The sequence below is a fragment of the Pinus tabuliformis genome, chromosome X, assembly GCF_031772625.1.
Source record: "Pinus tabuliformis cultivar Carrire ecotype Pingquan chromosome X, CPIR1, whole genome shotgun sequence".
Classification (NCBI taxonomy): domain Eukaryota; kingdom Viridiplantae; phylum Streptophyta; class Pinopsida; order Pinales; family Pinaceae; genus Pinus; species Pinus tabuliformis.
The window spans coordinates 413,479,010-413,767,367 of record NC_142308.1 but is presented as its reverse complement, the minus strand read 5'-3'; the positions used below and the strand labels follow the sequence as shown (position 1 = coordinate 413,767,367).

The window sequence follows — 288,358 nt, the reverse complement described above, 5'->3', positions numbered from 1 at the left end:
GCTTTCCTTTGTCATCCCCTGTCGTAATACCACTCCAGAGCACGATATTTACATTAGGGTCTTCCTCGCGTGGTTCAGACATCATCATTTTCAGGTTCTGAGTCGGGGGAGGCTGGAGTGCTCCTTTATCGTGCAACCTCGCTATCAGTGTGGGATGGTCCTCCGTCTCATGATCAAACTGCATACAAGATAAGCATGATGGTCTCGTTGGATTTGTACAATTGCGGGCATAATGCCCCGACCCTCCGCAATTGTAACATATCAATTGTCTGCAACCTATTCCTAGTCCCCCTCCACCTTGGACTCGTCCGTGCCCCTGAAATCCAATGCACGCCATTACTACATTTTGATCGAGGGGCTGGGTTTCAGCCTGAACTCTGTAGGTAGGAGTTTGATCCATCATCGACTCATAACTTCTACAAGTGCGCTCATCATGTCCTACTGACCTATAGAAGTTACAGAATAACTACTTTGAATTCTGCGTATACTTCTGTAGTAGATGATAGTTATCTGTAGCATGTTTTACTCCTATATAATAAATTGCACCATAATGAAGGCACCGCGCTTGGTCCTGCTTATGCCTCTAGTATTAATGGCATTGGTCCTACTCCTGCAAGGTAATTCGAGAACACTGGGCAGTGGTCCTTGTCATGTCCCTAACCTTTGGACTTTATGCACCATACCTCCTCGTGCACTTCTGGGCAAGCTGTCCTGTCTTGTTTCAAACTCTGCATTTCAAGGCACAAGTTTTTCAACTACACATGGATCTGTTGAACTCCCAGGTTAGGATCTTGTATCAGTGTCTCGTGTAGCCTCATCACAATCTCCAAGGCCTCAGCCTGTGTGGTTGGCCTCTGTTGTGAAAACACGTTCCTTAGATGCGGCATTAGTGATGCTACAAACCATGTGCGATGTTGCCCATCCATCAAGTTCATATTAGCTTCACAAATTGTACACTTCAGTCTCTGATCCAACTCCCAAGGGGTCTCGCCTAGAAGCATCGCGATTTCCTTGAACCCAATGATTGACTGTGTCTTTGACTTTGGCCTGCTAAATTCTTTATTCAGTGCAACTTGGATATCCGCGATCCCCACGTTCGAATTGTCATTGGAATGCTTAATGTACTAGGACAACGTGCGATCCTGCAGAGAGCTGACCAACATCTCTTTCTTTATATTGTCATCTGTGACTCCCTGTGCTTCCCATACAGCCCTTATCACGAACCAAAATTGGTCTGGATCTTCATTCCCTACTCCATTGAACACTGGCAACTTTATCGCACTCGCCATATTGAATTGTGGTGGTCGCAAAGGTGGTATGAGCGAAGATGGGGGTGAAGATGGTTAAATTGGCGATTGTGTGGGTGGGGGTGGTATGCGCAGAATTCTCTGCCTTATCAAACTGATCGCACTTCTTGGAGAGACCTTCGTGAGCTCTTCCTCACTCTCTCACAGAGGTGAAATCAAGGGGCTAGTTTCTAGTTCTTTGCTACCTTCGTTTCTATAGATTCTCCCACTCCACGTAGCCCCAAACATCAATTTATTCACATAACCTGGTTTTCACACAGTAGCATTTTTATCCAAGTGTTCAAAGATTTAATGTACTTACCTCGCGGTCCTTTGAGGAAGTGTCGTTCTACCTCGCTATAGCTGACTGGAGTATCTACCACAAACTCGGTGATGAATCCTCCTATAATTTGATAGAGCCAGTGATCAATAATGTGCGTGATCTTATCCTCTGATGCTTCCAGTCTGCGCACCAATTCTAGAGTCCACACAATAGGTCTGTCGAGCTTACACCTTCCTTGACTATCTGCTAGATTCACGATCCACTCGTACAACTCAGTGGGGAAGGATGCAAAGAAATTTTTTTGGATCTCTGTGTATAAGTAGCAATCTAACCACTCTTCCTTTGATAGTCGTGGGTTCTTGTTTTCCTGCGTCGCAAACTCGTGAATTTTTTCTGTCCAACTAATCTTCAATTCCTTTCTTTGTTGGATTCCAGTGATACGACATCAGACATCTCTATGCAGATCCCGGTCCTGGAAATCAAACCATTTTTTGGCTTGTTGGGGCCTGACCTAGGTTCATAGTTAATTAGCTAAACAAACCCTGGTACTACTATCCCTTTTGGCAACAGTCCGCAGAGCACGGACTGAGGTCTCACTCGAAGTAGTATGGGAGGGTGCTAGAACCAGGTTTCCTCACCCTGGAGATTTCTGATGAGTTCGACTGGTCCATTGTTTGTCCCTGCGCGCAGGTTGCTTCGCGGACTTTCCCGTTCCTCGCAGCCTGACACACTGCCTTCACGCAACCCTACCCAGGGGTTGTGCGCCACGCTCTGCACTATTACCCAAGATCTTCCTTATATTCCAATATTAGTTACTTATCTTTGTCTGCTTGAATACTTTCAGTAATAATTAGTTATAAAAAATATTCATATAGGTTCGCGCAGTAAAGAAACAGTATACTTGCAAATTATATTCAATCATGCATTAACCCCGAAACATATACACAGAAATGTAGTAAAACTTATATTTATAGATTTTCCCAATGATTACAGACTCGACCTACCCTGCGCACTCAACTACAGACTACTAGGCCTCTGTGCACGCAGCTGCAGAGCCTTCTCCTACTCTATACGACCCACAGACACACTTTACACTTCCACTCAATCACTTAGAATTTTCCTCCTCTCATCTCTCTTAGTTATTCCTTCTTTTCTACACTTAGATCCTCACTCTATTTATACAATCCCATGGTCTGAAGACCATGGGTAGGTCTATCCAGCCGACATTACATTACAAAACTAGGGCGGATAGCCCTGTGACTCTATTATGACTTCGCGCGGAGTTCTCGGAGCTTTTACAAAAGACTTGCTCAAAACTTGGGCTTTAAGCCCCAAAACATGCCTTAGGGGGATTCCATGCCAAACACACGGTCCACGGACCATGGCATTGTATAAATATGTGTGTCTTAGGATGTCTAAAAAAGGTAATGAAGTTTGTCATATGGGAGAAGGCTAAAGAGTTAGCAGAGAAGAGTAGGAAGAAAGGCTCCCTAGCTGTGTGTGTAGAGGCCTAGAGTAGAGTTCGCAGCTGAGTTCACAAACCGCTACAGCTAAGTGCAAAGGGAAGTCTTGAGTCTGTAAGCAGAACTGATTATTAATAAAGAAGATTGTTGCAAAGATACTTGTGTTTATCTATTTACTTTTGTTTATATGAATGCGCCTTTTGTTATAATGGGTTTATGAAATAATGATGTATTGATGCGCGACTTTACATGACTTATACTGTTATATGAATGCAATTATTGTTAACTATTTACACGAAGATGATCCTGTTGTATGTTGAAGTTATCGAACACTTAAGCTGATTTGAGTAATTGTTGGGTTATAAGTAATCTTTGATGTGTGTAAGTTGTGGATTCACCTATTCAGGGTCCGTGAAAGACAGTCGTAGACCTTCACGAAGGTCTAGACGCTGATTAAAGGAAGTTACATCGATAAGCCTTAAAGGCTTATCGATTTGTGCGAAGGAAGATTTAGGTCATAAAACAACATCATGCTCATCTCTGGGTGCAGAAAATTGGTTCCAACATCCCCCATACTGCTTCGGGTGATATTTCAATCTATGCTCCGTGGATTGATGCCGAAAGGACCAATAGTTTAGGGATTTTTTTAGTGCAACTAAGTTTGAACGTGGGTCAGGACCCACTAAGCCAACAAATGGTTCTATTACCGGGATCGGGATCTGCATAAAGAGATGTGTGATGTCACATCATTGGAATCCGACCAAGAAAGAAGTTGAGGATGGTTGAATAGAAATATCCATGAATTTGCGGCACAAGAAAACATCAATCTGCACGTGACGAAGGAACAATGGCTAGATAGATATCTGTACACAAAAATACACGAGATCTTCTTTTGCACCTTCCCGATCAAACTATAGGAGTGGATTGCTAAATTGGTAGACGACCAAGGAAGGTGGAGGCTTGACAGTCCAATAGTGTGGACCCTGGAGCTAGTACGGAGGTTGGAAGCTTCTAAAAATAAGCTTGCACGCTGTCAATCACTGGCTTGATCAAGTCATAGGAGGTTTCGTGACAGAATTCACGGTCGATACCTCAGTTAGTTACAATGAAGCAGAGCGACACTTTTTCAAGGGACCACGAGGTAAGCATTTAATATCTTTGAATACTTGGATTAAGATTCTCCTATGTGAAAAGCAAGTTATGCCATTACCTTGATGTTTTGGAGCTACGTGAAGTGGAAATTTCTTCAGGGATAGAGGGAGAACAGGCCCTAAATATCGCCCACTGATCGAGCCTCCTCTAAGTGATGACGAGGGAGCAGCACAAGCTTCACCGCAGAGCACTGTCTAGTTAATAAGGCAAGGGTTTCTGCGAATACCACATCCATCCACACCACCTCCACCACCGTTAAATATATCGAATATGATGAAATTTCTTGTTTTCAAGGGCTTGGGAAATGAGGACACGAACCAATTTTTGTTCATTGCGAAGGCAGTGTGGACAACACAGAATATTACAAATGATCATATGAAGAAAGCATAGTTGGTTACTTCTCTACAAGATCGTGCGTTGATGTGGTACATTAAGTACTGCACGGATAATCCGATGGTGTCATTAGCCGACACTCAGACTGCTCTGAACAAGGATTTCAGTAGGCCTAAGTATGAAACACAATCAGTAGTAGGGTTCAAGGAAATCACAATGAGGATTAGTGAAAGGCCCTGAGAGCTTGAAGAAGGAAAAAGTTGCTCGACCAAAAGTGCGTGAGGAAGTTTGGTGCCTCAAATGTAAAAGGTAGGTGCATGATAAGGATCACTGCCTTGTTTTCACAAACTATATGGCAGGAGGAGGGCCAACGCCCCTGAGGAAGGAAGCTCAAGTTGTACCAAGTACAGGGCCCGCGTTGTGGTGCGCTATCTGTCAAGTAGCTGGACAACATGCAACAGACAATTGCCACTTGTTGCAAAAATTTATGCAGACACCACAACAACTATTCTTCAATTTCTATAAATTAGTGGGCTATGATGAACATAACTGCCATAGCTATGAATTGATGATGGAAAGAACACTTGCATATCGAATGCAAATAGAAACTCGGCCTTTGGATCAAGGCGCTGGGGAGCGCATGGAGGATATCAAGACGCGGATGAGGTCGAGGAGGAGGACCTGGGAGAGGTCGAGGGAAAGTTATTTTCTATAATTGAATAGTTCTAGGACACTACGCATGGGAGTGTACGAGTCAGACACGCCCGTCATGCTGGTATTGTACTCAGTTTGACCACGTGATAGAAGAATTCACTATATTGATATCTAAAATGTAGGAGAAGAAGGTGCAACCTCAACAGCCTACCCAGAACTTGCAGATGATGAGGGAAGAGCCTCATGAAGAGGATCCCAATGTCAATATCGTGCTGTGAAGTAGCATTATGACTGGTGACGATAAGGGAAAACATCGTGAAGAAGGTGGATGGGTCTGCAAGGCTCTAGAAAAAGAAGATGGGTTTGATTTGGAGCGCCCAAAGGAAATGTTCATGGAAGTGAAGAAAAGCTTCGTTGAAGCCTCTACCTCAGGAGGTAAGATAGGCTATCCATAGAAGTTGACCCCTCATGCTTACTACTTTCTTGGAGACTTGCATGAAACTGCTATGCGACAACGGGGCTGTGAAAGGATTACAGGAGTTGATAAACAAATGTGATGGTAAGGATAATGCTTCTAGTGGGAACCATGTGGTCAGAAAGATCGACAGACATAATATGAGAACAGGATGCAAGATGAGGCTTATCACTCAAATAGGAGAATACAAGATGGATTAAGTTATTCTAGATCTAGGGTCGGATGCGAATGTTTTCCTAAGCAGAATTGGGAAAAAAATGGAGAGGCCTACGCTACAATGGTCTGTGATTGCATGGGGTAACTGTAGATATAGAAGGTGCGAGCACATTGGTGTTGGCTAGTTGAATTGTTTATGAATTAAACATTCAAGTACCACATTAATTGTCGACCAGGGAAAGTCTTTTTATTTCAAAGGCACTGCGTACTGTATGTACTTAAAGTCTAAAAGCATCGAAAGCTGTAGTATACGTAATTCTTACACTATGTCATTACAGTACTTGTTAAAATAAAAGAAATTAATTAAAGCTACGAATCTGGAAAGCAAAATAATGGACGCTCTGTTGGCAGAGGATCAGGACCCTATCCTCCAGATGGGGACGTTCAGCACCTGCCCCTGTAATCAGAATTACTGATGCACACTGCACTCTCATTCACCGGTGCGAAACAAACTCAAAGATCAATGAAACAGAGTACTAGTAAAACAAAGAATACCAGAGGTAATGCTATCAAATCCAAACAGAGTACCAAAAAGAAATTACTGCACACTTACACACTTGACAGGAAGGTAAATGGGTGAATCTTGTGAGGAAGGTGGGCCCAGTCCCTCTCACAAGATTCCCCAGGAAAACGAAGACGGAATTAAGTGCTCAAAACAGTTTTATATTCATCTGCCAAAAAGATTAAATACAAATAGAGTTCAGACTTGCTGATGTTCTCAGAATCTCGATTACAGACCGACCATAGACACCGACTAACTCCCGTTTCATGTAGATGTCTCCTCTTTATAGAGGAGACATCTATTACAATAGAATATTACAGCCTGTTCAGTTAACCCATTTTGTCAAAAATAAGCAATTCAGAGTGCTGTTACAACAGTGTGATAATACATTCTTTTCTTGAGCTTTAGCTGTTACACGACGGGTAACTGACTTTGACTGTCTCCTCGGGATCTTCATATTCCTTCGCCATTTCCCCATGCTGTTCCTGCTGACTGTGTTCTTCTTTCTTTAGACTTCCGCTTGATTATGCCACGTCACGATTCTCTAGATAGCTGCCATCTGTTGTTCGTGGTTGTTACAAAATAGCTTGCTTTAGGTAATTGCTGTTGCTGGTGTTGCAGCAACTGCGTAGTTGCTGTTTCTGGTGTTGCAGCAACTGCGTAGTTGCTGTTTTTAGTGTTACAGCAACTATTCATTATAACTCCTGCAAGCTTAAGACAATTATTTGACAATTTAGTCAGCGTTTCCAAGGATAAGTATAAAGATATTCACGAATATGAAATAAGCAATTAAACATAGACATGCGGAAGGTTACTTCATACCTTGGGGTTAATATGTCATTATAAAATAAAAAGCTTTCACTTATGACTGCAAAAGGGTAATTATACGGCAAAAGATAAGGTCAAAAATAGGTCAATTGTGAGTCCCAACATCCCCCCCAACTGAAGAGATTGCATGTCCCCATGCAATGTCTACTCTGAGTCTGAGTCGGAAAACTGGGACGAACAATGAAGATTACTAAGACAATAGCTGTAGGGAGTAACATCAAACTTGTCTCTGAAACCACAAACAGTTCGCATCTGTTTCCATACTGCTGCCTCTTCTCTGTTAGAAAGTCCAAACTGACCCTTATACTGATCACCCGGCAACCATAAAAGTGGGAACTTGAATTTGTAACCTATCCAGTTCTCTGCACAAATTTGCATGCTTTCAACATACCGAGGTACCCTTGATAATGCTACTTGCAGATTTGATGGGTTATACGGGTGATATTCTTTCCTTTCTGCGGGGCAGTTATCCCAAAATAGTTTATTTGCTTTCACAGCCAATGATGCTTTGGTTTTTATATACTGCTGACAGTCTGTTAGGACCTCTGTTCGCAGTCTCATAACATGATCCTTCATCTTATCATTTTCTATCATTTTTAAATGTTGCAAAATGAAAGTGGCAGCGTTCTGTGGTTCAGCCCGAATCCACAAAAGGCAATTCTGTTCGTTCTGGACGCCTGAGACATAGGCATTTTGCCAGGTGAGCTGATTCGCCAAAAAGGAAATGAAAGCTCTCAATTGTATATCACCTGCTACAGGTGTCATATTCATGTTTCTTTCTTCAGATACAGCCTCATTATGGAGGTATAATTCACATAGCAGGTTTTGGTCACTTTTGGGTGCTTCTGCAAAAGTTTTCATAAACTGATCTGCTGTGACCACTTGATAAGGCCTCCCCTCCTTGATGGCCTTCAGCTGAATAAATGCAAGCCTTTCCCTTAAGAATGTGGCATAGTTGAAGGAGGGTTTCCTTGCGGCGAGCATCCTTTGGCATAACTCAAACATCAGGGACATCCTGTGTTTCAGTTCCTTAATTTCTTTATACTGGGCCCTGCACTGTTCCAGTGCTTCCCAGTTCCTATAGGCATGATCAAACCAGGTCCCTTTCTGTTGTTCAAATGCTTTCCCTTGAGATTGATGATATTCTCTCCACCATATGCATTTCAGTTCCAGAAAACTTTCTGTTTCTACACATGCATCTTTAACAGTGGGAGGCTCTGTTTGCATACAGGCATCAACCGAAATCGTCTGTTCTGTTGAAGTGGGCTGGGATGATCCAGCATCTTTTTCTTCATCTTCCACCAGAACTTCTTCCTCCTGCTGGGGTAATTCATTGTTCTCCAGATTGATTTTGGTGGTCCGGGGTGAATCTGTCTCTTTTTCTTCTTCTGCTCCTTGCTTCAATTCTTCCTTGTTTTCTTCTGAGACTGTTTGCTCTTTTTCCATAGTAGTCTGGGTAGGCCGGGGTGAATCTGTATCTTCTTCCTTTTTCTCCTGCATAGCATCGGGAAGCTCCTTTGTTTGTTCTTGTGCAGCCTCTGAGGAACTTACTGGTTCTTGTGTGTCAGTAAGTTCTTGATCTTGTACAGCTTTAGGTGGACTTACTGGTTCTTGTGTATCAGTAAGTTCATGTTCTTGGTCTTGCATGTTTTCTGGATGACCTGTTGGTTCTTGTGTATCAACAGGTCTCACCGACTGCATTTCCTCTAAGGATCCTGTTGGTTCTTGTGTAACAACAGGGTTCTCTTCCTGCACTTCCTCTGAAACTGGTTCTTCTATCTGCACTTCTTCTGAAACTGGTTCTTGCACTAACCTATACCCTGCCTGAGCATATATCTCACCACAACTTGTACACAGATATTCGATATCTTTGCTTTTCTCTGCTGCGGAGGCTGCTCTTGCTAAAACATGCAGACTGAATTCTTCTTGATATGCTTCCTTGATTCTTATTATCTCTTCCTGGTAATCCTGAATCTGAGCTTTCAGAAACTCGATTTCCTCTTGCAGGGCGGGTATAGTAGGTTGATCCTTTGAGACAGTAGATTCCAGTGGAGGTAGAGGTTCTGCTGCGTCAATTTGGTCGATATTTCCCACAGGTGGTTCTTGTGTGTCACCTGGGGTAGTGGCTGGTTCTTGTGTTGCAGCCACTTGCTCACTATCATTCTGGGTGTCGGCAGCTGGTTCTTGTGTATCAGCTGTCTTAAGATATGATGCCACGAAGCTATGAACGCTCTGCATCTCAGCCTCTGTGGGTGAGGGAGAAGGGTTTCGGGAAGTGGCCGGAGTACGGGGTTTTAAAACAATGGATGGTGGGCTGGAGGGATCAGGGGATCCAACTACTGCCGATTTTCGTTTTGGTAAAAAGGCAGGGAATTGAGGTGTTTTTCTCTTCCTGCTGGCTCTTATGACCGGAACAGTAGTCAGGGTGGTGGGTGCTTTGTTTGAAACCCTCGTTCTTCTTCTTTTTACTGGGGTTTTCTTTGCCTGCTGCATTTTTCGTTTAAGCTGCGTAATTGGGATATTATCTTCAGAATCATCAGTGGAGATACTGAGTATGGGGGCGGGAGAATTGGTTCTTTTGGGCGACACAGTTAATTCCACTGCTTCTTGTTCATTTTCTGTAACATGCAGAGGTATTTGCTGGGGTTGTTCCGGGATATGCTCTGTCTGCTGAGGGTTTTCCGAAGGGGTTTGCTCAGGGGTGTCGTCCGTTTGTTGAGGAGGCTCCTGGTCTTGCTGAGGTATATCCTCAGCTTGACGAGGAGTTTCCTCTTCTTGATGAGGACTACCCTGCACAGGCTGTGGACTTCTTTCCTCCGGATGGGGATTAATGGGGGGTGGAGGGATGTTAAGAGGAAGAGCTCTGTTAATCAGCAGTTGAACTAGGCAATGGTGTTTTAGGGAGAGGGCTGGATTCTTCGCTTTCATAGCATATCGTGCCATATTTTTAAGACAACCCAGCAAATAATATGGCATGTTCAGTAATTGACCATTTCTTAAGTGATTTAACAGAACGAAGTCGTGCTGGTAGATTACCTGGTAACGACCTTCGCATGTTAAATACTGCTTGACGAATTCGGCGACTCTTGGCCATGGTTGAGGTAGCGACCGCAATGCTACACCTCTGCCCTTGGTTTCTACTTCCTCGCCCGGACGGAGAAAGTCTTGCTGCGCGTTCAAAATCAAGTGCTTCCTGCTGAACCATCTCGTACCAGTGGTTGGGAGTCCGGTGACTTCGGCTATGAATTCTTCCGTAACCGGAACTTGAATTCCTTGGACGACAGAGAATCCTTCTGTCAAATTGCATGTGAATTCCAGGACTTGCTGCTCGTCAAAGTCCGGAAGTCGCCTGAAATATTCTATCCATCCAGCTTGCAGGAAAATTTGGTAAATTTCCGGAAAAAGCTCCAGAACTGCTGTCGTGCCTGGTTCATGAGTGATAAGGGTTCCTCCCATGGCTATTGTTTCGGTAAATCTTCAGAATTCAGAGCCGAGCTACTGATTTTAACTCAGAGTATACATCACAATTGGTAACATGTTGTAGTTTTTACATACAACCGGGAGAATTAAGGGTGGCAGTGGTTGGCGTGGTTATTCATTATGGAAATTGCTTTGGTAACCCCCCCCCTTTTTCTATGTGTGAATGATATGATTGGGGAATGCAATCATTTGATGGTCCTATCACCCTTTTTCCGCTTATCTATTATTTAATGCTTACTCATAAACGTGCGTACCTTCATCCTTTACCTTTTTGGATCGCTGCGTCAAAAGGTCTTTTCTCGTCTGCTGTCAAATTATAATCATTACCGCGGATCTTGAAAGCACGGGAATATGATAATGACGGGAAGTGACGGTGAGGTTCTGTAATCATCACGAAAGTTGATATATTTCGTGTGGAAAGGATATTTCGGATCAGGAAGCACTGTCGTGGCACCGAGCTTGGTGTTGCAGCCACAGAGAATTACCGTTGGGCAACCGGGATTAGGGGGAAACGTTTGTAAGACGGGGAATGTGCTGGAATAATAGAACTAGTGTTACAGCAACATGAATAATGTTGGGACAACGGGAAGTGGTGTTGCAGCAACAGAAGATGGTGTTGCAGCAACATGAAATGGTGTTGCAGCAACAGGAAATGGTGTTGCAGCAACAGGAATTGGTGTTGCAGCAACAGGAATTGGTGTTGCAGCAACAGGAATTGGTGTTGCAGCAACAGGAATTCAGAGTCCGCCCTGTAGTTTCTTTTGAAGCCTTGCTCTCAGCTACTTCCCACATTCCATCTGCAAAATCTGGAAATGTAATATTGCAATCCTTGGCAGGAATTATTAGTTCCTAAAAATGTCTAATCCTAATAATTACATAAATAATAGAAATTCAAGTGTTCTGAGGGACGGCAAGTTCCCCTGGAAAAGAATACTGTTTTATTGCCATGCAAGTAGCTTTAAAGTCCTCTTTGGAAACCGGCCGCTGATACAACCGAAGTCGGTAGCCATTCACCAACAGTGGTGTTCTGTTTCCATCGATTGTTACTAGTCTAACTGTTCCATTTGGGAAAACAGTATCCACTTCATATGGTCCCAGCCATCTTGTTCTCAGCTTCCCTTGAAAGTTCTCGAAACGTGAGTCGTAAAGAAGAGCCCAGTCACCTTTCTGGAACTGCTTTTGCTTAATGGTTCTGTCATGCCATCTGCTCCTTTGTTGCTGTATCATAGTTGTTTGGTGGACGACATCCAGTCTTTTTTCATCCAGTTCCTGCAACTGCTACAACCTGGCTATCTGTGCATCAGTTAAATCAAGGTTAATAGCTAAGGCAGTTCTTAAGGTTTTAATTTCAAATTCTACAGGAAAAATAGCATTCTTTCCATAAACCAATTCATAGGGTGAAAATCCTGTTGTGTTTCTCCAGGTGGTTCTGTAGGCCCAAAGAGCTTCGGGCAACCGCTGAAACCAGTCCCTTCTATTCTCCTTTATTGTTTTTGTTAGGATAGCTTCTATGACCTTGTTTGTGCTTTCCACCTGCCCATTTGCTTGGGGGTGGTAAGGTGTGGTCATCTTATGTTTGATATGATATTTCTGAAGCGTATCTTTGAAACCGTGGGAATTAAAAGGAGGTCCTCCATCAGTGACTAATTCTCTGGGTAGTCCAAATCTAACGAAGATTTCTTCAAATAGGAATGTTAATACTGCTTCTTCATTAGCTTTGATGAGTGCTTTGGCCTCTACCCATTTAGTCATGTAATCTGTGCATACTAAAATGTAAACTCTTTGATTGGATGGAGGGTTAATGGGACCTACAAAATCTAATGCCCATTTCTCAAAGGGTTCGAGAGTTACCTGAGGGTTGAGTGGCATTTCATCCCTATGGTTGGGCTGGCCCATTCTTTGGCAGCTGTCACAAGCCTTCACATATTTTTTTGCATCTTTAAAAAGTGATGGCCAGTAATATCCCATTCTAAGTACCTTGTGAGCTGTTCTTTTATCTGCAAAATGTCCTCCACAAGGACCATCGTGACAAGCTTTCAATAGGTCATAAATCTCATCTTCCCCAATGCATCTCCTGATTTCTTGATCTATCCCTGTGTGGAACAGACACCCGCTTATCCAGCTGTACCTAGCACTTTGCTGGATGATTTTTCTTCTTTCTTTGTGTGGTAGGTGTGATGGCAATTTTCCTGCAACTAAATAATTGGCAATGTCTGCATACCAAGGTGAGTGAGCAGATACTGCAAATAGATACTCATCAGGAAAAGAATCATCTACTGGAACATTTTCATTGGTTTTTAACCGAGAAAGAAAATCAGCAACTACATTTTCTTTTCCTGGCCTATCTACTATTGTGATATCAAATTCCTGTAATAGTAATAACCACCTGGTGACTCGAGCATTAGTAATTGATTTATTCATTAAATACTTGATGGCCGAGTGGTCTGTATGCACAAAGGTAGTATAGCCAGTCATATAATGCCGAAATTTATTAATAGCATAAATAACTGCTAAAAATTCTTTCTCAGTTACTGTATAATTTAACTCGGCTGGTGTCATGTTTTTGCTAATGAAATAGATAGCATAGGGGAGATTGTTTTCTTCCTGACCCAGGACAGCTCCAATTGCCGTGTCTGAGGCATCAGAGGAAATGTGAAAGGGCAGTGCCCAATCGGGTCCTCTCAAAATAGGAGCTGTGGACAACTGATGCTTAAGTTTATTGAATGCAGTCTCACAGTCATCAGTCCACTTGAATTCAGCATTTTTCATTAATAACACAAACAAAGGAGAGGCTATTTTAGAGAAATCTTTAATAAATCTTCTGTAATAACCGGCATGTCCTAAAAAACTTCTCACCTCTGTTTGTGTTTTGGGGATAGGAAGGTTCTGAATCACCTGAATCTTTGCTGGGTCGACTTGGATTCCTAAAAATGAAATGAAATGACCTAATACAATGCCCTGGTTCATCATCATGTGACACTTTTCAGTGCTCAAAGCGAGGTGTGCTTCAATACACCTCTTGAGTACTTTTTCAAGGTTTTGGAGGGCATCTTCAAAGGTCACTCCATAAGGAGTAAAGTCGTCCATGAATATTTCTAATGAATCGTTTAACATATCAGAAAAGATTCCTATCACCGCTCTCTGAAATGTCGCTGGAGCATTACACAACCCAAATGGCAGTACTCTATAGGCAAAGGTTCCCCATGGGCTGGTAAATGTGGTTTTGTCCTGATCCTGGGGTGCAATCCTGATTTGGTTGTAACCACTAAACCCATCCAAGAACGAGAAGAATTTCTTACCTGCTAAATTATCCAATACTTGATCAATAAAAGGTAAAGGGAAATGATCTTTCTGCGTTGCTTTATTTAATGATCTATAGTCTACACATACTCGCCATTTCCCATTCTTTTTTGGTACAATTACGAGTGGAGAAACCCACTCGCTGTCAGATATTGGGTATATGAATCCTGCATTTAGGAGTTTTTGGAGTTCCTCCTTCACAATTTCTCTAAGGTTAGGGTTCATTCTTCGTTGGGGTTGGCAGACTGGTCGGGATCCCTCCTTAATGTATATACGATGAGTACATAATTCAGGGGAGATTCCTTTCATGTCTGTGTAGTCCCATGCGAATGCCTCTTTGTTTGCTTGGAGTAACTTTATTACTTTCTGTTTTTCATCCTCAGTCAAATCAGGATTTATATTCAGCGTTTTACCAGGCTCGATTTCAACTGTTGTGCTCTTGGAAGAGTTACCTAGTGCTGTTTGGCATAAGTTTTCATCATTCATATTCTGCTGGGATTCCGGTTCTAGGATTGCAGCGAAGTGATTAGATGTTTCTGGGTTAACCGAAGAGGGTTCAGAAATAAAACTACTAATTAGCTCATCTTCGGTGGAGTCTTTAAAGGTCAAAGCTTGTCCAATAGTTAATATTGGTTGGGTTTCCTCATCCTCATAGTCTACCCATATAGAATTATCACTGTTAATCATGGGAGTGGCATGGGGATAGAGGGTCAGCTGTTTAGTTTCTTGTCCATTGGAGATGGTCATTGATCCAGATCTACAGCTGATGAAAGCATCTGCTGTAGCCAACCAAGGTCTCCCTAGAATCAACAGATGACCCCCCAACTTTGTTTTGGTTTGTAAGACCACAAAGTCAACCGGGTAGTTCCATGATTCTACAGAGATTATAAGGTCTTCAATGACCCCTTCAGGTTTGATCGTAGAACGGTCAGCTAGTTCTAAGATAGTAGGAGTTTCCCTGATAAAATTTTTCAGTTGGAGCAATTGAGCTGTTTCGAGAGTCATGATGTTTATTGCAGCTCCTAAGTCTACTAAGACTTTAGAGATAAAGGTTTTTCCGACCTGGACTGTTACTGTAGGGTGACCAGGGTCACCGTACTTGACAGGATAATCTTTTTCAGTCATTAAGGTAGTTAATTCCCCCATCACATGAACTGTGAGGGGGTCTTTAGCCTTCCTTCCAGGTTTCTTTACACAGATGTCTCTAATAGTTCTAGCATATATAGGAACATCCCTTAGTGCCTGCAATAATGGGATTTTGACATACAAGTTCTGTAACTCTCCTAACAGATTGAAGGTAGGCTGTTCGGGTACTTTAGTGAGAGTTAGTCTTTCAGGGAATGGTGGGTCTACCGTTTGGTCATTATTGTTAGGTGCTGTTTCTACTGTTTCAGTATTATGGTTAGCTGATTTCTCTTTTCTAGTCTCTTCTTTGTCAGAGTCCGTGATATCATCTATAATAGGTTCCACTATTCTCCCTGAGCGGAGATGGATGTCATTACATTGCAGGGGAGGAATAGACTGACTCTGAATGTCGATAATTTGCAAGGCTTTATTATTCGGGTTAGGGTTAGGTTGTACAGGTAGCTGTGGTCTCATTGCCTGATTATTCGGAGGATTATTAGGTGGTAAGGAAAGAGATTGTTGTTGTTAAGGAAAAGGTATTTGTTGGGCTGCCCAGTTTGGGTTCCATTGATTAAAGTATGGTTGCTGGGGAGCCCAAGGATTCCACATAGTAGGGTCAGGAAAAGGTTGCTGCATAAGTGGAAAGTTCATTGTGTTGAAGGGTGGGTATTGCATTTGATTCATGGGTGGGTAAAAAGGAGAACTATTATTCCAACGATTGAATGTTGTATTAGAGCTCGTACCTTGTCTTTGCGGCCATTGCCTCCTCTGAGTCATTAGATACACCGCTTCAGCTTCTTCTTCAGTTGTTTGCAGTGCTGCTTTGATTCCAGGCAGAGAGGGGCATTGCTGTGTTTCATGATCCTTTTCGCAGATTGTGCATATAGGCATCCTATCCAGTGGGCATTCTCTAAGTGGATGTTTCTCTCTGCATTTTGAACAGAAAATCGCCAGAGCAGCTTCTACTTCTGCCTGTTTCTTCTTGACCTGCAGAGCGTCAATCTGTGAAGCAAAAGAACTTAGCATTTCAGTTTTAAATTCTTCTAATAAGTTACCTATCTCTTCTCTTGTTGCTCCTCCACTGGCTGACTTTTGAACCCTTGAATACACATTATCTCTGCCTTTCGATCTGCCTGCCGCTCCCCTTGAACACCGCATACAGAGCTTAATAATTTCATCAAAGGGTTCTTTAGAAATATCCCCTTTTCCAAGCATGTTCAGCATGTCCAAGCAATCATCTCTTACCCCTTTTAGCAGTATGGTCTTCAAAATATCTTTGCTCATATTAGGATGATCAGACCGCTGCAGATTATACTGTAACCTTTCCACGAAATCTTCTAAATTCTCATCCTCTTTCTGGACCATTTTAAACAATTCTTCCTTTCTTTCTCTTGTCCGACAGTAGTCTTGATACTTAGCCAGAAATCCCTCTTTCATTTGGTCCCAGGTGGTGATTGCCTGAGCTCCCAAGCTCATAAACCACCTCAATGCATTCCCTTTTAGTGTTGCTGGAAACAATTTCAGCTTCTGATTAGGACTTATGTAATCATAGCTTCTACACAGTATGTCGAATTCGAAGAGGAATTCGTCCGGATCTTCGGAGGACAACCCATGGAAATTGGGTAATGCCGAGAGTGGAATATTTTTCATGGGGGTCATTCCTTTCGGAAGTTCCCCAATAGGGAACTCCAGGGTAGAGAGCGAGTTTTCCCCCCTCCCTTCTGTTCTGTTATCCTCCATTGGGATTTTCCCTGAATCACTTGCCTTGTCTTCTGTGTCTTCTGTTTCTTCAGGTTCCTCTTCCGGTTCCTCGGTGTACTCTGGTGCTTCCAGCTTCCTCTCAGGTCCTATCACTTCGTCGGTCTGCTGGTCTATTTGTGAGGAGTATTGGATCTGGGGTCTCCGGGAACTCGTCCTCTGTGATGCTTCAGCCTTAGAGATGATTTCGTCGATGTAAGTCTTCCTTCCTCCTTTGCCGCCTGTAAAATTAGGTTTCTTACGTCCTCTCATACACCTGTTATTTTCACAAAGAAACCATTAATGCTTTTAGAGTTCTTTAGTTGCCTTCCCCGGCAACGGCGCCAAAATGTTGGCTAGTTGAATTGTTTATGAATTAAACATTCAAGTACCACATTAATTGTCGACCAGGGAAAGTCTTTTTATTTCAAAGGCACTGCGTACTGTATGTACTTAAAGTCTAAAAGCATCGAAAGCTGTAGTATACGTAATTCTTACACTATGTCATTACAGTACTTGTTAAAATAAAAGCAATTAATTAAAGCTACGAATCTAGAAAGCAAAATAATGGATGCTCTGTTGGCAGAGGATCAGGACCCTATCCTCCAGATGGGGACGTTCAGCACCTGCCCCTGTAATCAGAATTACTGATGCACACTGCACTCTCATTCATTGGTGAGAAACAAACTCAAAGATCAATGAAACAGAGTACTAGTAAAACAAAGAATACCAGAGGTAATGCTATCAAATCCAAAAAGAGTACCAAAAAGAAATTACTGCACACTTACACACTTGACAGGAAGGTAAATGGGTGAATCTTGTGAGGAAGGTGGGCCCAGTCCCTCTCACAAGATTCCCCAGGAAAACGAAGACGGAATTAAGTGCTCAAAACAGTTTTATATTCATCTGCCAAAAAGATTAAATACAAATAGAGTTCAGACTTGCTGATGTTCTCAGAATCTTGATTACAGACCGACCATAGACACCGACTAACTCCCGTTTCATGTAGATGTCTCCTCTTTATAGAGGAGACATCTATTACAATAGAATATTACAGCCTGTTCAGTTAACCCATTTTGTCAAAAATAAGCAATTCAGAGTGCTGTTACAACAGTGTGATAATACATTCTTTTCTTGAGCTTTAGCTGTTACACGGTGGGTAACTGACTTTGACTGTCTCCTCGGGATCTTCATATTCCTTCGCCATTTCCCCATGCTGTTCCTGCTGACTGTGTTCTTCTTTCTTTAGACTTCCGCTTGATTATGCCACGTCACGATTCTCTAGATAACTGCCATCTGTTGTTCGTGGTTGTTACAAAATAGCTTGCTTTAGGTAATTGCTGTTGCTGGTGTTGCAGCAACTGCGTAGTTGCTGTTTCTGGTGTTGCAGCAACTGCGTAGTTGCTATTTTTAGTGTTACAGCAACTATTCATTATAACTCCTGCAAGCTTAAGACAATTATTTGACAATTTAGTCAGCGTTTCCAAGGATAAGTATAAAGATATTCACGAATATGAAATAAGCAATTAAACATAGACATGCGGAAGGTTACTTCATACCTTGGGGTTAATATGTCATTATAAAATAAAAAGCTTTCACTTATGACTGCAAAAGGGTAATTATACGGCAAAAGATAAGGTCAAAAATAGGTCAATTGTGAGTCGCAACAATTGGCTGACTTTGAAGTAATAGAGATTGTTGATGACAAAATCCCCTATCCTGCGCTCCTTGGGATTGACTAGGTTATCGACATGAATGGGGTCATCAATTTGAAGAAGTTGACAATGTCGTTTTCAAGGAAAATGCTCCGTGTGGTGGTACCATTGGACCTTATAGAGGGACCTTGCTATACTGAACCGGTCCACAACTATGAGGAAATCGAAGATGATTTAGATGAGATCTATAATATAATAGCGCGAGATCAAGATTGTGTTAATCCAACAGCGGATGGATGAATTGCATGGGACCGCGAAAGCTCCTGTACATCAGATTCAGACGAAGAATTGGAGCACTAGCAGAATAGGTTACATGAAGTATCTACGCTGCAATGTAATATGATGACTAAATCGCTGTGCTTTGTATCATTCGAGGTAAGAAGTTTGCCTTATTATGATGGTATAACTGACGTAGATAAATTTTTGGATGCATTTGAAAGGGAAGTTCCCAAGAAGCATCGCTTCCAAGCGCTGGATTTGGCGTTGCGCGCTACACCTCCACGATGGTGGGGTACACATAAAGACATAATTGAAGAATGGTGTGACTATAGGATGATGATGAGGATGAAATTTGGTCACCCCAAGGTATGGTTGACTGAGAAGTATGATGGGAGAAATGATCTGCATGATCATTTGGCAAAGTGGACTAAGGTTTATGGAACGGAGCTGTAGCCAAAGTGAGTGGATATTTTCTATCACACTTTGGACATCATCCCTATGAACTGGTATTTGGAAATAGAGCTCCGCCATGGCACTGTGGAATGGATATCTTAAGATAGGAGTTCGTGAGGATGTTCAACTTTGAAGACGGATTCGAAAGTATTGATGAAGCACTACATGAGGTTAAGGAAGCAATCTTCAGAATTCTAAAGGATCCCTTGGAATTGATTCAACCAGATTGGAGCACCCAGCTGTGCCATGTGCTGGAATGATATAATATGACTGTTGAAGAAGAGGATGAGGATCCAAGGAATATTAACATCCCCAAAGCAGAAGGACACCGTGATGTAGAGGGACCACAGATAGAGAACTCCGACATCACCACGCCACTGAAAGATAAGTAGGTAAACATTGGTACAAAAACGGAACCGAAGTTTGCGAAGATAGGGGATTATAGGGATGGTGCTACAGTGGACAAAGTCATTGAGTTTCTCCATGAAACCAAATTTTCAGACTTGAAAGGAATCATAGGCAATTTGGGAATGATGAAAATAACTTTTAAATCGGATGTGAATCCAGTTAAGTAGAGGCCATATCTGATTAATCCCAACTACAAGGAAAAGGTCCACTTGGAGTTGGAAAGGATGCTTGCAGTGGGTATTATAGAACCAGTGGAGGAATCTGATTGGGTGAGTCCAATTGTCATCCAGGAAAAGAAGCAAAAGGATGAAATAAGAATTTTTCTAGATCTCAGGAAGCTCAACGATGCTTGCGTTCATGATCCTTTTCCAACTTCGTTCATAGATGAAGTACTGGATAATGTTGGAGGACATGAAGCATATTCATTCACTGATGGGTTCTATGGATACCATCAGATTAAGATCGTGCCAGAAGACATGAGCAAGACAACCTTTGCAACAGAGTGGGGATGTTTCCAGTATACAGTGATTCCTTTTGGACTTAAGAATGCGTCGACGATCTTCTCATGTGTGGTCATCATGGAATTCAAAGAGTTCATTCACAAGTTCTTGGAAGTCTATTTCGATGACTGGATATTGTTTGGGCTAGTTAAGAACAATGTAGACATTCTGCACTTAATATTGGATACATGCCGAAGGTATCACATTGTGCTAAACCTAAAGAAATGCTTGTTCTGCGTCCCTTTTGGGATCTTGTTGGGTCATGTGGTATGCAAGCAAGGACTTATGGTGGACCCTACAAAGATCATGGTAATAATCAAATTGGAAGCCCCAAGGAGTGTTAAACATCTACGCGCTACGCTGGGCCATACTGGATATTATCGAAAGTTCATCAAAAGTTATGCTCAGATTACCGCGTCTATGGAAAAGATATTGAAGAATGATGCTACATTATATTGGGACAAAGAATGTTAGCACAACTTGGATGTATTGAAGGAGAAAATGGTCATCGCACCGATCCTATTCTTCCCAAACTGGAAGAAGGAGTTCCATTTGCATCTAGATGCCTCATGTGTTGCACTAGGAGTAGTGCTAAAACATGCTCATGAAGGAGAGCTGGATCATCCTATAGAATTTACGAGTAGGAAGCTGTCTATGGTTGAAACAAATTATTCAACGACAGAGCACGAAGGCTTGGCTATGGTGTACGCGCTCTAGAAGTTCAGACATTACATGCTAGGTGGACATTCCAAGATGTACACAAACCATTCTATATTGAAATACCTAGTCAATAAGCCTGTGTTGGGGGGGGGGAATATATAGATGGATGTTGTTGTTTCAAGAGTATAATTTTGAGGTGATTGTGAAGCTAGGAAGGTTGAATGTAGGGCCATACCATCTGTCGTGCATTGAAACAGGGGAGGATCCTACCAATTTGGAGGAAAGGTTGCCTAACCCGCAGCGCTTTGCAGTGCACGTAGCAGGTAATCACTTTGTGGACATTATCCACTTTCTGACCACATGGATGGCTCCAGAGAGACACACCAGTCAACAGAAGAAAGAATTGGTGGTGCGCGCGGCAAGCTTTTATGTAATTACAGGCCATTTATATAAAATGGGACCGAATGAAATATTTTGACGTTATGTGCCTGACTTTGAAAGAAAAAGTATCCTCATTGAACCTCATCGAGGAGCTATGGGAGGAAATTATGCAGGAAAAGCAATAACACAGAAGATTTTGTGTGTTGGTTTGTGGTGGCCGACACTGCATAAAGATTCTAAAGCATATTGTAGGGCATGCAATTCATGTCAAAGGATGGGTAGGCCATCACAGAGGGATGAGATGCCTTTGAATCCACAGGTTTCATTGTAGCCATTTTAGAAATGGGCAATTGATTTTGTAGGACCAATTCAGCCTCTAAGCAAGAAGACGGGCGTGAGATATATCATCACCGCGACCAAATATTTGACCAGATGGGTGGAGGCACAACCTGTGAAGGATTGTACAGGGGCAACAATAGTGAAATTATTGTTTGAATATGTATTGACCAGGTTTGGTTTCAAAAGGTATTGATGAGTGATCGTGGTACGCATTTTCTCAATGAAACAATCACTGCGTTGATAGAGGAGTTCCAGGATTACCATCAAAAGAGTACACCATACCATCCTCATGCTAATGGAACGGTTGAGGCTTTTAATAAGATATTAGAGAATGCACTGATGAAGGTTTTCAATGTGCAGCAGAATGATTGGGATGTGCACGTACCAGCAGTGTTACGGGCCTACAAACTACTTGTAAAAAGTGTACTGGTCAGACACCTTTTCGGTTGGTCTATGGTGTAGAAGATGTAATGCCTATGGAATACATTGTGCCTAGTCTACGCATAGCTACTTTCACCAGAAAGGAGGATCACAGAGCCTTAGAAAAAAGGCTTGCGCAACTAACAAAGCTCAAGGAAGATAGGTTTTTGGTTGGATTCCATCAGCAGGTTCAGAAGGGATGTGAAAAATCTTGGCACGATCGGTACATCAAAATGCACACCTTCAAGGTAAATGATTTGGTTTCATTATATGACAGTAAGTTTGATAAGTTTCTAGGAAAATTTCAAATGCATATCCTAGGGCCATATGTTATTAAAGAGATTACAGATGGTGGAGCATTTTAGCTCATGAAGTTGAATAGAGACCCATTTCCAAGGAGGGTAAATGGAAGCCAATTGAAGCCATACACCAGTGATGTAGCCCAATGACTACATGACGGTAGCACAGTCCTAGCACTCCAGGCAGCTACAAGGAGGTGCAGGACTATAAGCTACACTTCCCGGTTTGAAGAGCTGCGTGATAGGGGGTCGACACGAAACAGGATGGTGTCATAGTACCAGAATAAGCATGAAGGGAACTATGCTATAGGGGGAGAGACTATGATGCATAGCCAAAAAGTAACTGTTACAGTCACTCTTCATAATTTGACTACCAGAAGACGGTTAAGAGGAGCAGGGAGGCGGCATTAAAGGAATTTAAGGCTGAATTTAAGAGTGAAATCTTTGGAAATCTACCACCAATTCAACATTTATGGACAGATTTTGGGGGGAATGGTCGAATTCGAATTCGAATATGCTTATAAATTACACGTGGTCGTCCAGCGAAAAACACTTTGCATTCTTATAATTTCGGTGTTTAGCTATCAATTGTTTATGAATCCTTAGGTTTACGCTGATTTGGTTGTTAGTTTTGTATTTGACAAGTTACCCGAGGAAACCCAGCGGTTTATTCTCAGCACGATGTATGGACCAAGAGAGACTGCTAGTAATGGAGGGTTGTCACCTCTGAAGGAGCTACTCTAGAGGTGATGAGCATGGAGAATCCAACTACAGTTCCTATGGTGCCGAGGTCAACTAAGCCTAAGCTGATGTTGGTGAGGAAAGTTCCCAAACATAAGGACTAGCAGAAGAATCCCATGCCAGTGCACGAGTCACTAAGGAAGCATGCAACCACCTAGGCTCAGAAGAGAGACAAGTCGAGCATGAAAGAAGATGAAAAATTGTTGGACTTGGAGGTTGAAGAGGGCGAGGGGGACATCGACACCAAGGGGGTGGATCCAATATCTAATTTGCTAGATTACATTCCTCCGCGCAAGGGGAAAGTGAAGGTCCCTAAGGACCCAGATGCAGGAAAATTCCTCCTTAATACAACCCTAATACCAGAGAATAACACTTTTGAAGGTCCGTGCTTGGTGTGGATTCCCCATCTCAAGCTGGAATATTAGGATTCGGCGGACCATGAGAGGTTTCCCCACTTGGAAACACAAAATTACATGAGGAGGGTGTTCTACAAAGAATCATGTGTCACCACTCTGGAGCCGGTGGAGTGGATTAGCAGAGTGAATCAGTGGGGGTTGCTGAACTTATTATGGGTACCCCACTACCACCGCTCCAACATCAATCTGATTGTGATGAAGCAGTTGCTAACCCTGGTGCATGACGGTTGTTTGTGGTTGAGTGCGCCAATCCCCATCAATGATATGCTGATCCATCGGATCATGTTGTTGCCACACTCAGGGTTGAATTCAGCCAAGGAGTTTGGCGGAAAGACGAGCGAGCGCGACCTTGCAGTGAAAATGAAAGATAAATTCAAGCTGAAGAAGAAGTTGCATGGGTACTCTATAATCTCAATCACCAACCCCGCGGTGAAGGTTGCCACACAGATCCTTGCAAGAAAATTTATGAGGAAATGCTACGCGGATGAGGTTCTGGTGCCAGTAATTTCTTTGGTTGCCCAGTGCGCGGAGGGTGTATAGGTCAACTGGGCGCGCTACCTTTGTAGCGAGTTCCTCACAAACTATTGAGAGGCATAGGACATGAGTAAAAAATTCCACTATTCTTTTTTTTTCTCTCCATTGTACTCATCACTTGGGATCTGCCAGAGGACAGTCAATTTCCTCCTGTGGATAAGGATTTGCTGAAGGCTGCAAAGTTTGCATCTCTCTGGGCCACAAAGATGTTGCGCGTGTCCATCTAACAGAAGCCGCGATTGTCACCAACTGTGTTTGAACAACTTTCAGGGTATGTGGAGTTCAAAGTTGACTTCCACTGCATATACATTCGGGCGCGGAAGGATCCGCAACAAAAATGGTTTGACCTACCCTACCTCACTACAGATGATGCTATTGAGGAATTCGTCAAGTGCTGGCTGATAGAGTGGCACTCTCCATCCGATCTAGCCGCAGGTACTAGCAAGTATGCAGAGAAGAAAAAGAAGGAAGTGGCCAAGCAGAAGGTTCATCGGTTGGCTAAGAAGTGGAAAAAAGAGGCTGAGGAGAAGGCCCATGTGGAAGTGGAGCATGCCGCGAAGTAGTAGGAAAAACATGAATATCGCAGCTTCGAGCGTAGCGAAAAGTATCCTTCGACCCAAACAGAGGAGGAGTAGCAGTCAGAACAGGGTTGTGTTGGTTAGGAGGAGCAAGAGAGCACTCCCTTCCAGATCAAACAGTACATGGAAAAAGGAAAGGAAGGGTCGCAGAAGAAATCGAAAGAGACCAAACCGTCGCTGGATCCTATTAGTCTAACAAATGAAGACCTGGACGAGATAGGCGACAAGGTGAAGGATACCACGGCAAAACTGCTGTAGCTATTTGAGCAGCAACAACAAGCACTGAGCACCATCCAGAAGGATCTATGTGAGCTACAGATTCAGACAACTAGAGTCTAGGTAGGCGCAGGGCAGATCAGCGCTGCATCAACAAGTTTCGTATAGGGGACCACTCAGGCAATAGAGATTGTTCGATCACTGGATCTCTAGGAAGTTGTGCTGCCAGATGGAGCCTTAAGCACATAGAAGGCCACTGACAAGGCCATAGTGAGTTCTTTGAAGAACATTGGCTTCAACCTCGCTGCGCTCCCTAATGCATTTCTTCACATGTAGCAAGAAGGTGTGATAGTAGAGTTTAAAGCTCAGGAGTAGCGCGCATTAAGCCTATAAGTGAATACAGAATAAACAATGAACAAATGTTCACTAAGAAATCATAGGCATTGGAGGCACATAAGAAAATTTAGGCGTAGAATGCCTATCTTGCAGCGGCAGTAGCAGAAGCCTGCAGAACAGTACCTGAACTGCATATGCCGGAGGAAGTGTCGTTCAAGGAGAAGATCAGAAAGGTGGCTACATGCGTGCGCGACGCCAAGACAGAAATGGCCAGAGTTCAATTCAAGTTGAACCTGAAGATAACAAAATTGGAATTGAAGTCATAACCTTCAACTCCGCCAGAGATCAAGGAACAATGCGAAGCCGTTGTAAAGGATGGAGTTGCAACAGTGGATGTTGCGGTGGTAGACTGCACCACGCTTTTTTAGTAGGAAATGGAGGTCATCATTTCTCTACAAGAAGATCCCACCCTGTAGGCCTTGAATATAGAATCTCGTGAACTCTAGCAATAGTATGATGAAGTAAGGGCAACGACGTGTACCATTGCTGCCGCACAACGCCTTGCTAAGCTGCAGGAGGCGAGGTAGCTGCATATACAGGTGGAAGCAATGTAGAAGAAAGAGGCAGTCCTCAAGGCCATATTTTGACCTTGGTTGGATGAGGCCTACATCGTCTCCACCAACATTCAAGAGAAATTGGCTAACTTGTAGAGTACGCAATAGAAAATCCAGTAGGACAGTGCAGGACCTGCCACAGAGCAGCTGATGGAACAGATCAAGCAAGCATCCATGCAGAGCGTAGCTGAGGTAGCAGTGGTATGAGTGGAGTTGGGGGATCTTCGTAGTAATATCTCCATGCCAGCAAAGTGACTCGAGGGCGAGTCACTATCTTTGTGTTGGGGGCCTATTGGGATGGGGTCCCCCACAGTCAATTTTGGGGTAAAAGCCCAAGTTTTGTAAAGTCTCCACAAGTTGTGGTCGCGGAGCACATATATAATTAAAGAGTCATAAAGGGTTTTACCCTTATTTTATGTAAGTTGAGTCGGATTTTGAAGATCTACCCATGGTCTGCAGACCATGGGATTGTATAAATAGGTGTGTCTTAGGATGTCTAAGAAAGGTAATGAAGTTTGGTCTATGGGAAAAGTCTAAAGAATTAGCGGAGAAGAGTAGGAAGAAAGGATCTACAACTGTGTGCATGGAGGCCTAGAGTAGAGTTTGCAGCTGAGTACGGGGACCCTTGCTATTGAGTGCGTAGGGAAGTCTTGAGTCTGTAAGCAGAACTGAGTATTAATAAAGAAGATTGTTGCAGAAATACTTTTGTTATATCTTTACTTTTGTTTATATGAATGTGGCTTATGTTATAATGGGTTTATGAAATAATGATGTATTGATGCGCGACTTTACACGACTTATATTGTTATATGAACAGAATCACTGTTAACTGTTTACGCAAAGTTGATCTTGTTGTATGTTGAAGTTATCGAACACTTAAGCTGATCTGAGTAATTATTTGGTTATAAGTAATCTTTGATGCGCGTAAGTTGTGGATTCACCTATTTAGGGTCTGTGAAAGACAGTCATAGACTTTCATGGAGGTATAGAGGCTGATTAGAGGAACTTACATCGATAATCCCTAAAGGCTTATCAATCTGCGCGAAGGCATATCTAGGGCATAAAACAACATCATGCTCATATCTCGGTGCAGAAATATGGTTTCGACATCCCCCCACACTGCTTCGAGTGAGACTTCAGTCCTCACTCCACGGCTTGATGCCGAAAGGGCCAGTAGTGTAGGGATTTGTTTGGCGCAACTAACTATGAACCTACGTCAGGACCCACTAAGCCAACACTTCCCTATCCAACCAATTGGTAAGGATACTAAAATCTATTTACAGTTATGTAAATACTTTTACTAAGCTTAAATTGAAACTTCTTTAACAATTTTCCTAGCAAAGTTCTCTAAAAATTGTTGCATGTAGTCTCAAGAGCACTCCATTTTGGAAGTATCATGATAAGAACTTTAATTGCAGTTTGATATGGATCACTTTGGGGAGGATGGATCATTGGATAACAATGTGGATTCATTTTTGCATGATGATACAAATCTAGTTGATCCAGCTGAGAGATGCATGGAAGTCACTACAGGTATGAGAAAAAGGTCCAAGATAGAGTTGTATAAGTAGGGAGATTACTACATCACTACAAATGTTGCATCAAGCAAGAAATAGAGAGACTATTTGTAAATATTATATCATTATTTGAGCTTCTGCTGATATTTGTTGGCATCCTTTGGCTTAAATGAAATGTTATAAATATTAGTAATGTCAACACATAAACACATTATTTTAACTTACAGGGTTTTCCTTTAGTGAGTTTGGTTTCCTTTGAACTAGTACAAGTAAAGTTGTATGTTTCCACTTCTCTTCTGATGGTAAATTACTAGCCAGTGTTGGACTTGAGAAGAAGGTAAGGAATGGTTTCCATCTACAAGTCATAATGGTTGTAATATCTCTACTGGATTGTTGGTTTTTTTTTCATGAGAACTTGGAGCAAAATATTGGACAAGATTGGGTTATTGAATGCTCTGTTCACAAGACAAGAAAACACTACTATACAGAGTTGCATTGTGGTCTGTTATAGAATTTCCTATGGAGGTATGCCATTGGGCTCACCACACTCATTCATATCAAGATTAGATTTTTGTTGAACACGTGTAGTTTTAAGTAATTTGAGATAATGGTGAAAGTGTTTTTGAGGCTCATGATAACCTCTATTGATTGAATTTCTTAGGTGGATTTGGATCCTATTTGATGGAAATGAATAGGAAGACATGAACAAGTAGGAATTGATGTTGAAGGGAATCCTCCCAATACCATAAAGCAACCCAATATTTCCTAGATGGTTGGGTTCCTTTTCCTGGTCATTTTTTATGGTATTTTAATTCTAGTACCTCTAAGAAATATGATGATTACTAGCCATGAAATAAATTTTCACAACATATTAATGTTGATTATGAATGGTGTTGCTAGATTTCTTGAATTTAGCAGACTATACTAGTTTCAAGTACTGATTATTAACAATGAGCTAACTTATCCAAGTGGTACTGAAACAACTGTGCTCATTAATGGTTTCCACACACCTCAGGGAGACAAATTAGCAAGGTAAGGTTTATATAAGTTTTATCGTTTCTTGTCTACTGGGGGATCTGGTATAGATTCATATAGTGAGGTTTTGGTCCTGATTTTTTAAAATCCCTCTTAGTGCTTAATAGATTCAGAGATTTGAAGTTAAGATGGATTCTTATTTTTTCCAATTCTTCATTGTGATTAATAAAATTCAATTTTAACATGAATCCAGGTAGAGTAGTTAGAAGTAGCATGCGTTTATGACATTGAATCGAGTTCAATCCCTTTGTCTAATGAAATTGTTTAAGTCATGAGATTAATCATCTGATATTTTTTGTGCCATTGTTGATCTATATGCAGGAAACAAATTAGATCCTTTACTAAATAATTCAATTTCAGTTTCCTCTGTGGATTGTTTCCTATGGTTCTTCATTGGTGGTGATAATTGTATCTTCGTAAATTTCCGTTCCTTTGGCCTGAAATCTTGGAAACAGAGATAAATTTTCTAATTAAAAAGTTGATCCAAATGTTTTCCGAATTGGGATTTATGCAATATGTGATATATGTTACCCATTGTAGTTTTTACTTCGATTTGAGAACATACGTGGGAGTAGGTATGATCTGCCCAAATATTGTTAATATATCACTGCTTATTGGAGTCTATCTCATGTGGCCTGAACAAATTGTCTCCATCACAAGATTGGGTGTAGAAAAATGTGTTTCCTTTCGTTCCAGGTACAAATATAATCACCATATCTATGGGAAATGAGATCTTTTCCACGGGAGACAAAGTTCTAATTTCCTCTGCAGCCTTTGATATAAGATTTTATTTCCCAGCATAACTCTGAAAATGTACTATCAAGCCTTGAAACCAGAAAGGAAATTTTGAAAAAAGAGACACCAGGTATAATTATCAAAATTTAAAAAAAAAGATACACCATGTATAATTATTTTTTGTGCTAAAACCTCAAAAATTACATATGGAACTCAAATTTAAAGATACACCTAAGGCATTTTGGTGATGGTGGTGATGCTATGAGTTACCAGGTTGTCAAGGAATTGAACTAGTCCCACTCGACCCATTACATTTGAAAATAGAAGATTTGTGTTCTAGCATACTCTGTATAGTGCCTTCATTATATTCTGTCATCAATAGACTGATAATATTTTATTAGTTTATCAAATTTTATCCATAAATAACTGAAAAAAATGCATTACATAATGTTTAATGCAATGGTCAGTGAATACATCAACTCTAAAAATGTAGGGAAATAAGCCTTTGAGAAACAAGTTGAATAAAGGCTGGTAAGATGCTTTCTTCCTCTTTAATTCGACTCTTGACACAAGGAAATACTCAAGGAAGACATCCTCCTATTGGCACTTCTATAATCGGATAGGGAGAATCTAAAAGGAAAATTCATTCCCCCATCTTGCTTCTTGGGGATTCTCCATCATGTATTCAAGTTTCTACTAAAAGCAAATCAGAAACATGAATGAAGTGAATGATAGAAACAAAATAATTTGAACATATTATTCATGATGCAGTGTGCTCTCACATGGAGTCTTGGTGATGGTCTCATATTCACTGGAATGAGTTCTTGGATTTGAAGGTTTGATGGTTTCTAGTAGGATGATCTATCCTTGGCTATCGATTTTACAGAAAGTCAAGTGTTTTGATGTTAGATATATTTCTTGAACATAAAAACAAATATTTCCATAACATCATCTACTATGGAATCTAAGGTAATGCAATTTAGGACTATTGAGGAAACAAAAGTTGTAGAGTATTCAACCAATATTCTTCAATTTACTAATTTATATTTTTTCTAGTCCTAGCCTTGACATTGAACCAGCAAGGGTTCCTGGCATGAAACGGATGTATAACAACAATGATGGCACATGATAAAGATGACATGGCACATGAGGGCCACCCTTATCTTGATTGTAGATTCTAGAAATGTTCCAGAATCTAATGAACAGGATCAAGGTCAAAGAATTGACTTCATTCCTTTCCATTAGATTCAATAATATTCCCAGAATCTGCAATCAAGTTCAATTCAGTTGCAGTAAAGGATGACTTGTGGTATTACTTAGTATACTTTAGAAAATCTTTTAACTTGGTCCTTAGAGATATGGGATCAAATTTCCAAGATAGGCTTCCCAACTGATAGGGAAAGCAATAGTTCACAATTTGCACGATAATGATGCGGCCAAAATTTGATCCAAGGAGGGCATGTTGGACTATTTTAGAAGTGTTATGGGAGTGAAGCAAGGGTACATATTCTTCCCAACATTGTTCTAACTATACATCAACCAGCTAGAGAAATGGATCAACAAGAAATCAAGGAAGGGATGAACATCACAGTAATATTAAAATTACTACTGTGTGCAGATGATGCCATCTTAGCAACAAGAACACTCTAAATCTTAATATAACACCTCATAGCACTAGAAAATTTCTTCTTGGGAAGTCGATATAGATAAACCAACGTTGTTAAATTCATACCCACTTGCACTAGAGGTGATAAAGATGTTGATTCTTTACAAACAAAGAGTGGATAATATGTGTAGCAAGCATCTCCCATGTAAGATCATCAAGGAATTACTTCATAGAATGGAAAAAAAAATGGGAGATACAATGAAAAAAATGGATCAAAATCTGGTTCATAAAAGAGAGAATGCTCAATTCACAAAAAGGAGATGAAAAATAACATAAAATGTTGCCATATGACAGCTAAACTGTAGAAAAAGTATAAATAGCATAAAAACCAGTTCAACCCCGCAATATGGTAGATTGAGATACAAATATATCTAAATTAAATATACCATGGAGAGGAAAAAATGCATTAACTCAATTGAGGAAAAGCTCATAGGTTACAATTATGGTTTGAGATAAGTAGATAGAGGGAACCCAAAGAGGAATGGGACAACAGGACTTGTCAAGTTTGTGACTCTTTCTTTCTTCATCTTCTTACTAGGAAACTTCATAACTTGTATCCTCAGGTGGGGGAAGTAGAGATGAAACAAAAAAAAATTCTCCAATTGAAGGCATATAACCACATTAAAAAAATGCTTGATATTGGAAATAATCGGTTGGAAAAAGGTATTTGATGACAACAAAATGGATGATATTTTGTAGGAAGGACATCAAGGGTGATGCATGTTAGGAACAAATTGGTATAGGAGCACCCAAATAGAGTTGCTGACATACCCCAAGGGGGTTTCCCAGATAAGTAAAATGTCTTTATTCAAAAAGACTTAAAAAGGGGCTTTATAGACTTTATCTGCTTCCTTAATATAACATACCTACATTTAAATTTGTATACTTCTGTAAAGGTTTGGCCTCAAAAGTAAATAACTTTCTGTCCCACAAACCAAGCAATGTCATGGACGTTAATAAAACTTTGATCTGTCATGTTATATTCAGTGGTATAGTAAGGGTGCCATGTATGAAAAGGGCATATAGAAAGGTAATCAGCAATGAAAGGGCATGGATCTCAATGCTCAAGGTACCATATGAGTGTTCAATGTGAAATTGGTATAGAATTAGATTATGTTATAATGGTGCCTCGCATTAAGGATGACATATAACTAACCTGGTAGTGGTAGATTAAGGGTGCTCATAATTAAAATGGCATGATCGTATGGTAAGGATGCATGACATGAAAGAGGAATTTGACTCAGTGGTAAGGAACTTGGCAAGGCTACTTGGTATGAAAAGGGCATGTAGCTTAGCAGTGTGTTCAGAGTGTCTAGCTTCAAATGGGCATGTGGCAACTTAATTGTACAATGAGGGTGTCCAACATGAAAAGGGCATGTATTTAGCTCAATAATACACAAGGGTGCCCACTTCCCATTATAAAAGGGTATTTCCTAGCCCAACAGTAAATAAGGGTACCCAGGATGAAAAGGGCGTGTAGCTAGCTAAGCCATACAGGGAGGGAAATAAGTATAAAAAGGAATGTAACTCTTGATCACTTATAGTAAGGATGCCCAACATGAAAAGGGCATGCAACGCTTGGTAGTGGTACATTAAGGATGCCCAACAGTAAAAGGGTAGGTAGATAAGTTGGTACTAATAAGGTAGGGGTGTCGGTCATAAAAAAAGGGTATGTAGGCTAGTGGTATTAGCAAGGCAAGAGCACTCAACAAAGAAAAATAGCATGTAGGTGAGAGTGGAAAACATGTAACAAAGTGGGAGAGCCACTAGCCATTTAGGGGTAGGTTTAATCTGTCCAATTTTTCAACTTCTTCACCTGTCTAAAGTTAATCAATTTGAACAAATAATTTTATAGTTGCACTTGATAGAAATTTCAGATGTGTTATTTTTAACCACTGCAAAAACACAAACCAGTGATATTAAGAGTTGCTAGATGCAAAGAATATATACAGTGCTTGATTGTAGCTATCAACACTCAAGAAACATACAAATAGAAAATGAAGTCCCCATGGAGAAATTTACCCACCACATATCTCTTAAGAACTTCAAAATTCTTGAAAGGATTAAGGAAAACCAATAAAGACTAAGATTTTTTTTTCAAAAGATTTATGGTCAGAAAAATTTAATGTATAAACATTGTTAAACATCTTATATACATAACAGGGTTGACACATCTTTATCCCGGGAAAACCTCTAGTCCAATTTCTTGTTCGTTTTCCCATTTCTGGTAACAAAGTTTACAGATAATTTGAAATGGTGTGAATAAGAGCCCCAAATTAATGACAACTTACCATATAAATGGTAAAAATACCGTGCAAATAATGCATTAAAAATCCCAATAACAACATCATTAACTCTCTACACAGTAATGAAATGTTGATTATTAGATCAGATGCTATTATTACCCAAAAGATTTTAAAATGCAAGGCTAAAAGCAGTGCAATAGCTGAGAATGGAAAAACATAAAAACCTCGTCAATAGCCTTTCTGATGATGACAGTGTCTTCAAGATCAACCTTGACATGAGAAACGATATTCAGATGATTAATTACTCTTGGAGGACCTCTGAGCATTTTGTTGTCCTTCATCCACAGGAACATAGGAATAAATTGGAAAATATCCAAAGTTGTACACCAAACCACAAACATCACACCCCATAATGCCTGCAGAATTCTTGTTACATCCCATATGGGCAGGTTGCTTCCACTATATCGGTTAATATGTGGTATAGAGGGCATGGATTCAGGCTGACAATTTTTTCTGCTAAAATCCAATAATAGGGACATGAGAGATATGCAGTATCCTATGCAGTAATGTATTTTAAGAATGACATTGGCCTCAGCTTCTATTGATTTGTAATTCAAAACATGGATTTTCCATAAAGGCAAGGAAAGGTCCAGAGGTGGGGTGGTAGCCAATGAGGTTGTATACTTCTCAACAAAATCAAAACCCTAGGTATAGGAAACACTAAGCTCTCGCACTGTAACATGATTATATATATCAAAAAATTTCTAGAGCTATTATTGATGCCATTTTTTTGTTTATCTTTTGCATCCACAGATAAATGATAATCTCAACTCATCATTCCAAATTAAACTTTCCATTAAATTTATTAAAAAATATATAACATTTGTAGTTTTCTAGAATTTGACAAAGATGAAAGAGCCAAGGATAGAGCACATAGAGATGATAACAAAGCTCCACTTCATCAAGGATATTGCAGTAGAAAATTGTATCATCTTTGAGCATATTCTAGCAAAGGATGGGGTCAAGAGATTGCTTGACTTTTAAGAAAAGTGATGGAACTATCTCAAATGGAAAAGAAGACTTTAGAAGCATGGGTTACATTCAAAAAACTATTCTTCGATGGCAATGATTGTCACATTTTGTCTCTAATATTGTATCCTTGACTATCCTCCACCACTACTTTCTAGAACCAACTCTGAATCAACAGAAAGGAGGAATATCTTTTTGTTATCAAGAGAAATATTTTGGCATCATAGTACACACAGGGTTGATAGAATGGGAGCATGCACAACTCAATAAATATGGTCAATAATTTTTTGAAATCTATCAATAAAATCTTTAACTTTACACCCCCAAGACACCTAAATGAATGCTCAAGCCTGAACACCTACTCCTACAAGAGACCATTTCAAGGATCACTCTTAACTTCAACATGTTCTCACTTATGTTCTAGTCTGAGGTCCATGTTTGTTTTTACTTCCACAATTTTTTTCTGTATGATTGCACTGATTATGTCAAGGCTACAAAGGAGGTATGCCGAAAGGTTTCTCCAACCAAGGTTTGGTCTACAAAAGGATACATGCTTAGCGATGATTATTCTAAGAACTATTTAAAGTTCTCTACAAGATGGACAAGAAATATCCCGTTCTCAATTTTTTTCCTTTTGAATTTTCCAAAATGACATGGAATGCTGTTGGGCATGAATTACTAATAATGGTAGGGATATCTTCCATTATGGCAAGATGGGTGACCTTTAGAATTAGGCCTTGATCAAGTTGATCCCCAGGAATTTAGTAAAGGATGCCATTAGCAGCAGGAGGCTTATCGTTATGTTGAATGTATCTTACAGGGTTCTAGCAAAGACCCTTGTCTTTTGAGGGCCCAAAAGGTAGCTACATGTATTGTCTGGTTTGAGCAAATCAACTTTATTCAGGAGAGATTCAATTTTGTTATTAGCATCACAACGTGGGAATCTATGGAGTTGTCTAGAGAAACTAACCCGGAAATGTTTTTGTTGAAGATTGATTATGATAAACCCTACAATATGGTAGATTGGAAATTTATCCTCCATATGCTAACATGTTTTATGTTTGGAAACAAGTTTGTTTAAATGGTCAAATCTCTTTTCAGTAATGCATCAAACATTTCTTTTGTGACTGGGAAACCATTGAACATAATTGTATTATATAAGTTAACCAGACAAGGTTATGACCTCTCTCCCTATTTACACATGATTGCAACTCACACTTTGGACCTTCTACTTGATGCCATCAAAGCTCAGGATAGGGTTCTTGGAATTCTCATCTAGGATAGCACTGAAGTGATGAATACTCACTTTTAAAATGAGTCCCTTCTCTATTAAAACTTGATCTACAGTCAGTCAACAATGTCTTTGAGTGTTTGGATATCATTTTCAGAGCACCTATAATAATGGTGAGTGAGGCCAATTCAAAATTCTAGTTTATTATTCCTAATGCTTTTCCCAACTCACTCAACCACTCTTAGAAAATAGTTTACATATTGTGCAGTACCTAGGGATCCCCTTGGTAGTTAATGTCAAATTTTGGAATAAAGTAAGTCAAGAAATTATCAAGGAATGGTGAGGTTATCAAGATTATTATTAGAAGAATGAAATAGAATATTTATAATTACTTCATCAAGAGATCGCTTCTTACAACAAAATTTTGTACAAGAATTTTATGCATTGCCTCTGTCATTTATTACTTGAAGGCTATCTTTACCTACTATATTTATATTTTCGATACTCATGTTTCGAAGTTCTAAACATTCTGAATATGTTTACTTTTTAAGAGAGCAAATTCAACCAACTATGTAATTGTAAACTGCTAAATATTCATGGTTTATTGAGTTTTGCCTCATCTTTATTTCCAACTGAATTAATATTTTTGGATTGTTAAAAGTCACTGATATACAATGATTAACAAACTTTATTTTGATCCAGAGTGCAACTCATGTGCTTATTTCTACAACGTCGGTAACACCAACCATCCTTGCACCTATTTCTACAACACTATTAACACCAAGCACCCCTACACTAGTTACAAAAACAAATAAGTCTTAGTGTGTTTCTAAACCAAATGTTGATCCCAAAGTACTCCAAGAAAATATAGATTATGCATGTGGATAGGGAGTAGACTGTAGTGCCACTCAAGTAGTTGGTCCATGCTTTACTCCAAATATTGTTGTGGCACATGCTATGAATGCAATGAATTCTTATTACCAGCTAATTGGTCACCACAACTATGATTGTCATTTTTCTCAAAAAAAGGTTCTTACACAAGAGGATCCAAGTATCTATTCATCTTTTGTCTATACTTGTCACTTTAAAGAATAGATTTGAATCTTTGTTACTCAAGCCTGCACCTTAACTAGTGTTGATCCAAATGGATCCCAAAAACCTCTCAGTCTTCACATCGTTAAAAACTATCACATAAAGAAAACCTTTAAAAAAATATGGATTACACTATTGGGAGCGAAAAACATGGAGAAATAGTGGAAACAGGCTTATGGGCGGTTAAAGGAACAATGCACAAGAGCCGTCGGATCTGGCCGATCAACGATCCAGATCCGATCGGCAAATCGCAATCGCCAATGGCAAGCGAAGGCAATCAGAAGCTATCACATGACAGTTGCAATTATGATCAACGCGGGTCAATAAGGACCTTCGATCAAGCACGCAAATCGATGGCCCAGGTTAACGCATGATATTGCAATTGGCAAATACAGAGGAGCGCTTACCAAATGGCCCGGGGGTCTATGCGATATGCGATTAGCGACAAGTCGCAATCGCAGTATCGCATTGGAGCATTACAAGGAGCGGGGCCATCCATATATATGCGATGCAATGGCCGGACTTGACGGGATTATGGACCAAGTTTAAAATATTTTTAGTTCCGTAAAAAGGTGTTTTGCTATGTATTTCACATATTTCGTTTAATAAACAAAATACAAAGGGAAGCACTGATGTGATGAAACTGGACCCGAAAGGGTTTGTAAATGCCACTTCATAAATATTTCAAGTCCGCCATAAAGCCGTTTTGCGATATTTCAATGTTTTAATGTATTTTTAAATGCAAAGGGAAATCACGAAACAAGCGAGATTTCAGGCAAGTCATGGGCGGTAAGTGGTTTTGGCCGGGCTCTGCCCGAGCCCATACACTGGTTGCCACATGTCGAGGCCTTGGAGAGAGAAAACCACCCTTTTCGGGTGGCTAACCCCTGTATGAATGGGCTGCCCAAAATGAACCTCAGCTGTTGGATCTAGATCTCTCAAATCAACGGTGGGGATGCGATAAGCGATTAAAAGGCGGACCCGATAGAAGTATAGGGTGGATTTATGGATATTCGAAGTCTGATGAGCAGTGTTTTGGCATATTTTTCCCGTGTTGAAATTTGGTTTCTTTGTGTAAACAGAGAATCGCTATTTCGAGGATTTCAAAGGCCTGATGGTCCGTTCTGTTACAGAACAGGTGGCCACCATCCCTGAAGGCATTTAGCAATGATTGCTAACGCTTAGAGGGGGATCTGAGTAGACATGCATCAGGAAGCTAGAGAGCCTGAGAAGGAGAAACGAAAAAATAATGCCGATTGACTTTAAAGCCATAGACTGACAGAAACAGAGACAAGCAGTGCTAAGACAGAGAGAAAACAGAGATAGAGAGTCAATGATGAGAGTCTGTGTACTCAAAAATACTTGGGGGATCCAAGTAAAGACTTATTGTTTTGTATATGTTGTGTGAGACTCAAATTGAGTTCACTTTTTTAAAAATTCTGCTTCTAAAGACATAATAGAGAGGTCACCACTGAAGGCTAGACGAGGAGATGTAGCCTAGGAGTGTTGGGTGAACTCCTTATTAAACTTGTTGTGTTTATGTGTGTTTGTCTATTATTTTCTTAACTGCTTCATTTTCTATGTATTTGCAATCTTATCGATCCATTGCACAAAGTAACATAGGAAAATCCATGGACATGAGTCTGTAATACCTTAATAATTGTCTAAGATCTCATTATCAGATCAAGTGGTATCGGAGCTTTAGGTTTGCTAAGGTTAGACAAGCTTGTGTTGGATTGTTGAATGCTAACTAGATCAAAGCTCAAACTAGGAGAAGGAGAACTTGTATGGGCTAACCCAGAAATTGGAAGAGTATATCCTAGGAGGTAAATGGCAGAACAAGTCTCATCGGAATCTGACTCTGAGTTCATGGACAACTTCATGACCATGATAGCCATGGTGGAAGAGGTGTGTTGAGAATTTAAGAAAGGCAAAGGTGAAAGTACTTCAACCTCCAAACAAGACAAAGGAACAGAGGAACTTCTTCTAGATGACAATTCAGAAGGCAAAGGGAAAAGGGAAGAGCCTCCTTTATCAACACCTCCTTTTAGCCCTGGAAATAAAAAGAAGAAAACATATTTGATTAAATTGGATGTAAAATTTGATTTGCCAATATATGATGGGGAATTAAATGCAGAAAAGCTAGATACCTAGATTAGACAGATTGATGTATATTGTAGGGTGCAGAACATCGATTCGGAAAGGAGAAAGATTCAGCTGGCAAGCCTTTTTCCTTCAAGGAACTGCCCTAGTGTGGTGGGAAGGCAGAACACAAGCTATTTTGAAGAAGCATGGTAAAATTCTTTCTACCTAGAGTGAATTTTTTTCTACCATTAAAAAGAAAATCTATCCACTAGCTTATATGCAGCAAACAATGATGAGTTGGCAAACTCTTCGCCAATTAAAGGGGAAAAGTGTACAAAGCTATACCCAGGAATTTAGAAAAAGAGCTTTAATTCTAGGCATTTCTCTAGACTCACCTGAAACTTTGTTGAAGTATATAGGTGGTCTACATAGTTATTTGAGGCACACCATTCTCATGTTTAACCCTACTAGCATAGATGAGGTATCAGTTCAGGCTACACATCTAGAGGCTAGAGGCAGGAATGTGAACCCAGAGATTGGGGGATCATCAAAAACCACTATAAGCAAGAACAAGGAAAAGAAGAACCAGAAATGGAAATAGAGGAAGGAAAATGTTGTACAAAAAGACAAACCTTCATGCACTCACTGCAAGAAGGATGGACATGATGATGCACATTGTTGGTCTTTGCATCTGGAGCTGAAACCTAAGAAGTTTGATGGCAAGAAGAAGAGGACTGTTGCTGCTATTCAGAAAGATTTGGGGTCAGAATTAGGTGATGAAACAATAGTCACAACCACAGGTATAAAAGGTAAAAATTCTTAAGCATCTACTAGTAATTATGCACAATTTATTGATAATGAAGAAAATGAGAGGAAAAGACATGAGCTTTTTCATATTAGAGTTATTTCCAAGCATCAAAAGATTGATACTTTATTTGATAGTGGTTCACAAGTAAACTTGATTTCTGAAACAATTGTAAAGAAGTTGGGCTTACTAACAACACCTCACAAGAAGCCATATCCATTAGGTTGGGTATGTGATAAAGCAAAGCTACAAGTGACTAGACAATGTTAACTTAGGTTTGCTTTTGGGTCAACATTTGTAGATGAGTTTGAGTTAGATATAGTTCCCTTAGATATATGTGGTATTGTTTTAGGAAGTCCTTACTTGTATGATAGAAAAGCCATTTTCTATAGAACTAAAAATAAATATCAACTCACAGAAGATGGAATAGAATATATTGTAAGAGCTCATCAGCTCGAAAATAACTACACTCTTATAAACTCAGGGTAGATGAAAAGAATTGTAAATTCATGCAAGCAATTTTTACTAATGGTTGTAAAGGAAAAGAACCCTAATAAAACCAATGTATTTGAAGGCTATGATGCTAAACAAAAAGCTGATTTAGAAAAATTTGTTTTAGAATATGATATCCTATTTCAAGAACCTAAAGGGCTACCACCCAAAAGGGAAATAGTACATGATATTCATTTGCAGCAAGATGCTCCATTGCCTAATATCGGAATGTACAGGTTATCTGCTTTAGAGAATGCAGAGATCAAGAAGCAGGTATAGGAGCTACTAGATAAAGTGTTCATAAGACGAAGCACATCACCATGTGGATCTCCAATTATGTTGGTGAGAAAGAAAGATGGTTCTTGGAGGATGTGCATTGATTACAAAGCACTGAATAAAATAATGATCAAGAATCGTTATCCTCTTCCTCGCATAGATGATCTATTAGATCAGTTGAAAGAAGTTGTTTACTTTTCCAAGTTGGACTTACGTAGTGCCTATCATTAGGTCAGAGTAGCAGAACAAGATGCATGGAAGACTTCTTTTAAAACAAAGAAAGGGCTGTATGAATGGCTAGTTATGCCTTTTGGCTTAACTAATGCTCCTGCGACTTTCATGAGAGTTATGAATGATGTACTCCGACCTTTTATTGATGATTTTGTAATTGTATATTTAGATGACATTCTTGTTTTCAGTAAAACATGGGAAGAACATTTGAAGCATGTAAAGCAGACTTTAGATGTTTTGAAAAGAGAAAATCTCTATGTTAAGTTATCAAAATGTGAATTTGGAAAAAAATATTTAAATTGTTTGGGCCATATTATAGGGGATGGTGAATTGAAGATAGATCCCTCTAAGGTTGAAGTCATTGTGAACTGGCCTAAACCCAAATCTACTACAGAAGTTAGGAGCTTCCTAGGAGTAGCACAATATTGGAAAAAGTTTATTGCTAACTTTTCCTTGATTGCTGCTCCCTTACATGCTTTAATAGGATTGAACAAGGTGTTTCAGTGGGGATGCAAACAACAGAAAGCTTTCGACACCTTGAAAGAAAAAATTACTACTGCACCAGTACTAGCATTACCAGATCTTCAAAGACCATTTGAGATTGAAACAGATGCTAGTGACCATGCGATGGGAGTAGTGTTGATGCAACATGGTAAACCCATATGTTATCATTATGAGACATTTAATTCTGCAGTAGTTAATTATCCCATATATGATAAACAATTGTATGCATTAGTGCAGAGTGTGAAAAAGTGGAAACATTACCTATTGGGCAAAGAAACAGTTATACATACTGATCTTTAACCACTTCAATATTGCCACTCACAAACTAAATTGTAGCAATCAAGACACTATAGGTGGATGGAGTTTCTACAACAGTTTCATCTTGTTATCAGGTATAAGAAAGGCATACACAATAAGGTTGCAGATATGTTATCCAGACCAATCATAAACGCATCTACTATACTTAAGCATAACTTAGTATTGCATGAAAGATATATTGAACAATATGCTCAAGATGTAGATTTTAGAGATGTATATGCAACTTTAAGTCATGGCAAACAAGTAGAATAATTGGATTATCATGTTAAGGACCAACTCTTATATCATTTGGGAAAGTTATGCATTCCTCAAACTGAAAGAGTTAACATAATCCGAGAAGCACACACTTCTCTAATATCAGGTCATTTTGGGGTAAGTAAAACAGTTGCATAGCTACAAAGATTCTGTTATTGGCCAAGAATGCATGAAAAATTTTCTAGATATATTAAACGGTGTACCATGTGTGCTAAAAGCAAGCCCAACAATAGAAAACTAGGCTTGTACACTCCACTTCTAGTTCCTTCTAATCCTTGGGAAAGTGTTTCCATGGACTTTGTTGGGGGATTGAAATTTAGAAAAGGTCATGATTATTAATATGTTATTGTGGACAGGTTCAGTAAAATGTGTATTTTAGTACCTTGTAACAAGCAGATTATAGCTGAACAAACAACAAAGTTGTTCTTTCAGCATGTATGGGTTCATTTTGGGTTACCCACTTCTATTGTCTCTGATCAAGATTCCCGATTTTTTGGGAAGTTTTGGTCAAGTCTGTGGGAGTTAATGGACACTAGATTGAAGAAGAGCACAACATTTCATCCACAAATAGATGGCCAAACAAAGGTGGTCAACAGGACAGTGATCCAGTTGCTCAAGGGCTATTGCAGCGAGCATCCCAAGCTTTGGGATGAACATTTATGTTATGTTCAACATGCTTACAACCATGCTAAGCACTCTTCTACACAAAGATCTCCTTTTGAGACTTGTTTTTGTTTTATACCGAGGTCTCCCTTGGATTTTGTCTTTAGTAAAGACATAGCAGTTGATGGACATAGTGATGTGGAGAACGCAACCAAGTTCATTGAACAAATCCAAGAAATTCACCAGGAAACGCAAGAACAGCTGGAAAGAAGACAGGCCAAGTACAAGGCAACACATGATAAGCATCGAATTGAGCATAGCTTCCAAGTTGGTGATCAATTCTGGCTGTACATTAGCAAAGATAGAATGCAAGGTGAAGGTAAGAAGATGAAGCCAATAAGGTATGTACCTTTCAAGATACTTGAGAAAATTGGTGAGAATGCTTTTCGCCTTGATTTGCTAGCTTATATGCATATCTATTCAGTCATTAATGCAGAGAACTTGATAATATATGAACCTTCATTGATTGAAGATTCCGAAGAGCAAAGTCTGTTGCCTTCTATTGATGATCTACTACCTGAATATCTAAATGAGTTGCAAGAAGATACAGTTCTGGACAAGAAGGTGAGAACTACCCGCTGAGCGGATGTTGAGTACCTTAGAATCAGACTCAATGGTTCAAAACCAAGCAGTGCAAGATGGATAGAGATTGGACAAGTGAGGAAGCTATATCCTCACTTGATTGATGCTTAAAAACCAACTTTTGGTGGTCCAAAAGCCTTTGTAGTGGGAAGGCGTGATCCAAATGGATCATAAAAACCTCTGAGTCTTCACATAGTTAAAAAATATCGCATAAATAAAACCTTAAAAAAAGATGGATTACACTATCAGGAGTGAAAAACATGGAGAAATAGTGGAAAACAGGCTTATTGACGGTCAAAGGAATAATGCACAGGAGCTGTCGGATCTGGTCGATCAACAGTCCAGATCCGATCGGCATATCGCAATTGGCGATGGAAAGCAGAGGCAATCGGGGGCTATCACATGAAAGTTGCAATCGCGATCGGTGTGGGTCAATGAGGACCATTGATCAATCATGCAGATTGACGGCCCAGGTTAATGCGTAATATCACAATTGGAAAATACAAAGGAGCGCTTACCAAATGGCCCGGGGGACTATGCGATATGCGATTAGTGATAAGTCGCAATCGTAGTATCGTGTTGGAGCATCACAAGGAGCGGGGCCATCCATATATATGTGATGCGATGGCCGGAACCGACAAGATTATGGACCAGGGTTAAAATATTTTAAGTTCCGTAAAGAGGTGTTTTGCTATGTATTTCACTCATTTTGTTTAATAAACGAAATATGAAGGGAAGCACCGATGCAATGAAACCGGACCCTATAGGGTTTGTAAATGCCACTTTATAAATATTTCAAGTCTGCCATAAAGCCATTTTGCGATATTTCAATGTTTTAATGTATTTTCAAATACAAATGGAAATCACGAAACAAGCGGGATTTCGGGCGGGCCGTAGGCGGTAAGTGGTTTTGGCCGGGCTCTGCCCGAGCCCATAAATTGGCTACCACGTGTCCAAGCCCTGGAGAGAGGAAACCACCCTTTTTGGGTGGTTAACCCCCATACGAATGAGCCGCCCGAAATGAACCTCAGCGGTTGGATCTAGATCTCTCAGATCAATGGTGGGGATGCGATAAGAAATTAAAAGGCGGGCCTGATAGGAGTATAGGGCAGATCTATGGATATTTGAAGTTTGAAGAACAGTGTTTTGGTGGATTTTTCCCGTGTTTGAATGTATTTCTCTGCGTAAATAGAGAATGGCTATTTCAGGGATTTCAAAGGCCCGATGGTCCATTCCATTACAGAACAGGTGGCCACAATCCTTGAAGGCATTTAGCAATGATTTCTAACACTTAGAGGGGGATCTGAGCGGATAGGGGCCAGGAAGCCAGAGAGCCCGAGAAGGAGAAACGAATAGATAGCGCCGATTGGCTTTAAAGGCACAAACTGACAGAAGCAGAGACAATCAATGCTGAGACAGAGAGCAAACAGAGACAGAGGGTCAGTGAGGAGAGTCTGTGTACTCAGAAAGACTTGGGGGATCCAAGTAAAGCCTTATTATTTTGTATCTATTGTGTGAGACTCAAATTGAGCTCACTTTTGTAAAAACTTTCTTTTCTGAAGACATAATAGAGAGGTCACCACTGAAGGCTGGACCAGGAGACATAGCCCAGGAGTGTTGGGTGATCAAGTGTCAAAGAGCCAAGCATCTCATTTTCAAATGGAACAAATGAGTTGCTATAATTATAGGGTTCCTTGTTTGATTTCCTTTGAAGACACTCACTATCCAGATACCCAAAAATTATGAAATTTCTAAGAAAGATATAGATACTCTTCACATTTACATGACCACTTACTAACACTTTCTTATCACAACCCAGTTTGTTTGTTACTTTAGGGCCTAGTAACAGACCTTTTGGATATCATGGATTTGTTTCTAATTATCTGCTTTAGTGTCTATTATTAGGCCTTCTAGAATTTTATTTTACTGACTAGATTTCCATTCCATCCTTATATTTCAATTTTTCCATCACCCATCCCCCAAAACTATCAAAAGGTCATCTTGATATGTCAAATCCAATATAAGGGTATATTTTAACCCCATTCATTCATATTTTTTCTTGCAACAAGTCGTATTTTAGGTCTCCCTCTTTTTACTTTGAAAACTAGATGCAAGTATAATTTTGCTAATCTTTCAAGAGCATACCATGGTGAAGTTAAAACCCTTTCAGGACTCCATTATCTTAGTCACTCTTAAAACCTTTCCTTTTTTATCCTAGTAAACTTTATCACTTCGTAAGGGCACTTCCTAGTAAAGTTTTGATTCTCTTACAATTACCCAGGGAATGTTCCAATTTGTAAGATAAAAAGAAAAAAACACTTCACTTACAGTGAGATCTTTCATTTTAACTTGGTAAGGGAACTTTTAGCCAATATTCGATTCTTTGACAATTACCCAGGAAATGTTCCAATTTGTACGCTAAGAAACAAAAAATAGTTCACTTATATTGGGATTTTTCATTTTAATCTGTCTTCATTGCATTTGTAAAGAATTATATGTTATTTTCATTGGCAAGAACTACAATATAATGAATTGACTGGAATTTTATGGTGTTGCTGGTTATGGATGATCAAATTAATATCCAGGAAAACAAGGAGAAAATAGTAGAGAACCTTGATATAATTGAAATAGATGGATCCCTCCCTTTTGAGCAGAAAAAATATGCCTTACCTTGTTTGAGGACCCGATTGAGGTTGATTTTTCTGATGTCATGCTTGATTAATACCTTCTCATATGTCAGGAAGACTTTAAATATGAATTAATATATTCCCGAAACAAGTCCGATTCAAATTTTATAGATATACATATAAAAACAAATGTCAATGCCTCTGCTTGATTGTAACTTGACTTTGTTGTGGGTAGGTTACAGGAAATATGATTGGAAAAAGGATGGGGAGACAATGGAAAACATGTCTTGGATATGATTCATTTGTTGTTAGAGATCCTTGAGGCACCAAGGCCATCAACTTTCGAAATGTTTCTAGTAGGGATTCATATGTTTTTTAATGTTGTGATTCTTTCACCTCATGGTTATTTTGGGAAAGAAAATGTTTTAGGAATGCTAGACAAGACATTGGTGGACACATAAACAAATTTTTTATAATTGCAATGCTCATGCCATGATATCCTCTCTTTATTGTTTGATTATATTTTGAACTTTTCTTTTGATTTTGTTTTGTCTTTTAACTAGGAAATTGAAAATACTTCATATCATGTCCATTTAAACAACAACAAAAGCTTGAAGTTGAATTTAGTAGTACACGATATTGATTGCAATCCTTATAGTTATTTTCTATCAAAATATTTTCATGGCTATCATAAAAGTTTATTTGAACACATGTTGTTTATATAATTGACCAAGTTCATGCATTAGAAAATGAAATGTTGTTGCGAATAAAATAACAAGGATTAAACATCATACCTCAGATTATTTTTTTTCACATCGTATCTACAACTTGAGATTTTTAGCATGTAACCTAGTTGGCATGATTGTGCCTAAACTTTTCCTAAATGTTGAATACTAAGTTACGAAGGTATTATTTTATAAGGTGAAATTTTATTTCATTTGTTTATATAGGTCATCTAGCCACATTGTAATGGCTACTATCTTCCAACTGAAAAAAACATGTTCGAGTTTCTTACTTGTATGGGAAAAAGTGGCTTTGACATTGCTGATGTTGGGGTATATGCCGTATAAACATGTTATAGTCTACTTTAGTTTATATTCTAGTGTTCATTGTATTTCATGTCTTACACTTTGCATTGTATTTTCTTTTGTTTTGAGAAAAGGAACTAAATATTGATGGTAAGAAGCGAGAATTGAAGAAAGAGGTTGCAAGCATTAACAATGGAGCGACAAATGTAAAGAGAGAGAGAGAGAGAAGAGAACCGGTCTAGTGATACCCTTAGAGTCAATATCCCACATAAGACATGCACATAGAGACTGATGTTCAATTCTTTAGAGTTGGTGAATTCACCTGCAATGCCTTGGAAACACAATGATAATGTTTCTAAGTGATGAAACATCATTTCATGTGTAAATTGTAGTCCAACCAATATTAAGTTTGAAATTCATTTGTAATAGTTTAACATTTCATATAATATAATGTGTGGTTGAAATTATTTATAGTTGTACTTGATATCATTTAGTATTGTAATTAACATGCAACTTTTTATTTTCATATTAGACAAACATGCACATTGTATGACATTTTTTAAATTTAGTCGCAAAATCATACAAATTAATTCATGTTGATTAATAATGAATATATAAAATCAATCTAAAACTACTAAATTAGTAGTTTATATTGATTAATAATGAACACAAATAAAATGAATATACAACTAAATTAGTCATTTATAATGATTATTAATGAAATTAAATGAAATGAATATAAACTACTAAATTAGTCGTTTATATACTGAATATGAAACTACCAAAAAAATGACTACTGAAAATGATAAATTTGTGAGTGCAAATGACGACTAAATTTTGCATATATACGATTATTAGTAGCTAATTTACAGTATCTTATAACATGACCAAAATTTAGTCATATTTCTCTGGTCATTAATTGGTTTCAAACGATGACTAAAATTTGCATATATATGACTATTAGTAGCTAATTTACAGTGTCTTATAACATGACCAACATTTTGGTCATATTTTTTTGGTTATTAATTTGTTTTCTCAGGTGATCATATAGTAATATATTTTGTTGTATATTTGGTCATTAATTGTGACAATTAATGACTAAATCAGTGACCAAATTTATGACTAAATTTACTACTAGATGATGAAATTGAGACAACCAATTAATGACTAAGTTAAAAACGACTTAAAGTTGGTCGCGTTATAAGATACTGTAAATTAGCTACTATTGTTCACCGACTAAAAAAATGGTCATTTATATGCAAACTTTAGTCATTTTTTAGTAATTAATTATGCATTATGTACTAGTGAAAACAAATTACACCCACTCGAACAACCTAGGTTTTTCCTTTTATATCTCAACCTTATGGATTTGATACAAAAATAGAAAAAAAAATAAGAATAAGAGAAGAAAAAATAGAATAAACCAAACAGATTCACAATATGTGAGATCACACTCTATTACCCAAATGCTTGATCAAACATTACACATATAGAAACTCTTAGACAAATCTTGGACATTCTAGATCCTACAGAATTGGATTTACTATACTAAAAATATACAATAGCACAAACATCAAAGAAACCAACTCACAACACTAACTACAAAGAAAACCAAATCGATAACCTATGAGTTCAACTCATCATAAGACAACTCAACAACAATACAACTCAAAATTCTAGAAAAATCCATTTCTACATTATTCTAATAGTACACTCTTGTCTTCATATTCCAAAATATTACCAAAAATATGCAATTCATTTTCATCCATAATGTTCTAATGTCTATTTATTTATTTGTATGACCACACAAAGTAAGCCCTTTCTTTCATGTCACACAATGGCCTAATTTGGTTTTTTTTTCTTTCTTTTTTTGGTGTGGCACCATTTTACCATTGAGAAGTCAATGTTGTCTGTGGAGATTTAATCTTCAATCTTGATTGTCACAATAATGTGTTCCTTTTTTCTAGAATGGAAAAAGTCACATCTTATATTGGCAGTGATTTTATTGTCTGTTTTTATGTTGGAATGTAATATATGAGCTTAGTGTATTGTTTATATAATACTTTGATAAGAAAACTAGTTGATAATTCAGGTAATTCAAAATTCAACCGAATGCACACAATAGTTAAAATTTCTTTTTCATCATAAAAAAGATTTAAATCTAATTTCTGAGCCATTCATGGCCAATAAATATAGATAATATGTAGCTATATGGTTAGGACTTTTATCATTACACAATACCTATTAAACGCTCCTTAGTCGTGATAACTGAGGCAAGAGGATCAAAGTTTGGTTCCAACCTTGAACATCATCGTGTAAAAAAAAAATCCATGGTAAAAACATATATGAAAGATGAAGTATGTCCACATAACTTTGTTATCATGTGTTTTATATTCAAAACCAATTAAATTCCAAGGTTAACAAGATGTGAATGAAAGATTTTATAGTAAATAAATGGTGGTCTACTATGGATAGACTTATTTTGTCTTTATCTTCATGGTAGATATAACACCCCACACTACATTTACCTTCTTTTACAAGCTATTCAGGGTAAAAATGAGCTGAGAGTTACTGTGACATGACCCAACATCCAAGTTCCAACTATCAAAATGGGGTTGACTAACTGGAAACATAATGCAACCTCCCAGGGACACCACATCACCCAGATACCAGACAACACCCATTGATGTTCTTGCCTTAGGCTGCAACTTTCTTTTTCCTGACCTAACATCTCAATCGCACACATGTCAAATTGTGCACATGGTTGGAAAGATCCAAATACATGCATAGGGTTTCCTCCATGCAGTTGCAACCAAAATCCGTTAGTTTAGAGGGCGCGACTTGTAACCCAGATCCAGATTTTAAGGGATAGCTACAAACCAACTACCCAGAATAACCCAAATATTTCTAGAATTTAGTCTAAGATGATAACAAAGTCAATATTATGAATGCTAAGGCTAGATATTTCCCAAATATGCCAAACAAATGATAAATGTTTCATCAAACATATGGTAAACATGATAATCTATAGGTCATGAATGCATATATGTTCAATGTATTCTTAACTTCACCAGATAATAATCAAGAATGATCAAGTCCCTCTCAAACTAGCTGTAACAACACTAATTATCCCATGCGCTCATTTGACCATTAAATAACTTAACAAATCATGAATAAGATCCATAACAAGAGCACATCATTCATCCATGCTTATAACCAAAATTTAACCATAGTAAATCCATGACAAGCCAATCATAAAATCAACATGTTAACCCATATAAGTGCTCATTGATCTCAATAAGAAATAACACTTAATAACATATGCATAAATCCAACCAAGTTAGAGAATTCCATGTACCACCCAACCATAGATTAGGTTGAACCAAATCTCTCTTTCATCCAATCACCTTCGTGTCATATTCAAAGCATGAATGTAGGATCATATGGGTTAAACCAAACTAGAACCAACCAGGGATTCCAGAGGCCAAACCACCTCAACCCTCAACCACAATGGTTTTACCAAAACCAATCCAGAAATCACTAACACCAAACAAGCTTGGATGCCTTCGACATTATTCACCATACCCAAAGGAATTTTCTTGTCTCCACCCATTTGTCAAGAGTTCTAGGAGAAATCCCATATGCACCCTTGACCCTTTGGAATTTTCCCGAGACAACCTAAACCAGCATCCAAATTCTATTGTCCATCCAAATCTTTATCAAACAAGGAACCCTCTACACCATGGCTATCGAAGAAATGGGATGGCAAGGCTAAAACCATTATCAATCTAGGCCAATCCCATGCTAATGGCAACAAAATAACTAAATAACCACATGCATGTATCATGCACTCAAATGTCAACAATTAAAACACACATGCAACCTATTACCTATAATTTTGTCCTATTATAGATACTTTTCCAACCTTCTCTTTCATTTTCCACGAATTCCTTGCTGATTTTTTGCTTCTGTCCAAGTGATCTCCCTTTCCAGGTTCAAGTGAGAGTGCCTCTATGTCTAAGTGAATGCTAGAATTCTCCAAGAATGCTCTAGATGTGTAGGAGTGTATAAGTAAGTGTAGCTAAGAGTAACCCAAGTGCTAGAGTAACCAAGAGAGGCATAGAATGTTCTCTCTCCCGGTTTTCTTTCATTTTCCCCCATTTTCCTTCATTTTCCTTCATTTTCCTTTGAATGAATATTTGCATCTTTTCATATTCATTTTCTCCTATTTTCCTTTATTCCTTGAATTAATTGTCATTTATTGCCTTGTGGTGCAGGTAAATTCTTAGTGCAGACACAAACAATTCCTCTAGCCTGAGAGAGCGGGTCTAGCCACAAACAAAAAATCTATGGAAAATCTCCTTAAGCTATAATCAATTAAGAGGGCCTACCTTTTAGAATGGTATTCCACTTGGTGATGATCCTTCTTCCTCACTCCAGCTATCTTTTGTTTCCTTCCATCTAATACCTGAAACAAGAAAACAACAACAACAACAAACATGATAGCATACAATATTGTATTCATCCTACTTAATAGGTCAAGGAACATTAAGCCATAAAGATGTAAAATGACACTTCATGTAGGAAATCAATCAATAGTTGCATTAATATAAATCAGAAATAGATTACACCTGGTGCCTTGACGTGGCTGGTCTCCTCCGACATATTTGGGTTCCCACACTTCTGCTAGAACTTCATGGATAGCCCTAATCAATGGAAGTTATAAGGCCTCTTTCCCTCTAGTCTCAAACCAAACCAAAATCACACTATCCTCCCTCAAACATACACTAGAAAGATACAAACTATAGATGACTTGCTGGTTATTCAAACTTGCTCCAAAACTCCAACTAGCTTTTGCTTGGGAAAAGGAGAGGTTTGTATAGCTTGGATGGATGGGAGATGGTTCCTCTCATCATGGGATAAGGTATTATCTCTTGAGGTTGTTCCATCCTAATAGGGGAAAGGAGCCCAAACTGATTTCCTCGGCTCTATCTAGCTCAAACATCTACCAGACTTTGTTACGGAGCTTCTAGACATGGAAGATTCAGCTCCTTATTTAAAAAACATTCCAAAAGAGGATCGAAACGACTGGAAAAGGGCTTAGTCACTCCGATCGGTGCGAGGGCTAGTTTTAACCTCTGTAAATTAGCGCGAGGAGAAAACTGGTCAGTAGCGCCTGTCTTGTAAATTGGGATAGAAGGAAGATCCTTGGGAAATGATGCAAAGGGGAATTATTCTGATCATGAAGAGGGACATACTAGGATTTTCTTCATGATGGGAAAGCATGTCGGGTACACTGTAAAGATCCTCCAAGATTGTAGATGGGGAGTACAGGGACAGTGACAAAATGCTATATAACATGCCTCTTTTCCTTTGCAAATATCTTTTCCAATATCCATAGTCATTAATAAACCATAAGTGATTCTGAGTATAATGTTTTTCCCTCATTCATCTTGGAATCATGACCTTGGTTTTATTTTATTTACATAGAAAATGAACCCAAGGTTGTTACAATAGATTTTGGAATATTTGGGAAATTTGATTGATAGGAAGAAATTCTTATCCATTATATTTTCAAAATATTCTAAAATCTACAATCAAATTCAATAATTTATTTCTATTATATTAAAAATTTGTCCTCAAAAATTTAGAGGGGTTGTTTTCAATGTAATCTTAAAGGTAATAAGAGAAATAAAAACGTTTTAGAGTGTTACCTTATGTGTGGCTATTTTCAGGTTAGAAATTCAATTATATTATTGAAAATTAATCCTCATTGTTTAGAGATTATTTTGTTGGAAATAATCCCAACTACGTCATTTACTATCGATAATTGCACCATTCCTAGAGTAAAAAGAAAACCCTATGGTAGATTTTTCTTATGGATGAAGAAACACGAAAGTAATTAATTTTTTTACCAGAGCTTTGTTTTTCCTTCTCCTGCAATTCTTTCATAATATGTAGCCAATATCCAATTACTAAAAATATGTGCAAGGTTATGGGCTAAGTTGGTGATGTGTGCAATCATTTCTAAATTTTTGCATTCATATAAATTATATGTTATGTTTTTTATTAATATTTTATATAAGTTACATTTCATGATATATGTAAAGGTAAAATCATATGTATAATATATAAGTTAAGTTAATTTTTTTTGTGTGTATGGAGATTTCACTGTGAGTGAAGAATACAGTTTTTAGTCTCGATGAAATGGAGTCATGGTAGATCTTTGTAAATCTTGTTTCACTATGGGTAAAAAAAAGTAACAACATCCTTCTATTTTGCAAAATGAATTTATTCTCATGAAAATCAAAATCATATATATATATATATATATATATATATATATATATATATATATATATATATATATATAATGGTGTGCATAGTTCTAGTTTCTTTATTCCTATCGGTTGTACGCAATACTATGTTTTATGCTTTATTTTCTCCTCTACCTTTTTCTTTCACGCAATATTAGAGAAAGCTTATTAGTACAAGTTTATCATATCCAAGGATTATCAGAGTAGGTTTGCTAGTGTTGGACAAGGAGTTAGCGTGAGCTATGGTAGATTCAAGCACAAGCTTGACAAATCCACAAATTCCTTAGTTTAATGGGAAAAACTATGATTATTACGAAATCACAATGAAGGCATTGTTTTGTTCTCAGGATATATGGGATCTTGTATAGAATGGGTTCCAAGAACTAGTTAATGCAACAACATATAATGAATTGACATGAGCATAGAGAGGTTTGTTAGATAACAAGAAGGAATCCAAAGCTCTCTTCTACATATTCCAAGTAGTGGATGAGAGTATTTTTGTAAGTATTTCGGTAGAGATAAAGTCCAAGAAAGCAAGAAAAATTCTCTAGACAACATATGAAGGCATGGAAAAAGTGAAGACAACAAAATTGGAAATGTTGAGAAGAGATTTTGAAACAATATATATCAAGGGGCCTGAGACAATAAACTCATTTTTGACACAAACTATTGGATTGGTAACTCAAATCTATCTCATAGTGAGACACTTGAATAAAGGAGGGTGGTTGAAAATATTCTAAGAACTTTACTAGTAAGGTTTGATTCTATTGTTTTTGCCATAGAGGAGACAAACGATCTGTCACATTCTTTAGTACATGAGCTCCATGCATAACTTATTTTTCATTAAAATAGGTTGGACAGATTAGAAAATCCTTCATTGGAACATGCTTTGAAGACACAAGTCTTAGTTGGTCAAGGTAGAGGAAGAGGATGATAAAATTCCAGTGGTAGAGGAAGAAGTCCATAACAAGAAGGACTCCAAAGCTCTCTTCTACATATTCCAAGTAGTGGATGAGAGTATTTTTGTAAGGATTTCGGTAGCAATAAAGTCCAAGCAAGCAAGACAAATTCTCTAGACAACATATGAAGGCATGGAAAAAGTGAAGACAAAAAAATTGGAAATGTTGAGAAGAGATTTTGAAACAATATATATCAAGGGGCCTGAGACAATAAACTCATTTTTGACACAAACTATTGGATTGGTAACTCAAATCATATCTCATAGTGAGACACTTGAATAAAGGAGGGTGGTTGAAAATATTCTAAGAACTTTACTAGTAAGGTTTGATTCTATTGTTTTTTCCATAGAGGAGACAAACGATCTGTCACATTCTTTAGTACATGAGCTCCATGCATAACTTATTTTTCATTAAAATAGGTTGGACAGATTAGAAAATCCTTCATTGGAACATGCTTTGAAGACACAAGTCTTAGTTGGTCAAGGTAGAGGAAGAGGATGATAAAATTCCAGTGGTAGAGGAAGAAGTCCATAGAGAGATGGAAGAAGTAGCTCTTCAAGCTCAATTTGAAGAGGTAGCACTCAAAATCAAAGTGAAAATCCAAGACAAAATCAAACTCAAGGTCAAAGGTATGACAAGTCTCAAGTTCAGTGTCATTATTGCAAGAAGTATGGCCATTATTCAAATGAATGTAGATGGAAACAATATGACCTTTTCTTAAAGCAAATGAAAATTTTACAAAGGAAAATAAGAACCTAGACAATATGCTTTTAGCCTGCAATGTTGCATAAGAGAAGCAAAAGGATGTATGGTTTCGAGAATTGGGTTGCAACAATCTCATCACAAGGAACATAGAAATTTTTTCAAATTTGGATGAGAGTGTAAAATCAAAAGTCACATTAGAAACTAAAAACAAATTATCAGTCATGGGTAAATAAAGTGTCATCATTCTAACCAAGAAGGGGGAGAAAAAGTATATTCCATATGTGTATTTTATTCTGAGCTTAAAGCACAATCTAATAAGTATTGGAAAACTTATGCAAAAGGGGTACAAATCCATTTTCAATGATGGAGAATACACAATCCTAGATAAATTTCCATGTAAATACCTCATTGAAAAATTTCAAATGCCAAGCAATATAATGTTTCCCCTAAGGGTAAAATCGAGTTTGCAGGTAGATCTTGCTCAAGTGAAACTCTCAATGAACCCACTAGAAGATGAAAAAAATCGCAATAGTCACACACAAAAACTTTCAAGTAGAAATAAATTATGAAAATTGGCTCTGGCATCTAAGATTTGGGCATCTCAACTTTGGAGGTATAAAATTACGACATGGGAAATACATGGTAATGGGTTTTCCAATTATAGAAAAACTAGACAACTTATGTCAAGGATGCATCTTTGGAAGATAACTTCAGGAATCATTTACAGTCTAAAAGTCAATAAGGGAAAAAGCACCTTTGGAGATCGTCCATTCTTTTTGTGTGGAATAATGCATACATGATCAATTGGTGGAAGTTTTTATTTCTTGACATTTATAGATGACTACACCAGATAGACATGGATCTACCTTTTGAGACATAAAATGGAGTGTTTGAATGCTTTCACCAATTCAAGGCTCTTGTTAAAAAACAAAGTGGGAAGAACATCAAATATTTGAGAACTAATAAAGGTGTTTAATATATCTATGACCTTCTATGTTTCTGCAAGAAGCATGAAATTGACAAACAATTCACAACAAGGTACATACCTCAAGAATATGGTGTCACTGAAAGGAGAAATAGGACAATTATGGAACTGACAAGGAGTATGTTAAAATCAAAGCATTTTTCAAATGAATATTGGGATGAAGTCATAGCATGCAAAACTTATATTATAATTAGATGTGCAACGAAGAGTGTAAAGAACATGATTTTGGAAGAAGAATGGAATGAAACAAAACATAGTGTTTCTCACATGAGAGTGGTTGGATGTGTGGCATATGTGCATGTCCCAGATGAGTTAAGAAATAAATTAGACAACAAGGGGGAGAAAATCATATTTTTGGTTATAGTGATGAATCCAAATAATATATATTATACAATCCATTTTCCAAAAATGTCATAATCAGTAGATATGTACAATTGATAAAAGATTAAGCATGGGATGGCAGTTTGGAGAAGACAATTAATGTAGCAACAAATCTAGCACAAGAAGACACAGAGGAATTAGTAACAACAAGCACTTCTTCAATGGTGACTCCTCCTACACCTATTCAAGATCAACAAAGTAGTCCTAAAGTGAAGCCTTCTTCAAGGAATAGGACAAATTCATGTATTCAAGCAAATAATCCTCCAAGTGGAAAACAAAGATCATCAACAACAAGAATTTTTTATGCAGGCACAACAACTCCACATTCCACAAGTTCAACTTCACGTGACACATCAAATCCAACTTTGGCAAGCTTGAGAAGAAAAAAATTCATAAATTTAAGAGATATTTATGAACAAAATGAAGGTGAAAGCAACAAAAATCTGAATTCTCCTTTTTGTTTATTTCACATGTAGATGATCCACTAAATTTTGAAGATGCAATTAAGGAAGAAAAATGGGTAGAGGAAATGGATGGGGAAATAGATGCTACAGAAGAAAATGATATATGGGAATTGGTGAATATTCCATAGGGAAAAGAATTCATAGGTGTAAAGTGGGTCTATAGAACCAAAAGAAACGGAGAAGGAAGGATAGAAAGACATAAAGGGAGGCTAGTTATTAAGGGATACAAAAAACAATTTGGAAGAGATTATGCTAAATCATTTGTTCCAATTGCAAGAATGGAAAAATTGAGGACAATTTTAGCAATAACAGTGTCATATAAGTGGAAGGTATATCAAATGGATGTGAAATCAACCTTCTTGAATGGAATATTAAAAAAGGATGTGTATGTGGAGCAACCACTTGGTTATGAGGTTCAAGGGAAATAAGATAAAGTGCATAGACTAACAAAATACCTTTATGGGGTAAAAAATGAGTCTATTGTCCTACACTCCTTCGTATACACTATTATAAAATCCCTTCTCAACATCTGTAACTTTTTTGTTTTCACCTTTGCCATGCCTTAATATATTGTGAAAGAATTTCCCATCTTTGCTTGGACTTTGTTGTTGATACCAACCTTGGAAAACTGTTCTCATAGAATATTTAGAAGAGAGATATGGAGTCCTTATTCCTTTTATCTCTCAAAAAACCTCTCTCTGCTTGTGCTAGTGCATTTTATGATGTTGCATTACTGGTTCTTGGAATCCATTCTCTACAAGATCCCATATATCCTAATAACAAAATAATTTCTTCATTATGATTGAAAAATAATCATAGTTTTTTGTCATTAAACTGAGGAATCAGTCGAATTATCAAACTTGTTCTTGAAGCTTCCATATTTCACTAATATAAATCTTCTCCTTGTTAAACTCTAATATACCTTTGGATCTTTGTCCACCTATAACAAACCTGCTCTAATAATACTTGGATCCGATAAATTCGTTATAATAGACCTTTGATACCACATGAAAGAAAATGCGAAGCAGAAAAACTAACCAAAGCAGAATATTGCATAGATCCAAGAGAAAATCAATTTCTAAAGTTGAGTGTGCTACAAAATATATATTTGATGTTTATTTTGATGTGAACAATTAAATTCACAAGAAGAGACAGAGGTCGTTTCTCCTTTCACCCATAATAAACCAATATTGGGAGATATCTACTGTGATGGCGGAGGTTATTTCTCCTTTTGACAGCAGTAAACCAATATTTGGAGAGATCTACCCTTATTTTGTGTCAGACATAGTAAAAATAAACTTTTGGCTGGAAATTAACAAATGGTATGGTAAAATTTTAATTAGGTTTTGTAAATTTTCAATTTAAACATGTAATTTAGATATGCAAGAAAGTAAGTTGTATGAATTCCATGGTATGGTAAAATTTTAATTATGTTTTGTAAATTTTCAATTTAAACATGGTTTAAACATGTAATTTAGATATGCAAGAAAGTAAGTTGTATGAATTCCATCAATTGATGTAGTGGTGACGATGAGAATATACTTTTATCTTTCAATTTACACCATTAGATCAAAATTTATAATTAGCAAAGGATTAAACTGCCCAATACTAATAAGGAGAGGGGATGCATATCGACACTATTAAACTATGTATGTTTTATATTATTCAATGGCTAAGAATGATTTTATGTTTTCTCTTATGAGGTTAAAGCTGTAAATTCACAAGAGAGGTAGAATATATATACAGTTCCGTAGATTTTTGAAATCAAATCATTGTGTAGAAAGGTTCCCGTAGTCTCCCCAACAAGTAGATCTCAAAATTTGATGTATCATAATCTTACAATTATATTATTATTATTATAACATGAATTTGTTAAGGTATATTTTATATCATAACAATGAGTAGAACATGTAATTTTACATCACTTAGTAACAATGATTAATGACATGTGTTTCCTCTTGGGAGATTCTAAATTACACTAGAAGAGATAGAGTATGTACACCTCCATAAACTTATGTAATCAAATCAAAATGTATAGTAGTTCATTTTTTCTAAAAAACTAAAAATATAATATATCAATTAAATATGTAATAACTTTAGAATTAAATTATTATTATATCATAACATGAATTTATCACAATATCTTATAAAAATAAACATGGATAACAATATATAATTTTTTATAACAAAAAAAATAATATTAATTACTTTTTATATTAAAAACTTTACAAATAATTTTATCAAAATTTCAAAAATATTAATTTATTTTATTGATAAATATATTTCTTTATCGATATCAATATTTGTTTTCCATATACATGTGTCAGCAATGCTTTTGATAATTACATTTAGCATTTGTTTCATCACATAGACTTTTAAAAAATCATAATCGTGGCGGTCTATCTTTCTTTACCCACTATCTATCCTTTTTACCCGTAGTGTGTGGTCTTTTGTTGTGTATGTTCTTTTTGGTTTCCTTGTTCACAACATGGATGGAAAACAAACTCATAAAAATATGTGAAGCACTCTACCTTGCCATAACTTTAACAACCAACTAATTTAATGTGTACTTATTATGAATAGTGTAAACCAAAGAAGATTAGTGTAAACCAAAGCAACATAATCAGGAAATGAATTAAAATGGAAGTAGAATCATGAATTATAAGTAAAAATGTGAGAACACTAAATTTCATTTTCCAATACCATAGATAATATATCTTATAAATCTATGTTTTTTTGTTTTTTTATTTTTTATTTTTTCAGATTTTAAAATATCATTTTTTTTTTCAACAAAATTTATTATATAATTTGAATCACCAATTCATAATCTTCATAAGTTTCATCATGTATCCTAGATGTGTATATCCTCATATTAACAATTCCATATACAAACGGATGAGTAGATTGCACTAAGACTCAAATTTTAACCAATAAACCTTATATACAATCCTACAACACACTTAAATATATACGAAATTGGATATTTATGAATATCCTTTTAAACATCACACATATATCACCACAAATTACAACAAATACTATGTAATTAAGTGCATATTCATCTTCTTTTTTAATTGATACAATTTAATGTCTATAGGGCATTGGATATTTGTGCATATCTATCAAATTATCACATATGTAATATTCTAAATTAAATAACTATTCTAAAATTAGGCTCATATTCTTTTCTATCTTCAATTGATATAATTAAATAAGTAAAATAATCATTTTAAAAATGAAATATAGAACTATAGAAATGAATTTCATAATATTAATTTTATGAATAATGAGCCACATGCACCAAGCAAATGTACAATGATTAATAAGTGGATCATGCATCATTGCATGGTTTCCCTATGAAGTACATATCTATATATGCTATCTCAATGATGATGCATCAATCCTCCTTAGACCTTGTTGAGAAAAAAAATTCATTGACATTGTCTATTAAGACGTGCATTGATCCACATCGCCATCCATCTTAAAACATCAAATCTACCCAAGTTCAACATCTTTGGAAACCGAAGGTGGACACATCATCATGGGTACACCATGCATGCATGTGTGCTTTAGAGGGATGTCATACAAACACGCGCACTTCATGGGACAACATGTTAAGATCCACTTACTAATCATTATGGTATGTATGATTGGTCCTAATATGTAAGAGGTAAATAAAACCAAGAAGATTCAAAATATTCATTATAAAAGACATAAGATTTAGAGAGTTGCTCATTCAACTTACAAATTAAACCTAATTTCTAAATCCAAGTTGCTAATATACAATCCAAAATGGTGTGATGTAATATCTTCTTCTTATAACATATAGAAATAACCAACTTCATGCTTAAGGAGTATGCGAGTTGATTCTCTTAAACCAAGGAGGCAACCTTAAACCTAGACATGCAAGGTAGCATAAATGCTCAAGTTTGTGTAGTATTATGTGAGTGCTTTCATTTTCGTAACTTGTTGTTAACAAGTGAGATGTAATCAATGGCCTCTTGTATGAAAATGTGTGTGTCAAGTCTACCACTGCCTATGCGTAAAAGCCTCATGTGCTTAAATAGATCACCTAGTACAAAAATATTGGGTGTTGAAAAAAATAACATAAGATGAGGTGAGTGAAATGATTTCTATTAGGCTTCAATTGAAATAATAACCTGAACAACAGGCTAGAACATATAAACATGAACTTATTTATACATTTTAGAAATTCGAGAACTTTTAATTTATAAAATTAAAAGTTAAAAAAAAAAACCTATAAAATTAAGGTCGATAATATTTTAGAACCAAGAATAATATTAAATAAAATTAAAATTCCAATCAATTTTAAAACAAAAATAACGCATTCCAAAATAAAAATATTGAATAATTTAAAATAAAAGTAATTTTAAATTTCAGAAAATTATAAATTAAATATTAACATTATAATAAATATATTTAAAAATAAAAGTAATTTTAAATTTCAGAAAATTATAAATTAAATATTAACATTATAATAAATATATTTAAAAATATCACAATTTATATTAAAAGAGACCTTCATTAATTAAAACTTATAATTCTTTCAAAAAGTGCATGGCTAACACATTCAAGATTCTTCCCAAAGATTGTATTCCCTCACTTTTCACAACTTTACAAGCAGTTGCCAAATAGTGACATTCTTTACGATAAACTTTTCCCACACCTATGAAGACAATATCCTCCGTAGATGTATCTTACCTTTGTTATATATTAACTACAAATTTACTCTCATTCCATCTGAGTCCTAATGAACCATATCCTCGGTAGATATATCTTACCTTTGTTATATATTAATTACAAATTTGCACTCATTCCATGTAAGTCCTAACGAAACATTGAAAAACAGTTTTCACTATAAGACTTATTTCTGTTAAAATTTACGAATGACACAGAAAAGAACAAGTTAAAATTATGAAAAATGGCATCATTCCGATGTACACAAAGAATATAAAACTATAAAAATGTCATGATATTCACTTCAGGGTTGCGGACAGAAAGCATGCGGCTGACTTGTCGTCTCACAGTTACTGCAGAAAACCTATGTGGTTCCAACCTCCCTGACCTGCCACATTTTGGTTCCGTGGAGAAAGAACCTGTGAAGTGCAGAACCAACGTCCTGCGCACGCATGCAGGAGGCCCATGTGTTAAGTATCGTGTCTTGATGCCATGTAGTGAGTCTTATTCGAGTGAAAAGGACACGTCCTATCAAAAGTTTAAGAAGATGGTAGCCGAGTCTGAGTCGCAAGTCTATACATATGGCGAACATGCATGAGCCGTGTCGCTGCACTGCTCCGCCATTGACAGTTGTAATACATGGTATTTGCCTGAAACAACAACTCCATTGTTATTGCCATGAGCCTAATACAGTGTCACCTGAAACAGAAGATGGGCCTCTTTACCTTTCGTCCATGGAAAATGCCAGACTCTACGGCCGGCCATGTTAGCACAGCCAAAGTCAAGGTAAGAACTGCCTCTGATCTAAATCCCAGTGTTAAAATCAATTTTATGATATCAAGTGTCCCTAGCGTAATCCTTTTTTTTTATTCTCTATTTTACATATGCTACAATGATATGGATGCTACTCATTTAATGGCAAACCAATTTTATGATATAAATATAAAAGGGTGCTGAGGAATAACGCCTGAGGGCTAAGTGCCCTTGGCATGTCAACATACTCGCACATTACACAGATTCACAAATTTGTTTGTCAATATTCCAGAGCCCAGTAAGCCCAGTAAGTGCTCAGTGTCGACCCTGGGTAACATAAGTGTTATGTTACACACCTAGGGTTTAGAGCCCTCTGATTATTGGCAATTGGAATATTTATTGGTCCAGTGAATGGTGAATCCACCGATATCTCAATATCCTGTTGTCCAGACCTGTTAACTAACAATGAATTTTCCAGCATTCGACATAAATTGTTTCCATCGTTTGTACTTCAAACGTCTTGGTTTTGCTGAAATTTCAGTGTTAAAAGGGTTTTTGGACATCTTTCCAATAGGAAAGTATAAAGCAATATTATTTTGAGGTTTGAACTCCATCAATTAGTAAATGTGAAATTTGGTGGTGTCAGTACCCCGGGTCAAGGTAGAGTGAAGTTTATTCTCCGAGAAAATGAGTAAACATAGAGTGACATCCTTCAATGTTGCGTGGACCCAATAAATGAGGGCGTATGAAGTATTATAAGTGCCCAGTATTCATAGTTAAGCACATGGTTGAAGTGTTGGTCATGTTTGAAGCCTGTCAACAACACAAGGGTGTTGGTGATATATGACTGTAACCGCTAATGTTTGAGAATTGGGATTGAAAGAAGCACCAGTTCGGAAGGGAAGGTGCCAGTTTGAATAACTGGGATTGAAGGGAGCACCTAGACCATGTGACACCTGAAGTAGTGACTGAACATGTCCTTAATAAAAAAGGAGACAAGTTGGTTATCGTTGAACAAATAATAGGGAAAGCAAGTTCACGAGTGTAACTAAGATCATAGAGCATATCAGTGACCAGTACAAAGTAGATTATAGAGTTTATTATTGAAATAGAAACAATTTTTAGGACAAAGAATATAGGAGATTGGTGTTTCCAAGTTGGTGCCTGCAAAGCAATAGAGTGCATTGGTCAGGCTACACATCACCTTGGTCGCACCAGTAGGTTGGTGCCTACAAATTAAGGGATTTGGTTTATGTTGTTGGTATGTTCTTACAAATTAGTGGAACAGTAGGTGGGTGCTTACAAAGAACTATTTTTTAAAGAAATTTTTGTGGTTTTATTCTTTGTGGGCTGCTCCGTAAAGAGTTTCCAAATATATCTTTTGTTTCATGTTTTACATATGAGATTGATGATGTTGTGTAGTGCTAGAATATTTAAAAAAGTAAAAGTAGTATTACACTAATTCACCCTAGCCTTCGTCTAAACTCAGACTTATTCTTAATATACCAAGAGTACACATGTTATCTACCAAGGGTAGACATGTTGTAATGTCTTACAATCATATGACGATTTACATGTAAAAAACTTTATTCCATTATATATATATATACCCCATATATATATATACCCCACATATATATATATATATATATATATATATATATATATATATATATATGGGGCTATTATCGTTATGGTAGCACTTAAGTGAGCATCCTCATGCTTTCACACACCTGCTTTCCTAAACACCAAGTACCCCCTTCATATTGCTTCATAATAACCAACTTTATATGTAGTTTTTTGCACTTATCTTCTAGTGCACCTCATACCCAACAAATCACGTTCCAAGGAACCTCATTTAAGAATTTCTTTTAAACAACTCACGAGCATTCTTGAGTGGTCCATTTTTTGTGTACACCGTTTTTTGTCAAACACTTGGTGTCCCTACTGCACGCTTTTCCGAACACCAATCACTACCCATATGGTTGGCATAGCAAACGAACTTATTATTGTCCTTACTAAGTTTGTGAGACCAATCCCTTCTTTTTCACCGATTTATGAGATGCTTAAAAAAACCCATTGGGTCAACTTGCTTGGCCCCTAGCATTCTTGATTCATTTGAGTGTCATGACCATGTCCAGCCTCCCATCTTATCTTTTTTCAAAGATCACATGAGAGATATTAGCCTACGAAACATGATAAACATTGTTATTAGGCACAAAATACTACCATCAACGATATTTTCTAGCTCGTTTCTCCCTTCCATGTCATCATTAATCCCTATATCTACCTCATGAAGATCATGAACGGTATTTTCTAGCTCGTTTCTCCCTTCCATGTCATCATTAACCCCTATATCTACCGCATGAAGATCATGCTAAATAACTTTTGCTTGATTATTTGACTAACAAGAAAACTCTTCACAACCTCTACATATTTCTCGCAAGACTCTAGCCCTTAGTAATCATCACCTCCTTCTCTAGGACATGATCCTTTGGCCCCAACCATCATGGCCTTATGCACTTCTACTAGGTATTTTCATTAATGATTGGAGTTTCTAGGTAGTCTCTAGTGGTGATGATGAATCCCCACTCACCGAGGAAGACGAGTCTCTCATGGTTGTAAGTGAGGTCTCTAACCACACAGTGAGAGCACCGATGACCACTAGATCTACATCCATTTTAAAATAAATGGCCTCCCAAACTCATCAAATGTCATTTCCATTCCTTAGTGTATTCAATAGATTGAAGATACGATGGTGGGTCTTGATATAATGTCTAGTACAGGTAAAACCCTAGTTAACAACTTTTCCCTTGTGAAAAGCAAGCAATTTCTCTTCAAATATTACAGAACCAAGTAGTGAGTCCATCCTATGAGGAATTTCCAAGTAAGTCTCATCAAAGAGTTTACTATAATGCCTGAAATTGAACTGTAATATGTCTCTCCACTGAAGGTTGCATGGTAGTAGGCATGTTGTTTCATATGATTGCTAGTGAATTCTCATTTGGTAGACTTTCTTCACCCTCTGAACCAAGATAGATAGGGTCTCGCAAATCAACCCTATTATCACCCTCTCTACATCTACTTCTGTTGGTTTGGTTTCACCACCCATGTACTTTGTCCCCATGGCTCCAGCTTCATCACTAGCCAAGCCTTCATTCACTCCATTAGACAAGTAGTTTGAGAATTAACAGTTCTATCATGCTTACAAGTTGTGAACCCAACCTACAAGTATAAGGAACAATGTATCAATACATTTACACTTTAAACCTAACCCATTTAGTCATATCCATAACCAAATCGTGAATTTATTAACCAGGCTAATAGTTCATGGCTCTGATATCATATTTTAGGATTAGAAACAATTCTATAGAAATAATAATAGAAAAACACTTAGAAACAATGTTTTATTTAGAAAACTACAATGTTTTACTTCCGAAAACTATATTTTTGGAAAACCCAACCAATAACAAATATTATTATAATGTAGGCCACTTTCTTACAGAGTAAGCTAGAAAACTACAATGTTTTACTTAGAAAACTATATTTAGGGGAAAACCAACCAATGATAGATATTATTATAAAGTAGGCCACTTTCTTACAGAGTAAGCCTTTAGGGCACAATTGTTCACATTATAGTGGAGAATCCCCAAGCATTTTAAAAGCTTCATTACATGTAATACTATACATACCACACATTATAGTGGAGAATCCCCAAACATTTAATACCGTACACACCACACATTATAGTGGAGAATCCCCAAACATTTAATACCATACACACCACACATTATAGTGGAGAATCCCCAAACATTTTAAAGGCTTCATTACATGTAATACAATACATACCACAGGTTCAATACCTTTGGTCACTAATATAATACCTTTGGTCACTAATATAAGGCACCCAAAGAAAACAACTATTAATGTAACAACCTTAATTTTCACTAAGTCAAGTTTATTTAATTTAAATCATAAATAATTTTATATTAATTTTTTTAATATCATTTTTAAGGCTGAGAAATTTTGAACAGGTTGTACAAATGGACTATGAAATTCATTATTGACAAAATAACATGCGTTTACACTTTATACACCTCATAGGGCCTACTATGTCAGTATGCAATGGATTGTGAAGCCAATCCATCCCACTCGACCTCTTGAAGTCGAGTCCACTTGAACCCATGCAATTCCTCTTCATACACCTCATAGGGCCTGCTATGTCAGTATGCAATGGATTGTGAAGCCAATCCATCCCACTTGACCTTTTGAAGTCGAGTTCACTTGAACCCGTGCAATTCCTCTTCATGTGTCAAGAGTAAGTATTGTTTATAAACAATTATTTTTTATTTAATAAATCAAAATTTGCTTGTTTTCTTTTTGTCTTTTGAAGGTGAATAATGTCATATATTTCTTGAAAATAAATTAATAATGAACTTATATTGCATGGTGTTAATTGATAATCTCTTTTAATCCTTAAAAATAACCATAAGTCAATTATAATTGATTATTGCATTGCATTTACTGATATTATTCTTTCCTCCAAAATGGACTTTCAACTTCCAAAAACATATATGGTATTGATTTCTCCTCCAAAAACATATTTGGTATTATATTCCATAGATAAATATGAAATCTACATATCACCACTTATCAACATCAAACATATTTGGTATTATATTCCATAGATAAATATGAAATCTACATATCACCACTTATCAACATCAAAATCTGGATCTATCACATTGATCAAAATATGAACACAGTAGTGTAAAGAGGATATTTGATATTTTTTCTTTGGTGTTTTCATAATTTTAAGATATTATGTCTACACAATTAGACTTTTCCAAAAGTTTTCCATAATACCGAGTATGCAAAAAACAATAAACCATGGTAGTTAATATTTGTCAAATTCCAATAAGTATTTCACTACTATAAATATACTAAAGTTGTATATACTATAAATATACTAAAGTTATATATTGTATAAAATATAAGTACTATAATGTTGTGTAACCTACAGGGTAGCGCAAGACAGGGTCCAGACTTTACAGATGTGAAATTTCATCGATTTTTAAATGGCGATATTTATTATTCACAGGTTCAGGCTAGGAGATTTGAAAACTCAAATTTTTCCTTCCCAAGAGGCTTAGTGAATATGCCAACTACATTCTCATTTGTATTACAGTACATTAGAGAAATTTCTTTTGATTGGACCTTTTCTCTTACAAAATGATATTGTGTGTCTATATGCTTTGATCTTGCATGACATATAGGATTGTTCCCTAGTTTAATGGTGCTTTGATTGTCACATCTGATCACTGTAGGTTCTTGTTGACCTTCACCAACATCTTCAAGTATTCTTCTGAGCCATATAGCTTCACAAGTGCCACTACATAATGCTTTATATTCTCCTTCAGTTGATGACAAGGAAACTGTTGCTTGTTTCTTACTACTCCGTGATATAGCTCCCGATCCTATATTGAAGACGTATCCAGTGGTGGATTTCCTGTCATCTAGATTTCCAGTCCAATCAGAATCAGAATGACCTATCAATTCAACATTACAAGCATTAGTATATTCAATACCAAAATTGATAGTTCCCTTTAAGTATCGAGGACCCTTTTTGCAGCTATCCAATTGCTTTCATGAGGCTTAGCCATGAATTGACTAAGTATGCTTACTGCATAAGCAATGTCTGGTCTGGTGGTAGTGAGATAATTCATACTTCCCACTAATTGTCGATACAATGTTCCATTCACCTCTTTTGTTCCATCATCACTTCTTAATTTGATATTTTGTTCCAATGGAGTACTCACTGCTTTACATTCATTCATATGAAATCTATTTAGTACTTCATTTGTATATTTTCTTTGGGTGATTATGGTTCTTCCATCATTTCTCCATACTTCAAGACCTAGACAATAGTGCATCTCACCAAGATCCTTCATCTCGAATTCTTGTGATAACTTCATTTTTATATTTGTAATTAATTTATCAGCACTCCCTGTTATTATTAGATCATCAACATATATAGAAAGCAATATTATATCCCCATTTCTATCTATCTTAACATACAAATTAGGATCATTTTTACTCCTTTTAAATCCTTGTTGGAAGAAGAATTTGTCGATTTTCTCATACCAATATCTAGGGGCCTGTTTTAGTCCATATAAGGCCTTCTTTAACTTGCATACAAGATGCTCTTGACCTTTCTTTACAAATCCTTCTGGTTGAACAAGATAAATCTCTTCTTTTAAGTCACCATTTAGAAAAGCTGACTTTACATCTAATTGATGTAACTTCCAATCATATTTAGTTACCAATGCTATCATTATTCTAATTGTATTAATTTTTGCAACAGGAGCAAAGGTATATTTATAATCTATACCTTATTTTTGTGAATAACCTTTTGCAACCAATCTTGCCTTATACTTGTCTATGCTACAATCTACATTAAATTTTGTCTTGTACAACCATTTTGATCCTATAGGGACTTTATTTTCAGGTAATTCTTTTAATTCCCAAGTTTCATTTTTCATTATAGAGTAATATTATTCTTTCATAGCTTCCGTCCATTTTTTATGATTTTTGGCTTGTTCATAATTTAAGGGCTCAAAAACAGTCATTACTTGAGCCATTAAAGCATAATCTTTATACTTGATGGGGGCTTGAATCTATCGTGTTGACCTTCTTAGAGGTTCATTACTTTGTGGAGTACCTTCTCCTTTTATTCTCTATGGAGTGCCTTCATTACTTCTTTGTGGACTTTGATTCCTTGATGTGTCTTTTGGAATGTCCATGTGTTCTGGTTCTTGAGTTGATTCCACAACTTCTTCTTCTTCCTTAAAGCTTTCATAAGAACACTGGCATGTATTATGTTCATCTTCTTTTATTTGTTTATCTACATGCTCATGAAATATAACATCTCTACTTGCAAAGACCTTGTGAGTACTTGGATCATACATTTTACATGCTTTTTTATCAATGCAATATCCAATAAAAATACATTTGATGGCTTTGGCATCTAACTTTATCCTATCATCTTTAGGAATATGAGCAAAAGCCTTGCATCCAAATATCCTTAAATGACTAACTTTGGGTTTAAAACCATAAAACGCTTCAAATGGTGTTTTGTGCTCAAGATACTTAGTAGGGATTCTATTTTTAAGATATACAGTTGTATTAATGGCTTCAAATGGCTTCAGCCCAAAAACTATTAGAAAGTCGTTTACTTTTTATCATACATCGAGTACATTCAACTAATGTTCTATTCTTTCTTTTAGCTACTCCATTTTGTTGAGGTGTATGTGGTACTGTAAATTGTTGATAATTCCATTTTGTTTGCAATATTTGATAAAAACTCCTGAAGTGTATTCACCACCTTTATTTGATTGAAGAATTTTAATGTTCTTTCCTGTTTGCTTTTCAACCTTATTCTTCAATTCTTTAAAGTATTCAAACGCGTCACTTTTGTTTCTTATAAAGTATACCTAGGTGAATCTAGTGCCATCATCAATAAATATAAGTAATATGCTCCACCAAGTGACTTAGTTTGCATTGGACCACATACATCAGTATGCACCAGTTCAAGTATTTCACGTTTTCTTCTATTTTCAGGCACAGGAAATTCTTCCCTGTGTTGTTTTCCTAGTGCACAACCTTCACTATCAAAGTGTTCACCTTTTATAATTGGAAGACCGTCTACCATCAATTTCCTTTGTAGTAACATTAGGTCATTATGATTTAAGTGCCCATACCTTTGATGCCAAACTTCTATGGTTAACATGCTTGTTGATGCCAAAGCTTGATGCCCATTCTTCATTACATCCAACTTGTATAAGCCTCCAACTCTCATTCCTTTTGCAACAACCTTGTAGTTGTCTTGCACATCCTTTACCAAACAATGTGATTTCACAAATTCAACTTTTATATGTTGATCTGTGATAGTAGAGACTGAAATTAAGTTTTTCTTTAATCTAGGAACATACACCACATTTTTAATTTGTTTTTCTTGTCCATTAGGCATCATAACACTTATATTACCATATCCTTTAATTTCATGTGATCTATTATCTCCTAAATAGATGTGTCCACCCTTATTAATCTCATGATAAGTATCAAACCAATCTCTTTTGCATGACATATGGATTGATGCACCAAAATCTATAAACCAAGCATTATCATCATCAGTTTTTGCTGATAAAGTAGCATTGGACACAAACAATTTAAGATTGCTAACATCTTGACTAATTGCTTCATCTCTATCAACATAATTTCCTGAATGCCTTCTTTGTTTAAATTGATCAGACTTCCTTTTCATGCAATTCTTAGAAAAATGACCAAGTTTTCCACAGTAATAACACACATCATCTCTACTTGATTTGGCATTTGTCCTTGGTAAAGGAGTACCTTGAAATGATTTTACCTGTGGCATTTTGCCTTTATTTTTCTCCCATTGTTTAGCTTTGAAGGACTTCTTTCCTTTGGCCATCAATGCTAAATCTGAATTAGGAGATTTCTGCTTAAGGCTTCTTCTCCGCTCTTCTTCCTGCATAAGTATATCTTCCAACTCATCAAAAGTAGGAGCCTTCTCTCTAGCTGAAAGACCAGTTATAAACATTTGATATTCATTAAGAATTCCACTTAATGTCACAGTAACCAAGTCTGTACTAGATACTGATTCACCAATGTCACCTAGTTTATCCTTTAGATCTTTAATTCTAGAAATAAAATCACTAACACTTTCATTTTCTTCCATCTTAGTTGACAGAAGCTTACTCTTTAAATACAATATTTGATTTGTAGTCTTCGTCTCATACAAATTCTTGAGAGTGTCCCATGTCTCCTTGGATGTTTTGCACTCTCTAATATGTGGAATAATGTTGTCCTTAACTGTCATCCACAGAAGCACCTTTGCTTTGTTTTCCCATCACTCCTAATCTTGAATTGCAGCATCTGTGACTTGAGGGGACACTGGCTTAACTTCAACTCCAGACACAATCACCCATGTATTGTTTCCTTCCATGAAGGTTTGCAGCTTACACTTCCAATTTGCATAATTTTCACCATCTAACTTGTTAGATTCAGATAAATAAGATTCTACCAATATATTAGCCATTGTTAATAAGCTTATAAATCCTTTTCCACCAAGATACAATTTTTTTTTTTGAACACAATTTCAATAATTAATTTCCTTACTCAATAATAACAACCTTCTTTCCTTTTTTTTATTTATATATCACCAATAATAACACTCCTCCTCCTTTTTTTCTTCTTTTTTTTTTAAATTTTATCAGAGTAAGAAATATGCTTGTTAACCAATCTAGAAATATTACAGCCAGCATTAGCCCCCTTTGCATTTATGCAGTACATAAAGAAAAATAATTCACAACAAAAATGAAACACATGTTTATGAAACTTTTTAATATTTCTCACACAAAGTCTAATACCAACAGATACGAAAAATCTCTCGTTCACCAAAAAATTGAAAGCTCGCCCCACTCGACTCTTTTGGGACTACGACAACTCCTTCTTGGAAATATTCAACTCTATTTTCTGGGCAGCAAATGGCTCCCTCCAACTCCTTCGACCAGTTCTCCCTTCGCCAGAGTCTTTATCTTCTATAAACAAACTTCTTTGCAACACGGGAAAGAACTCAAACAAACTTCTCTGCAATAGATATCTCACACTGGCTACACATGGGAAAGAAATCACACAAACTTCTCTGCAACAGATTCCAATGAGAAAACAAAAAATCAAAGATATACCGAAATTGTCGTTACTTTCAAATAGCCTTTCTGGTTGTCGCCCCTGGATTTTATACTGATAAATTTCACTTCACCGACCTTCTTCCCCACCTTCAGCATGCTCACCACCAGCACGCCATTCTCCAAGCTCGCTTTGACGTTTTCCCTCCAGCAGTTCTCTCAATCACACTCTGCAGTCTCTCCAACAGTTTGGCTCCCTCCAATAGACTGCAGCTACTCTCTCTGCAGTGAAACACTCAGACGTGGCGATGTAGGAACCTTTGTCTTCAAGCAAGCTGAAACTCTGGCCAGTTTTCCCTCTCTTACCATCACGCAATGGACTCTCACAAGCTCACACATCAGCCTATTGGTCACTCACAAGATCACACAGTCTCACGCTCTCAACACTGATCAAAACACAAAACTCAGTCGCCCACGCTCACAGCTCTTTACCAGCACACACTGAGCTGTCTCACAGCTCTTCACAACTCAACCTCACACCTGCTCTAATACCAAATCAGAGATCATGCATCAAAACAAAGAACTCAAAACACTTGCCTTTATTCGATGGCGAATAGGTATTTATATAAAACAAAGAAACTTCTGGAGTTCGATGAGGCGGTGGCTTCTTCAAGAAGCTTGCCCATTTGTCAATGTATCCGCCGAATTCTAGAAACTACCTGTTGAATTCTCTAGAGATGGCCAACTACTGCATTAATGGCACTGGTTGGAATTATCATTGTTTCCTAACATCAAGCTACCTAGAGAAATGGGCATTGCATAGTGGTGACTACTTGTGCATTATGAGTTTGTCCTCCTCAGAGTGTTGCCCAGCACATCGCGAAGGAATTGGATGGCACATCATGGGAAGAGATATATCAGAGCTAGAGCCATGAGGGATTGATGGTGTGAAGGCCTCGTGTAGAGTGATAGTTTTTTATGAGTGCCGTTGTGAGGGATCAGTGGTGAGATTGGTGTGTGGAAGTGTGGTGATTGTTAGACCACCATGAAGTTTGACAAAAGACCATGGAGGATCTATGGTAAAAGCTGTAAGAAACATCGTTCTACCCTTATCAGCAACGTGGATGGGTGATCTTATAAATAGCGAGTAGAAGGTTTTTTATTTTTGAGATATTTTAGGCCATTCATTAAAAAATAAAAATAAAAAGTTGTATTTGGATTAAAGTGCACGTAATATCTTGAAGACTTTTTTTTTGAGTGGGTTTATTAAAAGGTTGGTTAATATATTGGGGAGATATTTGACTATTTAAAAAAAAGAAAACCAAAGCAGTGGTAACATCTCTTTTTATTTGAAGTATTAAAGAGATTTGGTTGCAATGTTAAAGTAAGAGAATTTGTTGTTGCTCATTGATGTCAATTCTTAGCTGATTGTGGTCAAAAAAATTGTAGAAGACAAAAGGAGCATGCATAGTGGTCATGGGTCGGCAAAGGAAAATTAAACAGTGCGAGAGAGAACTAAAACAACTAAGGAGAAAGAATCAGACAGAAGAAGCTATAGAAAAATATGAAATGTTACTTGAGGATTAAAATGCAAATCTAGATCAGTGGGAAGAATTTGAAGACGTTGGTGCAATATTAAAGTGATTAATGCTAGTTCTACCATCATTAGAATGGTAAAAGTTTTAAACTTTGGGCTATTAAAAAGGAGGGACTACTTGGTTTAGTAGATTTATCGGAATTTGTCCAAGAAACTTCTATAAATACTCAAAATAAGAGTATAGATGGAGTAGCATTGCTTCTTAATATATCAGCTTTGGATGAAAACATTTTGTCTAGTAGTTTATATGTGATGCAAAAATATTTTCGGTTGTTCTTGAAATGAGGTATAGAGAGAAAGCTGACGATAATGAAGATCTATAGAAATATACAAGACAATGTAGAGAGAAAAGTTGAGGACTCAATAACAATTGATGAAGTGAAAAAGTTAATAGCCTCTTTGAAGTAGAGGTGGTACATCTAACAACTATGGTTTTTGTTGATAAAGAGGAATTTGTAACAACAATAAAATATGATGATGAAAAGAACTCAAACTATGATTTAAGGAATGTCATAAAAAGAAGACACTGAAAGCTGGCCAATTTGATTGCCAAAGGTTGCAATTTATACATTGGTCGAGTCGCAGATTGAATAGTAACTCGGCCGACTTAAATTTGTTTCTTATTGACTCCTGCCAACTATCATCTACTGCCAACGAGCGAACAATGGTCGGCACCATCATGATTAATGTTCGGACACCTCCCCTTAATCATGATCTACGTGTTAACATGTTAACTTGCACGTTGGTCCAAGTCTCAGCTAGGCTTACAACATAATTTGGATTTTCTACAACACACAACTTACTTCTACACATTTCAAATTTAGCCTTTCAAAGAGGCTTGGTGAATATGTGAGAACATTAATCACGAGGATGTTGGCCATTGTTCCCTAGTCGACAGTAGATGATAGTCGGCAAGAGTCAGTAAGAAGTAAATTCCAGTTTGTGGAGATCACTATTGATTCTCCGGCTCATGGATGTATAAATAATAGTGATGGTAATGAAATAAGATAGCTCTTGAGTGAGTCTTCATTTTGTGACATCATCTATAAGTATAAATATAGAAGAGGCGAAGAAAATTTAAAAATTTGTAATTTGTTATAATTGTTTATTATCGCAGAGAAAATTTTGACACCTAAAATGAGAAGCATGAAAAAGAATAACCACCATCAAATACCTAAGAGACAAGGTAAATTGTAAATTTGCAATTCTAGGCCTGAGCCCAAAAAGGCAAATTTTCACGTTTTTGCATTTCATGTGATGGGTGCGCGTTTTTGCATATCCGGTGTTTTGTGAAAACTATGATCTCTATTATTGCTTGAAAGTCGATTTCATATTTGACATTTTCCTAGAAAATGTCAAAAGTTGTTGCTTAACCCTCAGTTAATTATATTGGATATTGAACTACCAAAACTTATTTACTCGGCCAACAATCCTCGATGGTTAAGACAACATTCTCATTGCCCACTTGGGATGGTGGGAATATTCTATGTAGATATTGGAAAAGTCGGAATTTGTGATCCTCCTCTAACTCTACACTATAAATACAGTACATTCAGAAATGTTTAAATTTCGAAGATAAGAATGGGAGAAACATGTAAAAATGATTCTCCATTTCTATTTACACATAGATTGGGAATACATCTAGATAGGTTGTGTCAGTCCTTATAGGATATTCAGGAACAAAATGAAACCCAGGAGGTGAAACACACACATGTTCCTAGATTGATTCGCAAGTGATATCAGATAATTGGGAAACAATATTTGAGGTAAATCAAGTTTAGGAGGTTAAACACCTTCCCCTCAGGCTCATTTGTCTAGAAACCACATTGAAATTGATGGGGCTACAAAGAAGCAAAAATAAATTGAGACGCAACAACACAAAACACAAGACAAAGATCTAACAAACAACAATGGAGAAGAAATCATAGGCTTTACATTGCATTGCAAACCTTGCCTTGCTTGCATACGAGATTGATAGTAGTTGATGGGGTTACAGAAAAGGAAAAAAATTGAGAGACAACAACACAAAAGACAATACAGAGATCGAAAAAACAACAATGGAGAAGAAATCACAGACTTTACATTACATTGCAGCCCTTTCCTTGCTTGCATGCTCAGGCTCAGGCAAATTACAAATTTATAAAAGGTGGACATAACTCTACAATTCTCTACATATGTTTTTCATAGTTACACAGTGATTTCTTCAAGTCATGGGTGGTGGAGTTGGTTGGCATTGGAGTGGGCAGTGTTGTCAGCGTCTTCATTTAGTTTCAAGTGGGAGAATGTGAAATGTAAAGTCAAACAAAGATGCCGACAACACCGCCCACATCCCCGCCAACCAACTCCATCACCCACCAACTAACTCCACTGTGATTGACTTGTAGAAATCATTGTATAACTCATGAGAAGCACATCTAGATAATTCTAGAGTTTTGTCCACCTTCTACAATTTTGTAATTTTCCTTAGCCTAAGAATGCGAGGAAGGCAAGGGATGTCATGTAATGTAAAGCCTGTGATTTCTTCTCCATTGTTGTTTGTTCAATCTCTGTCTAGTGTGACTTGTGTTTTGTGTTGTTCTTTCTAAAATTTTTTTGCTTCTCTATAACACCATCAGAAATAACTAAACCAAACAATATGTACAAAGAAGAATATGGAACAATAAACGATCATTGCCTTATCTATATAATGGCTACAATAAAGTTTGAATAAGATGAGGCTAAAATATTTTTTTTGCATATCTAACTAATGAGCAGCGTTCGTGCATTCATCATTGATTTGGGCACATAAAGCCTCTGACGAGATATATTGAAAGAAGAACACGAAACAACTTAAAGTGAAGCCTTCCAATGCAATTTTCAAATTGAAAAGACAAAATCATCTCGGCTACTCTTCAATGAATGGAGCCTCAGAGTATGAATGAAAATTAACGTTGAATAATGCTCCAATAGCTGGGATGCATTTTCATAAGCATCATACATGGAAAGAGTAGGTCAAAGCCTTCACCAATAAGGGAAGCTCTCTCCATTCCTCAGAGTATGAATGCAAATTAATGTTGAATAATGCTCCAACAGCTGGGATGCATTTTCATAAGCATCATACATGGAAAGATTAGGTCGACGCCTTCACGAAAAAGGGAAGCTGTCCAATGAATGGAGCCTTGTATCATGATTGAAAAATTCTATTAGATAACATCTTATCAATAGTAATAAGATCGATATTCCCAACATTTATGTTTAATGGTCACTGGTTGGAATGAATAAATAGGACATTACTCATCAACGAATCCACTCTTTGGAAACAACGATTAAAAGGAAGTCGTTGATAAAACATCAACAATTCAATTGTATGAAAATCTATAAGGTCATTACTTTCTCATCCTGGGATTACATTTAAACAAAACTCTACAGTTGAAAAATAGTAGTCCTTTTAATCTCTGCATTTAAAAAATACCATCACATATTAAATGTGGAAACCAAAACTAGATTTATCTGCAGGAGAAGATAAAGTTTCATTATATCACATATAAGGTCATATTCAATTTTTAAATTTTGGCTTATGAAGAGCAATGTTTGAATCGGCGAGAGGTTCAGTAGAAGTAGCCTATGAAGTAGTTCATTCCATAAAGATCTACCCTATGAAGTAGCCTTTTAGATTTGGAATATGGGAATTTAGAAGAACACTTAATTCAAAGGCTCACCTCCTTTCCCTCTAGGGAAAATCCTACAATAGTAGGGGTTGTTGGACTATCCAATCTTGTTACAATTCCTAGATATATGAACTAAACCCTTCTTGTCTCTCAAAATTCTGGGTCTTGGATGATTAAGCAAATTCTTCACCAATCAATCATTATCAATTGATACCCAAAGACCAAATGATTTTTTAATCTTATGACCTATTTTTACAGGATACCCAGTGTTCCATAAGGGTTATCATTGATAACCCCTCTCATTGTGGTCACCATTGAGATCAGTCCCATCATGGCCGTACCTAAGGATCGCAAGAGGGGTTGATGTGGTATATAGAAATATCTAATCTTTAGATCCATATATTACGCAGATACAATAGTTTGGAGGACTCAACGATGTGGCAGCCAATACTTCGGAGTCATTTTTTAACCTTCAGCTCCATATTTTAAGTAGTTATAGATAGTTTGGAGGACTCAACTATGTGTCGCTCAAGGAAATTTACTCCAAAATTACTTTTTTTTTTTTCTAGATGGCATGGAAAGTCCATTAGACTTCGTTTAACAATTATCTGTGTATGACATATCTATCACACACTCTTGTTAATTAATTTTTCTAATTTCCATTATTTCATTTGACACCTGGACATTTTCTAATTTTCATTTATGATGGCAAACATTATTGGTTATCAAAGTTTGTATGCATCCCAAAGGATTTGAAATTGGATTTTCAGATTAAGTCATTACTTTCAATATACAATCTCAAATGCACTGGAATGGAACGTATTAAAAAGGAAGTGGAATGGAACGTATTGAGAAAAAGGAAGAGGTACAGATAAACCTATACCACCATAGATTAATAATTTTCCTATTTATATTTAAGGCATTTGCAATATATAACATTAAGTATTCAAAACACAACTAATACTATCCTGTACTATTCTAATAAGGCTTCATGTTCAATACACGATAAGGTCAGTTTCAACAGTATGATAAGTTTGGTTGAAACCTACTTTTTTCTTATATAGTAAGAGTCTAATTTATAAACCAAGTCGCACATGCTATGAAGCGGCTAAGATTAGCCATTTCTATGAATGATACAAGGTTTCCCCATAGATTTTGAAATAATAACATTTAAAATTTTCACCCTCACTTGCTAAGTTCTTGCTTCCATTAAGCATCTCATTCACTTTCTTATATTAAGCACTTCATTTAGATGGGTATCTTGGGGAAAGTACACTACTATAAATTTAGTACCTCATCTAAAGCAAGTACTAGTGGCAGTCTTAAGAACCTTATGGGAAGTGTGATATCCATCATGCACTAACTCAATGATTGGCAGTGTGTTCTTTTAATTATTTTCATTGGATTGTGAATAATGTTCTATACAATAGATAGGAGAAGATAATACACACCAATGATTGGCTTCGCGCATGGTTTATAATTTTCTCTAAAAACTAGACTACAATATTAAAGAGATTATTGCTAAAATAATTGTATATTAGAATATTTAAGCAATAAGAGATTATTGCTAAAAACAAAATTGTATATTTACAAGGTTTTAAGAAAGAGTTGTCACTTTAAGATTCTAGGCAGCTGTAAAAATGAGACACGTCCAAAATATTCTTAGGAATCCCTTTTATTAGTAGCTACTAGCTACTATAACTCATATGGCGTGTAATCTTATCACATCAGTTTCAAATAAAATTTTGAAATTGGATGTGCAGTCTCACTCAAGCACATTAGTTTCAAATAAAACATTGAAATTGATAGTTTCAAATAAAACATTGAAATTGATGGTGTAGCCTCACTCCCACCAAGAAGCATAAGAATTTCTCAAATTGGATGTGTAGCCTCACTCCCACCAGGATGCATAAGACATTTTCTCAAAATCCTACTTCTCGGAAATAGACCATAAAATATATAAATATTTATATTAGTTTTACAATTAATGTAAGTGTTTTTGAGATTTCTATATGAAATATATACCTTAAGATGCTGCGAATAAGTTACCATTGGTTGTCTCTAGCTTTCTTTACTTCTTATTCACAAACGATCTTCATGTTTCTCTCCACTATCTTTTCTAAAATATATGCACTCATCTTAGAGTCATTTTCCATGTAATCGTGTGGATCCTTCCAATCCTTGGAGGCATATCTTTCAATTATTTAAGATTGAATAGTTCGTTTATATTTTTCAAACCTTTCCAAATAAGAAGCAATCTCATGCAAAGAATTCATTTATTTACAAAATCGATTCTTTAATAATGTCATAAACTTCCTAAATTTTTGTAGTTGATGGTTACGATCAATCGTTTGAGCCAATAGTGGTGCATCTTTCCTGATAGGAGACAGGGAGTTAATAATGTAGGTCTAATATTTGGGAAGTAAAATTTAGTACTTGAGCTCATGTTTTAATGCAGAGATGCTCCTTCTCAAGGGGCTAGTATTGAGACATATGCATGTGAATATGATTTATGTTTGTAGTTTAACAAATGTTTAGATTATTGAGTTCCAAGTAATCCAGTTTGAACCAGTTTGAACATACACAATTGCGGCATACACCAATTCAAAACAACGTACAAGTCTATCAGGCTATTAAGATAAGGACAACTTATTACTCCTTGGCCATAATATTGGACTATAATTTAGAATTTATTTCATCTCTTCATGTGAAATTGTAGCTAAATCTGCATAGGTTGGATCTAGCTAGAAACAATGAATGAAACATGCAAAGAAGGAAGAAAGAAAACTGATAGAGGAAATAATTAATGAAATAAATTCATGCTCAAAAAAGAAAATTATGAGAGGATATAATTCAATACAATATATTCTACATAACTAAAATAATATAGAAGTGACTCTAGTAGTGAATAGAGAGGTGAACATGCAATGAAGAACATTGACATCTAATTCTATTTAACTAGCCATGTAGTCATCAATTAAATGTCTCATGTAAGTGGAGATTAGTAAAACTCATGCATGCACTTGTGGAGTTCCCTCTTGATGATAATAATGAGGTTTCCATGCATGACTCCACTCTATAGTCTAACTGAAGTACAATCAAGTGTGTGTTATCTCCAATACCACACCACCCCCCCGCCTTAATCACTACTAAGGGAGAACAAAATGAATCGATCCTGACATGAAACCATGTAACATAACTATTTTAAAATTACCCCTCCCCCCTTAAGAACTACTAGAGAGAAAAAAATGAATTAGTCCCTACATGAACCAATGTAACATACCAATTTTACAATGCATCTAAGTAACATAGAACAAGTCAAAGAAGAGGAAAGTGGGAAAATCACATGGGAACAAAACCCCCCAACACCGAAAATGTCATTTAGGAGTACCTTGATAAAATTGTTTTTATGTCAACAACAGAAGCCCAAGCTTATGGAATTGTTGATGTCGTACCACACATGGGTTCAATTCCCATTTTTCTCCATAAAAGAAGATAAAAAATGGATTGTATGCAAGAAAAGGAAAGAGGGAAAACCACATGAGAACAAAAGCCTCCCTTCAATATAAAATAATAGAAAAGAAAGACAACTAATTGGAAAATATGTCCTTCGCCCCAAGGTGATTTAACAAAAAATGAAACTTCTACTTAATGAAAGCCTTCATGAAGATGTTGATAGTATGTTCAGAAGTGGGACAATATTGCAGGTTGATGAACCCATCATTTAATAATTCTAATGTGTAGTGCATGGGGATAAAGTGTTTCTTTCATTGCTGCTACATTGGATCTCGACACAAATTTAGTTCACTTTGATTTTCACACCAAATGCTTGTCAAATGATGGAATACGATATCAATATTAGTGTGGAAGTTATGCAATCAAATGGCCTAAATGGAAATGTTGAATGCACGTATGTATTCAACATCAATATTAGTGTGGAAGTTATGCAACCAAATGGCCTAAATGGAAATGTTGAATGCATGCATGTATTCAACCTCTGCCAATGATAAATAAATCACTAATCGGTTTTTTCAAGAATCCAAATAGAGAACATATCTAAACTAGACTCGTGATTAGTGTTATCACTAGCCCAAGATGAATCAATATGGAAAATGAGATCCAAATTGCATCCTACTGCGAAATCAATCACACAGTGGATGATTTATTAGGCATATCTGAGTATGCACTTGGTAGCTTTCCAATGCAACTCATGCGACTCTTGCATGTGTCAAGAAGCTACACCTACTGCATATGAGAGATAGACAAGAGTAAATGAGATAGAGGAGACTCCCCACAAGTTGTATGCACAAGGTGTAATCAACCAATGTTGTATTCTTTCCATCCTCGAGTCAATAAATAAGAAAGGTGTAGTTATTGGCATGCAGTCAGTCATGTGAAAGAGAACTAAGATATCTCTCACATACTTACTAAAAAAAATTGATCCTTCAAATCATTCTAGTTAATTTGTACTCCAAGGAAGAAGTGTAATAAACCCATATCTGTCATGGAAAACCTATCATGCAAAGCAGTTTTGATTCTAGCAATGGTTGAGGATGAACTACCTATGATTAGTAGATCATCTACATAGAGCACTTTAAGCAATAGATATTTAGATGTTCTTACCATATAAGCATTTGGATCAAATTACATCAAATGAAATGTTGAGAGAGTAAATAGGAATTGATGCAAGAGCAACCCTACACATTTTGTTTTTCCCATGAGGGAAAAACTTCTTATAAATAATTATCCACCAAGTATCTAGTTTTTCATGCTTACGTGTCCCTTAGGTGACTACTGCACTAGTTAGTTAACAGAGGGCTTCTAGAGAAAGAACATATGTAACTTCAAGAGAACGAACATATGTAACTTAAAGAGAGTCGTTGCTAGCAAGCGACCTCCCAATTTTGTTTGAGATATTTTATTCTCTTTATAAATATAAACTTTTATCCTAACTTTTATCCTACAAATACCACGGGTATGTGAGCAAGAGGAATGAGAATTACTTTGAGGGTATTAGCACACAATATAATTTTTTCTTTGATAAGACACCCATATTTTGGTTTCTTTTTAGAGTGCTTGTGTGTTAATCATTTCTTTTTTAAAATATTTGTATGTTTTTTTTAAACTTGAATTGAAGTTTTACTTCCCTTAACCACTTTTATATTAATTCAAATTCCACTAAAATTAACTTTCATTAGTTCGGGAGTGAAGAGAAATGTATAAATTATATATGACGATTGGATTTGATTTTTGCAGCAAAGTTTGTCAATAAGTGGAGTGAAGAATATTTCCATCGTGAAGGTTGTCAATAGGCGTAATTCAACATCCATTTGGTACTAGAAGATCATTGAAAGAAGAAAGAATAATTGGACATAATTGGAGTGAAGAATATTTCCATCGTGAAGGTTGTCAATAGGCATAATTCAACATCCATTTGGTACTAGAAGATGAAAGAACAAAGAATAACTGGACCTGCCTGGATAGGCGTGTCCCAATTTTGTTTGAGATATTTTCTTCTCTTTATAAATATAAACTTTTATCCTACAGACATCGCGGGTATGTGAGCAAGAGGAATGAAAATTACTTTGAGGGTATTAGTACACTCTATAATTTTTCTTTGATAAGACACCCACATTCTGATTTCTTTCTAGAGTGCTTGTGTGTTAATCATTTGTTTTTTAAAAATATTTGTATGTTGGGTTTTTTTAAACTTGAATTGAAGTTTTACTTCCCTTAACCACTTTTATATTAATTCAAATTCCCCTAAAAATAACTTTCATTAGTTCGGGAGTGAAGAGAAATGTCTAAATTATATATGACGACTCGATTTGAATTTTACAACAAAGTTTGTGAATAATTGGAGTGAAGAATATTTCCATCGCAAAGGTTGTCAATAGGCATAATTGAACATCCAATTGGTACTAGAATATGAAAAAGGAAAGAATAATTGGACCCCCTAGATCAGTGTGGGACCCACTAAGGCATGGATCTAGGCATCCAGCTCTCTATTAAATTTAATGCTCTCAAAGACTCCTAGACCACCAGATTTACCAAGACACTAGATACATCTAGAGAATCTGTATTGTTGGACCCTATGGAGCATAGATCGAGGTGTAGTTATATTTTATTAAAATTTTATTACATGCACCTTAAGGGAATCTAGGTCTCGCTGGCATTTAAACCTTGTTGCATCCAACTCCACCCCTAGATATAAAATTCATTGAAAGGTCAATCGAGATTTGGATATATCCCAACCTTAGGGAAGGTTACAAATCCTAGATCCCCTTAGACCATGGATCTAAGAAGAAAGGTGGATTTTAGTAATTTTAATTTATTACAGAAACCAAAGAATCATGAGGATGTAGGATTAAGTTACTTTGACATTGAGTTCTTGATCTTAACCACAATCACATGATGGGTTTTGGTTAGGCCCCATGGTGCTAAGTTTAATGAAAATTGAGAATCACACAGTTAATTTTCAATGTAAAGGGAGACTTTCACTGCACCAGAAATCCATTTTAGCATACCATTCTCTAGGTGCATGCTTGAGGCCATAGAGAGACTTTTTGAGTCGGAAAACTAAATATGAATTATTTAAATACCCTTGTGGTTGCTCCATCTAAATTCCTTTTTCATATCGTCCATGCATCCTCCACATTCAAGTGGTGAAACCCCCACCTTCTTTCTACTGCAATAGAAAGAGTTGGATGAATATAGTCCATTTTGAACATTGGAGCAAAGGTTTCATTATAATTGATGCCATGAATCTGCTAAAATAATTTCGCTACCAACCATGCTTTGTATCTACTCACTTATCCATTCATGGTTTTATTTTTCCTATAGACCCACTTGCATTTCATAAGATTACAAAACGAAGTAACTATAATGAAGTCCCAAGTTTCGTTCTTAATGAGCAAGTTGTACTCATCATATTTCCATCACGAAGGTTGTCAATAGTCATAGTTCGACATCAAGTTGGTACTAGAAGATGAAAGAGGAAAGAATAACTCGACCCGCTTGGATCGACGTGGGACCCACTAAGGCGTGGATCTAGGCATCCAGCTCTTTGTTAAATTTAACACCCTCAAAGACTCCTAGACCACCAAATTTCCCAAGACACTAGATACATCTAGAGAATCTATATTTTCGGACCCTATGGAGAATATGGATCACGGTGTAGTTATATTTTATTAAAATTTTATTACATGCACCTTAAGGGAATCTAGGTCTTGATGGCATTCGAACCTTGTTGCATCCAAATCCACCCCTTGGATATAAAATTCATTGAAATGTCAATCCAAATTTGGATATATCCCGACCTTAGGGAAGGTTAAAAATCCTAGATCCCCTAAGAAGAAAGGTGGATTTTAGTAATTTCAATTTATTACAGAAACCAATGAATCTTTAAGATGTAGGATTAAGTTCCTTTGACATTGAACTCTTGATCTTGACCACAATCACATGACTGATTTTGGTTAGACCCCATGGTGCTAAGTTTAATGAAAATTGAGAATCACACCTTTAATTTTCAATGTAAAGGGAGACATTCACTACACGAGGAATCCATTTTAGGGTACCATTCTCTAAGTGCATGCTTGAGGCCATAGAGAGACTTCTTGAGTCGAAAAACTAAAGATGAATTATTTAAATACCCTTGTGGTTGCTCCTTCTAAATTTCCTTTTTGATATTATCCATGCATGCTCCACATCCGTGTGGTGAAACCCCCACCTTATTTCTACTGCAATGGAAAGTGTTGGATGAATAGAGTCCATTTTAGCCATTGGAGCAAAGGTTTCATTATAATCGATGTCGTGAACCTGCTAAAATAATTTTGGTACCAACCATGCTTTGTATCTACTCACAAGTCCATTCACGGTTTTCTTTTTCGTATAAACCCACTTGCATTTCATAAGATTACAATACGAAGTGACTTTAATGAAGTCCCAAAGTTTGGTTCTTAATGAGGAAGTTGTACTCATCATCAATAGCTACTTCCCAAAAAGTATTTCTTGCAACTTCTTTCTAATTTTTATTAGAACCATGTAGCAATGCATGGGAATAACTAGTCTTCTAGTTGTGAGTGAATGAAGTGTTTCATCAACTTCTTTATAATTTTCAAAGTCTAATGCTAGAGCAATGTAGGAATGCATGGAAATAACTAGTTTTCTAGTTGTGAGTGAATGAAGTGTTTCATCAACTTGACATCTTATGGTAGGATCATCCAAGAGATCATTCACGAGGTGCCACTTCTATGTCAAAAGTGGTCAGGAAAAAAAATATTTACATGCATGCTCATGATCTTTTGAATCGGTTTCAAAACCCAGATCTAAATTTTCTTTTGAATGTAAGGATGCATCATCTCTTAGCTATTTTATTGGGGGAAGCACAAAAGTTTCTACATGGTTTTCCTTAGATGCCTTCACAGGAATTTCGTCAAAGTATACACTCCTCTCAAATAAATCATTTTTTGTTGAAATATTTAGGATCCTACATCCCGTTACACAATATGGATATCCAACAAAGATGCAGTCTTTGTTTTGAGGATCCAAATCCTTTCCCTTTTCTAAAGGAATCCAAAACCATGCACGAGATCCAAAAATGTGGAAATGTATAACTTCTAGTTGCATGCCATTCCATGCTTCAAAAGTTGTTTTCATGCAATAGATTTTTGAGGAGATATATTTTGTATGTATGAAGTGTAGTTGAATGCTTCAAGCCACAATTTGGAAGGAAGATACCTTGCATGGAACATGTAACTGGCCATCTCTTTCAACGAATTTTTCTTCCTCTCAACTACCCACTTCTACTTAAAGTGTAACGAACCATGTGTTTTAATTGTATTGTAAGGACCCTAATTAAAATACCAGAATATGTAATTTAACCACAAAATTTAAATAATTTATTTAATGAATACCAACCTGTCTGCTCGGCTACAAATCTCTACTGCAAATTTTTCTACTACAATTCTTATTCTGGTTGCAATTCTTGTTCTGGTTGTGATACCAAAACAGTGAAAACCACCCTACCGAACTGGGTACAACCTGGGTACTCAGTCTCAAAATGCTTTCCAATCGAAGCAATCTAATCCCCCGTGCCCAAAAACTCCAGTACAATCAAGAATCAAGAGTGTTTGTATCTCTGTGTTAAAATTGTTCTCCATTTTTCTTCCTCCCCTTCACAAGATTTCCTTCCTCCTTTTAGTTCCTCGTCCACCGCTTTCCTCCCATCTCCGTGTCATTGTTTTGTTATGTGTAATTTTATAAAATCAATTCTTATTTGATTTTGTTGATTTTATTCAGATATGGAGATTTGATTTGGTAAAAGTTTATTTATTATTTTAATAAATTAATTTGATTTATAATTTTAATTAATTTTTATGTTACTGAAATATGATATATGATATATGTTATCTACTTAATTCTACTAGTACGTGGATACCAAGATGAAATATGTTATTTAAATTAACCTTACTGAGTTATAGATACCAAGATGAAGTTCAATATTTGATTAACCTTGCTATAAAGTCTAACTTATGAATTATGATATGAATTAAGATATTACAAATTTTGTTTCATTTATGCATATCGATATGATTAATGAAATAGAAATAAAAGAATCATTACAATTTCAATATGAAAGCCAATAACATGAGCAGGACATGACCAAGTATGTTATACTATAGATAACATGTATGAGCTATATAAAAACTATTTATTTTATAAATATTGATGCATATGTTATAATATATGGACAATGCATATGTTATAATATATGGACAAGTGTTTATATTGTAGGTTACCAAAATTACCATGTGATGACAAAAACTTCAGTACAATTAAAGCTCAATGAGATTCCATGATAGAACGTTGACTCTGGTCCCACTAGGAGGGGTGGAGGTATTACCCACCGTTTATCCTCCAAAACATGGAGTCATGAGAGGACTGTGCGAATCACACTACCCTAGACGTGTCATGATCACTGCCAGATGCCTACTGAGCAATCAAGTTGATATAATCAACGTTGATACCCTTGAGAGCCTACAAATAGTCAGTGAGTATAGCTAACGCCATGGCATACTCTAGTAGAGGACAGATAGGTGGAAGCGACAGATATTAGGAAGGATAGGATGATTCTAGAATAGTGTGGGAACTTGACAGGGGTAGAACATGAATATTATAATTGTAAAATCTTAAAATATTCAAGGATTTTTTTTTTAATTACCCATATAAAACAAATTTAACCCTGAAATACAAAGACTTATATGCTCACACTAATCACTAATATATTTTGGAAACCCTAACTTCGGGATGAAATTTTTGGAAGGAGGGATGTATGTAACGACCCACATATAACTATAAATAAAATACAAATTAGCACACATATGAGACCTCCATACAGTAATTACATATGCATGGACCCACATGTATTGCACTATATATAAGTCGGTTACTATAGGAAAAGATATAAATTGAGGTAATGAATTAATACCTCACCAGAATATCATATATGACAAATCCTTAAACTAAAAGAAAATGTTAATTTTAATTTACAAATTAAATTTAAAAATTAAAATTAATAAAATAATAATAAAAATTAATTAAAATTATAAATTAAATAAACCAAATTAATCTATTAAAATAATAAATAAAATTTTACTAAATCAAATCTCCATATCCAAATAAAATCAACAAAATCAAATAAGATTTGATTTTATAAAATTAATCAACAAAATCAAATAAGATTTGATTTTATAAAATTAATCAACAAAATCAAATAAGATTTGATTTTATAAAATTAATCAACAAAATCAAATAAGATTTAATTTTATAAAATTATACGTAACAATCAAATAAGATTTGATTTTATAAAATTACACGTAACAAAGCAATGACACGGATATGGGAAGAAGGCGGTGGATGAGGAATTAAAAGGAACGGATATGGGAAGAAGGCGGTGGATGAGGAATTAAAAGGAGGAAGGAAATCTTGAGAAGGGGGAGGAGGAAAAATGGAGAACAATTTTAACACAGAGATATAGACACTCTTGAATCTTGATTTTACTGGAGTTTTTGGGCACAAGGGATTAGACTGCTTCGATTGGAAAGCATTCTGAGACTGAGTGCCCAGGTTGTACCCAGTTCGGCAAGGTGGTTTTGGCTGTTTTGGTAACATAGCTGGAATAAGAATTGCAGCAGAACAATTTGCAGTAGAGCTTCGCAGCAAAGCATACCAATTGGTATTCATTAAATAAATTATTTAAATTATGTGTTTAAATTACATATTCTGGTATTTGAATTTAGGGTCCTTACATGTATTCCTACTTTATCACAAAATTGTTAGACATCATTGTCAGAATACTTCCCCCCATTATCTATATTGATTATCTTGATCATCTTTCCAGAATGCATTTTTTAAAGCAGTTTGAAAATCTTCAGATACTTAAACACTATAGATTTCAATTTGAGAGAGTACATCCATTTGTATCTCATGCAATCATTTGTGGATGTGAGTACATACCTATCTTTTCATATGGAAGGATAAAGAAACAGACCTATAAGATGAATATGAACAATCTTTATGGGGGAGGAGGTGTTGAAGAATGTAACTAGGTTTGGTCTTCATAATTGTATTTGAGTCATAATAAAATGTCTTTATCAAAAGAAAGAATATATATATATATATATATATATATATATGAATTATTAAAGCATGGGTTTCGGTGGGCTCTAGTATTGCAGCAATAATGCTGCAACTCCTGGGACTCCCTTCTTTACTTTTATCAACCTGGTAGTTCGTAACAAACTTGGAAGCAACGGTGCTATATGCAAAAGTACTAGCTCTTGCCACAGGCTGTCACTAGATCAGATGGCACAAGTCCGCTAGGAGCTTAAGCCATCTTCTATGAGCTCTTAGAAGAAGCTTTTAACAGTGATGGTTGAAAGCTAACTCAAAGGAAGCTAGTCTACTTGCAGAAAGAAGCTGAAAGTGGAAAAGGAATGCAAACCCTAGTTTTACAGACTAACCCTATCGGTGCAAGAAAAGAGATGAAAGCAGTGGAAATGGATGTCATTGACTTCTAGAAATGTAGAATGCATGTGACTAAGCTACTCTTGCAGTGAAATATGAAAAGGAATGTCCTTTTGTATTTTGAGTAATCTTGTAGAATTATTATGCATGTGCTTAACTGTTTTGACTGCACAGAGGTTGATTGATGGAAGGAAATGGTGAGGGTGTTTGCAGGAGGTTGGGAAGGTGAGAAGAGGGCCTAAGGGGTCCCTAACACCCTCCTAGAGAGTTTCACCATGATCGGATCTCGAAAAGCCGCTCTTGTGATCTTCTACAGGAAGTCTGCAGGGGTTCTACAAGATGTTCTACAGGATGTTCCGAAAGGAGATTTTGGAGGGTTGAAGGTGGAAGAAAGGTGAAGAAGTGGAGATGGAGGTTGGATGAGGGTGTGAAGAGGTTTAGAACCTGGCAAATGAAGCTGAGAAGTGATGAGGATGGTTGGATTTGTTCAAGGATGGATAGGGCAATGTTGCACAAAAATATGGAAATTAAGTCAAAGTGAGAAAATGTGGCAAACGAAGGGCAAGAATCTGAGTTAGGGGATGGAACAGGTTGCACTGATGACAAAATGGTAGGCAGGGAGGTATCACAGGTGTTATGCACACTACTTCTTGAAATTGACCAAACAAAGATCATGCAAACCAAATATCTAGCTATTCTAACCTAATTTGACCTAGGAACCAATACCCATGATGAACATAAATTCATTGGTAGAAAATTATGTCAAATAACTTATGAAAACCAAACAAGAATGGATCTAAGCATGTAATCACATCTGGTATCAAATTTTGCAACTGAGAAGCTAACACCAACAATTGCATGAAGAAGCAAAAATAGTGCTTTTGTGGCAGCAAGGACACTTGGGTCTCAGCTCATGGTCCCAAGGAGGGAGAGGTGAGATCTAGGGTTGCTTGAGGGCATTTTTCAAAGATATTTTCTGTTGTCAACCTATCAAATCACTCTAAACCACAAAAAAGCTTTTTCAATCATCAAAAATGACCTAAATAACCAAGCAAGATTCTAATCTACTAGCAGAAATTATTTTATGAAGAGGAGGCCCTGGCGCTTGGGTTGGGCCCAACCCCAAGAGCTACAGGCTCCTAAAAAGAATCTCAGAACTGATGCAACATGAAACTGGTTTCCATTACTAAAAAACAACCATGTCCAAAATGTGTTAAATCAGAAGCTCCAAAATGGGTTGAGAAACAAAGCAGCACTATAGTGCGAAATACAAACGTTCAAAAACTAAACTACAAAGGCTAGAAGCCTTCTTACTTATGCACTACGAGGACCTCCAGCAGTCCTTCTTAATTCAAGGGGCTTGGATACTCAGAACTGCAAGTACTCAGCCACTTCATAAAAGCTGCTCAACTGCCTTTGGAAATCAACTTTGGTGGGCTGTTGAACTCTAAGTTGATGGTGGAGAACTCGAGGAAGGGGCCATTTAGTGCAGGAGACACCCTTCCTACGAATCCTCAACCTTTTCCCCTCGTATTTGGTTGTCAAATGGCCCATAAATGCTTGGCCTTGGTCCAAAAATGGCCCATAAATGTTTGACCTTGGTCCAAAAGTTGTCCAAAAATCTGCAAAAAACACGTATTAGCCTTCATGGTCAAGTCACTATTCTCATTCATTCAATTAACATAAACATACTTCAAAAGCATACATAAACTATGAAGAATGGTGGATTAATGGAGAACAATAGGAAAAATGTGCCCAATAAGTTACCCATTTTTAGGGCTGATCATCACCACCCTGCTAAATGGGTTGCTCATCCTCTGAGCAACTAATCCAGCTCATCATCTTTGATTGCTTTGACTGCCTCCCTCACAACCCAGACCTCTGAGGTGATGTCTTCTTCTCGGTCATGAAATCCTAATTTTCTTTCTACTTCCTCCCACTGCCTGTGTTCTTCTTCTTCTTTGACTCCTTCCAGCAATCCTAAAAGCAAGGGAGGACTGAACTTTAGGCTGATCCAGTTGCCCTGCAGATTTTGCATTGACTGTTTATAGAGGGGTACCCTTGCCAAGGCCTCCCTCATCCTCGTTGGGAGTGGTATTCTTTTATTTTCAAACAGTGGGGCAGTGTGTTCCACCTCCTTGTGCAAGCATGAATGCAGTTATCCCCCAACAGTCTTTCCATGTGCTCAAAGTGAGCAATGGCTTGAGCTTGTCGTTCAATGTAATCTAGTAAAACCTGAGGGTTGTTGGCCAGGTGCTGATGGGCATATATTAAAGCTGATGTATCCTTTGGTTCTGCCCTGATCATGAGTGGTTCACTTAGCTCCCTGTTCATAATATCCCGAATCTCTGCTGCCCTCTTTTCCTCATGATTTAACCAAGAGGCCATGGCCATGAGCTGCACAACTCCCAATGTAGCATTGGGGTCCCAAAGAGTCATGTTTGGAAGGGCCAAGTTGTGTAAATAGAATTTGGATAACTTGGCCTTATCTTCTGCTGAGCTGCTATCACACAAAGTCATGAATTGATGGTAATTTTGAAATGGAATGGTGCCCCTTTGGGCCAAGGTGTTATTCTCGAACTACAACCATTGATCTTTAAGATATAAGGCATATGACTTGGCAGGTTGCCTACACTGCAAGGCCTCTACTGCCCAGCTGGCCATGCAGGCCAGTTGCGCTTCCTTTTCTTGTACATGTTGCTTTAGAGACTGTATTTCCTCTGCTGCCTGTGACTCCTTCTCCTGTAGCTATTTTGTTAGCGCCTCAACCTCGGCCTGTAGTCCGTCCACTCTTTTCTGTTCATCAGAGGTTTCTTTGTCTGCTGGAGGCTTTTCCTGTTACTGATGTTATCCTAGAATGGAGGGCCTGTCTTCCTTATGAATTCCCTGTAGCCGTAGCTGCTATTTCAGTAGCTCATTCTCTTCCTGTAGTTTGGCCCTTTGACTGCTCTCCACATGCTTCACCATGGCCAATTCTCCCCTTGACTCCTTGAGTTTTTCTTCCAGGTGGCCTTTGTCTGCCACACCCTTGGACTTGGCAATCCTCATCCAAGTGTGAGTCCTAATTCTTTCTTCTTCCAGTGCAAAGAAGATTGGCACCACAAATTTCTGGGGAATTATTTTCCCATCTTCTAACAGGTTATAGTATGAGCCCAAGCTGGGATGAGGGCTTGGTTCCAATATTTCCTCTGTCTTTTCTTCTTCCTGTGATTGTTTGCTTGCCTTTTCCTCCAATTTCTCGGTCTCTTTTAGCTTAGCCCGAGTTTCCTGTAGAGATTTCTTAGCTTCCTATAGAGCTGTCTTTGAGTCCATTGTCTTCATTCTCTCTCTCCAGGTGGAGGTTTTTAGGCATCCTCGTTCATAGGTAACGAATATCTTTGAAGGAGACCCTTCTTTTGGTTTAGGTGTTGTGTCCTCAATGACGATTAGCTCCTTTGACTATGGCTGGGGTCTGCCTACTTTGATCCGTGTGCTCCTTCTTGCTTTAAAGTACATGGAGGTTTGCCTCTTTCTCTTCCCTTTTTTTTTTGGAGGTGTTCTTAAGGCGGCAAGCACAACTATAGCCTCCCTTGCCAGTATTTCAGGTGATTTCCCTCTTTACTGTTCTTTTTCCATGCTTCCTATAGAAGTCCCTGTGTCAACTATTTCTATCTATATTGCGGCCATTTCGGGATCTGTCTTTCCCTTTTGTTGATGCGTGTCTGCTTTGGCTGTGACAACCTTCATTTGGGGTTTTTCTGCCTTCTCTGCTCTCCTCTGCATTCTCTTTTCCCTTGGTGTTTGTGCTGCTGTTTCTTCCTCTGTTTTAGGCTCAGCAATCTGGCCCTCTCCCCCTTTTTCTTTCTGTCCTTGTTGTGCTTGAATGTCTTGTGTTCCTTCACCATTGGTTTTCTTACCTTCTTCAGTGTGTTCTCCCTCCTCACTGCTAGATGAGGTGATGTCTTTGGCCAGAATTCTAATATCGTCACCCTGGGACATGTTTTAGAATATTTCCCAAGATATGGGGATAGTGTAGGTGTGCAGGGCATCTTCCAATAATAGCTTGATGAGCCCATGATGGGCCAGCTAATCTAGGATCCCTTCATTCAATTTTTTACCACATTCAATTAGTGACGGAAGAAGAAAATAGGGAATGCTCAGCTTCTGGGTTGGAGGTGAATCAATCCCATGCCTTAGTTCACACAGCAACCTGAAATGATATCCATAGACAATGCTAAACCTCCCCTCACATGTAATGTACTTCATAATTTGGAAACTAACCTCACTCTAGAGAGGAGGCAAGCTGGTTCTCCTAACCTCGTTTTTGTCTTCTACAGGATTTTCCTCGGGTAGGAAGAATGTTTTCTTGGCAACTTGGCCCAATGACCTCTCTTCCTTGCTCCAAGGGAGCCCTAATGGCAGACTAGTAACACAACTGATGAGCTCAGGGGTAAGTTCTAGGGTCAAACCCCTAAAACTTACTGTGGCCTGTGTCTTTGATTGAGGTCTCAAGGACATCAAAAATTCCTCTGTTATCTCCTCATCATGACCTCGAGTTTTGACAAAAAATGACATCCAATTGGCTCAGGTGAAATGGTCCACCACCTCAGGATGCTCGTGTAGTTTGCTGGGGTCCGAGGGTTCTTTCCTTATGAATCCCCCTGGCATGGTGAGAGTGCTCTTTTTTTCTTTTTGCTTAGATCAGAAAAAGGAATGTTGTTTATGGTTTTCCCCCTGAACTCAAGAAGGGATTTCTCGGGTATCAATATTAATTAGCAGCTATTCCCTGGTTTTCAAGATTGTTGTTGCCCAGAACTCGGCTGCATGTTTATGAAAGGAAGAATTCCGTTTCTACAGATAGAGTATAGAGCTCAAAGTGTCTTCTCAGCAAATATACAGATATACAAATTTAGAATTTTCATACACAGGCTCGCACCCACAGTTTCATATCTTCCCTACAGGAGAAATTAAAAAAAAAATAGGAACGTGGAGGAGAATTTGGATGCAGAAACAACTGAGAAACCCAGTGCAACACACAAGAAAATGTTTTACTTCCAATCCCTAGGCAGATTTTTCTCTGGTTCCCCAGTCTGGTACCATTCAGTTCACCACCATTTCAAATCATACCATGCATAGAAGAGTTTTTCGAGCCTACCTTGGTTGGAGCTCCAAATTTAATGAAGAGAAATCCCAGGCTTCTTTGCTCAGGAAAGCTGTGCAGGCTTTCCTGTAGAACCCTTCTTGTAGAAGACTCCCCGGTTCCTGTAGAATATCTTTTTTCCTCTGAGCGAGCCCCATACATGGGAGATTCTCGAAAATAGGTAGAAAAACCGATGGTGGATGACTGGTTAACAGTTTTTGGAAGCAGAGGACGCTTACTTAAGTCAAGGACGTTGCAAGTGCAAATGAATAGAGGGTAGTGTTACTTTCAGCCGAGCATCTTTTAACTACAGCATAATTCATGTTTGGGGGATGAGGTGGCCAGACCGAACCATTGATCCAACGTCATGGCCATAATTTCTCTGCGTGTTTCTGGCCGCCATCACCTTCCCTCTGCCGTTAACCGCCGCCACCACTGCCAGTCCCGACGATTTCTCCCTGAATGGACAATCCACACGTGTTGGCTACACATCTTGTCGGCAATTTTGAATGTAATTGGGCTTGTTCGGATCCCACGAGGCTATGTAACTGGCCGAGGGTGGCCAGTTGACTAGCCACCGATCCCATTCTATCTGAACCATTTCCATAGGCATGTAGTTTTTAAATATAGTTTACGCAATTGACGAATGAGTTTAGGCACTTACCTGCGTGGTCATGGCCACGTTGTGCAGACTCTGCATCTTGGAACCATTCCTTCATTCGCTACTGCTTCCTGCATGGGTTTTGGAACCCATTCCTTCATTCATTGACGCTGCATGCACGTGTTTTGGAGTCCATTTCATTGGTTGATGTCATTGCATGCTCAGGTCTTGCTTTGTTTCGGCTGCTGATGATGTTTTCACGTTCAAGATGAGCTCTTTGCATGTCTCCTTTGCTATTTTTCGGTTGTCCTCGTCTCCAAAGTATGTCTTCCAGAGGGATCAGCTGCTACAGGATTCCTATAGGATGTCCTGTAGCTACTTCTCCTCCTGGGATGCAAGCTAAACGAGCAGGGATATACTGTTGACGAGGGATTCGGCTGATGAGGAGTCCAGATGGAGATTGATAGGTAGGGAGAGTGAAACACCACTCCTAGATTTGTCACTCAAAGTTCTTGCTGGCAGTATGAGGAAAACTGGGTTTTTTATTTCTTTTTTTTTTGTGTTTGTGCAGGAATAAATAACAGAATGGGTGCAGTGGAGGTGTAAAGAGATGAAATAGGGTGATGTATGGCGATGGACGTAAACAAAGGTGGTTGTAGGCCTAGCAGGCAGATTCCAACCTTCGGATTCCCTTCCATGATCAATTTTTGCCTATCTGGAGGTTCTACAGGATCTTCCTGTAGAAGATATAGAACTTCTTGTAGAAGATCCAGAACTTCCTGTAGAAGGTGAAATCTTAGCCTGAATGTGATCAAATCCTAGGAAAGGGGAGTGGTCATGGAGGAAGTGTGTGTGAGGGATGTTTGCAGCCTGGTGCTGGCCTCTGTCCTTGTTTTACGCGCCCCCCTAACTTGCAATGTCTTCCCTACAACCTGCAATTATTCAACAGAAATTAGGCCTATTTCTTTTTTCTCTCTATTTTTTTTTTTTTTGGTGAGACAGCTGGGGTGCCTTCAGGAGGTTTTCACCCTCACTGTCTACCCCGGGCGCCTCTAGGAGGTTTTCACCCAAGGATCTTTTTATTCTTTTCTGTTTTTTTTTTTTTGATGATCAAGGTGTCGGTGGAGTAGAGACAAGGCCCTACTCCACTACCAGCTCTGATTTATCCAGAGTTTCAATGAACTCCTGCTTGGAAAGGGGCTTCCTGTAGATTTTCAATCGGTGCCCGTTGACGAGCATGGGGATGGATTCTTCATCAATGGTCCTAATAAGGACTGAACCATTGTCATTGCATTTCTCCACTGTATATGGTCCCAGCCACCTTGTCCTCAACTTCCCTTTGAAATCCTTGTATCTTGAGTCATATAACAGTGCCCAATCTCCTGGCTGAAATTGCTTTGCGTTAAGGTGTCGATCATGCCATATCTTTCTCTGGAGTTGAACTACTTCTGAGTGGAGGAGGGCTTGCATTCTCTGTTCATCTAATCCATTCAGCTGTAGTAACCTTTCTTGTTGCGCATGGTTGAGATCCAGGTCCAACTAAGCTGCCAACCTTAATGTGTTGTACTCGAACTCTATGGACAGCAGAGCCTTCTTCCCGTAGACCAGCTCATAAGGTGTGAAAGTTGTTGTGGTTTTCCAGGTGGTGTTGTAGGCCCAGGTGGCCTCAACCAAGCGATCTGCCCAATCCTTTCTGCTGCTGCTCACCACCTTAGTCAAAATTTATTCCAAAGCCCTATTAGTGACTTCCACCTACCCATTTGCTTGCGGATGATAAGGGGTGGAAGTTTTGTGCTTGATCTTGTGATAAGCGAGTAGGTCTTCAATCAGGTTAGAGGTGAACTGACTTCCTTGATCTGTGACTAATTCTCTTGGGTAGCCAAACTTGTAGAAGATATTTTCCCTTAAGAACTCAGCCCCTTTTTCTTCTGTCATTGCTTTGATTGTCTTTGTTTCTGCCCACTTTGTCAGGTAGTCTATGCACGCAATGATGTAAGACTTCTGCTTTGAAGGAGGGTTTATAGGACCCAAAAAATCCATGCCCCACTTCTCAAATGGCTCGAAAGTCACTTGAGGTTGGAGGGGCATTTCATCCCTCGGAGTCAGTTTCCCCATCCTTTGACATCGATCACATTGGCTGATGTATCTTTTGACATCTTGATGAAGAGTGGGCCAATAGTAGCTTGCCTATAGAATTTTGAAGGCAATTCTTTTTGCTGCAAAGTGGCCTCCATAGGGTCCATCGTGACAGGTTAAGAGAATGTCAAAAACTTCCTCCTCCCTAACACAACACCTCAGGATCTGATTTGGGCCGAGTTTGAACAAGTTGCCCCCAATCCAAGTAAAGGGGGCACTTTTCCTCACAATTTCGCTTTTCTCTTTCGAGGATAGGTGTGGAGGGAATTGTGCTGAGACCAAGTAGTTTTCTATATCAGCAAACCATGGAGAGAGTACTGAAATAGCAAACAGGTGTTCATCTAGCATCTGGTCATCCACTGTCCCTTCTTCACCTATAGGCAAATCTAATCTAGATAGAAAATCAGTAACGACAGTTTCCTTTCCTGGCTTGTCAACAATGGTTAAGTCAAATTCCTGCAATAAAAGTAACCATCTAATGATACGAGCATTCACATGAAGTTTATTCATCAAATACCTTATCGCAACATGATTAGTGTGTACAAATGTTTGATAACCAGTGATGTAGTGTCTGAACTTGTTTAGGGAATGGACTACAGCTAGGAGCTCTTTCTCAGTCACAGTATAGTTTAATTCTACCTTGGACAGGTTTTTGCTGACAAAGTATATGGCATATGGTAGTTTCTCTTCAACTTGTCCTAAGGCTACCCCTATGGCTTTGTTCGAGGCATTAGTGTGGATGTGGAAAGGTAGGGCCCAGTTTGGACCTCTCAGGATTAGGGCAGTTACCAGCTTGTCTTTCAACTCATCCAGAGCCTCTTGGCAGTTGTCAGTCCATTTAAACTCAACATCTTTCCCCAAAAGACCAAAAAATGGCGAGGCTAGCTTACTAAAATCTTTGATGAATCTTCTATAGTATCCTACTAAGCCTAGAAAACTCCGAACATCTCTTACCTTCTGAGGAGGTGGAACCTTTGGGATGATAGCAATTTTGTTAGGATCCACCTATAATCCTTGCTGAGAGATTGTATGACCTAGCATGGTCCCTTCAGTCATCAGGAATTAACATTTTTCAGGACTGAGGGACAGGTTCATCTCAATACACTTGGTTAAAACTTTTCCTAGGTTAGTCAATGCTTCTCGGAAGTTGGACCCATAAGGAGTAAAGTCATCCATATAGATTTCTACCGAATCATGAACCAGCTCAGCAAATATGATCATTACTTCTCTCTGGAAAGTGGCACGAGCATTGCATAGCCCAACCCAAAGGAACCAGTAGGCAAAGGTACCCCATGGACAAGTGAAGGTGGTCTTATCTTGGTCCTCCGGGCTGATTTGGATCTGATTATACCCACTGAACCCATCTAGGAAAGAAAAGAACTTCTTCCCTACAAGCCCATCTAGCACTTGATCTATGAAAGGAAAAGGGAAGTGGTCCTTCTTAGTGGCTTTGTTAAGTTCTCGATAATCTACACAGATTCCCCACTTCCCATTTTTCTTAGGCACAAGCATCAGAGGAGAAACCCATTCACTGTCCAAGATGGGGTAGATGAATCCTACATCCAACAACTTTTGAAATTCTTCTTTAACAATATCCTTAAGGGTTGGATTCATTCTCCTCTGAGGCTGCCTGACTGGTTTACAATCCTCTTTAATGTAAATGTGATGGGTACAGACCGACGGATGGACTCCTTTCATCTCCTTATAGCTCCAAGCGAAAGCCTCCAAATGGCGGTTTAATAAGCTACATAGCTCCTCCTCCTGAGAGAGAGATAAGGATGAGCTGATCTTCAAGGTTCTTTGAGGGCCAAATTCCACATTCTTAACTCTGGGAGAGGTTGGATTAGCCCCACAGAGGTCCACTAAAGCATGGGCTTGGGTACCTTCCACCAACTTCTCTAATGGCAGCACACTGGGAGGTGGATTTTGAATCAAATTCTCAATTAGGTCATCCTCGGTTTGAGGACCTCCCTGGGTGGCTTCCATTGTGCACACTGGTGCAGAGTAGACTTCATCCTCATCTTCCTCCTCCAACCAGAGAGGTAAGTCATGTTCTAGTAGAGGTTGGTCAGGAGGGTATAGGACTAGCTGTTTGGACATAGGCCCATTCTTGATGGTCATGCTCCCAGCTCGACAACTGATGTAAGAATCCGCAGTAGCTAACTAAGGCCTTCCCAAAATGAGGGGGTATCCAATGAGTTTCACCTTTGGCTGAAGGACCAAAAAGTCCGCAAGGTACTCCCAAGAATCAACAGAGACCAGGACATCCTCCACAATCCCTTCGGGAGTCACGGTGGAGGGGTTTGCTAACTGCAGTATTGTCAAGGTCTTTCTTAAGGAACTCTAAAGGTTGAGTTTGAGCATAGTGTCCCTGGTCATCACATTGATGGAAGGCCCTAGATCGATTAGGGTGTCGGGGATTATGGTGCCATTGATGTGGACATCAACTACAGGACTCCCAGGATCCAAATATTTTGGATAGATTATTTGCCCCAACATCAGATCGGACAGTTGTCCTATGACATTGATAGTCGGGGCATCTCTCTTGTGCCTGCCTGTGTGCCGAAAACCTTCTCCTTGATCAATTTGTTATAAATTGGTACCTCTTTTATAGCCGGGAGAAGTGGGATTTTCACACACAACTGTTTAAGTTCTCCCAAAAGTTTGGTCTCCTCTGGGTTTGGTTCTGTGGCTACTGTTAATCTCTTAGGAAAGGGTGGAATGGTTTTGGGTTCACTTTCCTATTTTCCTTCCTCATCCTCCAGGGGAGGAGGTTGGAAATCTAGAAGGACCTTTCCAGATCGTAGGTTGATCTCCTGAATCTCCAGAGCACAAGCAGGGCATGTCGTCTCTCCAGTGTATACCTGTTGGGCCTATCTGTTGTTGGGGTTCGGGTTCGGTTGAGCAGGCATCTGAGGTTGTCTTGGAGGAGCAGGAGGTAATGGTTGTGGTTAAGCAAGTGGTGGAGGCAAAATAGCGAGAGGAGAGTTGTATTGGGGCTTCCACCGCGGTTGAGGTGCATTCCACTGAGGTTGTGGCTAAGCATGAGAGTGAAACGAATGAGCAGCAGGTTGAGTATGGTATTGAGATGGATAAGACCAAGGAGGAGGTGCAGACTAGGAAGGATGAGCAGGGGAGCCCCAAGAAGGCATGTGAGCGGATTGGTTGGGGTTGTAATAAGTTTGGTATGTTCCTTGCATCCCCTGCTGGTAAGGTCTGGATCCATGTGGCCTCCTTTGGTTGAGGAAGTAGAGTGGCTTAGTGGCCCCTTCAGCCCCTTGGTACATGGCTTGAAGTCCGGGTAAGGTTGGGCACTGGTTTGTGGGGTGGTCTTCCTCACAAACAAAACATACCTCCACTGAGTGCAATGGACACTCATTCTTAGGATGCTTCCTCGTACATCTGGGACAAAATATGGCCAAAGCCTTCTCAGCTTCCTCTTTCTTCTGTTGGATTCGAAAGGTATCTAGTTGCATGGCAATGGTCTATCTCATCTCACTTTTGAGGTCTTCCATTTGATTTGCAAACTCATGCTTGGAGAAGGTGGCACTAGCTAAAATTGGATTCCCCCTACTTCTTTTCCGGGCTGCCCTAGAGTGGTTTCTAAACACAGTCTTTATGTCCTCATAAGGTAGTTGGTAGATGTCCCCTCCAACTAGCAAATGGAGGGTATCTATAAGGTCTTTAGGGACTCCTCAGAGCAAAACCAGCTTCAGAGATTGAGGGTCCAGTGTGCACCTGGCCCTTTTATAACTAAGTTGGAACTTTTCTTCATAGTCTTCTAAACACTCGTCACTTCCCATGGTCATCCGAAAGATCTCTCCCTTCGTTTCCTTTGACCTATAGTAGTCCCGGTATTTTTTGTTAGAGGCTTGCTGCATCTGAGGCCAAGTTGTGATATTGTTTCCAGGTAACCCTATGAACCAGCATAGTGCTGCATCCTTAAGGGTAGAGGGAAAGAGTTTCAACTTTTGCTCGCCTTTTGCATAGTCATAAGTTCGACAAAGGACAACAAACTCAAACAGGAAGGTATTAGGGTCTTCAGTGGTCAATCCATGGAAGTGAGGTAAGGCTGAGGGACTTATGTTTTTCATTTTCATGTCCCTATTGGTCTCTTCGATGGGAAAGGAACCTTCTATTCTCTCCTCATCTTCTATATCATTTCTGTGTTCAGCCATGGTCTCAAAAGGAATGTTTTCTTGCTCTTCTTCTATTATAGGATCTTCGTATATCTCTGGAGGTTCACCTATAGGTTCTTATGGATCACTGCCACCGAAGAAGAGCGAAGGGTGACTCAGTGATGTCGTGGGGGTGTTGGGTAAGAATTTCCCTGTATTGTCTCTGTTCCTACGAGGCATGAAATGGAATATTTTTGGTGGAGTTTTGGCATTTTTTCTACTTGTACCTACAAAACTAAAAGCGATTGAACTGTAACTAACTAAAATAACCTTTGCTGGAATGAAAATTGTAGAATTGAAATGAAATCAAGAAATGACTAGTCTATGTTGTTGAAATGAAATTGTAGAATTAAGATGTTAATCTACGCTTGCAGAATTGAAATGCTAATCTACGCTTGCAGAATTGAAATTGTGGAATTGAAATGCTAATCTATGAAAGCGGGAAATACTAATCTACACTTGCGGAAATGAAATTGCAGAATGGAAATGAAACAACTATTCTACTCTTGCTGAAATAAACTACTTGTAGAAGATTGAAGTAGAAAGTAGAAGAAAAGCAGCAATCACAAATACTCTGATGCTTCCCCAGCAATGGCGCCAAAAAGATGGTGGGCTCCAGTATTGCATCAATAATGCTGCAACTCCTGGGACTCCCTTTTTTACTTTTATCAACCCGGCAGTTCGTAACAAACTTGGAAGCAACAGTGCTATATGCACAAGTACTAGCTCTTGCCACAGGCTGTCACTTGATCAGCTGACACAAGTCCGCTAGGAGCTTAAGCCAACTTCTATGAGCTCTTAGAAGAAGCTTTTAATGGTGATGGATGAAAGATAACTCAAAGGAAGCTAGTCTACTTGCAGAAAGAAGCTAAAAGTGGAAAAGGAATGCAAACCCTAACAAACCCTAGTTTTACAGACTCACCCTACCGGTGCAAGAAAAGAGATGAAAGCAGTGGAAATGGATGCCATTGACTTCTAGAAATGTAGAATGCATGCGACTAAGCTACTCTTGTAGTGAAATCTGAAAAGGAATGTCCTTTTGTATTTTGAGTAATCTTGTAGAATTATTATCCATGTGCTTAACTGTTTTGACTGTGCAGAGGTTGATTGATGGAAGGAAATGGTGAGGGTGCTTGCAGAAGGTTGGGAAACTGAGAAGAGGGCCTAAGGGGTCCCTAACACCCTTCCAAAGAGTTTCACCGTGATCGGATCTCGAAAAACCGCTCTCATGATCTTCTAAAGGAAGTCTGCAGGGGTTCTATAGGATGTTGTACAGGATGTTTCGAAAGGAGATTTTGGAGGGTTGAAGGTGGAAGAAAGGTGAAGAAGTGGAGATGGAGGTTGGATGAGGGTGTGAAGAGGTTTATAACCTAGAAAATGAAGCTGATAAGTGAGGAGGATGGTTGGATTTTTTCAAGGATGGATAGGGCAATGTTGCACAAAAATATGGAAATTAGGTCAAAGTGAGAAAATGTGGCAAACGAAGGGCAAGAATCTGAGTTAGGGGATGGAACAGGTTCCACTGATGGCGGAAGGGTAGGCAGGGAGGTAACACAGGTGTTTTTCACACTACTTCTTGAAACTGACCAAACAAAGATCACACAAACCAAATATCTAGCTATTCTAACCTAATTTGACCTAGGAACCAACACCCATGATGAACATAAATTCATTGGTAGAAAATTGTGTCAAATAACTTATGAAAACCAAGCAATAATGGATCTAAGCATGTAATCACATCTAGTATCAACTTTTACAACTGAGAAACTAATACCAGCAATTGCATGAAGAAGCAAAAATAGTGTTTTTGTGGCAGCAAGGACACTTGGGTCTCAGCTCATGGTCCCGAGGAGGGAGAGGTGAGATCCAGGGTTGCTTGAGGGCCTTTTTCGAAGATCTTTTCTGTTTTCAACCTATCAAATCACTCTGAACCACAAAAAAGCTTTTTCAATCATAAAAAATGACCTAAATAACCAAGCAAGATTCTAATCTACTAGCATAAATAAAAAAAACATATAACAGTACACAGAGGAGGCCCTGGCGCTTGGGTTGGGCCCAACCCAAGAGCTACAGGCTCCTAAAAAGAATCTCAGAACTAATGCAACATGAAACTGGTTTCCATTACTCAAAAACAACCATGTCCAAAATGTGTTACAACAGAAGCTCCAAAATGGGCTGAGAAACAAAGTAGCACTATAGTACGAAATACAAATGTTCAACAACTAAACTACGAAGGCTGGAAGCCTTCCTACTTATGCACTATGAGGGCCTCCAGCAATCCTCCTTAATTCAAGGGGCTTGGCTGCTCAAAACTGCAAGTACTCAGCCACTTCATAAAATCTGCTCGGCTGCCTTTGGAAATCAACTTTGGTGGGCTGCTGAACTCCGAGCTGATGGTGGAGAACTCAAGGAAGGGGCCATTTAGTGCAGGAGACACCCTTCCTACGAATCCTTAGCCTTGTCCCCTCGTATTACGCTGTCAAATGGCCCATAAATGCTTGACCTTGGTCCAAAAGTTGTCCAAAAATCTCCAACAAACACGTATTAGCCTTCATGGTGAAGTGACTATTCTCATTCATTCAATTAACATAAACATACTTCAAAAGCATACATAAACTATGAAGAATGGTGGATTAATGGAGAACAATAGGCAAAATGAGCCTAATAAGTTACCCATTTTGGGGGCTCATCAGGTTTCATGCTTTGATCATGGTGTTTTAGGTCAAAGTCCCCATTAGGGACGTCTAGGTTTTATCTAGAGTCATTAGAGTTATTTTCCGTTTTATGAGGCCCTTCTTGGGCTTTTGAATATTGTAAAAAGGATTATTATTGAGTTAAATAAGCTATGTGTCACCCCCACACCAAATCGGCCCTTACTTGAAGAAGTCGGCCTACATTAGGGTAATTCGACCCACAAAAGAGGCTATATATAGAAGTGTAATTCGATCCATTTACTCACTAACTCAAGAAGTTAAATACACAAAAAGGAGTAATAGAAAAACTGGTAAGTTCTTAGAGAAGAAGGAGAATTGCAAGAAAAGGACTAGATTGATGTTTTTTCGGCTATCTCTCTCTCATGCGGAGTTATTGGGCTACTAATGGGGTCGAAGTTCTTCTGTTGGAGAGGTCGAAGTTCTTCTACTAGAGAGGTTGAAGTTCCTCTGCTACAGAAGTCAAAGTTCTGCTACTAGAGAGGTCGAAGTTCTGCTGCTGCAAGGTCAAAGTTGTTGCTAGAAGGTTAAAATCTAAAGAGTAAGGAAGGGTTGACTTGGTGATTAGATGAAGTATGTGTCTAGGTCAAAGAGTCTTGGATTGTCTCATCTTGTCTTGTGAAACTACTAAAGGAAGATTTTTTGATTGGGTTTTCCCCTGTATAGGGGTTTTTCCATGGTTGTTCGCCTACATCTGGTGTCACCGATCTTCATGTTTCGCATTTGATAATCACTTGATGAAGAAAACATAAAAGAAGAACATAAGAAATTCAATAAGATCACAAGAATATCACAAGTAATTATCATCATAAGAAAATATTTCAGCCTTTCTAATTTTCCAACACAGGAGGCCCTTTATGCATTCCCTTTCCCAAAATTTTATTGTGGATGTTTTCCAAGAGCACATCCTTCACAAACTCCATCAAAATATTCTATGGCAGGTAGGCCCTTCACTATTCCATGTTTGCTAAGTTGTTGCATGTATTTGAAATTTAAGTGTCCATGGCAGGTGGGCCCTTCACCATTCCATGTTTGCTAAGTTGTTGCATGTATTTGAAATTTAAGTGTCCAAACCTTGCATCCCAATTTATAATTTATAATTTCATTGTTTGCATGTATTAGTAGTAAAGTGGAATCTGATTAAGGAAAAGATTAAGGAAAAAATTTAAGAAAAATTGTACAAACAGTACTGATGATTTACCTTACCAATTATAATTTGGAGTTATCTTGTATGTCGTATATGCTTATCAAATCTAAGGTGAATTGGAATCTCCTTCTAATGCTAGCATGTGTCATTTGGGTATTTAATACCCACAAAGAATATTTATTGAATGCTTTTATGCAGGACATTCTCGAAACTTCCATCTTTGAGATCTACCATCCCTTCTCTAGTTTCCACTACTCGAGAATCATAAATCATATCCTATGAGGATAGAACTAAAATATGTTGGGTATTTGATACCCACAAAGAATATTTATTGAATTCTTTTATGCAGGACATTCTCGAAACTTACATCTTTGAGATCTACCATCCCTTCTCTAGTTTCCACTACTGGAGAATCATATCCTATGAGAATAGGAGAACTAAAATATGATTTTAAATATGAGAGAGAATATTTTGTGGCTTCAATGTGCCGTGAAGCTATAAAATCTATGATCCATGCAACAAGAGAAGAAAGGATAGCAATTGATCCATGTGAATTCCCTCTTGTTTCACATGCCTTTTCTCCCTAATTATTATTTATAGTCTCTGGAACCTAGTCACCAAGATTTTTTTGTTGAATATTCTATGCCATGAGATCAATATTCTTCTTCATGAATGATGTTTTCGAATGGTAACCACAATTGCAATAGCTACATTATGATTTCCCCTTCTTTCCCTTCTTTTGCTTCGAGCTAGTAGATTCATTTGGAGGTTTGGGATTGCCTCCCATTTTTGAAACTAGTTGTTTTTCCATTCCTTTGCCTTTGGATTTCTACTTGGACTTCAAGTTGACCTTGCCCCTTTTATGCAAAATGAGTGCATGGGATTTGTAACTTTTCAATGTTCTCATATTTATTGGCTTCTCTCCCTCAAGTATTAGGGACTCCATAAAATCCTCCGAGCATTGTAAGCCGGTCATTGATGCGCAAGCAGGCTCGACCATAAGCCCACCACCCAATAAGCATCAAGGAAAGTGACTCGACTGATAAGGACCTTTAGGTACTCGACCATAGGGAGAGGAAGAGAGAGAGGAGAGGTAACGTGTGAGGAGAGGCCCGGTAGGACCCGTTAGGGGGCTCACTATTCATATGGTGAGGGTAACCTCCGCCAAACTAAAATGGCAAGAATGGGAGGGACGTAGTCGCTTGTCCGCATCGGGCAAGGACCGGTAGGGGCTTAAGTGTGGGAATCCTTTAGGTTGCACTCCATGCATCCTCTAGGTTGCACTCGTATGAAAGGTGGAGAAAAATATATCATCCTTTGGATCCAATTTTTTACAATATGGAAATAATTAATTTTCTTAATTGGATTTGTTGAATCCACATTCTTTCAAGTAAGAGTAACAAGGCTTTAACCTTTGTGAACAAATCTTGAATGTTTTCAAAACTACTTGGATCTAATGAATTGATCTCATTTTCAGGAATGTGACCCCACATCTCATCCTACTTCCCAAAGAGTGCCTCCAAAGTAGTCCAAACTTTCAATTTGTATTGGTGCATGTTTCAACATGAAATAATAATTCTAGAGAAATCGGTAAGCATAGGAGACAGAAGGCCTCATCGATGTAATTGAAATATTTGGATTTTTCAACTGTGTAATGTTCTTCAATATCTATTACCATTTTGGATTTTTCAACTGTGTAATTTTCTTCAATATCTATTACCATGGCTCTTTGATGTAAGCCTCTACTTATGAGTTAAGGTACAATCTTTGGCTTCCATTTGAAATTTATATTGCATGAAAATTGTAGAAGGTAGAAACTCCTTTCTTTCTGATACTCCATGCGAAATTGTAGGTTAACTTGCCGAGGTTGAATCTAGCTAGAAAAAAATGACCAAATTTTGCAAGGAAAGAAGAAAGAAAATTGTGGCTTCCATTCGAAATTTATATTTCATGAAAATTGTAGAAGGTAGAAACTCCTTTCTTTCTAATACTCCATGTGAAATTGTAGGTTAACTTGTCGAGGTTGAATCTAGCTAGAAAAAAATGACCAAATTTTGCAAGGAAAGAAGAAAGAAAATTGCGGCTTCCATTCAAAATTTATATTACATGAAAATTGTAGAAGGTAGAAACTCCTTTCTTTCTAATACTCCATGCGAAATTGTAGGTTAACTTGCCGAGGTTGAATCTAGCTAGAAAAAAATGACCAAATTTTGCAAGGAAAGAAGAAAGAAAATTGATAGAGGAGAATTTCAATTCTATTCATGCACAAAAAGGGAAGTTATGAGAGAATACATGTCGATACAATATATTTACATTATTGAAATAATATAGTAGTGAGTCTATTAGTGAATCTAGAAAGATATGAACATGCACTGAAGAACACTTGACACCTAGTCCTAGTTAATCGTCCATTTAATCATTAATTAAATATCTCATGTGAGTGGTGATAATAAAACTAATGCATGCATTTGTGTTCCCTCATAATAATAATGAGGCTTTCATGTATGACTGGACTCACTAGTCGAACTGAAGTACAATTAATGTTTGTTATCTCCAATACTTAGGAGCTCTCTTGCATCTAAAAGAAGATAAGTAAAAGACATTGAATATATTCATCACTAATTCTTCATCCATCCATTTCTACATAGATTTTAGGAATATTTTGGAATCTAATTTACAAGACCCATCAATTTTTTTTAACTGTATTCATGATTTACTTTTGATTTACTTATCAAATTTTTTTTAACTGTATTCATGATTTACTTTTGATTTACTTTTGGTTCATTTATTTATGTAGTTCACCATCCTTTAAAGGAATTTTGTGAATATGATAAGCTATATTTCCACAAATATCCTTACCTTGATTATAGGTTTTGAGAATATTTTGGAATCTTTTGAGAATATTTTGGAATCTAATTGATAGGAGTGAGGTTGGAAAAATTGAACTCACTTTTCTTTGTGAGATTCCAAAATATTCCTGAAATCTACAATCTAGATAGGTTCGAATACAATTTTGTTAAGTTCAACCTAAATGGTGTAATGTTCCTAGACCATTTAGTTATTTCTATGGCCAGACTAAGTGCATCCTTTATTTCATCTCACACAACAACCCTCTTAATAAAATAATCAGAAATTTGGTTTTAGTTTGTTGTTATATGGTGTGGCACGAGATTACTGGTGAGATTTCAGCATTGTTTGTGGATATCAAGTCTTGAATCTCGACTGTCATAATAGTGTGTTCCTTTTTCATAGAATGGAAAAAGATGCATCTTATATTGGCAACGATTTTTTGTCCGTTTTTCTGCTCAATGTGAAATCAAAAAATGTGAAATCAACCTTGAACTTAGTGGATTGATTAGAGAATTTTGGATAATTTAAAATTAAGCAACATGGAGACAATAGTTAAAAATCCCTTTTCATCCTAAAGGAACCTTAAATCTATGTTTTAGGCCAAATGGTGAGTGATTGATGGACAATAAAGATACATAATACGTAGCTATATGGATAGGTATTTCAACATGAAGAAATGCATGTTGAGGGCTCCTGAGCTCAGATAACTAAGGCAGGAGGATCAAAGTCTGGTTCCAACCTCGAACCAGACCATTCAAAAAAAATTGCCATGGTAAAAATTATATAAAGGAAAATAGGAGGGGGAATCTTTTATAGTAAATAAACATACATATATAAGAAAAGAGTAGTTTCCTCAGGTTAGCCTTTTATCACGTTAATCTCCATGGTTGATTTTGGAAGTATGATGAACAAGAATAAACTCATATTTATTAAATTTCCAAAATATCATAAAACCTACCATTAACTAATTTAGTTCCTTAGGATGTTAAAAAAATATCCTAAAAAATTAGAAGCATACTTTTTAATGTAATCTTAAAGCTGATAAGAGATATATAATTTTTTTTAAGAGTGTTACCTTGTGTGTTGTTATTTCCGGAAAAAAAATTAATTAGATTATTGAAAGTTCATCGTTCTTGTTTAGAGATTATTTTACTCGTAAGGATTTACCAAACAAATTTCAAAATATTCCTGCGCAAAAAGAAAAAGAAAACAATTGCCACAAGAGTAAGAAAAAGAAAACAATTGCCACATGAGTGAGTCCGCATCAACATGGAAAATCCTGTTTGATGTGATCGAACATTTTTATCAAATTAGACATATATCATCACAAATTACAACAAATACTATTTAATTAAGTGCATATTCATTTTATTTTTTAATACTATTTAATTAAGTGCATATTCATTTTCTTTTTTAATTGATACAATTTAATGTCAGGCCATTGGATATTTGAGCATATCTATTACATTATCACTTATTTGTATTTTAAATTAAATAATTATTCTGCAATTAGGCTCATATTCATTTCTATCTTCAATTGATATAAGCTATAGAAAATGAATTCCATAGATTAATTTAATTAATTATTTTAAAAATGAAATAATAAAAAACTATAAAAATGAATTCCATAGATTAATTTAATCAATTATTTTAAAAATGAAATAATAAAAAACTATGAAAATGAATTCCATAGATCAATTTAATTCATTAAATTCATTATTTTAAAATGAAATTATTTTAAAAATAAAATAATAAAAAACTATAAAAATGAATTCCATAGATCAATTTAATTCATTAAATTCATTAGAAAATGAATTCCATAGATTAATTTTATGAATGATGAGCCACATACATCAAAAAAATATATAATGATTAATAAGTGGATCATGCACCATTTCATGGTTTCCCTATGAAGTACATATCTAGGTATGCTATTACCAAGATGGTTTCCCTATGAAGTACATATCTAGGTATCTTAGGTATCTTATTACGAAGAAAAGGTATAATGGTTAATAAATGGATCATGCACCATTGCATGGTTTCCCTATGAAGTACATATCTAGGTATGCTATCTCCATGGTGATGCATTAATCCTCCTTAGACCTTGTTGACATACTTTTTTTCATTAATATTTATTAGGAAGTGCATTGATCCACATCACCAGCCATCTTCCATCTTAAAACATCAAATCTGCCAGGTTCAACATCTTTGGAAACGAAGGTGGACCCATCATCATGGGTACACCATGAATGCATGTGTTCTTTAGAGGGATTTCATTCTAATACAAGCATTTGCACTTCATGGCACAAGATTTAGGGAGTTGCTCATTCGACTTACAAATTAAACGTAATTTCTAAATCTGAATTGCTAACGTACAACCCTAAAATGGTGTGATGTAATATCTTCTTCCTATGTCATATAGTAATGACCACCTTCATGCTTAAGCAGTGTGAGAGTTGATTCTCTTAAACCTAGTAAGAAACCTTAAACCTAGACCTGCCATGTAGCATAAATTCTCAATTTTTTGTAATATTATGTGAGTCCTCGCATTGTTGTTAACAAGTGAGATGTAATCAGTGGCCTCCCATATGAAAATGGGTGTGTCAAGTCTACCACTCCCTCATGCGTGAAATCCTCATGCGCTTAAATAGATCACCCTTAAATAGATCACCCACTACAAAAGTATTGGGTTTCAAAAAAATTAACATAAGATGAGTTGAGTGAAATGATTTCTATTATTGGGTTTAAAAAAAAGATGATGAGTTGAGTGAAATGATTTCTGTAATGCTTGAATTGAAATGATTGCCTTAACAACTATCTAGAACAAACATACACGAAATTTTCTACACATTTTAGATACACAACAAAAATAGTGTAACACATTTTAGATACACAACAAATAGTGTAAAAATTTGGTTTCACCACCCATGTACTTTGTCCCCATGGCTTCGACTTCATCACTAGCCAAGCCTTCACCACCCATGAACTTTGTCCCCATGGCTTCAACTTCATCACTAGCCAAGCCTTCATTCATTCACTCTATTACATAAGTAGTTTGAGCATTAGCAGTTGTATCATGCTACCAAGTTGTGAACCCAACCGACAAGTATAGGGAACAATGTATCAATACATTTACACTAAGCCTAAACCATTTATTCATATCCATAACCAAATCGTGAATTTATTAACCAAGCCAATAGTTTATGCCTCTCATATTATATTTTAGCATTAGAAACAATTCTATAAGCCTAAACCATTTATTCATATCCATAACCAAATCGTGAATTTATTAACCAAGCCAATAGTTTATCCCTCTCATATTATATTTTAGCATTAGAAACAATTCTATAGAAATAATAATAATACATTTACACTAAGCCTAACCCATTTATTCATATCCATAACCAAATCGTGAATTTATTAACCAAGCCAATAGTTTATGGCTCTTATATTATATTTTAGCATTAGAATATGGCTGTCATATTATATTTTAGCATTAGAAACAATTCTATGGAAATAATAATAGAAACACACAAATAATGATAATACATTTACACTAAGCCTAACCCATTTATTCATATCCATAACCAAATCGTGAATTTATTAACCAAGCCAATAGTTTATGGCTCTCATATTATATTTTAGAATTAGAAACAATTCTATGGAAATAATAATAGAAACACACATAGAAACAATGTTTTACCTAGAAAACTATATTTAAGGAAAAACCATCCAATAATAGATATTATTACCAAGTAGACCACTATTCTTACATCCTAAGCGTTTAAGGCACAACTACTCACATTATAGCGGAGAATCCCCGAACATTTTAAAAGCTTCATTACATGTAATACCACAAATTCAATACTTTTGGTCACTAATATAAGGTGCCCAAAAGGACAACTATTAATGTAACAACCTTAATTTTCATTGAGTCCAAGTTTATCTAATTTAAATCATAAATAATGTTATATTAATCTTTTTAAAATCATTTTAAAGGCTAAGTGGAATTCTGAACAAGTTGTACAAATGGGCTATGAAATTCATTATTGACAAAATAACATGCTTTTACACTTTATACACCCCATAGGGCTATGTCAATATGCAATGGATTGTGAAGGCAACTCATTCCACTCGACCATTGAGTCCAAGTTTATCTAATTTAAATCATAAATAATGTTATATTAATCTTTTTAAAATCATTTTAAAGGCTAAGTGGAATTCTGAACAAGTTGTACAAATGGGCTATGAAATTCATTATTGACAAAATAACATGCTTTTACACTTTATACACCCCATAGGGCTATGTCAATATGCAATGGATTGTGAAGGCAACTCATTCCACTCGACCTTTTGTAGTCGAATCCACTTGAACCCGTGCAATTCCTCTTCATGTGTCAAAGAGCAAGTATTATTTATAAACAATTTTTTTTTATTTAATAAATCAAAATTTGCTTATTCTCTTTTAATGTCATCTATTTCTTGAAAATAAATTAATAATGAACTTATATTGCATGGTGTTAATTGATAATCTCTTTTAATCCGTAAAAAATAACCTTAAGTCAATTATTATTGCTTATTGCATTTACTGATATTATGCGTTCCTCCTCCAAACTAGACTTTCCACTTCCAAAAACATATATGGTATTGATTTCTCCTCCAAAAACATATTTGGTATCATATTCCATAGATAAATATGAAATCTACATATCAATACTTATCAACATCAAAATCTGAATCTATCACATTGATCAAAATCTGAACACATTAGTGTAAAGAGGATATTTGATATTTTTGAATCTATCACATTGATCAAAATCTGAACACACATTAGTGTAAAGAGGATATTTGATATTTTTCTTTGGTGTTTTCATAATTTTAGGTTCATTTTATTTGAAATTGAAATTTTAAGATATTATGTCTACACAATTAAACTTTTCCAAAAGTTTTCCATGATACTAAATCCTTTGTACATTAAAAAAATATTATTTAAACAAAAAACCAAAAAACATTATCATAGTACCAATTAGGGTCAACCTAATTCAGTTGAAAATCCAAATTAATTTATTTTCATTTTGATATCATAAATTGAAAATCCAAATTAATTTATTTTCATTTTGATATCATAAATTGCAAGGTAAATATCAATCACTATGCATTAAGTCAATTATTGGTTTATTGCATTTCCATCCTATCTCTTGAATCATTTTATTGTCATCCAACCAACAAAATGAAAAACAATAAATCAATCATTGACTTATTGCATGGTTGTTAATTTGTCAAATTCCAATAGGTATTTCTTTTTTCTTTTTTCTTTCTTTTTTCTTTCTTTCTTTTTCTTTCTTCTTCTTTTCTTTATTTTCTGCTTAACGCATATGCAGAAGTGTGGGAAAAGTCGCATACAATAACAATACTTCAAGAGAATTATCCAGAAAAGCCCACAAACTGGGCAGCAAGTAAAGGGTATGTAAACCCCAAACCAGTCTGTAGAAAACAGAACTGTGGAGGATACCCATACCCGTCACAGCAAAAACAACAAATAAAGCAAAAACATAGCTTCTGTGGAAGAAAATGAAACAGTAAAAACATCTAAATCTGGCTGCCCAAGCAAGTAGGAGAGGCACGAAATGAGGAAAGTGCAGCCATGGTAGCCACACCTCCCCCGCCCCCTCAAAACTCTCCTCCTGAAGCCGACGAAACCAGAGGTAGAGACCAAACTGCCCAAACTTCCACAGTCGCCTGCAGAAACCCCAGCAAAAACAGCAATGATGATGCGGCCCGAAACAATGCAGAGAAATACACCTCCACACCCCTGTTCCCTCAACGCTTCAAAATACCGCAATGGAATGCTAGCGAGCCATCAAAAAAGCACCAACTGCCACAGCAGAGGAACCCATCCGGTCCCAGCCAGAGCAGAGGCAGGTCCGGGGGCAGAGGCGGCTAGGGCAGCCACCTCGCCCCCACGAAGAGTGATCTGAAGACCAAAATAAAATCGCTCCCGCTCCGCCACGCAGTCAAAAACACCAAAAGAATCTACTCCTTTGCTTGACCACCAAGCAGAGCCGCACGGAAGGTTCGAGCAGGGGCCGCCGAAGTCTTCAAGGCACTGAGTCTCGCCTCAACCGCTCGACAGTAGCAAAGCAAGGTGCCCCGGACCTCTTCCGTTCAGAGCCCAAGACGAGCGGGCCTCCAAACCGGAATCTCAGAGCCGAAGCCGAGGAAGGATTCAGGTCAGCAGGAATGGGGAAGGCAGGGGCCGAAAGATGAAGCTCCGCCTCAGGCTGAGCAGGAACCGATAGTCGTTCAAATCCCCAACTGAAAACTGTGAAAACCGATTAGACCTCCAACAACTCGGCAATGGCGATGATGTTCAAGCAAGAGCATCAAGAAGGGCCGCCAGAACCAGGGGCGGCCCTGCCGCCTCTTCCCAACGGTGGCAGCACGGGCAGTAGTAAACCCTCAATTCCTATAGGTATTTCATTATTATAAACATACTAAAATTATATATATATATATAATATAAATATACTTAAGTTATATATGGTATAAAGTATAAGTATTATAATTGTTGTATAACCTACAGGGCAGGACACAGTTCAGGCTTTACAAATTTTACAAATTTGAAATTTCATCGATTTTTAAATGGTGATATTTATTATTCAGAGTTCAGGCAACTAGTTTGCATTGCCACCAATAAATAACGGATAGTGAATTTTTGTTTAAGTTAATGTTTCCTAAATCCCATCCATTAATGATCATTGGTGTGGGTTTGTGTATGCATTTCTACACGTGTGTTTAGACGGTGCTACGTTCCAGTAGTGTTTTTCCTCTGCTACCAAAATAGAACGGATAGTGATTTTTTTTTTTAAGTTAATGTTGCCTAAATCCCATCCATTAATGATCATCGGTGTGGGTTTGTGTATGCATTTCTACACAAGTGTTCAAAATCTTATATCTTCCTCATAATACACCCATTCATTAATGATCATCGGTGGGGGTTTGTGTATGCATTTTTACACAAGTGTTCAAAATCTTATATCTTCCTAATAATACAAGTTATAGGAGTTTCCCACTTGAATGTTTATAATTATTTGTTGATGGTTTTTTGTATTGATGGTTTTTTCTTTTTAATTCTCTAGAAGTGTATCACCTATCATAACATTAATCACGACAATGCGACCATTGTTTTCTAGTCGATGGTAGATGATAGTCGGCATAATTTAGTAGGAAATAAATTTCAATCGATTGAGTTAATATTCAATCTACGCTCAACCAATGTATAAAGTGCAACTTTTGGTTATGAAATTGACAAGATTTCATTTTTTTCTCGAACATGTAATGTTCGAAAATAGGAAAAACAGTGATATGCAATAAAGTAGCAAATTTTCACCACAAAAATTTCAAAATAATTAGAACACACCAAAATAATCATAAATATGGAAGCAACTGAGCCATTTTATTATATATTGGTGCAAGAGTAGAAAATATGGAAGGAATGCACCTCGGCTTGCCTCAAAGGCAAGGGGAGAAATGATAGGTGAAGCAATGACAATGTAGACCTACAATCAACTCACCAATTGTTGCACTATATGCTGCAAAGATATGGCTGAAAATCCCACCTTTGGTGCTCAGAAAAGTCTACAAAATTTTTTCTAGTCTCCTTTTGAAAAACGAACAAAACCGAGAATTGGTTTGGCCTAGTTTTGACCTTCCAAAATGACCCCCAAAAATCCCTATGCCCTCCAAAATTGTTGAAGCACACTGTCTATCAATACACCAACGAAATCCATAGGGCTATGTCAATATGCAATGGATTGTGAAGCCAATTCATTCCACTCGACCTTTTGTAGTCGAATCCACTTGAACCCGTGCAATTCCTCTTCATGTGTCAAAGAGCAAGTATTATTTATAAACAATAATTTTTTATTTAATAAATCAAAATTTGCTTATTCTCTTTTAATGTCATCTATTTCTTGAAAGTAAATTGATAATGAACTTATATTACATGGTGTTAATTGATAATCTCTTTTAATCCTTAAAAAATAACCATAAGTCAATTATTATTGCTTATTGCATTGCATTTACTGATATTATGCGTTCCTCCTCCAAACTGGACTTTCCACTTCCAAAAACATATATGGTATTGATTTCTCCTCCAAAAACATATTTGGTATCATATTCCATAGATAAATATGAAATCTACATATCAACACTTATCAACATCAAAATCTGAATCTATCACATTGATCAAAATTTGAACACATTAGTGTAAAGAGGATATTTGATATTTTTCTTTGGTGTTTTCATAATTTTAAGTTCATTTATTTGAAATAGAAATTTTAAGATATTATGTCTACACAATTAAGCTTTTCCAAAAGTTTTCCATGACACTGAATCCTTTGTACATCAAAATTCTTTTATTTAAACACAAAACATTATCATAATTTTTATTTAAACACAAAACATTATCATAGTATCAATTAGGGTCAACCTAATTCAGTTGAAAATCCAAACTAATTTATTTTCATTTTGATATTATAAATTGCAAGGCAAATATCAACCACTATGCATTAAGTCAATGATTGGTTTATTGCATTTCTATCCTATCACTTGAATCATTTTATTGTCATCCAACCAACAAAATGAAAAAACAATAAATCAATCATTGAATTATTGCATGGTTGTTAATTTGTCAAATTCCAATAGATATCTTATTATTATAAACATACTAAAATTATATATATATTATAAATATACTTAACTTATATATTGTATAAAGTATAAGTATTATAATGTTGTATAACATACAGGAAAGGACAGGGTTCAGGCTTTACAAATTTTACAAATTTGAAATTTCATCGATTTTTAAATGGTGATATTTATTATTCAGAGGTTCAGACAACTAGTTTGCATTATCTAGTTTGCATTAATACTGAGAGGGGGGGTGAATCAGTATTATCTAATTCTTTTAACAAATCTTCCTTATTTGTTCTTTGAATTATTTTTGCATGTCAGTACCATAAAATAATGAGCATGAACAAAGAAAAATAGATAGTCACACCAAAGAACACAAGATGTAAGGTGGAAACCCAATGTGGGTGAAAACCACATGTTGCAATATGTCTCTATCTTCTTTCAAATTAGAAACTTCTTTTACAATGGTTTTGTACTGGTGCAGTCCTTTACCAGTACGCAGGCTGCAACCTGCAGAGAGCTACAACTCTCTCTCTCTCTCGTTTTCCAGTCTCTCCTGGAAGGGAGCTACAACCCCCTACTTCTTTTCATAAAGCATCAAATGATCATCAAGTACATAAAAGTTACAGTCCACTACAGTTATCAGATCAGCAATAACATAACTAACTCAAAACACCTTATCAACAGAAAAATTCAATCAACAGAACTTTTTAAGACAGATACGCAGTTTTCCCTTCTGTGGCCTGCGTCGCTACGCAGTTCACCTTCTGCTTTCCTGCGTCTACCCGCAGAGATCCTTCTGCCACACTGCGTGCCCACGCACTGTTCCTTGAACCGCGCTGCGTACTATTACTGCAGGGATGCACCCAGAGATATTATCGCACCGCGTACTGTTACTGCACGGACGCACCTGAAAATACTATCGCGTCGCGTACTTTTACTGCACGGACGCACCTGAACCTTAGTCGCTCTGCGTACCCACGCAGTTCTCCTTCTTCTTCTCTGCGTACCGACGTAGGTCTCCTATTTCTGCACTGCGTACCCACGCAGCTCTTCTGTTAAACACCTGCGTCCTTCTGATTAGGGCCGAATAGGCAGTCCACCAGAGTGGCACAGTTGCTCAGATCTGATCATGCACTCGAGAGATCACCCTTCACAGATTCGCCTTCAACTTCCCTTTCATATAGATCAAGCTTTTAAGACCATAACCCAATATTTCAGATCTAAAGATATTCAATTGCAAAAGATACTTAGCCAAGTGATCTCCTTTGCTTTATATAGGCAAGCTCCTCCTAAAATCATGGAACAATACCACGAGCCGACACCATAATAACCCAATACCGTCGGCTAAATACCAAGAGTAACACATAAGAAAACCCCACATGTGAATTTCTTTGCCTTGAAATGTGTGCACTGGGGGTACGCACCTCCTGAACGGCTGGCCTGCGTATCTGGACGCGGTCCCTGCATGGTGTACCTGCGGGTACGCACCTTCTGAACTGCTTTCCTGCGTACTTCTTAATTTTCAACAAATTGAGAGCCTTGCCATGGGAGTTGCCATCAAGTACAACATCTGTAACATATAGCCATACCAGAAACATAATGCCAACAATCTCCCCCTTTGGACTTGATGGCAACCTCACAAACTTCAGCTTCATTCTCCCCCTTTGACATCAAGGGCAAAGGGGTATGCTCCCCCTAAGATCATGCTCCCCCTGAACCAGATCTGCAACAAAGAACCATAATCCACCATGAAAGAGATAGAGACATATTGCAGCTATTTCCAAGATCTCCTTCCGACCATTCTCCATAATGCCAACAATGCATTATATGCTCCCCCTGAACCTGTACCATCAATCAGAAAAGGTTCAACAATAAGATGATGCATCAACAACCCCCAGCTTTTGCCTGAGGTATTCAAAAGTGTCCCTGGGCAATGGTTTGGTGAGAATATCAGCAACTTGTTCCTTAGAAGGAACATAATCCAACTTGACCTTCTGTTCAAGTACTTGTTCCCGGAGAAAATGGTACTTGATTGGTATGTGCTTGGTTTTTGAATGCATAACCGGATTCTTTGAGATGCTGATTGCACTTGTGTTATCACATAAGATGGGGATAGGTGGTGTACAAGTGATTTGAAAATCCTGGAAAGTCTGCATCATCCAAAGGAGTTGAGTGCAACAAGATGCAGCAGCAACATATTCCGCTTCAGCTGTAGACAAGGCAATCGAACTCTGTTTCTTGCTGAACCAAGATACCAGTCTGGAACCCATAAAGAACGCAGCACCACTTGTGCTTTTCCTGTCATCCACGCTTCCGGCCCAATCTGCATCTGTATAAGCATGAAGTGTAAGATCTGTATCTCTAGGATACCATAAGCCATAATTTTGAGTCCCTTGAAGATATTTGAAAATTCTCTTCACTGCCTGAAGATGAGTCTCCTTCGGATTTGCCTGAAATCTTCCAACTATTCCAACTGCATGCATGATGTCCGGTCGGGTACCTGTCAAATAAAGTAAACTTCCAATCATAGATCTGTAGGTTGGTTGATGTACTGCTGCAGATTCATCATTTGCACTGAGGCTACATCCTGTGACCATGGGTGTACATACTAGTTTTGCATCTTCCATACCATATTTCTTCAAAATCTGTTTGAGATACTTGGTTTGAGATAAAAAGATTCCTCCTTCTTTTTGTTGGATTTGCAAACCAAGGAAATATGTCAGTTCTCCTAGCAAAGACATTTCAAATTCTTTCTGCATGACCGAGGCAAAGCTTTGACTCATAGCTTCTTCATTGCTCCCAAAAATAATGTCATCTACATACACAACAAGTATTAGCAATTTGTCATTTTCAACTTTTATATAAAGATTGCTATCTGCTGATCCTTTTGAAAAACCTTGTTGATGAAGATATTTGTCCAAACGGTAGTACCAAGCCCTTGGAGCTTGTTTGAGACCATAGAGAGCCTTTTTCAATCTGCATACAAGATTTGGATCATTTCCAAGAATGAACCCATCTGGCTGTTCAATGTATACTTCTTCTTCCAGGTCTCCATTCAGAAAGGCTGATTTCACGTCCATTTGAAATACTTTGAAGTTTTGAAAACTTGAGAGAGCAAGGAACATTCGGATGGCCTCAAGTCTTGCAACAGGAGCAAAGGTTTCTTCAAAGTCTATTCCTTCTTGCTGCGCATACCCTTTACAAACAAGTCTGGCTTTGTTTCTAATTACTTCTCCATTTTCATTCAATTTGTTTTTGAAGACCCATTTTGTTCCGATAACATTCTTATCCTTTGGTCTAGGAACCAGCTCCCAAGTGTTGTTCTTTTCGATTTGCTCAAGTTCTTCATCCATTGCTTTCACCCAACATTCATCTTTGCATGCCCCTTTCACACTTTGTGGTTCAGTAGAGGAGAGTAATGCCAAATAGCTTGAAGCTTCTGCAACTGTTCTTCTTGTTTGTACACCTGCTTCTTTCTGCCCCATAATCTGAGATTCTGGATGATTCTTTTGAACATATCTGGATGGAGCCTTTTCTTCTATTCTTGTCTGCTCCTCTGGTTCTTCTTGAGGTTCTTCTTGAGGTTCTTCTTCTTCATCATTCTGTCTTTGAGGGTAGCCTTCATCTTCTTCGATGTCTTCATGATGTACTTGCCTAGGAATGTATCCCTTCTCATCAACCACTACATCAATGCTGTCAACAATTCTGCCAAGTCTTTTATTGTAGCATTTGTATGCTTTGCTATGTGGAGAGTAACCAAGAAGAATGCCTTCATCTGCTCTAGGTTCAAGTTTGCCAAGCTGCTCATCAGTATTCTTGATATAGCATTTGCTCCCAAAGATTTTGAAGTGCTTTACCGAAGGAGTCTTACCACTCCAGAGCTCATGAGGAGTTTGAGTGCTGTTCACCCGGACATTTGTTTTGTTGAGAATAACAACCGCAGCATGTGCAGCTTCACCCCAGAAAGTTGCGGGAGTTCCTGATTCATCAAGCATAGCACGAGCCATTTGTTGGACTGTTCTGTTCATTCTTTCCACAACTCCATTTTGCTGAGGAGTTCTAGCTGTGGAGAATTCTCTCCTTATCCCATGTTCTTCACAGAAATCGAAAAATTCATTTGAAGTAAACTCACCACCTCTGTCGGATCTGAGGCACTTAATTTTGTGACCTGATTCATTTTCAACCAAGGCTTTGAAGGATTTGAATTTTTCGAATGCTTCATCTTTGTGCTTCATAAGTCCTAGCCAGACAAATCTGGAGAAATCGTCGATGAATAATATCAAGTATTCTTCTCCTCTAGGTGTTCTTTTCCTGAATCGACCGCATGTATCTGTATGTACTAGCTCAAGAGGCATGCTAGCTGATCCTTCCTTCTCTGGAAAGTTAGTTCTAGTTTGTTTTCCAAACTGACATGATTTGCATATGGTGTTGTCAGGAATTTTGATATCTGGAAGATCGCGAACTGCCTGATATTTGCATGCTTTCCTTATTTGTGAAAAGCTTAGATGCCCCAACCTTCGATGCCATAACCAGTGCTCATCATCCTTGCTCAGATAGCATCATTGTTGTCCTTCTTCAAATATGTACAGATTATTTGGAGTTCTTTTGCCTTTGATCACTGTTTTACCTGTATCAAGATCACGAACAAGACATCCATTTGATCTGAATATAACCTCGGTTCTTTGATCACACATCTGGCTGACACTTAGAAGATTATGCTTCAATCCATCAACATACAAAACATTTCCAGCCTTGACCTTTTCTTTTAACTGAGCTATGCCCTTTCCTTTTATAGTTGCAGGAGTATCATTTCCAAAAGAGACTTTCTTTCCCTTTTCTAGAGCAGAATAAGACTCAAGTTTTTCTTTATCACCTGTCATATGCTTCGAACATCCACTGTCAATGTACCATAGATTTTCCTGTCCCTCTGCATAAAATGCTATCCCACATCTTTCTGTTTGAGGTTCCTTTATTCTCCATGTTTTGGTGCTTGAGGCTTGTTCCTTTTTCTGCTGAAACCTGCTCCTGCATTCAGAGTCTTCATGACCAAAGTTATTGCAAATAGAACATTCAACTTCATTTTCAAGAACCGAAAAGTTGTTATAGGTCCTTTTTGTAATCCCTGTCATACTTCTTTGTTTTTGAGCTTCCCTAGTCATGATCGTTTTATATGCAACACATTGAGCTGTTTTGTGACCAAAGTTATGGCAAGAAAAGCATTGTCCATTGAAGAAACTTCTGCGGTTATCGAATCTACCAGCCAACTGATTGTAATTTCTATTTTCATCCATTCTTGAACCAAATTGAGAAGATTTTACCTGTGGCTGGTTGTAGCTTTTGTTCACCCTTAAGATGGATTGCCCCTGATAGCTCCTGTTTGTAATTCGTCCCTGCTTTACCTGATGATCTTCATTTTGCTTTAGCTCATTTCTTCTTGCTGCATCAAGATAACTTTTTGAGGTGGATGCTTGAGAAGTTTCTCCATTATAGCCCAGACCTGTCTTGTTTAGTGGAGACCGCTGCACATTGATAATCTCATCCAAGGTTTCAGATCCTTTGACAAACTTGAGATTAATAGCTTTTGTTTTCTCAATCTCTTTTCTAAGACCAACAATTTCACCTTCTAATTTTTCAAGATGTTTTTCCTTTTCATCAATTTGAAATTGTAGAGTATCAATGATCATGTTCTTTTCTTCTATACATCTCTTGAGTCTAGTAATTTCATCATAAAGGTTATCCACATCTATAGCATCCATATAATCATCATCTTCAAATGCCATTAACAACTTATATTCATTACCTTGTTCATCTTCATCACTGTTTGATAGACCATCACTATCTTCATGAGTGTAGTAGCTTTTCTTATTTGCATTCTGTTTCTTGTTCCATCTAGCAGGTTCCTTTCCTTTATCCTTATAAGGACATTTTGCAGCATAATGACCTACTCTTCCACAAGCAAAGCATTTAAAAGGTAACTTACCTCTGAACCTTCCAGAACCCCTTTGAAGATTTCTGACAAAATTTGATTCTTCTTCCTCTTATTCTGGGATGTGGCTTGCTTCATAATAATCTCCTTTGCCTGATGCCTTGAAAGCAGCTTCTCTTCTGTCTGATGGACCTCCCTTTCTCATTTCATAAGCAGTTAGAATTCCATGTAGCTGAGACATAGTAAGAATTCGTATATTTTCCTTTTCTTCTATTGCAGATACTTTAGATTCAAACTTGGGAGACAATGATCTTAGGACCTTTTCAACCACAATAGCCTCTTTTATTTCTTCACCCAATTTTTTCATACAATTAACAACCTCATCTACCCGAAGAAAATAGTTAGCCACACTTTCATCATTATACATTTTGAGAGTCTCATACTGAATTCTGAGAGTTTGAAGTTTAGCACGCTTTACCTGTTCGTCTCCTTCATAGCTCGTGACAATTTTGTCCCATATCTCTTTTGTGGATTTATAGTGCATTACCTTCATGAATTCTGATTGAGATATACATCCTAATAGAGTACTGACTGCTTTCGCATTTGTTTCATACTTCTTTTTCTCGGCTGCATCTGTAGGAGTAGCTGAAGGAAAAGCATAGCCTGTCTCTACGATGTCCCAAACTTCTGTACCAAGAGATTGAAGATAGGCAGTAACTCTTACCTTCCAATAATTGAAGTTTGTCCCATCAAAAACCGGTGGCCTGATTGATGCTTCTCTCTCGTAGTTGCTCATGATGAACGATCTACCTTCAAGCGATCAAGCTTCTCTTGAAGGACCTGCTCTGATACCAATTGTTGACAATAATACTGAGAGGGGGGGTGAATCAGTATTATCTAATTCTTTTAACAAATCTTCCTTATTTGTTCTTTGAATTATTTTTGCATGTCAGTACCATAAAATAATGAGCATGAACAAAGAAAAACAGATAGTCACACCAAAGAACACAAGATGTAAGGTGGAAACCCAATGTGGGTGAAAACCACCTGCTGCAATATGTCTCTATCTTCTTTCAAATTAGAAACTTCTTTTACAATGGTTTTGTACTGGTGCAGTCCTTTACCAGTACACAGGCTGCAACCTGCAGAGAGCTACAACTCTCTCTCTCTCTCGTTTTCCAGTCTCTCCTGGAAGGGAGCTACAACCCCCTACTTCTTTTCATAAAGCATCAAATGATCATCAAGTACATAAAAGTTACAGTCCACTACAGTTATCAGATCAGCAATAACATAACTAACTCAGAACACCTTATCAACAGAAAAATTCAATCAACAGAACTTTTTAAGATAGATACGTAGTTTTCCCTTCTGTGGCCTGCGTCGCTACGCAGTTCACCTTCTGCTTTCCTGCGTCTACCCGCAGAGATCCTTCTGCCGCACTGCGTGCCCACGCACTGTTCCTTGAACCGCGCTGCGTACTATTACTGCAGGGACGCACCCAGAGATATTATCGTGCCGCGTACTGTTACTGCACGGACGCACCTGAAAATACTATCGCGCCGCGTACTTTTACTGCACGGACGCACCTGAACCTTAGTCGCTCTGCATACCCACGCAGTTCTCCTTCTTCTGCTCTGCGTACCGACGCAGGTCTCCTGTTTCTGCACTGCGTACCCACGCAGCTCTTCTGTTAAACACCTGCGTCCTTCTGATTAGGGCTGAATAGGCAGTCCACCAGAGTGGCACAGTTGCTCAGATCTGATCATGCGCTCGAGAGATCACCCTTCACAGATTTGCCTTCAACTTCCCTTTCATATAGATCAAGCTTTTAAGACCATAACCCAATATTTCAGATCTAAAGATATTCAATTGCAAAAGATACTTAGCCAAGTGATCTCCTTTGCTTTATATAGGCAAGCTCCTCCTAAAATCATGGAACAATACCACGAGCCGACACCATAATAACCCAATACCGTCGGCTAAATACCAAGAGTAACACATAAGAAAACCCCACATGTGAATTTCTTTGCCTTGAAATGTGTGCGCTGGGGGTACGCACCTCCTAAACGGCTGGCCTACGTATCTGGACGCGGTCCCTGCATGGTGTACCTGCGGGTACGCACCTTCTGAACTGCTTTCCTGCGTACTTCTTAATTTTCAACAAATTGAGAGCCTTGCCACGGGAGTTGCCATCAAGTACAACATCTGTAACATATAGCCATACCAGAAACATAATGCCAACATATATTATAAATATACTTAACTTATATATTGTATAAAGTATAAGTATTATAATGTTGTATAACATACAGGAAAGGACAGGGTTCAGGCTTTACAAATTTTACAAATTTGAAATTTCATCGATTTTTAAATGGTGATATTTATTATTCAGAGGTTCATACAACTAGTTTGCATTGCAATTTGCAACAAATATCATTAGACGGTGCTACATTCCAGCCATGTTTTTCCTTAGCCACCAATAAATAATGGATAGTGAATTTCTTTTAAGTTAATGTTTCCTAAATCCCATCCATTAATGATCATCGGTGTGGGTTTGTGTATGCATTTCTACACAAGTGTTCAGACGGTGCTACGTTTCAGCAGTGTTTTTCCTCCGCTACCAAAATAGAACGGATAGTGATTTTTTTTGTTTAAGTTAATGTTGCCTAAGTCCCATCCATTAATGATCATCGGTGTGGGTTTGTGTATGCATTTCTACACAAGTGTTCAAAATCTTATATCTTCCCGATAATACACCCATCCATTAATGATCATCGGTGGGGGTTTGTGTATGCATTTTTACCCGTTCAAAATCTTATATCTTCCTGATAATACATGTTATAGGAGTTTCCCACTTGAATTTTATAATTATTTATTGATGGTTTTTTGTATGGATGGTTTTTTCTTTTTAATTCTCTAGAAGTGTATCGCCTATGATAACATTAATCACGACAATGCGACCATTGTTCTGTAGTCGATGGTAGATGATAGTCGGCATAATTTAGTAGGAAATAAATTTCAATCGATTGAGTTAATATTCAATCTGCGCTCAACCAATGTATAGAGTGCAACCTTTGGTTATAAAATTGACAAGATTTCATTTTTTTCTCGAACATGTAATGTTTGAAAATAGGAAAAACAGTGATATGAAAGAAAATAGCAAATTTTCACCACAAAAATTTCAAAATAATTAGAACACACCAAACATAATCATAAATATGGAAGCAACTGAGCCATTTTATTATATATTGGTGCAAGAGTAGAAAATATGGAAGGAATGCACCTTGGCTTGCCTCAAAGGCAAGTAGAGAAAAGATAGGTGAAGCAATGACAATGTAGAACTACAATCAACTCACCAATTGTTGCACTGTGTAGTCCCCGACAATTTTGGACTATATGCTACAAAGATATGGATAAAAATCCCACCTCTGGTGCTCAGAAAAGTGTACAAAATTTTTCTAGTCTCCTTAGGAAAAGCTAACAAAACCGAGAATTGGTTTGGCCAGGTTTTGACCTTCCAAAATGACCACCAAAAATCCCTACGCCCTCCAAAATTGCTAAAGCACACTGCCTATCAATACACCATCAAAATCCTCCTCAAGCACTCTGGAAAAGTAGCAAATCACCTCCACTAACACTTCCCCTATTTCTCCTATCAATGAACGACTCGAGTCGTCGAGTCTCCACTACCCACATGTGTCCAATCTCTTCCTTCTATTCTGGCCCCAGGAAGTGAAAAATCCTCACTCAAGAAAGCTCTTTGTTGTAGCCCAAAAACTCACCCAAAAGGAAAAAAATTACCAAACCTTCTTTCTTGTAATTTCTCCCAACAATAGCTCCCTTGAAAAATGCACAAGATGTCAACTTGGTTTCTCCCATTGTGTCCTCCAGAAATACACACCACCTGGAGGCATTTGTATTTATTTTTCGTGACAATAGCTCCCCTGAAAAATGCACAAGATGTCAACTTGGTTTCTCCCACTGTGTCCTCCAGAAATACCCACCACCTAGAGGCACTGAATACAAATGTTGGAAACCACACTAAAAATAACCTTCAGAAGATTATGGATGAACCTCTATAGGGTGGCACTCGAAGTCCCCCAAAGAAAGGGTGAGTTCTTCGCTTGGAAAAATCGTGCTAAACAATAAGTGACCTGGTTAAGTAGCCCGAGCAACTAAGAATAAATTCTATATGCCAAAGATGATCAAATGAAGAGTGATTCCTTCCTTTTATAGATTTCGTGGAGCCTTTTTCCCTCCTCTTTCCCTCCTTCGTGGGTCCCTCACTAAGCCTTTGATTTCCCTCTCATGCATTTCGAACCATTGGTTTACAGAGTGTGTATTTCCTTGTGTGGGTGGCCCCCACATGTTACTAACCAAACCAAAATAACTTCTTGCTACTCCTAGTAAGTCTTTTAATAAAAATCGAATGGGCCCCATCTCCTCCAAAATTGGCCCCAAAATGTAGAAAGTAATCGTGTTTCAAAATAGTTTAGGAAGGGACGTTACAGTCCCCCTTCCCAAATGTTGTTTGTCCTCAGGAAACTTCAATTTTGGATGCTCAAGTATATGTTTTCCCTCCCAAGTAGCATCCACATCTGGAAATCTCTTCCAATGCAACAAGTATTCTTTGATTATCCTACTTCTGATCTTCCTTTCCCTGGTTTCCAAGATGGCTTCCAGTTCTAAATCTAGATGGCCCTCATCATCAAGTGGAGGCAACTCCACATCTTTTCTAACTTGTTGTCCCAACACCCTCTTGAGACACGAAACATGGAAAATATTGTGGATGTTGCTCCCTAGTGGTAGCTCCAACTCATAAGCTACCTCACCAACCATCTTGATCACCCTGTAGGGCCCATAAATTCTTGGTTGCAACTTTTCAGCCCCTTTTTGTTTCAAAGTGGATTGTCGGTACGGCTGTAATTAAAGGTACACCAAGTCCCCCTCCTTAAAATGCCTCTCGACTTGCTGCCTGTCAGCATATGTATTTTGCGGATTATGAGTTGTCTAGAAATTATCCTTAACAAACTTAAGGATGTCTTTTCCCTTTAGGAATTCCAATATTTGGCCTTTGGAGCCCGACTGTCTCCAAAAATGATGTCAGCAAAAGATAAAGCACCATAACCATATAGAGCATGGAAAGGAGTCATACCAATGGACATATGATGTGTGGTATTGTAGCAGTACTCTACCAAGTGCAGCCATCGAATCCATGCCCTTTGTTGCCCTGTCACATAGTTCCTTAGATAACCCTCTATTTGTTTATCCTCTCTATTTGGCCACCAGCATGTGGATGGTAACTGGTGCTCAGGGTGAGATCTGTGCCCACTAGCCTAAAACGATCTTGCCAGAATCCCCCCATAAATTGGTCGTCTCGATCACTGACTATATTCTTAGGGAGTCCGTGCAAGCAGAAGACCTCCTTAGAGAACAACTCTTCAACCTGAGAAGTTGAATACCATGTCAAAATTGTACAAAAATGTGAAAACTTGGTCAATCAATTGACCACCACAAAAAATCAATCCTTCCCTTGCACCGAGGGAAGCCCCATGATGAAGTCCATAGAGATACTCTCCCATTTCCCCTTAGGAATGGGAAGAGGCTACAATAATCTTACTAGATGGGTCAACTACCCCTTATTCCTCTAGCAAGCCTCACACTCTTGCACATATCTCAATATGTCCCCCTTGAGGCCCTTCTAGGTGAAGCACTCTCTCACTGCCATGTAGGTCTTTCTGAATCCCTGGTGCCTAGACAAAGGGGAATCATGAGTTGCAGGAAGGATATGCTCCCTCAACTGTGACCTCAAAACCAAAAATATGTGCCCCTTGTAGTATATAAGCTCTTCCATCACCATGTAGGGCTGAACTTCATAACTTTCCTCCAAGATATCGCATACCCGATGATCCATTGAGTACTCCACCAATAGTTGTGCCTTCCAGTCATGGCAGATGCTCATGAGTGAAAGTCCTATGGGTCTCCAAGATAGTGTATCGGCTACCACATTGTTCTTCCCCTACACATACACTATATCAAAATCATAGGCCTGCACCTTGCTGACCCATCTCTGTTGTCTATCATTGAGGCCCTATTATCCCATGAAGTGGAGAATACTGTTGTGATCTGTCTTCACCCAAAACTACCCACCAAGTATTGTCGAAACATGGCCAATGCATGCATGATGGCCAACATCTCCTTATTGTATATGGAATACGACCTCTCATGAGGTAGGAGCTTTTGACTGTCAAAAGAAATGGGGTGCCCACCTTGGGACATGACTTCCCCGATCCCCTCACTCGATGCATCACACTCCAATGTGAATGGCTACATGAAGTCTAGGAGTGCTAATACTGGGAAAAAAATCATCACCTCCTTGAGGCATTCGAATGATGTCTGAGCTCCATCTATCCATGCAAAATCCCCCTTCTTTTTCAGATTGGTGAGGGGTGTTTCCAATTGTGAGAAACTCTTAACGAACTTTTGCTAATAAGTGAAAATGCCCAAGAACTCTATTAGTGCTATCACATCTCTAGGTATTGGCCAATCCCAAATGGCCCTAATCTTATACTTATGCACCTGGACCCCATCTTCGTCGATGATGTGTCATAGGTATAGCATCTATGTCAGTCCAAACTCGCACTTGGACACCTTGGCTTATAATTGTTTCTCCTCCAAGATATGCAACACCGCCTCTAGGTGCTACAAGTGCTCCTCCCATGTCCTATTGTAGATCAATATATCATCAAAGAATACCAACACAAATCTCCTCAGTTGACCTCTAAACACATGGTTCATGCATGAATGAAGGGTAGTAGGTGCATTGGTCAACCCAAAGGGCATGACCAAAAACTCAAAATGCCCATAATGGCATCTGAAAGTTGTCTTCGGGATATCCTAATCCCTCACCCAAATCTGATGATACCCAAAACACAAATCTATCTTAGAGAAGTACTTGGCTCCTCTAAGCTCATCCATCAACTCAACAATATGTGGAATGGGATATTGGTTCTTCAATTTCTTCTTGTTGAGGGCCCTGTAGTCAATGCACAATCATAGAGCTCCATCTTTCTTCTTCACCAGGACGACTGAAGAAGAAAATGGACTAGAACTCAGTCTGATGTGGTCCAAAACCAATAACTCCCTGATGGCCCTCTCAATCTCATCTTTATAGGCTTTGGGATGCCTATAGGGTGTAGTAATGACTTCCTAGGTGTAGTAATGACTTCCTGCACACCAAGCTCTAACTCTATAGTGTGCTCAAACAACTTGTTAGGTGGTTTCCCTAGTGGTATATCTCCAAAATCTACCGGATACCTATAGAGTATATCATGTATGTCTAGATGTGGTGGCTTGGTTCGTTCCCCAACCTCTAAAATTCTCAGCTCTACTTCCCATGCTATTTCCCCATGCCTCAAATTAGCCTCCATCTTATGGGCCGAAACTATTTGTTAACGATATGAATGCATGCCCGGAAGAACCACCAGTTTACCATCTGGCCAAGTAAAATCCATCTCTTGTTTCCTCCAGTCGATGGTAACCTAACCAAGGGAATATAACCATTGGACACCCATCACCACATTGGTGTCTGGTATGTTCACCACGAAGAAATGGCATGTCATCAAATAGCTCCTCATGGTCAATGTCAAAGTGGTAACATATCGTGTGCATTACATAGTTTTGTCTCTTGGTACTAGAACTGAAAACCCCTCAAAATCTGTAGTGGTGATGCCTCTCCTCTGGACAATCTAGGCATCAATAAAATTGTGTGTGGCCCCACTGTGTACTAATACTGAGACACGCTACCCCTGCACTATGCCTCTAATCCTCATGGTAAAAAATTTGGGAACCCCACACAAAGAGGCTAGGACTCCCTCGGATGGTGAAAATATGCTCCCCAATGTGGTGGTGGTGGTGGTCCCCTCTCTGCTAGACCCTCACTGTGTTCCCCACCAAATTCCAACTCCACCTCATCCTCCTTATCGTTATCGGAGAATACCTCGATATAATGGGCCTTGCCTAATATGCAGCAATGGCTCGATTCCCTTGGCTCACGACACGTAAAACACAACTTCCTCCTCCTGAGGTCTCTCTTGGTCTCATTGTCCAGCTTCCCTCACCCTTGGGCTTCTCCTTGCTCTGGGGAAGCTCTAGTGTCACTCCCCTTCTTAGGGTAGGTAGTGCGTGGTGGAAAGGGTACCCGCATCTAGGGCATGGATCCCTACAAATATCTCATACAAGTTATGACCTCCAATAGAGTAGAGGGTTTGCGTGATTTCACCAATCTACACAGTAGCTCTATCAGCCTGTCTACAAATGTGTATACTCACCTAGAATCTAACAAATCCGATACCATGACCGAGGCTCTCAGGAACTCTGAAATATAATGCTCTAGATGCCATGTCTACCTGAGCTAGGTCAACTCCCTAAAGTGGGCCTCCGGATCCCTCTGATAAAAATGCTCCACTACTCTCCATTTGAAATCCTCATAGGAGGTCATGCTAGCATGCCCCTAAGTGGACAAACCATGAAACCGCTAGTCGTGTGCCTCCCCCTCCAAATGCAAAGTGGCCATTTTAATGGCCTCTACCTTCATCATCATGTTGAGCTGGAAATAGGTGCCAACTTATCCACCCAAGCACATGTTGTGCACTTGGTAGTGCCATCGTATCTGGGGAAGTACATCTTCCCAATGGTGCATTCTAAGTCATATTTATGCATGCCATGGCCTCCATATCTCCTCTCCTTCTCATTCTACTTGAGCTGGAAAAAATCTTTGAAAGATAGTGCTTCTCTAAAGTCTGCTCTTATGGATTGCCACTCTGTGAAATGCTCTCCCATAGTTGATTGATCATCAACTCCTCCTGGTTCACCTGGTGCTGAAGGTAGGAAAGAAGTTAGCAGTTAGCATGGCTCTAGTTGTTCCACTAGAGGATGGTGGTTGCGCAGTAGGTGAAGGGTGGTCAAATTATTAACTCCTCCTGGTTCACCTGGTGTTGAAGGTAGGAAAGAAGTTAGCAGTTAGCATGGCTCTAGTTGTTCCACTAGAGGATGGTGGTTGCGCAGTAGGTGAAGGGTGGTCAAATTATTGAGAGGCTCCTGAAGTCTCTCCAAATAGAAAATCCTAGTGAGTGCTTCACTCCTGGTTCTGCATTTTGATCTCATCTAACATATCCTTCTGCCTCTTTTCCAAATCACTTCATACCTTCAAGAGACTGTCAAAGGAAACCTATTCTCTAGTCTTTGGTTCCCCCATGTCTTTTGCTATCACTGCCTTCCCACGGTCCTCAGTGTCTAGAGTGATCACTAGCTCCCTCTCCTTGCTATGGTACCTTTGCCTCCTGTAGGCAATATTCTTCCTATCCTCCTCACTTGTCCTCCTCACTTGCAAGAAAGTCCCCCATGGCTGAGACAATATATGAGCTCTAATACCACTGTAATGTTCCAAAATAGGAAAGATAGTGATATGCAAGAAAATAACAATTTTTCACCACAGAAATTTCAAAACAATTAGAACACACCCAAAATAATCAAAAAAATATGGAAGAAGCTGAGTCATTTTATTATATACTAGTGCAAGAGTACCAAATATGGAAGGAATGCACCTGGGCTTGCCTCAAGTCCAGCGGAGCAAAGCCTAGGTGAAGTAATGACAATCCGAAGCTACAATCAACTGACCAATTGCTACATTGCACAATACCCAACAATTTTGCACTCTTTGTTGCAAAGATATGGCTGAAAATCCCACCTCTAGTGCTCAGACAATTCTATAAAATTATTTCTAGGCTCCTAAGGAAAAACACACAAAAACCGAGAAATGGTTTGGCCTAGTTTTGACCTTCCAAAATCAACCCCCAAAAAGCTCTACGCCCTCTAAAATTGTTGAAGCACACTGCCTGTCAATAAACCAACAAAATCCTCAAACAATCCAAAAAGTAGCAATCACCTCCACTAACACTTCCCCTATTTCTCACGGCAAGGAACAACTACAATAGCAGAGTCTCCACTGCCCATGTGTGCCCAATATTTTCCTTCTGCATTGGTGCTAGGAAGTGTGAAATATCCAATGAAGAAATCTTTTTCCTCCAACCCGAAAACTCACCCAAATGGTAGAAAATGTCCAGACCTTCTTTCTCGGAATTTCTCTCGACAATAGGTCCCATGAAAAATGCACAAGATCTCAAGTTGGTTTCTCCCACTGCGTCCTCCAGAAATACGCACAACCTGGAGACACTAAATACAAATGTTGGAAACCACACTAAAAATAACCTCTGGAAGATTATGGATGAACCGCTCTAGGGTGGCACTCAAAGTCCCTTGAAGAAAGGGTGATTTCTTCGCTTGGAAAACTCATGCTAAATAGAAAGAGACCTAAGCAGCTCAAAAAAATAAGAAGAAATTCGATATGCCAAAGATGATCAAATGAAGAGTGTTTCCTTCCTTTTATTTTCGTGGAGCCTTTTTCCCTCCTTCGCGGGTCCCTCACTAAGCCTTCGATTTCCCCCTCATGAATTTTGAACCATTGGCTTAGGGAGTGGGTATTTCCTGGTGTGGGTGGCCCCCACATGCTACTAACAAAACCAACTTACTTCTACTCCTAATTCTTCTAATAAAAATCGAAGGGGCCCCTTCTCCCTTCTCCTCCAAAATTGGCCCCAAAATGTATAAAGTAAGCTTGTTCCAAAATAATTTAAAGTAAGCTTGTTCTAAAATAATTTAGGAAGGTAAATTACATGATATGGTATCAAAGGCGAGGGCTTTGGCTTACTATTTTGGTGAGTGTGAGGGATTGGCGTATTTATGTTGGAAAGTTGAGTTTGTATGCGGTCGACTCATGATTACGTGGATGAATATTGTTGAAATGATTTCACTGAAGAGCCAAGTGATTGGGATTTGATAAGTGTGTCGGCAAGGAGAATCCATATGTGGTTGTCATGTAGCTGATCTGTATTCCTTTTTTTTTATTGCAGATTCATGGAAAGGGTGGATAAAGCCACCTAGAGGAGAAAAAAGTCATCTAATTTCAGTCGAGGTTGAAACTGTGTTTTAGTTTGACTACTTAGAGGAGTAGACCGTTGGTCAAGAAGAATAATGTTGAAGAGTTATGATGAGCGTTGTCACTTTTGTTTCCATGTAGCGTGGAGAGTTGACCGCTATGCAAGAGATCATGAGATGAGAATGAGCGTTGATTGTGGTGGTCACCGTGTGAGGAGCCAGTGTGGCTTGAAGAAGCGTGTGTTGTGGATCGAGATGCTTAAATGGGCATTATAGAGTGGTAATTACTTGTGTGTTATGAGTTTGTATTGCTCAAAGTGTTTCCCATCACATCGCGGAGGATTTGGCTTATCAGAGTCAATGTCATGAGGGCTTGGTGGCTAGAGCCGTCTAGGCTTGGTGGTGTGAAGGCCTCATGCAGTGCTATATATCTTTGTATGATGCTGGGTTGTGAGGTCTCAATGGTGAGATTGGTGCATGGAAGTGTGGTGAGCATTATATGACCACGAAGCTTGACAAAAGACCATGGACGATCTGTTATAAAAGCTGTAAGAAACATTGTTCTACCCTTACAAGAAATGTGGATGGGTGATTTTATAAATAGTGAGTAGAAGCTTTTTTAGTTTTGAGAAATTTTAAGCTATTTATTAAAAGTAAAAATAAAAAGTTGTATTTAGATTAAAGTGCACGTAATGTTTTGAAGAATTTATTTTGAGTGGGTTTATTAAAAGGTTAGTTAATATATTGGGGAGATATTTGACTATTTTAAAAATAGGAAAACCAAAGAAGTAGTAGAATCTCTGTAATTTGAAGTATTGTAGAGATTTGGGTGTAGTGTTAAAGGAAGGGAATTTGTTGTCATCATTGATTGATGTCAATTTTTAGTTGATTGTGGTCAAATCAATTGTAGAAGAGAAAAGGATCATGCATAGTGATCATGGGACAAGAAAGGAAAATTAAAAAGTTCCATAGAGAACTGAAACAATTAAGGAAAAAGAATCAAAGGGCAGAAGTTGCAGAAAAATATGAAATTTTACTTGAGGATCAAAATGCAGATCTAGATCAACAAGAAGAATTTGAAGACATTGGTGCAATATTGAAGCGATTAATGCCAGTTCTTCCATAATTCTTAGGTAAAATCTTTAAACTTTGGGCCATTAAAATGGAGGGACTGCCTGGTTCAGTAGATTTATGGGAATTTGTCCAAGAAAGTTCTATAAGTTATCAAGATAAGAGTAGAGGTGCAATAACATTGCTTCTTATTATATCATCTCTGGATGAAAAAAATTTGTCTAGTATTTTATATGAATTTGGTGAAATATGTGATGCAAAAATATTTTGGGATGTTCTTGAAATGAGGTATAGTGAGAAAGGTGACGATGATGAAGATTTATAGAAAGATGCAGGGATGCAGAGATTGTAGAGAGAAGAGTTGTAGACTCAATAAAAATTGATGAACTGAACAAAATTAATAGCCTCTTTGATGTAGAGGTGGTACATCCAACAACTTGTTAGTTTGACAACGAATTATGTAATTTTGGGTAAAAATGTAACTAGTCAGTTCTATACCGAAATAGTAGTTATGTAACGGAGGCGGCTTGTATAAAACTAGTGAATGCCCAAGAAATGTAATCATGGAGAATCATTGTTCTATTAATAGAGATTCCAATCCCTTGCCCTGTGGATGTTTCCTTAACACCCTGTCAAGGTTTTACCACGTAAATCCTGTGTATCTATTTATTTATTTGTGTGTTTGGTTTCAGTTTCAAATCTGTTATATGCTTTTTCTTTGTCAATTGTATAACTGAATGTATGTTCATTTCCCCTATTCGTACAACAAGTGGTATCAGAGCAAAGGAGTGTGTGATAAAAAAAAAGGGCAATCTGTGTGTGGATCAGAGTGGAAAATCGTGGAGGCTCTGCATGAAGGCAAGCTCATTGCTGTGTGAAGGGAGTGCGTGTTTTTCATGGAGTTGTTGTCAAATCCGTGGAAGCTGTTAGCAACACCTTGTCCCTGCATGTGAAGGCACACAGATCTCTACTTGAGAAGCAACATCCTGTTTCTGCGTGTGAAGAAAAAATATGCTGGGAGATCTCTGCATGAGTCCCTGCCTTTGCCTGCCTGTGTGAAGGCCAGGAAGCCGTTGTTTTCTCTGTGTGTAATGTTGTTGGTGCTGCATGGTGTGAGTCTGTGTGTTGTTTGCGTGATTGATCTGCATGTTGCCTGATAGAACCAGGTAGAGTCTGCGTAAGGAGGACACCAATCCAAACCCTCTACGTACTATCCCCTCTTTGTGTTCGTTGTGTAAGAAGCGTGGAGTAGTTGTTGTGTGCCGCTAGAGCTTGAATATTGCCACCCTCTGCGTGTGAAGACCAGAGCCTGTGTGCTGTCTGTGTGCTGCCTGATAGAACCAGGCAGAGTTTGCATAAGGAGGATGCAAAGTGTGCCAGTTTTGGTTTACTAGAAGAAAGCCTCTCTGTAGAAAGCCTGTCTGATCTGCTGAATTTTTCCTGCGTGCTGGAGCAGAGAGGAAGTGCATGCTGAAGAAGTCACTCTGCCCTGCGTGCTACCAAAGCCTGATCAACAAATGTGGATTCGGGTATTTTCTATAAAAAAATAATTTTTTTGTCTCAGAAATTTTTCTTTTGACTCAGTTACCGGAGAATCCACAGTACGAACATTTTTATGCCAACGTTTCAAATCCCAACTAGGATCCATCATCAGGGCTTATGAATGATGATAAAAGAAGAGCCACTAAGGAGGAAATAAATAATAATAAGGAAATAAATTTTAAGATCAGCAGAATGTCGGCTGAATATTTATAATTGATTTATTTATTAATTAATAATTCATTCAATTATTTATTTTTATTTTATTTTTGAGTATTATATATTAATTTTTACAGGTGAGAAAGTAAATTAATTTAAAAACAGAACCTAAATGGTAAAATAATAGTTATTTAATATATGATAATAATATAATAAAATTTTTATTTTATTTTATTTTATTTTGTTTTATTTAATTTTTATTTTATTTATTCATTTATTTACTTATGATTCTAGTTGGGAAATGTTTATTTATATTTATTTATATTAATATATAATAGAATTTTAAGATTAGAGAAATAAGAATATTGTATCAATATTTAAAGTTATTTGATTTAAAATTATATTAATAATAATAATAATTAATGTATTAATTAATTGTTATAAATTAATAAATATACTAAAATAATCAATATTAATAAATGTTAATAAACAATACTAATAAAGTTAATAGATATTAATAGGGTTAAAATATTAATAATACTTAATTAATAGAGTTAGTAACTATTAATACTTAATAAAACATTTAAAAATGAATTAAGAGTAATTAATATTAATAATAATTAATATATTAATTAATTGTTATATTAATATATTAAGCTAATTAATATAAAAGAAAAAGTTAATAAAACAAAATTAATACTGCTAATAGATATTAATAGAGTTAAAAATATTAATAATATCTAATTAATAATGTTAATATATTAAATTAGAAATCACTTAATAATTAATTAACATTAATTAATATTAATAATAAATAATATATTAATTAATTGCTTTATAAATTAATTAATATATTAAACTAATTAATATTAATGAATGTTAATAATGTTTATATTTGATAATTAATATTAATTAATATTACGGTATCATTATTAATATCAATAAATAGAATAATAACTTTTTGTTAAGATTTATTTATTCATTTATTTATTTATTATAAATTTATTTGATTATTTATTATTATAGTTATTATTTATTTTTAAGGTAAGAATAAATTTTTTTAATAGATAAGGTAGAAGATATGCTATACCTGGGACGTGTTGGCGATCTTGATTTCCCTGATTAAGGGAAGCCAGCTCCCGCTAATCTCCACACCATTGTCTCTGTTCAGATTATGAGGATGTTTGATAATTTCAAGTGCTTCTCTGATCTTTCGTCTATGATGCTGCTCTTCCCTTGCGACAATTGAGGCGCTTTCCAAGCATATATGGTGTTTAGTTTTTGAGGAGTGCTCTGCCAAGGCTGAAGTACGAGTCCTTTCATTCCTAATATCAGCGCCATGTTCCTTGAGCCTTGTGTGTAGGGAGCGACCTGTTTCACCAATGTAGCTTTTTCCACATGAACAATCTATTTTATAGACTCCTTTAAGCTAATGTTTGTCAATATCATCTTTTACAGACCTCATACCTTGCCTAATCGTTCCAGGGGCTGAGAAATGCGTGATTATGTTTTTCTTCTTTAGGATTTTAGCGATTTTGTCTGTAACTCCATGGATATAAGGAAGAAAAACTTTACCACACTGAGGTTGGTCTTGAGCCTTATGTTCATGAGATGACAACCTTCTCTCAGCTCTCTCTATGGCTCTTTTAATCTCTTGTTCTTTGTAGCCTATACTCTTAAATGTTGAAACTAAATGCTTCTTTTCTTCATTCAGATGCTCAGAGTCAGAAATTCGAAGGGCTCTGATAGCAAGAGTGTTTAGAACACCAAACTTCTGGGCCGGGTGATGGTGGGAATTAGCATGGAGGTAACTTTCTGTGTGGGTTGACTTCCTGAACACCTTATGCCCTAAAGAGCCATCCTCTTTTCTGATGATGAGAACATCTAAAAATGGGATGCTCATGTTTTCTTCAAGTTCCATAGTAAATTTTATTTCAGGAGAGATAGAATTTAGGTGCATGAAAAACTTGTCAAGTTCAACTTTACCATGAGTCCATTTTATATTGGTATCATCGACAAATCGCTTCCACCAGGCTGGTTTTAAAGGGTAAGATTCAAGGGCTTTCTTTGGATTTCTTTTTCAACTAAGCTTCTCTCTAATTCGGTCAGAAATTAAAAGGGTTAGGGCTTCTCTGGAAAATCTGGGACGCTTAGCTCTCTCAACGCACCTTAAACTAGCTAACAACATCAACAAGAATCTCTGGTCTATTATTGATTCCAGGACTGCTCTGAAAGCTGATAATGAAGGACAAATTGCTCAGACAAGGCAACGCGAGAAATTATCCAATCTGTTAAGCAGATCTCATGATAAAGTTGAAACACTGAATCATATCTCACACGATGTCGTTTCTAGCAGCGTGAGTATCAATTCAGGGCTGGACAGGGCTGCTCATCTAAAAATGGGATGCTCAGAAGATCCAGTCCCATCATGGTCACACCCGAGGATCATCGGTAGGGTTGATATGATATATAGGAATATATAATCTTTAGCTCCGTAGATTAAGCAGATACAATACTTTGGAGGACTCAACTATGTGGCAGCCAATACTTTGGAGTCATGTTTTAACCTTTAGCTCCATATTTTAAGCAATTATAGAAAGTTTGGAGGAGTCAACTATGTTTCGCTCAAGGAAATTTACTCCAAAGTTACTTTTTTCTACAAGGCATGGAAATTCCATTAGACTTCGTTTGACAATTCTCTGTTTATGACCTATCTTTCACACAATCTCATGTTAATTAATTTTTCTGATTTCCACGTTTCCATTTGATTTCATTTGACACCTGGACGTTATCTAATTTTAATTTATTATGGAAAACATTACTGGTTATCAAAGTTTGTATGCATCCTGGAGCATTTGAAATTGGATTGTCAAACATTTAAAGTCATTAGGTTCAATATGTAATCTCAAATGTACAAGAATGGAACCTATCGAGAAAAAGGAAGATGAACAGATAAACCTATACCACCATAGATGAAGAATTTTCCAAATTATATTTAAGGCATTTGCAATATATAACATTATGTATTCAAAACAACACTGATCCTATCCCTTACTATTCTAATAAGGGTTCAAGTTCAATACACAATAAATTAAAATTCAATAGTATGATGAGTCTAGTCAAACTAAGTTTTTTCTTACTTAAGATTCTAATTTATAAACCAAGTCGCACGTGCTATGAAGCGGCTAAGATTAGCCATTTCTAAGAATGATACAAGGGTTTTCCCATAGATTTTGGAATAATAACATTTAAAATTTACACCCTCATTTGCTAAGTTCCTGTTCCATTAAGCATCTCATTCACTTTCTTATAATAAGCACTTCATTTAGCTGATGGATATCTTGGGTAAAGTATACTACTCTACATGTAGTACTTCATCTAAAGCATGTACTCGTGGCCAGTATTAAGAACCCTAATGAAGTGATTGAAAAGTGTTATATTCATCATGCACTAACTCAATGATTGGCATTGTGTTCCTTTATTTATTTATTTATTTGTGTTCTTTAAAATTTTTGGCATTGTGTTGCTTTATTTATTTATTTATTTGTGTTCTTTAAAAATTTTCTATTGAATTGTTAATAGTGTTCTATGCAATAGATGAAGATAATACACACCAATGATTTGCACTAGTGTTCTATACAATAGATGAAGATAATACACACCAATGATTGGCTTAGTGCATGTTCTATAACTATCTCCAAAAAAACAGACTAGTCTAGATGAAGATAATACACACCAATGATTGGCTTAGTGGATGTTCTATAACTATCTCCAAAAAAACAGACTAGAATAGACTAGAATCTTGAAGTAATAGATTCTTACTAAGAAATTTGTATATTTAGAAGGTTTTAAGAAAGAATTTTCACGGTAGCTGTAAAGTATCTCTTAATGAGACGCTTCCAAAAGATTTTTAGGGATCCCTTTTATTGGTAGCTACTAGCTACTATAATTCATATGGTGTGTAATCCTATCACATTAGTTTCAAATAAAATTTTGAAATTGGATGTGCGGTATCACTCAAACACATTAGTTTTTCAAATAAAACGTTCAAATTGGATGCGTAGTGTCACTCCCACCAGGATGCATAGACATTTTCTCAAAATTGTACTTCTTGGCAATATCGACCATGTTTTGGTTTTTGTAGACATATTTCTAGCCACTCATTAATTGTCATGACTTCTTCAAAATAATCCCTTGATTAGTGTGGAAATAGGCCACAAAATATATAAATATTTATATTAGTTTTACAATTAACGTAAACATTTTTTAGATTTCTATACGAAAATATACCTTAAGATGTTGTCATGACTTCTTCAAAATACTCCCTTGATTAGTGTGGAAATAGGCCACAAAATATATAAATATTTATATTAGTTTTACAATTAACGTAAACATTTTTAGATTTCTATATGAAAATATACCTTAAGATGTTGCGAATAAGTTACCATTGGTCTCTAGTTTTATTTAGTTGTTATTCACAAATGGTCTTCATGTTTCTCTCCGCTTTCTTTTCTAAAATGTATGCACTCATATTAGAGGCATTTTTCCCGTGATTGTCTGGATCTTTCCAATCCTTGGAGGTGTATCTTTCAGTTACCTAAGATTTAATAGTTCCTTTATTTATTTACGCAATCGATTCTTTAATAATGTCATGAACTTCCTAAATTTTTGTAGTTGATAGTTACCGTCCATGGCTTCAGCCAATAGTGGTGCATCTTTTCTGACAGGAGGTAGGGAGTTGATAATGTAGGTCTCATATTTGGGAAGTAGAATTTAGTACTTGAGCTCATGTTTTAATGCATAGATGTTACTTCTCAAGAGGCTACTATTGAGACATGCGCATGTTAATATGATTTATGTTTTTAGTTTAACAAATGTTTAGATTATTGAATTCTAAGTAATCCAGTTTGAAACACAATTGTGGCATACACCACCTCAAAACAACGTACAAGTCTAGGAGGTTATCAATATAAGGACAGCCAATTATCATTGGCCATAATATTGGATTATAATCTAGAAATTATTTCATCTCTTCATGTGAAATTGTAGATAACTCTGCATGTTGGATCTAGCTAGAAACAATGAACAAAACTTGCAAAGAAGAAAGAAAACATATAAATAAAAGAATTAACGAAATCTATTCATGCTCAAAAAATAAAATTATGAGAGAATATAATTCAATACAATATATTCTACATAGCTAAAATAAAATAATATAGTAGTGACTCGAGTAGTGTATCTAGAGAGGTGAACATCCAATGAAGAACATTGACACCTAGTTCTAGTTAACTAGTCATGTAGTTGTCAATTAAATGTCTCATGTGAGTGGAGATTAGTAAAACTCATCCATGCACTTGTGGAGTTCCCTCTTGCTGATAATAATGAGGTTTCCATTCATGACTCCACTCACTAGTCTAACTGAAGTACAATCAAGTGTATGTTATCCCCAATACCCCTCACCCCTTGACCACTAGTAAAGAGAACAAAATGAGTCGGTCTTGGCATGAACCCATGTAAGATACCCATTTTACAATGTATCTAAGTAACATATAACAAGTCAAAGAAGAGGAAAGTGGGAAAAACACATGGGAAAAAACTCCCCAACAAGAGGACCTTGACAACAATGTTTTTATGTCAACAACAGAAGCCCAAGCATATGGAATTGTTGATATCGTACCATACATGGGATCAATTCCCATTTTTCTCCATAAACGAAGATAAAATATGGATTGGAGGCAAGAAGAGGAAAGAGGGAAAACCACATGAGAACAAACCCACCACACCACCCCCCCCCCCGTGCCCTCCTCCTCAATATTCAATACTAAAGAAAAACAACTACTAGGAAAATATGTCCTTCACCCCAAGGAGGTTTCACAAAAATTGGAAATTCTACTTAATGAAAGTTTTCATGAATATGTCGATAGTAAGTTCAAAAGTGGGACAATATTGTAGGTTTATGAACCCATCATGTACAAATTCTCATATGTAGTGCATGTGGATCTCAAGTGTTTTGTTCATTGTTGCTACACTAGATCTCGACACAAATTTAGTGTGCTTTAATTTTTGCACCAATTGATTGTCAAATGATGAAATATGATATCAAGATTAGTGTGGAAGTTATGCAACCAAAAGGCCTAAATGGAAATGTTGAATACACCTCTATATTCAACCTCTTCCAATGATAAAGCAAACCCTAATTAGTTTTTTCTAGAACCCAAATTGAGAACATATCTGAAGTGGACTTGTGACTAGTGTTATCACTAGCCCAATCTAAATCAATATGGAAAATGAGATCAAAATTACATCTTACTGCAAAATCAGTCACATAGTTGATGGTTCGACAGACATATCTGAGTATGCACTTGGTAGCTTTCCAATGCAACTCATGCAGATCTTACATGTGTTTAGAAACTACACCTACTGCATAGGAGATATCTAGATGAGAGTGAGTGAGATAAATGAGGCCCCCCACAAGTTGTATGTACTTGGTGTAATCAAACAATGTTATATCCTTTCCCTTTTCGAGTTGTACCCTAAATAAGAAAGGTGTAGTTGTTGGCCTACATTCGTTCAAGTGAAAGTGAACTAAGAGATCTCTCACATACTTGGACAGAGAAATTTTGATCCTTCAAATCATTCTGGTTAATTTGTAGTCCAAGGAAGAAGTCTAATAAATCCATATCTGTCATGGAAAACCTATCATGCAAAGTAGTTTTGGTTCTAGCAATGGTTGAGGATGAACTACCTGTGATTAGTAAATCATCTACATAGAACATTATAAGCAATAGATATTTAGACACTCTTATCATATATGCATTTGGATCAAATTACATCAAATGAAATGTTGAGAGAGTAAATAGGAATTGATGCAAGAGAATCCCAACACATTTTGTTTTTCCCATGAGGGAGAAACTTTTTATAAATAATTATCCACCAAATATCTAGCTTATTATGCTTATGTGTCCCTTAGGTGAGAACTACACTAGTTAGTTAGTAGAGGGCTTCTAGAGAAAGAACATATGTAACTTCGAGAGAGGCATTGCTAGCAAGTGGCCTCCCCATTCTGTTTGATATATTTTCTTGTCTTTGTAAATATAAAATTATATCCTGCAGACACCACAGGCACGTGAGAAAGAGGAAGGAGAAACTACTTCGAGGGTATTAGCACACTATAATTTTTTCTTTGATAAGACACCCACATTATGATTTCTTTAAAGAGTGCTTGTGTGTTAATCATTTGATTTTTAAAATCTTTATATGTTGGGTTGTTTTAATTCATACATTTAAACTTGAATCGAAGTATTAGTTCCCTTAACTACTTCCATATTAATTCAAAGGCCACGAAAGAGAAATTTCATTAGTTCGGAAGTGAAGAGAAAGATCTAAGTTATATATGAGGACTAGGTTTGAGTTTTGCAGCAAAGTCTGTCAATAATTGGAGTGAAGAATATTTCCATCGTGGAAGTTGTCAATAGGAATAATTTGACATCTGGTTGATATTAGAACCTTAAAGAGGAAAGAAAAACCGAACCCGCCTGGATTGACATGGGACCCAATGGAACCCAGTAAGGCGTGGATCTAGGCATCCATATCTTTGTTAAATTTAACACTCACAAAGACTCCTATACCACCAGGTTTCCTAGGACATTGGATACATCTAGAGAATATCTATTGTGGGACGTGGTGGAGCATAAAGGTCGAGGTGTAGTTATATTTTATTAAAATTTTATTACATGCACCTTACATGAATCTAGGACTCGCAAGCATTCGAACCTTGCTGCATCCAGCTCCACCCTGTGGATATAAAATTCATTGAAAGGTCAATCCATATTTTGATATATCCTCACCTTAGGTAAGGTTATAAATCCTAGATCCCCCTGGATCTAAGAAGAAAGGTATATTTTAGTAATTTTAATTTATTACAGAAACGAATGAATTGTGAGGATGTAAGCTTAAGTTCCTTTGACATTAATCTCTTGATCTTGACCACAATCACATGATGAGTTTTGGTTAGGCCCCATGGTGCTAAGTTTAATGAAAATTGAGAATCACATGGTTAATTTACAGTGTAAAGGGAGACTTTCACTGCATCAGGAATCCATTTTAGCATACCATTCTCTAGGTGCTTGCTTGAGGCCATAGAGAGACTTCTTGAGTCAGAAAACTAAAGATGAATTATTTAAATACCCTTGTGGTTTATCCATATAAATTTCCTTTTTGATATAATCCATGCATTCTTTACATCCATGTGGTGAACACCTTCTTCTTACTACAATGGAAAGAGTTGGATGAATAGAGTCCATTTTGGCCATTGGAGCAAAGGTTTCATTATAATCGATGCCATGAACTTGCCAAAACCATTTGGCCACCAACCCTGCTTTGTATCTCCTCACAAGTCCATTCACTATTTTCTTTGTCCTATAGACCGACTTGCATTTCATAATATTACAATATGAAGGAAGTTTAATGAAGTCCCAAGTTTGGTTCTTAATAAGGAAGTTGTAAACACTCCTCTAAAATAAAAGATTTTTTGTTGAAATATCTAGGAGTATGTATCCCGTTACACCATATGGATATCCAACAAATATGCACTCTTTTCTTTGAGTATCCAAAGACTTCCTATTTTCTAAAGGAATCCAGGGCCATGCACAAGATCGAAAAATGCAGAAATGTGTAACTTATGGTCGCATGCCATTCCATGCTTCAAATGTTTTTTTCTTGTAATAGATTTTTCAGGAGATCTATTGTGTATGTATGAAGTGTGGTTGATTGATTCAATCCACAATTTGGAAGGAAGAGTATGTATCCCGTTACACCATATGGATATCCAACAAATATGCACTCTTTTCTTTGAGGATCCAAAGACTTCCTATTTTCTAAAGGAATCCAAGGCCATGCACGAGATCCAAAAATGCAGAAATGTGTAACTTATGGTTGCATGCCATTCCATGCTTCAAATGTTTTTTTCCTCTAATAGATTTTTCAGGAGATCTATTGTGTATGTATGAAGTGTGGTTTATTGATTCAATCCACAATTTGGAAGGAAGGGACCTTTCATGGAACATGTAACTGACCATCTCTTTCAAGGATTTGTTCTTCCTCTCAACTACCCAGTTCTACTTAAAGTGTAATGAACCACGTCTTGCAATTGTATTCCTACTTTATCAAAAAATTGAACCATGTGTTGCAATTGTATTCACACTTTAGCACAAAATATTTGGACATAATTGTTAGAATACTTTCCTCCCATTATCTATATTATTATCTTGATCATCTTTCTAGAATTTTTTTTTTAATGCACTTTGGAAATGTTCAGATGAGATCATTGGATTTATGAATGATATTCAAGTTAACCAGTAGCATATGATGGATCATTAGGTTGATTTGTGTTAGGGTCAAAAAAATAATTACAAAGAAGCTAGACCACATGGAAGGCAATATGGATCATATTGAGGGACATGTGCATGAAGCTTTTCATGTGCATTTTCCACCAAGAAACAACTAAGACGAACTAGGGTCACAAAACTTGTAGTTTAAGGATGAAAAATGATTGTTTGTTTGTTCTTGGTAACTTCTAGTTGTATTGGCATATCTGTATGTGATCTCGTAGTTTTTATTTGTTGTTAGACTATATTTTTCTGATATTACCTTTTGGCCAATAATTTGGGTGGGAATGAGGCTGAATTTATTTTGGTTAAAATCACATCACAATGTATCAATGTTATGAATTAATAGAAAATATTGATTTACAAAAGAAAAAAATTCTTTTACATTCAAAGTTGTTGTTACATTGAAATGCTTTTAGAACATACTTACTCTTATATTTTTCTTGTAATTTTCAAACATTCTTTTTGCCAAGTGTTTTGTAAATATGACTACAAATTGATCTTCTGATCTATAAAAATGTATGGACTATACAAAATTTGTTTTAAGGATTGTACAGTTATTGTAAAGACAGTAAAGATTTATTAAAATCATCATGAACATGTGATAAAATTACAGGAAATTTTACAAATTTAACTAACAGAATTGCTGAGAGTACTCACCTGTATTCCTGCGGTTGATGATGCCTCAAGCTGCTCCTGCTTCGGTTACCAAAAGACTGAAACCACCCAGCCAAACTGAGCAGAACCTCACTACTCAGTCCAGTAAGCTTCTCAGTTGAAGCAATTGTTTCCCCCGTGCCTAGAAACCTCAGAACAATCAACTCTCCTTCTGTTGGTAACTCCAATTTATAAAGATCCTCCCTTCTTCAGTATCCCCTTCCTCCCCTTCCTTCGTTCTTTCTTCTTCCTCCTGATGCCCCCCAAAACTCTTCGCTATGTTTTATAAATTGTTTCTTGGCAGTAGCTGCCCTTCCACCAGCAGCCCACCGCTTTGCCTCCTCGTGACACCCTTCCATGTCACGTAATATATATTTTTCTTTTATGATTTAATAAAATATTTCTTTTCAATATAGGGATCCTAAGGTTATACTAAGTACCTTACCTTTAATTAATTTATTAATTTTTTTAAATCATTTTATTAATTTATTAATATAATTCTATTATAATCTAAAATATATAATTATATAACCATCTTTTAGGATTTGGCTTAATTTTTAACATCCATATTTTATAGTTATGTTTACGTTATACATTTTAAATTTAGTATTTACCCATTAATCATGATGCATTAAGCAATATGGGTGTTGATGGGTGAATAGAACTTCTATTTAAAGAAGTGTCATGATATTTAATACTTATAGTTAATTTAGTATATAAATACAGTGCGGTGTATGCGACACATGCATATGTAGTTATCATATGCATGCATCGTATGCCTGCCTGCTATTATTCTTGTGTTCTCTATATTTATAGATAGGTCGTTACATACACTCCCCCTTCAGAAAACTCCGTCCTGAAGTTAGAGTTTTTATTTTATATGATTACTTATGATAGCATTTAGTACATTCTTCTTAGGATTGTATATCGAGGTTAAATTATTACTTAATTTGAAGACACTATAAAATTGGTGTTTTGAATACTTCTAGGTTTATAACTTTAATGAACATGCCTTACCTCAATTAGGTCCCCAAGCTATTACAAAATCATCCTATCTTCTTAATCTCTTCTGCCCCATCCTATCCGTCCTCTACTGAGGTATGCCATGGCATCAATTATACTGACCTAACCATTCATAAACTCTAAGGGTGGCAGAGTCGGCTATACCAACCTGATTCCCAGTAAGCATCCGGCAGTCATCATCACACGTCTAGGGGAGCGTGATTCGCACAGTCCTCCCATGACCCCAGGGTTCGGAGGATAAATGGTGGGCAACACCTCCACCCCTCCTAGTAGAGTCAGGGTTAATACCCTATCATGGAATCTCTTTTAGCCCTAATTTTTCTGAGGCTTTTGGGCATGGGGAAATAGTCTGCTTCAACTGAGAAGCTTACTGGACTGAGTAGTGAGGTTCTGCTCAGTTTGGCTGGGTGGTTTCGGTCTTTTGGTAACTGAAGCAGGAGCATCTTGAGGCATCATCAACCACAAGAATACAGGTAGGTACTCTCATCAATTTTGTTAGTTAAATTTGTAAAATTTCCTGTAATTTTATCACAGGTTCATGATGATTTTAAGAAATCTTTACCGTCTTTACAATAGCTATTAAATTTTGTATAGTCCTTAAAACAAATTTTGTATAGCCCTTACATTTTGGTATTAAAATCAAACAAAAGGACATTTAATCAAAAATCAATATACCTTTTAAAAAAGAAATATATATGACATGACATGGAAGGGTGTCACAAGGAGATGAAGCGGTGGGTTGCTGGAGGAAGGGCGGCCACCGCCAAGAAACAATTTATAAACCAGAGAGAACAGTTTTGGGAAGTCATAGTGAAGAAGAAGAAAGAAGGAAGGGGGGATACTGAAGAAATACGAAACTTTATAAACTTGAGTTACCAATAGAAGGGAGCTGGTTGTTCTGAGGTTTTTGGGCATGGGGGAACAGTTTGCTTCAACTGAGAAGCTTACTAGACTGAGTAGCAAGGTTTTGCTCAGTTTGGCTGGGCGTTTTTGGTCTTTTGGTAAACGGTAGTGAACTGGAGAAGTTCTGAAACATCTTCATCCGCAGCAAACATCCGCAGCAGACCAAGTAAGTACTTATCATCGAATCAATCAATTAGTTATATCAAGTTTTTGTATAAGTTTAGAACAGAACTTTTTTTAAGGTTTCATACTCTGTTCAGGATAGATAGCTCTATAAAACTCCTTAACAATATTTACAGTTCAGTCAATCTTTATATTTTCAGAAATGGTTCTTTAAATTAGTTCAACCCTTACATCTGGTTAACAAATGTAAGGACTGAGTTGATGTAAAGGACCATTTCTGAAACTATAAAGGTTTACTGAACTATAAATATTGTAAGGAGTTTTTATAGAGCTATCTATTTTAAACAGAGTATGAAACTTTAAGAAAATTTTTGTTCTAAATATATGCAAAACTTCATATGACTAATTACTTGATTCATTGATAAGTACTTACTTGGTCTATTGCGAATGTCTGCTGCAGATGAAAATTTTTTAGAACTCCTCCAGTTTTCTCTCGTTTACCAAAAGACTGAAACCACCAGCCAAACTGAGCAGAACCTCGCTACTTAGTCCAGTAAGATTCTTAGTTGAAGCAGACTATTTCCCCATGCCCAGAAACCTCAAAACAACCAACTCTCCTTCTGTAGGTAATTCAAGTTTATTTCCTCAGTATCCCCTTCCTTCTTCCTTCTTCCTCCCAATCCCCTTCCCAAACTCTTCCTTCTGGTTTATAAACTAATTCTTGGCGGTGGTCGTCCTTCCTCTAGCACTGACCGCTTCATTTCCTCATGACACTCTTCCTATGTCATGTCATATAAATTTCTTTTTAAAAAGGGTATATTGATTTTTTTAATTAACTTTCCTTTTTCTGATTTTATTTTAATGTAAGTCTAGAACTCCATACAAATTTCATTATTGTTTATAATTCTCGAATGGAGTGATATATTGTATCAATATGCTTACTTTTCTTATGAAGAACATGGTTTCTTGATAATGTAATAGCAGATTTATTGTCACATAAAATCTAAGTTTCTTCTATTCGTTCATGCAACAACTCAGTCAAAATTCTTCTCATCCATACATTTTGAAATGCCATTGCTATTGCAACAACATATTCTTCCTCTACAAATGATAAAGTCACAATGGAATACTTCTTTCATGTCCATGCTACTACACCTAATCCAAAACTTAGCACATAGCCAGATGTGCTCTTCCTGTCATCAGTACTTCGTATAAAATCAATATTTGTATATCTAGTTAATTTAAAACATAAATATGATGTGTACAATATGCCATAATTTTTTTTTAGGCAACATATTTTAAGATCATTCTTCAAACCAACAAATGGGTACTCTTCGGAGACTCCATGAATCTAGAAATTAAACTTAGAGAAAATATTATATCAAGCCTTGTTGCAATCAAATACATGAGAGTTCCAACCAATTTCTTATACAAGGTTAGATCAACATTTGAACCTTAATCATTCTTACTGATTTTTGTACTAGTTGTAATTGGTGTTACAAATGGCTTACAATTCTCCATCCTAAACCTTTTCAATATATCCTTTGCATACCTAGATTGAGAAACAAAAATACCATCTCCAAATTGAGTTACTTCAATACCAAGAAAATATTTCATTAGCCCTAAGTCAGTCATCTCAAACTTTGTTTTCATGGTTTTCTTAAAATCATTTATTGAAATATCTGTAGCAAAAATCAAATAATCAACATATAAGCAAACTACCAAAATTTTACCTTTCTAGCTAACCTTTGTATACGTAATTGGTTCACTTGGACTCTTGTTTAATTCTTTGTTATTCAAATATTCATCAATTATATTATACCATACTCAATATACTTGTTTCAATTCATATAATTCTTTCTTTAACTTTGCAAATTATATCTCCTTGACGTCAATTTCACATTCTTGAGGTTGTTTCACATAAACCTCTTCATCCAAAAATCCATCTAAAAATTTGGACTTAACATCCATATAATGAATTTTCCATTTATATTGTACAACAATAGCTAACACAATCCTTATTGTGTCAATTCTACCTACTAGTGCAAAAGTTTCATTATAATCCATATTGGCTTGTTGATTGAAACCCTGAACTATAAGTCTTTCTTTATGTTTCTCAAGTTCACCTTCAACATTCAACTGGGTTTTGAAAATCCATTTAACACCTATATTATTTTTACCTTTTGGCGGATCTACAAGTTTGCAAGTATTATTTTTTTCTGTAGCATTGATCTCTTCATCCATATCCTTTACCCAAACTTCTTCTTTAATGACTTCTTTAAAATTAAAGGATCATATGCAATTAATGTAAAATTTGAAACTTGATATATTTCTTCATTCTACTCATACAATTATTTTAAACTTCTAGTATTTTGACCTTCAATTATATTCCTTAATGTGGCTATTGTAGGATTATGATCCTATTGTTCAATGTCCCACCATAACTTGATGGTTCGCTATGCTCTTGAGTTATTGATATTCTGAATTGTAATGACTTGAATCTTGGTGATTACCTTGCTAAAGTGCTTGCAAGATGTGTATATGGAATACATTGTCTACCTTTCACTTCCTCCTCATCTCCATCATCATTTGCACAAGATAATACAGTTCCCTCTGCAATAGATTTATTTATGCTTACATCCCGAGCCTCTCCTTCCTTGAACTCAACATATCTACTAATGATATAGCTCTTGGTGATGGGGGGATTATAGAGTATGAATGCCTTAGATTCCTCACTATATCCAATAAATATATATTTCTCATTTATATGATCTCACTTCTTTTTCAACTCTTTAGGTACATGTGCATAATAAATGCACCCGAAAATTCATAAATGAGAAATATCCATAATTAATTTGGTAAATGATTTCCTACTAGCATACTTTGAGAAATATTCATAATGGTGCAAATTTTCCTTCCAGTTACTCCATTTTTTTGTGAAGTATAATGTGTAGTAAAGTGGATCTTGATTCCATGAGACTGACAAAACTAAATGGAATCATTCAGCATATATTCACCACGTCTGTCTAATCTTAAAATTTTAATATATTTTCCACTTTCCTTTTCAACCATAACTTTAAAATTTTTGTATACAGTAGAAGATAAACCCAAGTTTTTCAACTGTAGTCACCAATAAAAGTTAAAAAGTGAAAATTACTAGCCAATGGGGTGTTTGCATCTTTCCACAAAAATCTTTGTCTACAATCTCCAATGGATCTTTCACCCTATATGTAATTCTAGATACACATTTTTCTTTGTGATGTTGTGTATACAACTCTCACATAAGCTTGTTGGTTGTTGAATATCGGGTAACCCTTTCACAATATTTTTCTTCTACAACAAATAAACCACCAAAATATAAATGACCATATCTTAAATGCCATTAGTAGGATTCATCCAAATTCTTAGTTTTATAAACATTTAAGGAGGGAGTTAATTCATTTCTCATTACAAATATAAACCTATTCTTTTTCATCTCCACCCTTGCTATAAACAACTTGCATAGATATTGATCATAGATTGTACATAATTTATACTTAAAGAACATTATGTACATTTTATCTATCGGTTGTCTAATTTTCAACAAATTAAATTTTAAACTAGGTACATAATACACGTCATCAATTCTTCTTTTTCTGTTTCTAGTATAAATGATAATTACTCCTTTAACTTTAATGCATACTTTATTATTGTTGCCTAGTTTTACCTCAAATTGGATGGTAATGTCTAGATTGGCAAACAAATCATTGTTTCCAATCACATGATTGCAACAATCACCGTCCAAAAACCAAACATCATTCGAACATTCTTGAGTCACCCTATAGGTCAAAATCATTGGCTTCTAATTATCTTTAGACTTTTTTGTGATGTGCATATATTGCTTACCATTATCTTCTTGCTTCTACTAACACTTGTTAGCAAAATGACCATAATTTTTGCAATAATAACATTGAACCTTAGACTTATTGTTACTTTGATTTTCTTGTTGCTAGGTCCCGTTGTTACTCCCCCTTAGAAGGGTATTGCTGAGATTTCTCCTCATAATTATAATTATCTCTTCTGCGTATTTGATCAATGATTCTACTCCTCTTCCTCTATTACTCAACCTTCTTCTGACTTTTCCTTTTGTAAATTGTAGCTAAGTTTGGAAGATGTTATCCAATGCACTATCATTATATGTTGTCATCTTGAATTCATGTGCAAGCAGTGAACTAGTCAACTCACCATTTTGCATTTGAATAGTTTCTTTAAACTCTTGTATGGATATAACCACAGTTTCAAATTTCTTTAGAAACTTCGGAGGACATTCTCAATCACTCTCTTCTCTTAGAGGTCTTCTACATACTATCTCAATTGATTAACAATACTCATGACCTGAGTCATGAAACTATCTATAGTTTCAGTATCTATTATTTTCATATTCTCAAGATCTCTTATCAAATTTTGTAATTTAACATTATTCCCTTTGGATACACACTAATAACAAGATTCAAGAGTTTCCCAAGCCTTATGTCAAGACTCTATTCTTGACGCCTTTGAAAATATGATATTGTTTAAACCTTGTCGAATAATACCAAGAGCTTTGTTATCCCTCTTTTTGTTCTCCATCAACAAAGTTTTCTTAGAATTTGTTAGATCCACCTTTATTAAATAATCAACAGGCTATGGATACCCAATAGTAATGAATCCCCAAAGATCATGCGAAGAAAACCATGTTCTCATTCTAATAGACCACAAATTATAATTTTTATCATTCAAAATAGGAACTTATGATTAAGAAATATTGATATTTGACATCATCTCTCATAGTCATCTAAAATCTTCAGATGGAGTGTAAATGCACTTTCACACTCTGATACAATCAATTCCTCCAATACACAGTGGATTTTATCAATCAACTGTATAAACAAATATAAAAACCCATAGAGTAGCATTAAAATTTACAACATGTTAAACACGTCTAGAACATAAAATTTCAATGCTCTATTTTCAGTAACAAGCAACAAGTGAGTTACTACAATGTACATAGGAGTTGTCACCACTAGAAAAGGGTAGTTTTCGCAGTGTAGTTTAAACAATGAACAACTACAACTTAGTTGTGACAACTAACCACTACATTTGAACAAGAAAGTACTATGTGATGCTATTCTATCTATGCATATTTATTATCTCCCAATCATCCATATTTATAAAAAAAAATCCAGTCAATTAATCAGATTAAACAATTAATTGTTCCTCTTCAAAATTCAATGAGTTGTGCTTATTACTTCCCCTTCAAATTTCAATAAGTTGCAGCGGTACTACCCTTTTGACATTTGATTGGATAAGGCAGTAGAGGCAATGTTTCCCCTTCAATCATGAAATGATTAATATCTAATACTTGTTGTTATCATCCCACACTAGTGTTATAGATATTAATTATTTCCCGATTGAAGGACCAACAACAACTCACTGCCTCAACCCATCAAAATTCAAAAAGGAAACACTTCCTCAACTTGTTAAAATCTGAAGGTACAACCACAACCACAAATTGTTGAAATCTGAAGGGGAAAAATTATTTTTTTTAATCCAAGTAACTGACTTAAAATTTTATATAAATAGGGATTGATCGGGACAAAAGATGCAAGCATAGATAGAGTCGTAACAAAGATGTAGCTATTAATTGTTTAGTTGTAATTGTTCACTGTTTGTAGTGGTTTCTTTGTTCATCATAGAATTTTTTTATGAAGCTAGTATTCAACTTGTTTGTATTTTGTTATTGAAAACAAAGAATTGAATTTTCTATGAAAAATGTGTTTTTTCATGTTGCATATTTTATTGTTTCTCTGTGGTTTTTGACATTTGTTTATAAGGTTGGAAACTATAGCTACATATTTTGTTGTGCTCTCGTCTTCAATCTGGTATCAAAGCTAGTCTGTAGAACATCACATTGTCTCTCAAAATTATATTAGAGTGTGAAAGTTCTATTAACCTCCAAGTAAAGATTTAACCGACTATGACAGATGACATCAAATACTAGTATTTCTTAGTCATAAGTTACTATTTTGACTAAGAAAAATTATGATACCTAGTCTATTAGAATGAGAACATTGTTTCATTCACATGATCATTGGGGAAATGTTTCTAATGGGCATCCAAATCCTATTGATTAGGAAGTAATGATGGCTCTAAAAAATGTTGAGTGAAGTTTTTGAAGATGAACGAAAGGAAGTATAGCAAATCTCTTGGCCTTATTCAATAAGGCTTAGATAATGTGATATTTCTGTAGGCATCAAGTGCAGAGTCTTCAAAGAAAACGTTGGACACTCTTGAATCCTATTACCATGGTTTATCTAAGGTGAAGAATGTCAAATTTCTAATGGGCATCCAAATCCTATTGATCAGGAAGCAAGGATGGCTCTAGAAAAGGTTGAGTGAAGTTTTTGAAGAAGAACAAAAGGAAGGATAGCAAATCTCTTGGCCTTATTCAACAAGGCTTAAATAATGTGATATTGTTGTAGGTATCAAGTGCAGAGTCTTCAAAGAAAACGTTGGACACTCTTGAATCCTATTACCATGGTTTATCTAAGGTGACGAATGTGAAGTTATGAAATTAAGAAGCAATTTTGATAATCTTAAAATGGAAGATAGTGAAACCATGGATAGTTTTAAGACATTGGTCATAAGTATTATTAATCGATTGAGATGGTATGGATAAGACCTCTGAAAAAAGAAAATGATTGAAAGTACTTTGTAGTTTTCAAAATAATTTTGAATTCATGGTTGTATCCATAGAAGAGTTCAAAGCAATTAGTCAAATGCAAATTGATGAGTTGATTGGTCCACCAATTTCACATAAATCCAAGATGAATAGATATGATGATAGCACAATGGAGAACACCTTTCCTAATTAGTTGAAATATACTGAAGGAAGAGGTAGAGGAAGGTCAATTAATAGAGGAAGAGACAACATAGTTGTTGATAAAAAATGTATGCGAGATAATTATAAGAATTAGGAGAAATTGTTGCAACACCCTTCTAATTTAAGGGGGTGTAACAACAAAACCTAGAAGAAGCATGAAAATGTCGGTAACCAACCTACACACATATTAGAAGAGCATGAAGATAATAAGAAGCTAATATATTTGACCTATAACATGACTCAAGAATGTTCAAATGATATTTGGTTGTTGGACAGTGGTTGCAATAATCAGGAAATTAGAGACAAAGTTTTGTTTTCCAATCTAAACGCCAGTATTCAATCTGAGGTGAAGTGGAGAAACGATAATAAGGTATACATTAAAGGTAAATAAGTGATTGTTTTTTATATTTAGAAATGATGAAAGAATAACAATTTATGATGTGTATTATGTACCTAGTTTAAAATGAAATTTATTGAGCATTGGATAGCTAATATCGAAAAAGTACATAGTTTTCTTGAAGAACAAGGTATGTAAAATGTTTGATAAATATCCATGAAAGAAATTAACAACAAGGGTAGAGATGACAAAGAATAAAATGTTTCCACTTGTAATAAGAAATTAATTAAATCCTTCCTTGAATGGTTATAAAACTAATAATTTGGATGGGTCTTGGTTATGACATTTACGATATGGTCATTTATATTTTAGTGATCTAGATTTGTTGTAGAATAAATAGATGGTGAAAGGGTTACCTAGTATTCAATAACTAACAAGCTCATGTAATAGTTTTATATTTGCAAAGCATCACAGACAAAAAGTTGTATATGGAGTTTCATATAGGGTGAAAGCTCCATTAGAGGTTGTACACATTGATTTATGTGGACCAATGCAAACATCGTCATTGGATGGTAATGTTTATGTTTTAAATTTTATTGATGATTGCAGTACAAAAACTTGGTTTATCTTCTGAAACATAAATCTAAATCTTTTACTATATTTAAAAGATTTAAAGTTATGGTTGATAAGGAAAGTGGCAAAAAAAAATTAAAATTTTTAGATTAGGTAGAGGTGGTGAATATATACTAAATGGTTTCATTGAGTTTTGTCAAGCTTATGGAATCAAAATATAGCTTACTATATCTTACACTCCACAAAAAAATTGAGTATTTGAAAGGAAAAATCAAACCATTATGAATATGTCTTTAAGTATACTAAAGTAAAAGCATTTACCAAATTAATATTGGGGAGAAGTAGTTACTTGTGTTGTTTATATTTTTAACATAAGTCTGACTAAAAGTGTGAAGAACTGAGTTCCTAGAGGATCTAGGAGTGGTAAGAGTCGTAATATATCTCATTTAAGAATTTTTGGGTGTGTGGATTATGCACATGTACGTAAAGAGATGAGACAAAGGTTAAATGATAGAAGTGAGAAGTGTATATTTATTGGATATAGTGAGGTGTCTAAGGCATTTAGACTCTATAATCCGATCACCAAAAGTATATTATTAGTAGAGATGTTGAGTTCAAGAAAGAAGAAGCTTGGGATGGGAGTATATATAAATTTGTTGCAGAGGGAACCATATTATTTTATAGATATGATGATGGATATTAGTAGGAAGTACAATGTGGACAACTGATTTCATGTACGCCTGTTGCAGGCACTTTATCAAGAAAATCACCGATAATCATCCCATCATAATTTAGAACACTAAGAACTCAAGAGCATTGGTTGAAGGGAAAGTACCCCTAGGGTCCTTTGGGCTAAGACTCTACCAGACTGAAAATTGCTTATTCAAAGAAACACACACACAGCCATCATTTTTACTTTTAAGCAAATTCTAATGTTAAGGGTACGTACCTAAGGTCCTACGGGTACTTTCCCTTCAACCAGAATTGCCGGATTTATTTGCATCGGGCTTCCCATCCTGGTTCTTCTTCTTACCACGTCCTTTCTTTTTCCCATCGGAACTTTGATTTCCTTTGGGGTTATCGGATTGGACGGCGTTAATGGAAGAATTTTGGGAAGCTTGAGGATTAGACATTGTGACTTGGTTGTTAGGAGCAGTTTGTAATGACAACTGCTGCAATTGATTCAACAAGTTCACTATAGTCGAGTCTACTGACCCAACGATACCATCCGCGTGCGGACCTGGCTTTGGCTTAGCTAAATCAACCTTAGATCCAGGAGCATCTGGCAAGTACTTTTGGAGGATCCCAGACTGACAGTAAATCAGTTCTAACTGCTGGGCCCTGAAAATGGCTTGCTCCTCAGAATAGACCCCAGACATGGAGACATCCTTGGAGATCTCGGGTTGTAAAGACTTCAAAAACCACTCTAGACAGTACTCCGGAGGGATTTCGGCTTTAATGAGCCTTTTTCTCCATCTCCATTCCTGAATGTGATCAGAAATGTGGGTTGCCTTATCCTGACGAAAGGTAGCCAGAAGTTCAGTTCCGGCATCATAGCGGACAGGCAACTGGAAGTGATTCAAGAAGATATTGGCTAGGTCTACGAACGATGTAAAGCTGCCCCCTGGCAACTCTATATACCATTTTGCCGCATTACCAGTCAAGGTGCGCTGAAAGAGTCTCGACCTAATCGAATCCTCGATGAGGGAGTTGGATGAGCACCACAAATGGAATGTGGTTACATGATCGCCCGGATCTTCACCACTCTTCCCTTCGAATTTTGGTATATCCGAAGGGAGTTTGGTTGGGACCGGAGGCCAGGCCGGATTGTATCTGATAGGGTCGTTCCTTAGCTTAGTGAGATCTGGCAAGTTTAACGTTGCCAGAAACGGAAGCCTAGGAGGACCTAGGGGATTCCACCCAGACTGGGCAGAACTCCCAAAGTTCTGGAAAGATTGTCCTGGGATTTGGGAGGCACCAGGCTGCCTGAAGTGACCAGTAGAACCGGCTGAACCAAAAGGCAAGCCTTGTGGTCCAGCAAAATTCGGAGTTTGACCAACTCCTGCCGTATAACCTCCATAGTCCGCAAAGTTTCCTCCTAAAGAATGGTAAGGAGTTGATAACCCCTGATATGGGTTCCAAGCCGAAGCGAGGGGAGGAATACTTTGAAACATGCTAACCGTGGAATACGGCCTACTTCCTTATTGGCTGATAAATGGATTCGCAGTTCCTGCGCTACTAACCCCAGGGTTATTCCAACTTTGGAAAGGATTGCTGCTTTGTCCTATTGAAGAAAAAGGTATGGATCCTACCGTTGGTTTGGAATGTGGTATATGACCACTTCCGAAAGGAAAACCCTGGAATGAAGCCGATCCACCCATCATGGACGTAGCGGCACTAAGCGGAACCGATGGAATACCCTGTGATTGGGTGCCAAAAAGGAAGGAACCAGTACTAAAAGCATTGGTTTGGGCATTTCCACTCGTGGACGGAATGGAGGTAGACCCAATTAAAGACGTGCTAGCAAAACATCCGAACAAGGAAGCGGAGGGGATGGAAATGGTTCCTCCCCCTTACACCGATGTTGGGGTTTGCATAGTCGCAACACTCGTAGAAGCCATGCTTCCAGTAGTGATCATAAATGGTAAGCGCGTAGCGTAACCTGGACTCGATGGTCTATGTGACGGAGTCCCAACGTATTGCAATACGTCTGGATAACTAGATGGTAGTGGAGAATTTGGAATCACTAATGATTCTGAAAGTTCTTCTACCTCTACGTTATTCTCCGCTTGAAAGCGAACTCGACAAAGGACTGGAGTGTCCCTCTCTTGCTCAGAAGTGCCAGGCCTTGCTTGGCCGCTAATATCCTCGAGAGGAGGATCAATCCCCGATGCGTCAACCGGCGTGGGACGGACCCCACCGGTAGTATCCCCTCTGCGCCTTCTAGGAGAAGGCTCTAAACTAGGTGGCGAGAGACCACGAAGTCTTCGAGACCGTCTTGGAGACCGGTCAGCCACTTTGAATTTTTTTGTTATGATCTAACTAAAGACTCAATAAATTAAAAGCTAAGCCGACTAGGAGCACAGAGCACACACTATAAAGTTCCTAAAGATACAGCCAGTCAAACAACTTCCAAGTATTTCCGCTCCGGGTGATTAGGACCGGACACCAAAATACGAGAAAGTGAATCAAAGGGCCTTCCGAAGATAGTCTGGGATGATGAGGGCCCAGTCCTATCAGCGAAGGTATCAGAGGAAGTTACGATGACCTCCTAACAACAGCCTGCGCCGGTGCAAGCCCCCAAGCTTCGCAAGGGTGCCCTCCAGTAGTACTGTCGAGAGTGATGCAACGTCGACCTCAGGTGCCACGGGATTCCCCTCCACAGCCACCTATGCAAATCCCTAGGAGAGGCAACTATGGGTACCAACTCGTCGCAGAAGCCAGGCGGAACAGTCGTGAGGTAAGTTCGGACAAGTAGGAGAGGGGGTATCTCTCTTCCCTGTCTTCACGGACCCTCGTGCTTAACTCCCAGATCTGGAGCTTTCCTGGTCTTCCTAACGCTATTGGATTTCTCTTGTTAATCAGACTCTTATGTTTGACGTTTTATGTGGCCTTGGAGAGTTAACTCTCCACTCGCCTAATCCAAGGCCCTAAAATCCTAAACTTGTTGGTGTAATAACTAAAACAAAAAGTTCTAGTGGATTTTAATTAAGCGCTTGATTTTATTAGGCTGTTCTTTAAGTCACAAGGTAATGGAGATGAAACTTGTGGTGTTTTTATGGACGCAAAAGGAATTAATAAAACTTAGCTACATGCACATGCACTTTTTGTTTTCGATGAAGAGCAATTTCTATGAGGTTCAGAGGTACTTGTAATATAAACAAATTTTCTTTTTCTTTTCAGACTCCACACTCACAAAAACTAACAAAACTAAATATGCCTAAAAAGAGATGCAAATCTATCCTAATGCAAGAACTATATGTGGATGCAAGATTCAAAGACTACTCTAAAAACAAAGAAGGAAAGTTGCTGCTTTACCAAATTTTGTCTTGCCACTAAAATGCTTAGATAGAAGATGATGCGTTACCAATCATTTCGTCCAAACAATAAAAACAAGTGCTAAGATAAAAACAAAGCACTTTCACTTCGCAAAAAAGGAAATCAAATGAAAAGCAAGTTTAAGAAAGCGAAACTCAAAAACTTTCAAAAGATTTTCTTTCAATCAAACCAAAAAGTCTTTTTCAAAGGAAAGCTCTCAAAAATACTGACACCAATGATTGATAAATAGGCAACCAAACACTTTTGTGAATCGACACCTTTCAAATGATGAAAACTCAACAAAAATAAATGTGTTTGAAATCGCTTTTGACAATCAAAAGCAGCAATGAAAGTCCAAAAGATCAAAAGACAAGTTTCAAGAAAATGGTAACAAACAACTTTCCCGAAACGAAGGAGCAAATGGTCACAAAAATGATTTCGTTAAGCAAACAAAAGTGTCATCAAAGCAAAAATGGACACAAAGATTGAACCCAATCTTCCTACTCTGCGGAAACAGAGCAATCAAGATTCTTAAACAGAAATCTTGTGTGTCAAAAATCAATGACGCTTACAATCAACGAAAACAAGACTAATACTCCTTATGACTAGAGAGAGTTCAGAACAAGATGCCCCCTGTTAAACAGAGAACTGTGACTGGAAAATGACTGCTTCAAACTGACCCAAACCACCAGACAAACATTCAGCAAAAAGAAAATTTATAAATCTTGAAAATTATGTAATATACGCGCCTGCAATTATGTGCAGAATGCGTGTACACGCGACTGTAACTAAGGAAACCTGCGTATACGCGGGTTCACTTAGTGCAACTTGCGTATATACGCTTCTGTAATCCAGAAAAAGAGCGTATCTGAAGTCTTTCAAGAAAAATAAAAAACACAGACTGAAAAACTGGAAAAGCTTGGAGTTCAAGAACAGATCAGACAGTCAGAGCCAACAAACAGAGGGGCTGAGCCTTGATTGGCTTGAAGACTACCCAAACTAGGAACAACAAGAGTCTTATCCCCAGCGGAGTCGCCAATTCTGGTTGAAGGGAAAGTACCCCTAGGGTCCTTTGGGCTAAGACTCTACCAGACTGAAAATTTCTTATTCAAAGAAACACACACACAGCCATCATTTTTACTTTTAAGCAAATTCTAATGTTAAGGGTACGTACCTAAGGTCCTACGTTAGAGAAGGCCTTTAGGGTCCAAACCCTTCTTGGAGTTCCCTTCTTCTTCCTTTGACCTGCAAGACAAACAAATCAAAGAACACAACAGTACATGTACAAATACTTATGTATAAACCATCTTTATGCTATAAAGTTAGTTATAAAAATCTTTAAGTAACCACTTGCATAAGAATTCAAAACAAGAATCTCATAAGCATAAAGAAAGATTGTTTCGGGAACAAAGACGTGTTTCTTTATATATAAAGGCAAATAAAGTACATATAATGGAAAGATATCACCTGAACACCTTCAGCAGGCTCCAAGCAAAGCTTCCTCTCGGATTCGTTCCAGCCTCAAGCCTCCGACAAGAGCTCCTTCCAAGTCTTACTCAATGATGATATCAAGGATGAATGATCACCAATACACATGGAAACAAGGGTTTCCTATGCAAAATGGGGGAAGTGCAGAAAGCACCAAGGACTTCAGACCTGGTCTAAGGGGAAAATCTCAGCATAATAATCTTTCTCTCATTTCTCTCTCCCTTAGGCCTTCCCTTTGATGTCTTTTATACCATCTCCAAAGTAGTTTTTTAGTTAGGAGTTGGTTGGGAACAGTTTGGCCACGGGCACTAACAGGTGATCAACAGGTAAAACCCGCGATCTCCGCCCGAAAATAAGGAATTATTTATTTTTTAAGTGTTTTAATACATACACGCGGGTTGGGTATACACAGACCCGCGTGTACACGCGTTTAACTCAGGGCAATGTCGCGTATAGGGAATAAAACACTGTTTTTTAAATTTTTGGACCAGGTCTGGAAGGAGGGGTTGCCCTAGGCCATTAGTGCAGCATCACAAACCATAAGAGTGAGATTTGGAGCTATAACAAGCATGGAGAACCATTGGGTTATGGTGGACAACAAATAGTAGGACCAAAGGAGCATAATTAAAGGTCATAAGACTCTAATTTTAAAAGAATTGTATGAACGGAATGATGAAATATGTCAAGTTTTAAATGTTTCATTAATTGTATATGATCTTGTAAATTTTGATGAAGTTGTTAAGGAAGAAATTAGGGTAAAGGATCTCGATGAAGAGATTGATGCTATAGAAAGAAATAATACTTGGGAGCTTGTAAATATTCCTAAAGGTAAAAATAGTATAGGTGTTAAATGGATTTACAAGGCCAAGTTGAATTTTGAATGTGAAATTGAGAAACATAAAGAAATACTTGTAGCTCAACGGTTTAGTCAATAACCTGGTATTGGTTATAACTAAACTTGTGCACCTGTATCTAGACTTAACACAATAAAGATGGTGTTAGCCGTTGCTCCACAAAATAAATGGAAAATGTATAAGATGGATGTTAATTGCACATTTTTAAATGGATTTTTGGAAGAAAAGATTTATGTGAAATGACCTCGGTTCATATCGCTCCGTTAACAAATTAATGATATTTTCCACTTCATGTCCCCCATGGGGCCTATGATGTCATTCTACAATGAATTTCTAATCCCAATCCATTCTATTTGATGTCTCCAATCCATGTAATCCCTTTGGAGTAGTCCAATCTGTTTGATCCCTTTGAAGTATCTATGTATGGGTGAATAATCAAATACTATTTCTAACCAATAAGTATGTGTTAATAGATAAATGATTTGATTTATTTCTTTTTTTTCATTTATTTTTAATGAATTAATGTGTTCATTCATATCCAACACCAAGAAAACAAAAAGTCAATAATTAATAATGAAAAAAAGACAAAAAAATTAATAACTATATAAAATAAAATAAACTAATAAGCCCATGGGGCATACAGTTTTATGCTATGGAACTTCGTGGCGAAATGGTCATCGGTTTGAAACCTCACGGGAAAAAATCTAGTGATGTTAAGGGATGGTGTAGCTTAGGCGACGTGCAATCATCAGGTGATTTTCATGCCTTAGATTCTCTTGTGTTGTCTTTAATTAAGCCACAACTCAGGCATGCCAGTCATCTCAGGACTCACATTACCTAACAAACAAAAAAAGAAAAGAAAATAATATGTCTTATTTCTTTTCTTTGTAATGACCCCTAGGCGAGACCACCCAAAGGGACCACATGACCATGTTGGCATTATGCCACAGGTTTGGAGCTATGGCACAGGTGTTGTCCTTGATGGCAACTCACTCTGGTGACAGATCACAGTTTAGGCACTCAGAAAGAAGAAAAAGATATATACGCGGGTTAACCTTGATGAAGCCGCGTATACACGCGGGTTAGACGTTCCGAAGTCGTGTATGCATATACACGCACTTTCACGCAAGGAAAAGCACGTACATGTGGCAGAACTTATTTTTGGAACGTGGTATTCAGTCCTTGGTATTTGAACCTATGGTTGCCATGGTATCTCATCAGAAGTGTTGATCCCAAGTATTGGGTCCATGGTATTGTTTTGTTATGGTTTTGGACCGTGGTATTGTGAAAGGCCTAAGACTATGAAAGAGGAAGGAGATCATTTGGCAATTGATCATTTGAATTATTGAATATCTAATAAAGTGCTAGATCTGGAATATTGGTGACTGGGTTATGGTGCAGATCTGGATCTGAATGAAGGAGGAACTTGAGCACAAAGAGAAGGATAAGTTCTATTGATGGGTCATAATCTTAAGGCTTGAATAATAGTATCTTTGTATGATTTTGATCCGTTATATCTGGCGCATGCTTGATCTATAAATTTGGTAATCTGGGTTAATTAATTTCTGAATATTTGAAAGAGTGAATTATCCTTTATAGATCTGTACGCAGGTTCAGTGAAGCGAAGGCGCGTATACACACTGGTTCTGTGAGTAAAAACAACGTATATGTAGGTTGGTCCAAACATAGAAGCGTATGCATGTAGGTTTCGGGTTATTGAAGTAGCGTACATCTCTTGAGTTGTGTTCTAGTTGCTTTTGTTTATTGTTGCAGTGTTCTGGGTTCAGAATTTGGTGTGTGGTTACCGTTACTGTGTTCTGGGTACATCTGTCAGAGAAGTGTCTACTTGATTCAGTTCTAATTGGTGAAAAGGAGATTGTTTGATGCAGAAAATTCTTGATGATTGATTGATGTTCATGGATCCAGTCTGAAAATTTATGAAACATGGTGCCTGGAAGAAAGAGAAGGTTGTAGCCTTCTGTAGGCCAGCACCTACATACTAGTATCTTGGCTAGTGCAAGAGAAAAGGGGGTTGTAGCTCCCTTCTAGGATAAGCTGGAGAACGAGAGAGCATTGTAGCTCTCTGCAGGTAGCAGCATGCCTACTGGTAAAGGACTGCACCAGTATAGAAACATTGTAAAAAGAAGTTTCTAATTAAAGAAGATAGAGACGAATTGCAGCAGGTGGTTTTCACCCACATTAGGTTTCCACCTTATATCTTGTGTTCTTGTGTGTGATTGTCTTCTGCTCTGCTTCACTGTTTTTGGTTACTATTTATTTGATTCTGATACATAGATTAATGATCAACATCTGTAAGATAAATTAAATTATAAGTTTGCATGGTATACGCGGGTTTCCTTATACGTAGTTGCGTATATATGCAGCTTTCACTAACTGAAGTAGCGTATATGATCTGGGTTTGAAAAAGGAAATAATTGACTTGATAATACTGATTCACCCCCCCTCTCAGTATTATTTCCAACAATTGGTATTAGAGCGGGTCCTTCTGAAGAAGCTTGATTGCTTGAAGGAAGATCTATCATCATGAGCAACTACGAGAGAGAAGCATCGATCAGGCCACCAATTTTTTATGGGACCAACTTCATCTATTGGAAGGTAAGAGTCATAGCCTATCTTCAATCTCTTGGTACAGAAGTCTGGGATATCATAGATACAGGGTACACTTTTCCATCAGCAACTCCTATAGATCCGGCTGGTAAGAAGCAATATGAAATAAATGCAAAGGCTGTCAATACTCTATTAGGATGTCTATCTCAATCAGAATTCGTCAAGGTTATGCAGTATAAATCCGCAAAAGAAATATGGGACAAGATTGTTCTGAGCTATGAAGGAGATGAACAAGTCAAATGAGCAAAACTTCAAACCCTCAGAATTCAGTATGAAAATCTCAGAATGCACAATGATGAAAGTGCGGCTAACTATTTCCTTCGTATAGATGAGATTGTTAATTGTATGAAAAACTTGGGTGAAGAAATAAAAGAGGCTGTTTTGGTTGAAAAGGTTCTAAGATCTTTGTCCTCTAAGTTTGAATCTAAAGTTTCTGCAATAGAAGAAAAAGAGAATCTACGGAACCTTACCATGTCATAGCTGCACGGAATTCTAACTGCTTACGAAATGAGGAAAGGAGGACCATCAAACAGGAGAGAAGATGCATTCAAGGCTTCAGGCAAAGGAGATTACCATGAGTCAGGACATATGTCAGAGGAAGAGGAAGAATCAAATTTTGTTAAGAACCTTCAACGGTGTGCTGGAAGATTCAGAGGTAAGTTACCTTTCAAATGCTTTGCTTGTGGAAGAGTCGGTCACTATGTTGCCAAATGTACTCATAAAGATAAGCTTGACAAGGGTAAGGAACCTGTTAGATGGAACAAGAACAAAATGTAAATAAGAAAATCTATTACACTCATGAAGATAGTGATGGACTTTCAAATAGTGATGAAGATGAACAAGGTTATAATTATAAACTTTTAATGGCTTTTGAAGATGATAATTTTGTGGATGCTATAGATGAAGAAGAAGATATTTCTAGACTCAAAATTTGTTTAGAAGAGAAAAATGTGATCATAGATACTCTACAATTCCAACTTGCTGAAAAGGAAAAACATCATGAAAAGTTAGAATGTGAAATTATGGGACTTAGAAAAGAGATTGAGAAAACAAAAGATCTTAATCTTAGATTTGTTAAAGGATCTGACACTTTAGATGAGATTATCAAAGTGCAGCGTTCTCCACTAATCAAGACAGGTCTAGATATAATGAAGAATCATCTCAAACGCAGAAGCCATCCACCTCAAAAAGTTATCTTGATGCAGCAAGGAGAAGTGAAAAGGTTGACAATCAATAGCAAAGGCACAATGCAGCTCACCAGTTAAATCAGGGAAAATATACCTCAAGAATGAACAAAGACTACCAGGTAAATCAGGGGAAATCTACTTTAAGAATGAGCAGAAGCTACAACCAGACACAGGTAAAACCTTCTCAATTTGCCTCAAGAATGGATATCAATAGAAACTACAATCATTTGGCTGGTAGATTTGATAATCACAAGAATTTCTTCAATGGCCAATAATTCTCTTGTCATAACTTTGGACACAAAGCAGCTCAGTGTGTTGCCTACAAAACTATCATGACTAGAGAAGCTCAAAAACAGAGGAGTATGACTGGGATCATGAAAAGGACCTACAATAACTTTTCTGCTCTTGAAAATGAAATAGATTGTTCTATTTGTAACAATTTTGGTCATGAAGATTATGAATGCAGGAGTAGGTTTCGGCAGACAACTCAGAAGGAGCAAGCCTTAAGTGCCAAAACATGGAGAATAAAAGAACCACAACCAGAAAGATGTGGTATAGCCTTATATGTGGAAGGGCAAGAAAATCAATGGTACATCGACAGTGGATGTTCGAAACATATGACAGGTGATAAAGAAAAACTTCAGTCATATAGTGCCTTAGAAAAGGAGAAGAAGGTCTCTTTTGGAAATGACACCCTTGCTCTCATAAAAGGTAAAGGTTCTGTTCAATTGAAAGAAAGGGTCAAAGCTGGAAATGGCATGTATGTTGATGGCTTAAAGCATAATCTATTGAGTGTCAGTCAGATGTGCTATCAAGGAACTGAGGTAATATTTCGATCAAATGGATGTAGTGTTCGTGATCTTGATATAGGAAAAACAGTGATCAAAGGCATAAGAACTCCAAATAGTTTATACATATTCAAAGAAGGACAACATCAATGCTATCTAAGCAAGAATGATGAACACTGGCTATGGCACAGAAGATTGGGGCATCTTAGCTTCTTACAAATAAGGAAAGCATGCAAATACCAGGCAGTTCGTGGTCTTCCAGACATCAGAATTCTAGACAATACAATATGCAAATCGTGTAAGTTTGGTAAGCAAACCAGAACTAACTTCCCTGAGAAGGAAGGATCAGCTAGCAGGCCACTTGAACTTGTCCATACTGATGTATGTGGTCCATCTAGGAAAAGGTCACCCGAGGAGAAGAATACTTTATATTATTCATTGATGATTTTTCTAGAATGTGTTGGATAGGACTTATGAAGCACAAAGACGAAGCCTTTGAAAAATTCAAAGCCTTGGTGGAGAATGAATCAGATCACAGAATCAAATGCCTCAGGTCTGATCGAGGAGGAGAATTTACCTCAAATGAATTTTTCGATTTCTGTGAAGAACATGGAATAAGAAGGGAATTCTCTACAGTTGGGACTCAGCAAAATGGAGTAGTGGAAAGGATGAACAGAATGGTTCAACAAATGGCTCGTGCTATGCTTGATGAGTCTGGAACTCCCGCAACCTTCTAGGGTGAAGCCGCATTTGCTGCAGTTGTTATTCTCAACAAGACAAATGTCCGAGTGAACAGCACTCAAACTCCTCATGAACTCTGGTATGGTGAGACTCCTACAGTAAAACATTTCAAAATTTTTGGAAGCAAATGCTATATTAAAAATAATGATGAAAATCTTGGCAAGTTTGAACCTAAAGCAGATGAAGGCATTCTCCTTGGTTATTCTCCCCATAGTAAAGCATATAAGTGTTACAACAAAATACTTGGAAGAATTGTTGACAGCATTGATGTAGTGGTTGATGAAGAAGGAAACATTCCTAGGCAAGTGAATTCCGAAGATTTCGAAGATGATGAGGACTATCCTTCAACATAAAATCAGACTTATGATGAAGAAGAAGCTCAAGAGGCACCAGAGGAATAGATAAGGATAGAAGAGAAGACTCCATCCAGATACGTTCAAAAGAATCATCCAGAAACTCAAATTCTGGGGTCGAAAGAGGCAGGTATACAAACAAGAAGAACAATTGCAGAAGCCTCAAGCTATTTGGCATTGCTCTCCTCCACTGAACCACAAAATGTAAAAGAGGCATGCAAAGATGAATGTTGGGTCAAGGCAATGGATGAAGAACTTGAGCAGATTGAAAAGAATAACACTTGGGAGTTGGTTCCTAGACCAAAAGATAAGAATGTCATAGGGACAAAATGGATATTCAAAAACAAGTTGAATGAAAATGGGGAAGTTATTAGAAATAAGGCCAAACTTGTTTATAAAGGGTATGCTCAACAAGAAGGAATAGACTTTGAAGAAACTTTTGCTCCCGTTGCTAGACTTGAGGCCATCCGAATGTTCCTTGCTCTCTCAAGCTTTCAGAAGTTCAAAGTATTTCAAATGGACGTGAAATCAGCTTTTCTGAATGGAGACTTAGAAGAAGTGTATATTGAACAACTAGATGGATTCATCCTTGGAAATGATCCAAAACTTGTATGCAAACTTAAGAAGGCTCTCTATGGTCTTAAACAGGCTCCAAGGGCTTGGTATTATCATCTGGACAAATATCTTCATCAACAAGGTTTCTCAAAAGGATCAGTAGATAGCAATCTTTATATAAAAATTGAAAATAACGAATTGCTAATACTTGTTGTGTATGTTGATGATATCATCTTTGGCAGAAATGAAGAAGCTATGAGTCAAAACTTTGCTTGGTGATGCAGAAAGAATTCGAAATGTCCTTGCTTGGAGAATTGACATATTTTCTTGGATTACAAATCCAAAAAAATGAAGGTGGCATCTTTCTATCTCAAACCAAGTACCTCAAGCAGATTTTGAAGAAGTATGGCATGGAAGATTCGAAACCAGTATGTACCCCTATGGTTATTGGATGCAACCTCAGTGCAAATGATGAATCAGCAGCAGTGCATCAACCAACTTATAGATCCATGATTGGAAGTCTGCTCTATTTAACAGGTACCAGACCAGACATCATGCATGCAATGGGAATGATTGGAAGCTTTCAGGCAAATCCTAAGGAAACTCATCTTCAAGCAGTAAAGAGAATTTTCAAGTATCTTCAAGGAACTCAAAACTATGGCCTATGGTATCCTAGAGATACAAATCTCACTCTTCATGCTTATACAGATGCAGATTGGGCTGGAAGCGTGGATGACAGGAAAAGCACTAGTGGTGGTGCATTCTTTATGGGTTCCAGATTAGTATCTTGGTTCAGCAAGAAATAGAGTTCGATTGCTTTATGTTGAGCCTCAAACCTGCACCTTCCTATACACCCTCTCAGCCTTCTTTTTCCACTTACTTCATCCACCAAGCTGTTAAATCATTGCATTATAGTCTAAAAAGAGCTTCTGACATGGTTTTCTAACTATGCTTATGACTGTTGTTTGGTTTAGATTTTTGTTTAGGCAGCTGCGGAAACTTGGCAGTTTCTGCAGCCAGCACAGGATTTCGCAGCCATTTTGTTAAAGGCTATGTTACATGTATCCTATGAAGAAACGAGCCACATGGGAAAACTACAGGTTACGGGGTTGATCTCCAGGTGTGCCGATGTCTCCGTGAGCTGAGGACTGTGCCACGTAAACTTTCACATGCTCAAAATAGAGACGTGCCACCGCTAAATTCCTTGGTTGGCTTTGCCTTTGACCCTTGTTGACCGTGACCTTTTATGGATGATTTGGCTGATCTGAAGGGACACGTTCCATGTACCCATCACCTGTAGCTTGCCCATGTGGCTCGTTTCTTCATAGGACACCTGTAGCATATCCTTTAACAAAATGGCTGCGGAATCCTGTGCTGGCTGCGGAAACTGACAAGTTTCCGCAGCTACCTGAACAAAAATCTAAACCAAACAAAAGTCATAAGCATAGTTAGAAAACCATGTCAGAAGCTCTTTTTAGACTATAATGCAATGATTTAACAACTTTGTGGATGAAGTAAGTGGAAAAAGAAGGCTGAGAGGGTGTATAGGAAGGTGCAGGTTTGAGGCTCAACATACCCCCACTGTGAAGGTGTTGCATGTCCTCATGCAACCAAAATTTAGTTATTTCCCTCTAATCCATATGTTCTGAGGCCTCTGCTAGGACATCTAGCCCTCTTTTCTTCTTCTTTGATGCTAACATCATCCTGGGTTTCCTGAGTAGACATTTGAACTTGACATTAATCAATGCTCTGCTTAACTTTTTGCACTTTTTCTTCAGTTTCCTGTTTTTCTATTGCCACAGTCCTAAATGGAGCATAGTGTTATCATGGACAATCTTATCTACCTTCCTCTACTCTTTGAGTGCTTCATTTTCTTGTTTGATATGCCTATTTAGGACTTCTAATTCAAATACCTCCTGTTTCAAAGACTGAACTTGTGCATCTAGTGGCAGAGTGGTACTCGGTCCTGTAGATGATTGTTCTAAGGATTCCAGGTAGTTATATACCTCTTGCTGATTAGGATCTACCTCAGGTGTCTTTCTCAGACTAAGCTCAAAATCTGGTGGAGGAGTATGATATTAGTGGAGTGGTAACGAATGGAGTAACGTCGAGATTCTTTTGAATCGGATGACTGTGTATGAAATTTTTACACGTCTCAACATACGGCTGCGGAAATTACGGCTAAGAAGAACCGTAACACAATAGGTCACGTCTTAAGAGTACGGGTAATAAATGGAAGTGCAGTCAGTCTTGAGTTTAAACTCAGAATAATCATGAGACCGTTGGAGAAATGAATGCAAGGAGTGTGGAGTGATATCGTGGAATAGGAGTCATAATTACGCATAGTTATCAAACCATAACAAGTTATACTATGTGCAATGATTTGATATGATAGCTCCATTACCTCTCCTATTCCACGATATCACTCCACACACCTTGCATTCATTTCTCCAACGGTCTCATGATTATTCCGAGTTTAAACTCAAGACTGACTACACTTCCATTTATTACTCGTACTCTTGAGACGTGACCTATTGTGTTACGGTTCTTCTTAGCCGTAATTTCCGCAGCCGTCTGTTGAGACGTGTAAAAATTTCATACACAGTCATCAGATTCAAAAGAATCCCAATGTTACTCCATTCGTTACCACTCCACTAATATCATGCTCCTCCACCAGATTTTGAGCTTAGTCCGAGAAAGACACCTGAGGTAGATCCTAATCAACAAGAGGTATATAACTACCTGGAATCCTTAGAACAATCAGCTGTAGGACCGAGTACCACTCTGCCACTAGATGCATAAGTTCAGTCTTTGAAACAGGAGGTATTTGAATTAGAAGTCCTAAATAGGCATATCAAACAGGAAAATGAAGCACTCAAAGAGTAGAGCAAGGTAGATAAGATTGTCCATGATAACACTATGCTCCATTTAGGACTGTGGCAAAAGAAAAACAAGAAACTGAAGAAAAAGTGCAAAACGTTAAGCAGAGCATTGATTAATCTCAAGTTCAAATGTCTAGTCAGGAAACCCAGGATGATGTTAGCATCAAAGAAGAAGAAAAGAGGGCTAGATGTCCTAGCAGAAGCCTCAGAACACATGGATTAGAGGGAAATAACTAAATTTTGGTTGCATGAGGACATGCAACACCTTCACAGTGGGGGTATGTTGAGCCTCAAACCTGCACCTTCCTATACACCCTCTCAACCTTCTTTTTCCACTTAGTTCATCCACCAAGCTATTAAATCATTGCATTATAGTCTAAAAATAGCTTCTGACATGGTTTTCTAACTATGCTTATGACTGTTGTTTGGTTTAGATTTTTGTTCAGGCAGCTGCGGAAACTTGTCAGTTTCCGTAGCCAGCACAGGTTTCCGCAGCCAGCACAGGATTCTGCAGCCATTTTGTTAAAGGCTATGCTACAGGTGTCCTATGAAGAAACGAGCCACATGGGCAAGCTACAAGTGACGGGTACATGGAACGTGCCCCTTCAGATCAGCCAAATCATCCATAAAAGGTCACGGTCAACAAGGGTCAAAGGCAAGGCCAACCAAGGAATTTAGCAGTGGCATGTCTCTGTTTTGAGCACCTGAAAGTTTACGTGGCACAGTCCTCAGCTCACGGAGACATCAGCACACCTGGAGATCAACCCCGTAACCTGAATCCAACAGCTACCACTCCGAAGATTTCATGAACATGATGACCGTTACGCTAGATCTCGGGCTGAGGAGATCTACGTGTCTCTGGCAACGCAGTTGACAGCATAGGATTTAGTTAGTTAGTTACAACACTTTTTCATTATAAATAACACGTTGATAAATGTTGTGTAGAAGCTTTTGGAGATGTAATTTTGAACTGTTGTTATTATGAGAAGACTACTTTCCTGAGCTCGTTTTTGTGGCTGTTCGTTGACTGGCTGAGGTGGCAGAGGGCCCCTGCGCACTAAAGCCCTATATAGTTTTCATTTGATTTTATTATGTTTCTGTTTTCATAATCATTAGCTTGTATATAACATGCTGTTTTGATGTTTTTAATTCACTGTGGTTTACATTTTCATTTATGTTTTCTTATAGCTGTCAGCTGATCAATGCTTTTCTACAGGTTTTCTTAGGCAGCCCAGGCAAATTTTCATCTTTTTGATAACTACTGACATATGAGATCATCTTGTCCTTCCTGCTAATTTTCATTTTCTGAAGTTTAATTCCAGCACTGTCCTTTTTCAAATTGTGTTTTGCTTATTTATTTTTCTGCTACTTAGACATCATACTACTCATTTGTTTATGGTTTCTTTCTATAGTCAAGTGACTCTATTAGTAAGGAATCAGAATATTACTTATTGTAGTGTGATTTAGTTATCATATTGCTTAACTTATTCATGATTGCTTCCCATAAGGTAGATTGAGCTGAAGGGTAAAGGATCAGAAGAGTTGAAGTAGTGTGATTAGTTTCCTTTATGCAATTTAATTTCTTGCAATTTAGATATCATATTGCTTAACTTGTTCATGATTGCTTCCCACAAGGTATATTGAGCTGAAGGGTAAAGGATCAGAAGAGTTGAAGTAGTGTGATTAGTTTCCTTTATGCAATTTAATTTCTTGCCATTTAGATATCATATTGCTTAACTTGTTAATGATTGCTTCCCACAAGGTAGATTGAGCTGAAGGGTAAAGGATCAGAAGAGTTGAAGTAGTGTGAATTAGTTTCTTTTGCTTTTAGTTTTTGAGTTGCTTTAAGTTCAGTTTTTACTTTCTTTTTCATACAGCAGCAACAATACTGGGCCATTGTCATTAGTTCACTGTTTGATACATTTACTTCCTCTTAAGAATTGATTTCATTACAGTTGTTTTAAAGCTTTCTTTTTGAACACTTTTAAGTTTGGGAAAGTCACTATAGAAATCACCATTACCATCCATACTTAACTTTCATTTTCGCCATTACACATTAGGGAAAGATAAATCCAAAAACAAACTAAAAAACTCAAAAACGACAAAAGACTAAGGAAATGGTTATCTTGTACATATAGTACACTTCACTTCGTCAGTTTACGAATCCCGGATTGACATTTTAAATAGCAATTTAGAACACACTAAATTGACCAAACACTTTATATACAGCTGAAGCAGAATATGTGGCTGCCACATCTTGTTGAACACAACTCCTTTGGATGATGCAAACTTTGCAGGATTTTCAAATCACTTGTACTCCACCTATCTCCATCTTTTGTGATAATACAAGTGCCATCAGTATCTCAAATAATCCTGTCATGCACTCAAAGACTAAACACATACCGATCAAGTATCACTTTCTCCGGGAACAAGTGTTGGAACAAAAGGTCAAATTGGATTATGTTCCCTCTAAGGAACAAGTTGATGATATTCTCACCAAACCACTACCCAGAGAAACTTTTGAATATTTCAGACAGAATCTGGGAGTAGTTGATGCATCATCTTGCTGTTGAAACTTGTCTGTTTCAGAGAAAAGTGGGTGTACGCGAGTTGCCTAAGGCAGATCCGCGTACATACGCCGGTTTATGCAGAGACAGTCGCGTATATCGTAGTGTGAAAGAAATCAGTAGGAATAGACTCTGATTGAAGAGAGTCTGATATGGGTCTGACAGAGACCATCTGGTACAGGTTTAGGGGGAGCAGATAATCTTCTAATAATGCATTGTTGGCATTATCTTAGAAGCTTTTGGTTCTAGTACACAACTGTTGTTGGTTTCAGGTGGAACAAATGCAGAGGGAGAACAGAAAGAAAACATGGTTGCTGATCTGAATAGTGATTGACAGATGCTGCTGATATCAGTTATTGGTGACTTTCATAAGTCCTGCTCTAGATATTTCATCTCTATGTCATGTATCTCTTTTATGGTGTCAAGGTCATGTAACGGCCTATTTTGGTTTCCCCACTATGCCTGGGATGAATGATGTAATGTACTTGGTTGTCATATGTAAATTTCTGATGTATTCCCACTTGGTTGGGTGATGAATGTATGTATAGAGTCTTTTGGTGATAGGAAGGTCTTTTATGATGTATAATTCATGGTTCTTCTTGAAGAACATCTTTTTGCAGATCTTGCCTACAGTCAGGGGGAGAATGGTTAGCACAGCAGAGCAGAGATTTCAGCATGTACTCAGGGGGAGCACAACCCTTTGCCCTTGATGACAAAGGGGGAGAATGAATTTGAGGATCTTGGGGTTGCCATCAAGTCCAAAGGGGGAGATTGTTGGCAATGGCATAGGTCTGGAGCTATGGCACAGGTGTTCTCCTTGATGGCAGCTCACTCTGGTGACAGATCACAGTTTAGGCACTCAAAAAGAAGAAAAACATATATACGTAGGTTAACCTTGATGAAGCCGCGTATACATGCGGGTTAGACGTTCTGAAGTCGCGTATGCATATACACGCACTTTCACACAAGGAAAAGCGCGTACATGTGGGAGAACTTATTTTTGGAACGTGGTATTCAGTCCTTGGTATTTGAATCTATGGTTTTGGGCCATGGTATCTCGTCAGAAGTGTTGATCCCAAGTATTGGGTCCATGGTATTGTTTTGTTATGGTTTTGGACCGTGGTATTGTGAAAGGCCTAAGACTATAAAAGAGGAAAGAGATCATTTGGCAATTGATCATCTGAATTATTGAATATCTGATAAAGTGCTAGATCTGGAATATTGGTGACTGGGTTATGGTGCAGATCTGGATCTGAATGAAGGAGGAACCTGAGCGCAAAGAGAAGGATAAGTTCTATTGATGGGTCATAATCTTAAGGCTTGAATAATAGTATTTTTGTATGATTTTGATCCGTTATATGTGGTGCATGCTTGATCTATAAATCTAGTAATCTGGGTTAATTAATGTCTGAATATTTGAAAGAGTGAATTATCCTTTATAGATCTGTATGCAGGTTCAGTGAAGCGAAGGCGCGTATACACGATGGTTCTATGAGTAAAAACAGTGTATACGTAGCTTGGTCCAAACACAGAAGCGTATGCATGTAGGTTTCGGGTTATTGAAGTAGCGTACATCTCTTGAGTTGTGTTTTAGATGCTTTTGTTTATTGCTGTAGTGTTCTGGGTTCATAATTTGGTGTGTGGTTACTGTTACTGTGTTCTGGGTACAACTGTGAGAGAAGTGTCTACTTGATTCAGTTCTAATTGGTGAAAAGGAGATTGTTTGATGCAGAAAATTCTTGATGATTGATTGATGTTCATGGATCCAGTCTGAAAATTTATGAAACGTGGTCCCTGGAAGAAAGAGAAGGTTGTAGCCTTCTGTAGGCCAGCACCTACATACTAGTATCTTGGCTAGTGCAAGAGCAAAGGGGGTTGTAGCTCCCTTCCAGGATAAGCTGGAGAATGAGAGAGGGTTGTAGCTCTCTGTAGGTAGCAGCCTGTGTACTGGTAAAAGACTGCACCAGTACAGAAACATTGTAAAAAGAAGTTTCTAATTAAAAGAAGATAGAGACAAATTGCAGCAGGTGGTTTTCACCCACATTGGGTTTCCACCTTATATCTTGTGTTCTTGTGTGTGATTTTCTTCTGCTCTGCTTCATTGTTTCTGGTTACTGTTTATTTGATTCTGATACACAGATTAATGATCAACATCTGTAAGATAATTAAATTATAAGTTTGCATGGTGTACACGGGTTTCCTTATATGTAGTTGTGTATATACGCGGCTTTCACTAACTGAAGTAGCGTATATGATCTGGGTTTGAAAAAGGAAATAATTGACTTGATAATACTGATTCACCCCCCCTCTCAGTATTATTTCCAACAGACCAATCCACTCAAAATATGGAGCCTAATCTTGATCTTGACCTTAGTGGACCCAAAGAGAATTGAACCTGTGACTCATGATAGAGGGCCAAAGACTTAACATGGCCCCAGGGATCCACTAGACTATCCATTAGGACTAAAGTTATAAATAAAAAAAGAAAATAAACAAATAAGTTATATATATTATTGAATCCCTTAGACTCTTTCATAAACTTTTACTCTTTAACAATTAACTTATTGTATCTTTAACACTTTCAAAAGCTTTTAGCCTTTAAAAAGGTACATGAAAGGGGTGATAAAATAATTATCAGTGCTTATTGATTAACTTATCGCATGACATGGTACATATTGATATTCCATTTTACAATTTCAAAAGAAAGTTTTCTCCTCCAAAAACATGTATGGTGCTTACTGATTTCTTGTGCAAAACCTTATTTCATAAATAGATATGAAATCTACATACACCAACATCAAAATATGAATCCATGAAAGTGATCAAAATATGGACAGATCTTATTGTATCCCTTTGACTCCAAAAACTTTTACTCTTTAGTCATTAATTTGTTATATTCCTTTGACTCTTTCCAAAACATTTACTTGTTAAAAATGAATAGAGAAATTATCATAAGTAAAGTAATTTATTGTTTTCCTTTGACTCTAAAAATTTTTACTCTTTAATCATTATTTTATTCTATCCCTTTGACTCCTTGAAAACATTTACTCATTAAAAACATACATAAAGATGGTCATAAGTAAACTAGGGAAAGGGTCATAAGTAAATTATTGGTGCTTATTGAATTACATGGTAATTAATGATATTTTGTTTTTCTCCTTCAAAACAGTCTAACCCTTTCAATATCGGCTCACCTCACAGACCTGAACTTAGTGATTGGACGGGCGTGCCTAGACACTTTTCGCTTTTCTATTGACCTTACTTTATCAGCCCCATTCCTTCTGTGTTCATTTGCCTTCTTCTGTCCACATCCCTCCTTATCTAATAATCTTCCCTGACTCCGACGGGGAAGGTAAAGCACCTTCATTTCGTAGGTAGTAGAAGGTCAAATTGGAGGTTGTAAGTAGTTTTTGATGGGAACACATTCAAGATTGTACAGGTAAGTAGTCGTTAACCACTGCCACATCCTTCTCCACAAAAATATGTGGTTCTTAATGATTTTTCCTCCAAATTTGTACTCGATAAATGGACATGAAATCTACATATCAGCAGTAATAAATGTTAAAACCTAAATCCTAAATCCATCAAAGTGATCAAAATCTGGACGCAGTAGTTTACGGGGAATTTTTTATATATATTTTTCTCTTTCGGGTGATTTTCATATTTTAAGTCCATTTTACATGAAATCATAGCTTTAAATTTTGAGGTCTACACAATCAAAATTCTCCAAAAGTTAATACAATTTGTTTTATATTAAAATATATGACTTAAAAAAAAACATACATCATGATTTCACCAAGAATTACAACCCATTTCAACTTAAAAAAACCAACCAAAAAAACCAACCAAATGTATTTAATCTAGATAGGGTACCATCATAAATTATAATAGGTACTTAACCTCCTATAACTCTAGGATAGAAATACTGTAACATTATATAACCTACAAGGATGATAACTATACTACTATACTGTATAGCCTATAGAGCAGAGCATGACAGGGTTTAGGTTTTTTAGACTCGAAAAATCATGGATTCGCGACAAATATCATTAATAATGAATGTTGCTACGATATTTCTATTCCACTATCACAATGGAATGGATAGTGGTTGTTCTTCCTAGGTTACAATTATCATCCCTTCTAGACGAATAATTTATTTCACATTCTAGATCAGTGCTTAAATCTTAAGTCTTCTTAATAATACTCATAAGAGTTTCCCACATTCTTATTATTAATGGTTTCATTTATTAAGATTGTAATAACATGAAACAATTTGATGGTTTTTTTATTAAAATTGTAATAACATGAAAAAATTTGATGCTCACTCATCTGCCCAAAACAAAAATATCACAAATATACATAAAACATAGATGATAGAGAAGGTAAATTGTAAATTTGCATTGGTAAACTTGCAATTTCAGGTTTGAGCCCAAAAATGACAAATTGTCATGTTTTCGCATTTCATGTGACCGTGAGAAAACTATGATCTCTAGTATTCCTGAAATAATATTCCTAAAATTGGATTGCAAATTTTGACATTTTCTTGGCAAATGTCAAAAATCATGTTACCTTTCAGATAATTATACTTGGAAATCGAACTACCATAAGTTAATTCACACTTCTTCACTAATCCTCGATGGTTAGGACATGGTTTCCACCATCCACAACGGACTGTGGGAATCTTCTATGAAGATATTGGACCAACTAGAATCTGTGGTCCTCCATTAAATTCTATTAGCTTTGTGTTGTAAACATTGTACATATATAAATGTTTAAATTTACAAAACAAAAATGGGAGAACCAATTAAGGGGGAGTGTTGGAAAAACAATAGTAATTCCAACCACCAACATTAAATGCTGTGTCTAGCTTCTTCTAGAATTCAGCGGAGCTGGATAGCTTCCCGGAGAAGACACCGACTCCAGAAAGACTCCAAAAAGTTCTTTATTGTGTATAAAAACCGCTTCAATAATCAAACGAAGACAGTTTTGTGTTTAGTGTATGAGCTCTGATACCATAACAGAGAGCGCATGAACTCAGAAATGAACACAAAACACTGAACACATGCATGTTTTGATTTCCAAAGAGGGTTTTTATACACAGAGGAGAAGTTTTTGGAGTCGGTGGCTTCTCCAGGAAGCTATCTAGCTCCGCCAAATTCTAGAAGAAGCTAGACGCAACATTTAATGGTGGTGGTTGGAATTACTATTGTTTTTCCAACACTCCCCCTTAATTCCAACCTTGTAACAAATATACAATATATAAGATACTGTAAACATACTCTTAATTGTCATGCTTGTTGGTCTAAGTCTCAGCTAGGCTTACATTATAATCTTGATTTTCTACAAAACATAACTTACTTCTACAAAACTCAAATTTTGCCTTCCCAAGAGGCTTAGTGAATATGTCAGCTACATTCTCATTTGTATTACAATACATTAGAGAAATTTCTTTTGATTGGACCTTTTCTCTTACAAAATGATATTGTGTGTCTATATGTTTTGACCTTGCATGACATACAGGATTGTTCCCCAGTTTGATGGTGCTTTGATTGTCACTTCTGATCATTGTAGGTTCTTGTTGACCTTCACCAACATCTTCAAGTACTCTTCTGAGCCATATATCTTCACAGGTGCCACTACATAATGCTTTATATTCTACTTCAGTTGATGACAAGGAAAGTGTTGTTTGTTTCTTACTGCTCCATGATATAGCTCCCGATCCTATATTGAAGACGTATCCAGTGGTGGATTTCCTGTCATCTAGATTTCCACCCCATTCAAAATCAAAATGACCTATTAATTCAACATTACAAGCATTAGTATATTCAATACCAAAATTGATAGTTCTCTTTAAGTATCGAAGGACTCTTTTTGCAGCTATCCAATGGCTTTCATGAGGTTTAGCCATGAATTGACTAAGTATGCTTACTGCATAAGCAATTTCTACTCTGGTGGTAGTGAGATAATTCAGACTTCCCACTAATTGACAATACAATGTTCCATTCACCTCTTTTGTTCCATCATCACTTCTTAATTTGATATTTTGTTCCAATGGACTACTCACTGCTTTACATCCATTCATATGAAATCTCTTTAGTACTTCATTTGTATATTTGCTTTGTGTGATTAAGGTTCTTCCATCATCTCTCCATAGTTCAAGACCTAGACAATAGTGCATCTCACCAAGATCCTTCATCTCGAATTCCTGTGATAACTTCATTTTGATATCTCTAATTAATTTATCAGCACTCCCTGTTATTATTAGATCATCAACATATATAGAAAGTAATACTATATCCCCATTTCTGTCTGTCTTGACATACAAATTAGGATCATTTTTACTTTTTTTAATTTTTTTCTGAAAGAAGAATTTGTTGATTTTCTCATACCAATATCTGGGGGCCTGTTTTAGTCCATATAAGGCCTTTTTTAACTTGCATACAAGATTTTCTTGACCTTTCTTTACAAATCCTTCTGGTTGAACAAGATAAATTTATTCTTTTAAGTCACCATTTAGAAAAGCTGACTTTACATCTAAATGATGTAGCTTCCAATCATATTTAGTTGCCAATGCTATCATTATTCTGATTGTATTCATTTTTGCAACTCGAGCAAAGGTAACTTCATAATCTATACCTTCTTTTTGTGAATAACCTTTTGCAACCAATCTTGCCTTATACTTGTCTATGCTACCATTTGCATTAAACTTTGTCTTGTACAACCATTTTGATCCTATAGGGACTTTATTTTCAGGTAATTCTGTTAATTCCTAAGTTTCATTTTTCATTATAGAATCATATTCTTCTTTCATAGCTTCCATCCATCCTTTATTATTTTTGGCTTGTTCATAATTTAAGGGCTCAAAAACAGTCATTACTTGAGACATTAAAGCATAATCTTTATACCTGATGGGGGCTTGAATCTGTCGTGTTGACCTTCTTATAGGTTCATTACTTTGTGGAGTACCTTCTCCTTTTCTTCTCTATGGAGTGCCTTCATTTCTTTGTGGTCTTTGATTCCTTGATGTGTCTTTTGGAATGTCCATGTGTTCTAGTTCTTGAGTTGATTCCACAACTTCTTCTTCTTCCTTAAAGTTTTCATAAGAAGACTGCCATGTATTATGTTCATCTTCTTTTATTTGTTTATCTACATGCTCATGAAATATAACATCTCTACTTGCAAAGACCTTGTAAGTACTTGGATCATACATTTTATATGCTTTTTTATCAGTGAAATATCCAATAAAAATACATTTCATGGCTTTGGCATTTAACTTTCTCCTATCCTCTTTAGGAATATGAGCAAAGGCCTTGCATCCAAATATTCTTAAATGACTAACTTTAGGTTTAAAACCATAAAATGCTTCAAATGGTGTTTTGTGCTCAAGATACTTAGTAGGGCTTCTATTTTTAAGATATACAGCTGTGTTAATGGCTTCAACCCAAAAACTATTAGAAAGTCGTTTACTTTTTAACATACTTCGAGAACATTCAACTAATGTTCTATTCTTTCTCTCAGCTACTCCATTTTGTTGAGGTGTATGTGGCACTGTAAATTGTTGCATAGTTCCATTTTGTTTGCAATATTTGATAAAAGCTCCTGAAGTGTATTCACCACCTTTATCTGATCGAAGAATTTTAATGCTCTTTCATGTTTGCTTTTCAATCATACTCTTGAATTCTTTAAAGTATTCAAACACGTCACTTTTGTTTCTTATAAAGTACACCCAGGTGTATCTAGTGCTATCATCAATATATATAAGAAAGTAATATGCTCCACCAAGTGACTTAGTTTGCATTGGACCACGTACGTCAGTATGCATTGGTTCAAGTATTTCACGTTTTCTTCTATTTTCATGCACAGGAAATTCTTCCCTATGTTGTTTTCCTAGTGCACAACCTTCACATTCAAAGTGTTCACCCTTTATATTTGGAAGACCTTCTACCATCAGTTTCTTTTGTAGTAACATTAGGTCATTATGATTTAAGTGTCCATACCTTTGATGCCAAAGCTCTATATTTGGCATGCCTGTTGATGCCAAATCTTGATGCCCATTCTTCATTACATCCAATTTGTATAAGCCTCCAACTCTCATTCCTTTTGCAACAACCTTGTAGTTTTCCTACACATCCTTTACCAAACAATGTGATTTCACAAATTCAACTTTTAAATGTTGATCTGTGATAGTAGAGACTGAAATTAACTTCTTCTTTAATCCTGGAACATAGACCACATTTTGAATTTTTTTTTCTTGTCCGTTAGGCATCATAACACTTATATTACCATATCCTTTAATTTCATGTGATCTATTATATCCTAAATAGATGTGTCCACCATTATTAATCTCATGATAAGTATGAAACCAATATCTTTTGCATGACATAAGGATTGATGCACCAAAATCTATAAACCAAGCATTATCATCATTAGTTTCTGCTGATAAAGCAGCATTGGACACAAACAATTTAAGATTGCTAAAGTCATGACTAATTGCTTCATCTCTATCAACATAATTTCCTGAATGCCTTCTTTGTTTAAATTGATTATATCTTCTTTTCATGCAATTCTTAGCAAAATGACCAAGTTTTCCACAGTAATAACACACATCATCTCTACTTGATTTGGCATTTGTCCTTGGTAATGATGTACCTTGAAATGATTTTACCTGTGGCTTTTTGCCTTTATTTTTCTCCCACTGTTTGCCTTTGAAGGATTACTTCCCTTTGACCATCAATGCCAAATCTGAATTGGGAGATTTTTGTTTAAAGCTTCTTCTCTGCTCTTCTTCCTGCATAAGTATACCTGCCAACTCATCAAAAGTAGGAGCCTTCTCTCTAGCTGAAACACCAGTGATAAACATTTGATATTCATCAATCATTCCATTTAATGTCACAGTAACCAAGTCTGTACTAGATATTGATTCACCAATGTCACCTAATTTATCCTTTAGATCTTTAATTCTAGAAATAAAATCACTAACACTTTCATTTTCTTCCATCTTAATTGAAAGAAGCTTACTCTTTAAATACAATATTCGATTTGTAGTCTTCGTCTCATACAAATTTTTGAGAGTGTCCCATGTCTCCTTGGATGTTTTGCACTCTCTAATGTGTGGAATAATGTTGTCCTTAACTGTCATCTGCAAAAGCACCTTTGATTTGTTTTCCTGTCGCTTCCAATTTTGAATTGCAGCATCTATGGCTTGAGGGGACATTGGCTTAACGTCAGCTCCAGACACAATCACCCATGTATTGTTGCCTTCCATCAAAGTCTGCAACTTAAACTTCCAATTTGCATAATTTTCACGATCTAACTTGTTAGATTCAGATAAATAAGATTCTGCCAATATATTAGCCATTGTCAATAAGCTTCTGAATCCTTAAGTACCAACCACCAAGATACGAATTTTTCACAACTTCAAAAATTAATTTCCTTAATCAATTACTAATAATAACAACCCTCCTTTTTTTGATATCACCAATAATAACACCCTTTTTTTTTAAACCATCAAAAGAAAATATCTATATCACAAGCACAAACAAGGAGATAAACAAAGTTATCCTTGGTCCTAACATGGCCGCATGCTTTCGATCACCTATCGATGCAAAAACAAGGATAGCAAGAGTGTAAGACGAATTCAACAAAACTTCCTTTCCTTCTATAGATACATCCAACATAAAATCTACTTTCTCGTCACAAACTGGTACAACATTCAGATTCCCATGGTAACCAATAAACCCTGAATTCGGTGATGATTTCAAACTTCAACAGCCAAAACCCTCAACAAGCAGTGGCAACAACAGTTCCAACATTTTTTGCAAAGTATTATCTCCAAGCAGTGCTCACAGTCTTCGGAATCCACTTCCTTTCTCAAACCTCGGCTGCTTGCAGTCACACCAGCGTAGATCCATGCTACAGAGTTTGGAAAACAAGATAAATAAACCACGCTTGAATGAGTTTACCTTCCACGATGGTCTCAACACAGTCCTCCCTACAGTGGCTCAAACGCCTCAATCACACACCAAACACAGGCTTCCTTTCTGCTTTCCCTCGGCTTTAGCAGACAACCGTCTTCTTACGCACGCTAAGATGAGTAACAACTGAATCTAGTAGAATAGAGCCGTCTCTCCTGACAGATCAAAGCCCTCACACTTACCTATAATCCACCGCTCTGAATGGATCTCCCTACCGGCTCTTCTTGCAGCTCACCTCACACCAGGCTCTGATACCAAATCAAAGATCATACACTAAACACAAAATTGTCTTTGTTTGAGTACTGAAGCGGTTTTTATACACAATAAAGAACTTTCTGCAGTCTTTCTGGAGTCGATGGCTTCTCCAAGAAGCTATCCAGCTCCGCCAAATTCTAGAAGAAGCTAGACGTAGCATTTAATGGTGGTGGTTGGAATTACTATTGTTTTTCCAATAGAACCATGTAAAAAAATGATTCTCGATATACATTCTTCAACATACATCTAGATACATTTTGTTAGTCTTTTTAAGATAAGAACGAACAATATTTTTTATTAATTTCATTCTCTTTGATTGGGATAAAAGAAATCCAGGAGGTCAAACACAATAACCTACACCTACATCAATTCCATCAATTCCGTCAATGTTGTTAGAATAGCCAGGGAACAATATTCTGTGGTCAACCCCTTGATCATGGAAAAACGACTTTAGGAGGTCAAACACCTTCCCTAGGTTATAAGTCTCTACAATATGAGGTGGTTTCCCCATTAGAACCCCAAAGACAAACAATATGTAGAAAGGAGAATATGGTACAATAATTCATCTTTGCCTTGTTGGGAAAATTCCTCTAATAAGGTTAGAATGAGCCAAGGCTGAAATCTCTTTTTGCATATCTAATTATTAAACAATATTTATACATTTATCATTGACTCAAGCATATATATCCTCTGATGAGATATTTCAAAAGGATGATATGAAAAAACTTACAAAGAAGCCTTACAATGCAATTTTGAAATTGTGAAACACAACAATAGCTCACCTACTCTTGGATGAGTGGAGCCTTGGAGTATGCATGAAAATTATGGCTTAATAATTCCCTCTGGGATGCATTTTCATAAGCCTAATACTGGGAAATAATAAACCAATGCCCTCACCAAGAAGGGCAACTCTCCAATAAATGTGGCCTTGTAGCATGATTGCAAAATTTTGTTGGATAATACCCTTTTATTGATAAAAATATTTACATCCCCAAAATTTATGTTTAATTGGAGAACCAAGAAAGGAATGCTAATAAGAATCATTTAACTGATTGGAAAATCTAGAAAAGACCCACTCCTTTCTTAGCAACATCTAAAACTCAAAAAAAGGAAACATCTAAGGATAAGAGGGAAACATCTCAATATATTTTCTTTATGTAATAATCTAGTTGAGCTTATCTTATATATTTTGTAATTAAATTTATAAAGAGAATGTTAGAATGGATTATAAAATGCCCATCTCTCCCTCATAATAAAACTATGGTATTGTTTTCTTGAACTTCTATGTTATTTTCTTCTTTGAATCTACATTGTTATATATGTGATTTTCTAGACAATTGTTTAGATCTATGTGTAGATCAATTGGTATCATAGCATATGATATTGAAATCCATCCACCTCTTTAAAGACCTTTTTTTGAGATTCGTGGTTTAACAATCCAATGACCTTCCTAGTGTGTCCTCCTTGCTTCAAATGCCTATCAAACATTGTAGGTTGGGGTCATACATTTCAATCCCTTTGGTGGGTGAAAATAATGCCGCCTCATTAAGAACCCTCAACTAAGGACTCACCAGTCCATGATTTAGCCATGACTCTTCAAGAGCTAATTACTCTATAGCAACAATGGTTCCCTTTAGGGAAAATACCACTCGATACACACTTTCAGTTGCCCAAATTCCTCGTCAAAATCAATGACGAGGCTATTGATTCTTGGCTTTGTAGTCTCTCCAACTATTTCAAAACATGTCCCGCAATGGAAGAGGACATGAAGCTTCCAGTTTCCAGTCTACAGTTAGAGGGTCTGGCCCAAACATTGTGGGATACTAAAATCCAGAATATATCCTTGGTTTTCAAGCTTGAAGAACCAACAAAGACCAGATCCACACTATCACATCTTAGGATGACTTCTCTTAGAACTTAAGAGAATGCTTCTATGCCCTAGGATATCTCTTGAATTTGCTTGCCAAATTATGATAGTGCTGGAAACTATTGAATCAATAAGTACAAGCTTACATTGATGTCTTTTGGTTGTGCATTCAAATTCATATCTTTGATATGGAAGAGGTACTAATTATCAAATTTAATTACGGGTTTCTAATGTTTTTTCATCAAGAAGTTGAGTTCTTTGATACAACTTCTTTATAGTACTTCCTTGGACAAGGCCTTTATTCAGGCCTTGGCTATGGAATGTGAAGTGACTCCATGAAGCTGATATCGTCAAAACAAAAATAGTCCATCTAATGTTATTCCTTTTAATTTTGCCCCTACCTCATCGCCCACATCTCCTATTACACATTGATGTACATTTCGTCAAACAAACTCACATGATTCTGCAAACGGTTGAACAGTTCAAACTATGCACCCAAACAATACTGGTTTTACATAAGAAAAGCAATGAAATTCCATTACCTCACTTGTAGTTTTTTTCTCTCGACAATCCTACCGAAGTAGACCCCTCTCACCCTTATGATTGCTAATGCATCTAGTACCTCCGCTGCACCTTTGTTTACCCATAATTGTCAAAGAAAACATGAGTTGGTGATTTTTATCCTTGCAAACAAGATAATGATATTAAAGAGAATCGCATGGCACAAGGCTTAGTTGGACACCTTAGCCTTTGCACCACTACACACCTAGACCCAAATGAACTCAGTTGCGTCCAAAAGGAAGGCCCTTGTCTTTCTTTCTCTGAATGTTGTGCTATCAGCTTTGTTATTGGCCCTTTTTGAGATACTATATCAACTTTGTTATTGGCCCTTTTTAAGATACTATGGCATGTGATGTGCCTCCTCTCGATTGTGCCAATTTTTTACTAGGAATTCCATACCAACAAGCCCAACAAACTATTTATCATGCTAACTATCACTAATATCATGTGAAAAACGAGATATGCACTTATGTTCTCACAACCTCGACTCTCCAATCAACCCAACCTCCTACTAGCATAGCTCCCATTAAGAAAGTCAATTTACACCAATGCATTTCTTTTTTTGGTCCACCCTATCAATCGGGACAACCTTACCAACCTAGTACCTCCTCCCATGGATCCACTAGAATTTACATATGGCTTAAGCCAATCCACGGGGCTGCCTCTAGCATGATCTATTGAAAGAAAAATCGATTGTTTTCTAGGGGTTGTTCTTAAATAGTGAGGCCACCCTATAACATATTTAAATAGAAAGCTCTCTCTTCCCCTTTGGATCACTAGGGACATTAGATTTACTAGAACTTAGAGGCTTTAGGGACCCATATTTAGTAGCTCGAGTTTTCTTGGATTTACCAACTCTATCTCTAAATCTAAAGACGTTTCAGTGGGAGAAATGTCAGCCAGATATATATGAAATTCTCCCCATCAATTACGCATTCATGACAACTTCCTAGTAGGTTCTCTATAAGCATTGACATAATCGATCATGACAAGTATCTCACTGAGCTATTTGCTGAATGAAAAGAACTCAATCCTTTTATGAAAGTTTTTCCACAATGTTGTTGATAGCTAACCTAGAAAACAGTCAGTGTAGTTGTGTTGTTGGGGAATTCATCATTTTTAGACCATGATGGGCTGAATGAAAAGAACTCAATCCTTTTGTGAAAGTTTTTCCATAATGTTGTTGATAGCTAACCTAGAAAACAGTCAGTGTAGTTGCGTTGTTGGGGAATTCATCATTTTTAGACCATGATGGGCCTGAGCATGGTAGCCCGTTGAATCATGCAGGATTAGTTTCAACTAGAGGAGTGGACATGAATCGATGGGTTGCTTACCAATGAGTAAGGTTGAGCATGTTATAGGCATCCCCTCATGGTTGCATTGAACACTAAGTGGAGGTTCTAGTGGAATTATTGTTCAAAAAATATCCTAACTTTAATTTTGTTGGATGTCTCCTTCATCCTAGACACAACTCACTACAACGAGTTGAAGATGCTACTAAATGTCATGTTATATTCAAAGGAGAGGGTTAAATTAAATACCCTTCAAGGGTAATTTCAATATCCCCAGAGGCCGTGATGAAGGACAAACTGCGGTATGAAAATCTCCATGAGGCTCTCCACATCCTTGTGAAGGAGGATGAATTTCTTGCAAGTATTACATATGCCTACTTATTGCATGTGTGAGAGATACTAGAAGAATAACTGAAATCTGTCAATAAGCCATAATATTTTTTCAAGAAGCAACAATTGAAGAGAGTTGAACATTCTAAATGGTACATTGCAAGAAGATGGTTCATCGATTGTTGGTTTAATATCTCTAGTCAATAATAGTAACGTAGGAATAAAAAGGACAACGCACTGGCAACCATACTTATCATATTTGGTTGGTTGGAAGGGACACACTAGCGCATATCTGGTCGGTAATGGTTCATCGATTGTTGGTTTAGTATATCTAGTCAACAATAGTAACATAGGAATAAAAAGGACAACACGCTAGTAACCATACTTATCATATCTGGTTGGTTGGAAGGGACACACTAGCACATATCTGGTCGGTTGGAAGGGACACACTTGCACAGGCCGAATGGATGACAATAAAAACATTGAAGCGCACTTTCCCTTACTCATTTGGTTTAGGAAACAGGGATGCTTCCACTTTGTTTGAATTGGGAAACCAAGAAATACACACCAATTAGAGACATCTAACTGAAAAGGCAACCAAGAAAATATGCACTTCTTTTTGGGGAACATCTAAAACTAAAAAAAGGAAACATCTAAAAACTAGTAAAAAGGGAAATATCTCAATAAACATCTAAAAACTAGTAAAAATGGAAACATCTCAATATATTTGTCTTATGTAATTATAATAATCTAGTTCATTTTATCTGATATTTTGTAATTAAATTAATAAACACAATTTTAACATGATAAAATGCTCTCTCCCTCCTAATAAAACGACATTGTTTTATATGTGATTTTCTGGACAATTATTTAGATCTACATGTAGATCATTAATGGTCTTTGGTTTGGAGAAAATAGGACATTTCTCATCAGTGAATCCACTCTCTAGAAATAATGATTTAAAAGGGATCCACTAATACAAGATCAACCATTCAACACCCCTCATTTTGTATGAAAACATGTAAGGGTTGTACTTGCTCATCCTCATATCCCATTTAAACTTTGTAGTTGAACAATAATATTCAGTTCAAACTCTACATTTGAAAATTACCATCGACTACCACTTGTGGGAACCAAAAGAAGTTTTTTGTGCAGGAGAATATGAAGTTTCATTCTATCATAGGTCGATTTATCATTTTAGGTCGTCGTCATCATTTAGTTTGTGGACATGTTCACCATGGAAGGTCACCACTGAGATCACAGTCATACATGTCAATAAATTCGGTAGATACAATACATTTGGTAGGGTTCATGTGGTATATAGAAAAATATAACCTTTATCTCCATGCATTCAGTAGATACAATACTTTGGAGAACTCAACTATCTGTCGCTCAAGGAAATTTACTCCAAAATTACTTTTTCTAGGAGGCATGGAAATTCCATTTATGACATATCTCTCACACAATCGCCTTCTAATTAATATTTTTTCTACGGTTGATTCTATTTGACACGGACATTTTCTAATTTCGATTTATGATGGCAGACTATTGATTATCAAAATCTGTGTACATTCCAAAGCTTACATTCCAAAGCATTTGAAATTGACTTCTAGATATTTAGAAGTCATGAATTTCAATATAAAATCTGAATTTCAATATAAAATCTCAAATGCATTGGAGTAGATGCCAATCAATGCATGTTGACCCACTATTGAATAAGAATCTGCCCAACTCCATTTAAAGTATGTGCTTTAGATAACATTTAGGACGACACCATGCCTATCCCCTACTATTTCAATAAGGTTTCGAATTCAATAGTATGATATATCATGTCAAATCACCCTTTTTATCACTTTACTGAGTGTGATTCTTTTTAAATATTTGTATATTTATTAAATTTTAGAAAAATGTATATCACTTCTTAAAACTCCTTGGTACCAGTGGCTTAAAACTCCTGTGTACTAGTGGCTACTATAATTCATAACACTTTAGTCTAACTTATAGAAGAAATAGATTTAACTTCTTAAAAATCTTTTGTACTACTAGCTTAAAACTCCTTTGTACTAGTGGCTATTATAATTCATGATAGCTTAGTCTAATTTATAGAAGAAATAGATTTTTTCACCGAAACCATAAAATAATTTCAAAAAAGAATGTGACTTTTTTGTTGTTGAATGCATAAATAGATTCAACACCCTAAAAAACCCCGAGAGACTCCAATTCTGCAAATTAAACAACTTAAATACAAATTTTTAAAAATTACTATCATATTTTGATTAATGAGAAAACATATCATAAAAAAACCAAATTACGCATTCATAACTACTCTAATTCATATGGTGTGTTATATTATGATGTGTCATGTAACATTAATTTCAAATATAATTCGTATGTTGTGTTATATTATGATGCATCATTTAACATTAATTTCAAATAAAATATTTGAAATTGGATGTGCAGTCCCACTTAAGCACATTCGTTTCAAATAAAACATTGAAATTGATGTGTAGCCACACTACCACCATGCTCTTGTTTGTGCAGCTAACATCTCCTTAATGGGCATGACTTATTCAAGATGTTCTCTTCATAAATATAGAAAAAAGCCACAAAATATATAAATCTTTATATTATTTTATCGAAAAATCCAAACTACGGAATTCATAACTACTATAATTCATATGGTGTGTCATATAAAGTTAATTTCAAATAAAATATTTGAAATTGGATGTGTAGCCCAATCAAGCACATCAGTTTCAAATAAAACATTGAAATTGGTGACAGAGAGAGCAGGAGTGCAAACACACAAACACAGAATAGAACTTGAAATCTACAACTTGCTTCCATTCATCGATTAAATTGGTATTTATACAGGATGGAGAAACTTCTGGATATCAATTCGAGCAGTGGCTTCTTCAATAAGCTTGCCCCTTTGTCAACAATTTCTAGAAACTGCATTAAAATCACTGTTGAATTTTGGTTCTGTGTAGTTGGAATTAATTCTAGTTCCTTCCAACACTCCCCCTTAATTCCAACTATATACTTTTAATTGATATGCCTACTGGTCTAAGTCTCAGCAAGGCTTACAACATAATTTGGATTTTCTACAATGCACAACTTACTTCTACACATTTCAAATTTAACCTTTCCAAGAGGCTTGGTGAATATATCAGCCACATTTTCATTTGTATTACAATATGATAAGTCAATTTCTTTTGCTTGCAATTTTTCTCTTACAAAATGATGTTGTGTGTCAATGTGTTTTGTTCTTGCATGATATATAGGATTGTTTGCCAATTTGATAGTGCTTTGATTGTCACTTCTGATTACTGTAGGTGCTTGTTGTGTTTCTCCAACATCTTAAGTATCCTCCTAAGCCATGTTGCTTCACAGGTAGCACTGCATAATGCTTTATACTCAGCTTCAGTGGATGACAATGAAACAGTTGGTTGTTTCTTACTGCTCCATGATATTGGTCCTGAACTAATATTGAACACGTATCCAGTAGTAGATTTCCTATCATCTAGATTTCCAGCCCAGTCAAAATCGGAATAACCTGCCAATTCAACATCAAATTCATCAGTATACATAATACCAAAATGAAGTGTTCCTTTCAGATATCGAAGGACTTTCTTTGCTACTTTCCAATGGATTTCACAAGGCTTAGCGATGAACTGACTAAGTATGCTGACGGAATAGCTATATCTAGCCTGGTAGTGGTGATATAGTTCAGACTTCCCACCAGTTGACGGTACATAGTTCCATTCATCTCTTTGGTTCCATCATCACTGCACAATTTGACATTCTGTTCTAAAGGAGTAGATGTTGCCTTGCATTCGATCATATTGAATCTTTTAAGGATTTCCCTTATATATTTTCTTTGTGTGGTTAGTGTCTTACCAGGTTCCCTCCAAACTTCAAGACCTAAACAATAATGCAATTCACCAAGATCCTTCATCTGAAATACACGTGACAACTGATTTTTAATTTCTTCAATCAACTTGCATGCATTTCCTGTTATGATGAGATCATCAACATATACAAATATTAAAGCAACATTCTTGCCTTCATCTTCCTTGATGTACAAGTTAGGATCATTTTTGATTCTCATAAAAGAAAGAATCAATTTTCACATACCATGATCTTGGTGCTTGTTTCAAACCATATAAAGCTTTCCTTAACCTGCAAACTAGATGCTCCTGTCCTTGTTTTAAAAACCCTTCAGGCTGAACTAAATAAACTTCTTCTTTTAATTCACCATTCAAAAATGTAGATTTGACATCTAACTGATGCATTTTCCAATTATATTTGTAGCTAATGCAATCATGATTCTAATTGTGTTCAACTTAGCTACAGGTGCAAAAGTATCTTCATAATCAATTCCATCCTTTTGTGAATATCCTTTTGCAACCAATCTAGCTTTATGTTTATCAATACTTCCATTAGCATTAAATTTTGATTTATAAACCCATTTTCATCCTATGGGAACTTTGTTTTTAGACAATTATGTTAATTCCCATGTGTCATTCTTCATTATAGAGTTATATTCTTCATTCATTGCATTTCTCCATTCTTCATATTCTTTAGCTTCATCATAGCTTGAAGGTTCTACAACATGCATAACATGAGACATTAATGCATAATCTTTATACTTTACAGGTACCTGGGTTTGATGTGATGACGTTCTTGGAGTTTTACTACTTTCATCTTTCTTTCGGCTTTGCAGAGTCTCCTCTCCTCTCTTTGGAGTGTCATGACTGCTTGATGCTACTTGTTCTTGAACTTGTCCCTGTTCCTGTTCTTGTTCAACACTTTTGTCTAATTTTACATAATCATCAATACCATGCCATACACTAGTATTATTTATTTTATCACCTTCATTTGCAATCTCATGAAACACCACATCCCTACTTGCAAGCAGTCAATGAGTACTGGGATCAAACAACTTGTATGCTTTCTGATTATCACAATAGCCAATAAATATGCACTTAATTGACTTTGCATCAAGTTTTCTTCTTTCATCTTTTGGAATATGAGCAAATGCCTTGCGACCAAAAACTCTTAAATGACTCACTTTTGGTTTGTACCCATAAAATGCTGCAAAAGGTGTTTTAAGCTCTAAACTTTTGGTTGGACTCCTATTTTTCAAATAAACAGCAGTATTAATGGCTTCAACCCAAAAAACATTAGAGATATTTTTACCTTGAAGCATACTACGTGCACATTCAACTAGTGCTCTGTTTTTCCTCTCAGCAACTCCATTTTGCTAAGGTGTATGTGGCACTGTAAATTGTTGTAGAATCCCATTGCTTTTACAATATTGGTTAAATTCTCTTGATTTGAATTCTCCCCCTTGATCAGATTTCAAAATTTTGATGTAATTACCAGTTTGTTTTTCTACCATATTCTTAAATTCTTTAAAATACTCAAAAGCATCACTCTTCTTTCTTATGAAATAAACCCATGTATACCTAGATCTATCATCCACAAAAATAAGAAAATACCATGCTCCACCAATAGATCTAGTTTGCATAGGTCCACATGCATCAGTATGAACTAATTCAAGTATTTCCCTTTGCCTTTTTTCTTTATGTATAGGAAATTCCTCCCTATGTTGCTTGCCAAGTACACATGCTTCACATTCAACATGATCATTTTTCAAGACAGGAAGACCTTCAACCATTGTGTTCTTTTGAAGTAGCATTAAATCTTTGTGATTTAGATGTCCATACCTTTGATGCCATAAATCTACTGTTGATATTGTTGCAGATGCCAAAGCTTGATGACTTTTCCTGGTCACATCCAACTTATACAAGCCTCCAACTCTGGTTCCTGTGGCAATAACCTTGTACTTATCTTGCATGTCTTTCACTACACATTGTGATTTAACAAATTCCACCTTCAAATCTTGTTCAGTAATAGTAGAAACAAAAATTAAATTCTTTTTGATATCAAGAACATACATCACATTAAGGATCTATTTCTCTTGTCCATTAGGCAAATTCACACCTATTACTCCATAACCTTGAACTTTAAGTGATCTGTTATCTCCTAGGCATACATATGTTCCATCAATGTTTTCATCATATTCATCAAAACACTCCTTATTACAAGACATGTGGAGTGATGCACCAGAATCAATGAACCAAGCATTCTTATCATCATTTTCCACAGACAATGCAGCATCAGAAACAAACAATTTAAGATTTTTAAATCCATCATTGATTGAGGTATCTTTGTCCACAAAATTTCCATTATGCCTTCTGTTTCTTTGCCTAGACTCATTATATTTCCTTTAATAACAATCTTTAGAATGATGCCCAGGTTTGCAACAATAATAACACTCATCATTTCTCTTATGGATTTGAAATTTAGATTGTGTCATACCTTTTTGTTTTGCTTGAAACTTGCCTCCTTTGTTCTTGTCCCATGGCTTGCCTCTGTATGGATATTTGCCCTTAGCCACCAATGCCGAATCTGAACTGCTAGAGCCCAAATTAAAGTTCTTCATCCTCTCCTCCTCTTGTAGAAGAATTCCTGTCAATTCATCAAATGTAGGGGGTTTCTCTCTAGCTGCAAGACTTGAAACAAAAAATTGATAATCTTGCACTAAGCCATTTAATATGATGGTGACTAAGTCAGTACTAGACACCTTTTCACCAATATCTCCTAACTTATCACTTAAATCTTTGACACAAGATATGAAATTGCTTATATTTTCATTTTCTTCCATTTTTATAGATAAAAACTTAGTCTTCAAAAAAAAGATTCGGTTTGTATTTGTTGTTTCATACAAACCCTTCAACGTATCCCATGTTTCTTTTGATGTCTTTCAATCTCTGATGTGAGGAATAATGTTGTCCTTTACGGACATACGCAACAACACCTTTGCTTTTGTCTCCCTTCTCTCCCAATCTGGAATAGAACATGCAACAATGGGTTTGGGCTCAGCTGTGCGCTGTGGTGGAGGTTGTAGCAGCCGCTGTGAAGAGTGCGATCCTAAAAGAGTTGTGGTGAGGGAAAACTAAACACTCACCAGTTGCTTGATATCAGTCCATCATTTTCTTTGGCTTATGGTGTGTTTTCTATCATAGCGTCTCTCTGCCGAATTTTCTTTTTATAATCTGTGTTGTGTTAAGGTGTGAAGAAACATTTTTGGTGGAGTTGTTTGAGCTTTGTGCTGGCTGTTCAACTGTACCAAACGGATTAGATTTCCCTTAGTTTGATCAGCAAGGATACCTTCATGTTTCCCTCAGCAAAGGTCTTTGTTGCGTCAAATTTTTATTTTTTTTATCTTTTTATTATTTATTTATTATTTATTTATTTATTTATTTATTTATTTATTTTTCTCTGTTTGTCTATTAATGCACAAGCTTCGCTTGCCAAGGTTGCGTTCAAAATCGTTGGCAGTGCGTTTCCCCCTGGTAGCTACAGGAATACATATATGCTTGATTTGGGTGCCTATTGAGAAGTTTATTTTAGGAATTTGAGATAAGATACTCGTAGAATGCACAAGGTTGATTTGTTTGCCTAGAGAAATTTTGAGACTTGAAGTCGCAGTTGACCGGTGGATATTCTTTTCAGTTTTCAGATGCTAAGGCCGTTTCAAATGCACCTAGTGAGTCTGGAGTTCTGGTTTTCTTGAAGATGTAAGCCTTGTGCTGTTGTCTATCTTTTGGGAAAAGGAGAACAATTCATATAAAACTTTCAAGTAAATAATCAAAAAAAAAAAAATTGCATTTTGGTGATTGGAGAAAGTTTTTTCATCATGGCAAATTTGTTGCTTGATACTTATATGAATGAATCCACCCAACTTGATGGAGAAAATTATGTGAATTGGAAATTCAAGTTAATGACTATTTTAGAAGGAAATAATTTGTGGTGGAAGGAACTAGAATTAATTCCAACTACCCAGAACCAACATTCAACAGTGATTTTAATGCAGTTTCTAGAAATTGTTGAAAAAGGGGCAAGCTTCTTGAAGAAGCCACCGCCCAAATTGATATCCAGAAGTTTCTCCATCCTGTATAAATACCAGTTTAATCGATGAATGGGAGCAAGCGGTTGAGTTCCAAGTTTTGTGTGTAGTGTTCAGTCTTTGAGTCTCCGCTCTCTCTGATATGATATCAGAGCAGGCGTGATGCTGAGCGAGTTGTTTTTGTGTTCGAGTCTTTAGTCTCTAATTTGGTATCGGAGTAATATCTAATAATTGGATGTGCAGTCACACTGCCACCATGCTTTTGTTTGTGCAACTGACCACTCATTAATAGGCATGACTTCTTCAAGATGTTCTCTTCATAAATATGGATCTTTATATTATTTTATCATTAACATAAACCTAAACGTAAGCATTTTTTTTAAGATGCCTCTATGGAAATAGACCTAAAGATCTTGTGAATAAGGAATTCCATAGACCTAAATATGTTGTGAATAAGGAATAAGTTACCATGGGTTGTTTTTTATTTTCTCTTTTTCTTATTCACAAAACGTCTTCCTCGTTTTGTCAAGTTTCTGTTCTAAAATGTATGCCTTCATTTGAAAGGAATTTTGACTGTAATCATCTCTATCATTCCCATTCCTTGGAGGTATATCTTTGAATTATCGGAGATTTAATAGTTCTTTTATATCTTTCTATCCTTGCAAAAAAACAATCTAATACAAACAAAAATAAGAAATATAATACAAGTGATTTATTAACTCAAAACTTCTTTAATAATGTCACAACCTTCCTATATTTTAGTCATTTAGAATTACTATCGGTGACTTGAGCCATAGTGGTGCATATTTTCTGACAGGAGATGGGGGAGCTAATAACACATGTCTCATATTTGGGAAGTAGAATTTAGTTGTCGAACTCATTTTTTAATGGCAGAGATGCTACTCAAGAGCTACTTTTGAGACGTATGAATGTGAATATGACTTATGTTTGTAGTTTATTAAATGTTTAGACTATCCATTTTTATGTAATTTGGTTTGAACCTACATAATTGTGGCATGCACTACCTCAAAACAACTTACAAGTCTGGTAGGTTACCGAGATAAGGATAGCTAATTTACAAGTCTGGTAGGTTACCGAGATAAGGATAGCTGATGATTCCTTGGTTTGGATGGGAGTCTTTAGAAATTATTTCATCTCTGCAGAGCTCTCCCACGTCTCTAATAAGGTACGACAAAAACTCTCTGAATGTATTCATGATTAATTCTACTTTAATGTTTTGTGCATTTCGTTATCCATTAAAGAACTTTTGCAAAATGATAAGCTACCTTTGATTAGATGATGATGAGTTTTTAGGCATTTGTGAGTTAATAACCTTGAGGTTTTCAAATTGACAAGAATATTCATGTTAATTGGGAAGCTTGGCATGGGTGGGGAAGATATATGGTGGCAAAAAAGCTTGGCATGGCTGGATGGAAGATTCATGTTAACTGGGAAGTTTGGCATGGGGGGGAAGATTGATGGTCGCAGAAATCTTGGCATGGCTGGATGTATGGGCATGCTTCTACATGCCATCGGGTACTATTAGGATCTAAGATAAGGTGTATGAAATAGCCAATAGGCTTGTAAATATTACTCACATTAAAGAAGCTAGGAAAATAAGGTGTACTCTAACTTATTTTCCCCACTTCTTTAAGGTGAGCAATATTTACAAGGTTATCTACTATTTAGTATATCCAATGAGTACACCATATTTTCCCTGCTTCTTTAAGTCGAGGAATATGTAGAAGGCTACTAGTTATTCAATACACCCTATCTTAGATCCTACCAGTACTTGATGGCATACATGCACATGCCCATACATCCATCATGTCAAGCTTTCCAGTGACCATGAATCTTCGTGTCGATTTGAAAACCCCAAGGTTATTAACTCATCGCTAACGAAGATCCCATTCGCATTTGCTTGCATCTCCAGTTTCCCATCACACTTTGAATTCTAATATAAGGTATATTAAATAGTGGATAGCCTCGTAAATATTGCTTGCCTACCTTACAAGTGATAGTAAAGTCCAGCCGATTTGAAAAGACTTCACCAAACATATATGCCAAATGCGTATGTGATAAAGAAAAGATCTGTGTGGATGGGGTCAGAAGCATAATCCCATTTTGGGTCCCGAACTTGAGATTGTCTATAGGTCACTCTATTCTTATCCTAACTCCCTATGGCTTGGGCCATCCAAAAGTCATAGGTTAGAACTTGAAAACGCTTCCTCTCTCAGTGGTCGAGGAAGAGGATAAGGTAAGACTTATATCACATAATTAAGAATTGAGAATAATGTGTAGTAAAAAAACAACTTATTACATAACAATATTGTATCATTTTTTTCACAAGTTTAAAAAAAAACCACATGGATGTCAAGAGTTGCACAGGGAAGACATGAAATGAAAAACAAAACAAGAGGAGCTCACAACTACGGATCACCAAGAGCTAACTCGAGAAAAACGTCACACTGGCTTCATATTGATCTTCAATATTAAATAGATACAATTTGTTAGGGACAACAAATCATATCCCATGAAAATAGGAACTAAATAACTATAGAAATAAAAATCACAACTACGTAACAGTAATAGCCTATTCTCCATTAATTCTAACACTCCCCCTTAATGGAGAAAGGGTTCTTAAACACACCTAATATGTCCCTAAACAATTCAAACTTCAGTCTTCCCAGAGGCTTAGTAAATATATCAGCCATATTATCACAAGAATTACAATATTCAACACAAATCTCTTTGGACTACACCTTTTCCCTAACAAAATGAAATTGAGTGTCTATGTGCTTAGTGTTTTTATGAAACACAGGATTGTAAGCCAGTTTGATGGAACTTTGATTATCGCAATTGATAATCGTAGCTTCTGTTTATTCTTCTTCTACATCTTGGAGAAGTCTACGCAACCAAACTGCCTCACATGTTGCTGCACATATAGCTTGATATTCTGCTTCTGCTGAGGATAAGGCTATAGTATGTTGCTTCTTGCTGCACCAAGAGATGACCACAGACCCAATGCTAAAGGCGTACCGTGTAATTGATCTTCTATCATCTAAATTTCCCACTCAATCAGAGTCTGTATAACCTGTCAAGCTAACATCAAATGAATCAGAATACAAAATACCAAAGTTTGAAGTTCCTTGTAGATACCTCAGTACTCCTTTCACTGCAAGCCAATGGTTCTCATGAGGTTGAGTCATGAACTGTCCCAAAACACTCACTGCATAAGCTAGATCTGGTCTCGTTGTAGTCAAATAAATAAGACTATGAACCAATTGTCTGTACAATGTTGCATCTGCATATTTCAAATCATCATTCACTTGAAGTTTGTTATTCTGCTGTAAAGGCACAAATGCAGCCTTGCACTTATCCATTTTAAACTTAGTCAACAAACTCTTAGCATACTTACCCTGGGACAAGAAAGTTTGGCTTGAATCTCTCCAAACTTCTAGACACAAACAGTAATGCATTTCTCCAAGGTCCTTCATCTCAAATTTCTGTGATAACTGTTGCTTGATTTCTTCAATGAGGTTGTTTGCATTCCTTGTCATGATCAGATCATCTACATATAAAGAAATCAACACTATCTGCCCCTCATCATTAAAAACAGTATACAAATTAGGAACATTTTTGCTTTGTTTATAACCATGCATGAGGAAAAATGAATCAATTTTGTCGTACCAGGATCTAGGAGCATGTTTTAAACCATATAAAGCTTTCTTTAGTCTATAGACTAAATGCTCTTATCTCTTCTTAAAAATCCCCTCAGGCTGCATTAAGTATACTTCTTCTTTTAAATCACCATTTAAGAAAGAAGATTTAACATCTAATTGATGTATTTTCCAATGATGCTTATTGGCTAAAGCAATAATCATTCTAATAGTATTTAATTTTTCAACAGGGGCAAATGTTTCCTCAAAGTCCATACCTTCTTTCTGGGAATACCCCTTTGCAACCAACCTTGCTTTATACTTATCAATAGACCCTTCTGCTTTAAATTTCAACTTAAATAACCATCTGCAACCTATGGGTTGTTTACCATAAGGAATCTTACTAGATCCCAAGTATTATTCTTAATAATAGATTCATATTCCTCCTTCATTGCTTCCTTCCATTCACAACTCTTACTAGCTTCATGAAAACTAGAAGGTTCTACATTGTTTAACATACCAGTCATGAGCACACAATCCCTATACCGAGCTCGTAACTGTTTCAGCGTGCTAGATCTCCTGAGTGGTGGGGTGTCAACTATTCTACTTTGTTCTTCTCTTGGTGGACTAAACTCAATTTCCTCCTCTTTATCTTTTTGTTGCTGTTGCTGTTGTTGCTGTTGCTGTTGTTGCTATTGGTGTTGTTGTTGTTGTTGATTGATCCGTGTTTCAACATCCTCATATGAAAGTAAGGGTACATGCCATTCTTCATTATCTTGAACAGGATTTACATCATCAATCTGTTCATGGAATTCTATGTCTCTACTAACAAACACCTTGTGAGTAGAAGGATCAAACAATTTGTAAGCCTTATACTCACTATAGTATCCAATGAAGGTACATTTAATGGCCGTTGAATCTAACTTCTTCCTGTTTTCTTTGGGAACATGCGCAAAAGCTTTACAACCAAATACTCTAAGGTGACTTACTGCAGGCTTGAAGCCAAAAAATGCTTCAAAAGGAGTTTTATAATCAAGACTTTTAGTGGGACTCCTATTCTTCAAATGCATTGTAGTATTGACAACTTCTGCCCAAAAAGCATTAGTTAGATTCTTACCTTTCAACATACTGCGAGCACACTCTACCAGTGTTCTATTTTTCCTCTTAGCTACTCCATTTTGCTGAGGAGTGTAAGGTGTTGTAAACTGCTGTTGTATCCCATGCTCTTTGCAGTATTTGATGAAATCCCCTTTCTTGAATTTTCCGCCTTGATCTCATCGAAGAATCCTGATGAACTTTCCTGCCTGCTTTTCAATCATGTTCCTGAACTGTTTGAAATACTCAAAGGCATGACTCTTCTGTCTAAGAAAATACACCCATGTGAATCTTGTACAATCATCAACAAAGATTAGAAAATAGTAGGCCCCACCTAACGATCTTGTCTGCATAGGTCCACATAAATCAGTGTGTACAAGTTTGAGTGTATCCCTCTGTCTCCTATCTTTAACAGCAAGAAATTCATCTCTATGTTGTTTACCGAATGCACATGCTTCACAATCAATATGCAACATTTTCAAAACAAGAATACCATCTACCATACCTTTATTCTGCAACAGAATAAGATCAGTGAAATTGATGTGCCCAAGTCGTTGATGCCACAAGTTTTCAGCAGACTTATCGGATGACATAAACACTTGCGGTCGTGTACTCTTCACATCCAGTTTGTAGAGTCCTCCTATATGAACACCTATAGCAATAGGCTTCATCTGGTCTAACAAGTCTTTATGATACAATAAAATGTAAAGAATTCTACCTTGAGATCCTAATCTGTAATCTTTGATACAGAAATCAAATTCTTATTAATACCTGGTACATACCACAGATCAAATATTCTCCTGATGTTTCCATCAGGTAGAGTGACAAGGACATCTCCATGTCCCTTAATCTCGTACCCTCTATCATCTCCAGGGAATACATTTACTCCAGTGTTAGATTCTCTAAAATTTCTGAACCATTTCTTTTTACCTGTCATATGTGAGGAGGCTCTAGAATCTATGAACCAAATATCTGATTCATCCTCCTCTGTGGCTAGTGTAGTTTTAGCCATAAATAATCTAACATCCTGGTTCTGATATGCATAAGCCATCTGACCTGCATGTCTTCTCTGCTTGTACCTCTCCCCATCTGCCTTTTTCTTATGGAAAAATTTAGCAATATGGCCTATCTTACCAGAATAAAAACATTTAGGAGCAGAGTCATGTTTATGCAAGGTCATACCTTGTGGTGTCTTTTTTTGTGATACGTTGCCTTCCCTGTAATCAACCATTGCTTTCCCCTTCGGCTTGAAATTGTTCATCAATGCAAGATCTGGATTTTGAGGTTTGTGGGACAACCTCCTTTCTTCTTCTTGTAGCAAGATCCCGGTAAGCTCTTCAAAGCATGGAGGCTTTTTTCTTGCATTCAATCCCGTTATAAACATATGATAATCATCTGTCATGCCTGTGGAGTAGTAACGAAGGTATGTTTTTGGTAATTATTTCAGCATCTTTTCATTAGAACTTACAAACATTTTTGCATCATGAACTTAGAAAACGATAAGGAATTGTAATAAAACATGTGAGATTAATATGCAAGATGAAAACACTGACAATTGTCATTTACTTATGCAGGAAGGAGGAAAAACGAGAATTTTCCATTCCAAAGGAAAGGACAAGGACGGGTTAACCGATGTCCCTTTGACGGGAGACCGTATGCAAACAAGGCAAATCAAATCAAAGTGAATCAGCCCTGGAAGGGAAGAGGAGATATCGGCTCGGCGTAGGAAAGGAAAGAGATGACTGAGGACTAACGGTTCGGGGAATCCCTCAGGATCCTTGATCCTAAGGGATCGCTGTTTTATCTATTTCTACACTTAGATATCTCTGCCTTCACCCTTATAAAAGGGGCAACACTGTTAGCTCGAGAGAGTTGGTTATGTTTTATGTAATTTCCTTTAAGATCAAAACTTTGATCATCGAGTCTCGTTAAGAATCGATCTATTGTAATTTTGCTTTATGCATTAATACAAAATTGGTTACTATTTCATCCCTGAGTCTGGAATAACTTCAAGCGGTGTACCCCTGGAGGCTAAGGGCCCGGCCTTGGAGGACACTTGCTCCTGTACTATTACGTTTGGTTTATGCATGGTTTGCTTATCAGCGTGATTTGGTAATCTGATGTGTTTTGTTAGCTTACATCACATGCTCTGTTATGTTTACTTTATTGAGACAAAACTATTGCATTGACTCTGTGACGTATCACTGTTCTTCTAAGTGTTGATATAATATTGTCAATATTTACAGAATATTGTTGTTGTTCAATTACAGAGCCTCATTGCCGTGCACTTATTCATTGGTATTACAGAATTCATCTTAGTGATTATGTTCTTTGCGATTGTGGATCTATAGACATTGCTGTTCCATTCTGAAATGCAGTCGTAATCTTTTATAACTAAGAGTGATCACTGGTTTACCGAGATTAGGTTACTATTAAGGTGTGCCATGTGCATATACTGTTTTGAAGTACTGTTCTATAATTTATCATTAACCAGTGCTATTCCATTTTGGTGTGTTGTTCAATTCGTCCTTAAGAGTGAAGGATTACCATTCAATTCCTGTAGATCACGATTCGTGCATTTGATCTTGTAGACTAAGGTGTTACTGCTTGCTAGACTTAGTTTGTTGTTCTATTTCAGATTTGCTATTCTATTTCAGTTTTGCTGTTCCATTTCAGATTTGTCGTTCCATTTCTTATTTCGTTGTTCCATTTCTTATTTGTTGTTCTATTTCCTGTTCTTTGTTATTTTGTTGTGAAGAACGATCCAGGGCTATAGTGAGCATTGACATTTACTGCCTGGCTCCCTGATCCACGATCTGTTCTCTGATTTACCTTAGTTCCATCAGTTTACAAAGGGATGAGTTACTGCTACTAAACCCTTGACTGATAGCTTGCTTAGTTTTCTGAATGAGTAGTTTAATCTTTTGAAGTAGTTTACTATAAACAAGCATCCGTTTACTCTTGTATTTTTGAACACTGTACTACTAGCATTACTCTGACAAATGACAGCCTCAGACTGAGACAATCTTTGAAATAACAAAATGTTCCTAGATTGACAACTAATGTGAGGTAATTAGAGGTGAAAGACACCCTTTTTATAGCTCCACATTTTGGCGCTGTTGCCAGGGAAAGAGTGTAGCCATTTGATCTTTTTTCAGAGTAGTGTACGAACCTGTTAGGGAAGAATTGGGTTTTGAAAACAGAAGGTAAGAACCTACGTGTGGAGTATGTAACAGCCCTGCTCCCCTGCCCGCTTTCCTACAGATTTGCTGCTGTTTTTTTGGGTAGAATCCAGTAGTTGATTGGTGTGCATGACTAAGTAGAAAAAGCCAGAAAAGAATTCCAAACCTCTACGCAAGCTAGAAAAAGCTAAGGGGTCAGTGATCCTTGGCCAATCAACCTTCATAGACGAAATCATCAAGAAAGCAGAATCTCAGCCTTCAGTAGGACCCAGAAAAGTTATTTCTAGACAGCCTACTAGTTCCCTTCAGGCCACAGGATCACCATCTGTAGCCTTTGCTGAGGTGCATAGTCAAACTGAAGAGTAGGACTTTCAAGAAATTGAAAATTCTACTCCAGAACTATTGCAAGAAGGGAATTTCACCAATCTTTGTGAAGGAGGAGGAGAAACAGGGGAAACTGAGGAACCAAGGTCTCCTCTTGGGACAACTCAGCCATTAAACAACCCAGACAAGGGAAGTGCTACAAAAATCATTGTTGAAGAAACTCAATATCCTCAGACATTAGGCACTCTTATTATCCCAGACAAAGGAAGTGTTATTAAAACCAGTCCTGTTAAAGCCATTCCTTCTCAACCTAGGAATACCCTCCTAGATATCCCAGAAGGTCGTTGGCATATGTTCGACCAAATGGCTCAAAACCAGCCAAACACCCAAACCTCTACATTGCAATACCCCATAGTGGATACAACAGCAAATGCGCCCATGAAAGCAATCCCTCTTCAACATATCCCTACATTCCACAGTCTTACATCAGAAGATTCGGATGCATTTCTATTCGAGTTCGATGTGCTGTGTAGGGGATATGATTACACCACCGACCCCCAGAAACTAAAATTATTTCCCTCTACATTAAAAGGGGCTGCCTTAAGTTGGTTTATGGGATTAGGTGGCGGGGTTATAAATAATTGGGATCAAATGAAAGAATCTTTTCTAAAGAAATATCAGGACTATTGCAGGTCTAGAGAACTGAAGGATGAAATATTCCAGATGGTAGCTAGACCAAATGAAACATTAGAGGAGTATGTGGAACGTTTTCAGTATAATATTCAAAGATCTCCTTATGCATCACTACCTTTACCTGATAATGTGTTAAAAATAGCATTAATTAGGGGCATGAAGGAACAATGGATCGAAACATTAAATATTATGGGAAAAGGAGATATTTATCAGGAAAATTTTACTGACATTATTGACTTATGTATCAGGAGTTCGAGAGGCAGCACAAGATTGAAACCGACAGAACATGATCGGTTTGTAAGAGAAAATAAAATTTTGACAGAAGGAGTAACGCGTGCAGAAATTGGAAATCTATTGGAAAATTTTAAAACTGATATACTAGGGACGCTAACTACACAACTTGATGTTATGTAGGGAAAGCATAAGCAAATGGAGGTAGAACAGAATTTGGCAATCTTCTGTCCCCGATGCAGGAAGAAACATAGCAATAAGGAGTGTCCACTAGATGCAGTCCAAACATGCGCCATCTGCACAAAAGATCACCTTATGGAAAGTTGTCCCTCACTTCTCGGATTAAAAGTAGTATATAAAGAAGCAGAAGAAGAGCCAGAATCGGTATATTTGCTCAACCAGTGTCGGCAGTGGCAGTTGCGACAATCTGGCATGTTTTCGGACCCGACCTCTTCTTTTTAGTCTCCGCAGTATAATGCTCAACAATATAATATGTGGCAAAGTCAATCCCAACCCCCGCCCCCAAACTTGTCACCTCAGTCGTTTCCTTCATCAACCCCATGGCTGAATCAGGCAAGCCCATATGGTTGGCCAAATTTTCCCTATACTCCACCATATTGGCAAAGTAACGCATACCCCCCACAATGGACTCCGCCTACTTCACAAAGTTAAGCCTGGCAGACAAACTGGCAAAGACCGATGCATTAGCTAGTAGGAACCATGCCACTCCCTCAACCTACACTGCCAGCCCTACAACAAAATCCCCAGTGTAATCTGAGACCGCAACTCCCAGCCCAACCCAACCCCAATCCAAATAACAGACCGGTTCAATCTGTCCAAATAATAGAAACATTAGAAATAGGAGCTGATCTGAGGGAGTGTAATGATCTTCAGTTAATATCTGGGCGTATTATTGAAACTAAGGGAGAAAGGACAACCCATGTTGAAAATCAGTTACCTAGAGAACATCTGTCACAAGAAGAGGATGTGAACAAACAACAAACTCATAACCAAACAACCACATCCTATCCCCCATTCCCAGAACGATTAATCATACCTCGACCTACAAAATATCCTGATTTTGACATTCTAGGAGAATTACAAAATTTGTACATAAAACTTCCATTCCTCCAAGCCATTCAAGACATTCCGATATATGCAAAGACTATCAAAGAATTGTGTGTGAAGAAACCAAGGAGGAATTCAGTAAACAATCCAAGAGTCCAAGTAGTTGGCACTCTATCTGACTTATTATCAGGAAAAGAAACACCCATTAAATACGAAGACCCAGGAAATCCAATAGTCACCGTACAAATTTATGGTCAAACCTTCCCTAATGCCTTAGTTGATCTAGGAGCTGCAATCAACATCTTAACAACTACTACTTGCCAAAAGCTAGGCAATACATCTGTAGAACCCACCTCTACCTTGTTAGAGCTGGCTGACCGATCTGTGGTTAGGCCAGAGGGCACGCTACATGATGTAATGGTATCTGTTGATTCCTGGGAATATCTGACTGATTTTCTGGTAATAATCCCAAAATTCGACTTGATGGACACCCATTGATTTTAGGTAGCCCTTGGTTTGCAACTGCCAATGCCTATATTGGCTTCCGACAAGGCAATATGACCATAACAGGCGGAATGAACATCAAGAACTTAGCCTTATATCCTCCAGCATAGCCAAGTGTCACAATGATCAAAACTAATAAGCACCCTGTATCATACCTTACTAACATTATTAGATCTCCATTAACTATACAAGAGGCACTTGATTTTAAATATCAGACAGAGGATGATGCCATTAATAAATTTATTAGTCAAACTGAATCCAGATCCTACACACAGTGTCACATGATAGAGGCAGCATTCGACAACGAATTAGAAGAAGATCCTCTTAAAGATACACATGATCAAAAGATACCTGTTACCTCTGTTGCAAATAGTAAAATTGTGGAAATTGAACTGGGAAAAACCTTAAACATTAATGCCAACCTCACCTCCGAACAAGAAATGAAGCTCATCCATCTATTAAGGAAATATAAAGAAGCATTTGCATAGGACTATCCTGATATGAAAGGAATCGACCCTCAATTATGTACCCACCACATTTACATAGAAAAATATGCGAGACCTGTTCGCCAGCCTCAGAGGAGACTTAATCCTCATCTAAAAGATGTGGTAAAAGCTGAACTTAAAAAAGTTTTAGATGTCAACTTCATCTATCCTATCTCTGATAGTAAATGGGTCTCTCTGCTTGTGGTGGTACCAAAAAAGAATGGGAAATGGAGAATTTGTGTGGACTACAGAGAACTAAATAAAGCAACACAAAAATACCACTTCCCTCTCCCATTCATCGACCAAGTATTAGACACTTTAGCAGGAAAGAAATTATTTTCTTTCCTGAATGGCTTCAGTGGATACAATCAAAACCACTTTTACTTGTCCTTGGGGAACATTTGCCTACAGAGTTCTACCTTTCGGCTTATGCAATGCTCCTGCCACATTCCAAAGGGCTATCCTCAACATTTTTGCAGATTTAATAAATGAAGGACTTGAAGTATACATGGATGAATTTACACCGTATGGAGACAATTTCGATCTAGCATTAGATACACTAGAAAAAGTCCTACAACACTGCATTGCTACCAGGCTTTGTTTAAGCCATGAAAAATGCTATATGATGATAACTGAAGGACTTATTCTCAAACACTATATTTCAGCAGCTGGCATTCAGGTAGACCCAGCCAAAATCCAAATAATTTTGCTTATTCCCACTCCTATCGCTCAAACGGAGGTACACAATTTTCTTGGATTTTCTGGTTATTATAGGAGGTTTATAGAACATTTTTCGCATATTGCTGCACCTATGTATGCACTAACTGGTAACATTGATTTTCTTTGGACAGAAAAATGTGAACGTGCTTTCCAGGATCTAAAGAAGCTTGTGTCCACAGCCCCAGTCCTTCGAGGACCAAATTGGGATTTGCCATTTCAGATATCATCTGATGCCTCAGATACAGCCATTGGAGTAGTCCTTGGGCAGGAAGAGGATAAAAAACCATATGCAATTTATTATATTAGCAAAAATTTATCCCTTGCTGAATTAAATTACACTGTTATTGAGAAAGAATTTTTAGCTGTAATACATGCTGTCAATAAATTTAGACATTACATTACTGGATAACATGTTATCTTGTATACAAATCATTCTGCCATCAAATATTTAGCAAACAAGCCTATCACAAATGGCAGAATAACTAGATGGCTGATTTTATTGCAGGAATTTGATATTACAATCAAGGATCGATGTGGAAAAGAAAATCCTGTAGCTGATTTTCTCTCAAGAATGCCCAAGCCAATCGATGCAGCAGCAGTTGAAGATAAATTTCCAGATGAGTATCTGTTTGTTGTTGCTGTTCAAACACCCTGGTATGTTGATGTTGCCAATTACCTAGCAGTAGGTAAACTACCGAAACATCTAACCCCTAATGAGCGGAAACAGATTGTTCAGAAGAGTGCTCGATTCTCGTGGGTTGGAGGCTACCTGTTCCACACAGGGGCAGACATGCATATCAGAAGATGCGTTCGAGAGGATGAAATCTTTGACATTTTAAAAGCCTACCATGATGGACCATGTGGCGGACATTTCGCCGATCGCAGAACTGGACATAAGGTCCTACAAACAGGGTATTATTGGCCTACAATTTTCAAAGATGCAAAGAAATTCGTCCAAGCTTGTGACAGTTGCCAGAGAGCAGGATGCCCTGGTAAGTCCGATGAGATGCCCTTGAACCCATAGTTAGTCATTGAACCATTCGAACGATGGGCCCTTGATTTCGTCGAACCAATTAACCCACCCTCAAATCAGAAAACATATATCTTGGTGGCAACAGAATATGTCACCAAATGGGTTGAGGTAGAGGCGTTCCAAGAGCTATAGAAGACTATGTCATACAGTTCTTGTTCCATATATTTGTGCATTATGGCCTTCCAAGAGACATAATTACAGACGGTAGACCACAGTTTGCTGGGAACAAAATAGCTACAACACTCAAAAACTATCAGGTCCAACACAAAATCACTACTCCATACCACCCACAGGAAAATGGTTAGGTAGAAAGCAGCAATAAAATAATAGAAGCAATCCTAACAAAAACAATTGCGTCACATAGACGTGATTGGGCTGCCAGACTACCAGAGGCACTGTGGGCTTACAGAACAACATGGATAAGTACCACTGGTTACTCACCTTATCAATTAGTGTTTGGCAAGTAACCCATTTTTTCCATAGAATTCGAAATGCAAACACTGCGAACAACACAGGAAGTTGGCTTACATTTGACGGAGGCACAGATTAATTGATTGCAACAATCAATGAGCTCGATGAAATCAGGCTCTCTGCACTCGGAAATACTGCACTTATCCAATAGCAGCGAGCTAAATGGCATGGTGATCTCATTAAAAGTAAAGTCTTCGACGAAGGAGACTGGGCACTTTTGTACGATTCTAGGTTTCAAGACTTTCCCAGGAAACTCCAAACTCGTTGGTTGGGACCATACGAAATCCAGAAGGTACATGACAATGGTACTCTTACTCTAATCACTATTGACAGTTCTGGATATGCCTTCAAGGCAAATGGCCACCGAGTTCGCCTTTATCGCAAACCACTCACTCGAGAGTCCTTTTTCCAGCAGCTATGCCAAGACTCTGATATGGAAATTTTGGGGGAGGGAGAGAAGTCTTCCTCACCTGAGATTCATTAAGTAATTTATCTCTTTTCACAGTTTTGTACATAATTTCTTTTGTTTTTGTACATATTTTTGAATCAAATGCTTTGTCGTTACTTTTCGAACCAGCAGCAATGTTATTATTTTTGCTATTCCTTTTCTCAAAGGGACAACATTTTTCATCCTGCTGTTCCTTTTTCAAAAGAACAACACCTGTTGGATCGACCGTCATTTTGCTTTAAACTTGTTCTTTTTCTTTATTTTTGCTTTCTGCTATTCCTTTTCTAAAGGAACAACATTTTCGATTTTTGCTGTTCCTTTTCCAAAGGAACAACACTTCTGATTTTTGTTGTTCCTTTTCCAAAGGAATGGCACTGTTCCTTTTCCAAAGGAACGACTGTCATGCGGAAAGAGTCAATTTTGCGGACAAAACCGACCTCCCTAGAAGCTAATGCTTTCTAGTGACAAACAAAACAATCAAACACTATCTTTCCCTAAGTATGCATTTAAGATAGAAGCAACCAGGTGTTTAAGGCTTACCTTTAGTCCAGCGCTTGTTTGTTGTAGTCCAGCCTCTCTGATCCAGATGAGCTCCTTCTCCTTGAAGCCTGCATTCACTAACAAGCAAACTATTACATAGCACCTGAATAACTCATATAATAAAACATATTCATCATAAAGACCAAGGAGTATATGAAACAAATTATATAGAACAACTTGTTGAGAAAAATGAGCTTAATTGTATTAATTGGAAACAAAAGAAACCATTACAACCAATGCCTTGGTGTTGTGAAGGTCCCTCCCAGGGTCCAGCAAGAGTTCTCCTTTACTTTGATCAGCTCACCCACTTCCAAATGAAGCTAGGAAAGGATTGGAATCTCTCCTCTCAAGCTCTATAAGGGAGTCCTAATTTCAGCAGCATCTACCCTTAGGAATGTTCAGCTTTCAACCTCCCCTCCCTCTGGCCCAATGCCTGTATTTATAGTGCTTTGGAGGAAGTTAATCAGGTCCACCATGAATGGGATAAGCCCCTCTTTCAATGGGATAGCTCCCCTCTTCATGGGATAAGTTCCTCTTTCATTGGGATGCATGAACCATCTAGAGGCGCTCAATCCACGTCAAACCATCTTCTAGAATGCTCTAGAATTGACCACAAGTAACTTTTTGAAGTGAAACTTGCGCCTTTTGACCTTTACAGGAGTACGCACCCACCCCTTTACAGACAGAGCATACAAGTACGCAGGTTTTATAAACTTGAGGTGCGTACATGCAGGTAAGGCTAAGAGAAACTACGTAACCAGAGTTATATTGACTTTTGAGGACTTTCTCTCTTTCTTGGAGTTTGACATGAGAAGCAGAGGTATGAGACTTGCCAAGGAGGACAGTATGACTATTGACGGAGCCATACTGACTGCAAATAGTCATGGTGACAAATTTTAGTGTAACAGATTGCCCCCTAAAGTGCGAAGCCTGTAGTAGATTAGGGTTTCATATCATCTAGGAAGGGTGAAGTACTTTATCATTTCAAGGATTATCTTGTGGAGAGCCCAGTCGGAACCTGCAAATATTCAACACAAAATACATGTATGAGATCATATCATCGCTGAGGTAGGCATTCCCATACTCAGATCAAAAACTTTAACTAACAAACTAACTACTGCTCTGATACAGGAATGATTTCGCAGTACATCATAATCATAGACTCATGTAGACACAGTATGGACGCAACCATATTTTTATAATTAGTCTACTATACAATGAATACAAAACTCCTCGCAGCCTGGATGGTGGAAACTAGATCCAGGGTCTTCATTTCTACTTCTCGAAATAGTACGATTCTATCCATGCGAATAAATGGGTTGATGTCGAGCATGGTAGAAACCACTTGATTACCAGTCAATGATGTAAACTGTTAACAAGTGTGAGAGAGACCACCAGTGATGTCAATGGTTCTCAAAGTACCCAGTACAATCCATGAGATGTGAATGAATGTGCTGATTTCGGACATGTCACGGAATCCTTCGATCGAAAGTCAATGATGTAAACTGTCGTCGAAGGCGAGAAATCTGCCATTGATGCATGCGGATTTCAAGGCACTGACGATTTCTAGATCATCTTTCTAGATAATGTGCTGATGTCGATAGAAAGCGATTCGTCGTAGGCAAGCCTACAACACGAAATCATAAATCAAGTTGAAGAAATGTAGCTGTAAGGACTGACTCAGGGACGGTCAAGATGGATGACAGGTATTTTGCACATGAATGGTTTATTTGCAGCGACCTCTTGAACACATAACGACACAACAGATGTCTTGGTGACATTTGACCCAAAGTTAATACCCGGCTGAAGACTTTCAATGTGGTTTGATCAACTGTGAGGCAGAGGATTTCCCAACCCAGGTGAATGAAAAGTGTCGTGTTCAAGAGTGGTGATAAGGTTTCTCTGAGACAAAGAATAACAAATAGGCTCATTTTTCTCTCTTTTCCCCCACCATTTCTGGCAAGTACCTCTTTATTTTTTAACAAGCTTGAGGAGGATAACATTTGCTTGATTATAAGCTCATCCTTCGGATGAGTCCAACTTAGTTTAGATTCGAACCCTAAGAAGGAGTGGTCCGTTCCTGTTTGTAATCGAACAGGTCCTTTAGTGTGAAATTTTAACGAGTCCAGTATAGGAGAAACTCGGCGTTTTTACATTTTAGAGAGTCTAAAAAACTTAAGAAGACTCCAGGGTTAACCTTTTTCGTAAGTTTGTGTCTCCCAAGCCCGAAAAAGTATAAAATAATACTTTAGAGAACCGCTTGATCTTTATGACCAAGGAGTACTTTCATGATTAGTGTCTTTGACCTGAAAAGTAAAAAGCGATCAAGGACACGTCGTTTTATTTCCAATATCGAATTTGAAACGACAAAAATCCGGCAATCTTTTCATGTTTTTACGGTCAGAAAAGGGCTATAAGAGGACCGTCTTTTAATTTCGTTTTAACGAGTGTAAAAGAAATGCTCGGCAATCTTTTCATGTTTTAGGAGTCAGAAAAGGGCTTAAAGATGACTCTCATGTTTTTGTTTGTAAAAAATGACAATTTTTCCCTGAAAATCCTTTATCCTGCACAAAAACCAACACATTACTCATACCTGTTTACGATAGATAAAAATACTTTGAAAAATACCTTTTCATGGTGAAAAATAAACAAATTTACCATTTATTTACCCAAAAAACCTATAAAAAGGGTTTTTACCAATTCATTTTTACCATTTTACTGTCGAGGAGAGCAAAAGGGCTTTTGGCAAGAAACTTCCCGTGGACATTGCGGAGAATCCGACCGTCGAAACCGAACGCCGTCTCTTTCAGGTATTCTACAACATCCTCCTCTTCATTTTCATCCGTTTGGAATTCATTTTTAGGCCCTAGTTTCATTTTTTGGAGGCTTTGGGGTTTCAAGGTCCGCCTTTCGGGGTACGCAGGTGCTCCACTGGTGACCTGCATACCCCGACATTTTCTCAGTTGGGAAAATTCCGGGCGTACGCACCTTGCCTTAAGGGAACCTGCGTACCCACGCTCTGTTCCTAAAGGCGGGGTGCGTACCCCGCAAAACGAATTTTCAAACCCCAATCTCTTCAAAAAGGACTAATGTTTTTTTACTTTATTGAATCTAACAGATGTTTTTTGGTGTGTAGATTGCCGACCATGCTTGATTGGCACGAGAGAGAGCACGAAGATGTTGATTTGGCCGCCATTAATCATCAACCGTCAATTGATGCTTTGAAGGCATGCGGCCTTTATAAATACTGGGCCATACCTGGCATGAGGGCCCAAGTGAGATTTCTGGAATGGCTGGTAGAAAGGTGGAATGTTCAGGACCAATGCTTTTATATTGGAGGGCACTAGCTCGAGATAGGGCCCTCAGATATTTACTTTCTCACTGGTTTGCCCAAGAGGGGCGAACACTTGACTCTGTTCGGGACTAGGCCGGGTGGCCAGTCCATCGCTAGTCTCCGACTAGAGTGGTGTAACACTCAGAACCAGGAGAAGGGGATAGAGATCAAGACTATATCCCGACCTGAACTTATGGTAATTGCCTTTACAGTTACCAGACTTTGCGGGGCTGCCGCTTTGCACATTGCCACTGGGTCCCAAATGTGGATGGCGATTGATTGCTATCAAGGAACCATTTTTAACTGGTGTGATGCTGTGTTAGCCAACATAAAAGGCCAACTAACTAGAGTAAAAAACGAGCAGCTGAAGACTTTTGGTTATGGGCCTTTAGTTGTCAGTTTTGCCCTAGAGAGGGTTCCGATGCTGATCCCACAACAGCTCACTATTGGTGTTGGGCTTCCTCGAGAGCCTAAGTTGATGCGATGGGTTGCGGTAATGGCCCGTCATCCTGATGAGGGAACAGAGGTTGTTCAATTTACTCCGGAGTACTTTCACTGGTTAGAGGACCAGGTCTTCTCAATACAGGATTTTCCTTATGCCGGAGTTGATTTTCGTGGAGATCCGGACATGATTCTTCCACCGGGAGAACAGTGGGATGATACAGGTAACGTCATTTTCTACAAGTTTTTAAACTATCTATTTTTTTTTGTTTTTATATCGTCTCAAAACTGACAGTGACAATTTTCAAAATGCAGATGTAGGCCCACGTCGACCAGCCAATCTCCGGCCTTTCGAGAGGAGACTACCAGTTGCAGCGGCACCGGCCCCACAAGATGAGGCCACAGAGACTTTAGCTGAGTTGGAGCATGACCTAGAGCGTCTTACAACAGACATACCAGAGACTACTATAGATGATGTTCCTATCAGGCTTCAGCGCTTTGTAGTCGGAGTCCCAGGACCTTTTAGGAGGTTCTTGTGTAGGGTAGCTCGTGCAGTGGTGTCATATAGAGATCATCACCAGTGATTGGATGGTTGTTTTTGTAGACACATGTGACATTTTGGTTTTTTGTACTTATCATTTTTGCCGATCATAAGGTGTTTTTCAACCTATGATCGAAGACGATGTAATTTTTTGACACACTCCTATCTATATATATCATTATTACCTGCTTATCTTGTAAATCAGGTTATGGAATGATTTTAAATTTACATATATGTTTATTGCAAATGTCTATTTAACATTCAAGAAGCAATTGCATCTGCTAATGTATTTAAAGACCTTGGAATATGTTGATATTCAATGTAATCAAACTCACGTTCCAAGAGACGCACTCTCAAAAAACCTTAATAACACTGGATTTCTAATGGCATACACTCTATTAAGCTGTAATACAATGAGTTCAGAATCTAACCTCACTATCAAACTTCGAATCCCAAATGAAATAGATTCAGACAATAACTCAATCACTGCACTGTATTCTGCAATGTTGTTTGTTGTTTGACCGAGGCTCACCCCATGCATAGAAACTAACTCGTCAGAGGGCGAATAGATAACCCAAGCTGTGGAAGAGATATTCCGTGTACTACGACAAGCACCATCAGTGAAACCAATGTATGTTTGGAGAGGCATCGACATCTGCATCATCAAGAGTAAAACCAAGATAAGCCAGAATAACGACGAAAACACACTTTCTAAGCTAAGCACACTGTCTAACTAACAAACACACCAGCTAGAAAGAAAAACCTAACCTAACTAAAATCTCCATACCCATGTTTTAAGCATAATACCTCTTAAGGTAAAGTCCATTTCTGGGTTTACCCAAAGAGTCCCCGTCAAAGTCTACCAGCTCATAGGCCCCTTTGGCAAGCTTTCGCTTGACAATATAGGGCCCATGCCACATAGGAACGAATTTTCCAGCACCTAATTTATCATTAGCTTGATCATATAATAACACTAGGTCGCCTTCCGAAAAATTTCGAGGGGTCACATTTCGATCATACTGAGCTTTCATTCGTTTTGCGTGAGTCTCGATTGCCAATGCGGCATCACGTCGATTCTCATCTAATTGAGCTAAGTATAATAAACGCTTCTCCTCTTCAGAAGTAGCTGGAAGTAACTCGATGGCCATTTGCAGTGACGGGATTTCGCATTCAATGGGTAGCACAGCTTCCAAACCATAAACTAGTTGGAAAGGAGTGAACCCTGTAGATGTTTTTACTGAGGTTCGGTACGCCCAAAGCGCTGAAAATAACATGTTGTGCCAATTCGACCGATGAATACCAATGATTCGTCGGATCATGATAATTAAAACTTTGTTGTTAGACTCAACCAGACCATTCGCTTGTGGATAATAAGGAGTTGAACTATTGTGACGCAAACCAAGCTGGCCTGTAAGTTCTGTCATCATAACGTTTCGAAAATGGCGCCCATGGTCAGTGATTATCGCTTGTGGGACACCAAACCTAGCAATTATGTGATTGAATACGAAAATTTCAGCTGTCTTGCCGTCAGCCTCGAATGTAGGCATCGCCTCGGCCCACTTAGTAAAATAATCAACCGCAAGGATGATATACGCATGCCCCCCGGCCGAGTAAGGGTTACATGTAATAAAATAGATACCCCATTTAGCAAAAGGACCAATGGCAATTATAGGGTGGAGAGGAGCAGGTGGAGCGCGCATCTTTCGATCAAACACTTGACAGTTGTGGCATTTTCGGACCGCAGTAATACAATCTTTAAACATGGACGGCCAGAAGTAGCTAGCGCTCAACACCTTTTGGGCTATGTCATACCCAGACATATGACCGCCACACGCTCCAGAGTGACAGTCATTTAGAACCCTTTCTGCCTCTTCGTGAGTTAAGCAACGTCGAAAAATAAAGTCTGCCCCACGTCGATAAAGAGTATCTCCAATAATTTTGTATTGTTGGGACTGGAATCGAATTTTCCGACGTTCCGACTTTGAAGCTTGGGGCCGAAAGGATTGGGTCTGGAGATAGATGATGATATCCCCAAACCACGGATCTAAAGTGCTGATTAGAAACAGAGATTCGTCCGCAATGGGCTCCTCTACCACAGTTTCCGTGTCAGCACGCGGGAAGTCACACATTAACTCTGCAAAAACTAAGGATTTCTTAGACTTAGATTTCTCAAACTCCAAGTCGAACTCCTGCAGGATAACAATCCATTTGGAGTACTTGCCCCCTAGAAATTATTTAGTCAGAATGTAAATCATAGGGTTGCAATCCGAAATGACTATAGTTTTACGGAGTAAAATGTAGTGACGAAAACGTTGGACAGCTTGAACGGCTGCCAATGCGAATTTCTCCACATGTGAGTATTTCAGCTCAGTGGGATTCAACGTCCTACTAAGATAATATATCACATGTTCCATTCCGAATTCATCTTCCTGAACTAAGACCATTCCAATGGTGGAATGGGAGGCGGCGAGGTACAAAAAGTAGTCCTGGTTGTAGTTGGGAGGATGCAACAACGGTGCATGGGTCAACGCGTGTTTGAGTGCATCAAAAGATTTCTGAGCTATCTCATCCCAAGAGAATTGAGCGTTCTGTTTCAACAACCGTGTAAAACCTTTTGTAACCTCGGCGTAGTTAGGAATGAATCGTCGTAAAAAGTTTGCTTTCCCTTGCAAACTTTGGAGTTGGCGAAGACTCGAAGGAGGAGGAGATTTGATGATAGCTTTTACCTTCGAGGGATCGACGCGAATGCCGGCTTTTGAAACTACAAATCCTAGCAATCGTCCCACTTCTATATAGAAGACACATTTGTGTGGGTTCAATCGAATACGATAATGCCTACACCTCATGAAGATTGCTTGTAAATGGACAAGGTGATCAGCTCGATGTAATGAATGAGCGGGCAAATCATCGAGATACGGTTGCACAATGTGTTTGATGTCATGAAACGCATAAGACATCGCCCTTTGAAAAGTTGCTCCGGCGTTCTTAAGCCCAAAAGGTAATTTGCAGTAAGCAAATGTCCCCCATGGACAAATGAAAGCCATTTTTGGTTGATCGGCAGGTAGAATATTGATTTGATTGTAACCGGAAAAACCGTCCATAAAGGAAAATATTTCACTACCGGCACAATAATCAATGATTTGATCGATATAGGGCGTTGGGTAGTTGTCCTTTGGACAAGCTCGATTAATGTCCCTATAGTCGATGCATATTCTTATTGTTCCTTGTTTTTTGTTAACCGGAACAATATTCGATACCCAATCCGTTAACGGGATCAGATAAATGAAACATGCTTTCAACAGCTTTTCAACTTCTGCTTTGATTGCAGCAGCTTTTCGTGGGTGAATCTGACGCAAACGTTGCCGGATGGGTTTAGCATCCGGGTAAGTCTTGATCTCATGAACAACAATTGCAGGATAAATTCCTGGCATTTCCTCATAGGACCAGGCAAACACGTCGCGGAATTCTTGAAATAGGGCCTTGTATGTATGAATTTCGTCGTCTATACACGAGGCACCTATATGAATGTTTTCAACAATTCCGGGCTTTACTGAAATGTCAATGGGAAGAGTTCGAGAAATATTTCCCAAATTAAACTCGGAATCAGGATGTTTCATGGGATTCTGAGCCTCTTTGACATATTCAGCTGTAAAAACTGATGAGAAATCATTTTCAAAATGATCATCCTCAGGTAAAAACGAAGATCTATGATGGAGATCGTCCCATGGTAAATCATCTATACACAGGATTTCGCGAAGTTGTTCGTCAGATGACACAACTTCGGGAAACGCTATTAACTCCGAGGTTGATGTGAAAAGTGATTCCTCACGGACCACATTCATTTGGTTGACTTTGGTTGAACACGGGTCTGTAAAAGACTGCACAGCTTCATAGGCAATTTCATATGGACTCAACGGCTTAGAATTACCAAACGAGTCGATTTCAGATTCAGAAGGAACGATCCATGGATCGTCATAATAAATAGTATCTGATGTAATCATATGAATGGTTGCGAATGAAGATGACGCGTTGAGTGGAGGAAAAGGAAAAGTTCCCAGTAAACCGGCATCTTTAACTAAACCTACACCAACATCCTTATATGGGATAGTCGTTTTACCGACATGCTGGATACTCTCTGAAGAGGTTGGGTCGGATGAAAAGTAAGTCAGCTGGTCTATTGTTACGATCTTGCCATTATGTGGAAACTTTATTACTCGGAATACCGATGAAACGACCGCTGTCATAGCGTAAGTCCAACTTCGACCCAAGAGAAGGTTGTAGTCTAGAGGGGCATCAACCACCTCCACATCTAGATTAACGGTTTTTCCTTCAACCCCTATAGGCAAATCCTGTAGAATGCCAAAAGGACGGAACCCACGGCCATCAAAGGCCTTAAGAATTGTCGGGGATTGATTTAGTGAAGGAGAACCAAGGGATCTCCAGCACTGCATCGACATAATACACGTGGAAGCTCCCTCATCAATTACAGTCCGATGAATAGGCCTGTTTTTTACTATCACTGGGATCTGGAAAGCCATTTGATGAGGCAAATGCAGTGTACTATTTTCTAGATCAAAGATTATTAGGTTCGGGTCCTGAACATCAACAGCTCCTATAGCCGACAAAAGTAATTTGCGTTGTGCTGGGCATGATTGCAGCACTTCCAAAGCCGACATTGCTGAGGGTGAAACAGCTAAATCCTCAACAATGTTGTAATTCTGGGCCGCTCTCGCATGTGGATTGAAAGCAGACCTTCGAAGTACACCCTTGGCGGGCGGTTTGATTACTAAATCAGGGTTAGGTTTCTCGATCTGTAGTGGATCGGAACCGGGAGCTAAGGTTGATGGATTTGAATGAGAAGATTCTGCTTCTTTCGATCCATCAATAGGACTTTTACTACCATAATCTTGCGATCGAGTCGCAATCCTTACATGAGACATCATCAATATGGGTTCTTCAGTGGCACTCGAGGAAGAACCTATCATTTTGCTATCTTTTGGAAATGGGTCCTTTAAGACAGCAGGAATTTGGGAACCCTTGACGATTTTCGCAACCTCTGCTCGATGAGGGCAGTCTCTTGTAAAGTGTTCTTCTTCACAAATAAGACACGGATAACGAGGCTTGCGTTTTTCATCATTCGATTCCGCTTTTTCAGTTTTATCCTTTGGAGATTTGTCTGCTTTATTCTTCTTCTTGCCTTTCTTCTTTCCACCGGATTTTGATTTAGCCGTAGATGACTCTACGGCGTGAATGTCGGCAGAAAGTTCAGCAGAAGAATCTCCTGTCGGGGAGTCTGGTAAGGTTATAATAGGAGAAGAATTCTTTGAGGATTTCTTCTTGCTTTTAGTATTCACCGTACCAATCATGCCATCAGCAGCATGAGATCCTGAAGGAGCAGCAACGATTTGATTTGACTTTGGAAGATCTGGGATCTTTTCGTGTAACGTACCTTACTGAGTGTAAACTAAGTCAAGGTACTGCGCTTGAGAAATCACTTGCTCCTCAGTAACTACTCCGGCCTTAGCTACGTCTTCAGTAATCTTCGGTAACAATGATTTAACAAACCATTCAGCTAGGATTTGGTCTGGGATAAAAACTTTCACTAACCGCCTTCGACGTCTCCATTCATGAATATGATCGGAAATATAAGTGGACGTCGATTGTTTTAATGAAGTTAGTAACTCCGTGCCATTATCATATCTTACCGGCAACTGAAAATGAGTTAGGAACGAGGTAGCTAACTGGCTAAAATTATAAAAAGAGGCCCGTGGTAACTCAATGTACCACTTGGCCGCGAGACCAATGAGAGTGCGCTGGAAGAGACGTACACGGATCGAATCATCCGAGATGGAATTTGAGGCACACCAGAGGTGGTAAGTCATCACATGGTTCGACGGGTCCTCTCCAGACTTACCCTCGAACTTGGGAATGTCACTGGGCAACTTATTCGGCATTGGCGGCCAAAACGGAAGATAATTGATTGGATCGTTTGTTAGGCACGTCAAGTCTGGTAAATCCAAATTTGCGATAAACGGCAGCTGCCGATTAGGATCCCTAAAACTCTGGGTCATTATACCAGCCCCAGGAGGAGGATATCCAGGATAACTAGGAATAGGAATCGCATTCGGGATATTGTATCCTCCTGGAAAACCAGGATTAACCGGACCGTATTGGGGTTGCTGTGGTTGTTGATAAGTGTACCCAGGATACGGTTGATACTGGTAAACTGGCTGTTGGACAGCTGGACCGAATTGGTACTGTCCCTGGTATGGTTGATAAGTGAATTGTGGTTGACTTGTGACAACCGTACTTAAACCAGGTTGTCCTACAGGCATCTGAACCGTAGTTTGAATCGTGGATCCAGACGATAGTAAAGATGTCTGAGGAATAGTTACAGGGACAGTAGAAACCGGAGCTGTCGATACTCCAGAAGTAAGTGTGGAAGATGGAACAGATGTTGCGGTAGTTGCAGCAGTCGTTTGAGATGGAGTACGAGGCGAAATAGGCCCAGACTGAGAAACTACCGAAGGTACAGAAGTTTGAATATTAGACTGGACTGGTTGCTGGGGTGGACCAGAAACTAAGGGTTGTCCAATTTGAGATGACAACTGTACACTTGGCTGTAACACCTGTTGAACTTGTGATGGATCCCACACTATATTTATTCCGGGGTATTGACCCATAACAGGTTGAGGATATTGAGATCCATAACCGGGTTGAGGGTAGGATTGATAATTGAAAGGCACATTTCCCGTACCTTGAACATAAGATTGACCTTGGGGTGGTTGGAAACCTTGACTCGAGTACTGACCTTGGGACAGATACCCTTGAGGCATGTACTGATACTGGGGTTGACCTTGCAGTGTAAATTGATACTGGGGTTGACCTTGGGGTACATATTGAGTCTGGGGTTGACCTTGAGGAATGTATTGTACCATAGGCACGTACTGTCCTTGAGGTTGCCCCCCAGGCGTTAATTGAGGCTGCCCCCCAGGCGGTAACTGGCCACCTTGAGGTTGAGAAGCGGGAATAGAGCTTGACATCATAAGAATGTCTTCTACACTCAACGGCTTTGCACCATTGCTTCCAGTGAACATCCTTTGTTCAATGGGTTGAGGAGATGCTCCTGAAAAAGTACCGGACATAGACTGATACCCAGCAGGAACAGAAGGACCGCCGTACAGAAAAGATTCAGGCGATTGAGTAAACATGGACGACTGACCTGACATATTTACGGGAGTATAAATACCCCTAGGTGGATAAGAAACACGAGGTGGTGAAAAACTTGACACTGAGTTGTCCAAATAATTAGTTAAAGAGAGATACCAAGTAGTACTTCTAGGTGGACTGTAAAAAATGGATTCACGCTCCCTTAGATCAATAGTAGGTTGATTCTCAGGGATAGGGACGCCTATTTCTTCTTCCGGAGCAAGCTCTTCAATAGCTATCAAACCAGAAGGAAGATTTTCGGTGATGACTCTTTCTACCCTAGGTGAATTAGGAGCATTAGAAACTGGAGAGACTAACCCCGATGTTGGAGTAACAGGTTCAGATATCTCAAGTTCTTCACCTATATCACTAGTAGATGAAAAACTACCAGCAAGCTCGGGAACCGAAACAGCTTCAGGATTATAACCTGTCTCTAGACTTTGGTAATCAGGATGAACAACCAATGAAGACTCTCCTTCTTCTGGTGACCCTACTTTACTGCCACTAGGAGTTACAAGGACTTTTAAACCTTCGTAATGGCCCGAGACGTCTTCAGGAGGTTGGCCCCGAAGTCTACGGGACTTCCTCAACAAATCAGCCACGGTTACAACCTCAGGAGACTGGCCCCGAAGTCTACGGGACTGTCTTGGTAATTCAGCCACAGCTAAAAACTTTTAACTACTGCACACGCAAACAAAGTAAAATCTCAAAGCAAACCGCCTAAAGTCTCTAAAGAACCAAAAAAATTCGAATCACACGCCTAAAGAATCTAGGGCGTCAAACCAAACACAAACAGTAACCTTTCGGACCGAAAGCACTAGTTGGTGATGAAATCCAACATCGCCGGATTCAGTACAGAAGTGGCGGGTGGAACAGTTACCCCGGCAACCTGCTTAATGAATAGACTGGACCAAGTTCCTCCACTTTAACCGTCTCGAGTGAAGTGAACCCCCCAGAAAATCCAAGTGAGTCTAGCCGACGTCTGCTCCAGGTACAGTGGGATCTTCCCTCCACCGTCACCTTGGGTAGAATCCTAAAGATAATAGTCACTAAGGTTACCAACAGCAACAAATATACCTGGGGGAACAGTCTACGACCCGATAGCACGCAAGGGCAGAGTAACAAGCTCAATCCCCTTGCCGGCTCCTTGAAAATAATCTAAGGTTTACCGACAAGTGACCCCAGGCTCCTTGACAATAATCTGAGGTTTACCGTTTGTAGTACGTGCGTATCTGGCGTCTTTCCCAATGAAGGAGGATTGATCCCCTCATTGGTTCGGACAAAGTCTCGTGCTTCTCCTTTAAGAGGAGCTTTCCCAGAGTACAAATGAAACAGTTGGATTTATCCTATCACAAGATAAGCTACTTGTTTGGTTTTACTCTCTTGGAGAGTTAATTACTCTCCTACTCCAAGACACTAGCCTGATCTATATTGGTGTTTCAGAGCCCTAGTGAATAAAAAGTTACTAAGTTGATTTTACTTTAAGCGTTAATTTTTATGGCTTTTCTTTAGGACAAAAGGTAGCGGAGATGAAACTGATGGTGTGTAGACTCGACTCAAATCCACTAAAAAGATGCACCTAGGATGAAACAAAACAATCTTTCCTTTTTCAATGAATTCCCTAGCTAAGAGAGTTGGAGAATGCAAAATTTATAAAGACAACTTTCTTGGCAATGAAAATCAAAGAAACAATCTCTTTTATCTTTTCCAAAGCACACAACACATGACCACTAATTATATCACGAAAACTTCCTTTCTCTTTTCAAAGACTTCAAACACTACTAAAACAAACTTTCCTCAAAAGAGATTTTGTATTTTTCCTATTTAACAAAGCATACAAGACTACTTAACAAAAACCAATCTTAAGATCTATGATAATCAAATCAATCTAAGATTTATGAAAACGAAAATCAATTTAAAGATCTATGCAAATCTATGAGAAATTCACCTAAAAGCAAATCTAATGAGGTAAAAGCCTACAAAATATAATTCCAGGATGTTTTACTCAGTTACAATCCAACCAAGGACTAATTCATGCAGAATCATAAACTAGTCAAAAACAAAATAAAATGTTTTTGTTCTTTTTCTTAAGAATGAAATTCACAGCTTTAACAAACAAGCTTTCTCGAAATTCCGTAAAGAGTCAACACAAAGGTAGGTTTGTCACAAAGGTGGATTTTACGAAAGGTCCGACTTCTAAGAAGATTGAAAAGACCAGGGAGATCCAAGGTTTTTACAACTTCTAAAGCCAAAGTCACTACAAGACCAATGCAAAAATCAACCCTAGGGCTAGAATTTCTATGAACTTCACTAAAACCCTTGACGCTAATGAAACAAGCTTAGATGAAAACTTTTGACAGGTGAACAGTGGATCTGGGTAGCAAAAACAAGCTACAAACAAAATTTAAAAGATAAAAAAGAAAAAATTCAAGTTTTCTAGGCTTTTGACAGGGGTACACAGGCAGCCTGTTTGCACAGGTGCGGCCACGGTCTATGTACACAGCAAAAGTGCGTACAGGTATGCACTGTGCTTAACGCAGAGGGTGCGTACTGCTCTCAAAATCAAGAAAACTAAAAACTAACTTAACCCTAAGCTATTCCACCCAAATTCACAGTCAATTAGTCAAAAACTAGAAAGAAATCAGAGTTTCTCAAATCAAAGTATGAATCAAAAGAGAAGTCAATCAAATCCATGGATTCCCCAGTGGAGTCGCCATTTTGTCATGCGAAAAGAGTCAATTTTGCGGAAAAAACCGACCTCCCTAGAAGCTAAGGCTTTCTAGTGACAAACAAAACAATCAAACACTATCTTTCCCTAAATATGCATTTAAGATAGAAGCAACCAGGTGTTTAAGGCTTACCTTTAGTCCAGCGCTTGTTTGTTGTAGTCCAGCCTCTCTGATCCAAATGAGCTCCTTCTCCTTGAAGCCTGCATTCACTAACAAGCAAACGATTACATAGCACCTGAATAACTCATATAATAAAACATATTCATCATAAAGACCAAGGAGTATATGAAACAAATTATATAGAACAACTTGTTGAGAAAAATGAGCTTAATTGTATTAATTGGAAACAAAAGAAACCATTACAACCAGTGCCTTGGTGTTGTGCAGGTCCCTCCCAGGGTCCAGCAAGAGTTCTCCTTTAATTTGATTAGCTCACCCACTTCCAAATGAAGCTAGAAAAGGATTGGAATCTCTCCTCTCAAGCTCTATAAGGGAGTCCTAATTTCAGCAGCATCTACCCTTAGGAATGTTCAGCTTTCAACCTCCCCTCCCTCTGGCCCAATGCCTGTATTTATAGTGCTTTGGAGGAAGTTAATCAGGTCCACCATGAATGGGATAAGCCCCTCTTTCAATGGGATAGCTCCCCTCTTCATGGGATAAGTTCCTCTTTCATTGGGATGCATGAACCATCTGGAGGCGCTCAATCCACGTCAAACCATCTTCTAGAATGCTCTAGAATTGACCACAAGTAACTTTTTGAAGTGAAACTTGCGCCTTTTGACCTTTACAGGAGTACGCACCCACCCCTTTACAGACAGAGCGTACAAGTACGCAGGTTTTATAAACTTGAGGTACGTACACGCAGGTAAGGCTAAGAGAAACTGCGTAACCAGAGTTATATTGACTTTTGAGGACTTTCTCTCTTTCTTGGAGTTTGACATGAGAAGCAGAGGTATGAGACTTGCCAAGGAGGACAGTATGACTATTGATGGAGCCATACTGACTGCAAATAGTCATGGTGACAAATTTTAGTGTAACAACGACACCTGCGTGTCTTGCTGTTCCTTTTCCAAAGGAACAGAATTTTCGATTTTGTTTGTTCCTTTTCCAAAGGAATGACATTTGTGTGCTTTGTTGTTCCTTTTCCAAAGGAACAGCGGTTCTGATTTTTGCTGTTCCTTTTCCAAAGGAACGACACTTGTGTGTCTTGCTGTTCCTTTTCCAAAGGAACATCATTTTCGATTTTTGTTGTTCCTTTTCCAAAGGAATGACATTTGTGTGTTTTGTTGTTCCTTTTTCTAAAAGGAACACCACTTGTATTCTTTTGTTCTTCCTCTTTGAAGCAACAACATCCTCGTATTCCTTTTACTTGTGCTTGTTCCCCTTGCTGCTTTAAATTGAGGATGCTTACTGTTCTTGTTCTTTCAAATCTTTTGGAATACAACTATGTACTTATGCAATGGATACAAAATCCCAACATACTAAAATCAGGTGAATTATAAAATCGTTATTTTTATAAGAGATTGCTCTGAATTGGTAAAAGGATAGAGGGAAGGACACACTTACCCATTATCTTTTGCTGTCATTGCTTCACTAACTCTGCTTTGATTGGTTATCTTTATCATGTTGGTTCCTTTTAAATCCTCTTTGACTATTATTCAGAAATAAGAGCAAAGGGTTCATATCTTCCTATTGAGATGTTAAGACTTCTTCCACGATTCCCACTCTTAAGAAGTGTTGAACCACCCTTTGTGTATAAATGGGATAGTACTTTATGAAAAAGAAAAAAGAAGAGAAAAAAAATAGCAAACTTACTTGTTTATATAAAGTTGTCAAATGCAGGATAGGGGGTCTCACCAAGAGCCAACCTACCATGATCATGAGGGAGAAAGCCAAGTGGAATTCCCACTATGGCCACCACACCAGGGATATGGTCCAAAAGGTATGTCAAATAAAGAACCCTTGGAACAGAAGGTCTCATCATGAGCCGCCCTGCCCACCTTTTGCTCCCTCCTCGTGAATGGCATTATGGCTAACTGGTCACCAAGCCAGCATAATGGCCTACATTTTGACATCACACAACACCTCCTAAGCATACACAAAGGATCATGGTTCCATGGGTGAAATAAACAACTCTTCCAAGGTTATGGACACCTGTCGGCAGCAAAGCACTGTTAATGGTATTGAAGTCACATTATTTACACCAATAGGTAGTTATTACCACCCTTCTGTTTCTTATGCCTTAGTATTCAATAACATAAGACGAATGCATATTATTTTCCGAACCATACAACGCATGTAAATCTATTATCACCAATCATGGTAGAGCAGTTGATAATGACCGCATGAGACTCGGAATGTACGGCAGATGTCCTATCCTCCCGGCCTCACATCATATCACAGCAGTCTCTTACGTATTAAGCGATCCAACTTGACGCCTCGATTTTGGTTATCTGCTATCTGTGTAAACATGGCATATTGCCATACACTATTCCTTTATGACTCTGCTTCAGAACAGATTGGCACGCCGCTCCTTTATTTGACGGCCAGGACGACTTATCACATTGCGGGGGAGGTTAACCTCATCATTCCTTGGATAACGTGTCAGACCGCTATTCGGGAAACTGCGTACTTGGGAATAACACGACTCAACGGTATACTATTTTTTTATTCTTTACATGAATTTTTGTTCCTAAGCCATTTTCACTGTATATCCTGTAGCATTAGATTTTGAGCGATTCTTGCGTCCGTCAGCCTCTCTCTATTTTTAACAGTGTGAACAGCTGCCGTTCCTTTGTAAAAATTCTGAGATTTTACAGCAAAACCATAAACATGGGAGGGAGATCGATTCAGAGAGAACCACTGGTGCTAACAGTCTCTGATGCCGCATGGGAAATCCTGGCAAGAGCCGGGTGGCTAACTTATTTCAACCGCTTGCAGGAGTCTAACGAGACTGTGGCAATTGAATTCTTGCAGAACTTGCAAGAGGATCATTCCACAGTGAGGGGGAGACGCATAGCAGTCACCGATGACATAATCGCAGAGGTCTCGGGACTGCCAGCCACTGGGCCTGTATGGACGCTAAAGAAGGAGAGATTGGAGAAGATTATAGAAACCTTCCAGGATGAAGGCCAGAGCTTGACAATTAGAGGAAAGGGGGTTCTGCCAGCAGATTAGGATTCTAAAAGCAAGGAAAAGGGTAAAAAGGACTTCAGGAAGGAAAAATGTAACCACTCCAGGAAAACCCCTCAAGACAAAGGGGCGGAGGACCATAGTCCATCCTGTTGTTCAAAACCCTGTTGAAAACCAGGGTGCTGTTCCAAATGATGCTGGGGAGCAGACTGTTGTTCCAATTGAAAAGGAAAAACGATGGACTGATATCCACGTTAAGATAGAAATGGATGAGATGTTGACCCGCGATAAGGAAATTCAGACGGAGACACCGCCTTCGAGAGTAATCAGATTCATGAACTCAAAACAACGCAATAGGAAAATTTAGGTAAAACTCCTGGCCCCCACTGCCGCATGGAGAAGAGATCCAAAAATGGTAACCCTACGAAAGGGTTTGAAGCAAGCTCAACAAGCAGCAGAAAAGCTTAGAGAGCAAATGGTCCCTCGACAAAAGTATGAAGAGCTACAGCAGCAGCTTAGGAATGTCAATCTATCCGAAAGCCAAGCCTTTGAAAGGTGGCGAAGGGAAGAAGAAAAAGTTGCCAAGGTAACTCGTAGATTACATATAGTTATCAAGCAGATGGATACTTTATGTTCCTTATACAATGACGTCCTAGCATGTAGAGCCCCTGCTAAGAATTATGCCTTGTTTTTAATGGAACGATATTTGCAATTGAAAATAAAGGCTGTTAAAGCAGGTGCTCCCATACAAATTAATACCCTCGATGATTTTATAAACTACTGTAAACACTACGGGGTAAAAGTTCAGAGACTACTGTGTGAGTTTTATTTGCATAACCTTGTATTAGACCAGGAGACCGAGCTGAACCCTGGCCCTTTTGTTGGGGATATCCAATTACAGGCATTTATTTCATTTGGGGTTAATCAAATTAAATGGCTTAAAGCCTATAACGCTTTCCAAAGGCAAGAAAACGGATTAGATTTGTGGATAAGAGCTGAGCCTAGGGATCCAGTATAGTTGTGGAGAAAATATAGAAACCTCATGAAGACTTCGGGTGTAATTGAAGCATTAGGATCCATGCACGAGGCAATCATTCGACAGGGATTAGAATACTTTTTCTCTATCAAAGACCCTGCCATTGATGCAGCTAAATTTTGGTATCAAATCTCTAATCCAAATATCCAGCTCAGGGAACCATTTAAGTATGAAAATTTTAAATTAACCGCCAACCGCTTGTACTTCTATGGTGAAGTCATTTTGAGGGCAGGGCCATCCTGGTTAGGGTATAGGTTCCGAAGTCCAATTATTTGGCACCCTGCACCTGGGTACCAAGCCCTGTATGAGATGCCTGAGGGTCAGATAGGCCATTTCTTTGAACACCTAGTTATGCATCATGGCTGTAGGTCTTCACATGAGATTCCATCTCCAGCCTACTCACTCACTGCCTTACATGTCAACTACAATGTTTTCATCAGGGCATGAAAAAGGGTAAGTAGGGGGGTGTGTGGAGTACTAAAGAAGGTATGTTTTTGGTAATTATTTCAGCATCTTTTCATTAGAACTTACAAAGCTTTTTGCATCATGAACTCAGAAAATGATAAGGAATTGTAGTAAAACATGTGATATTAATATGCAAGACGAAAACACTGACAATTGTCATTTCCTTGTGCAGGAAGGAGGAAAAACGGGAATTTCCCATTCTAAAGGAAAGGACAAGGACAGGTTAACCGATGTCCCTTTGACGGGAGACCATATGCAAACAAGGAAAAGAAAATCAAAGTGAATCAGCCCTGGAAAGGAAGAGGAGATATCAGCTCGGCGCAGGAAAGGAAAGAGATGACTGAGACTAACGGTTCGGCGAATCCCTCAGGATCCTTGATCCTGAGGGATCGTTGTTTTATCTATTTCTACACTTAGATATCTCCGCCTTCACCCTTATAAAAGGGGCAGCACTGTTAGCTCGAGAGAGTTGGTTATGTTTTATGTAATTTCCTTTAAGATCAAACCTTTGATCATTGAGTCTCGTTAAGAATCGATCTATTGTAATTTCACTTTATGCATTAATACAAACTTGGTTACTATTTCATCCCTGAGTCTGGAATAACTTCAAGCGGTGTACCCCTAGAGGCTAAGGGCCCGGCCTTGGAGGACACTTGCTCCTGTACTATTACGTTTTTTTATGCATGGTTTGCTTATCAGCGTGATTTGGTAATCTGATGTGTTTTGTTAGCTTACATCACATGCTCTGTTATGTTTACTTTACTGAGACAAAACTATTGCATTGACTCTGCGATGTATCACTATTCTTCTAAGTGTTGATATAATACTATCAATATTTACAGAATATTGTTGCTGTTCAATTACAGAGCCTCTGTGTCTTGCACTTATTCATTGGTATTACGGAATTCATCTTAGTGATTATGTTCTTTGCGATTGTGGATCTGTAGACATTGCTGTTCCATTCTGAAATGCAGTCGTAATCTTTTATAACTAAGAGTGATAATTGGTTTACCGAGATCAGGTTACTATTAAGGTGTGCCGTGTCCATATACTATTTTGAAGTACTGTTCTATAATTTATCATTAATCAGTGTTGTTCCATTTTGGTGTGTTGTTCAATTCGTCCTTAAGAGTGAAGGATTGCCATTCAATTCCTGTAGATCACGATTCGTGCATTTGATCTTGTAGACTAAGGTGTTACTGCTTGCTAGACTTAGTTTGTTGTTCTATTTTAGATTTGCTGTTCTATTTCAGTTTTGTTGTTCCATTTCAGATTTGTCGTTCCATTTCTTATTTCGCTGTTCCATTTCTTATTTGTCGTTCTATTTCCTGTTCTTTGTTATTTTGGTGTGAAGAACGATCCAGGGCTGTAGTGAGCACTGACATTTATTGCCTGGCTCCCAGATCCACGATCTGTTCTCTAATTTACCTTAGTTCCATCAGTTTACAAAGGGATGAGTTACTGCTACTAAACCCTTGACTGATAGCTTGCTTAGTTTTCTGAATGAGTAGTTTAATCTTTTGAAGTAGTTTACTATAAACAAGCATCCGTTTACTCTTGTATTTCTGAACACTGTACTACTAGCATTACTCTGACAAATGACAGCCTCAGACTGAGACACTCTTTGAAATAACAAAACGTTCGTGGATTGACAACTAATGTGAGGTAATTAGAGGTGAAAGAGACCCTTTTTATAGCTCCACAATGCCATTCATGGTAATCGTGACCAGATCATCATTCGCCACAGTCTGACCGATATCAGTTAGTTTATCTTTAACCTCCTTTATCTGGGATATGAATGAAGAAACAGACTCATTCTCCTCCATCTTGATGGAGAGAATCTTCTTCCTGAGGTACAAAGTTCGACTAGTGTTTTGATCTCATACATTCCTTTGAGAATCGTCCATATGATATTCGATGTCTTGCACTCCCGAATGTGAGGGATGATGCAATCTTTGACTGATAACTTTAGGAGAACCTTTGCCTTCATCTCCCTTTTCTCCTAGTCTTGAATTTCTGTGTTCGATCCACCAGTTGCAGTAGTCGGCTTGACCTCATCACCGGTAGCAATGCCATAAGCATTCTTTCCCTTAAGCAGAGTCTGGAGCTTAAACTTCCAATTAGTGTAATTGGAACCATCAAGCTTATTACTCTCATTGAGATAAGCTTCTGTGATTTGATTATTCATTTTGAATAAAAAAACTTCAATAAATTAAACAAACCCCAAATCTTCTTTTGAAAACGTTGACCGCAAATTCCTTTTTAAAAAACACCCCCCTTATATCAGATAATAATCCCTTCAAAAATAATGCAGAGCTCTTCAATTTAAAGAAACTCCATATTTTTAATTAAAGATTTAGGGAAAAAAAAATTAATTATCTGAGGGATAATTATTCAAACTTCTTGTTGCAAGGGGCCACCTCAACAGATATTAAAAAATGGCAGATCACATTTAATTCAATGCAACAATGAGCATTCAATTCTCATGCCCTCTCACAAGATGGATGAGGATCTCACGCTGCACCAAGGATGGCAGTCTCTTGCACGTGGACGTCAACTTCACCATAGCTCAAGCATGCCATGGATTTTCTCCTCTAACGGCTTCAACAGAAATGCGCTACCACGCAGCCTTTTCCAAGGCTCTCAGCTCACCACGCAGGATAATCACGCTTGGACAACACTCAGCAATCCACAACTCTTATGCTTGCGTTCCACACTGTAATCCGGGCAACAGATCTCCACGCAGCAATCAACAGATCTCAATCAAAGCGGGATAGTCCACAGTCTTGCCTCCTCGTGGCCTGAACGCCTCCACCTTAGATGGAAGAGCACCAAAAAACAAACATGTTGTTTTTGTTGTTCATCAAAATCGTAGCCTTTGGGCCTGATTCGCTGCCCACCATAAGAGAAAAAAAAACATGCAATAATTTTTTTTTTCTTCACCTCAGCGCGCTCAGATAAATCTAGCCTCCTCGTGTCTCCTCCGCATCCAACACCAGCAGCTCTCTAGCTACAAGTCAAGCGTAGCTCTCATGCAGTTCTCCTCCATGTGGATGTAGCAACAACACTCCACTACTACGATTCTGTCGTTCACACCTCAAGGTCCACTTATCGACCAAGGATTCGTGAAGTTCATCGTAGCTATTCAACACGGAGTCGTGACGTTCAACCAAAACTCGCTCCAAGTTTTTATAATGAAACTATGAGGAGTTTTACAGTGCGATCGTCGCATTTTTCCACCAAAACTACGCAACGATTTCGCCTCAGTCGCACCCTTCACTCAGCGTACAAGATTGACAACCCTGCAGCTCTGATACCATGTCAAGAGTTGCACAGGGAAGACATGAAATGACAAACCAAAACAAGAGGAGCTCACAGGTGCAGATCACCAGGAGCTACCTCAAGCAAAACGCCACACAAGCTTCACATTAATCTTCAATATTAAATAGATACAATTTGTTAGGGACAACAAATCATATCCTAGGAAAATAGGAACTAAATAACTATAAAAAGAAAAATCACAACTACATAACAGTAATAGCCTATTCTCCATTAATTCTAACAATGGAGGCTACAACTCCTTTAACCATGGTGAAAAATAAGATTTTATAAAGTTTTACTAAGACTCTTTTTACAAAGAGTAGAAACTGGTTTTAAGCACCCACCAATATTTTCTCCAAACATCTCAACAAAAACTGAAACTAAATTATGGCATATACTTTTTAATAATACATACATTTTATTTTTATCTATGGCAGGGAGACAAAACATTAAAACTATATAATAAAATAAGTGCACAATTCACATATTTATTGTGCAGTGTCCTCCTTCCTGCATGTAATAAACAAGCAATAATGTTTACACCAACTGTTGTTGACTTCTAGTTACTAATTTCTTGAAGAGGCAAAGCTTGTACAATGATCACTAATCTAAAACTTCATTTACTTCCACATCCCTTTAGCTCAAAAAATTTGCAATTTGATTTTCTCATACTTTCTAGGCATGGGACAATCATGTTCAGTTAATGAAGTAGTTAGGATTAATTTTCAACATTGAGAGCCATTTTTATATTTTTTTTGAAAATTTGAAAAGGTTTTGGAATCTGATTGATAATTCTTATGAAGATGATAAGCTACCTTTCAACAACTATCTTTATTTGGTCTTCAAATTTTGGGAAAATTTTGGAATTTGATTGATAAGATCTTCTAAACGTATCCATGATTTATTCTTCATTTATTGTTTTTTTTCATTCATGATTTATTATTCATTCATTGCTTTATGCATTTCACTGGCTTTCTGAATTTCACTATTTTTACACAATTTTTGTGAGGATGAAAAGCTAGCTTTCCACAACTGTGATTATCTAGGTTTTGGGAATATTTTGGAATCTCAGGAAGATGAATGAGGTAAAAAAAATTGGGCCACACTACTTTTGTCCATTAGATTCTGAAATATTCCTAAAATCTTCAATCACTCAAAATGGTACACTCATGTCCATCATATTCCAAAATATTCCAAAATATAGAATCATGTTTCAGCTAAAATGTTCCAATGCCTCTTTATTTATTTCTACGCCCACACAAAGTATGCCATATTCCCTTTCTTTGATCTCATGCAATGGCCTAGTTAATAAGATAATTAGCAAATTTGGTTTTATTTTATTTTTTTATTGTGTGACAGTAGTGTACCGATGAGAAGTCAATGTCGTCTTTGGAGATGTATTCTTGAATCTTGACTGTCATAGTAATGCGTTCCTTTTTTCTGGAATGGAAAAATCCATGTCCTTGTTGGAGAATCTAATTCCAACCACCTGCTAAGTGCCACATCTGTCCATCTTGGTGTCCTAGTTCAATTTTAATTTGTCTAGTTTAGTTTAGTCCCACTGTAGTCATTTATTTTTTATGTCCCCAATGTAATTTTATTTAACTGATACGTAATACTAAGAAGAACAATCCTGTACTCCACAATTTGCATTTCTTATCATGGTATTAGAGCACCAGGTCACATAAGACTCCAGAGAGAGAAACACTTCAATTTCTTTTTGGGCTCACAAAGAAGAAGCAAGGGTCATGAGAGGCCTAGGAGGATGTGTGAAAGCAGCTTGAATTACACACCTCTGAAGAAGAGGAAGTGTGTTAAACTTAAAATTTTGACAATTTTGTAAGTTTGAACATTTTTTGAAGTTGAGCTATAAATAAGATTACGTTGGAAACATCATTAATAAATGACTGGAGTGAAACTCGACTAAACTTGACTAACTAAAACTAAACTAGGACACTTAGATGGATGATTTTTAAACCTAACAGGTGGTTGGAATTATATTCTCCAACACTCCCCCGTAATTTAAACAACATAAAAATTCAATTAAGATGCATCTTGGTCTATGTCTCAGCTAGGCTTTCAATTAAAAAAATTGACTTCAACTACACTTACTTTTTTTCTTCTCTTCTTCCTGATCCTGTAGCCTCTAAATTGTTTCAACATTTTCTTCTTGTTGTATCCTTTAAACCTTAGTTTATTCATTTTCTGGGCAGGTCTTCCACCATTCTAGGTTGTCTAAGCATGTCCTAGATTTCTTCAAAAAATGGCTTGTATGTGGGCTGCTACCACATATTATCCTCTGTCATGCACTTTTAATCATTAATTTGTTGTAACATAAGATGAGAATAAAATTTAATCTCTTCAAAACTCCAATACTTGAAAATTTCATTAATGTGTTCATCATGCATGCTGTCTTCAACATTCATTTCTAGCTTCTATGCAGACTTTATCAAAGCATGGTGTTGCAAGCCATGCTTCAAGGAAATTTAATTCTTCTTCATAATCATCATGTTTATATGCACATTGGAAATCAATGGTAAGTGTAAACACATATGCAAAACCATATGGGTTATGTTCCTTCTGCTCTGTAATGAGAGGCTTCACCTGTTGTGTTTCTTTCTTTGCCTTTGCCTATGTATCCGTTCTCTCTTTGTGGGCTTCCTTCATGGTGTCTACCTATATCTTTGTCTTTGTTTCTGCCTCTATCTCTTCCACTTATGTACTAACTTGTGTTGCTGTAGACATGTTTTCTTCCGCTTGGTTTTCAAATTCAAGTGGGATTACCTCACCAAACAACGTCATGTCAATATGATTTTTTTGTTGCATCATCCACAACCATTCATCTTTAGCCAATAATTCTTCATCAAAATATACATCAACAATATTAATTGTTGGATTCACCATAGCATTGACTGCTTCAATGGAAGCTTCACTATTATCAACAAGCTCTGTTGCTGGATTCACGAAACTGTCATCAACAAGGTCTGTTGCTAGAATCATCAAATTGTTATCAGCAAACTCTGTTGCTAGAATCACAAAATTTGTATCCACTTGTGGTTGTGCACAGTGGAGCTCACCAACATCTATGTCCTCCTTCTCTATTGCTTCTCCAAATTCTTCACTCATCATCCACTTGTGGCTGAGAAAAGTGGGATTCACCAAACTCTTCATATTCATCTGGATTACTCCCTCTTACACGAAAACTCTTCTTAAGGGTATCATAGGCTTTCTTGGTTGTCTTTGCTTCTCATCATTAAAAAAAAATCAAACATCTCCTAATGTTGCTTCGAATTTCTTAGCCTCTTGGATTTTCCCATTTGTTGAGCGCTTACATAATGCATCTCAACAAACAAATCGACCTGCACATGTAGTGGTTCCTGCAATAAAAATTCTTGTATGGTGTCTTATCTGTTTCTTAGCTTCAAAAATAGGTCTAAGTATTATCTACAAAGGAAATACTTTCACACACAAAAAAAAACTTTCACAAAGTTTTAACAGATTCCTTCACAAATCCTCCTTTTTCTTACATATTACTATGCCCACAACTGATTTATAGTTTTTCTTTTCAGATAACCCTCTTTAAAAAAACAAATGTAAGGAGCATAAAGACCTTTAAATATGACAAAGCCTCTTAAAATAAAACCCCCTTAAAAATTCGAATAAAGAAATTTCAAAAACCTTTTCAAAATACCATATGAAAACTATGGAGGACTCCACTTTTTTTAAATATTCACGTGTACCTTTTAATGTCTCATGCAGTGATGAGACAAAAACATTTCCACGCATGAAAACACATTGAAAAAACTAAGGCACTAAAAAATCGTTTCATGAGCCCTTTCTCCCTTTACATCATGAACGTTCACGAATTTCTTCATTTGACCATCTCAGATTCCTTCATTTGACCTTTCACCATCTTAAACAAAAATCGAATTATGGTTTGAAAAAAAAGAACGTTCTTCCTTTTTAAAATGCTCTTCAATGTTTGCACTGCTCCAATGGCTTTTTCTACGCAGTTTTGTGCACTCGTTCAATTGACGGAGTGCGTCAATTTTACAAATTTAACAATTTCGTGAGTTTGAACACTTGCACACTTTCTTTTTTGTTGGGGTGTGAAACTGACGCACTAGGCTATCTTGACAGATGCACAATTGATGAACTTATTCTTCTTCACATGTGCAGAATTCATGATGCTTTCACACTTTCTCCTCGACCCCTCACAACCCTTGCTTCTTCTTTGCGAGCCCAAAACAAAATTGAAGCACTGCTTTCTCTGAAGTCTTTGCGACCTGGTGCTATGATACCATGACAAAGTGCGTCAATTGCACATCTGTCAAGAGAGGCCAATGCGTCAGTTTCATACCTCAACAAAAAGAAAACTAGGCAAAAAGTCTTAAAGTTACAAAATTGTAGGAATTTTAAAATTGACACACTCCGTCAATTGAACGAGTGCGCAAAACTGCGCAAAAAAAGCCATTGGAACCACACAAACATTGAAAAGCATTTTAAAAACGAAGTTTTTTTTTTTGAAATCGTAAGTTGATTTTGTTTAAGATGGTGAAAGGTCAAACTAGGAATCTGAGATGGTCAAATGATTCATGGTGGAAAGGGAGAAAGGGCTCATGAAATGATTTTTTAGTGCCTCATTTTTTTCAATCTATGCTATCATGCATGGAAATGTTTCTGTCTCATCATCACATGAGTTTTTAATATTATTTCCCTTGTAGAGAATTTGTAGACCCATTTTTGAAGCTGAGCAGTAGAGAAGACCACCATAGAGGCATTTTTATTGCAGGAAACCACTATGTTTGTAGGTTGATTTGTTTGTTGAGATGCATTCAGTCAACGCTCAACAAATGGGAAAAACCAAGGAACTAAGAAAGTCGAAGTAGCAGCAGGAGATGTTTGAATTTTTTTTTTATGAGGAGAAGCAAAGACAACCAAGGAAGCCTGTGATACCCTTAAGAGGAGTTCTTGTGTTAGGGGGAGTAATCCAGATGAATATGAAGAGTTTGGTGAATCCAACTAATCTCAGCCACAAGTGGATGATGAGTGAAGAATTTGTTGAAGAAGCAGAGAAGGAGAACATAGATGCTCGTGAACCCCACTGTGCACAACCACATGTGGATGAAAATTTTGTGATTCCAGCAACAAACCTTGCTGATGACAAATTGATGATTCTAGCAATAAAGCTTGTTGATGACAATTTGGTAACTCAAGCAACAAAGCTTGCTGATGACAATGAAGTTGTCATTGAAGTAGTGAATGCTACGGTTAATCCAACAATTAATATTTCTGATGTAAATTTTGATGGAGAATTATTGGCTAAATAGGAATGGTTGCAGATGATGCAACAAAAACATCATATTGACATGATGTTGTTTGGTGAGATAATCGCACTTGAATCTGAAAACCAAGTGGAAGACAACATGTCTACAACAGCACAGGTCAGAACAAAAACATCATATTGACATGATGTTGTTTGGTGAGATAATCCCACTTCAATCTGAAAACCAAGTGGAAGACAACATGTCTACAACAGCACGGGTAAGTACAAAAGTGGAAGAGATAGAGATGGAAATAGACTTAGAGATAGAGGCAGAGAAAAGGAAGGAAGTTCACAAAGAGAAAATAGAGATAGAGGCAAAGGTAGAGAAAGAAACGAAATAGGAGAACACTCTCGTTGCAGAGCAAAAGGAATAGAACCAATACGGTTTTGTAGATGTTTTCGTACTTACCATTGATTTCCAATGTGTAGGTAAATAGGACGATTATGAAGAAGAGTTAAAGTTTCTTGAAAAATGACTTGCAACACCATATCTTGATGAAGTATATGTAGAGGTTGCACTATAAACCTTGAAGACATCATGGATGATGAAAACCTTTATGAAATTTTCATGCATTGGAGTCCTTAAGAAATGAAATTGTATTATGAACTTATCTTGCAACAAAAGATTAATGATGAAAAGAACACTACAGAAGATGACATGTGGTAGCATTTCACATACAAGCCGATTTTTGAAGAATTATAGGACGTGCTTAGACAACCTATGACAATGGAAGACCCACACCAACAAATGAAAAAACTAAAGTTTGAAGGATACAACAATAACAAAAAGCAGAAACATTTAGAGGCTACAGGATCTGGAAGAAGAGAAGAAGAAAAGTAATTTTTTTTTAAATTGTAAGCTTGGCTGAGACATAGACCATCATGTATCTTAATTGAATTGTTACGTAGTTGTAATTAAGAGGGAGTGTTGGAGAATCTAATTCCAACCACTTTCTAGGTGTCACATCTGCCCATCTAGGTGTCCTAGTTCAGTTTTAGTTAATCCATTTTAGTTTAGTCTCATTGAAGTGATTTATTGTTGATGTCCCTAATATCTTATTTATTCGTAATATTGAGAAGAAAAATCCTCTTCTCTACAGTTTTCACTTCTTGTCAGTGTTATATTGGCAACGATTTTCATTGTATTTTTTTGTTGGAATGTAAAATATGAAATGATTGTTGAAATTAGTGGACTATTTATATGATAGTTTGAGTAGATAACTAATTGAGAATTTGTGAATTCAAAATTACTGTTCATAGAGAAAATAGTTAAAAATCCTTTTCATTATAAATATTAGAAATCTCAATTATTCCATTAAATGAACCAGATTGCACATTTCTTGGAGTATAAAAGAAATCAATATGCATAGTTTTTACTATTTTTTTGATTAGCTTACAATTTTTCACATCTAGAAGATATCCATAACAAGGATTAAGTATCAAACAATCAAAATCGTAAAAATATTGTCAGGAAGTTGGTATGGTCAATTATTGCGTGGTTGAACCATGCCTTGAAATCGTAAAAGATATTGTCAGGTAGTTGGTATGGTCATTTATTGCATGGTTGAACCGAGGACATTGTGCAATCAATATATTAGTGAAATGTATATGTATATAAGTTGCTATGTATGCATTTAATATACATTTTATGGTTTTGTTGCCTGTATGTATGTCTAGAGGTCTCATTTTGTGGGAGTAAAACTAGTTTTTTACTATGTGTGAACAAAGTCTTAGTAAATATATGTAAATCTTGTTTTACAATGGATAAAAATGAGTTGCAGCCTCCACTACAAAATCAAAGGATATTGTTGTGTGCTCTGTTCTTAAATAATGTTTTTTTTTATGTCTACGCATTCCTTTGTTTTATGTTAGGTTTCTTTCTGTGATTATTATGGATTTTTCCGTGACTTTTCTTTCAGTTAAAGAACATTAAATCCAAGTTCTAAGCCAAATCGTTAGCCATTCATGGCCAATAAAGATAGATAATATGCAGCTAAATGGTTAGGACTTTTAACATGAAGCGATACATGTTGAACACTCGTCAGCTCTCATAAGTGAGGCAGGAGGATCAATGTTTGGTTCCAACCTTGAACATAGCCATACCAAAAAAATGTCATAGTAAAATATATATCAAAGACGAAGTATGTCCACATAAATTTGTTATCAGTGTTTTGTTTTCAAAATCAATTAATTTCCAAGGTTAAGAAGGTGGGAATGAAATATTTTATATTAAATAAACATGAATATATCATAAAAGAGTGGTCTATTCTAGCTAGACTTGTTTTGTCTACTCTAGCTAGACTTGTGTTGTATTAGTTGGAAAATTTAATTCACCGGAACATATTGTTATCTATTATGATTTCAAGATATTCTAAATTTATAATGAAATAATTTATTTTTATAAAATAAAAAAATTATCTAAAATATTTGAATGCATGGTTGTTAGGGAAAGCTTAAAGGTAATAATAGATATATAAATGTTTTAGAGTGTTACCTTTGTGTGGCTACTTCTAGGGCAAAAAGTTAATTAGATTATTGAAAGTTCATCTTCATTGTTTATAGATGATTTTACTAGAAATAGTTTACCAAACATATGTTAAACAATTCATGAGCAAAGAGATTTCAACTATTGCTTCACTGAGTCCATGTAATCATGGAAAATATATTAATGTGATCTAAACTTGTTCTCTTATTGGATCGAGGAAAACAAACATCTAATTTACACATACCTTTAGAAATATTTTATCCCTTCTCAAACTTTTATATTTTTCAACATAGGTTTTAATTTGAAGGATCCTATAAAAGGTTTGAATGTCTTGCCATCCTATGATAGATTGTTTAGTTTTATCCATACAATTTGTAATCGACATAAGTTCAACAATAGGCTAGTCATGATTGATGGTTTACAAAAAGTTGTCTTATTTTCTGTGGTCAATGACCATTTTGGGATTAGAGCCCCTCTTAATTATCCATGTGTCATTTTAACACCTTCTAGGCGATTTCACACAAGGCTATTGAGAGGAATAATGTCTTCATCCACTATGTAACGTCACCCATCCCCTAATTTTCCTTTAGAGGAATGGGGTAATTATAATTATATTTTATGTTACTTCCGTGTTTTATATAAATATATATAACTGCCATGTCACTGAAATCCCAAGGGTCTCCCCTCTCCACATTAGACAAGGTGGTTCCTGAACTATGCATTTGGTTACCTGACGACTACTCTGCACCAGGCTTACAAGGATAAGGATTCCCTCTTACCCCTCCTCATAGGCCAAACCTGTCCACCAATGATGACCGTCGTAGGTTCACATTATCCTGACACCTCATCTCATGCGATAATTCCTTATTCTGTCAGGAACACGGTGTCAGACTGACCTAGTTGCGGGTCCTCCCTCTGCTAGTCAAATCTCTTTTCGGCTAGCGTGTATTGATGAGCCTAGGTATTGCAGCAAGAATGCTGCAACTCCCAGGGCTACCAACTTTACTTATCAAACCGAGGTTCGTACAAACTTGGAGGTGACTGTGCTATATACACAAGTAGAAGTGAAGGTACTGCCTGTTGTCACTGCTCATCTGGCAAGAGACCCCAGGGGTTCCAAGCCAGACTTCTATAGGGTCAGAAGAAGCTTGATTTTGATGGAAGGAGAGCAAACCTAGTCTAGGGGAGAGCTATTCTACTGCAGAAATGAAGAAAGTAATCATGTAATGCTAATTACCCAAGTTGCAGAAGTAAAAACATCAAAACTTAGATTAAGGGTTAAACAATGGAAACTAGGTTAGGTCTGTGTTTAAGCGGAAGAACGGTCGAAAATCAAAATGGTGAAAAGAGGACGTAATGAGTAATAGTGCATGAGAACCGTTGGATCAGGCGAGTGGAAGGCGAATGAACGACTAAGAGCAGGTCATAGGAGGGCACGTAGGTAGATGGATGAATAGGGTTAACTAACAGGCTGGACGGTTGAGATTATATCGCGGAGGTAGTCAATAGATGGATGGCGAAGATATGCCAAGCCAGTTGGCAATCAGGTGAAGTGAAAACCGTCATATCAGGACACAGATCAACGGCGGAGATGAGAGTGCTCAAAGCCATGTGCAGAAATGGGGAGCGGGTTTAGAGGGCGGTAAGCAGTATATCGTGCACCCTCAAAGTTATAAGTAGTTTTGTATAATTTCATGTGATTAGCCTCCCCGACCGACACGTAGCACGAGGAAACCGTCCATATCACTTGCCCTCAGCCGAATAACGGTCGAACGGAAATCCACGTGATATCGCATGATGGCCTTCGGATTTTGCAAGGCAGATCTATGGTGGAGATTTGACCGAGCTGGTTGGTGAGCAGGTACGCAATAACTGTCAGATTTGACAAGGCAGATCTATGATGGGGATTTAAAGGGCAAAAAGTCAAACGCAGAAATGAATTTGAGTGGTGATTGGTCAGTTTTGCTATGTAAAGCGATTTACCAGCAAAAACCATTTAAGCATTAATTTAACAGCTTTTGCTCAGGCGTTTTGTGCTGAAGGAGAATGACATGGGAATGTGAGTGAGGTCTGATGACAGAAAGAGAGTGAAGGGGAAAATGACCATTAAATGGACAAAGCAATCTGGAATGAACCAAGTAACGATATGACGAACCATGTGATTGCATTAAATGACAAAATCCCTATGAAAACCAAAACCCTATGTTTTTGGGGTTGCTACATGGTTTCTTCCTCACATCATGGTCGCAGAGGGATGAGGTGAGGCGGAGACACTTGTGAGAAACCTTGTGGATCTTTTCTTTGCTACCAGGCTAAATGAAAGCATAAATCAAGCAAATCGCCACACAACTAATCTATTTTGCACTATTGTAATGAAATTGCAAGTATTCAAGAAAATGACCAGAAAACAGGAAGTTGCTTAAGTACATGAACAGGAAAGCCATAAATCTGTGTTGAACCATTGTAATGAAAATGCATCTATTTAAGTAAATGAACAATCAAACCATGCATCTATGCTACTGTTGTAATGGAAATGAACTACTTCAGTAAATGAATAGAAAGAAGGAATCTATGCTTGAATACAATACAAGAAAGAGGAGCTTTGGCTGCTAGGGTTGGGCCCTAACCCAAGAGCTTCAGCCCTCTGAGTTAACTCAGTGTTGGCTCAAATCGAAACTCACCTTCATTATAAAAGAACATTGTGTTACATCAAACTGTTACAAGTCTGCACTTGATTATTGGTGTCTGACTAGCTGACTAATGACTGGCTAACTGACTAGCTGGCTAAAAAAAAATGAGGTCCTAAGCCTCTCTATTTATACATTTGAAGTCTCAACGACTTCCCTCAAAATTAGGGAGGTGCAACTCCCAACTTAATGGTAACTTGTCCTTTCACTCTCACTAGCTTGATTGCCTTCTAGTAGGGAGGTTGCTTGTACTTCCACTTGCTTGGCTGTCTTTTAGCATTCCTGATTTGGTTGTGTGTACTTTTAGCTGATGGAGGGATATTCGAATGGATGGGTAGTAAATGAGGAGGATTTACCTCCTGTAATTCCTCTCCCTTACCCCGTCTAAGTTTTTACCAAGGTCTTTTACCATAGTTCCTTACTTTTACCTTTTATCCCTACATTTCCCTTGCTTTTATCCTTTATTCCTGCATTACATGCACATTAGACCATAAAGAAAAATATCCAACTCTAACTCAACCCATAAGCAAAATATAATCAAAAGTATGCAATAAGTTGTGAGAATAGTTGGTTTAACTAAGCTAGGAGGTGAATTAAGGCCAATTAAGGCCCATATAATTACTCAATTATGAGACTCATCATGTATGGAGGTGTTGTATGTTGTGTTCCCCACTGGTTTGCCGCAACCAACTCCTTGTTGCCACCGTGACCACTCTCATGTCTATCAGAAAAAATATTGGGGGGGGGGGGGGGGGGGGGGGGGGGGGTGGTGGGTGAATCAGTGTTTTTAACTAACCTTAACTTTTCATTTTCTTATTTTGAATTATGTACGCTATTGTCTTTATGAAACCAATGTATGTACATGACATTAATGAAATAGAAAATGTATATGTCAGGCCTGGGTAACTCCAGCTGTTGATGAACGCAAGACAACTTGATATTTCACATTAGATAACAATTATTTATATACAAGAGAAACGGATCAGTTCATCTTCTAGATGACTGTCCGGCTTCACCTCATCCGTTTCGGATTAGGTGTTAACATTCCCCCCCTTAATCTGAAGGGATGTTGGTGAGTCCAAGCATCATTCTGAATCTTTCAAGCTTTTCTCTTCCAAGCGCTTTGGTGAAGATGTCTGCAATTTGTTCGTTTGTGGAACAATGACGGAGATGGATTGTTTTGGCCTCAACATGATGTCGGATCAGATGATATTTAGTATTGATGTGCTTAGTACGATCATGGAACTTTGGATTTTTGGCCAACTTTATTGCAGATGTGTTATCAATCATGAGTGGAGTAGATTGTATTTGTTTTACTTGCAAATCTTCAAGAATTTTCCTGAGCCACACAATTTCTTTCGTTGCTTCAGCTGTTGCCACGTATTCTGCTTCTGTTGTGGAATCCGCTGGTACTGATTGTTTGCGTGATCTCCAGGAGACAGCTCCTGATCCAAGACTCATAGCATATCCTGAAGTAGATACCCCAGTTTCTTTGTCTCCATCGAAGTCTGAATCAGAGTATCCAATCAAGTTGAAGTCGTCCACCTGTGTATACTTGATTCCAAGGTCTTGAGTTCCCTTCAAGTACCTTAGAACTCTTTTTGCAGCAGACCAATGTCCCTCACAAGGCTTTTGCATAAACCTGGAGAGGATTCCAACAGCAAATGAAATGTCTGGTCTGGTAGTAGTGAGGTAGATGAGACTTCCTACAAGCTGTCTATACCTTGTTGCATCCTCAAATTCCTTTCCTTCAGTAGATGTGAGCTTCAAGTTTTGTTCCATTGGAGTAGAAAGGGGATTGCACTCTGTCATGCCAAATCTGTATAACAAATCTCCAATGTATTTCTTTTGAGAAAGAAATATGGACTTTGGATGTTGGGTTACTTCAATGCCAAGATAGTAATGAACATAGCCCAAATCAGTCATTTCAAAAATTTTTCCTAATTCTTTCTTTATGGATGCAATATAGCTTTCATTGTTCCCTGTCATTAAAAGATCATCTACATATACCACAAGATATACAACTGTTTTGCCAACTTTCTTGACAAATAAAGTTGCATCATCAAGATCAAAATGTTTGAAGTTGAGTTTCAGAAGATGCTCAGTTAGTTTTTCATACCAGGCTCGTGGTGCTTGTTTGAGGCCATACAAGGACTTCACAAGTTTGCATACTTTGTGTTCATGTCCTTTCACAGCAAATCCTTCAGGCTGGGACATAAAAACATTCTCTTTTAGATCTCCATTCAAGAATGCAGTTTTTACATCCATTTGATGGACTTTCCAACCGTTCTGAGCAGCTAGTGCAAAGAGTGTCCGGATGGTGGCCCATTTTGCTGTGGGAGCAAAAGTTTCCTCGTAATCGACCCCTTCTTTCTATGCAAAACCTTTTGCCACAAGCCTAGCTTTGTGCTTGTCAAGTGAGCCATCAGCTTTGTACTTGTTCTTGTAGACCCACTTGCAGCCAATTGGTTTGGTTCCAAATGGAGGATCAACCAGCTTCCAAGTGCCATTCTTTATGAGGGCATCATACTCCTTCCGCATTGCTTCTTTCCATTCATCATGAGAAGCAGCTTCTTTGAAGGAAGTTGGTTCAAAATCTGTAGACAAGTTCAATTCACAATCATAAGTAACATCCATATCAACAGGTGAATTAGAGTTATCTACATCACCTCCATCTTGTCGATTTGAATTTCGGGTTCCTGTTTTTCCAATTTCATCAGGATGAACACTTTCAAGTGTCTTTGTCAGCCACTTTGGGGGACCTTTCTGAGATGGTCCAGGCTGTTCTGTTGATGGAGTTGGGTCTGAATCAAGATTGAGTCTCCCAATTCTATCAATTACGTCACTTAAAGCATCATCCGTTGTTGGAGTGTCATGCAGGGGAGATTGTTCTTCAGAAGAAGATTCCACATGTTGATCTAGTATAGGAATCCCCCCTTCAAGATGTGGAATCTGATTATCAAACTCTTGAAATGATTTCGGTTTTGTGAATCTATCCAAGCGATCAAGTTGCCGCTCAACAACATTGTCAGATTTGGATGATTCAAGAAAAATGACATCTCTAGATAAAACAAACTTTTTATTTACTTCATCATAAAGGCGGTATGCTTTAGATGTGTTTGAATACCCCAGGAAGATACACTTACGACTTCTTGCACCAAGTTTGTTTCTATGTACCTTTGGTATTAAAGCATAACAGGTGGAACCAAATATCCTGAGATGTTTGACCGAAGGAACATGTCCATACCACAATTCATAAGGAGTCTTGTTTCTTATAGCACTAGATGGACATCTATTCTTTATATATGCAGCACATAGAACAGCATCAGCCCAAAACATTGTCTTTACATTCTTGAAGAAAAGCATGGATCGTACCATATTCAAAATTGTTCTGTTCATTCTTTCAGCTACACCATTCTGTTGAGGATTATAAGGCACAGTTGTTTGATGTTTAATCCCATGTTGGCGAAGATAGTGTTCAAATTCATTTGATGTATATTCTTTTCCATTATCAGTGCGAATAGACCCAATATGAGATTGTGCATCATTTTCAATCCACTTATGAAAATTCTTAAATGTTTGAAAAGCATCAGATTTGTTCTTCAATAAGTAAACCCAACACATTCTGGTGTAATCATCAATAAATGTCATGATATATTTATTTCCATTTGTAGAAGGAACAGGCATTGGACCACATAAATCTGAATGAATAAGTTCAAGCTTCCTATGTGCTCTTGAATGTGAATCATGAAAAGACTGTTTGCTATGCTTTCCTAGAATGCAAGCATCACATTGTTTATGTTTTCTAGGAATTGTAGGCAAACCAGCAACACCATTTTTCTTCAACAAGCGGAGACTATCATAGTTTAAATGCCCAAATCTAGCATGCCATAATAAACTTGATGGAAGTGTACATTCTTCATGATGAGAAATATATGAGAAATGCTGTGCATGAGCAGAGGTTCCTTGCAGTTTAAGGAGTCTTTCTTCTTCTATACCCCTCATGACAAGTGAGTGGTCAGATGCCTTTCTTACCTCAAGCTTGCCATCAAACATGTGAATGGAGTGACCTTGCTGGCGGATGTGGACCAGGGACAGCAAGTTTCTCTTCAGCTGTGGGAGATATAGAACATGATCCAGAAGAAAGTCTGGAAGACCAGGCAGTTTAAGCCTGATTGTGCCAAGCCCTGATGGCTTGATTTTTGACTGATCTGCAAAGTATACTGCTCCATCAACATTGTTAGTGAAATCTTCAAAGAAATCTCTTCTATGAGTCATATGACAGGTTGCTCCTGAATCAAGCAACCAGTCATTTTTCGAAGAAGCAAGTGAAGCATTAAACAAATCTTCATTTACTCCAATATTACATTGTGCCTCAATATAGTGTGCAGATTTGGGTGCTTTACCTTTGTCTGAGTCATCAGTTTTACCTTTCTGCTGATTTCTTCTCTGCTCAACTTTGTCCCATGGTAGCTTGCATGTAGAGGCATCATGTGATCCATTTCGTTTGCAGCGAATGCAATGCAGATCTGCCTTTTCTGCTTGAGGATGTCTGCCCCCCTGCCTCTGAAGTATCTTCCTCTTCCTCTTCGTCCACCTCTTCCTCTTGTAGAATCTTGAGTAGGCTGCTTTTCTTTATGAGCAAGGCAAACAGTCTCTTCAGAAGATTCAGGGACTGTTTTCTTTCCAAAGGCTTTCTCTCTTTCAGCAAACTTTTTCACAAGAGTGTCAAAGGTTATATCTTTAAGATTTCCATTTGCTTGTAAAGACTCAAGATAGTTAGAGTAGGTAGGATAGAGTGCTTTGAGAAAGGCAATAAGAGAGATATCCAGCTCAACCTTAGTGGATTTAATGTCATGCACTATAGATTTTATTTCAGAAGCAAGAGTAAGAGGATCATTATTTTTCAGTTCAAGAGTGAAGAGTTTAATCATGAGCTGAACAACTTCAAGTGCAGAATGTGTATCATAGAGTTCTTTCAGCTTTTGTAAAGCTTCAAAGGCAGTGGAATAGGATGAAATATGACGACTTACTTCCTCATTTACAGATGCTGCGATCAATGCAAAGGCTTTGCTGTTCTTGTTTTCCCAAATGGCGAGTTCTTTGTCTGATGTGGGCTGCACAGGGTCTTTGTCTTCTTCTCCAACACACACTCCTTTCCACAGCTCATTGTAGATGAGGGTGTGTTTCACCATCCGAGACCATTCAGAATAATTCTCTTTGCCACTGAGAACTATTCCGACCATTGAAATGATTGAATGCATTCTGTGAAGAAGAGAAAAAAAATCTCTCAGTTTTCAAACGCAGTATTCAGCAGCGCATTCCACGCATTCCATGTCAGAGCCAGAGGCGCTCAGATCACCGCCAGTAGCAAGCAGTCTCGGGACAGAGGTAGGTTTCATGAGGCTGTAGAAACCTGGCAGAGGGCAGGAGTTATTTTTGGACCTGGGCTCTGATACCATGTCAGGCCTGGGTAACTCCAGCTGTTGATGAACGCAAGACAACTTGATATTTCACATTAGATAACAATTATTTATATACAAGAGAAACGGATCAGTTCATCTTCTAGATGACTGTCCGGCTTCACCTCATCCGTTTCGGATTAGGTGTTAACAGTATATATGGTTAACCAATTCTCCATAAGTTCCATTAAATATTTATCTTTAACTAATGAATTATTAATTTCATGAGACATATAGTATGCAATAAAGAGTAAAATAAACTATCATGCATAAGCAACACAACAACACATGAGAACATTAGTATTTTTAGGTAGACACCTAATGTGGGAGAAAATCACCGTTATCATCATCTTTGTCCTATTTCTTATTATAATTAAGAAAACTTAATTACATCTTGTATTGGCAGAGACTCTTACCAACATGCACACACCCACCTATAAGAGGCTACAACCTCCACTCATTCTCCAACACCCACTGGAAGGGAGATACAACCCCCGGATCTTGTTTACCGGCTCCTACTAGAACAGATCACCTACCCCCTTGAACAAGTTTACCAACTACCACTGAAAGGAAGCTTTGTTAGCCTTACTCCGACATTAAAAACAATTCTAAGTCCAAATAATTAAATTAATTAAAATCATGAAAGTTAGGATTTAATCCTACCTTTCTAGATTGAGTTTGTTCCTCATGTTTAGGAGTCATTTTAGGCTTAGTTGGTTGACAGATTCTCTCCAACTAGTTAGACTCCTAGATTAGTGTGTTATTGAGATATTTTCTCAAAAAAGTTTGTTCGAGATAGATGCACTATCTTGAGACAACTTCCTCGCGTATTTATTTGTACTATTATCATTCTTTGTACATTAGATTGAGAATGAGAGGAATACAATGAGGCTTAGGCCTTTTCTGCAATGTCCGGTTTTTCTAAATGTTTGATATTTATTTTATGAGTGTGAGTGTGCATTATTTGTTTATTAGTTTTCTTCAAGCTTCAACTCCATTACTGAGGGCTCCAGCCCTCATCATCTCTTCGTGGACAACGTTTCATAATATTTCATACTTGGTCCACCTGACTCAAAACATCAAAGCCTGTAGGCCAACTTGCATCATATTTTAAAATTGGACCCACTACCAACATTATGCTCAATACCAAACTGAATATTGAATATGAACTTCAATCACAAAACCAACTAAATCACTGTATCATTAGCAAACCAATCATTGAACTGAATCTCAACCAACCATTGCAACTAGATGAAACCAATCCATAACATATATAAACCATGATAACCATATCATTCCAATGCACAACCACTCATAAATATACCAAGTCATACATTATCAACTATCATAGAAACAAAGTGTTGTCACTACAAACCTTAATCATATTTACTTCAAAATGTATATACTACATTTATGAAGCAAACCTGCGTATGTATGCACATCCTCTGTATTGCACCCGCGTACAAATCTCAAATCACTCACTACAACATCATGAATCAATGCAACCCTGAATTAACCACTGAACCATACATAGTTCATTGAACTAATCACTAATCACTGAACCATTCACAGATCACTATATTGCAGCGTCATTACTAATCAATATTCCATTCCACATTTATCCCAATCAACAGTTTCAGACATAGATCATGAATATAAAGACATCATTGACAGAAAACAAAAAACATAGCAAAGCTCTTCAAATGTCATCATCAAGTTTGAATGCAAACCCTAGAACATATATGCGACATCCATGAATCATATCAGCACATGTACGTAATTACCATGCATAACACCTATGTATAGATCTGAACATACTAAATACCATATCTCAGAATATATATGCGACGCTATAAATATAGATCCGCATACGTATGCGACCATCCAAAGACAAACCTACATACAAATCTAAAAAATTTCACTGCAAACATAACTTCACTCCCTGCAACCTTTAGTGTCAAAACTACAGACTTTTGAATAATTAATTTAGACCACAAAATCATTATAAACATAAATATTTCTTTGTTAGTTACTTAGAAATTTGCAATAAGTAAATCAATCATGCATATATGTCAACATACTTCAGATCTTTCATATCTAAGTCTTCTTCTTGCTCGTTGGTGCACACCTGTTCTAGATCATATCACACATGAATGACCCATTACATGCACACTTAACACCTTGATCTCCATCTCCTTATATAGATTTTAACCTTATCCAATACCTTAGGTAAATCCCTTGGTAATGTCATTAGTATTTTTAACGGGATCAAATAACCATTTTCGCTCCAATTACTATGGGCCAATACCATGGTAATAACCCTTGGTATCTAGAATTACATGGTTTGGAGTTTGTACACGAATTTTACTCACAATATCTATGTATGTATGCGACCCTTCTTCATAGGAACCATGTGTACTTCCTTGAACTTTTCCTTTTGTCATCCAACTGTCACTGAATTGTCAATCCTCTATCTATGTCCTTTGTAGTATCTGTACGAAACTACATGAGATCATATTAGATCACAATGTTGACATCAAGTCCATCTTTATCAATCAGGTTTCCATCAAGGACAACACATTATCCATAATGCCAACAATCTCCCCCTTTGGACTTGATGGAAACCACTTTGGTGTTTGGATACCACCTACAAATATACCTGCAAACATCAACACCAAGTGTTCTCTCAAAACACAACAAGCTTCTCTCTAAGCACTGTTCTCCAAACACCAAGCTTCTCTCCCACTTTGACATCAAGAGAAAAGGGATGAACCAGGTTGAATGAAGTACTTCCCTTGTAGTGCACATTGATATAAGTCTAATTTGATGATATGAATCCTAAAATCTACATACTGGTCATGCTCCCCCTGAGCATATGCCGAACCTCCCCCTAAGCATATATTGAACCTTTTGAAGATATTCGATAGAGTTCAATACTTTATCACTCAACCAAAAAGTGGCCTTTCCTATCACCAATGGCTTTATGTTCCCATCATTACATCAATCACCCAACATAGCGGATTTACATATTTGACCTAACTTTATAATCAATTTCCCAAAACAATCGGATTACATACATAGCATGACTTGATCCCAATAGCCCACACATGACTAAATTTTACAATAATTACAACATGGGTCTGTTTCATGAACTTTACACCAAGAGAACATGGGTCTTTTTAATGAACTTATAACCAAAAACACGGATCTCAACCATGAGGTAGCAAGACCATGATAGACATCAACAACCATCATTAGAAATATAAACATTTGATAACAACAACATAGATGGCAACATGAACATCCTCATCATCAATCATGTAAGATAAGATAATGTAGTATCAATCTCTTTAATATCATCAACATGTGACCAAATGTGCAGTGCTTCCAAGCGTCACCAAGCAAATATAACAAAAGCATAAGATAGTGCAATAAAGCTCTATTAACATATCATCCCTTTGACCTCATATCATCAAGATCAATATGCTCTCTCATCATATGAGAGGGTCCACAATCCTAAAGTACAAATTACATATCAATCTCTTGTCTCCCAACCCCATAAGAAACATATACATATTATTTCCATGCACCAACAACATATGTGAGAACCAAGAGTACCTCCAACATCACAAGACACAGAACTAATCAACAAAATCATCAACCAACATATTCAATGAACATAAAATATGCATCTTTCTTATCAATGTTTGACAACAACCACTTTTTCAAATTGTAACACCCTCCTCCCACATATACCCAAGTAACTAGCCAACTGGGGTAAACATGTGACAAAAAGTTACTATGATATGATTCGACCTCCTACTTCACCTTAAATAAGTGGACCCGATGGAAACACACCATACAAACCTTCCACATTAAAAACAGGACTCCCAGGAACCATCCCAACCTCTTAGGGAACTAGCTCGTGGGTCCCACTGAATTTTTAAACCATTCAACTCCCGGACGCTCCCTTGATATTGGCATGCATGAATCCAGGGGGATCTAGATGCTCCCACAACATGGGTATGCATGCACCTAGGGAATTTTATGCCCAATGTTGTGCCTGCATCTCTAGGATCCACTCTTTCATGCCTAGAGCCTAGGTCACTGCCCAGAACTAAATGGCACCTTGAAAACAGAAAGATAATAATGGAATAATGACACAAATGAAACTACTTGAACAAGGACTTGACTAGACTCCCTACTACCCATGATAGGCATTTCGTCAAACATATCACAAATATGTAATCTACTGGTTTAAACAACATATCTGAGCATAGGGGTCTCATACATATCTCAGAATCGCTAAGAAACATTGTGACCTTATATCATTAGCTGCAATTTCATCTATTAGGCCATAGATACATTTTTCATTCATTTACAAATCAAAACATGATGAGATCCTTACATCATCACTGTCATAAAACATAGCCAACATATAACCAAAAACATAACAATGATAATACAACCATCAATATCACATAATAACAAGTACACTTACCCATCATTTACAAGAGGAAATATCTCTTATTAACATATGCAAAATGAAACCAGGTTTGGGACTTCCACGTACTACCTGACTGTAGCCATGGTTGAGCCCTATCTCTCTTCAGATAGTCACCCCCGTGTTATATTCCAAACATGAATGTGGGATCTCGTAAAACAAATCAATCAAAAGCATTCAAGGCTTCCAAAGGCCAAACCACCTCAACCAATAAAATAATGATTCCACCTCTCGGTCTGACATCACAAAACCACCACCAGATTGGTCTCTACCCAAGCCTTCCAGGCCTCCAAAGTGTTTGTTCCAACCAAGGCTTCTGTTATGAAACCAGCTCAAGAAAAGATAGAAAAGATAGATCAACGCCTTAGAATTAAGCCTCTTCGAGGGGGCAACCTCCTTTACATTACATAAATGAACAATTCTTGGATGATACAAATGAAAATACCTCCTTTCTATATATAGGAGTCTAAGTGGTCCCAATACAATCAAAGCCTACATAACAATAATATTGTAGGGCACAACAGTAACAATGGTGGGCTTCTATGTGGCATAATAGTAACAATATGGGCACTACATGGGTACATCAATATAATAAGTGGGTTATACTAATAACAATAAGGGGTTACACTAGTAGTATAGGGGCCTAACATGCCCCTCTCCTTCAAAAAGCGTTGTCCTCAACGCTTGAGTAGTTCTTGATGCTTCTATATAAAATTCTTGTCCTCCCATGTGGAATATTCAGCGGGTAAGTTCTTCCACTTGATGAGATACTCTGAAATTGATCGATTTCGTAGCTGTCGGGTTCTTCTTTCTGTGACTGCTCCAGGTTCCAATATGATTTTTCCTTCCTCTTCAATTTCTGGCAATATTTCTTGAATTGGGATCTTTTGCAACTTTTGAATAAGTGGCCATACTTCTTCGTTCTTCTTCCATTCATCCGTTGCTTCGTTTATCCAATTTGGTTGGATAATATAAATAGCACAAAACAATGCTTCCACATCCTCATCCTTGAAGCGTCTTCCCATTCGGTAAGGTCTCCGTTTTTTAAGTGCATGTAGTATTGCCAACATTTCCTTCTCATAAATAGCTTGCTTGAGATGTAGCAGTAAAAATACCCAATCACTCACATCAAAACATTTTTCACTACGATGTTGATCTACCTGTTGTTTCATTTGATTTTGCACCGAAGTGGCGTTATCCTTTAAAAGTTGGAGAACTTGTTGTTGATGCTCGATATGATCTTTCTCTACTTGAACCTTTTTCTTCTTGATATGTCCTTCTATCTTTTGAGGAGTGGTAATTTCTTCCAGTCCTTTACAAGATATGGTCGGATTCATTTCTTGATGCTCGATGTGATCTTTCACTTCTTGAACATTTTTCTTCTTGATGTGTCCTTCTATCTTGATAGTTTGAGGAGTGGTAATTTCATCCATTGAATTAAAAGATATGGTTGGATTCATTTCTTCTTTCTCGATGTGATCTTTCACTTCTTGCACCTTTTTCTTCTTGATATGTCCTTCTATCTTGAGAGTTTGAGGAGTGGTAATTCTTGCCAATGCTTTACAAGATATGGTCTGATTCATTTCTTCTTTCTCTGGGGTGGTGTCCTGACGTATATCCTCTTCTTTTGATGTTTCTTGATCCTTTTCTTCCTCCACTTCATATTCTATGTAAAATAATTTCTTCTCAGCACACCTATGACCTTTAGTGCATTTGTTATCACAATTGTAACAAAGCCCTTTTTCTCTTTTTTCTTCCAATTGTTGTGGTGTAACCCTTGTAGGTTGTGGAAGGCTGGGAGAAACAACACTTCCATCTTTATAGTTGTGAGGGGTATGCTTCCTGGTTTCCATAATTTTGCTTTCCATTATGTCACAAATCCCTTTTACTCTTTCCAATTGTTGTGGTGTTCCTCTAAAGAAGGTGTTGCTCTTTATATCCTCATAATGTGCTATCATTTCCTCCGTGAAAATTGACCACGTAACAAGTTTTTTACGAGAACAAAGCCCTTTGTACCATAAAAATTGATCTGGTTCTAAATATGAAGATGCAATACATACCTTTTGTAACAGTTGTACACCATGTATATCAAAATATTGCTCCATCTGAAGTATCCAATTTACCGGATCCTTGCCATCAAACTTCCTCATCTTGCTTTTTCTTGATTTTAGGAGCTCTACCTTGAAACGACTGTAACTCTGTACTTTTAGATCTTTAAGTTCTGAAATTTTGACCTGTAGTAGCCCTCTGTGTCCTCTTTCCAATGCCACAAGTCTGATCCAAATTGGATTCTCGAAGAAAAAGTTATGCACAATCTCCCGCAGTGACCTGATTATAGACTAGTTCAGTAGAGCGAACTTGTATGAAGTGCCACGTGTCACTGTTTCAACCTTTGACTCTCAAAAATATATAAAAAGAAACTACAGTCCGTCCTCTTTCTGTACCTTCTTACAAAATTTCAATCCGATGCTCAGAAAGAGAGTTATGACGATTTCCCCCAGGTCACCTGTTTTGAGTGTAATTCAGGAGTCTGCAAAAAGACCAACTTCCGCAGATAATATCTCCGAAAATATCACGCGAAAAGATGTGAAATTCGGACCCAAGGTTCAGCGCCAATTCTTCTCAAATGGGTTTTTTTTGCGACTTCTGAAACGTCACAGAAAAAACGTTATCGCGAAAATGCGACGATGACCTGTTTGGAGCAGCGAAACCCTAGAATCCAAAGCTCTGATACCAAATGTTATGAAACCAGCTCAAGAAAAGATAGAAAAGATAGATCAACGCCTTAGAATTAAGCCTCTTCGAGGGGGCAACCTCCTTTACATTACATAAATGAACAATTCTTGGATGATACAAATGAAAATACCTCCTTTCTATATATAGGAGTCTAAGTGGTCCCAATACAATCAAAGCCTACATAACAATAATATTGTAGGGCACAACAGTAACAATGGTGGGCTTCTATGTGGCATAATAGTAACAATATGGGCACTACATGGGTACATCAATATAATAAGTGGGTTATATTAATAACAATAAGGGGTTACACTAGTAGTATAGGGGCCTAACAGCTTCTAAGATTAGTAACTCAGCCCACAACTGTCACTGGAATTCCAGAGCATTTTTCCAACGAGGGCTTCCAGGACTAGTAACTCAACCCACAAAGGGCTTCCAAAGCATTTGTCCAACCAAGGCTTCTAGGGCTAATAACTCAACCCAACCCAATATTTTACAGGGCTTCTAGAGAGTTTGTCAAACCCGGGCTTCTAGGAACTAGTAACTCAACCCAAGTTAAAGGAAACATGAGAACCAACGAGAAAAACAAAAAAATAAACCCACAACAACATGGTTATCCAGGAAATGGCAAGACTAGGCAAATCCACGGTCAATCCTAGCAATCCTCCATGCCAGTGAGAGATCATGACCAATAAACCACAAGTATATGCCATGCATGCCAAAATTAGTGAGGTAAACATACATGCAATTATACCTACAAGAAAAACCCACTGTAGTTGTTGATCGCAATGTCTTCTTGCGCTTTTCCTGCATTTCTTTTGCCTTCTTGCTCCAAATTCCAAGTATGCCACACTCCTCCAAGAGTGCTCCAAGAAATATTTGTGTGTCCAAGAGTATGTGAGAGAGAGAATAGAGAGAGAGATCCACCAAAACCTGTCAAAAGATTCACTGACCAAGCCTAAGCAAAATCTTGCCAACTGATCCTTAGAAGCTTTTTATTAATGAGGCCTCTATTTTCTTCATTTTCTGTTATTTTCCTTCATTTTCCTCCTCACATGCAACTTGTTATCTTTCACCTCCTTTTTCTCCTAATTTCATTTATTTTCATAAATACAATTCCAATTAATGCCTATTGCCTTTCCAAAGCCTTTTCCATTGCATTTTCCAAATTCCTTTAGCCATAATAACTGAAATGAATACCCACTAGGATGTTTTTCCCACCATTTAGCTTCGAATACGTGTCACATGACCGTGGTCCTATATATTTTTACATGGATTTTTAACTAGGGCTATTATAGAACCCTCCCCCTTGGGGGAACACTGTCCTCAGTGTTCAATGATACCTATAACCAATTATACTACTCAAAACAAAACATACTTCCTATGGATCTTTATAACACATCTCGTTACAGTATTTACAAGGATAACTGCTGAAACATGAAAAAAATATTGTGTACTAGAGCTTTATGACACAATTCATTACGATATTTACAATAATAATCACATATATCCACATACACAATTTCTTCACCCAACAAATAAAAATACTTTCTATGGACCTTTATAAATCCAGCTCGATACAATATTTACAATAATACACATATACACATATGCACATTTTCTCAACCATAAAATAAAAGGATACGATGCCCGTAAGGGAATCGAGAAGCTTACACCTCCACCCTCAAAGTACACCTCCTTCCCAGGAAGTACAAAATCCACTGTCAAAGTCAAATATGCATCTAATGTCAAGTGTTATAATCCTGCGCCACTTGTCCTCTCAATGAACAGTTACCGGCTCATTGTTCCAGGGTGCACTACCAATGTGCATCTGATTCTATCTAGCAATGCTAATGAAAAAAAAAATCCATCCCCGACCTTCCCTTTTCTGCTACATAATCCTCCGGGCAATCCGGTCACCCCTTCCGTGTAGTCACTCACCTTCTAAGTTCCCTAACGTCTCCTATCTCGAGCTATCGATCTCTTGGAAAGGCTTCCTCGTATCAGAAGGTCAAACAACCAAGGCATATACCTGCCTCAAAACTATCATACTAGTCATAGCATGCTCATGGAAATCAATGTAAACTATTGGGTACCAATGTTCCACAATGGCCTTGCTCCTGAAGTGCTTTACCAACGTACTACTACTTGTTTGAATTCCTTTTGCTACTGTTGCTAATCCTTGCAGCCAATTTCAACCACCAAACCTAGCATTTGTTTCCTATACCAAGCACATAACTTCCATCAGATTTAAAATAAATTGAAATAAATTCACAACATACCTCTTTCGTATCTTGTCAATAAGGTACACTTGCAATCCTATTTACTTCATGTCACAACAATTCAAACTAATTGTTTGATCAAATCATCATGAATAAACATATCACATTCAGTTAGCTCAAAATCAACCATCATAAATTAGCCTGACAGGCTGACCCTAGCCAATAATTAGCTAATTTTTTACGTTCCCAGGCTCCTATTTCCTTTCACGGTTGAATAAGGAATTATCCCCCTATTAAGTAAGGAGATTACCTATATTAATTAGGGAAATTTTTCATTGGGAATTGTGCAATTACTTTAGGCTTTTCTATGGCTGCATGCACCACCTATACAACTTGGAAAAATATACAATTGATAGTACACTGCCCTTGAACTCCAATATCAACTCAGTAACTCATGTTATCTGTATGAATCAATTATTCTGGACTAATTGATGAGTTAACTGAAAGATCAGTTGGAATTACACCTTACTATTAGACCCTCCACTAGTCCTTAATCAGTTTGAGCTAGTTAAACTCATAATAACTCAAATTAACTGAACTTCATTGCAAAAAATTAACAATCAATCATAACTAAACATAACGCAAGTGTCTCCAACTTGAATTAACTGAGTTAACTCACTGACAAGGCCATGTCACCTTAGTTACCTCCAAGTATTTTACTGAAATTGAAATTCGATTTTTCTCCTAATTTAATCAAGGCAAAATTAAATTAGGATTTTCTTGCTACATTTTCAACAACTTTTAGCTTTTCTAGAACTCAAAGGCTTTAGGAACCCATCTTTAGAAGCTCGATTTTTTTTGGATTTACCAACTCTAAGGCCCAATCTAAAGACGTTTCAATGGGAGAAATGCCAGCCAGATATATTTTCTCCTAATTTAATCAAGAAAAAATTAAATTAGGATTCTCTTGTTGCATTTTCAACAACTTTTAGATTTTCTAGAACTCAAAGACTTTAGGGACCCATATTTAGAAGCTCGAGTTTTTTTGGATTTACCAACTCTAAGGTCCAATATAAACACGTTTTAGTGGGGGGAAAGGTGAACCAAATATATGAAATTCTCACCATCAATGACACATTCATGACAACTTCTTGGAAAGTTCTCTATAAGCATTGACATAACTGAGAATGACAAGTATCTCACTAAGCTATTTTCCAAATGAAAAAAACTGAGTCCCCTATGAAAGTTTTTCCATAATGGCTAACCTATAAAATAGTGAACATAACTGCATTGTTCGGGAATTCATATTTTTTAGACCATGATGGGCCTGAGCATGGTAGCACATTGAATCATGGAGGATTGATTTCAACTATAAGGAGTGGACATGACTGGATCAGTTCCTTACTAATGGGAAAGGTAGAAAGGTTGAGCATGTCATAGGCATCCCCTCATTGTTGCAATGAATACTAAGAGATGGTTCTAGTAGAATTATTGTTTAAAAAAAATCAGAGTTGAAGTGCCAATTCAAAAATATCCAAAATTTAATTTTGCTAGATGTCTCCTTCATCCTACACACAACTCACTATAACGAGTTGAAGCTGCTACTAAATGTCGTGTTCTATTCAAAGGAGAGGGTTAAATTAAAGACCAGTGAAGGGTAATTTCAATATCCTCGGAGGCCATGATGAAGGAGAAGCTAAAGTATGAACATCTCCATGAGCCTCTGCACATCAATATGGAGGACGAATTTCTTGCAAGTATCATATATGCTTGCTTACTGCATGTGCCAGAGATACTAGAAAAATTGTTGAAATCTGTTAATGAGCCACAATATTTTTTCAAGAAGTAAAAATTAAGAGAGTTGAACATTCTAAATGGTACATTCCGAGAAGATGGTTTGTCCATTATTGGTTTAATATCTCTAGTCAACAATAGTAACCTAGGAATAAAAAAGAAAACACACTAGCAACCATACTTATCATATCTTTTCAATTGAAAGGGACACACCCGTGCAAGCCAAATGGATGAGAACAAAAACTTTGAAGCTTAGTATCTCTAGTCAACAATAGTAACCTAGGAATAAAAATGACAACACGCTAGTAACCATACCTATCATATCTTGTCGGTTGAAAGGGACACACCAGTGCAAGCCAAATGGATGACAACAAAAACATTGAAGCTTAGTATCTCTAGTCAACAATAGTAACCTAGGAATAAAAAGAATAGCACGCTAGCAACCATAATTATCATATCTTGTCGGTTGAAAGTGACACATCAGCGCAGGATGACAACAAAAACATTGAAGTGCACTTTCTCTCATTTGGTACACGAAGTGGTGATGCTTCCCATTCTAAACAGAGAGGAATTGGGAAACCAAGAAATACACACCAAGAAGAAACATCTAAGTGAATGGCAACTGAGAAAATATGCACTCCTTCCTTGGGAACATCTACAATTCAAAAAGCAAGAAACATTTAAAAACTAGTAAAGAAGGAAACATATTTATATATTTGTCTTATCTAATTATAATAATCTAATTGATTTTATCTAATATTTTGTAACTAAATTAATAAACAGAATGTTAACATTATAAAATGATCTCTCTCCCTCATAATAAAACTACATTGTTATATATGTGATTTTCTGGACATTTTTTTATATCTGCATGTAGATCATTAATGGTCTTTGGTTTGGAGCAAATAGGACATTTCTCAACATTCAATCTACTCTTCGAAAATAACCATTTAAAAGGGTGCCGCTGATACAAGATCAACCATTCAAAACCTCTCAGTTTGTATGAAAACTTGTAAGGTCATTAAGTCTTGCTCATCCTAATATTCCATTTAAACTTTTTAGTTGAACAATAGTATTCCGTTCAAACTCTGCGTTTGAAAATTACCAACGAATGCTATTTTTTTGTGCAGGAGAATATGAAGTTGCATTCTATCATAGGTGGATTTATCATCTGGGGTTGTCTTCATCATTTAGTTTGTGGAGTTGTTAAGGCGAACTAACTGTTGCAATGTTCTCATGCTAACATTTCTTCCCTTTCGAAGACGGGCAAAATATTACAATAGTAGGGGTTACTGGTCTATCTACTCTTCTTACAATCCCTAGATATCTGAAATAAATCCTTTTGTCTGTAAATTTGTGGATCTTGGGTGATTAAACAATCTCTTCAACAATGAAGGATTATTACATCATACTGAAAGACTAAATGATTATTTAAGCTTATCAAGTATTTTTATTTTTACTGAATACCCAATATTCCATCATGGTTATCATTGAGATCACCAGTGAGATCCAATCCTATGATAGTCATGCATGTCGATCTTAGGTAGGGTTCCGGTGGTATATAGAAAAATCCAACCTTTATCTCCATACATTACATAGAAACTATTTGTTGTTCCAAAATTACCTTTTTCTAAGAGGTATGGAAAGTCCATTTATGACATATCTCTCACACAATCTCTTCCTAATTAATATTTTCCACAGTTGATTTTCTACGGTTGATTCTATTTGACACGAACGTTTTCTAACTTCCATTTATGATGGCAGACTATTGATTATGAAAGTTTGTATTCATTCCAAAGCATTTGAAATTGGACTTCTAGATATTTAGAAGCCATGACACGAACGTTTTCTTATTTCCATTTATGATATCACACTATTGATTATCAAAGTTTGTATTCATTCCAAAGCATTTGAAATTGGACTTCTAGATATTTAGAAGCCATGACTTTCAGTATTAAATCTCAAATACATTGGAGTGGCTGCAAATTGATTCATGCCAAGCCAACGAGAAAAATGAAGAGGAACACAAAGACCTATACCACTATTGATTAATAATTGTTGGATGGAACTAATTCCAACTACACATAGCCAAAATTCAACAGAAGCTTTAAATGCTGGATCTAGAATTCAGCAGATGTATTAAATGTAGTTTCTATAGATTGTTGACAAAATGGGCAAGCTTCCTGAAGAAGCCACCGCCCCATTAGACTCCAAAAAGTTCTCTGCGATGTATAAAAACCTGTTCAACGGATGAATGAAAAAAAGTTATAAGTGTTTCAGAATTCTGTGTTTATGTGTGAGCTGTATAATCTCTAACTTGGTATCAAAACCTACTATAAGGTTGCGCCTCTCCGAACAGCAATTAAACTAAGATTTAATGGCTGCATAGACTCACTCTGCTTCCGGCTTCTCAATCCTTGGCTCTGATACCATATCAGAGAGTGTAGAACTACAGAGATACACACAAACAACTCAGAACTTATCTCCATTCATCCGCTGAACAGGTTTTTATACATCACAGAGAACTTTTTGGAGTCTGATGGGGCGGTGGCTTCTTCAGGAAGCTTGCCCATTTTGTCAACGATCTCTAGAAACTACATTTAATACATCTGCTGAATTCTAGATCCAGCATTTAAAGCTTTTGTTGAATTCTGGCTGTGTGTAGTTGGAATTAGTTCCTTCCGACACTCCCCCTTGATTCCAACTATATAACAAACATACTCTTAATTGATATGCCTACTGGTCTAAGTCTCAGCTAGGATTAAAACATTTCATTTTTTCCTTCTTATTAAAGGGTCCATGCTTGTTCATTTGCTGATGCAGTTCCATTTTCACCTTTCATGTCATAAGATAGTGATTGAGCTTCTCCTTTCTTGATTGTAGGTTAACATTCTTTCTATTCAGCATTGCTTCAGGTTCTTGGGACTTATACTTGTCCTTAATGCTTGCAATTTCTTCAAGTTTTGTTGATTCTTCCTTATTGTCAATATCTGCACACTCAAAAACAATGTTAGATTCATAAACAGAACCATACTGATTTTTGTCATCATGTTCTTTGGAAAAAGCTTTGCTTCCTTCATTTTTCTTTGCTGACATAGTTGGTTGATTCATGTCTTCAACCTCTTACGTCAACATGTTGTCCTGCATTTGATTTGTGTATAGAGGTAGGAAACTCTTCTCACCAAACAACAACTCATCGATAAGATGCTTTTCATGCATCATATTTAACCACTCATCATGGGATACATAATTGTCATCAAATTTGACTTCATCACAGGGTGTTTCCTTAATATCACATACTACTCTATTGTCAGCTAAAGACATACTTTCAGCCTTAATCCCAACTATGATGCTTTCAACACAATCACTTTTAGCAACAACACCTTCATCAACTTCAGCTTTCTCACTACCCTCCACACTGTATTTCATTTCAAGAATATCCCAAAATATTTTTGCATCACATATTTCATGAAATTCATACAAAGTATTAGACAAAATATTTTCGCCTAAAGCTGATATGATGAGAAACAATGCTATTGCATTTCTACGCTTATCCTCAAAATTTATAGAAGCTTCTTGGACAAATATCCATAAATATACTGAACCAAGCAATCCTTCAATTTTAATTGGCCAAAGCTTAGAATTTTTACCTGAGAAAATTGGCAAAACTGGCATTATTCGCTTCAATATTGCATCAGTGTCTTCAAATTCTTTATGTTGATTCATATCTTCATTAAGCATAAATTCTATAATTTCTAATTCTTCTGCAACTTCTGCCATTTCATTCTTTCTCTTCAAGTATTTCAATTTTCTCTGTGATTGTTTGAGTCTCTTTTGCTAACCCATCACTTTATCACAAAACCAAGTATGCAACAAAGAACCAAATCTACAACAAACAATAAGTTCCAGCTCCTCAACACACTTCAAGCTTGCCGCTTCTCTAGTGTTCACAGAGGGTCCACCTTTGTATGACTCACATATCTCAGGCAAATATCTCTAACACATGGTGTCTCACAACACGCCCATCTAGCAGCCGCATCAACAGCTACAATGTTTTGTTTTAGGACGGTCTTAGCCGTACAACATAGTCTTGCTCACAATGGCTCGAACGCCTCCATCGAAATAGGGAATTTCACTAAGGCCTTCTCCTTACCAGTATACATCTCAAGCGCCACTACTTCTCATCACAACAACTGACCATTCACCACAAAAACATCTGTGGGCAGCAAACAACTTTAGGCTCTGCAAGACTACACATCAGTCTTGCTCCTTGGCTCCTCCACGCCTCTTCAAGCCACACTGTCTCCTCACATGGTGGCAACCACAAAACTCCACCACTTCTACTACTTCTCCACATTCACAGCACCATGCTGTACCTCTCACAGCGACCTTCCCGCGCCGAACAACTCTCACCAATCAGCGCAAAAAACAGGGCACACTGTCTCACAACTCAAAACGGCCCACACTCCTGAGCTCTAATCTTGCAATTATGAATCAAACAAACAGGGCTGGTAGCAACACAGTCTCCATAGATTCTATTCAGCATCTGCACACAACCTATGACACAGCTTTTCCCACACTCATAGAGCAGCTTCTCCCACGCTTCTCTCTATGCACAACGATCAGCTCGTTATCCCTACATCTGTATCCTCCTAAGGCTACTCCTCAATGCCAGCATGACTTCCACGCTCTAATCTCTTTCACAGACTCAACAAAAGCCTTGGGCTTTGAAACTAAGCCTAACCCTCGGCTATCAAATTAATTGAATTGACTTTCAAAAAAACAAAGGCTTTGACACGCCTCTTCTGCTGCCTCTCTGCAGCACACCTCAAAGCTGAGACAGGCCGCACCAATGATGAGATAGACAACACAACACTGGTCCACGGCAAGCTTTACTTCTCTCTTTCGCCGCACTCTATATCTTCAACCTACGAACAACACTGCCAGGACATCCACATGCCAAACGAATACTTTGTGCAGGCTCCTTTCTACTGACAACAACCATATAACTAGCAGACTCGACCCTTCGCTTTATTCCACAGCGGACTGCTCTCTTTTTAGGACTCTTTCAATGGGGTTCGATCACACAACAAATCAGTGACTGTTGAACCTTTAACCATGCACAGATACACTTATCCCACACAGTAGAGAAAGAACACTCGACTCTACTATATTAGAGGCTTACCAATGGTCCCTCAACTTCACACGGTCTGCACGTAACACAGGACTCTCCAATTGTAGGATCTCAGAACCTACTATAAGGTTGTGCCTCTCCAAACAACAATTAAACTGGGATTTAACGGCTGCACAGACTCACTCTGCTTCTGGCCTCTCAATCCTCGGCTCTGATACCATATCAGAGAGCGCAGAACTACAGAGGTACACACAAACAACTCAAAACTTATCTTCATTCATCTGCTGAACAGGTTTTTATACATCACAAAGAAATTTTTGGAGTCTGTTGGGGCGGTGGCTTCTTGAGGAAGCTTGCCCATTTTGTCAACGATCTCTAGAAACTACATTTAATTCATCTGCTGAATTCTAGATCCAACATTTAAAGCTTTTGTTGAATTCTGACTGTGTGTAGTTGGAATTAGTTCCTTCCAACAATAATTTTCCTAAATTATGTCATTTAGATAACATTCAGGATAACACCAAGCCTACCCCCTACTATTCTAATAAGGCTTCAAATTCAATAGTATGATATATCATGTTCAAACCACCTTTTTTCTCACTTTAATGAGAGTAATTCTTGCTAAGATATTTGTATATTTATTAAATTTTAGACAAAAATATGTCATTTCTTAAAACTCCCTTGTACTAGGAGCTACTATAATTCATATGGTCCCCTATAACATTAGTTTCAAATAAAATATTTGAAATTGGCTGTGCAGCCGCACTCAATCACATTAGTTTCAAATAAAACATTGAAATTGGATGTGCAACCACACTGCCACCAGATGCGTAGGCAATTTTTTCAAAATCCCGCTTCTTGGAAATATCGATCATGTTCTGGTTTGTGCAGTTGGCCACTCATTAATGGGCATGACTTCTTCAAAATTCTCCCTTCATAAGTATGAAAAAAGGACACAAAATATATAAATCTTTATATTATTTTATTCTTAACGTAAATGTAAGCATTTCTGATACGCCTCTGTGGAAATATACCTAAAGATGTTGTGAATAAGGAATTAGTTACCATTGGTTTTTTTAATTTTTCTCTAGTTCTTATTCACAAAAAGTCTTCCTCGTTCCCTCGAGCTTCTGTTCTAAAATGTATGCCTTGATTTTAAAGGCATTTGAACTGTAATCATCTCTATCTATTCCTTGGAGGTATATCTTTGAATTATCTGAGATTTAATAGTCCTTTTATATCTCTGCATCCTTGCAAAACAAGAAGCAATATAATACAAACAAATAAGAAATCTAATACAAAGAAGTGATCTATTAACTCAATCACTTCTTTAATATTGTCACAACCATCCTATATTTTCGTCATTGATATTTACTGTCAGTGACTTGAGCCAATAGTGGTGCATATTTTCTGACAGGGAATGGGGAGCTAATAACGCAGGTCTCATATTTGGGAAGTAGAATTTAGTTGTCCAACTCATGTTTTAATGCAGAGATGCGACTCCTCAAGAGATACTATTGAGACGTATGGATGTGAATGTGATTTATTTTTGTAGTCTATTAAATGTTTAGATTATCTAGTTTTATGTATTTTAGTTGAACCTACAAAATTGTGGCATACACTACCTCAAAAAAGCATACAAGTCTACCGGGTTACCAAGATAAGGATAACTGATGATTCCCTGCCCATATGATTGGATGGGAGTCTTTAGAAATTGTTTCATCTCTGCAGAGTTCTCCCACGTCTCCCAGAAGATACGTCAAAAAATCTCTGAATGTATTCACGATTGATTCTACCTTAATGTTTTCTGCATTTCGTTATCGTTTAAAGAGATTTGGCAAAGATGATAAGCTACTTTTCTAGCCATTAACATTTACAAGGCTATCGACTATTTAATAAACTTTATTTTAGAATTCAAAGGGTGATGGGAGGTTAGATATGAAGGAATATGGAGATGGGTTTTTCGGCGGTTGTGAGTTAATAACCTCGAGGTTTCCAAATTGACGAGAAGATTCATGGTAACCGGAAAGCTTGGCATGGCTAGATGTATGGGCATGTTTCTGCATACCATTGGGTACTGTTAAGATTTAAGATAGGGTGTATTAAATAGCAAATAGCCTTGTAAATATTGCTCTCCTTAAATAAGCGGGCCCACTTCTTTAAGGCAAACAATATTTACAAGGCTATCCGCTATTTAATATATCTTATGAGTACACCTTATTTTGCTAGCTTCTTTAAGTCGAGCAATATTTAAAGGCTACCAGTTATTTAATACACCCTATTTTAGACCTTAATAGTATTATATGGCATGCAAAAGCATGCCCATACATCTAGCCTTGTCAATCTTTCCAGTGACTATGAACCTTCCTCTCCATTTGAAAACCTCAAGGTTATTAATTGAAAGCCGCCAAATATGTCATTCACATCTACCTCCCCATCTAGCCTCTCATCATGCTTTGAATTCTAATATAAGGTGTATTAAATAATTGATAGCCTTGTAAATATTGCTCGCCTACCTTTCAAGTGATAGTAAAGGTAGAAAATAAAGTAAAATGTGTATCACAGGACTTAGAATTGAGTGTCAAAAAATAATTTATTACACAACTATATTGTATGACTTCTATTTCATAAACTTCAAGAAAAATAGGTGGAGGCTACAACTCCTCTAACCATTGTGAAAAAAATATTTCATAAAGTTTTACCAAGACTCTCTTTTTACGAGTAGAAACTGGTTTTAAGCGCCCACCAATATACTTCATTTACTTCCACATCCCTTCAACATGTTGAAAAATTTGCAGTTCGATTTACTCATACTCTCCGAGCATGGCACAATCATGTTCAGTCAATGAAGTATTTGGGATTAATTTCCAACATCTAGAGCATTTTTGTTTTTTTTTTTTTTTGAAATTTTGAAAAGATTTTGGAATCTCATTTATAACTCTTATCAACATTGTAAGCTACCTTTCAACAACCATCTTTATTTTGTTTTTAAATTTTGGGAAAATTTTGGAATTTTGGAATTTTATTGAGAAGATCTTCTAAATGTATTCATGATTATTTTTTAGTTCATTGTTTTTTGCATTTCATGATTTATTTCCCATTTATTGTTTTGTGCATTTTACAGGCTGTCTAAATTTCACCATCTTCTAAAGAACCTTTGTGAGGATGATAAGCTAGCTTTCCACCACTGTCATTATCTAAGTTTTGGGAATAGTTTGGAATCTCACGAAGAGGAATGAGGTAAAAAAAATTGGCCCTCTCTATTCTTATCCATTAGGTTATGAAATATTCCTAAAATATACTATGAATCAAAATGATACACTCTTATCCATCATATTCAAAAATATACAATCATATTTCAAGATATTCCAATATATTTTTAAAATATACAATCATCTTTCAGCTAAAATATTCAAATGCCTCTTTATTTATTTCTATGCCCACACTAAGTATGCCCTATGCCCTTTCTTTCATCTCATGCAATGGCCTAGTTAATAAAATAATTAGCAAATTTGGTTTTATTTTATTGTTTTATTGTGTGGCACTTGTTTACCGATGAGAACTCAATGTTGTCTTTGGAGATGTATCCTCGAATCTTGACTGTCACTGTAGTGTGTTCCTTTTTACTGGAATGGAAAAAGTCACATCCTATATTAGCAGTGATTTTCGCTGCCTTTTTGTGTTGGAATGTAAAATACAAAATGATGGTTGAAATTAGTGGACTGTTTAAATAATAGTTTGAGTAGAAAATGTTGGAAGACATTAATTCCAACCACCCACATTAATGTAGTTAGACTGTTCTAGAGAATACAACAGATATTTCAAAGTGCAGGTTCTAGAATTCATTGACAAATGGGCAAGCTTCCTGAAGAAGCCACCACCCCATTGAACTCCAGAAAGATCTCTGTCCTGTGTAAATATCTATTCAATCAGCAAATGAATGTAAGTTCCAAGTTCTAAGTTTGAAGTTCTGTGATGTGTTTATGTGTTTGAGCCTCTGCTCTATGATTTGGTATCAGAGCCAAGTGAGCTGTGAGAAGATAGAGCTCAGGTGAGCTGCTTGGAGGAGGCCGAGTGGTGAATCACTGCGTGAGGCCAATTGTAGTGTTGAGTGTTTAAGTGAAGTCCTGGAAATATTATTGTGCAGAGAGTGTGAGCGCACGTTGGGTGATAGTTCATTGGTAATTTATTTTGTGTTTGATGTTTGTGTCACTGCAGCTCTAGAGGGCCAATATTGTGAAGGTTAGTCAGGTTGTCTATGCCTAGCGTGATGAACTGTGATTGAGTGCTTAGAGGAGCCATTGAGTTGATGGGTTGAGAACTGTCTAGAATTGTTGATGTCCTACTGTGTGTAGAGCAGTGTGAGAGAGTAGGTAGTGAGCATTTGACTCTATACCGAGGGTTTTGGCTGTGTCTAATGTGTGAGGAACAGCGAGTGTTGTGGGAGTGCAATCGATGCGTAGATCAAACACTTAAGTGTTGGGCTCGGTGGTGTGCGATACAAACACTTATCAGAAGAGTATGTGGGAGAGTTGTTGCCACCGTATGAGGAGCTAGTGTGGCTTGAAGAGCTGTTGCGAATGTGCCACTGTGTGAGGAGCCAGTGTGGCTTGAAGCATTGTTGTGGGTGTGAAGCCGTAAATCCAAGCCAGTGCTGGACTATGGCACTGTGCCCGGTAGAGGTTGTGGCGTTGTATGAGGAGTGTGCCTAGCCCAGATTTCTAGTATGCGAGAGTCTTCATTGTTTTCTGAAACTTGCGTGAAGTTGTGTAGAGGATCAGTGGCATGGAGGAGCCGCCTTGAGAAGCAACAAGCAAAGGCTGAGGAGAAGTGGACTGTAGAATCCGTAGTTCATCGAAAAGCGTGTGGAGAATGCTGGCGTGGGGACCGTGATGTGGTTACTTTGTAGTGAAGGGAGATCTTCCAGACGGATTTTTTGTGAGGAATTGAGCACTGCTGTTGTTTTTTGTTCTTCCTTTTTTTTGAAGTTTGCAAAAAAAAAAAAAAAAAAAAAAAAACTATTTGTAGTGGGTAAAGGCTCTGGTGAAGGGCAAAATTGGCTGAAGCTGCTGTGTAAGAGACTATTGAATGTGATTGTGGTGTAAAGGAGGAGAGAGCTGCTGTAGATCTCGGTTGTAGTCATTGTGTGACAAAGTAGATGCGTCTTGACTAGACCGAAGTGTGTTTTGGTTCGGACTGAAGCTCTGGAGCCTTCATTGGTACATGTTGTGCAAATTATTTTGAATTTGACTCTATGGTAGAGTGATGGGTCAACAGAGGAGACAGTCTCGGAGAGAATTGAAACGGGTGAAGAGAAAGAATGAAATGGCAATAGTTGCAGAAGAATATGAAATGCTTCAACCAAAAGTAGATCTGAATCAGATAGAAGAATTTGAAGACACTAATGCAATACTGAAAGGATTAATGCCAGTGCTGCCAATTTTCCCAGGTAAAAATTTTAAACTTTGGGCAAGAAAAATAGAGGGATTGTTTGGTTCAGTAAATTTATGGCAATTTGTTCAAGGAATTTCCATAAATGCCATTGATAAAAGTAAATGTGCAATAGCATTGTGTCTCATCATATCAGCTTTAGATGAAAATATTTTGTCTAATATTTTGTATGAATTTGGTGAAATATGTGATGAAAAAATATTTTGGGATATTCTTGAAATGAAATATAGTATGGAGGGTAGTGAGAAAGCTAAATTTGATGAAGGTGTTGTAGCTAAAAGTGATTGTGTTGAAAGCATCATAGCTGGGATTAATGCTGAAAGTATGTCTTTAGCTGACAATAGAGTAGTATGTGATATTAAGGAAACTCTTTGTGATGCAGAGATTTATGAAGTCAAATTTGATGACAATTATGTATCTCATGATGAGTCGTTCAATATGATGCATGAAGAGAATCTTATTGATGAGTTGTTGTTTGGTGAGAAGAGTTGCCTATCTTCACACACAAATCAAATGCAAGACAACATGTTTGCAGCAACAGAATTGACAAAAGAGGTTGAAGACATGAATCAATCAACTATGTCAGCAAAGAAAAATGAAGGAAGCAAAGCTCTTTCCAAAGAGCATGATGACAAAAATCAATATGGTTCTGTTTATGAATCTAACATTGTTTTTGAGTGTGCAGATATTGACAATCAGGAAGAAGCAACAAAACTTGAAGAAATTGCAAGAATTAAGGACAAGTATAAGTCTCAAGAATGTGAAGCAATGTTGAATACAAAGAATGTTAACCCGTAATCAAGAAAGGAGAAGCTCAATCACTATCTTATGACAAGAAAGGTGAAAATGAAACTGCACTAGAAAAGGAAAAGGAACAAGCATGGACCCTTTAACAAGAAGGGAAAAATGAAATGTTTTATTGTAAGCCTAGCTGAGACTTAGACCAGCAGGCATGTCAATTAAGAGTATGTTTACAGTGTCTTATATATTTGTCATATGGTTGGAATTAAGGGGGAGTGTTGGAAGACATTAATTCCAACCACCCGCATTAATGTAGTTAGACTATTCTAGAGAATACATCGGATATTTCAAAGTGCAGGTTCTAGAATTCATTGACAAATGGGAAAGCTTCCTGAAGAAGCCACCACCCCATCGAACTCCAGAAAGATCTATGTCCTGTATAAATATCTGTTCAATCAGCAAATGAATGTAAGTTCCAAGTTCTAAGTTTGAAGTTTTGTGCTGTGTTTATGTGTTTGAGTCTCTGCTCCACATAAACACAGCACAGAACTTAGAACTTGGAACTTCTTTGCAACACGAGAAAGAACTCAAGAAAATTTCTCTGCAACAGATATCTCACACTGGCTACACACAGGAAAGAACTTACTCAAACTTCTTTGGCATGTTCACCACTAGCACGCTATTCTCCAAGCTCACATCACACAGCTCCATCTCACACCACTGAGCCCTCCTTTGCATGGCTCACCAACACAGAGCTCATAGCTCTTTACCAGCACTCGACCTCACACCTGCTCACTGATATGGTATACCTGCTTTGATACCATATCAGTGAGCAGGTGTGAGGTCGAGTGCTGGTAAAGAGCTGTGAGCTCTGTGTTGATGAGCTGTGCAAAGGAGGGCTCGATGGTGTGAGATGGAGTTGTGTGCTGTGAGCTTGGAGAATGGTGTGCTGGTGGTGAGCGTGCCGAAGAAGTTTGAGTAAGTTCTTTCCTGTGTGTAGCCAGTGTAAGATATCTGTTGCAGAGAAATTTGCTTGAGTTCTTTCCCGTGTTGCAAAGAAGTTCCAATTTCTAAGTTTTGTGTTGTGTTTATGTGTTTGAGTCTCTGCTCTTTGATTTGGTATTAGCATATCAGAGAGAAGAGACTCAAACTCAGAACTCAACAACTTAGAACCTATCTTCATTCGATGACTAAATAGGCATTTATACATAACAGAGAAAGTTCTGGAGTTTGATGGGGCGGTGGCTTCTTCGGGAAGCTTGCCCATTTTGTCAATGAATTCTAGAAACTGCACTTTGAAATATCTATTGTATTCTCTAGAACAGTCTAACTACATTAATGCAGGTGGTTGGAATTATTGTCTTCCAACAAACTAGTTGATAATTTGTGAATTCAAAATTGCTGGTCATGGAGAAAATAGTTAAAAAATCCTTTTCATTATAAATATTAGAAATAATTTCAATTATTCCATTAAATGAATCTGATTGGGCCTTTATTGGATTATAAAAGAAATCAAGATGCATATTTTTTTCATAACCAATTTTTTTACCAGCTTAAAAATTGTGATCTCCCCAAGACATCCATAATAAGGAGTAAGTATCGGACAATCAAAATCGTAAAAATATCGTTAGGCAGTTGGTATGGTCATTTATTGCATGGTTGAACCATGCCCTGAAGGAGGGAAACCAATATTTGTGTAGCTACAGGGTGTTTAATACACTCTTAACAGTACAACTAACATACCCATACATGCATTTGTGGACTCGTCCGACCTTTGATGACCCAACATGTTTTCGACAACATCACCTCTAAAATTTTCCAAACCTCTGTTTGGTATCCTCGTACGTCATGCTCTTGGCAGAAGTGATGGCATGCATCATACACGATACCATGCTCCATGTTTCTGGGTTGAACACAGGAAAATAAAATTTTGAAATCCCAAAAAATTAGATGCACCTTCCTCTTTCTTAGACACCCAAAAACAATATGTTCTGTATGTTCTTGTTTCTTTTGTATTTGGCTTAGCCAAGTGAGAACCATTCAGGCTGTCTCGGTCCATTAGGAGCTTAGCGCCACCATAGGACAAAACAGGGGGAGAAAAATTATTTTTAGGCCTGTGCTTTTTAAGGATAGACTTCCGCCAAACACTGATGAAGCTCGAAGTTGCCTTGTTTCTCAGCCTGTGAACCACATCTTCGGGTCGACCCAGGTCTCGGAAAGGCGAATAAGTAGTTTTAACATCCCCATTCCATGGCGATGGAAACTTGTAGTCCAACAATGATATAACAGATCACGGGGTTTCTTCGAGACTTTTTGTTTAGACGGAGAACTTTTTTATCTTCCACACTATAGGATCCGAGGCTGGAACTATTGTGTTGAGTCTCTGGTTGAGACTGTGGTGTAGGAAACTTATTGGCTACCAAGGGAGGCATTAGGAGTCAGGGTGACAGATGAAGAACAAGGAATGAATTAGTCTGTGGCAGCAACCCGTTGGGTTCGTGTGGAGTTTTAGGTTTTCCACAGACTTCTACCAATTTGAAGGGGACCACAGATAGTGTAGAGGGAGTCAAAGGTGAAGGATGGAGCTCCCACGACATGAATCGAAGAAAAAAAAAATATGCAGGAGAGGATTTCAGGTCAATGCTAGGCTTAATCATCATGATCTCCTTGGCTTCTTCCCACCCCTCCTCCGCCCAGCTAAACAAATATTGGTTGTCGTGATAGTATGCAACAATTTTAAGAAAAAAGATCTGCCTCAATCCCCAAATATGGTGATAGATAGTATGCAACCATGAACTTTAAGACTTGAGTGCAGTATATTATAGATATATTTTCTAAAGCAATTTCTTCAAAAACCATGATTACGTTCAAATTTCTTGGGAAATCTTTGGGTGATAGACATGTAGATATACTTTCAGTGAAATGCATTGGAGATATATTTTGGAAACCAGATCTCTCCAAAATCATGATTGCATGAACCTGGATTCAGATTCCTTGAAGGGGGGGTCATTTTACAGGTTGATGGATCTATCTCAGCATAAACAAACGAAGTTTCCATAGCCACAACTTTACTTTGGAACATACTAAGCATGGAGGAGAGGTTTGAGGGTGTAAGACGATGCCATCTCCTCCACTTTTCTGTTATATTTAGAAATAAATTTATTATTTTATAAGTTTCAATTGAGGTTCATGTATATTATAAGTTTCCTATTTTCTCTTATATTTAGAAATACATTTATTATTTTATAAGTTTTCATTTTTTAATTAAAGTTCATGCAGATTATAAGTTTCCTTTATTCAATTGAGCTTCACTCTGAATGTGTTTAGCTAGATTAATTTGAATATTTCAAGATGATTTTTAATAAAATTTGAATTTATTACTTAGTGGAATTTTAAATTAGATCTATAAATTGATTAATTTATATTTTAAATTATTATAATAAAAAATATTTAAAAAATAAAATAAATAAAATTAATTGAAGTCTAGATTCTAAGAATCTCTTTTCAAATGCAACATAGACTACTTTTAATATTTATCTAACAATAAACTCAAAATGATAATGGTTTGAATAATCATTTAATGTAATCCACTTCTCTCTATACAAGATTTGCTGAAAAAAATTAATAGATATAAAAATTATAATCTTTTTAAATAAAATAGTTATTATAGTTTCATAATGATTAATGTAATTGGAAAGAAGTGAAAATATGACCTCATCATATTGTTCATTTATATAAAAATTAAACTTAATATTAGTGATTGGTATAAAAAAAAAACTTTAATTTTTAAAGGAATGAAAAAATATTAACTTTAATTGAAAATTTTCAAAATAAAAATATTATGAATAAATATTTATCAACATAAGTTTACAAAAACATTTTTGATATAGAAAATTTATAATAGTTTTTTAAATAGTTTTAATATAGAGATAGAGTTTTTGAATAATATATCTCATGTAAATATCATTTTAGATTGTTTAGAAGTTCATGAAAATAATAGGATAGTTATTAAGATATTGACATTACAATTAATAAAAATAGGTTTTAAAATTAATAAGAATGGAATAAATTGAATGTTTGATTTAAAATAGATTTAAAGGTTGAAATTATAGTGTAAATTTTATTAGTTAATTCCTTCACCTTTATTTTCTATAAAAACTCTCTTAATCTAGAAGTTGGCTTTGAAGTGCAAGTCCCATTTTCTTAGTTTCCTTTCTATTTATTGTTTCTTTTGTAATCTCCTCATGAATATTGTCTTTACACCTACTAAGCTAATACACCTACTAAGGTGTTGGACAAAGGAAAACTAGTCTGACTAATGAAAGAACTAATGCAGTTGATGTAATATTGGTTGAAGGGTTCAAACAAAATATTCTGAGCATGAGTTAGATGGTAGATGGAGGAAAGTAAGTGATTTTCAACTCTAAAGGATGTCACATCAGGAAGGAGAAGTCCAAGAGAGTGATTTCCAAAGGAACTAGGACACCAGATAATGTGTATGTGTTGAAGGAGAGAGTGAGGAGAAGCAAGAAATCGAGAAAAAATTCTTCCTCTTTAGATTCGAAGTAGATGAGCTAGTCCCACTATAGTTTTTTGATATATGCATATTCATACAAGGTTGTAGAAGAGCTATGAGAGGCATGCAAGGTCTCAAGGGGAGCATATTATAGCGGTATGGCAAGACTTGAGTACATGTTGCAACACCATGTTCGATCGAGATTCTAATGAAGATTCAGGTCCACTGGATCAACCTGCTCATTGGAGGTATAATGAGATGAGGGGGAGTTATGCAGGGTATAAATATTTCATGGATTACTTGTTATTTATTTAATTTCCTTCACTCAATTTCTTGTAGTAGAATCACATGTTTCCTTGAGTGAAAGGGGTACTTTTTTAATGATATATCTATTTGTTTGCCATTGAAAAATTGTTAAAAATCTTTTGTACCAGCCATTCTTAGAGCATAATTCGTTCAATGATTTACTTGCATTGTATATCAATGTCTTAGTCATGCATAGAAGAAGAGAGTAATGAACCTTCGCATGCATTTATTTTAGCCATGTACTCTCATGAGAAATCCTTGTAACAATATTGTTTTATGATTTGGCTATTGTGGAGTGGTCCTAGAGTCATAAGTCATCGGTGGAATGAAAAGTAACGAATGATGAGAATTGCTTCAACCATATATGATCTATTGGGATGTGTGGGATTGAATATCATTGTTGTAACCATGTACTATCGTATTTATTATTCAGTCTATTGGTTGAGTCATGGTGATTGCTACGCATGAGAGATAATCATATACGGAAGCTACACTTATACAAAAGTGGCACATATATAGAATTCACACATCTTCTATGTATGCACATCTTTGGTATTGCATATTTTCAGTATATGTGCAGCTTTCGTATATGCACATATACAGAAGTTGTGGATATAAGGAAGATATGAACATATACGGATGTTGCGCATATATGAAAGTTGCAGATATATGGTAGATGCACATATACAAAAGGTGTTCATATACAAAAGATGCACATATCCTCTGCATATGTGCATATCTTATATATATGTGCAACCTTTGTATATGCACATATACAGAATTTGTGCACAACTTTCGTAGTATGCATATATGACATTCTCTAGATATGTGCAATTTATGTATATGCACAACATATACCATATATGTGCATCAACTGTATATGCACAACTTCCATATATGCGTATATATAGAAAGTATGCACATATACGAAAGAAGCGCATATACAGAAGTTGCACATATACGGAAAATGTACATATATTGAAGTCACACAGCTTCTATATATGTACATCTTCTGTATCTCATATATTTTGTATATGCGCAACTTCTATATATGTGCAAATATTTTGTATATGCATAACTTTCAGATATTTGCATATACAAAAATTGTGCATATATGGAAGATATGCAGATATATGTGTACAAATTCCCACCTGTAGATTACCTAATAGTGCAATATACTAAATCAAAATACTTGATCTACTTCTACGAACAATTATGCGGAATCTTAATCGAATATGAGAAAGATCAATTTAACACATATAATTGATAAGAAGAAATCAATCACACATAACACAGAAGAAATAAAAAGGGGAAAGCACCAGCCTAAAACCCGAACTCTGTTTTATCATACAAGTGGAAATCTTTCCGAGTTACAAAAAGAATCAGCTCAAAAGCTATCCTGCCCTCTCTGCAATCAAAACAATGAATCTCATAGACTGAATAGACAAGTATATATCCTCCTCAAGTCCTCCAAGCCCCTATTTCTTTGCACAATTTTTCTTGGGGTCCAGTGAAGCCACATGTGTGAATTGGCCTCATCACACTCACTAAACAAGAAGAAGAAGTAACAACGCAATTCTCTTGGAAAGAAATCCTTCTTCATGCAAGGAATATTCACCAAAGAATATCCTAGCAACTGATAGTACATTTTCACCCCATCTGATCTAAACTGGGTCTCTATCTGAACTGACATGCATGAGTTATGTATGAGAGAATATTCAGTTATCTGAATAGCAGCAGTTATATGCAAGCATGCATTAACTAACTGAACTTACATTAATTTAAACAAACTGTTTAAATCAATATAACTGGACTTGACTCAGTTAACTGAGCTACTTAATTACTACTCGAATTAGAACTCATCCTTATCTCTTTAACTGATGGATAATTTCCTCAATTAATGGAGAAACTATTGCATGTCCTCACATAGACTTCATATTTGATTTTTCACAACTAATTAACTCATGGTTAATTAATTAATTTATTTTCAAACAGCTGTTAAGTTCAAATTCGAATTTTACTTCCTATTATAGTTTAGGGATTTACTAAAATAGGAAGGTATCCTGAAATGCTATTTATAGAAAAGCTATTTTTAGCACTTTAACTTTTCATCCATTGTTGCAAAGTTCAACACTGGCTAAACTGCTATTTATAGCAGTGCTATTTTTAACATTTTCTATTTTTAGCATTTGTTGTTGCTATCTTCAACACTCCCTCTCAACAAGAAAGGGATTATTAGTAACCCCAATCCTGTCTCTGTGGAACTCGAACTTACATTTTAACAATGCCTTCGTCAAAATATCTACATCCTGTTCCTCGGTCGAAACATACAGCAACAACATGATCCTCTTGACCACTTAGTCTCAAAGATGGTGATACCGGATATCAATGTGCTTGGACCTGTCATGAAAAACTAGATTCTCAGAGAGTTTGATGCAACTCTGATTATCACAGTAGATCACTGTAGGCTCCATCCTCTGACCAAACAACCCCACTAGAATCTTCCGCATCCAAATGGACTCACATGCAGCCTGACTAGCAGCCATGTATTCAACCTCTTCTGAGCTAAGTGCAACTGATCTCTGTTTCCTGTTGTACCAAGAAACTGCAGTTGAACCAAGGTTGAAGACTCCTCTAGAAGTGCTCTTCCTGTTTGATGGACTCCCCACCCAATCCACATCTGTGAAGCCCTGAAGCTTCACTCCCTCTGTCCGTCTATACCACAATCCAAATTGATATGTGCCTTTGAGGTATCTCATCACATGCTTCGTTGCCTTCCAAAACAGCTTGGTAGGCTGAACCATAGCTTGACTCAGCTGGTTCACTGCAAAGCATAAGTCGAGTCGTGTGTTCACCATATACATAAGTGAACCCACTAGCTTCCGATAAACAGTAGCAATGACTACCTCACCTGAAGTAGCATCCTCCTTCCTCCAGTTCCCAGCTAGAGGAGTCTGCATGGGCTTGCACTTCTCCATGTGAAAGCCCCTGAGTATCTCATTAGCATACTTTCCTTGAGACACAAGTACTTCCCCATCTTTCTGTCACACCTCCATGCCTAGAAAGTAGTGCATAAGGCCCATGTCCTTCATCTCGAACTCTCTTGCAAGGTCCTCCTTACAAGACTGTATCAGCTGATCATCACCTGTAAAAATTATATCATCGACATAAAGTACAATGATCAATGGCTTACCTTCTACCATGATGTGGTAAAGGTTCGCATCTGCTTCACTCTTGGTGAAGCCCAATCTGGTGAAATAGCTATCGATCCTGGTGTACCAAGCACGGGGTGCTTGCTTTAGCCCATATAGAACCTTCTTGAGTCTGTACACATGCGACTCGCTATCGAAGGTTTCGAAACCTTCTAGCTGCTCAATGTACACCTCCTCCTCAATCGTCCCATTGAGGAATGTTGTCTTCACATCCATCTGGTGGATCTTCCACCCCATCTGAGCTGATAGTTCCAATATCAATCTAATCGATGAGTACCTTACTACAGGAGGAAAATTCTCATCGTAGTCGATCCCCCCGACCTGTGAGAAACCTTAGGAACAAACCTTGCCTTGTGTTTCTCAACACTGCCATCATCTGCTTGCTTTACCTTGTAAAGCCATCTGGAACTCACCATTGTCTTGTCCTGAGGTCTTGGGACAACATCCCAAACATATTTCCGCATGATGGAGTCATACTCCTCCACCATTGCATCAACCCACACTGGTTGCTGCACTACCTCCTCGAATGAAGAAGGCTCAGAATCTACACACTCCCCAACCAGGGCCACGTAACTAGTGTACCGCTCGGGCGACCTCCTCTATCTGCACTGAGAAGATGGTTGTCCCATATTCTCCCGTGCATCCAACATCAACCTATCAGCTTCCCTTGAGCGTTTCCGCCCATCTTTGGAAGTCTCAGCATGAGTGAATGTCTCCACTCCTAGATCCTCTGCATGCGGCTGCTCTGCATCAATCTGAGGCTCCTCCTCCTTAGGAACAGAAAGTTCCTCATCTGCATGCAACTCGAGCTCCCTCTTAAGTGATAAGCGCATGGCTTTCTGCTCGTCGAACTTCAGATCCCTGCGTACCACAGTCCTATGAGTGGAAGGCAGGTACACCGGATAGTTGTGAGGTGTATCTGTGTACCCCACAAGTATTCCCAACTCAGCTGTTGGGTCTAGCTTCTTCCTGGCATCTTTGGTCACATGACAGTAAACTAACGATCCAAAGATTTGGAAGTGACTTACATCAAGTCGCTTCCTAGAATAGGCCTCCATAGGTGTCTTCATCCCCAGTATATAGTGCGGGCTTCTGTTCTGCAAGTATATTGTTGTATTGCATGACTCAGCCCATAAATGCAGTGGTAGGCTTTGGTCATGCAACATCTCTCGAGCTGCTCCCACAATCGATTTGTTCTTCCTTTCGGCCACCCCATTCTACTATGGGTTATGGGATGCCGTCAGTTCCCGTTTAATACCTTCTACAGCACAAAAGTCTTTAAACTGCTGGGAGACATACTCCCCACCATTGTCGCTACGCAAGTATTTTATTTTCTTTCCAAATTCTTTCTTTGCCAAGGCTTTAAACTCACAAAACCTCAAAAAGGTCTAATCCTTCTTTTGCATAAAGTAGATCCAACATCTATGAGAAAAATCATCAATAAAAATAACATAGTACCTTTGTTTAGCGGTGGAGGTTGTAGAGAAGGGCCCAAAAACATCTAAGTGGACTCGCTCTAGGATTGCTCCAGCTCTACTGTCTCGATCCGGAAAGGAAGATTTCGCATACTTTCCCAAGTTACAACCTTTGCATGTAGTCGTCTACTCAAGTTTTCCCTTGGGTAATCTGGTAGAAATCTACAACATGATCTTCAGGGCTCCATGGTGCAAGTGGCCCAGTCTTCTATGCCATAGCTAACCAACATCTTGGCTCTGCACCATCTCAGCTTTGGAACTCAAAGCAACACAGTCATCTACCTCCATCTTGCAAAGATTCTTGACTCGAATCCCTATTCACTTTGTCTGTCCAGTAGCGATATGCCTTAGGAATACCTTTCCTTGACTAAAGACTACATCATAGCCTTTATCTTCTAGCATAGCGATAGACACAAGATTCTTCTTCAGACTTGGTACATACTTTACATCACTCAGGGTGAGGGGAGCTCCATTCTCCCTCTGAAACGCAACCGTACCTTCACCTAAAACACGATACTTTCCATCATCGCCCATCTTGATCCGCATTTGGAGATCCTTCTCCTCCAAGGTACTAAAAATATTCTTGTCACTTGACATGTGGAATGAAGCTCCACTGTCCAGGTACCACACACATCCCACCATGGATGAAACCATGCATGTGATAAGCGAGAAATCTAGCTCAAACTGTGAGGTCAGTGCCTCACCATCAGATTCCTTTGAGGAACCCTGCTTGGATTTCTTCTGTGGACAATTTGTAGCATAATGGCCCACTTCATGACAATGAAAGCATCGCACTTTCGATTTGTCAATCTTCTTCCCACCATGGGAAGAACCAGATTTGGGATGGGATGCCTTCCCTTTCCCTTTCTTCGCCTTACTCGCTAAGGCTAGATTTTCCTCATCATCTTGCTTCGATGAGGATCCATCTCTGGTGCTTCTTCTTATCTCCTCCTGCATCAGATTTGACCAAAGTCGTTCCCAATATGGCAGTTTCTCTCTTCCATTAACCAAGTGTTGGTAGCTATGCCAGCTCTTAGGAAGATCAAGGAGTGAAAGACTCACCATGTCATCATCCGCTGTCATGATCCCTACACTTCCAAGATCATCCCTGCAGGTGGTGAGCTTGTTCAGATACGTAGAGATCGTGTCGCCCTTTTCACACTTGATCTCACGAAGCTTGTCTTTCGGCGCCAGCTTTTTTCACACTTGATCTCACGAAGCTTGTCTTTCGGCGCCAGCTTCCTCTGATCACTGCTATTCTGATATAGATCTTTCAATGTTTTCCACATTGAAAACAGTGTCTCCTTCCCATGGAGACTCGAGACTATGTGGTCTAAACTCCTTCTAGAAGGATTCTCCTTGCTCTAGCCACACACTTTTTCCATTCCGCCAATTGAGTAGCATCAGTCGGCTTGGGGACTTCTTGATCAATGAAGTTATTTAGACTGTTATCCTCTAATATTGCTTCCATGCGATCCTTCCAGGCTATATAATTCAAGCTTCCATCAAGGGAATACTCAAGTCTTAAACCACTAAATGCCATAGGTGAAATAGAGATGTGATAAGAACTTGATTTCTATATTCATGAATCACAAAATTCGAACTTCTCCCTTCTTGTATAGTGTTATTCCTTTATCACCTTTGCTCCGATACCATGTAGAGATTCCCACCTACAGATCACTTGATAATGCAATATACTAAAGCAAAATACTTGATCTACTTCTACAAACAATTATGCGGAAGCTTAATAGAATATGAGCAAGATCAAATTAACACATATAACTGATAAGAAGAAATCAATCACACATAACACAGAAAAAATAACCTGGGGAAGAACCAGTCTAAAAACCCAACTCTATATTATCATACAAGTGGAAATCTAGTCCAAGTTACAAAACGAATCAGCTAAAAAGCTATCCTGCTCTCTCTGCAATCAATACAATGAAGCTCATAGACTGAATAGAAAAATATATATCCTCCTCAAGTCCTCCAAGCCCCTATTTATTTGCGCAATTTTTCTTGGGGTCCAGTGAAGCCACGTGTGAATTGGCCTCATCACACTCACTGAACAAGAAGAAGAAGTAACAACGCAATTCTCTTGGAAAGAAATCCTTCTACATGCAACGAATATTCACCAAGGAATATCCTAGCAATTGATTGTACACTATCCCTACATCTGATCTCAACTGGGTCTCTATCTAAACTGACATGCATGAGTTATGTATGAGAGAATATTTAGTTATATGAAGAGCAGCAATTATATGCAAGCATGCATTAACTAACTGACCTTACATTAATTTAAACAAACTGTTTAAATCAATCTAACTAGACTTGACTCAGTTAACTGAGCCAACTAATTACTACTCAAATTAGAACTCATCCTTATCTCTTTAACTGATGGATAAATTCCTCAATTAAGGGAGAAACTGTTTCATGTCCTCGCATAGACTTCATGTTTGATTTTTCACAACTAATTAACTCATGGTGAATTAATTTATTTTCAAACAACTATTATGTTCAAATTCGAAATTTACTTCCTATTATAGTTTAGGGACTAACTAAAATAGGAAGGTATCTCGAAATGCTATTTATAGAAAAGCTATTTTTAGCACTTTCACTTTTCATCCATTGTTGTTAAGTTCAACACTGGCTAAACTGCTATTTATAACAGTGCTATTTTTAGCATTTCTTGTTGCTATCTTCAACCATATGGAGACTACGTATATATCAAGGTTGAAGTTGTGCATATTTTTTATATGCGTAGCTTCCATATATGCACATATATGGAAGTTGCGCATATACAGTAGATGCACATATACTAAAGTTGTGCATATATGGAAGATGCACCTATATATAATTTATGCGCAATTTCAGTCATTGTATATGCGCAATTTCTGTATATGCACAACTTTCATATATGCACATATTTGTTTGCACATATACGAAAGATATGAACATATAAAAAAGATGTGCATATACGAAAGTTGTGGCCATACAAAGGTTGAAGTTCTACACAACTTTCGTATATCCACATATCTTCCGTATATGCACAAATTTCTTATATGTGCATATCTTTTGTATATCCGTAACTTTTATATATGCACATATCTTCTTTATATGACATATAGCACAATTTTTGTAATATGCATATATGAAAACCTCCATATATGCATAACAAGATATGTGCATATATGGAAGCTATGTATATATGCAGGTTGAAGTTGTGCATAGATGTGCATATACAAAAGATATGTCCATATACAGAAGTCACACATATACAAAATCTATGTGTATATATGGAAGTTGCACACATATGGAAGATATATGTATATATGGAAGTTGGACATATACAAAAGTTGCACATATAAACATTATATGCACATATACAGAGGTTGCACATATATGGAAGATATGTGGATATACAAAAGATGTGCATATACGAAAGTCGCACAACTTTTATATATACACATCTTATGTATTGCATATCTTCCATTTATGCACAACTTTCGTATATGTGTATATCTTCTATATATGTGCAACTTCTATATATGCACATTTACGGAAGTTATGCATGCACGGAAATTGTGCATATATGGAAGAAATATGCATGTATGGAAAAGTGCATATACAGAATATTTACTTACACATCATATATGAAATTAGTTGAATCACATATCCTTCTCTACTCTTTGAGCATTGAGTCGCTTTCAATGCTAGGGGCGCTACTAAGAACTTATGATAATAGTGGTTAATCCAAACTTTCCCTTTGTGGCTCTTAACATCGAAGGAATACCTTCCATGTGAGGCATGTATATGGAACATCGTACATATTAAACATGTGGACCTAGATTTGACATCATGACATTGATTAGGAATTATTTTATACGTGTTTTTTCAGGGAACAAAACAAGCTTACTTGCTCCTAGATCATGGTCATCAAATTGTAATCCAATTCTAAATTGGACTGATTAATGCACTCTACATATAAGAATGAAGGGAAATGACCACAAGCACGATCTCTTTCCAATGACACCTCACCAATATCAAGTAATACACATATGAATGAAAAATAATTCCATGCACATTACAAATGATATCCAATGAAAAGGATTATCATGCACATTACAAATGCACTTCCATGATGAATGTGTACATGTTGGTCTATTAATAAAGAAAGATCATTCATTGAAGAATGATATGACACCCTTGGTCAAGTACATAGTTGGTTTTCATACCCCTATCAGAATGTTTAGTCCTCAGATAGTTCTTTCCAACAAGCTATCATGAACCCCAAACATATATTTTTTACAAATGTTGCATCCTCTAGAAGTTTACCAACACTCTTATTCATATTAGTGAACCATAAGGAGATGACTCGTCATTGTAAATATATGGTGAGCCAATATTATGAGGGTACCTAGGGTGGTGCCTCTATAATAGTGGATTGGTGGAATTGTGATGATCTAAGATAAAGGATATTGCAATATGAGTTCTTATGGATCTTAGTACAGTGATCAGATTAACTACTTGATTAGTTGAGCCTCATGAGGGGATCCAACAAATTCTGACATGTAGGAGTTATTTCCAAAAATGTATTTAGATATATTTTCACGAGAGACTTCATCATAATGGCGAGATCTAATAGGAGATTATCGAAGGGTTGAAGTTGGACTATTGCCAGGATAACAATAAATTTGAGTGGGGGAGGCTGCCAGGCCCTAGAGTTGGACATGCCTTTAACCAAGTTGTGTGACATCTCCATCACACATACTTCAACATAGATATAGAAAGAAATGAAACAAAAGAAGATGTTGGGCTAGAGTGCACCAACACGAGGTGCGAAAATGTTAGGTCCCTATAATACTAGTGATTCCCCCATTAATATTTCACTGTAGCCCTTATTGTTATTCTTGTGCCCCTATTGTCCCCATATTGTTGTTATTGTGCCCCATAGAAGCCCATTATTGTTATTGTTGTGCCCTTATATTATTATTGTTATGTCGGCTTTGATTATATTGTGACCCCTTAGACTCCTATATATAGAAAGGAGGTTTTTTCATTTGTATCATCCAATAATTGTTCATTTGTCTAATGTAAAGGAGGTTTCCCCCTCGCGGAGATTGATTTTGAAGGAATTGATCTATCTTTTCTTCTATTTTGTGAGCTGGTTGCATAACATTTGGTATGAGAACTTTGGATTTTAGGGTTTCACTGCTCCAAACAGGTCATCGTGGCATTTTTGCTATAACTTTTTTTCTGCGATGTTTCAGAAGCTAAAAAAAACCCCATTTGATCTGAAATCTCTCTACAACTCAGATCCAAATTTCAAATCTTGTATCACTATATTTGCAGAGATATGATCCAAGGAAGTTAGGTTTTGGCAGGATCCCAAATTACATCCCAAACAGGTGACCTTGGGAAAATCGTCATAACTTTCTCACTGAATATCAGATTGAAATTTTGTAAGAAGTTACAGAACGAGAATAGACTTTAGTTTTCCGTGTAGCATTTTTAGGTCCTAAGGTCAAAACAATGACACATGGCACTTCGTACAAGTTTTCTCTACTAAACCGGTCGATAATCAGGTCATCGTGAGAGATTTGGCATAACTCTTCCTTGGAGAATCCAATATTGATCAGAATTTCAGGGTTGGAAAGAGGACTAAGGGGGCTACCGCAGGGCGCAATTTCAGACCATGGAGATTCAAAAATTATAGAGATACAATAGATTCATTGTCGAGCTCCTACAAAGTGAAAAAAGGTGTGTAGATTTTTTTAAATTTTGCATAAGATTGGTTTGAAAAATTAGTTTGAAGAAATTCAAAGGGCATAGTGAATAATTATTATCATTAATTGATGCCCGAAGAAAGAAAATGGAAATACCTAGTAAGCAACCTGAAATATCTAGCAATGACTCATAAAGAAGAGGAAGAAATGCAACATGAGATATCAAAATTACGAGACCAAGTGCAACAAAATTCACTCTCACAAAAAGTAACAGAAGCTAAGATGGATAGTTTAAAGAAAAGCATGGAAGCTAAGATGGATGGTTTAAAGAAAGGTGTGGAAGATAAGATGGATAGTATAGAAGAAAAAATTAAAGGCAACATGGAAGAGAGGAAGACAGATTTGACAAATTCACTACAAGAAATGCTCACTAATGGAGAAAGGGTATTAAATGAAACTAATGAGGAGAAAAAAAGAAATGTTAGTTATGATTTCATAGACTCTAATGGTGGATTGAAGACCCACCATGTTTCAAATATCGATACGAGGAATTTTGATGGCAAGGATCCCGTAACATGGATACTACAGATGGAGCAATATTTCGATCTCCATAATGTGAAAAACACACAAAAGGTATGCATTGCAACTTTATATTTGGAACCAATTCAGTTTGTATGGTATCAATGGCCTTTCTCTCATAAACAAATTGTCGCTTGGGCAATTTTTATGGAAGAAATGATAGCAAATTATGAGGATACAAAAATAAACACTTTTTTTAGCCAATTGATAATTCTCAAACAAAAGGGTTCAATGATGGAGCACATGGAGGACTTCCAAAAATTGAATATAAGGGTAAAATATATTCTAAAGAAGCATAGCATTGATGTGTTCATAGGCACTATAAAGGATAACATTCGACATGAGGTTTGCCTTTGGGAACCTGATTCATTGGAGAATGAATTCAAGTTGAAAAGAAAAATGGAAAGAAAAATTATGGCAACAAGGAAGCCTACCACTCACAACTATAAAGATGGAAGTGTTGTTGCCCCTACCCTTCCACAACCTACAAGGTTGACACCACAACAATTGGAAGAAAAAAGAGAAAAATGACTTTGTTACAGTTGTGATAACAAATACACTAAAGGTCGTAACTGTGCTGAGAAGAAATTATTTTACGTAGATTGTGAAGAGGATGAAGAAAAGGAATAAGAAACTTCCAAAGAAGAGGATATACACTAGGAACAAACCCTATGGAAAGAAGAAATGGATCCGACCATATCTTGTAATGCATTGGCTGGAATTACCACTCCTCAAACCATCAAGATAAAAGGCCATATCAAGAAGAAAAAGGTAAAAGTGTTGATTTATTTGGGCAGCACCCATAATTTTATTCCTTGTAAGATAGCCAAGGAATTGAATTGCTTCCTATATCCAGCACCAGAGTGTCAAGTGATGATTGCAAGTGGAGGAACCATAAATTACATAAATTTCTCTGGAAAGTGCCATAATATCAAGCTATCCATGGGAGAATATGTATTGAATAGCCCAATGCTTTCCATTCCAATGGGTGGTGCTAATGTTGTACTAGGAGTCCAATGGCTATAATCCTTGGGTACACTAGCTTTTAATTTTCAAGAACTTTTCATGAAATTTTCTTTGGAAGGAAAGGAAGTTGAATTAAGGGGTATCATAGGGAAACCAGGAAAGATAATCATCTATAATGGAATGACAAATATTCTAAAGAAAGAACAACGAGGTCTAATTGCACAATTATGTTCGCTAGAGATTCCCACATAGAAATCATCTATTTTTCCAGATCTCCAAAAAGTCTTGGACAATCATTCTAAGTTATTTGAGACTCACAAATGCCGCACACCTATTCATGATCATGATCATGCTATTCATTTGATTCCAGGAAGTGTTCCTCTAAACATTAGGCCTTATAGATATCCTTATGCTCAAAAGAGTGAAATTGAACGTATGGTTGCAGAAATGCTAGAGGTTGGTATAATTCAACATAGTCAAAGTTCTTTCTCTGTTCTAGTAGTATTGGTGCACAAGAAGGATGGGTCATAGCGCATGTGTCCAGATTATAGGGAGCTCAACAAGCTCACTATTAAAGATAAATTTCCCATTTGTGTCATTGATGAATTACTGGATGAATTACATGTATCAATTTACTTCACCAAGTTGGATATTCATTTAGGATATCATCAAAATAGAATGAAGA

At 37.4% G+C, this 288,358-nt stretch overlaps 1 long non-coding RNA gene and 1 pseudogene across 2 annotated transcripts; both read left to right on the top strand.

Moving 5' to 3' along the window:
* The first annotated feature begins 61,006 nt into the window (after nt 1–61,006).
* LOC149140286 (uncharacterized) lies at nt 61,007–229,618 on the top strand. Of its 2 annotated transcripts, none has more exons than XR_016264786.1 (2): nt 61,007–61,375; nt 229,203–229,618. It is a non-coding gene; the product is annotated as an uncharacterized LOC149140286 (long non-coding RNA). The 2 variants fall into 2 exon arrangements; XR_016264785.1 differs by lacking the exon at nt 229,203–229,618 and adding an exon at nt 202,019–202,495 and having other exon boundaries at nt 61,021–61,375.
* Nucleotides 186,994–188,091, top strand: LOC149140287 (KH domain-containing protein At5g56140-like; annotated as a pseudogene).
* Nucleotides 229,619–288,358: the final 58,740 nt, after the last annotated feature.